Consider the following 246,343-nt stretch of genomic DNA (forward strand, 5'->3'; position numbering starts at 1 on the left):
TGACATTTTCCCCTTTCCTTTGAGCTGCAGCAGTTCCTGATGGCCTCAGCATCACCCTGTGCATGGCTCAGGGACTGCCTGCATGGGACAGCTGTTGAGAGAACCTTCCGGAGAAGTAGGGACCCGGAGCACACCGTCTACCTGCATCTGCTGCCTGTGGTACACTCTAGATCCAAGCTCTGCCAGAGAAACAGGAGCCAGACAGCTCACCCCCACTGTAGTGACCTCAGAAAGAGAACAGATCAAGAGGACCTTGCTAGAAAACAGTCCTTGAGAAAGAGTCAAGAGTGTCAAATCCTCATGAAGACACCAAAGGCTGTTGATGACCACTGGGCTGGAGGCGCAGGACACGATTGGTCAGCAAGGACTTGAGAAGGGTTAAAATGAAAAAGCTGTAAAAATCAAAGAGCAGAGAGGAAAGATTGCTAGGAGGTGTCCTTCTGGAAATATGAAGTTGCACCCAAATGAGGAAAGAATCATGGAAAGGTTTGGGTAGGAAGGGTCCTTAGGGATTGTCTAGTAAAGTAGGAAGATATAGGAAGTAGAAGATCTGGCAGATGAAACACAAAAGGCACAAGAAGCAGGCCAAAGAGTGGAAGAACTATTTGCAAATTATAAATTTGCTTCTGGATGCCCCACAGGCAGGAGTTCTGTCTGTTTGTCAGAGAACTGATGGGGTCCTTGGTCAGGGTCTGGAAGAAACTTTTAAAGAAGGCAAGGTCATAGCAGAAAGGGTAAATTAAGGCAGAGTCTCCCTCTGAGGGGTAGCACAGGATGGTCCCTGTGGTGGTAGAGGGTGCTGTGGAACATGCAGATGAAGGACTAGAGCAGGTGGCATTCAGTGAGAGTGCAAAAGAAACTCCAGATGAAGTAACCAAATTAATTTTAAACAATGGTACATAACCACTCACGTTGAATCTACTTGATTACACAAGGTCTGAAAGAGAAGAACCGGAACACCAGGTTTTCAGAAGGATTTCTCTCAGATTAGACATCAAAACCTTCACATTGGTAAGCCTGAAATCTGTACCAGCCAGGATTACAGAACATGTTTTAGCCATAAGATCAGTGAACACATTAATACATTTAATATATCACAGAAAAGTCAACATGGGTTTTATGAAGTTATATCTCAAAAAGCTCCTGGAGATGTTTAAAGGAGTCAGCAGGCCAGAAGATAGGGAAAATGTAGTTGATATTTTCTACATGGGTTTTTAGGAAAGAGATTTCAGCACAATCTCTTCTCAAATGCCTTTGGATAGCCATGCCACAACAGGAAAGGACCTGGCACAAACAAAACAGGCTGGGAGAGCTGGGGGTCTTCAGCCTGGAGAAGAGAAGGCTCCAGGGAGACCTTAGAGACCCTTCCAGTGCCTAAAGGGGCTCCAGGAGAGCTGGAGAGGGACTTTGGACAGGGGCCTGGAGTGACAGCACAAGGGGGAATGGCTTTAAGCTGAAGGAGGGTAGATTTAGACTGGATATCAGGAGGAAATTCTTCCCTGTGAGGGTGGGCAGGCCCTGGCACAGGTGCCCAGAGAAGCTGTGGCTGCCCCATCCCTGGGAGTGTCCAAGGCCAGGCTGGACAGGGCTTGGAGCAGTCTGGGCTGGTGGGAAGTGTCCCTGCCCATGGCAGGTGATGGAACAAGGTTGGTTTAAGGTCTCTTCCAACCCAACCCATCCTGTGACTCTGTGAGAGGTGGGAATAAAGCACTGCTTCTCTCAGCAGGGAGGAGCCATGCTGGGAGCTCCTCAGTGTGGGGGAACCCAGCCTGGTCCTGGAGGGAGGAATGCTGCACATGGGGACCTGGACACTCATTTCTGCCACGGGCACACTGTCTGCCCATGCCCAGCTCGATTTTGGTGACTCTCTGGAGGTAGCACAGAGCTCTGCAGTGCTCACAGTGACAGCTCATGGCTGCAAACCCCCTCTGTGTTTCCCTTTTGTCCAGTAGGCATTAGGGAGGTGGTGGGTTCAGCCACAGCTCAGGAATTATTTTCCTGTACTCCCATTAAGTGCAGTGCACTGCCACAGAATAGACAAACACAGCAACACACAGCTACATTCATCCCATCAGAGCCCCAAAACATTCAGCTAATTGGAAAAGGGAACATTTGTGTTCCCTCTGTAATAGAAATGAATAAATACAGTGTGACAGGCCAAGTGGCATCAGCACACAAACAGTGTTGCCAGTAGCTTGGAAAAACAAACATTCTGAGAACAACCATTTGTGCCTTCAATGCAAGATAAAACGTTGCTGTGAACACTCACACGAACTGTCTCCTCCAGCATTGTTTGGGGCTCATCAGCACAGTTCCAGTTCAGCAGATATGGCCTTGCAAATCCATGTTTGGTTTGGGATTTGGTGGCCTGTGGTAATCTGGCATATGTCACACTTTCTTCTCCAGCTTCATTTCTTAGCATTGCAATGGAAAGCAAATAATGGTAATTCTGTTTCCCCATGTAAATTGTTCATGCTGATTATAGGAATAAGCAAACAAAATGAATGGTAAAAACATGCAAATGCCTTCATTACAAACATTCAAGCTGCATCACACCGTGGGTTTGACAGTCCTGGGCCCTTCTACAAATGCGTGAGAGCAGCCTCAGGTTTGCTGATGGCTCTGCCCAGGACAGGGTTAGTTTGTGCAGCACCCAGGAGGAGCATGGCCAGGCCCCTGAGGTTGTTCCACAGCACCTCACAGCATTGCCAGGGGTGGGGGGAAAGGAGGCTCTTCTGGGGAGAGAGGTTGAGCAAACCTGGCCAAGGGAGGGGCTTGGTGCTGGTTGGGAGCCAGAGGCAGTGGCTGAGGTGTGGTGGCTGAGCCTGGGTCAGTTGGTGAGCATTTGGCATGGGAATCCCCCTCTCTTGTACACTTTTGTTATTAATATTGTAGCTGTTACATTTGTTTTCTTACCTCATTGCTGTTTCCAGTAAATTGTTCTTATCTCAGCCTGTGATCTTTACTGTTTGTGCCTCTCAATCCCAGATCCCACTGATCCCATGGCAGGGATTCCCTCACCTCCAATCCTAGAAGATGAACATTTCAAAGCAGAAAACTGTTTGCATTCCCATAGGACTTGGAACAGAGCTAGATTCACATTAGGTCTCCTTTATATGAACACCCCAAAATATGGGACATTCAGATATTGGAGTATTGTTCAGACTGAGATTTGCTCCAACACATAATCTTTCTTCTTTCTCTTCTCTCTCTTCTCTTTTCTTTTCTTGCCCATGCATGATGTGTTCCACTAAGATGGATTCTGAGCAAAGGCATGAAGTGTATTCCCAAACGTGCTTATTTTGCTTAGACTGAAAATAAATGCTCACTTCTATGTCCTGTTTTCTGCCTGGAAAATAAAAAGTATCCAGGACAGACACAATGCACTCTGCAAAGTTCAAATTTGTACCAGCCAGAACAAGCACAATAGTCATCACCTCCAGAAAAGCTTGTTAAAGGAGTCATTTCCCCCAAAGGACTTGTCAATCTGATTTCACAGACAAGGAAAGTAATTATTAGAATATTTATGTTCATTTTATTTTTCCACCACAGACTAATCCCCTGGAGTCACAATCATCCAAAACACATTGTGTGAGCTGGCAGCACTCCAAACCCCACTGACTCTCCTCCTGTAATTAGTACCTTTTACTTCATTGCATCCCCTCAGTCTTTGTACCTTGAGTCTGTGAGACCTCAGGTGCTCATTTTTAATGGGTACAGCGATGAAGAAAATATATTCCTGACATGAGTTATGAAGAAAGACATCAGGAACTTGTGGAAGTGCAAGCTCTGGATTTGCTGGTGGCTCGAGGAAGTGGAGTGGATCTACTCATTCTGTTTATTGCTCTGTATGAAATACAGCAGAACTTTATGTAGCAGCTTTATGCAGACAGTTTTCTGTAATAACCATTTATTACAGCCTGCCCTGTAAACAGCATGAACAGAAGAACTACAGCCTAAATATTTGGCCTGAAGCAAAACCCTGGGCTGTTACTGATGTGTGTTGTTGTCAGAATTACCTGTATATTGCATTATTAACAAGGGCTGTTAAGTGAAATGCTCTTGAGTCCATCTGATTCCAGCAAGAAAAAACATCCTTTAATTAAACAGAAGTCTCTCTGACTCAGGTTTGCCAGATGTGCAGTTCACAGAAAAGATTTCACTCTCCAAGTGATATTACACCTTGCTTGAGCTTGATGAGAATTGCTGGGCTTTGGCTACAGCCCTCCAACAGCTGTACTCCCAGACAGATGTGGGGAGGCACTGGCAGAAGATCTAACCTGCTTGTCAGGAGAAAACTCCACTTAGTCTCATGTTAGCAGCACTACAAACCAATCCCTGCTACCCCAAAAGTCAAATGGGAACGTGTTGATAGCAGAGCAATATGAAGAGCAGATCTGCAGGGGACACCTGAGGCATGAATAGAATATCAGAGCTTCAAAAGGCAAAAACTTGTCCATAGCCTCCAGGAGATTGTTCCTGAGTTCCAAGGAAAGCAGTGTCAAAGGCTCGCCTTCATCCACTGTGTTCTTCCTGCCTCAGGACACCCACAGGATCTCGGAGCTTCCAACCCAAACACTGGAAGGACAACAGCACATGGGAGACAAAAGAAGGAATAGAAATACATAATGTAAGGAACATAAAAGTAAGGAACAAGTACATAAAAAGCAAGCCAAGAAAATCAAATCTTAAAATGAAAACTGAGCTCATTCGCTGAGCTTTTTTCCCCACCAAGGCAGCCAGGCCACCCTGTTAAACCAGTTAGCCAGAAGGAATGACCAGTTCCTGCTGGGCATCTCTCAGGGCTCTGAAAGGGTTAAAAAATGATGCTGCTCTTGCCACTCAGCTGAGTGGTAACTGAGTATGTCCTAAAACCACCGTGCACTGGACACATGTCAGGCTATACCCAGTGAGAATGACAAACTTTCCATCTCAAAGCCATGTCCAGCTGAAGGAGCACGTCCCTCTTTCTTTCATTCTGCAGGCACATGAACAGCAAAGCTGAAGTTTTATGTGTTCAGATCCTGCATTCAGCAAAGGCAGTGGCACAATTCCCACCACAGCCACAGTTTCTTGTCACCAAATAATTGTTACCTATAGACTGAGCTATTACTGCCATGGAGGATGTGGAAACACTGTATGTGTTTGTGCTGGTTTAAAGGTAAACTGGCAGGAGAAACAAACCCGACACAAAAGAGATTCTAAGTCAGAGTTACAATTTAATAAAAATATTACAATAAATGCAATGACACAAAGAGAAATTGGGTTTAACCCACAAAACCCAGCAGTAGAACCCAGCCCCCTGGGGCACTAACACAGTGGGGTTTGGTGGCCCCTGTGCTGAGCCCCACGTGGTTCCCCCACGTCCAAAGGAAAAGGAGGTGAAAAACCTGTTGGTGCAGATGATGGCACAGTCTGGGCGAGAGTGGTGGCTCCTCCTGTCCAGGTTCTGCTCCTCCTCTGGATCCCATGAGTGGTCCCCAAAGTCCCCAAACCCCCAGATTCTCTCCCCTCAGGTGCAGGTGGAAGCCCCCAGTGCCTCCCCCAGGGCAGGGAGTTCCACACTGGGGGATCTGACTCTGGGATAAAGTCAGGGGGGATTTTGGAATCGTTGCTGGCCCATGAGCAGAGCTGAGCCCTCAGGTGGGTGTGGAGGTGCCAAGGACTCCCTGCAAGGGAGTTCTCCCAGCTCCTCTGCCAGGCTTCTTTCCCAGCCAGCTCCCAGCCTGAGGGGTCAGGTGTGCCCTGGGCAGCTGCTGCCAATGGGCCATTGGGAACAGTTCCTGGGCAATGGGACAGAGGGTTTAGAATGCACAGCTTTGGTCACACCCACACAGGGATAAACAGGTCCTGCCTGCTGAACTGGGACAGTGTTCAAACTTTTCTGCAAATTAATCTAGGTTAGCAGAGGTGAACCATAAATCATGATTCTCCTCAATCAGGAGTCTAGCAAGCAAAAATTATAAATAATCAAGCTTGATGGAATTCAAAATCCTGATCCCAAATAAGCAGAAAATGAGGATTCACATCCAAAATATACTGTCTCAAATTACCAAAGCCAGGATAGCAAAGTTTTGAGACTCCAAATCCCCTTTCTTATTTCTGCCTCTGTTTGCTCAGTTGCTTTTTGCTGTGGGTTGTGCTCTGCTGAAAGTCCCCCCCATGAGCCCTGCTCTGAGTAGGAGTTTGCTCCCTGTGGTGTCCCAGCAGAACAGCAGCAGCACCAGGACCACAATGAACGAGTACACGACCAACACAGCTGGAAGGAAAATTCTGCTCTAGGAAAAACCCCCATGTGTTCCTCAGCCAACAAAATAGGTGGTCTGTAGTGCTCCCATGTGTGAACTCCTCAGGTGCTTGGCCCTGAAGGTGGAAGGGAAAGAACTGCTGACTGGCACAGTACCTTCATCTTGGCCCGTGTTATGACCACAGGATGAGACCTCTGTATCCTAAACTAGCTTATCTTTAAAAGAACTGCATGAAACAGAACAAACATCATCTGAAAAGAATTGTGAGAAGTATTTGACTCATTGCTGCCATTGAAATTGGAAAGTTAAAGTTGAAAACACAATTTCCTATGAATCCAAAAATACTGGACCAGAATTCTAGACCCAATGGAGTTTAATGATGTCTCATTCTTTGAAATTAGCCTTCAAATTTAGGAAAAGGTGGTAATCTGCAGAGTAATGAAAGTATAACATAACCTAAAAAACCAGAAAGGTTTTGTCTTGTACCATGAGACAAAATATTCAGGGAAGGGAACACTTTGCCATGTGAGAAGGTCCACTGAGGGTTTCCAGAGCATCTCTCCTCCTTGTATTGAAAAAGAGATGGAAGAAACCATTACGCATTTATCCCTGGGACAAACTCTTCTTTCTTGTTGTCATTGCTTTACTTGAAAGATCTCTCTCCTCTGTAGGAAACTTTGAGAGGGGAACCTCAGCCACCTCTGTGCATTCAGCCCTCACCCACCGTGGTTTGGGCAGAGCTCTTACAACAGCCCTGGGCACACTGGACAGCACAGCACCCACAGACAGCTGAGAAAAATGGGGCCCTGACCAGTGCCAATCAGTCAGAGAGGTCTGCCTTTACAGCTGATCATACCTAAGGCAAGGCAGAGAAGGCACTGGTGGTATTCCCAAGAAAACACCAGGATATATCCATTTCCTTGCACTGCACATGTGTGTTCATCACCCACTGCAGCCACTTAAAGTCTGAGAGGATTCTACAAGTGATCACTGAGTGTAAAGAAACTCTGGCAATATTGATGTTTTATTGGCAGGTGGAGCAATGAAACCTCCAAGATGATGAGCCTTCAGCATCACCTGCAGGCACCTGAGCACTGTGTGAAGGGGAGATTGGCTCTGCAAACATAGAATCATAGAATCATAGAATTGATTGGGTTGGAAAAGACTTCCAAGATCATCAAGTCCAACCCTTGGTCCAACTCCAGTCTCATCTCCGGGCAGCCCATCTGGCCAAAACTTCCCTTCAGGGAGTTCTAGACAGTGCTGAGGTCTCTTCTCCCAGGCACTCAGCAATAAGACAAGGGGGCACAGGCTCCAGCTCTGCCAGGGGAAATTGAAGTTGGAGAGCAGAAAAAAATTTTTTGCAGAGAGAGTGCTCAGGCATTGGAATGGGCTGCCCAGAGAGGGGGTGGATTCCCCATCCCTGGAGGTTTTTCAACTGAGATTGGCTGTGGCACTGAGTGCCATGATCTGGTAAAGGGACTGGAGTTGGACCAAGGGTTGGACTTGATGATCTCGGAGGTCTTTTCCAACCCAATCCATTCTATGATTCTATGAAAAGCAAATTCCCTCTTACACTGTCACGATGTTCTGTGCAATGGTGTTCTATACCTGCAAGAAACAACAAACTAAGAGACTGTTTTATATTTTCATTTAAAACCAAGTAGAACATAAAATGAGGATTTCCCCCAGGAGAGCTCTCTGGGTTTTAACTAATCCACTACAATAAAAGAGAGGATAAAGTTCTGTGGGAGCCTTTTTTGTCTGGCAGAGTTTCTCCAGGGCTGGGAATGGCAGGATAACACACCTGGAAGATGCAAGGACAAAGCAGGATACTTAGAATAAATGTTCTTGCTGACAGGAGGGATGAGCACTGCAGGCCTTTGCACACACCAACACAGCTCCACAGCACTTGCTTGCTGTATTTACTTGAAAAATTGAAGGAAATGGAATTTAAAGAAGACTCCATACCCTATTGCCCTAGAGAATTCACTCAGGAGAGTATCCCTGATCCCTGTATTCCACAAGTATACAGGAAACATTCCCTGCCATATCTGGGAATTTTCCAGCAGTATTTGGGTACCATAAATGTAAGTTTCTCTGTTGACCATGGTCACCTCCAGCTCTCATGGTCATAAAATCTCCTCTAGATCTGGAATTTTAAAATCAAACTTTCACAGTGCTAATATTAATGAAGTAGGTAACACAGTGTGCCAGAAAGACGTGGGAACTCTGACTACACACTGAACCTTCTGCTTTCCATTCTTCATTTAAATCTGGGGAGGGGAACTTATTTTCTGGTAGGTTTGTTGCCCTGAGTTTGTGGGAAAGAGGCTCTCACCCATGGAGATGATAGGCAATAAAAGAATAAATCCCATGTGATAGCTGGTTTCTGGAGGTTGCCCTGCCTGGTGCTGGCAGTTGGCTCTGCAGGGATAAGCAAATACCCCTCACCAAGCAGCTGGAAGGTCAGGATTAGGTCTTCTGTCCAAATTGCTGCAGGAAAACCTTGCCAACTTTTTCACTCCCATTGAAAGCTTCAGATAAATCCTGCTGAGGTGACTCCCTGGACTGATCCTGCTCCTCCTGCAGTGTGTTACTTTGATTCTGAATTTTATAGATAGGTTTTAAGTGTTTTATCTATAGTTCTTTGTTTATATTACTATTTAAAAACAAGACAACTTTGCTTGCATGGTTGATAATGGTGTTTTCATCCTGCCATTTCAGTCACTTCAGTGACCCTCAGACACACAGTCTCCCATCCAAGATTTTTAAAACAAAGTGGCCTAAGATGTTGCTTTATTGTGCAGACATGTAGTATTACCATCAAAACCAGCCTACCCATAACAGCTCAAGTCCTGGGAGATCCAGCAAGAAGCACCACTTGTTGGACTCTGCTGTCCTTTCTGCTCCATCTGTGACCCCATCCTAGTGAAACCTGAGTGATGCTGAACAAATCCAAGCTTCAACATAAACTGCTGCAGATCCACTAACCCTTTGGACTTGCCAGGAACCTTGGGAGATCTGCAGCCTCCTGCTTCCTGATCAGCCCTGAGTTCAGACCACGTTCCTCAGCACATTACCTGGACAGGAGCTGAAGGTCTCCATGGCCAGTGATGTCTTTGGAGTGCTGTGGGCTTCTGTTCTGATTAATTATCATCTAAATGAAAATTCCTTTCCTTATTTCTGGTCCTTTTCTTTGGTTTATTTTCACTGTCTGTTATTCTTCTGCTGTGCGTCTCAGTGAAGAGCCTGGCTGTCCTTCACTTTTGCCAGAAGCTCAGTGACAGGTCCCCTCTAGGCAAGTCCAGCTCCCTTGGTTGCCTCTTCTGATTTCCTCCCCATCTTGTTGGTCCTCCAATGACCTTGCTCCAGTGAATCTCCCTTATACTACTTCATCCAGCCTGGGGGAAGTGCTACAGAAAACTAAAACCCCAAGTACATAGAGAAGCCAGAAAACATGAAACGAATCTAAACTTTAAACATCATGTACTACAGCTACTAAACCCAAGCATCACTTAACCAATGCATCCCACAGCCAGTGTTCTCAAGTGGTCCTTCTCCTTCCTGGTTGTTACACAGTCATGCACCACATCTCTCCCTAAAAATGCAGCCCTGTTTTAATTCTGCTGATGAATCTGTAAGCACACTGTGGAGGTGCTTATGTGGCCCAGCAGACCCCTGAGAAAACCACAGAAGACATTACTGATGAATGAGCAGGCAGTGACTGCCTCCCCAAGAGAGTGAGATCACAAGCACTGAGCTGCACTCAGCTACTTCCAGCTCTGTGGGATGAAAACACTAATGACAAAGCTCCATCCTGAATGTGTTATAAAGTTCTTAGTTACTTAAGACTCATCTCTATTCCCCTACTACCAGGGACAGTTATCAAGGAACTTATCCATCATTCCCAGGTCAGAAATCTCAACTGGTAGTAGATGAAGTTGCAGGTGGAGAGAAGTAGTAAATGAGAGTATTTTTCTGTTATCTTACAAAATCCTCAAAACAGGATCTGTCACCACTCCAGCAACTGATAGACCTGAATTACAGTGGATCCAATTATCAAAATTACATGCCACTTTTCTTTGGGAGCTCTGCACAGATAAAGGCAGATAAAGGCTTTCTTGAATACTGGGCCACATTATGAATAGAAATATAGTCTGTGGTTTTTAGTCTGACCATTTTAGTGGTGATAATTTTAGATATTAGCAACTCTATCAGAAAGGAACAAAACAGCTGAGAATGCCCTGGTCTCGCCAGTGCCCTCAGCTCAAGAGCAGAAGTGTTTGCTGACAGAGATTTGCTCTGCTCCCAGTTCTGCAAGCACCACATTTAGTGCAGTAATCACTCACCTCTTGCTTGCTGTGAAGTGGGAAGTGAAGTTTAGCATCATTCTCTTAACATTGCGCATGATGAAGGACCCCATTACCAACTGGCTGCAATAAAACACCACTGGCAGCAGGGTGAGGATGAGAATTGCAAACAACACAGGACATAAGGAGCAGGCTGAAGGGGCAAACTGCAGGGCAGAAGCAGGGCACGGGACTTGGCCTTGGGTTTGCCTTGGGAGAACTGTAGGAACCATCTCCTGAGGGAATTGGGAGCAGTTTGGTGACAGGCAAGCTCTGCAGAACCAAACTTGAGCTGCAGCTGCTCTGCACAGAGGGGCTGGGAGGGAGAGTGAAGCTTCACCCCCTTTTCACACACCAAGCAGCTCCTTCTCAGTGCTGTAGTTTGGCAGCACTGAGATCATCCTAAACAGCACTGTCATCATCTCCTGTGTCCACCCACTCTGTTCTCCTTAGGGACAGCTCTGGTTTCCTGCATCCCCCATACAGACCTGGAGCCCAGGGCACCCTCCCAGGGACCTCACACTGGGGACATTCAGGTGGCAGGTGCCCCTCTGGGTCCCCTCTGCCGATGGCACACAAGCTTCAAGGTCCTTGTGGTGGAGGCAGGAAACTGGGCACCTTCCCCTGCTTCCAGATGGTAAGAGCAGGAATTACAAAGTTCACTGTTCCATTAATAGATTGGATATTAGAGGAGTGCTCGGGTGAGGTTTATCTTATCTACTCTAATAGAGCACACAGCGTGTAATGCTCTCAGACCTGGGCACAGCCTGAACCAACAGGAGGGATAGGGCAAAACTGGAGCAAAGAGATCATTCAGCCTGCATACACCTCAAACTGAGTTTCATTTCTTTTAAAAATGAAAAATAAAGTATTCTTTTCTTTAAAAACTAAATATTATTTTCTTTTAAAAAGGATTGTTTTTTCCTTAAAAAAATTGTCTATATAGCATATTGTGTATGAATGTGCTGTAGTGATTTACATTTTTTACTTGCCTCAAACTCCTGGTTTTTATCTGGTGTAGCAGGAGACCCCTCTGCCTCAGGCAGAAGCCCCTCTCTAACCTGAAGCAGTGAGTTCCCCTCAGAGCATCACTTGGTAGAGTACAGATGAACCAGTTGCCCCTCAGGCATCCAGCCCTTAAATCAGTCATAGAATCATTAGGGTTGGAAAAGACCTCTGACATCACCAAGTCCAGCCATCAACCCAGCACCACCCTGGTCACCACTAAACCATGTCCTCGAGTGCCACAGCCACATGCTTTTTGGGCACTCCCAGGGATGGTGACTCCACCACTGCCCTGGGCAGCTGTGCCAGGGCTGGACAGCCCTTTCAGTGATGAAATTTTCACAATATCCAACCTAAAACTCCTCTGGCACAGCTTGAAGCTGTTTCCACTCGTCATGTCCCTGGTCTCTGGAGCAGAGCCTGACCCACTACCAGCTCCTCCCTCCTGTCAGGGAGTTGCAGAGAGCAAGAAGGTCCCCCCTGAGCCTCCTTTTCTCCAGGCTGAGTCCCCTCTGCTCCCTCATCTGCTCCTTCTGCTCCAAACCCTTCCCCAGCTCTGATCCCTTCTCTGCTCCAGCACCTCCAGGTGATGAGGGGTCCAAAACTGAGCCCAGGATTCGAGGTGTGACCTCAGCAGTACCAGTACAGGGGGACAGTCCCTGCCCTGGTTCTGCTGCCACAGCAGTGCTGGTACAAATGCCATGAAAATATCAGGGAAATGGGGAGAGACAAAGACTAATGTGGCTCCTCTTGTCCCCATTTGGCTTCTCATTTGCTGTCTGTGCAGAACACAAACCCTCCCAGGCACAGACACCTCACTCCCACTCGGTGTGTACCACAGCAGGACCCTCACTTGCCCACGGATGTTTCCCTGATATATTTGCATTACACAACATGTTCTCTTGGGATGCTTTCAACCCAGGGACTAATAAAAGAGCAAACCCACCTCCTAATGCATTTTAAACCCATTTTCAAGTTTACAAATGCCTCCTTGTGTTTGGAAAACATCAGGGAGCTCAGATAAGACACAGAACCTTTCAGGTTGCCTTCTCTCCCAACAGACAATTAGCATTGAACTTCCTTTCTTTCCTGGATGGCTGCTGGGCACGTGGCTGATTTATACCAGGCATTAGAGCACCCTGCTCAAGAATCTGATAATCTTTCAAAAGCACTTTAGTGCATCAGCTCTGTCTGGTGCTCTGTCTGTCAATATATAGACATTTTTATATAACTAATACATACACACACTATATATATATATATATATAGTATATATTTGATATAATAAGTATGCAGAAACACACTGAGCCCCCAGACACATAATGTGTGTGCATAAATATACATACATACATATACATATATGTATTTTTATATTTTTATATATAAAAATATAAATATAAATAAATATAAATATATATATACAAATATATATATGCGCTTTTTCCCAATAATACAATACTTTTGGCTCATGATGAAACAATAATTTCATTTCATGTGGGCAAGTGAGCAGGCAGTGAACAACATCAATAAAATGTATTCAGTATTTCCCTAAGGCAGAGATCTTTCAGGGCAGTGCTTGAGGTGCATCCAGTGGGTTCCACAGAAGGACTCAGGGGCTGGTATATGATCCAAATATTTGCTACAGGATGCAGTTCTAAGGTTCATGTTTGAAGGTCAGAAAGATTTGTTGATTATAGTTTTTTTTTTCCATTTTTAGGAAGTTTTTAGTTTCAAGCTGTTTGGGCTGTTGTTGTCAGTGTCACACCTGTCACAGTCTGACCCCGAGGCTCTCATAGCACAGATCTAATGATGGGCATAACAGCTCTGAACATGGGGCAGACAGTTCTGGGTTTAATCATTGCAAAGCTTTTCCTTCTCTAGTCAAGGGTGAGAATTTTGGCTTAGCCTTACAAATGCCTTATTCCTATTTAAGTATCTACCATTTATTACACAGGAGCTACATATGTAAACACCTTCACAAATCTGGGATTGAATATTTGAGCTTTGTTCCTCTCCATCTGTGGAATAAAGGTAACCATTACTTCTGGTTAATTTTTTATCAGCTTGATTTTTCTGGACAAGTAATCCTGCAGAGTTAATGCAGTACCTTGCTAGTTAAACTGAAACAAAACCAAAAGTTTATCCAAACACCCTTCTGGTCCGCTGCATCCACCCCCTTCAGGTTTAGCCTCTCTTGGACCCAATCTAACCCAGCCACCCCAGAAAGAGGATATTTCATGGAGGAATTTTCTTGGAATGTGCAGGGACACTGGGAAAACCAAGGTGGTCCCACTAAAGGAATGAAGTCAGCACTGGATCATCCAGGAGTTGCAGCACGCTGAATTCCCATGTGACCCCTCTCCTAGGGCAAGCCATGCTCCTGAATCCCAGTCCTGCTTTCAGGAGGATTAACATGGATTAAAAACTGGCAGAGTGACAGCTCTCAAAGGCAGCTCAACTGGGGGATCATGAGTGGCATGTCACTATTCCCAGTGCCTCCCTGCTGGGAAGGGCTCAGAACTATTTAACATTTTTAGCAAGGTCAGGGACTACACAATATTTGGCTTGTTGGTCTAAGGAGCTGCATCAGAGCAGTGCCCAGCAGAGCCCACAGGAGAGTGAGACAGAGCCTGACCATCGGTGAGGATGTGCATTTGCAGCCCCATGAGGAGGGAGTGCTTTCCTGAAGGAAATCAGCTAAGGGAAGCCTGGTACAAGCAGAGCTGATAATACTTCCTTCCAGCCTTACAAAGCTGCCAGGTCACAATTCCATGTTCCCTGGTTCCACACCAGGGACATTGTCATGGTGTTGGAGCCTGACAGTCTTAAGTTGTACACAAATGGTCACCCAGGTATAAAAGTTTTACTGCTAAAATAATCATCTCTTGCTCAGGATTTTATTTGGAATATCACTCCTGCCCTGACTGGGCTGGGGCCACACACCCCCACTGGGATATCTGCAGTGGTCCTGCAGCTCCCTGACAGGGATCATCTGCATCTTGCTAAACTTCACTATTCAGTGTTTACTTCCTCAGAGTCCAATTTCTCTGGGTGTGCTGGTTTAAAGGTAAACCAGCAGGAGAAATGAACCCAGCTCAGGAGAGATTATAGATCAGAATTACAATTTAATAACAAGATTACAATAAATGCAATGGCACAAAGAGAAATTTGGTTTAACCCACAAAGCCCAGCAGTAGAACCCAGCCCCCTGGGGCACTAACACAGTGGGGTTTGGTGGCCCCTGTGCTGAGCCCCACGTGGTTCCCCCACGTCCAAAGGAAAAGGAGGTGAAAAACCTGTTGGTGCAGATGATGGCACAGTCTGGTGGAGAGTGGTGGGCTCCTCCTGTCCAGGTTCTGCTCCTCCTCTGGATCCAACAAGTGGTCCCAGAGGTCTCCAAACCCCCAGATTCTCTCCCCTCAGGTGCAGGTGGGAGCCCCCAGTGCCTCCCCCAGAGCAGGGAGTTCCACACTGGGGGATCTGACTCTGGGATAAAGTCAGGGGGGATTTTGGAATCGTTGCTGGCCCATGAGCAGAGCTGAGCCCTCAGGTGGGTGTGGAGGTGCCAAGGACTCCCTGCAAGGGAGTTCTCCCAGCTCCTCTGCCAAGGCTTCTTTCCCAGGCAGCTCCCAGCCTGAGGGGTCAGGTGTGCCCTGGGCAGCTGCTGCCAATGGGCCATTGGGAACAGTTCCTGGGCAATGGGACAGAGGGTTTAGAATGCCCAGCTTTGGTCACACGCACACAGGGATAAACTGGTCCCAGCTTGCTGAACTGGGACACAGGTGAGGAGGTGCATTTGCAGGAGTCATGGAGTTGGCATTGCAGGGTCAGACCACTCAGTGGAAGACTCTGAACTCATAGGTAGGACATGGCATCCATCCTTCCACGCCTTCATCTCGGGGACCATGATGTCCCCCCATCAAAACCATGGTGTGGTTTGGGATGTGCTGCCTCTCTCAGCACACAGCCTGCCACAAGGGGTTTGGAGGTGCTCAGTAAGGAAGGAAGTCCTTTTTTTCTCTGGGCAATGTGAGTTTGTTTTAGCGAACAAGCCCAAGGGAGACCATATGATCAAAAAGGGGGAAAAATTCTCGGAATAACATAATTCATTGTTTCTGATGCTTCAGTGCAACTCTGGACTTAAACCTCTGTGACATTAATGGCCAGTAAGAACTCACCTCCTTATCTCTCTGTAAGTACGTGGGATTCATGGGGTTTAGGTTTTATTTCTAATTCTCTGCAGCTCTAAAATGGAAATTTTGTCACCTTTGTGCCAGAACTCACAGCAGACATTTGGTGGCCTGGTTTGTTCAAACAACAGGCTACTCCAGGCAGTGGTGGAGTCACCATCTTTAGGGGTTTACAGACATGTAGATGTGGCACTTGGGGACGTGGTTGGTGGTGGGCTTGGCAGTGGCAGGTTTACTGTTGGACTTCACAATCTTTTTCAATCTAATCAATTCTATGACTCTGTAATGTCAGGAGTTTGGGGATTTTTTTGAAAGTGGGTCAGTGTCCCAATGTTGGCTGGGACAGAGTCAATTTTTGTGGTAACTGGTGCAGCTCAATGTTTTAATATAAGCATAACATTTATAACACCATGATGTTTCAGTTGATGCTACATCATACCTACCCTAAGCCAAGGACTTTTTCATTTTCCATGCCCTGCCAGTGAGCTGGCAGACAGGAAACTGGGGCGGGGCATGGCCAGAACAGCTGCCCTGAACTGGCCAAAGGGATGTTCCATATCACGGAATGTTATATTCAGTGTGTGAAGTGAGGGGAAGAAGGAGGAAGGAAGGGACATTCAGAGGGATTTGACCCCCAAGCCACCATTACATCTGATGGAACCTGCTGTCCTGGGGGTGGCTGAGCACCTGCCTGTTAATGGGAATGAATTCCTTGTATTGCTTTGCTTACCTGCACAGCTTTTGCCTTCCCTGTAAGACTGCATTTCCCTCTGCCCCCAGTTGTCTCACCTTCACCCCTCTGTCTCACTGCCCTGTCCTGTTGGGGATGAGTGAGAGGCCAAATGGGGCTGAGTTGCCACCTGGGGTTACACCCCAACAGTCACCCAGAGGTGTTAAACCCCAGGGGAATAAACTGCCTCTCAGTGTTGTACAGCCTAATGTCAGCATCTCTCCCTTCTCCTGCTGTGCTGTGTCATCCCACAGGTGCAGAACCCACCATGAATTGCTGCCCCTGCTTTAGGCTTGAAGCCCCCAAAGCCTCCTTCTAGAAGCACTTCAGGAGGGGTTTGTGAGATTCCTCTCAACCCTCTCAGGTGGGGAGTTACAGAGCACTACCCCACAGTCTCTGCCTGCTCTCTCTAGTACAACCAGACCATATGGATGGGGCTTCCTCATCCAGCAAAAGTGGCAACCTGGACTTGATCATCAAAATTACTAACTCATCACCCATCTCAGACCTTCAGCAGTGAAGCAGATTTTGTAGTGGAGGGCACAATGAAAGCTGAGTTCTTTTTTGTGTAATTTTTCTTTCCTTGGCAGTGCAGCTGTGATCTGAAACATGAATGTGGCAGGAGGAGAAATTGCCCCCTCTTTCTCAGTGGGTCTGCTCCCCGTGTGGGAGCCCAGACTTCAGGCTTTAGCAGCTCAGATATGATTTATTGCATTTAATCCTAGTTCTTTCTCCTCAGCAGAGCCAGTGCTGCAGGAGGGGCTGTGGCAGAGCTCTGGGGATCTGATGCTCCCCACCTGTGCATGAGTAACCTGCTCTCTCTGTATTGATTTTTGTTTCAACACCACTGCAGAAGGAAGATCTTTCTCTGTCCTCTAATCAAGAAAACAGGAGTTCCTACCAACAGCATCTGCTACATTAATACATGCAAGAAAACTCAGTGTCATCTTTTCATACTATGTGTCAGTGCAGAAGACTGTGAAGGGATTACAGCAGGACAAATATGACAGGAATGATATTCCTGTGGTTTTCTTCACATAAACTCAATTTCTAGACTAGAGGCCTCTTACCAGTGACTTTTATTTCTATTTTTTATGACTTTTATAGCTGGCTCTAAGCAGACATCTACATTTAAAATCACAGGATTAAATCCATTCTTAGTTTTGGGGTAAACAAGAAGCAATGCATTCATATTTGAAATAATTATTGAATATTCAGAAACTTTTGGCAAACTGTTAGACAAGAGGTCTGGTTTCCCTCATCAGCATCACCACTGTTAATAATGCCTCTCTTTAAGCCACACTGCATTGTCAAGTACATCTCATGCCAGCATGAGTCAGGCTGAGAAGCACAGGCACTGCCCTTTTCATGAGGTTTTCCTGCATTGTTAGGTGAGTTTTTTGGGGGTAAGGATAGTTGGTATTTATTAGAAAAGTACTCCAAAGAAAGCAGAGAAGTTTCACTGGTTTTCACGGGACCAAGGCAGAGCATCATCTGACCTGATAGAGAAACCCCATTTGGTTTATCAATTACAAGCCAGAAGAAACACCTTTTTTGATGTGCAGATTTTTCACTTGTTCCAACTATTCAAAGTGGTTTGGAGGGGGAAGCGCTTGATTATGAGTTAACTTAGTTTTAGGTGAATTCTCTGGAAACAAATCATTCTGGTAACAGCACAAAGGCTTCAGGCAGGTCTAAGCAGGTCTTGCCCAGTTGGAGAGTTGACACGAATTTGGAGAGGGAGGTTAGAAGAAGCCAATGTGTCTCCCCATTTCCAGCCTGTTTGGTGACCTGTGACACCTCTTCTGATCTTTCCTTACTTTTCCTCCTTTTGCCTCTCTGTTTTTGGACATGGACCCTCTGGTTTGCCTCTGTCTCTAGGCCTCTGCCCTGATGTGCCCCAACAGCCTGGGACATTGGTGGGGGTCTTTTGGTGCTGTTGTGTATGAATTCAGTCTATCCCCAGGTCCATGCTGGGTCAATAAACAAGGGGGTGTGTAATTTCCTCCATTGCCTGGTGCTGACTGTCCTTTGAAGGTGGGTCAGAGCTTTGCTCTGTGCTTACAGAAAGAAGATGAGAATTGTCCACTTATTTCATTGAGGAACTGTGGAAATCACATCATTTCCCAATGAAAATATTCAAATTACAAACCCTACTTGCCAAAACCCTTCTATGGCTTCTTTTATTTTTCTTTTAATCTTATAATCATGGAATGGATGGGGTTGAAATGGACTTAAAGCTCATCTTGTTCCAACCCCCTGCCTTGGGCAGGGACACCTTCCACTATCCCAGGTTGCTCAGAGCCCCATCCAACCTGACCTGAGACACTTCCAGGGATGGGGTGAACACTTGCATGGATAATGAACCACTCCAGTCACTTGCTTCCAGGCAAACCCTATTTCTTATAAAGCTTTCTTGCTTTGCTTTGCTGTTCTAGCAACCAAATGCATCAAGAAATGCAGGTGGAGACCTGTATCTCATTTGCTGTGGCTTCCTTAATATAAATCCTTGGGGCAGGGGACCCTCATGACTTCCTTGTCTTTACATTGGAGACACGTGGATTGGATGGATGGAGCACTCACTGGACACAGAACTGGCTGGATGGGGCACACAGAGCTGTGGTCAAGGGCTCATGCACGAGGAGAGCAGTGATGAGTGGGGGTCCCTCAGGGGTCCGTGCTGGGGCTGACACTGTTCAGCATCTTTGCTGGTGATGTGGGTGGTGGGATCAAGGCACCCTCATTGAGCTGTGTGGTGCAGCCACACACTGGAGGGAAGGGCTGGATCCAAAGGGACACAGTTGAGAGCTGGGCCAATGCAAAGCTCCTGAAGTTCAGCAAAGTGCAGGGTCCTATCCCTGGGTCATGGTAACTCCAGACACAGCAACAGGCTGGGCAGAGACTGAGAGCAGCCCTGTGGAGAGACTTGGGAGTGAAGGGTGGTGAAAAACTCGCCATGAGCCAGCAGTGAGCACTCACAGCAGAGTCCTGGGCTGCATCCAAAGGAGCTTGGGCAGCAGGTCAAGGGAGGGGATTCTCCCCTCTGCTCTGCCCTCATGAGAACCCACCTGGAGTCCTGCATACAGTTCTGATGCCCCCAACATAAGAAAGACATGGAACTGTTGGAGCAAGTCCAGAGGAGGCCACGAAATTGAGAAGAGGACTGGAGCACCTCCACAACAAAGACAGGCTGGAGGGTCAGGACCTTTGTTCTATTCTCTTTCTGTATCTTCTATCATTTGGATGGAAGTGGAAACTCCCAAAGCTGAAGAAATAGAAGCCACTTGCAGTATTTTTCCTAAAAGTTAACAGTTTTAGACTTTCCTTTGTCCTAAAATGTGTTCTGAGCTCAGCTTGCTTCTGTGCAGAGGGATTAAGCATCCCGTTAGTCCTACTTATGCCTTCATAAACAGCCCCTTTCTAGCTCTGCATGGAGCTGAGTTTTATATGCTGGCTGTGATAAGATCAGATAAAAAAATATAGTGGTGGCAGCAGCAGTGAGTTTTAACCAGGGGACTGAATTTCAGTCAAGTGGGGATTAAAAATGCAACAGCCATAGCTGAGGTGTCTTGACATCAGCACATTTCAGCAAAGATGCCAAACCCAGGCAAGAAGCCAAGAACCCTCCCTGGGCATGAGGGACGTGGCCAGTGGAGCTGCACCAACAAACCATCTCCACTTTGCTGGCTGCAACCAAGAAGTGAAACACCTCAGGTCGTTGTGGCACCAGCCCAAGGCAGCAGCCCCACCTGCCTCACACCTGCTCTCAGCATGGCCTGGGCAGAATTAAACCCAGCTGTGGTGCCCTGAGCTCTCAGGCACTGCAGGATCCCAAAATACTGCCTTGTCTGGGACCTAATCTTCCAAATCTGTGAGAGCTTGCTCCATCCCTCCCATCAGCAGTTGGCTGAGGCTTTCCTTTGGCTCATCCTGAAGCTGCTGTCTCTCTCCAAGGTGCCCATCATCCCTTCTCTGCAATTAATTAAACTCAGGTCTGTAATTTTTTTCCTTTTTTTTTTTTTTTAAATTGAGAATCTTAGATTCAGGGTTCAAACACCCTCAGATTTGTTTCAGGAAGCTTTCATTAACAAATCAATCAGCTGTACTTATTCCCATTCCCACACAAATTTGTCTCAGTGCTTTTTTATTCATTTTCATATTCTGCTAAAATGTGGTGTTATACAAATAGAAATGAGATCTGGCAAAGGCAAACACACAGACAGTTTGCTGCTAAAGGCAGGGATAAAAAGCAGTGGCAGGGCAGTCAGATGGGGCCAGTCTCCAGTTCTTTACTTCATTCCTTGGATGTGGGAAGCTCATTGGCAGGGGCTAATTCTGCATGTGGTGATCAGGGTGAGGAGTAACACACAATTATGGCTCAGGGAGTCACAGCATTCCAGAAACAACCTGGATCCAGCTGCAATCTCTCTTCTCCACCCATGTTTGAGCCTTTGGTACTGCACAAGTGATACCTGAGCTCTCCATACCCTGCTGTGATCTTTGGAGTTTAGACAAGACCAGTGTCAGCACTGAGGCTGAAGGGAATCAAATCACTGAAGAGGTTTTATTCCAAATCAGTGTCTCCACTTCAAATGGCGAAGAAGGAAGGGGAAATTTTCAAGGCATAAGTTGTGTTTCTGATAAATGATGTGTGACCCTTTAGTACCTCTGGCCCCAAATTACTCCTGGGTATCTGTAATGTGTGCAGGGTCCATCAGGGCTTGGGTAGGGACAAACCTGCTGAGAAAGAGGAAAACAGTGAGATGGAAGGTCCTTAACTGCTGTGCCTGCTGGGGACCATCAGCACCAGGGAGTCTGGGCCAGGTCTTGGTTGAGGTAAATATGACTGATCCATTCAGCTGGATTATTTGCTACTCACCCTAATCTCTTATAGCATGTCTAGATTTCAGTGGACTTGCTTGATTTATTCATTGTCCAGCCTCTGGGTTGGCTGTGAGGGGGTACACAGGGTTCATCTGGTGGATTTTCAAAAAGAGAGTGAATCTGAGGGTTTAGGAGAACTAGTGCCACTATTTCAATGTTTTGTCTTGAGCAAGTGAGGGCTTTTCTAAGTCATAGAATCACAGAATTTTTGGGGGTTGAAGGGACTTTTTTTATGATCATCTCATTGCAATCCCATTCCATGGTCAGGGACACCTCCCACCAGCCCAGGCTGCTCCAAGCCCTGTCCAGCCTGGCCTTGGACACTTCCAGGGACGGGGCAGCCACAGCTTCTCTGGGCAACCTGTGCCGGGGCCTGCCCACCCTCACAGGGAAGAATTAATTTTTTTTCTTAAATCTGAGTCCTAAGAATTCCCACAAGGTGAACACAATCACCTGCATGTAAAACTGCTTCTAAAGGTGACATGAAGCAGAGGGAATGTGAATCCCAGATCTTTTTTCCTGTGCTCAAAGGATGCCTTGTCACTGACAGACACTCACAGCTGCTTCAGGGAGAAAGATGGCAAAGCTGTGGGGTTTTTGTTTGATGATGGAGCTGCTTAGAGAGATAAAACAAGGCAGAGCAGTGAAAATGAGGACTACCTCTTTATGGCCATGATAAACACCTTTGGAGCAAAGTCCTCACTGCGCTGGAGCACCCTGGGGCTGTGTTTGTGCCAGTCTCCCTTCTGCAACAGGGCTGTGGATATAAGGCTGGGGGTTTGGGAGGGGAGCACCTGTCTCCAGCTGTGGCCAAGAGCAGATGAGGAGGAACATCTGTGGCTTTGCACTGCACTGGTGTCACTGCCTGATGCTCAAAGATCTCCCTGGCTGGAGGTGGCACCTGGCCTTTAATAACCCCTTAGACAACTTTTGTCTCAAAACTTGGCTGCTGAGTTTGTTCACTGTATATTTTTATCTTTTTCCCTAATATCCACAGTATCTTGTGTCTAAGAATTCTGTAGCTAAACTTCACTTTGGTTAGAAAATATCTTCTTTTTGGTTTTTTTTTGAGGCTGTTGTGCTGGCACCTCCTTTGTCCAGCAGGGAAGCAGCACTGAACAGCCCCCTCATAACCTTCCTCAGGACCCTGAGGTTGTACAGAACTCCTCTGGATCTTCTCAGGTGTCTCTGCCTGTGGCTGAGGAGTCTGGACTGCTTCCTTGTCCCTTGGTGGGTAGCTCTGCTCACATTTGCTTTCCCTCCTCACAGCTCCTTTCTCTGACCATGCAGAGCATGAGGTGGTGGATCAAGGGCAGGGGCTGGGGCAGGGAATTTCTGTTTCCATATTTCTGTCCCAGACTGCTCATTCTGGGGCAAAGAATATTTGCATTTTCCCCTCTTCATCGTCTTGTGCCATTTTGACTGTCTGGAACAGCAGTGATGTGTCAGCACTTTGCTTGAGGGTGACATTTCCCTTGTTCAGTCCCTTAAACCAGCTGGGAGAAGAAATATTAACCACTACCAGTTCATGCTGCTTTGAGGTTGATGCTAAATGTGTATTTGCACATCCTTCAGGCACTGCCCTTTGCTAAATGAGCAAATTGACAGTGTTGCAGAGCATCTGTGCAATTATATTTGAATGCACCACTCAGAGACTGTGACAAATCCATTACATGAAGAGAAAAGGACAAAAGGTTAAAATAAAAATGGCTTAATAAAATGAATCATTGCAACAATCCATTTAAAACTGCACAGGGAAATGCAGAACTGTGAAAAGCACTGAGCATCCACTGTGGAAAAAAAAATCTTTGTTTGTTAGAATGGACAGTGGGCAGCATCTTGGCTGGTGGAAATAGATGGAATTAGGTTAAATTAGCTGAGGATCTGACCATATAGCTTTGTTTGATCTTTAAGCATGAGATCATTTCTGCTTCCTGCCAAGCCTGAAATAATCAGGGATTTACATCACAGCTTTTGCTGCCCCCAAATGCACAGGATAGTTGAGCAGTTGTTCAGTTTTGTGATAATTTCCCTCTTCCAGCAAAACTTACACGGCTTTATAATTTCAGAGTTATTTATTAAGCACACCCCCCCCTCCCCCCCCCCTCAAATATGAAACTCCTCCCACACTTCTGGCTCCAGGCAGGTCTGCATTCTGCTGGGAGGGGCTGGTATGAGAGTTGCTGGGACCTGTCCCTGGGAGTGGTTCAATCACAGACTGTTTTAGGTTGGAAGGGACTGTTAAAGGTGTGAGTCCAACCCCAACGTGCACAGCTTGAAGCAGTGGATTCTCCCCCCTTGTAAAAGCTCTGAGCTGCTCAGAGGATCCCCACCAGCTCCAGGGAAGGCACTCTCAGCTGTACTCATGCCATGGGCTGTGGCTCAGCATCCCCACCCCCCCCACTTGGCTCCAACATGAGGGTGGCCATGGACCAGCTTTGAGGGGGCTCCATGGCCTGTGGGTCACTGCTGAGATCTGCTTTTCATGGGTGAAGGAGAACAGGGGGTGGGATGCACTGTCTGAGCTCTTCTCCTCAGCCCCCAGGACCAGCTTGTAGTCTCAAGAAGGAAAAAAAACCCATCTGTATTGCCCAGTGCAGATACCAAGACTGAAGGTACTGAAGGCGCTGAAGAAAGATGTAGTTAAAAGACAAATGATGCTTTGCTTGCCAGGGCATTAGGGACCAGGAAAGGCTGGAGAGAGCTGCCCTGCTGTGTCCAGGTGTGAGTGGGAAACAGGCTACTCACAGCATGTGCAGCACAGGAAGGCGGCACAAGGTGTTGCCAAGAAGAGAAGTCTTTGAGTTCAAGTTGGCACCTGAGGCAGGAAAAGCCATCACTTCTCTTCAGTTAAGTTTGAGAACTCTCAGAATGAGAAACTGAGGCAGCTTCAGGATGAAATTCATCTGCTGTTGGAGGCCTTGAGAGTGAGCTTTGGGGACCAAACTGGGCTGAAGTCAAGCTGAGCTTAAAAAGACCCACAATATGCTTGTAGGGCTGAGAGAATGTTGTTGCATCAACAGCAAACCCAGCCTTGGTATCAAACTGCTCTTCATCTTCTCAGAGAGAGATGTAGTTTTAAACCGGGAATAATAATTGTAATGAAGATGTGCTTGTGGCCCTTGGGGTTCCCATCAGGAGGAGATGGGGGGTCCCTTCAGCTGTGTCTTACTCTCCAAACGGAGCAGAGAACAGGATGGATGTGGGGGTGCCCTGCTGGGCAGGAGGGGCTGTGTCCCCCTCCTATCCTCCTCCTCCTCCTCCTCCTCCCCCAGGGTCATGTGCAGACCAAGGCTCAGCAGGTTTCCATTGCTCTTGGCTTGCAAATTGCTCTGTAGTTAATTTTATTTTTTTTTTCCTGAGAGATCCATTTTGTCTCAAATTTGTGGCATGTTAGCACTTCTTCCCTGATTTCTGAAGTAAGCACCAGGCTTAGGGTAATAATGAATTCCTCTAAGTCTGTAATGGAGCTGTCACTCAGGAACAGCACACTAATGCTTTGCTCTGTTCCTCAGGGACTGCTTTCTGCTGCTGTTTTGAAGGGATAAAAGCAAATCCAATGTGCATCTCGTGCAAGTGTCTGAAGCAGTTGGTGGAATCACATGGGCTCAATCCTCTTCTGAGTTACGCAGATCCAAATCCCCAGGACTTGTTTGACCCAGGGGCTTGGCACATGTGCCAGCTGCACCACACAAACCCTACCTGAGCAGAGATGGAGCAGCTTCCACCATGTGGCTGGTGACTCCCTGAAATCAGAGTGATTTATTTGATGTTTATTGAGGGATAGGACAAGGGGGAATGGCTCTAAGCTGGGGGAGGGCAGTGTTAGTGTGGATATTGAGAAGGAATCCTTCCCTGTGAGGGTGGGCAGGCCCTGGCACAGGTGCCCAGAGAAGCTGTGGCTGCCCCATCCCTGGAAGTGTCCAAGGCCAGGCTGGACAGGGCTTGGAGCAACCTGGGATAGTGGGAGGTGTCCCTGCCCATGGCAGGGGGTGAAGCAACAGTCATTAAGGTCCCTTCCAACACAAACCAGTCTGTTATTTCATGAAGGTGCTCATGTGCCACCTTTGGCTCCCCCAAAACCTCCCCAAAACAGAATTAATTCTGTAAAAATACAGGATAAAAATAAAAATAAATCTGGTTTCTGTATTGCAACATTGGAACACAAATTTGGTTAAGAATTTCTAAGAAACCTGTGACAAATTTTCACCTGGAAGGGAAGCTTCAGCCAGACATTACAGCTGGGCAGTTTTAGGTAGATAAAACCAGAATCTAATGAGAGCACTGTCAGGGACAGCAGCCTTTGTCAGCAATGGCTCAGGTGGGAAAAGCCATGGCTGGGGTGGCTCTTCCAACTGAGATGCTCTGAAGCTTTTTCCAGAGGTATAAACAAGATATGGTGCCCCTCATAGTCTTTCACTGGCCCAGGCCAAGGGGGAGTTTAATGGGAGTGAAGTGGAAATGTCAGTATGTGGAGGGAATATTCCACTGCCATAAATACAGGGTTTTTTTTCTTTATGAACCATCTGTCAATTTATTATTTGTAGAAACTCAGTCTGGATACAAAAATTTAAGTATATTAGTCCAAGAGACCAGATAGATGATCTATTCTAAAAATACACAAATAATAGTGAAGAAATGACATTTCTTGTCAGTCAGTGTCAGAAAGGATTATGAAGTGATGGCCCCTGGCTCTTGAGATGACAAGGTGACAGCTTTCCTGCATATTACCATTACAAAAGCTCTGTGCACCTGAAGTTTTGTGGGACACTGAGGTGACTTGAGGTTTTGTGCATTTGCTTTAGAAATAAAGCTCTGCTTTCAAACATGTCTGTGTGAATGTGAAGAGCTGTGAAGTTATGGGGGAATATCCTCACCTTTCTGTTAGGGGTTCTTTGTGTCCTCATGCCTTATTCAAGGCAACACCAGAAATTATTTTCAGTTTTTGTGTCAAACATGTATGAAAACAGACATTAATGCTTTATAAAGTGATACCCAAACCCATTGTCCCAGCTCAGCAGGTGGGACCAGTTTATCCTTGTGTGGGTGTGACCAAAGCTACTAAACCCTCTGTCACATTGCCCAGGAACTGTTACCAATGGCCCATTGGCAGCAGCTGCCCAGGGCACACCTGACCCCTCAGGCTGGGAGCTGGCTGGGAAAGAAGCCTGGCAGAGGAGCTGGGAGAACTCCCTTGCAGGGAGTCCTTGGCACCTCCACACCCACCTGAGGGCTCAGCTCTGCTCATGGGCCAGCAACGATTCCAAAATCCCCCCTGACTTTATCCCAGAGTCAGATCCCCCAGTGTGGAACTCCCTGCCCTGGGGGAGTCACTGGGGGCTTCCACCTGCACCTGAGGGGAGAGAATCTGGGGGTTTGGAGACCTCTGGGACCACTTGTTGGATCCAGAGGAGGAGCAGAACCTGGACAGGAGGAGCCCACCACTCTCCACCAGACTGTGCCATCATCTGCACCAACAGGTTTTTCCCTTTCTTTTCCTTTGGACTCGGGGGAACCAAGTGGGGCTCAGAACAGGGGCCACCAAACCCCACTGTGTTTGTGCCCCAGGGGGCTGGGTTACACTGCTGGGTTTTGTGGGTTAAACCCAATTTCTCTTTGTGCCATTGCATTTATTGTAATCTTGTTATTAAATTGTAGCTCTGATTTATAATCTCTTGTGTGTTGGGTTCATTTCTCCGGACGGTTTCCCTTTAAACCAGCACAACTTGCAGTGGGGATGAGAGGGAAGGGGTGTCAGGGTGTCCCGTGGCAGGGCTGAGAGCTGGCACTGCAGAGGGAATATCTCTGCATTTTTGCTTCTGTATTTTGGCTTGAACTGGTGATAAACTCATCCCTGAGGGTGGTGTAAATCTGTGGGATGTGCAATGGTCAGCCCAGGACTCTTGTTTTAGGTGTGAAAGTGACTTGAAAGGCAGATTGTCCAAGAGCTCAGCTCCCACCTCAGACTGTAATTCGCACTCCTTGTGGGTTATTCAGGCACTACAGAATTTGCAGGATTATCTGGGCTGCTCCTTCTGCACCTGTGAATTTTCCAGAAGTGCAGGCAACCAGCTGAGCTTTACTCTGCTCTTCAGGCTCTGAAAGACTGCCTTGGAAAACATCCACAAGATTTTATTGCCTGCTTTTATTTTCCTCGGGGGGGGGGGAACCCACTAGAACATTTCAATGAGGAGAGTGAGGTGCTTTTTTATCTTTTTATAAGAAAAAAAATAAGAAAAAAAAAGTGTTCCAGGCTCACCTCATCAGAACTTTGGAAATTAAGAAGAGCAAGAGCTATCAGAAGTTTTCTGGATTTATTTAAACCACACTTCACTCCTCCACATGGCCCTGACCATAGGCTGGTAAATCCATTGACTGACAATATTGATCCATACAGTTAAACATCCACTTTGCTGGGCTGGGGAATTTGAAACATGCAACGAGAAAGGTCTGTTTGACAAGGGAAAAATAGGTCTGAAGAGAGGTCAATAGGAATTTTATCACTGGATTTTGAGGCAGCCAGGATATGGTTTCAAACTGTGAAATTACAAGTAAGGGAAATACCTCCATTTCCTGCATTTCTGCAAACAAAGCCATTAATTTAAGCAGAACCACCGGGCTCAAAATAACTGTTTCCTCCGCTAGTCTGGTCTGTTATCAGCAAGAGCAGCTTGCACGACTCCCGCGTTCTGCATTCACCAAAGTGGCATCGTATTGATGCACTTCTGAATAACAGGCAATTGGATCTATTAAAAATGCCATTAAACATCCCATTTGCAGCGCTCTCCAGAAGGACACAGACTGATTGTGCTTCAAGCAGCCTTTACAGATCCTGTGAGAACTCTACTGTGGCTGTGAACTAATCAAACAAACCAAAAAACCTGAGCACAAAGCAGGACTTGGACTGAGACACTGAAGTGCCAAATTCAAGGTCATGCAGCGCACAGGATTGGGCTGGTTTTGTGTAAATGCAAAACTGTTTCAGAACTGGTGAGGCTGAACCACTGTTCCTGAGAAGATGCTATTTATTTCTTCTAGTCCACCAAAAATAAATTAAACCTAAAGTGCATTCTAACTTTGTGTTTCATTAGGTACAGTGTTTACAGAAAGATCCTTTGAGTCCAAAACAAAGCTCCACACTTTTTAATTATCAACGTTTTCCTTTCACTGCCAGCTCCTTTTCCCGCTTTCTTTATCTTTTCCATTTATCTGCAGCTTGTGCAGAACTCAAAGTGCTAATGGTGGTAATTAAACCTGATTGTTGGCAGTTACTAGAAATTACCTTTTAGATTATTGGCAATTCCTGTACTGAGATATCATTATTGCTGAGCTCTGAGGCAGCAACATTCTGGTGCAAAAGAAGATGATACCAGCACCTGAAGCAACTTTATGGCTCATAAACAAGTAACAGGCTGGAAATCTTAACATTATTTCATGTTACTCACTTTTGGGATGATTCTCCTTTCCCTGGGGCAGGATGGTGAAGGTGAGCACTGGAACCATCACCCCATAAGCAACTGGTGAGCAGGGTGGGGGGCAGTGGGATAGGGTAGGAGTGGCAGCTTAGCATCCCCATCCGGCCTGATCTCTGTCAGCAGCACTCATGATATTTGCTTTTTATTTAGTTTTAATTTTTTCATTCGGTTAATTTCCATATCTATCCCATTTCAAAATTCATATATTTGGCAGCGGGGAAAAAAGAAAAAAATACTCCCCTACCAGGTGAGTAAGTGAGTATGAACAGTGCTGGGCAGTGTCACTGATGGGGCACAGGAGTTTGGAGGCAGACACAGAAGGAAGGTGCACACCCTCACCCAGGGCTGCTTCTTTTCTTTGCATCCACCATCCCTTCAGCCCCCACCAACCTTTAGTACCCAGCTGAACTGCAGCCAGTTATTTCAGCTTTCCTATGCACAAATGGCATGCCCAGGGAAGATTTTTATAGATGTCAGTGATAGAAATATAAAAATAAAAGAGGCTGAGCTTAAACAGCCTGTCCTGGTGGGATGGTTGTGATTAATACCCAAACAACATGCTGTTGGTTCTCGCTAGATTGAAGTGGGATAAATCCATAAATTTGAAAAAATAAATCCCCTGTCAAGACACAAATGCAAATACCCAGCAACTACTCATTTTCAAGCGTGACACTGCTGAATAATAAAGGACTTACAGGCACCCAGCAGAAATTTTTCAGAGTTATTGCAATTTTGTGAGTAAGTGCCACAGTGCTGAGATGAGGAATACCAGTTAGCACCAGTTAGAAGCTCCATGAGCACATCTTACATTTGGCCACAGGCATTCAAGTACACTGTTAAATCTTCCCTCAGCCAGGCACTGAGAGCAGCTCAGCCTTCCTGGGCCAGCTCATTAACCAGATCTCATTAATTTGCAAGCAATTGCTGCATGGGTGTAGACATGAAGGAGGTGGGAAGGGAAGCAGCATTGAATTTGAATCTCTGGAGACTTAGACCTCAGGAAGAAAGACTCATAGAATTATGGAAAGGTTTGAGTTGGGAGGGGCCTTAAAGATTACCCAGTGCCACCCCCTGCCATGGGCAGGGACACCTTCCATAGACCAGGCTGCTCCAAGCCCTGTACAATCTGGCCTTGGGCACTTCCAGGGATGGGGCCAGCAGATGAAGTCACTGCTATTGGCCATCACAGTGGAAGAAGGTTCCCATCTCCATAGGGTAGTAAGGAAAAAGCTCCAAAATAGAACCCCCAAACCAATCTGCCTTCATTTCAGCCACTGTCCACACAGAGCAGTGCTCAGGTGGATAAGGATGGGCACAGGTTTTATCTGAACTCGTAACAGTTCCCTGCTGGGAAGTAAAACTTAGAGACATTGCACTGTGATCCATGAAAGCTCAGCCGACTGTGGCCCATAAAATGCTAATATCCTGCAGAGCTCAGCCATACAAGCCTCTTTCCTACTTTGTGCTGCTGGGACAGGAGGACAAAACAGAAGACTCAGTGGCAGCATCAGGCATAAAGTAACCCAGGGTACAAGAGACAAAAGCTGCTTTTCCAGCAGGAAAAATTCCCATTTTCCAACACAGTTATGGACTTCCACGAGGCAGGGAGCAGCATCAGGTATTTGTTACCAGGATGTTAATTTGAGATCTCATTAGCAGCAACAGAGCATGTTTAATGAACAGGGACTTATTAAAGTATCTAATGAAAGACACTGAACCAGCACCACACAGAACTTCATCATTTGAACCAGCCTGAGTGGCAGCACCCAGTGGGAGAGACCTGTGAACACACACTTGGCAGCAGGAGATGGACATGTGCAACTCAGGGAGAGAGGAAAGGACAAGAGAGGAGATTTGAGGAGTAACCTGTTTGCAGTGATGGGAAAAAGAACTAAGTCAAAGCAGAGGGAAAATAAAAGCCATGGAAAGTGTGTGGCCCAAAGAGGATGAAGCATTCTTCTGTTTCTGTGCACTCCTGCTTACCCTGAAGATGTTTTTTGCATATTCTCCACTGTTCTATTGCTAGAACGCCATTTTCCTTCCCTGCTTGGCAGTGTAGCAAGAATGTGGCATGTTTTAAGACCCCTGTCATCATCTTTGTTTCCAGATTTGTCTCATCAGCAAATTTACATGTTTTATATTTGTTTAGCTTGCTGTGACTGGCTGATTGTTGAAAGAATGAAGCTTTGCCTAGGGTAGATCCCCAGTTTTACCAGCCCCTGCACAGAAACTCTTTCCCCTCTGAGAGGGCTCCAGCTCTTGGCTCAGCAAGGAGCCATGTCTCTCTTTTGTCTTGCTTTTATATTTAGAAAGGTTTTTGAAGGTCAGTGTGATGGATGCAGTTGACCCCCTTAACCAAACCAGCAATGGTTTGGTACAGGCTCTGAAGGAGGAAAAGGCCATGAACTCCTTCAGGAAACCCACAAAGGGGCAGAGTGACCCCATGGGCACCAATGGATGTGAGCCTGGAGAACGGATCATGCATTTAACACATCAACAGTGGGTAGTTTTATCAAGGAACAAAGACAGTTGTGGGTACAAGGAGGCTCATGCATCTCCTTCCCATCATCTGCAATTTTACCTCAAGCCACCCACTTTATCCCATAAACATCAGCCTGAGGGAGCCTTCCTTAAGCTCTCCCTGCCCAGGAGTTTGGCTGTGTGGTGGTGACCCCTAGAGCTGGGACACCTCTCTAGGTCTGAGGGTCCTAGAGAGCATCTCTGAGTTCAGAATGTCGCTTATCTGTAGATGTTTAATTTCATCTCCTTCTCTGCAGGTATGTTGAGGTGCAATCAGTGCACGGGATGAGCTGCTCCAAGGGGATTCAGGCCCACACAATGGAGGAAGCTGCTCTCCACTGCCTCACTTTGTGCAAGGACTGTGAGATGATTCCAGGTGTGCTCCCTTTTGCCATCCACTTCCCTTAAAGCTTTGCTTTTATGAACACAAGCAGTGTGGCAAGTCCCTTTCTACTGATGCACAGCAGCACATGTGGGCACAGCCCTGTGTCACACACCACTGACAAACTCAGGCAGACATGGCTGTAATGGCTGATTAAATCAATCTCATCTCCCCCTGTCACTGAACATGACTTCAAAGAGACCTTTTGCCACCCAGCCCCAAGAATTTGATGCTTCTTGGCACTGGTTAACAGAGGGACTTGGAGCTTGATTATCAAAAGGGAGTTCTTCACATGAACTGGTGAGCACGTGGTCCATACCCTCTCCTCTGGGCACCCAAGCTCTGGAAACAGGTCTAGCTCTGCCCAGGTGAACTGAACATGCACAAGACCAGGCATTATTTCTGCAATGGGTGTCTCTGGCACAGCCTAAGGAACAGGCTTCAGATTGTCTCTCATCTGTAATACCCAGTTTTACTACCACAACCAGTCTGTTACTGCTCCCTCTCCCCAGCTGTTGAACAACCACCCCTGAAGTCCTGCCTCTCTCCAGGAGTTGTACACACACTCCATGTATTTCCCTTTCACGTTGTTTCCAGTACAAAGGTCTTCCTACTTTAATTCTGGTGCTGAGTTACTTCCTTTCTCCATGATGTGGCTTCAACAGCATTTATTGTAATGAAAAAAAGACTTCTAAAAACCCAATGTACAACTTCACTTGTGAAAAAGTTAGGTGGACTGTCCATCCTTTGAACATGGCACAGAGTTCTTAAGACAAATTCCTATCCATGGCTGCCTGTGGAGACGTTCCAGTGCTTCCAGATTTGCCTGAAGCACCCGGACTGCTATAACTTAACACCACAGGCAAACTGGAAGTGTTGAAAAATTAAAACCTCCAGAGATGCCTTTACAGCTTCACTATAATCAGAGTCAATACTGGGCCTTTTATCAAAGCAGGAATGTGCTGCCCTACACGGAGAGTGAAATCAATAATGCATTCACAAGGCCAAGACATGGTGTTGAGTTATTCTCACCCAACTCAGAAGTCAGCTGTCACCAGTTTCACACCAAGCATTGCCATCTTCAGCTTGGAATCTGAAAGTATCTTCTTCAGCACTAGAAGTGGGACAACATTGCATTTTCCAGCTTAACCTCTTCTTGCAAGTTACAGACCACTATGGCACAAGACCTGGAGAGCAAAAGGCTAATTCTTATAACACAGGGTAAAAGTCCTGAGAGATTCTTGTCCATTCTGAGGCACTGGGATAACTGACTGCTCCTTCTCAGACTTAAAGACACTACCACAGACCAGATGTAACCTCTCTGAGCTGACTAAGGAACTAAGAAACTCCCATGTCTGCAGAGCATCTTCCTGAAACAGAGGGAAGTTACTCAACATTGGCAAGCATAACAGGTCCACATGACAAATTTGGGGACTTGGGCATTAGGGCTTTCTAACACAAAGCATGTCTAGACACAGGAGCAGAGAGTCTGTGTGAACTGCTGGGATTCCCATGTTTCCTTACCCAGCTGAACGTGACTCCCATTGATCAGTGCACACACTGCTCTGAAACCAGGCTCCTCCTAAGGTCATTTAAATGCATCAGTGAAGTCAACAGAAATTATTCCAGGTGAGGACTGGCTGTCTGAATTTAGAACCACTTTGGTAAGATCTGTCTCAGCAACATTCTTGCATGCTGTTGATGCTCAAATGCAGCAATTCTAAGGTGGCCAAGTTTGTTTTGCTGCAAATTGAGCAAACCATCCACAAAGCTAGTTACAGCTCCCCAAAACTCTGTTTCTGGGGCACCAAACAGAATTCTTTCTCAGTCTAATCTGTGAGCACAGACCACACAGCACCTGCAAGAACAGCCAGCTCTCTGCAAAGTCTGTCTTACCAAGATTTCCTTTCCTAGCAGCCTGTAATCCTGCAGTGAAAACCCTCACCCTGCCCCAACGGGCTGCAGAACAGAAACAGGGAAATGGTAGGTATGTAAAAAGGGAAGGTGCTTGGTTTTGGGACACACAGTCATTTGTCTAGAAGAGTTCCAGGGTGCTGGTGAAAGGCCAAGAGGGAAGTAACGTGGCTGTTGGAGAGGTTACACAACCAGCTTCCATCCACACTCTCAGCATGGCTGGGCCACAGCTGGTCCTGGGAAGCTCTGCCAAGATGACCAGCTGCTGCCCAGCCATGCTGGAAGAGACAAGAAACCCCCTAACCATTTGTAACCTCATCCCAAAGAACACAAAAAAAGTATTGCTGCCTTTCATCTGAAGGACAGGTAATATTCAACTCTTCAAGTCTTGGAGCTCACTTTGTGCATTGACAAATGTCTGTTAAACTGATGAGTTGATTCTCTTTCTGAGTAAGCAAATAAATGAATAAAGATACTTATTAATTTCAGAGTTTGATAACAATGCAATACAGTTCTTTCTTAGCTCACTTGGTTAAAATTTGGTTGTAATAATGCCAAGGTCATGGGTTCAATCTCCTATGTGGGCCATTGACTTAAGAGTTGGACTTGATGCTCTTTGTGGGTCCCTTCCAACTCAGAATAGTCTGTGATTACACTTTTAGCTGTATCATTTGATATAAATTCTTCTCAATTAACAGCCAAAATTCTGGATTCTTCTACACAAATCAGGAGATCTCCTCCTCCTTTTCTAAACTATTAAAAAAAAAATCCTGACATTTTCCTCACCCTTCTCTGAGCTACTCAATTACTAAAAATTGCTTACCATTTCTCTCTTTCACTGACCAACACCATGAGATTCTCAGTTAGAACTCTTCATTCAATGGGTCATCTAATAAAAAATTCCATTTCCATCAACAGAACATAAGACTGAGGCTGAGCACTACACCCTGACTGCCAGTAACCAACACTAGGGAAGGGCAGTGCCTGAGAGGAAACACTTCCTGCTGTTTGACACATGAATTTACCAGGATTCATGGAAGTCTGAGGTGGTTATTCCCTGTATTCCTAAAAGATGGGCTTCTATTTGTTTTGCAGACAGGGTTTAAGCTGCTGCTTTAAAGTATAAAAGCTGCTGATGATTCGAGGCTTAGTGATCTGGCAGATCTTCCCCAGGCAGGTTCCTTGAGGTGTCCCCTGAAAGTGCAAAGACACCCCAGGGACAAAACTGCTGCATGACAAGCCTGACACAAATGTCCCTGTGTGTCAACACTGCAGATACAGAACAGATATTTTCTGTCATTATTTTTAAAATATTTTTTAAGATTTGTGTTTTGACCTACTTGGTTATAAAAAAATAACAAAGTGGAGAAAAATTGGGGAAGTTTTTTTTCTTGGTTAATAAAAAGAGAAATTGGAAAATGGACTGAGAAGTGTCAGTTTTGTTTTGGTTTATCATCCTCCCTTCCCATTTCTCTGTTGGCAACAAAGAAAAAGAACCAAACAAGCAGAGTAACAAAGGAAGAACTTTAAAACAAAATAAACAAAACCCAACCAACCAAAACCCCCAAACAAACAAAGAAACAAACAAACCCCCACCTCCAAACAAGAAATGTTACTAAATGAGTATGTTTTCACAGCAAATACTCTACACAGTTATATTTTCAGAGAAGTTTGGGAGAAGAAATCACACACATTGAAAAGAATTCCTTTTCATGCTAAAAATGACTCTTCAAGAAACCTTTCCATGCTGACTGATGGGAGGGGCTGGGAAGGGAGCAGAGGGAAAATGCAAGATGCATGAAAATTTCCCAGAAGATAATCAAATACATAGATTCTAATTTTTTTATCATCATGGACTTCAGATCCCTGATTTATTACACCAATGTAAAAAATAAACCAAACCCCAAACAAGGACAAGCCCTTTTCTGTAGGGTGGGAAATACTCACTCATATGCAGATCACTAATTTTCAACAATCCTAACAAACTCTGCCTGAGTGGAGCAGCAATTCCTCTCTACCAATACCAGAAAATGCAGAATGCTGAAGAAGAAACAAAAGTTAAACCAAACCATTTAAAAATACAGTACTGTGACATATTTTATTTCATTTGGATTGATACTACATGCTTACTACCACTAGGAACAGACATGCCTTTTTTTTGTTGTTTGTTTTAGACTTTTTTTTATTATTGTAATTTTTAAACCTATATTAAATGTCGACCTAAACCTTGCTGTGCCTTGGAAATCTGGCTCAGGAGTTAACTGCAGGAATTTTTATTTAAATAGATAAGCATTTAGTTTGAAAATAAGACAAACACAGGTGAACAGGAAAATTAAATTACAAATTCAATTCATACAAATATCTCTTATGCTATGCACTAAATCCTGTTAATTAGCTGAGGTCTTTTAAAAATTCTTAAAATACTTATGAAACATTATTTACAAATTATATAAATAAAACCTAGGCCACTTAAATTAACCAATACAACAAAAAAGTCACCTTTTTGTACGGTGTGTACCAAAAACGTTGTTGTTTATTGATCATAACCCAGTTCGCAGTATAAAATGTTTGCTCACTTACATCAAAGTGGGTTCCAATAGAAGAAAGGAAGGTATTGGTTCCAAACGAAAACAATCAATATTATAAATGCTTAAAATCAATGAGGCTTCTGAATGTTCTGCTTGGCACCATTCGCAGTCATTTTTAGAAGTCCCTTCTACAGTGTCTGTCCTGTGAACAGGTCATATCAAAATAGCAGAGACATGGGTTTAGCAAAGGGAAAACACTCAGTACGTTGCTCACACTTCACAAAGATCTTTCACCAGGAGGGAGAGGCAGAGAATGGAATGTCAGTGGCCAGCACAAGCCTTTACAACATTTAACTTAAAAAGGCAGCATTTATAGAACTAATCACAGACTATACACATCCTGCACTCGACAGCAATAAAAAGGACTGGGAAATATACATTTAGGAAAACAAAAGACTGATGGTTTTCCATTACCCTTGTTAAAATTAATGCTTTGCTCCTTGTCTTTTGTTTTAAAACCAGCATCGACACCACCAACAGCTACAACTACTTTTTCCTTTAATATAATATATGGCAGGTAACTACTGTACGTGAAAAATGTACAATAAAGGGCAAGAAACCACCGAATTTCCTATGCAGACACATGAAAATATAAAGCCATACAGATTCCAAAGTGCCATGAATACCAAATTCAAGTGATCACTTATAGCATGTAGGAAAGAAACTAAAGGGAACTTGCTCTATGGGTTGCTGAGCCCTTCAGCTGCGTCCTCAGTGTCCCCTTTGGCAGCTTTGGTGAGGATTTCCATCCATTTCACCTGCAAATCCTCATCTTCTGCGCTGAAATAGAAAGTTTGGTGGGACTGGCAGAGCTTAAAAACGTGCTTCACTTCCAGCTTCTCACCAGCACCTGGCAAAGTGACTTCGTAGCCGGGCAGAGGGATGGCACGTGGGCTCCGTCCGTCCTGAGGGAGAGAGAAGGGATGTCAAAACTCGGGATTCAGCACTGTTTGGGAGGGGGGGAGCAGGGCACAGTGCATGGAGCACACACTGCAGGAAGCACGCATGGATGCAGTCCCAGGGACACGTGCATTGGGCTCCTCGTTCAGCACTGCAGCGTAGAAAGCAGGGACAGGGCAATATCGGCTGCTCAGCTTAAACCAACAGCAAGCAAGGACTTACTGGGGCTTTATTCTTCTTATTGCACACATTTCATTTTACAGGAACACACGCCTGTGTCTTTCACAAAGATTCCTTTGCATTAGCTACAGGCAATGGGATCCAGCTGACAACAGTTTGGTGTCGTCCCTTCTGAACTTCATGGGACGTTTTGGAGGATTGGTTAAAAGGAAACAAATAAGCAGAGCTGGACCCTGAGAGACAGCAGACAACCAACAGGGAAAAGACTTTGAAATACAGGAGAGTTTTGGATTTTAAGTCTAACAGTGAATCTTCACAGAAGGTCCTGGGTTATTTATGATGCCTTTCAGAATTGCCAAGGAAGTCAATACTCCGATTCTTGAGCATCCTTTAAAGGCCAGACTGACTCACAGATCTAAAAAGCAATACAGCTCTCCAACAGCCACATCTGGAGCATCAACCAACTCTTCACTCCTAAGCTCTTGGGAAGATATTTTAGCAAGGCAGGGTGTGCCATGGCCAAGCAACTCTCTTTGACTGCTCCTAGCAAAGTGTTTCCAAAAACACATCCCCAAACTGAAGTCTGAACCACACAGGCATCAAGCACTTGTAAAAAGCCATCACCTCCAGCAGCTTCTTCTACCAAAGCCAACAAACAACCCACAGAGAAGCAGCAGTCTTTCTTCTGTCAGCCCACACCAAATGCAGATCACTTGGTAAATCTGGAAGAGGACCACAGTGCTGAGAACAGTGGCCAAAAAATTCCCTACTTTTCTAACACCTTGACTAAAGTAATTCAAATTTCAAAACTGCTCACATCAATTCAAATACATACTAAAGGAGCAAGAAATACACAGCCAAAAACGTGCCTACACAGTTTATTAAAACAATACAGGCTTCTTGATTTATTTATCTACTACTTGTTACTGTCATGCAACAATGCCAGAGCCCAACTGTTTGAAGGCCAAGCACAGTTCAGTGAGATTCAAGGCAGCTTTAGGCCAAACACTAAAGAATCCAGTTCCCAATTTAAGTATTTGTCCCAAACGCAGCACAGTTTCTATACCCCAACACCACAACCACATCCCTATCAACAGGGAGGTCCTGCCCATGCAGAAGGAGAACTGGCATGTCAGAGCAGCTCCAGCCCTGCACAAACGGCACTGCTCAAGCAAGCAAACATGGCACTGATGAACACAAATGCACAAGAGCACATGCAAGCTCAACCATGCCTGTTTTGCTGGTCTTGGTTTGGAAAAACAGACATTCAGGCTTGTCACATGGAGCACCGGAGGCTGCCCACAATGAGGAATGATGCTGTTTGCAGCAGGGCACCATAGGAGCAAATTGATGTTGAGTTGTATGTGTTGCACCTACCCAACATGTGCAGGCACAGGCAAACTAAGCAGCCTGCCTTTGGTCTTGCATCCTCCCTTTTCTTAATATGCTGCCCTTGGCAATTTGTCTGTACCTGCCTGGTTCAAAAGGAAGGGATTTACATTATCTCTGAAGAGCTGCACTGCTGACAGGTAAAGGTGAAGCACTTGGCCTCGAGGCAAAGCCCACCCCCAGTCCAGACCTCACAGTGGCACCAGCAGCATCTCTGGATGTCACTCTGCCACTAAGCCCTTCCCTCCAACCTGAACCCAGCAAATCCAGGGGCTCTTCTGCACCCATGAGGAATTCCAGCCCTACACTGAGCATGGAAGCAGGATTTACAGCCTTACAAAGAGATAAAATTCATATTCCAGTTTTAAGAGCTTACCAGATTTTGCTGGTTAGACTGATTTGGGGTTTTATTCAAATATTTCTGTATGCAAAATAGCAGGGCTGCACAATACTGGTATTGCATCAAACCAAAATACCCAGTGCTGAGAAGGGCTTCACTCCAGGGCTGATTGAAATAATTTGCCTCAGATGGGGACTGATAGATAAAAATCTAGTGGGTATGTAATACTGTCCCCAATCACAAGTACTGTGCACTCATCCTGACCCCCTTCAGCATAACACAAATGCATTATTATCTAGGTCACCACAAGTATGACAGCCATGACAACACCCAGGGTTTGAGATTTGGGCATGGACAGATCTGTTCCACCACACAGGCAGTTCTACCTCAGGCACCTGCACAGACATCCCTCTTGCACTGCACAGCTCCTTGCACTGTAAAAACTCTCTGACACAACAGTGACCCACCAGTGGCACCACTGCCATTTCCCCCTCCTGCTTCTGAGTGGGCCTAGAAAATCCCTGGTTTTTCCACCCATTGCCCATGATCTAACCCCAATCTTGCACAGGTCATTGTGATGCAAAGCCCTGCAGGACCACAAAAAGGACGGGAGTTTTGTGCAGAGCCAGGTAAAGCTTCTCCTAAACAGGATCAACAGGCAAGACAAAAACATACTTCCCTAAAACCCTGAGGTGAACTTCAAACTCAGCTACTCCCTTATTTTCTAAAAGTAAATCACATTTACACAAGGAACAGAAGATTTTTCTTCTTTATAAACCAAAACTTTCTCTTGGATCAAAGATGATCCAAGATACATACATAAATATCCATACATACACTAGCTCTCATTATACTAATTGACCCTTGATATTTTTCCAAAATCTATTCCTTTTCTAGCTATGGATGCCTTCCCTCTGCACTCACCACTCAGCTAAGTTCATGCCAGAGCTGTGTAGGGAGCTGTGCATTTTACAAGGCCAACAGAGGCAGAAGCTCCAGGTGGAGCCCTTGGAAAGACAGACCAACTTCTGTAAACCCACTTCTCCTTACACTTGAAGTGGTCTGTGCTCACGAGCAAACTCTTCTAATTCCACTGAGATGAAGATGACAGACAGCTGCACAAATTCTGCCTCTGTCTGAGGACAGATCAAGTTGGTATGAGATCCCCAAACCTGAACAAGCTGGGAATTCATCCTCATGCACAAAGCCGTATGCAAGGCTGAAACTACGAGCACTCAGAGGATTAATTCATTCTCCTGGAACAAGGATCTAAAGCAAAAGAACAGTTTTCTTGCTATTTTAAAGTCTGTGAGTTGTGTTTCCAGCTGCACTAGCATCCTTTCTTTGGTCTGAGGGCTGGGGGTGCAGAGGAAGAAGCTGTCAGGGCTTTCACTGTGCCCAAAACTTCAGTTGCAGCTTGGTTTGCTCTTTCTTCCCAAGAGGCAGCTACTCTTTCTGTTCTTAACAATAATCCCCCAACTTTCCAACTCCTATGGTCATGCTTTACTCTGGATTTCAAGACCTTTAATACTATTGTTGGCAATATTATTGCCAAAAACGACCTCATTTAGGCACTGAAATGCTTCTTTGCAGGTCTAAAGAGGTCTGTGAGATCCACTGAGGTGGTTGTACAAAAAACAACTATTGCCTGGGAAAATAACATCCAAGCACAGGAGTGGTTCCCAACTGATTTCAGACACTCAGACACCAGTAACAAAGCTCTGGGAAGATCTTCCTCAGAAGTCTGGTGTATCTTGTGAGAATCAGAACTAACAAGAATGTTGGCTTAGTACCAAGGAACAGGATTTGCTGCCTAATTTTTTCCTGTAGTCAGATGCAAATAGAAGTATGCAAATGGGAATGGCAGGTCCTCGAAAAAGGGATTAATTTTTGTTGTTTATAGTCTCAGCCTGCAACTGGTGATCCCTGACAGGAATTCCTGGGTTTGGAACGTTACAATAGATCAACTTGTCCTGTTGCTTTCTTACCTCTTTACTGGGAGATTTATCTCACACCTGAAACAGCAGAGGACACCAACCACTAAATTTAACTGTCATAAACCCAACAATTCATGCCAAAGGCACCCTTTTCCCCTAAAAAATAAAATCTTACTAATAATATAAACAGAGGCTCAAGATCAAATTTGGCAGGACATGGAGAAGAAGCAGAGAAGCTCCTCCAGCTTCCAGCCCAGCTTTGCAGGACTGTCAGGTGGGGCTGCAGAACTGAGCACCACTCTGTGTGCACTGAATGCAGGTGATCCGCCTCCATGGGGGATTATTTGGGCTGTCCTGCAACAAGCAGTTGGGCAGTAGAAGAAATTCTAAATTTCTGGGTAAGAAGTGTTGCTTTTTCTCAGCTTCTCACTCCAGTCATCTCTTAAATGATGAACACTGCTCCTGGGTGGGAAGGCCAAAGAACTCAGACCTCTCTCCCTCCACTCTCGCTCTCCTGGTCCAACTGTGCTACAATCAGGCTTGGTTTGTGTGGATACAGGGCTGGCACCTGCCTTTGGCTGAGGCACAGCTTGCACATCAGCTGAAAAGTTGCACAGCAAAGCCATTTTGTCTGCTTGGCTTTTTAAAGTTTTATTCCTTTCCCCAGACCCTGACTGCAAAGAGATCCACAGACTGGGTTTGTTGCCTTGTTTAGTGCCTTGTGTGAGGCTGTTTGCTTTGTCCATGTGCAATTTCTAGTGTTGACTAGGAGAGAAGCCAGGCTGAAGCTTACCCAGTGTGGGGCTGGAATCACAGCTGAAGCCAAGGGGCTGTGTCTGAAGCTCCTAATTCAAGTTTTCAGCCCCTTTGAGTGCTGTGTTTAAACCATCACACACTGGTTTAAAGCCAGGGGAGTTCTTGCTGACAAGCAGTAAAATGAACACAGTTCTCAGGACAATGTGTAGTTCTTGTTGAACGCCAGCTACAGGGTGAGCTTTACTCTGAAAGGCTTTACAAAATTATGGGGAAAATTGAGTTCCAAGACTTCCTAGCCACAAACTGATGCTAATAAAAAGCAAACCTTCCTATCACTACAGCTCCAGCAGAGCAATGGCAGGCTGAGTTCAGACCCATTCCTTCTTCCACCCCAGCCAGGAGATAAACAAAGCTGTGTATAAATGTGTCAAATGCCAGATACAGAACTGGATATGGGAAATCTCATTTCAGCACTGTAACTCTTTATCTTCCATGCTAAGAAAGCATGACTGATATTTCTGGTTTGGATATTCTATCTTGGATATAGATGTTCCTATCACTTGACTTCCATCACAAACAAATGCCAATTAACTTCAACTGCACATTTAGAAACAAAAAATTCTTATCAATGTAATCATTCAAAGTACAGATACAATCCCATGATGCCATCTATGACAAGGAGCTTTTCTATTTTTCAGGATGAAGAACATCAACATTTTCACAAATTCCTCCATCCTTTCAACCCAGAACCAGGTTTAAAAAAAAACAGAAAGGCTTGAGGCAGCAATTGCAATATTCAGCCTCCTTCATATCTTTATACATTTAAGAAAGTGCTTTCCCTAACGACAGAATGATAAAACCTCAACTATACCTGTCTGAAGCCTCTAAAAAAGCCAAATTATAACCTAATTATCCCTTTTCCCCCCCTTTTTTTCCTTAAAAAACTGAAAAGTGATGAGCTTAAACATTTGCTCCCAACTGTATCAGCAGTAAGTACAGGTAACAAGGTAATCTGAAATCTCTGAGGCTTTGTGCTGTATACAGAACACTAAGTTCAGTTTTGTTGTTGAAACCAAGCCAAATCCTTTGACCCATTTCTCAGTTTGGCATATTTAAACTCACACTGTTTTTCCCTCTGTGTGTTAACCCTCAAAATGTCATCTTACCTGGCTGCTCCCTTGCAGATACAGGACAAGAGGTTCAGTCTTGGGGATGGTCACCCACATTTTGTACCAAGTCTTCCCTTTTTCAAGGAACTGGAGGTAGCTGCTGAAGAGGCTGTTTTCAGCTGCAAGGATGCTTTGCTTCTGGAGGAAAGAAAAAAAAAAAGGAGCTGTTTCCATTGCTGTTTAAGTGGGCAAAATACTTAAAATTGAGTATAAAACATTCAAGTTGTGCCAAGTCAAATAATACTGAAGGGCAAATGCTGGACAGCCCATAAGTGAATACAAATCATTATTATAAACCACCAAGAAATAGCACAAATCCATGAAACAGAGACAGAGGCTGAACCACCATCCTCAGCAGATATGAAGTTCAATTCCCCTTCCACTGAGTGAAATGAGAATGGTAATTAAGATGATGCAGCTCAATTCTTGCTTAGCAAAGTAGGCTGGGATATTATTTCAAATTAATGCAAACGGTGTGGGGCACAGATCCTCTTGTGCACGGATGCAGAGAGATGGGAGCCAAATCAGAGGGCAAAAAAAAGACTGGAAGAAATGGTTTTGTTGATAGAAAGCAAAGAAAAACAAAATTCCTGGTCACATTAGGGTTTGCACAGAAGTCTCCTGGAGACTTCTGACAGCTGCTAGGAACGTTTGCAAAGGGGCAGTCCCCTCAGCTGCTACTGAGCTTGTTAAAAAATTTCATGTAAATAGGAGGGAAAGAAAAAGCCTGACTCTGATCTTCCCTTTCTATACCAGCTTTCCTGCATTTTACCTGATCCTTTGAAGCTTTAACAATAAAACAGAAGCCTGAGCATAGGAGGGAAAACAACACTTTTCCCTGGGTTTTTACAGCTTTCTCCTCTAATCTGCTTTCTGAAGTAAAGGCACAGGTCACATTTCAGTGGTTTGCCTTTCAGCTTTGCAGATTAACTGTACTCTCTCTCCCCTGGGCAGGGGCAGGTTCTCACAAACAGCTCTGCTGAAACAGAGCTGAAGTTTGTCAGGAGGTACCAGAGAGTGTCTTGATGTCCACAGATGGCTCACCACCTGTGGGCACAGCTGCAGTGAGCATCACAGAACCACAGCATGGGTTGGGTTGGAAGGGACCACAAAGACCATCTCATTCCAATCCCCAGCCATCGGCAGGGACACCATATCTGAAGGGTTTGATGGGATCAAAAAGTTCTGGGTCCAAAATCTGCCCTGTGGCCTGCAGGCCTGGCAGCCCAGGGTAGGGCACTGTGCATCAAAGATATTGAGGTGCTGGAGCAGGTCCAGAGAAGAGCAACAAGGCTGGAGAAGGGACTGGAGCACAAGTGCTGTGGGGAGAGGCTGAGGGAGCTGAGGGTGTTTAGCCTGGAGAAGAGGAGGCTCAGAGGTGACCTCAGCACTGTCTAGAACTGCCTGAAGGGAAGTTCCGGCCAGGTGGGGGTTGGTCTCTTCTCCCAGGCACTCAGCAATAGGACAAGGGGGCACGGGCTCAAGCTCTGCCAGGGGAAATTGAAGTTGGAGAGCAGGAAAAAATTCTTTCCATAGAGAGTAATCAAGCATTGGAATGGGCTGCCCAGAGAAGGGGTGGATTCACCATCCCTGGAGATTTTTAAATGCAGATTGGCCGTGGCACTGAGTGCCATGATCTGGTAAAGGGACTGGAGTTGGACCAAGGGTTGGACTTGATGATCTCGGAGGGCTTTTCCAACCCAATTGATTCTATGCTTCTATGACCTGCAGCTTTACCCCACTCTGTTGCTGAGATCTTGGATGTGTTTGGGTACAGCTACAGAGCTCCTGAGCAGCAGAGTTCCCTCTGGGACACTGCTGGTTTACCAGGGTAGGGAGGTTTAGTAGCCTGGAACAAAATACAACATTTTACAGAACCACAGAATGTCTGGAGCTGGAATGGACCCACAAGGATCAAGTCTAACTCCTGGCACTGCACAGGACAGCCCGCCATGTGCCTGAGAGTTCTGCCCAAACCCTCCTGGAGCTCTGGCAGCCTTGGGGCTGTGCCCTCTGCTCTGGGGAGCCTGGTCAGTGTCCATCACCCTCTGGGGGAAGAACCTTTTCCAAACAGCCAGGCTAAACCTCCCCTATTAGAGGAAGATTACTACAGGAGCTCTGGGTTTACACAACCAGGTTTATGTTTCTTGCTCAGAGTCCATCTCTTCTCCACATAGGCTGGTTGACCAGCAGCATGACAAGGCTGGGAGGAAGCCCAGTGGCTCTGAGGGGTGGCTTCCAGAGGGATGCTTTTCCAGAGCAAATGTTTTTCAGCACAGGCTGTAACTGCTCCCCAGTTTTCCATGAGGTACTTGGAGCAGGATGGTCCAGGTAAGCCTATGGAGGGAGGGTCACTGGCAATGAAGTTCTAAGTGTATTAGTGGCTCCTTCAAGAACCTGATGTCCCTGTGAGTTCACTTCTAATTGAGATGAAGATCCTCTTTCACACATCCAGTGACTTCTGGCTGTGTTTCACAGGTGAAGTAAATAAATACCTTGTCTTCAAAGTGGCCCATGAAGAGTGTGACATGTAACGGTACCTGCAGCTCTGCCCATGGGCTAAAAAAAGCATTAGATAAAAGAAGGTTCTGTTTGCCAACATGTTGCCTGTTCTTGTACAAAGTAAGGGCAGGATGTGCTGCTCTCAGGGTGCAAAGCCTGGTGACACCTGTGGCAATGGTGAAGCAACTGTTCATACAGAAAAGCTTGTGAAAGTCACATTTTGAAGGAAAGAGCCAGCATTACAGCTGGTGAATTCTCATATTCTTCCAGAAGGATGCCATTCTTCTGCACAATCAACTAAGGTTTCAACAGGATGTTGACAGGATGTGAAATAAGGAGTGCAGAAGTACCTGCGACATGGAATTGAAAGTGAAAAAACAAACCTTATTTTGTGAATAGTTATTGCACACAGGTCAAGGTTGGAAAAGTACCATAATAAAAAGCAGCCAGGGGTTTTTCCCTCTTTTTTGTAACTTCAGAAGCTGGAGCTCAGCTGCCAAAGCTGTGTGCATCCCTGTGTGATCAGCAGCTACAAACAGCATCCAAGCTGCAGGCTCGTTCAACACCAGTTACAGGCCAAGAGAATTAAATATCGTGGTGGGGGAGAAATAATAACCAGTTCGATCAGTTTTCAATAAATAGACTAAAAAACAAGAGAGCCTCAGGAAGTTGCTAAGCCAAAGCCTGTACCTCTGCAGGCAGTCTTTTCTTCTGTTCTCCCCCTGCCTCCAGCCCAGGGCTGCAGGGGCTGACTGGCAGCTGCAGGAAGCACTCCTTGCACACCCTGTTGTGGCGGCTGTTGTCTGCCAGGGGCTTGAACTCCGAGCACTTGGCACAGATCACCTGCAGCAAAGAGATGGTGCCTTTTTAATCATGTTTAAAACACACCCCTTCAACAACCCAGCTGGCTTGCAGAATGGTTGATATTAAACTCCCAAGTGTAACATAAAGAGACCAATGTAACATTCACTTTATTTAACAGCATTAATAATTAACATTTCTGTGATCCCATGCCATGGATCAGTAGACCAAAATAAAGAAAACACATGCCTTTTGGGAAATGCTGTATGATTAACTTCATGAAAGTTTGTGGGTTTTTTTTCTTAGAATTCTTTATGAATCAAGAAGAGGTTAAGCAGACAAAGCAATCAGTGCTTTTTAATGATCTAGGAAGGAGTCAATCGGGGAGGTCAGCCTGGGAGAACTGATAACCCAGCAAGCACTGCCTATTTTAAGAACCAATATATGTCTAATCCATTGAAAACTGGAGCCTGGAAGCAGTGCTGGATCTGCAGCTCCAGAACCTGTTTTCATGCTAAAAACTTGTCTCCACCACACCCACTCCAGGGACAGAAATTGCTCCTAGGACAGCCCAACCATTCTGAATTTCTGTCCCATGATACACCACAAACCCTCAGGCACATGTGTACGTTCTTACTGCAGGACATTAACTACTATATGAAGAGAACTGCCTTAGCCAGGAAGCATTAGGTTATCCAAAGAAAAGCAAGGCAGCATTTTCAGCAACCTGACAGTCTTCTGATAGTCTTTCCTTGCAACAAATTAACTGCTTGAATTCCAATGCTATTAGCACACGACAGGGCACTGCACAACACACAACTGTTTAACAATAAAGTATTAATGATGTAATTCTTGTTATCTCTCTGTCCCTGGGGGTTTCCCATTATTTAATTTCTTTTCTAACACTGAGCTTTGCAATGGGACATTTTAAACCAGAATCCATAAATGTATTTCATTATTTAAGCAATTATTAATAAAAACAAACCCAGACATTTGAAAATTCAACTTCAGGGCAAAAATGTTTCCTCCACAGCAATTTTATTTCAATTGCTGAGACTGAGGTTTCTTTAAACATCCTAACAATACATTCAGGTCTCTATCCAGCTGAAATTTTATCTCCATTTCAAATGACTAATGTCATTTAAACAACATTACTCTATTAGGAACCTAAAGTGTGAAACTCAAAGCACAGATTGCAGGTTTCAAGTCATCCTGCAGAAATCCGTCTCATCTTGGCCATGGCTGTGATTTACACAACACAACTGAGAATTCAGCTGTCAGTAAAAGGCATTGGGGAAGGTGGCCAAGGGCCTTCAGTGATCTGGTGTTGCCTCTCTAGGATGGATTTTTTTTTTGAAGGAAACCACTTTTGCACAATCTTTCCTCAGGGAAAGAACAACCCATCCATCTTCAGTGTCCTGTGTTCAGCTGTTCATCCCAGAAGAGCCGCTGTGTGTGTGAGTGAGGCTGTCTGAAGGCCACCACTGCTTCTGCAAACAAAATACAGGGGACAACCCTCCACCCAGACACAGGCACATCGTGTTGCAGCCCCCGATTCAGGTGGGTCTGAATGACCACCTGACAAGTTTCGTTTTCACCTTAAAAGGACATGTTTCCAGCCTCAACCAATTGGAGTCAGACCACCGCACCTAGGGCGGGGTCACTTGAGGTCATATATTACCTGTGTTTTTGAATAAACTTGGGATTTGCTTGAACATCATATTGATGTGTGCAGTCTCACTAGGCCATGGTCGGCAACACATCCCCAGGGAAAGCACCACTTTGCTTTTTATTCACTAAGGATTTGCCTTTCAAGCAGCACAGACTGGGACTTTGCACCAGTTTAGCTCTTTTGCCTCCACAGTAAAGCAAGTGGGGAAACCTGCTCTGTCAATGCCTTGCCATGAACCAGAAGGTCTTTCAGTTCCTGCACTGACAAAATAAACCCTTGTTTTCAAAGGTCTCTGCAGCAGAGACTCAGCAGATACTTACGGCCCCACACTGCTTACAGTGGTGCCGCCTCTTGGTGATGGAGTTGAAGCTCTCATTGCAGCTCTTGCAGGCCTGTTTCTCCTTGTCTCGCTTGGATTTGGAAGATTTTCTGCAGGAATCACTCTGAAAGCAAAACCACAAGTACGGGATTCAAAATGAAAAGTTATTCACAGAGTTCTACTGACAAAGATCCTCTTTGGGAGTCACACCATTTCATGACAGAATTTGCATAATTCTGCTGCTTGTCTCAGCTGGCAGGTTGGTTCAGGGTTTCTGAGAGGGCATTACATGGGCTCAGCCCCTTCTGCCCCAGAGCGATCTCCTCTCCCTGTCTATGGCAAGGAGGAAGAGGAATAGCCAATGTGGGCATCTCAAGAAGAGCTTCCCTTCCAGCATTCACCATTTCCTTGGTTAAGGTACAGGTTGACTTTATGAGTGTGTTGTAAACTCCCTTGGTGGGGAGCAGATGTGAAGGTTTTGGGGAAAATGGCTTGAATGAAGTGGATGGTGTTGGCAGTGGATTTCGCACCACCCAGACTTCAGATGCTTAATTTAGGGATGTCCTTAGGCTGCCTCTCAGCCCACAGGGAAGCATAAAGCTCCTCATGGAGGCAGGGACAGGCACACCAGGACCTGCTATCAGCTGCTCCAGGCAGATGACAGCACTGTCTGCTGTCCAGGTGGCCAGGAGAGTTCAGTCTCTAACCCTGAGCACCCAAGCTGGTACCTAAAGTCACTCAGGATAATTACACCGAATTGGCATAATTTTCTGATAAAGAGCATTACCAAATCCAGCATAAACTGGATTTCCCATGCCTGGAGGTGTCCAAGGCCAGGCTGGATAGGGCTCTGAGCAACCTGGTCCAGTGGAAGGTGTCCCTGCTCATGGCAGGGGCTTGGAAGGAGATGGTATTTAGGTCCCTTCCAGCCCAAACCATTCCATGATGCTATGGTTACCATGTCAACATGCAGGTCACAAAAATACAGCTTCACATACAGCTTTAAGTAGACTCACTGTTTTGTTTTCCTTTTTAAAATAAATAAATACATTTATCCTCCCCAGCCAAGCTGGCTACTGCAAGGGAGCAGCAGCTCCCTGTGGGCAAGACTGGGCACCTCCAGCCAGGCAGCACCCACGTGGAGACCCAAAGGATGGGCTGCACCACATTCCTCTGGAACAGCTCTTTGTGACAGAGGTTTGATAACTCTCTTCATTTGTGCTTGCTTGACACAGTCATTTAACAACCTTCTGGGAGAAGAAACATTTCCTCTTCCATTCACCCCAAGGTCTCACCTCAGTCGTTATGACTAACCTACAAAAGTCACTAATAGAGATTTTCAGGCCAAGGCAAGAAAAAAATCTAAATTTTTAAGCTGACACCACTCTCCCCCATCTTTCAGCCTCCTCAAGTCTGCCCCTGCATTCCCTGCTTACAGAGGAAAGCACACTGTATTTCAGCACAGCCACTGGAACCACCCTGCCTTGTAATGCCATTACACAACAAAACCACGACTAATTACCTCTAATTGGATTGAAGCTTTTCATGTTTATTATCTTCTCTCTGGATGCAACAGCAGTGTTTCAAAGTTGTATACAAGCACATAGGATGTTTGGCAATCCAGTGAAGTAAAGCCACAGATTTGTTCATTCAGGAAAATCACTATAACCTCATAAACACTTATTAATTGCTCAGCAAAAGACAATGGCTGCAAATCCAAGTCCTCCCACACTTGGAATACAGAGCAGTATTTCACTTTTCTTGTAAAGAACCAGCTATAACCAGTAGGACACTGACTCACACCAAGGGAACAATGCCTGGGATGAGTCCTTAGCAAGTCCTTCCTTTCAGGCTCCATCGGACCCCTCTGAGGAAGGCAGGTAATTAGGGTGATTCCAAAAGATTTAACTGACCAGTACCAACGTCCAGAGCAACGTTTTTATTTGTATCACACATATTGGCCAAAGTCAGCCATTTCTCACTCTGATTTTGATGTTGATGCTATTTAGTGTTTTAGAAGCCTGATTATCCTTCCACTATGGAGGGAGGGATTGTCCTTAAGTTGTCAGATCAGAGCATTTCCTCACCAGTCAGCCTTATTTTTTCTTGCCTTAATAGTTCAAATTTGCATACAGCGTAACAAGACTTTTCATCCTTATATTAACCACAATTACACTGGTGGCAAGAGCATGAATGAGAACATGAATGGGAGAGTGGTGTCAGCTTAAAAATTCAGGTTGTTTTCTTTCCTTGGCTTGAAAAATCTCTATTAGTGACATATGTAGGTTAGTCATAAGGACTGAGGTGAGACCTTGGGGTGCAGGGCAGAGCCCCGTGAGCTCTGACCTGAAGACAATCATGGCAAATGCTAAGCAAAACCAGATTCTGCCTTCCAGTTCCTACCTACACATGCCTGCATAAGAAAAATGCTGGAGTTCCTCTACCATGAATTGAATGGGCTGCTTCAAGTGGAAATTGGTTAATTTGGCTTCTACTCCAGTAGGAATATCCCTCATCCCACACATGTATCCTCTATAACAGATAAGACTGGACTTGAATAGTTCCTCTAACAGATCTAATAGGGATGCCTCAGCGTGGAACAGTCTGGACAGTGTCCACCTCCAGAAATACATGACCATACATTTGACAAAGAACAAAAGCAGAAAATGTATTGTATTACATTGGGCAAGATTTGTTAGGATAATTCTGCAAGACCTCCTATTTTACACCACTATATTTCACTTGCACTGTAGCACACAACAAGCACTTACTTCTCCAACCCAGAAAGGCCCTGTATAAAGAGGTCTTTAAGAGTTTGATGAATGGCAGCAATATTTCATAATATTTCTTAACACTGTAAGAAATCTGAGAACACAAGAGTTTGAAACACTGCTATTGTAACTGTAAAAAAGATAATAAAATGAAAAGGTCTTTATGACATGGCAAACTCCAGTGAGCAAATACAGCAGAAAAACTTTTTCAATGATATGATATTTAAGTGCTGACACTGAGAAAGAATTAAAAAGCACTTTGCTTTCCATTTCTGTGAAAATGAGAAGATCTTGCTGCATGGGCAGTGCCCTCATCCCACCCAGTGATGGATGGCTCAGCTGGCCTGGTCACCCTGCACATCATCTGAACAGAGGTTTTTGTAGCAAACAAGGACATGCATCATAATTCAGACTGTTCATCATAGAGAAATTTAACAGGCACTTTGCAACTGTCCTTTATTACACAAGTGACTTTATCTACTGGTTGTTGAAAGGGATGCTACCACAGAGCTGTCCCAGCTTCGGCTCAAGTATCTTGATACTAACACATTTAAATAATTGCCATGTTTCTCATCTTTCACAGTGTAACCAGCTCTGCTTTGGGGCTGGTGAGTCTGACAGGAAAAAACACTCACATAAAATCTGTTCAGAGCCAGGATCTTTCAGACTAGGCTGTTTTGACCACTTTGCTTTTACTGTACAGCTGCATTTAACTCTCTAAATCTTGACAGCTTCCTCCAGCGTTATAATTTTGGTGGAAAAATAGTGTATACCCCAGCAATGGGTACAGCTCATGTGACTGCATGTGGCTGGCCTTCTCAGGAAAGCAGACACATCATCATCAGTGAACCACCAGAGCCCTCATTTGCTTCTGAAAAGGAGGGAATAATCATCAAAAAGCTGGCAGGAACAGCAAGAAAACCAGTGTGCTCAGGAGACTGCTGTGCCACTCTTTATTACTCACTATACAGTCACAGGATCAGACAGTCACAGAATGGTTTGGGTTGGAAGGGACCTTAAAGACCATCCCATTCCATCCCCTGCCATGGGCAGGGACACCTTCCACTATCCCAGGCTGCTCCGAGCCCTGTCCAACCTGGCCTTGGACACTGCCAGGGATGGTGCAGCCACAGCTTGTCTGGGCACCTGTGCCAGGTGTTTCATTCTGTCTGGGTCAGCAGGTAGAAATTCAGAAATTCAGTACATGCAACACAGACACAGCCTGATGAGACTCACATGGGCAGACACATGAGCAACCAAGGGGTTCCATTGCTTTCTTTCTCATTATGCTCTTACAGGTCTATTTTCCATTTATAGATTACATATTTAGAGCCACTCACAATGGAGTAGAACATCAGCAGGTGCTTCTGGAAAAATGCTGAATATAGGTGAGAAATTATTTGAAATTATACAGTAAATTTTGTACTCCATAACTTTTCAGGATGTTTCTCTACATGCCAACATCAAACATTATGAGGCTACATGTCAGCCAGTTTGCCACAGGCTCATGGTTTCCTCCTGCACAGGGAAGGGTGAGCATGATAGAATCATAGATTCAACTGGGTTGGAAGAGACCTTCAAGATATCAAGTCCAGCCCTTGACCCAACCCCACTGTGGTCACCAGATCATGGCACTGAGTGCCACATCTAGTCTCATCTTAAAAACCTCCAGGGATGGAGAATCCACCCCCTCTCTGGGCAGCCATTCCAATGCCTGATTACACTTTCTGTAAAGAAGTTCTTTCTAATATCCAACCTAAACCTCCCCTGGCAGAGTTTAAGCTGTGCCTTCTTGTTCTACTGCCTGAGAAAAGATCAACCCCTCCCTGCCTACAACCAGTACAGAGCAGGAAGGTAACACGGGCAAGGAGGTACCAGATGCTGCACGGGAGCAGATGACCCTTCCTGCAGCAGGGATTGATGCCTGGTTATGCACATGAACATTTCAGCAGGCTCCGGGAGGCACAGGGAGGAGCTCCCACTCTGTTGGCCACCACCACCACCCAGTGGTTTGCCTGGGAAGCTGCTGAGCACACCATGTGCTTGTGCTCTCACACCTTGTGCTTGGGCTCTCACACCTTGTGCTTGGGCTCTCACTGAGCTGCTGCCAAAGGGGTGTCAGCATTAAAAATCCATATTTTCTGAAGCTGCAACTAACATCTTTATTCATTGCTCACACTGATATTATATATTTGCAGCAGAATTAGAGCCCAGAATCAGTGCTACACATTTTGGGTATTTTTAGTTTTGTCTTTTTTTACCAGCTCCATTTTTATTTCTATCTGAGGAATTAAATTCTTCTTTAAATACCTGACTTATGGAAAATTATTTAATGTGTCAAGACATGCTACAGAAATAATTGATATAACTATTTATAATCAACTGAAAAGATACAATTTTTAAATTTAATTACAGATAAAATTTACATTTCCGCAAAAAATTAATTTTCAAAAAAACCTTATGACTAACAGGAATTTTTTTTGATACTTTAAAACAACTTTTTTATTACGTGGCTTGCTCACTACAGCATCTGTAACTCAAGCCACAGGGGCACTAATGACAAAACCCAAATCAATAAAATTACATAGGGAAAATAGTAAGTGTGAACAAAAAATAACCAGCAAGGAGCACACTGATCACAAGCACTCAATTGTAATAATCTGGCTTTTGTATAGGTCGAGTTGCTGGCTTTGCATTGACACTCCATGCTGTACCAGAAGGTTCCAAGCTTGGACAGAGGTCTGGAGGAGCTGCTGGCTCCTTTGTTATTAAAAAGGTCATGCTAATTAATACCTAACACCCTGCAGCCTCTGTCAGCAGATAAGGGGTTGGTTTGGTTTTGTTCTTGGTTCTTGTTGAGGCTTTTTCAGTAAACTCAGCTACCCCTGAGGCATTTCCTGAAATTCTTTTTTTCTAGAAAGGAGAGGTAAGAATGCTAAAAAATAGACCTTATTAAGGACTCAGACCTGGGGTTTGACTCAGCAGAAGTCACAGCCTCTGTACTGAGCAAAATGAAAAATATCTTTGAAAGTGTATTTTGCTTTTGTGGCAGCCAGTCACTCACAGGCCAGAGAGGTACCAAGGCATCCTCACCTCTTCCTCTCCACTGGCAGAAACAGGAGAAGCACACTAAGGAAGAACTGCTAACCAGGATTTGGTTCTGGAGATGAATCCTGAGTTACACAATGAACCAGACAGGTTTGCTGGTCTCATTTTGCCCTCCTCCCTCCAAGGATGCACTGTAGCTCCCTATCACTATTTAAACACACATACACAAAATCAAATAAAAGGACCAAAAAAACCACTTTAAAAAACCAACCAACAAAAACCTCAAATAAAAACTCCCCCAAACAACAACAAAACCCAAACAACAATAAAAACCAAAAAAAATCTCACCCCTAAAAAATTAAAACCTCTCAAAAGCCAGTGCCACCAATTGTAAGAACCAGCTTCTGAGCAGGACCCAAATTCTCTGATGCTGCAAAAGGGGAAGAGGCTGTGAAATTTCACCAAGAAGTTAAGGACAGCACAGCTGCAGTCACAGACAGCAGGATACAGCCCATAGATTGAAGTATGAATTGTTTTTTCCTGCTACAAAAGAAACATAATCCACTTTCCCAGCCCTGCTCTGCCTCAAGTATTAGCTTCAAATTACTCACCCCACCAAATGCACCACCACCATCTGTTCCTGGCATTGATTCCACCGAGCTGGTGCTGGCTATCTGAGGGAGACAGAATGACACAGAACAGTCTCAACATGGACATTCTTCCTAAAATACATTAAACATTGAAAAGAAAGCAAAACAAACAAATAAAAAAAAATTAAAAAAGAGGGAAAAAAAGTTTGCTTTCCACACCTGATCTGTTTGTTTGTGGATACGCTTTAATTCATAGAATCATATCACAGAAACACAGGATGGTTTGGGCTGGAAGGGACCTTAAAGCTCATGTTGTTCCAACCCCCTGCCACAGGCAGGGACACCTTCCACTAGGCTGGGTGCACATGTTGCAAATATGCTCAGCCACCCTCAGAGATGGGCTTGGCTCAGCCATGGATGACTTTACAGATGGCTCCAAACTGCCACCTGGCCTTTGAGTGCAGCCTGTGCCTGTCCCCACTGCTGCAGAAAGCCAATGCCAGTTTGAGGGACATCACCAGAGCCAAACCAGCAGGGGCTCTGAGCAGACACTGGACTCTGACAGGAACAAAACCTGCTCCATTCAAACACTGCTCTCTTAAGTAGTTCTTCATTGCAATACATTTCAGTCCTAAAGATGTACATGTATGGAATACACACAGATGTTTGTGTAGCTCTCTATTCATCTAGATTATTCATATAGAATTCACAGTTAATATATCTATATATATTCAGTACATATATATGTATGTATTCAATAGAAAGAGGGCAAACAACAAGCTTACTTACATTTAGTACCAAAATAAGAGGCTACATCCCAAAAGAAAGGAAAACCATCTCATCTGCCATTAATTTACAGGGAATCTGCCAGTTTACACGGGGTTCTCAAATTCTTAAGACTCTTCCTGACACTCCCATAGATCATTCTTCCTTTACCAGTCACACAACATCTCTTATTTCGAGGTTATCAGAACATTTTGGCACTGGCTTCATTCCATTTGAAAGCAAAAGTGTTTAACCTCTGTTGTTAGAAACAACCTGACCTGTACTGTGAGTGAGCAGCCAAACTGAAGAGCTATTCATTCTCATACCTCATTGTATCTATTTCTATCCTAATACAATAAATCGACTCTTTAGAACAAAGAAAGAGCAAATGCATCCCCTGGGGCCAGGGCTCTGCCAGGCCAGAGCACTTCCTCAGGGACTGAGGCTGCATCACTACTCAGCTCTAAGGTCTTCACATCACCTGCTCCTCAGTCCTGTGGACAGGGGGTTCTTCTCACTGGAATCCTAATCAACTTAGGAATTCACTCTGCCCAGTAAAAGGACATATGCTGCTGTGACAGGGGACTGGGGAAAGGGAAAACGTGGAGAGAAAATGGGATCTGAAGAAGAGATGGAAAAAAACCCTACCAAGTTTAGGGAAAAGAGGAAATTTCTCCAGTTGCCTGTTCAGATCTCCACGTCCATTTGATGTTTATTTGGAATAATGGCCTAAAAATCAAATAGCCCCTACTCCTACCTGGAAAATATTTCAAAAGGGCTTCTCCTCATTATGCTCCCATCACCACTCACAATGTGAAAGATCTGGCATGAACATAGTTACTGTGATGTTTGTCAGAACCACCCCCAAACTATGGGGAGGGACAGAAACTCCAAAGGGGAATAATGATGGTTCAGCACCTATAAATTATGGTTTAACAGAAGCATCCTCAGTCTCAAATCTTAGGGATGTCACCTCCCCAGAGCTCAGCTCTCTGCAGCACTTTGCCTTGCCAGTCTCCACTACTGCACCGACTGGGTCCTTCCCCACACCACGACGCTCTAACTCTTCTCAGATCGAGCAGTGGTGAAAGAGGTCCTTCTCCTTGTGAATACTTTTAGATGGCTTTAAAAATACCTTTCACATAGCTGGAAAAGCTGCAGGTGAAAACAGAGGAACTAAGACTTCTTTCAAAGCCTACCCTTCCCCTGCCTGAGACTGACTGGACACGACACTGAATATTCTCCTCCTGAGAGTTCACTAATTGCTGAAGGTCATTGCACAGGCATAATCTTAACAGTCAGGTCAAATTTCGGATCTCTGCACTTCCCAGACACCACAACTCTTCTGTAGGCAGATTTCAGGCTGAAATCAACCCATAATACTGGTATGAGCTTATGTAAGTCAGCAGAGAAACAGAAGCATGGTCAGAGTTGCACACAAAAGCATACACTGATCATGACCTGCAACACCCAAGCACTGAAACATAGTAAATGTATGGCCAAGGATGGGAGAAAAGCAATTTGACACTTCTTCTATGGGATTATTAGAACCAGAGGCCAATTTTTGGTAGCTCTTACAGATCCAGCCTGGGATCCATGAGTGCTTATCTATTTCTTGACTCATGAGAGCAAAAAAGGAAGATTATTGTTACTTTTTCCTCTGAAGTCGCTGCCCAGTATTCCACAGATGATGAGATGTGTGGTGGATGTTGCCTACCACAGTGTACCGCAGCTAAGAATGCTCTCAGTATCTGCCCAGTTCTCCTTACAGAAGTACCTTCAGCTCTCTTTAAAAGACAGCAATTTCTGCCACATTTAGCCATGACATCAGTCTTCAAAGCTGATTATGTAGAGCAGCTAATCTCCTAAAAATGCAGGTTAGCATTCTGGCATTAAGGAAATCACTGTGCAGACAGCACTAACATCACAGCCAGGGATGATCCAAACTCTTGCTCTGCTTGACTTCCATGAAGAGCAGAGGATACACATGCAGCTACACCATGAACGCAGAAGTAAAATCAAATGGAATTTACACAGCAAGATAATAATAATAATGAAGTTGAACAGGTGCTGTGCCTTAATTGCATAGAAAGAAGTGTGCTTATTAGTTTGTTTATTAGCAAAAGGTTTTTTTCCATCAGAGCATCCTGTCTGTGAAGGCAGCTGTGAGTTAACTGAACAAGACAGGCATGAATTCATTATCTTCTGGTTTTTTCTGAGTATTTTCAGTAGATCAGGATCAGTAAGTTGTGCCAGATTCTGAAAATGGCTCATTGCTGGCTGCTATCAGCCACAGGATTCTAGACTCTGTGGAGGTTTGGGAAGATCTCCACTGTCAGTCTGATAGTGCTGGGGTGAAAAGGCATATCCAGTATCTCTCCAGAGGCTCCTGGGAAATCAGTCAGATAAAAATCCAGATTATTGAGTCACTGAATCATTTCTGGGAAAGGAGAGAGGTCAAAAATGGTTAGGTACCAAAAGAGAAAAAAACAAACAAACAGATTAGAAGGGGTAGGGAAGGGCAAAGATAAAAAGCTGCCAAAGTTCAGTCTCTGCAGATGGACCTTCCCTTCCTGTCCTCCAAGATCTACTTTGTCTGAAACCACCAAGTCAGAGGCAGCACTGCATGAAATTCCTAATTACTTTGCTCTCCCAGGCCCTCTCCTTTTGAGCTTGTAGCAAATGCCTGTGGATAAGGTTATCACCATCATTTTCAAGTTGAATGGACAGATATTGTTACTGTCCTCATGTGAATACTTCCAAAATAAAATCCGTAGCAAACACAGCACAGAGTGACACATTACAGCTGCAGAGAAACAGAATAAACTTTCTAGACTATTTGGCATATTCAGTTGAAGAATATTTTGTCTGAAATATATTTATTATCTCTAAGACAGTATTTTAAGCTCCTTTGAAAATGAATCCATTTCCTTTCAAGTCTTTAAAACATTTTAAATAATAATAAAATAACAACAAAGAAATAATTCTAAAATGCATCTCTGAGGAGATGGGGAAAAGTAATGAACACAGTCTTGCAGGCACACAAACAACACTCCAGACAGCCAAGCACTAACCATGAGGAATGACACCTGCTCTGCCCAATGGGCCTCCAGTCCAGAGATCATGACTGGTGGGTCTCTGCAATGAACTGTCCTGTGTAATTTATTTCATACCTGCACAGCTGAGAAACTGTGGCTGAGATACATCTGAGAGCCAGAGAAAGGGAGCTGATTGCCCTGCAATGGCATATAAAAATCCAGAACAAGACTGCACTATTTTAAAGTTAGCTGTGTAGGGCTTAACTGTTGGTAAAACTGTTCTGGTAAAGGAGAATGAAGTGTTGGTACTTACTGAGGAATCAGGAAGATGCTCCTCCTCTTGTGAAAAAGAGCTATTGAAAGCTCTGAATGTCTCACTGTTCTGTTTGTGCTTTTCAATTGTGGCTTGAATGACCTGAGACAAAAATTCCAGGAAAGATAAGAAGCATCACAAAAAAAAAATTTCACAGGGTGATGGATAGAGTTATGGTTTGGTGAAAAACCCTTACACTGGCAGAAATGAAAGGGAAACGTAAAAACATTAAGTGATGGTGTTAACTCATTACTGTTTAAGTTAAAAACTACAACTGCCATCAGACAGTGACTCTACAAGTCAAACTGCAAGAATATGCAAGTTCTGATGGCTCAGTCTCCTCTCTCACGGGGTCCCTCTCTCCAGGAGCAGCTCCACCAAAGTGGCCCTCCTAGCTTTCCTTGCACAGCCACTTGCACTCAGAACCCCAGAAAGGTAATTTAAATGCTGCCTGCATGGTGACTGCCCCCCTTATCATCAGTATTTTGTACTAACCTGAATCCATTCCCGCTTCTCCTCTTCTGTCCTATTAAAACAAAAGGAGAGAAAACATCCTTATTCTACTTCAGATATTTTCAGTAAATTCAACTCACAGCTTCATGTTCATCAAGACTTCAGCTTTCCTATCCACTAGTTTGTAAATATTATTAAAAATCATTAACCATAATTACTATCAAATGCCAAAAATATTTGAATTATGGATACACTGGGACCTACAAGCACTACTCTAAACACCATAAGCATTCAATAAAGGCAATCAGCACAGCACTGCGACACACTGTGACTTAGGACCAGTATCTCTTGCATGCCTAAGTTACCCATCTCTGCTGCTCACCTTGTGGTTTAAAGCTCTGTCACACTAGCACAGCCTCCACATCACCAACTTCTCCACATATATCTACAAAACTCCAAAGACTAGACAAACACTATACCTGGCTTGGAGTTCCAGCGACCTCTTTTTTCCTGTTATGGAAAATGTATGAGCCACATTTTGCTTGGCAATTTCTTGGACCTGTAAAAAGAACAAGGAAGCTTTTTACTCATCCACCTTGTCTTTCCATCAGCTTTAATGACTTACAGTCAATTCTTTGAAATGCTTAGTCAAAAGGATCATTCTGAATATGGTATAGAGGTAGAAGAAGTAAGGGATTGTTTCCATAAGTACTTGTCTTGCTACAAAACTTGTGGATCTGGATCTACAGCAGCAGGGGGAGCAGGTGGCTCCTGTGTCAGCCAGGGAATGAGGGAAGGTTTTTAATCAAAGCAGGTATACAGTCACCATTATTCTACTCCCCTTTGAAAGATCACCTTATAATAATTCAAGAAATAAAACCAAAAAGAGATACAATCACAGAATCGTTGAGGTTGGAAAAGATCTTTAAGATCACCAAGTCCAACCATCAACTCAGCACCACCAAGATACTCACCATTAAACCAGTTCTGAAGTGCCACATCCACATGGTTTTTGGACACTTTCAGGGATGGTGACTCCACCACTGCCCCAGGCAGTCTGTGTCAGGGCTGAACAGCCCTTTCAGTGAAGAAATTTTCCCTAATATCCAACCTAAGCTTCCCCTCATGCAAGTTGAGGACATTTCCTCTCATCCTGGCACCTGGGAGCAGAGACCAACCCCCACCTGGCTTCACCCACCTTTCAAGGAGGTGTAGAGAGTGAGAAGGTCCCCCCTGAGCTCTTTTACTCCAGCCTGAATCCTTCCAGCTCCCTCACCAGACTTGTGCTCCAGACCCTTCCCCAATTCCATTGCCCTTTTCTGGACACACTCTGGCATCTCGTAGTGGAAAAGCTGCACTGATCCAAAGTGATCCAAAACTGGATTTTAGAATTTTCCTATATTTTTATATGCATGTAGTGTTATGTTTTTGGGTTCAGCAGGAATCTGGGTTATCAAGAGGAGAAACACTAAAACAGGGGAAAAGAAGAGATGCAAACCTGCAGTCCTGCAATGTCCATCTTCTCTCGGACACTGAACTTCTGGCCGATCAGCCTCAGTTTTGGCACACAGTACAGCACCATGCTGTTGAACTGCAACAAGGCAAGAGTTTAGCTTAGTTTAGCTGGACACAGCCTGCATTGGCAGAGTTTAGGCCTCTGGTTTGTATTTATTTTATTCTAAGATGCAGTTCTCAAGAAGAGGTTTGAGGTGAAAGCTGAGCTCAGGGGTCATTATTGAAAGAAGTGGGCAGAGAGGAACATGTCAGCCAGTCACCTGCCTCTCTGTCCCTCCCTCGGAATTTGACTGCCTTGAGAGCTCTTCTCTCAGTGCCAGCAAGACCTGGCCACCTCTGCAGCAACGAGGTATGGCTGGAAACTGCCTCCTGTGGCACTCCACAGAAACTCAGCTACGGGGAGGGAGAGAGGAAAGACCCCCTTGGACCTCACCAGGCATTGGCAAAGGCACAGCATGGAAGAAGGAAGGAAATCCTTGAGGAAAAAGCTTCAAGAGAACACTGCTGCTCCAAAGGAGTAGCTGGGCTCAGCTGGTGAATGCCTTGTGTATTTCAGCTTAGGAAGATGGGAATGTACCACACAATTACACAGAGTGGTCTGAGTTGGAAGGGACCTTAAAGCCCACGGCATTCCAACTCATGCCATGGGCAGGGACACCTCCCACCAGCCCAGGCTGCTCCAAGACCCACCCACCCCAAGCACAGCTCTGAGAATAAAAGGGCAACTCAATCACTCACCAGGAATAAATACCTATCCTGTGCTGTGCCATTCTTTGCTGAAAGTTTCTGAATGTGTCCTTCTTTAATGAGCTCATTGGCTGGGTTAACAATGTCCTCTTCACCCCCCAGGCGCTCATAGACTTCCAACAGCTTGTGCATCTTTTCCTGCAAGTGCAAAACCCCCAGCAATTTAAATTAAAAAAATTATTCCACTTGATCTGTTGCCCACTGTATCATTTCTGTGGCAAGTGTAAATAAGTTGGAAAGGAAATGGTCTTTAGTTTCTGCTGTAGCTTTGCATTTTCATGAACACCTGTTGCACACTCTTCAGTTCTCTTCCCCACCCAGGAGTCATACTCTGATTGTACCATTTTAATGACACTTTAAGATAAATCTATTTGACATTTTTAGACATTACTACTCAACAATAAATATGTATCACAGAATCCTAAAGGCTGGAATAGCTCTCTAAGATCATCAACTACAAACATTAACCCTTTGGAACCATTATCTTTGGAAGCAATGACATTGGGTCTGATAAAATCAATGGCCAAGCTGGAGACCAGTACATTACCAAGTAATTTCCAAGCTTTAATTTATCAACCCAGCTTCCACCCTAGGTCTCAGCCTAAGATTTCTGCCACAGTATGATCATTTCTCAGCTTCTGAGAAGTGTCACCTCTTGTGTTTGTTGCCAATACAACTGGAGGGAGGTCTCCATCAGGAAGCACAGTCCCATTCTGCAGCTCCAAGCCAAGTCTAAAACAGCTGTCTGGGGAATGCTGCAGCCCTACAGAGGCCTCCATGGCCAAAAGTACCTCTGAAACAGGCCAGGCCACAATGCTGAAAATACAGTTTTCAAGTCCTACAGACATACTTATATCTTGGTCAATTTTTTTTCTGAAGGAATTACTATTTCCTTTCCAGCAAAATAGTATTTCTACTTTATATTGTCATCCAGATAATAAAGTTCCTCTACACAGTATTCCAATGGGAAAGGTAACACATTCCCCCACTTTATTAAGCAGTACAGTAGATTTAAAAGGTCAAAATAAGAAAAGTGTGGAAATCTTGCTCCTGAATTAAAGCCTTTGGAAAGGTTTAGCTTTGAATCTCAAGCTGGACAGATGTGGTTCAAATGGCACTGTCAGCAAATGGTCAGGGAGTGAGGATCAAGATTGATGCAGTTACACCCAAATATGGGTCCAAATACATCTCTAAATCATACCTTTACCTACTCAGAGATTAAGCTGGAAATTCAGGTCTTTATACACTGTGCTTATCTCCATCTGACTCAAGAATTTTCACCACAAAGATGTATCACGCCAGTTCCTGTCCTAATCAATTCCTCTGACCAGTGATTAAAGAAATAAACAGCAAAAAACCCCACCAAAAAGGAAACACAAACTCAAACAACTAAGATAAACACTTTGCAAACAAAATCAAAGTGGGGCTGTGGAGTAAAAGCAAGTAAGCAAATCACCTAAGCATCAAAAAGCAGATTTTTTTCCATCAAATGGGAAGATGAACAAGATATTCTTCTAATTTACAAATAAACAAACAAACAAGCAAACAACCAACAGTGAACTTAACAAACTACTTTTTAAAGGGGAAAGTAGACCACTAAGAATAGTATAAACCTGAGGAACATCTGCACTTCTAGGAAAAGTCAGCTTTGGAAGCATGATTTATTTCTTCTACTACACCACAACAGGAGGAAACAGCCAAGACTTAGTTCAACCCTCCACTAACTTTTGGAGATTTTGCTACAGCACTCACTTTCCTTATCAAGAGACCAAGCCAGACTCAAATAGAAACAGATGGTTTCCTAACTGTGTTTTCAGACATACTGAAAATACACAGACATCAGCTGGTTATTTCCCCCAAGCAGCCACAGGAAATGTGTTCTCGTGGTGTTCCTGCTGGCTGGGGTTTGGGAAGTCAGGGTCTGACGGGGGGGACACAAACCCTGCACACACAGGTGGGCAGTGGGGATTAAGCTGGACACACAGCACTTCAGATCTATTAGACACAAAAGGGCCTGAGACACATGGGTGCACCAAAGGGATAACACCTGCAACCACAAAGTCCATTGACTTTAATGGGAAGGCACTGGCTCTTCCACATGGAAAACACATGCTAATGTTCAAAATCTCCATGGTCTGACTGCCCAGCTTTTCAAGTACAGCTTCCCAAAGCTACTGACACACACTAAAATGCACGCTCAGAGTGTTTAAGATGAACGAAAATAAAATCAAAGCAACCTTCATTCTGCCAAAAGGATTACAAAAACCAGTGTGAAACTTCTCAAGGATACCTTGTGAATGGACCTAACTGGAATCCTTTCAGTGCTTTTCCAGGAAAAGCAAATAATGAGTGTAGGTAGAGAAAAATGAAAGGTAAGCAGATTTATATGGACCTTGTGAGACTGAAAGCAGCTGAGAATAATCAAGGCCACAGCTGCTGGTGTCCAGTAAAGAAGAAATCACTCCTCAGGAGTTCTCAGCAGCTCCCCAGAAGTTTCTCATGAGAACTCCTCAGGTTTCCCACAGCACACCGGAGATGCTCCTGAAAACAGTCAGGATGAGTTCACCAAAACACTGAACTTGTGAGATATGGATTATAACCAATTGGAATTTGCAGTTCGATGGTGTGAGGTTCAATTTAGCCCACAGAACGTAGCCTTAACCCCACATAAACCATGTGCAGTGTGTAATAAATGGCATTCACTTGATCACACTGGTCTGTGTGTGATGTCCTTTTTCCTCCGCCTATTTATTATTTTCTTTAAATGAGTTTTATGAAGACCTCCTTTTTCAACTCACTGGATCCTCAAGAACAAGGAAAGCCAAATTTAAGCCCAACAACACACAGTAACTGCATTTCCAATGAAGGGATCCAATGGCTGTTTCAAGCCTGACTGACAGTATTTGAGCTTCCTCCCCAGTCTACTGTGCTATGTGTACTGCACTGTACAACAGGAGACTCTCAGTTCAGCCAAGTGCTGCAGTGAGCTCACAATTCCATCCTGGAATTGCTACTCACCATTTTCCGGATGGCTGCGTTGGAATGGTTGGCTGCTGTTGAGATCAGCTCCAGTGACTCTGCAAGAAAGGCAACAACAGTTATGCATTCTCCACATTATGTCTGTTAAGAGCACCCTGGGGTTTTTTTCACCTCCCTGACTATCAGTTTTTTCTTCAAAACTGCTGCTGCATAAGCACTTATAAACACAATCACTTCTGCACATTCAGCTGATCCATGTGCATTTAGTGTTTTATATTTCCTAAAAGTCTAGGTGAGCCAAAGTGCAGAGTGACAGAAAAACCCACCTTCTAGGGATCACCTACTGAAAGGGAAGTCTCACTGAAGTCTTCACAAGCATGTTTTTAAGACTGTTTTCCTAAAACAGGGCTTGCCTGCTTACAGCAACATGGACCCTGTTCTGGTTGAGAACAAAAATTCCTCAAAACCAAGAGAAGTCCATTTCCCATTTCTTCAACAGAGTCTAACAGGCTTTCTTGGCAAGAAATATACATTTAAATATAATACACATTTAAAACCATTCTTACTTTATTCCTCTGGCTATTGCAAGGATGTCCTTCTGTCTTTGTTCTTGGCCATACAACAGATTAAACAAAAATGCCAGATGTTATACCATGACAAACTTCAACATATTGTCACTGTCTATTTGCTCCTTTCATTCCAACACTTCTCTACTCCAAAAGCATCCCAACACTTCTATACTCCAAAAGCACTTGAAACCCCTTTGTTTGGCAAAAATTTGATTAATTCACATTTTCATCTCTCCCATAAGTCCTGGTTTTAAGTATCTGAACATGTGAAAAAAGAACTGCCTGAGATTTCATTGTGTTCATTAAACAGAGAGGAGTTTACATGTACTTTCAGCATCTTTCCTGTCTGGAGATTCTTCTGGAAGTTTCTTTAAATAGTCTTTCAGGAGGAGCTCATAACGAGGAATCCTTTGCACTGGTTCAAGCATGTGATGCTGTAAAGTCAGGTTTCCACACACCTCTTGCTTCTGTAAGAGAAAAAAACAAGCACAGGAGTGTTTGGTTTTGTTTCTGCCCTTGGTGTTAAACAGCAGTGAAAAATGACCACTCACATACAGTGAGAGGAGCACTCAGGAAATTCCCAAGCCATTATGGAATGACAGACTCATTAGGTTGGAAAAGACCACTGAGATGATCAAGTTCAAACAAAAACCTAACACTGCCAAGGCCACCATTAAACAAAGTCCTCAACTGCCATCCACAAGTCTTTTAAATCTCCCTGAGATGGTGACTCCATCACTGCCCTGGGCAGCTGTGCCAGGGGTGGACAGCCACTTCACTGAAGAAATTTTCCCAATATCCAATCTAAATGTCCCCTGGTACAATATCAGGCTGTTCCCTCTCCTCCTGTCCCTGTTCTCTGGAGCAGAGCCCGATCCCTCCCAGCTCCCCTCTCCTGGCAGGGATTGCAGAGCCAGAAGGTCCCCCCTGAGCCTCCTTTTCCCCAGGCTGAGACCCCCCAGCTCCCTCAGCTGCTCCTCAGACTGGTGCTTCAGACCCTTCTCTGGACATGCTCCAGCACCTCCAGCAGCTCATCTTGTGATGAGGGGCCCAAAACTAAGCCTAGGATTCCAGGTGTGATCTCAGCAGTGCCAGCACAGGGGGACAGTCCCTGCCCTGGTCCTGCTGCCACAGCAGTGCAGGAACAGGCCAGGTGCCACTGGCCTCCTGCCCACCAGGGCTCATGTTCAGTCACACCTGCACCCCCAGGGCCTTTTCCATGGGATGCTCTCCAGCCCCTCTGCCCCCAGCAGTGCTGCAGGACCCAGCCCTTGCCCCTGCTGAACCTCACACAGCTGGCCACTGATCCAGCCTCTGCAGAGCGTTCCTGCTCTCCAGTAGATATCAGAGCTGACAGGTTTCATGTGAATCCTGCCCTATGACTGGCATTTCCTGCAGGGGTGCAACCATCTTCTTTCAGATTTTGTGTTCCTTCGCAGGCTCAGAGGAGCTCCTGCCACCCACAGCCCTGTGCAGCACTGAGCTCCCCAAAATCAGAATGCCCCTGGGGATACACTGCTTGCTGGAGCTTACTGTAGGAACAGCAGACACACTGATCACACACCACCTCTGAAAGGAGCAGCTGCCTCAAATTCTACTTGTTTTTCACTTGACCAAGGAGTGTGGGGGGAGGGAATGATTACACTGAATATCAGTCCATAAGGCACCATGTGCTCTGTGTGCTGCAGTGTACCTGTTTTCATGGGATGCCTCTGAAGCAAAGAGATATTTCTATTTAAAAGAGAAGAGAGATGAGAATGTCAGTAAGAACTTCATTTAAAGCACACAGGAAGTGTCTGCTAGCGATGTAATCTGAGCCCACAGCAGCACGTTAACCACACACACACACACATGCTCTTCTCCACAGCATTACTTTTACATCAGCTCACTGACGTGGCCTGTTCTGGTGTCAACAGCCCCTGCACAACCACATTCATTGCAGTGTTCATTTCTCAGAGAACAGCCCCTGTTTCAAGTACTTGCAATTTCCTCATCAATATTCCAGCCCACACCACTCTGCTGACATGCTCCATTCTCACAGCGAAGCCTGGAGATAATGGGATGAATGTTTGAGAAAAAAATATTAGCTATCCTTCTAGAAACTCAAGAGTGTAAATTTACCTTCAAAAATATCTTGTCACAGTGTAGAAGGGCATCAGTATTTATTTCTGCTTAGGGAAACTGAAGTGAATTTATCACCTCTCAGAGTTGTTACAGCACCATGTTTTCCCAGAAAAAATAGCTGGGATGGGAAGAATCAGAGATTCCAGGGCACAGAACTCCATGCTATTAGCTCGTGGATTACATTCCCAAATCCACTTCCTATAACCTTCTCCATGGTCTTTTTATTTCTGCAATAGGATGAACCTTGACACAGGACAGCAACAGGGAAGCAAAGAAGTCACTGCAAGGCTCATATCAGTTGTATTGACATGCAAGTGCACCTTTGTGAAAATGCAGCAGTGACAAAATAAACTATTCCAAATAGGAAAAGTTTCATCCCATGCAATTTTAAAAGTTTACACCGTTTACTCTGGAATTACTAGGGGAAATGTAAATGTTTATTCTGTGTTTAATTCATCCACAATGCATAAATATATATAATATATATTAAAATAATATATACTTATTTATGCTGTATATATTTAAAAGTACTTATGTGATGGCATAAGGAGACAGCTGACAAACCAAAAGTCATAATAAAATTCACCAGCTACCAAGTTTTGGCCCCAGCAGGTAGATGTGAACTGACTAGAAAGTATGTTTATCTACAAGGTCAGTTAAAATAAACTTGGTAAGTCAGAGTCATCCACTTACTGCCCATTTGATTTTGTTTTCTGTTTTCCCTAGTTTAACATAATTAGTAACTGGGAATGCCTTCAGCTGTATATTATACATACACTACTGCATTAGCAGCTTAGGTGGACAGATTCCTGCAGGATCCCAACACCCTTCAACTGCTATGGGAAAGCTAAATGTGGCTTTGGACAGCCCAGAGTAGGTCAGATGAGCAGACTAAGCATTCTGGGGCAAATTTCTGCCTTCTGCAGCCTGTTCAGGGACAAGGCAGAGCTGCACCTCCTGCCTGCACTGCCAGAATATCTTCTGGTCTGGGACAGGCACAGACTGACCACTATCACACACCACTTGTGCTGGACAGGTGAATTCTATGCAGGGCAGCTGCCTGTGCTGCAAGGAAAGCAGTGCCAAGTGGATTTACCTGCAGAAAGCCATGCACATGGCTGGACACAGGTTGAGGACAGCAAAACACAGTGTACATCCCTCAGCGGGAGCAAGCAAAAAAAGGGTAAGGAAAGGCCATGTGGAACAGCAGCAAGGCAGGAGAGGACCTCCCCCAGTCCCTGCCTCTCCAAGCTTCGTCTGAGCCAGGGCTGCAGCCCTGACCCTCCACACAGGGCCTCTCATTTCCCAGCTTGCTGGGGGATTACTTGATTCCTGACAGCTGGCCCAGCCACAATCCTCCCTTTTAGGGCAGGCAGCTGCACTCCCTGCTCAGCTTAACCCACTCCTCGCCAGCCCTCCCCTTCCACAGGATGGGATCTGCTCCCCCAGGACGGGCACAGGGATGCTCATGAGCTGCTGGAGCCTCCTGCACCCCTTTGGCTGGCTCAGGGCCCGAGGGGGATGAGCAGTTTTACAGATACACAGCATAAGCAGAGCTCTTCTCTGATCTCCAGGCAGCTTTTTGTATAATTATGAGGAAACATAAAAATCCCTGTTAATCACCCCCCTGCAGGGCTGTGATCCCAAGAGCTGTGTGCCACTCTGGGAGCCTCAGGAAAACCAGACCAACAGCAGTGCTGTCAGTGACATGTCCAAACTAAACACACCCACCTCAGAATGCAAATGGATTTATTAAAAAAACAATGAAAACCAGTAATGAGGAATGCAAATCCAAAACAGTCAGAATTGCTGGGCCGGGGTGAAGTTTCATTCTGTGACTTCTGATAATCCTCTTCAATCATAGAAACATGGGGTAGTTTGGAATGGAAGGGACCTTAAAAACCATCCAGTTCAACCCCCTTCCACCAGCCCAGATTGTTCCAAACCCCATCCAGCCTTGCCTTGAACACTTCCAGGGATGGGGAATCCACAGCACCTCTAGGCAACCTGTGCCAGGGCCTCCCCACCCTCACAGGGAAGACTTTTTTCCCAATACCCACTTCAACCCTGCCCTCTGTTAGTTCAAAGCCATATAAAAAATAAAATAAAATAAAATAAAATAAAATAAAATAAAATAAAATAAAATCTCGAGTGGAGAAAATCTACCTATGTAAAAAATCTGTGTCACAGCAAAAGAGAAGAAAGGACTGCCCCTAAAATTGTGTATTGTTAGAATTAGTGTGGTATTGTCTTGTAGCTGAACATTATGTATCAAACACTGGGAAACAAATAAACTCCAGCCAGGACAGAGTTAATTTTTTCCAGTAGCTGGGAGGGGGCACTGCCAGGACTCAGAGGTTGTTTGATACTATTCCATACCATTCCATACCACCTTGTTATTGCCAGGGGTGGGGAAAAGGGATTCTCTCTCTGACTTCCAAGTACAAGGTTTCCTCCTGGAGACGGAATGGGTTCCACCCAGAGGGAGAGGTGTGGGTGGCTGTCACTGTTTTCTTATCTCATTGCTGTTTCCAGTAAATTGGTCTTATCTTAACAAATAATCTTTGCCTTTTGTACCTCCAATTTTCCTCTCCAATCCACTGCAGGGGGAGGGGGAAAGATCAGTTTTGGAGTCTTGGTGGGGGCACTAAACTGGGGAGCACCATTCCTAAAGCACAGCAGTCTCTGGGCACTGTTATGCCAATTAACTACATACCTGTATGTTCTGAACAACATCTTTGAAGGGAGAGGACCTCTGCATACATGTGTTCACTATGTCCATTGCCCTGTCAAAGTTCTTTACATACTCTCCATACATCTTCAGGAAAGGAGCAAGTTTCTGTAGGATATCTCCGAGCCGGGGGTTGACACTCCTGTGAGAAAGAGACAGGTAAGTACTGAAATCTCTGGAAATCAAGAGTATCCTCAGAGAGAAAATGCAGCTGTAAGACTTCCACAGCTGTTTCCCACATGTCTAAGCACTTACATACAGGTGCAATCAAGACATTCAGGCTAAGTTTAGTTTAAATTAATTTATACACTACCCTATATGAAACCTACAATATTAATCCTGATGTACAAGGGATGATATTTCTACCCTCCCTATCACTCTCTTAAGTGAAGAGCAGATTCAAACTGACTATGCATTGTTAAAGAAACATCTATATATCTCTTCTCTCCAGCGCAAAACCTTGTGGGAAACTTTTACTTTTTAAAAATAATCTTTTCCACCACAGCCAAACATCTGAAGAGGTTTTAATGAAAAGAGATGGTTCAGTTCAGCTGGGTAACCCCTGGGGGCACCCACATATTTGCCTGGAGACCTCTCAATCCTAGGCTGGAGCAGCAGTAGCCACTCATCTCACTCCTCCAAACTCATGGCCAGGCAGAAAGCCAGCCATTCTTGTCCCAGTCTGACCACACCAGACCCTCATTAGCCACTTAACAAGATTCTACTCCCTTCTGACCCCCAGACTCTCCAGCTCTCCTCTCCCTTACAGTGTAGAAGGGCATCAGTATTTATTTCTGCTTAGGGGAACTGAAGTGAATTTATCACCTCTCAGAGTTGTTACAGCACTGTGTTTTCCCAGAAAAATACAGCTGGGATGGGAAGAATCAGAGATTCCAGGGCACAGAACTCCATGCTATTAGCTCGTGGATTACATTCCCAAATCCACTTCCTACAACCTTCTCCATGGTCTTTTTATTTCTGCAATAGGATGAACCTTGACACAGGACAGTAACAGGGAAGCAGAGAAGTCACTGCAAGGCTCATATCAGTTGTATTGACATGCAAGTGCACCTTTGTGAAAATGCAGCAGTGACAAAATAAACTGTTCCAAAGAGGAGAAGTTTCATGCCATACAATTTTAAAAGTTTACAGAGTTTACTCGGGAATTCTAATGACTTTTCTAGGGGAAATGTAAATGTTTATTCTGTGTTTAATTCATCCAAAACACATAAATATATAAATATATATTAGGCACAATGGTGCCTTCTTCCTTCTGGCCACTGATGAACTGTGTGAAAACTGGACTGAGCCAAGAGAGATGCAAGCCCTGGTCTTGTCATGGTCCTGTAGAATACCTGGAAAGATCAGCACTACCTGTATCTGCCCCTGCAGGACACTGTGCAGCCAATGTGGCAAGTCAAATGACGTTTCCTAGACCTGACTTGTACTTCCATTTCATAGTATTGCAGTAATAGGAGAGTGGGAATGCAGTAAGGAAAACAGCTCTTGCAACACTTTGGACTGAAAAAATGCTCACAATGTATGTGGGAAATTAGGAGTGCTCAGATCTATTCCTGAAGTCAAAAACACCTGAGAGACTCCACACTAATGTATTAAGTAAATAATGTCTTAACTACTGCATTAAACAACTAAAAATTCAGAATTAGACTAGGCCTTATGGTTGCTATAGTTTCTTGAAAATGTATTTTTAGAGTAATTGCCATGCCAGTTACGCACCATTCTTGGGTAATTCTTGTTTTGAGCTCAGGGAGAAGAAATTGTCCATGGAAACAATAGATGGACGAAATATTTGAGAAGATGCCTGTTATCACTTCAGATGAAATACCTGCTTCAGACAACTTAGTGCAAAAAACCTGCAGAAGACAAGACAGTACCAACATTTATTTACGAAAACCAATTCCCAGACACGCTGACTTTGGACTGTAATGTTGCAAAACTGACTGCTTAGAACAGAGCTACAGATTTTGACTTCTGGTAGTCAGTCCTTGGGGTCTTCAGGAGGTTCACAAAACATAAAGCCAACAGTCCCTCAGAGTTAGATTTATCACTATGTGCCACAGGAAAAAATTAGGAAAACAGGAGTTGCAATTCAGAAAAGACTGAAATGACTGAGAAGATCCGACATCTCGTATTTGGGAGTGCAAACTGCAAAGAACATCCAGTCCCTGAAGAGCACTTACTGCTATTTACATGAAGCAAAATAAAGCATGTGATTGTTTTGTTTCTCAGCAGGAGAGTCTACACTATACTGAACAAAAGGGAAAGACACTCCGTAGATTTCTGTGGACTAGAAACAGTCCCTGCTCATCTGAAACACACACTCTAACTCTTCCATAGAGCTCCTGGAGTTAGAGGATGGAGGGCTCTCAAAGCTGCAGCTTCTAAAAGCATTTCTAGCCGGGTGACAATTTTCATTTTTCCTTTTTTAACCCCCTCCACTCCTTTTTAAAAAGCCCTTTGTTAGTGAAGTGTCTCATCTTCATTTTTTTTCATTCCTGCATATCCACCTTTTTTCCCCTTTGAGATAATTATAGAAATGCCCCAACTGTGAAGAGTCAACTCAATGTTTATGGGGAAGAAAGTTCAGACTCATCACACCAGTTTTACTTCCTCCCCATGTGCAAACATGATGGACAACAATTACAAAACACAGCACTAAAAAAACCAGCTCACTCTAAGCGTGGGGCTGACCCCTGCAGCCTGTAAGACTCCAACCTCTTGCACGCTGAAGAGCAATCACAGATTTCACCATCTCTCAGAGCCTTCAGTGTCCCCGTGATTTCCACCTGCCCAGGGAGGAACCAAATGCTGACAGTGTCACTGTGTTGTGCTGCTGCTTTTGGTTCCCCTTTTGGGTGTCCTCACCCTCTGGGTCCTGATCGGAGAACCCCCGTGCCCAGGCCCACCTTTGGCACTCATGGCACACAGTGATGCAGGAAGGATTTTTGATTTTTGATTTTCATCTTTTATAGATTTTAGGAACACCATAGCTGCAGCAAAGTAGATCTAGTGTGTTAATATTTCAAGCAGCTTGAGTTTAATGTCAGCAATAGGACAAAGGGGCACAATGGGCTCAAGCTCTGCCAGGGGAAATTGAAGTTGGAGAGCAGAAAAAAATTCTTTGCAGAGAGAGTGCTCAGGCATTGGAATGGGCTGCCCAGAGAGGGGGTGGATTCCCCATCCCTGGAGGTTTTTAAAGTGAGATTGGCCGTAGCACTGAGTGCCATGATCTGGTAAAGGGACTGGAGTTGGACCAAGGGTTGGACTTGATGATCTTGGAGGTCTTTTCCAAACCAATCCATTCTATGATTCTGTCATTACCCCTGTCCCAGAACAGTGAGCTCAAACTCCTTTGCTGTTTGGTCTTTTTTCCAAGGTAGAAGGTTGAAGAATATCAAAAGGAGACATAAACGTAGAGCAGAGTGACCCAGAAGTGAGAACACTGGAAGAACTCCAGGAGCCTGAGGAAGAGGAGGACTGAGGAAGAGGAGGTTTCACCGACCCCAGACTCAAATCCTGACAGGGTGGAACCGGGGTGGGATGGGGGCGGGAAAAGGGTTGAACTGGAGATGTGTAAAATAATGATTGAATGGATCATATTATAAAAGCCATGGAAATTAGAGCTTGTCAATGTATTCCTGGGTGAGCCTGGGTGCTCATTAAAGTCACTACCCTCTTATCTCCTACCAAAATTTGGCTTGGAGTCTTTTCTACAGACTTTTCAGGCATCACAGCCTGGCAAGCAAACTGCACCTCCCACCTGCATACAGCATTTCCAGACCACTGGGCTGCAGGCTGGGGGATGGACAGCAGACATCAGTGCTGCCTGTTGGAAAGAGAGTTGATTGAAAGTGGAATTACCTGGTCCAGGAGATGGAGCCTTTTCACATACGCCTCTTCCGTGTGGAGCAGCTCATTGGCGATGTTGAACAGCCTCTGGGGCTCTGTACACTGCAAAACAAGTTAGAAATGACACAATCCAGCTGCACCTACACCTCAGTTCCATCAACTGTGCTCTTTCCATTCTGTCAGTGGCCCAAAGCCCTGCCAGCAGAGGAGCCTGCAGTGAAGGGAAGGAGCTTAGTTCAGAATCTGCTCTGTGTCCCTCATCAAAGCATCACTTTGCTCCAGAGACATTCTTAAAGCTGTTTTCTGAAAGAGCAATTAGTAATGCAGTCAGTGGCTGGTCAGGACATCACTTAAGTTCATTATGGTTTTATAAAAAGAACCAGAAACATCCTCTAAACCTGGAAATAAGTCGAGCCTATTTGGAAAATAAGGCACTGGACTGTAAATCAAGTGCTCTTTTTGGACTCAGATCCTTTAACTGAAAAGAAAACTAGAAACCAGACTGTTTGGCCAGATTTCTCCCCTGGCCAGCACAGCATTACTCTTCATGGCATATTTCTAAGATTTTTGTGCAGCTTTAAACACAGGCCAATTCCCTGGAAAGAATTTTCAGCAATGTAACCCAAATCACTCAGTGAAGTCTTTCATTACGCTCATTTAAAAATATAAAATGAGAAAGGTCTACTTAAAAAACTCTAAATACAGTTATAAAGCACCAACTTCAGGCACAGTTGAGCCAAAAGCTACATAGACCCTTCCCCAAGTGCTTAAAAAATACTTGAATTTTTCGAATGCAGGGTTTAGCTGTCCAGCACTCTTTTTAAGGGTTTAAACACCATGCTAACATTTAACAGGTCCAGAAGGGAGGGAATATGAACATGGAAAAGGGACAGCAAGGGTGATCAAACGTAAAGAAACTGTACTGGGCTGGATCCAGGAAAAAAAAGCCAACTGTGATGAAGGTAAGAGTGTAAATGATTCACTGGGTGCAGTTAATCACTGTTTCCACAGGAGAACTAAAGAGCATCACATAAAATCACCGAGGTGCTGCTTCAGGAGCTGCTTCCTCAAGCAACACAACACTGCTGGGGGTCACCTTCATGCAGGTTCCCAAAAGGATCCGACAAACCCACGCAGGAAAAGTCCAGCTGAAGTCTATTAAACCCAGGGGGCTGTTCCCAGTTCAGGAGGCACCTGGGCCCCTCAGCAGCAGCAGTGCTGCACACCAAGTGCCTTCTCTGGTGCTGACTTTTGGGGCAGGGGATTCCGGACATACCTGTGGCACCATCACATTGTTAGAAAATGGGAAATAAACGCTCTCTTTCAGCTTCTTTAACTTCACCTTATTTTGTTTCCAAACAAAGTTGACAAGAAAAACATAAATACCCACCCCAAACACACATTTAGGCAAACTGCAGCACAACTGAAAGAGCTCAAAAGCTTTTCAAAGCAAGCCATGAACTCAATCAAACCAGACCCACAGTTATCCTACAAGGAATGAGGTATTGCTTGGCAGGAAGCACCCACAGCTCCATGATATAAGTATTATTTGAAGGAAAGTGAAAGCTTTTCTGTATTTGAAGCAGCATCAGCCTTCCTTTGAAGCAACTCCTCTCTTTCCAGGCACAACTCTGGAGATGGGGAACCATGCCATGACTGAAAGGGAAGTTTTGATTTGGACTCTGGTCTGCCCTGAGTACTGAAATATTTTAAGTTGACTCAAATACTCTTTTAAGCTCTTTTAACATCCTGCTCTATTTGTTCATGTGATATGTATTAATATTTAGGGGAAAATAAAAAAAAAATCACAGCATAATGAAGTGCTGAACTTGTTACAAGCAAATACATCTTATTACAGCTCACACTGAAGTGCTGGCCAGACAAACCCAGTAACTATGAGGATCTCCCACTGATAATGAATTTATCTGCCAGTTTTGCTGGGCACGGAGGAGCACCCAAATGAAAGGCACTGACATAACCAGGTGGCACACAAGCCACCAAGAGCATCCTTAGAGCTGTTTGAATTCAAAATTGGAAAAATGTTTATTTCCAACCAAGTAGGTTTGTACTCAGAAGTAAATCTTTACATCGCACAGGCGCTTTTCGACCTTCTGGCCTTCACCATCTGCAATTCAGTTTATATTTAAAAAAAAAACTTTCTGACATCTGCTTAAATACCAAACAAGGGCTGAAGAGACACTCAGCTTGAGCTCAGATTTACAGTGACTCTGTCTTCAGTGGCTATCTCTGCTAGAGGCAGATAGGCACATTTTTCAGGCTAATTTACAACATTATTTACCTTTCAATGGATGTAACATTTTAAATGAAACTGCAGATTAATTAAAGTGAGGCAGTCCCATTCTTCTAACCTCATTTTGTGCCATGGCAGGACAGCTTTAACAAAGCCTGAGCCATCATTCAGTTCAGTGAGAAGAAGATCTTTCCTGCTCCATGTTTCTCAAGGAAAAGCAAACCAAACTTGCAAACTCAGCCATGGAGTGTGTTGTGCTCTGCCTGCTCAGCACAGGCACAGGCAGGACCTGCTGCAGAGGCTGCATGGAACACACTGGTGCAGCAGTGACAGGGAGGATGGTTAAAGAGCAGACAGAGGTGTTGACTTCCTACCACAGGAAGCTGCTCCAGTGCTTGAAGCAGCACGATGCTCTTTCATTTCTTTGTGGAAGACTCAAAATCTCATTTCCAGCTGTAACTGTCCATTTTGCAGTAAAAGAGAACAGCAGACTGACAACAAACAGAACCAGCTTCTCATGAAGGTCAGATTTGCACCTCAACTACCCCAGTCACAGGCACAGATTGGCACACACTGGTCTGTGCTGTGCCGTGGCCATGAGAGCATTGCTGCTTCCTGTGAACACACTCACAAAACCAGCTGGGCACCCACGGGCATGACTGGGCCAAGGATCCACAGAGGGAAACACTGACCTGGCTATCATAAAAAGCAAACTGCAAAGGAAAATTTAAAGTAAATACAAAGCTTAACACGACAGAACTTGGGCAATACCCTGCAACAACCATTTTTCATGCAACTGGTGTGCTCAATGGTGTTCAATCAGCATCTCTTCCCCGAGGGGCTTTCAGCAAATCTTGCAAGAGAGCTGCTGGGATAGAGCTTAGGTTAAAATCATACATGGTTCTTTAGAACCCCACCAGTCAGCCCTACAAAGAACACAGAAAGTCCCAGAAAGATTATAGACCACTTCCTACTCAAAAATGCTCCAAACAATATGGGAAAGTTATCTTATGCTTGGTTGTCTTTGTTACACTGAGATCTCATTTTCCTTAAGATACTTAAAACAAAAGATGGTGATGATGATGATGACGATGATGATGATGATGAAGAAGACATATCTGAATTTTCTTATCCAGCATTATGACTAAAACATTGACCTACACACATTTTTTTCATAATATACATGGAGATAATCTCATCCAAAGGTCTGCCTTGCAGGACACTGCAGGCCAAATATTACAGCTCACACCAGACAGAGAAATCTGAAATAAAACTCCAGCCACGCACAGGCAGAGTGGAAGCTTGTGCCAGTGAATGCAGGAGGCCCATGTGGGACTCCATTGTTACTATTTACACAGCAGGAAGCAGGACAGATGGAGAAAGGCTTTTTTTGGTGATTATGAACAAGCACATGCTCTCAGTGAAAAATACCTCAGTGAAAAGCTATGAGGCACTGTTACCCCTCCCAGAAGATTCACTCAGTGCTCCCAGGCAGCCAGCAGAAGTCCTGGGTGTCAGACTTTGGAGCATGACAGCCTCTCAACCTCACTTTTATGTCACTTTTCTTTGTAATCATCAAGGTGAATATGCATCAGTTCCTGCAGCTCCTGACATTTTCGGAGACATCATCAAAACTAATAAGCTCCCCTTCTTCATTTTCATTTGGATAAAAAATAACTGGAAATCCCAGTAAGTCACTCCTGAGATTTTAAAACACATTCCAGTAATTTTGTGCTAATAGTGAGCCTGTTAGACTGCTGCAGACTCCCCAAGGAAGCCACATCACACTGCAGAGCTAATCCTAGACTAAATAAAACAATACCAGTCATGTACCAGGCAAGGTGGCCCACACAGCTGTGGGCTGTGTGAAAGCTCAGGTGGAGGGATATCTGAAGTAGAAATTTATGTTTATTCATGAGCTTCACTTACCCTGATATCCTATCCTAGGAGTTCCTGAGCCATCATTAAACCACTCTGCATCTCCACTTCTTAAGCATCCTCCTCCAGCTACAGCAACTTGTGTATCTAATGAGAGGGCTGGTTCCCTGCATGGTGCAGCAGCAAAGCCTGGGACCAGGGGCAGGAGGGGGCATCAGGAAAAAGATGCTGCTTCCCAACAGAAAGCCTTCTGAGGGAGCTGAGCTCTCCCCAAGACTCAAGCCAGCAGCTGCTGCTGGCTGAGCTCTCCTCTCTTCCTTCAAGCAGGGCAGGTACATTGTTTCCTGGAAAACTACCACTTTTGCCAAGGGTGATGTGAAACTCCAGGATAACCATGGCACAAGTCAACCTGGAATCACACTGGCTGTCTTTGCTGGGAGCTGTGGCCCCTCACCCCATCCCTGAGTCCACAGTGGCCCAAATCTGCAACAGAGTCAAAGAGGAGAGCAGGAAATGACCTTAAGTTGTGCCAGGGGAGGTTTAGATTGGATAGTAGAAAAAGTTTATTCACTGAAAGGGTGATCCAGGCATTGGAACAGGCTGCCCAGGGGAGTGGTGGAGTTGCCACACCTCTAAGTGTTCAAAAACCAAGTAGAAGTGGTGCTCAGGGACATGGTTTAGTGGTGGGCCTGGCAGTATTAGGGTACTGGTTGGACTAAGGGGTCTTGGAGGTCTCTCCCAGCCTTAATGATCCTGTGATTTTATAAGGACACTTTAAACAGGAATTGGCTTCACACTCTGCATCCCCAGAAGAGGGCACAGTCCTTGCACTGAAGGAGGCAGAGGCTCTCCCAGCCTTCCCCCTCCACGTGGCTGCAAAAACAAGGGCACTTGTGTAGCTTGGTCAGCCTCAAAACTGCCTTTTGGCAGAGGACACCAACCCCAAATGCTAGGGAGAACCTGCAGGGCAACACACACATGCACCTCAGGAAGAAGAGCAACACAAAAACAGTCTTCTCCAGAGATATCTCTCTCATAAACCCACCAGGCCTGCTCCAGGGAATTACAGACTCATAACTCTGTGTTTTATCAGCATTATTTCATACTATATGGACACAACCTAAGGAACAAGACTTAAAAACAGCCATCAAAGCTTTGGTGTCTTACAAGGCATTGGCACTTGTCAGCAGAGCAGTATTCAGCTTGGGGTTGCCACAGCTGGTTTGATACAGCATTCCAAACCATAAATTTAATTACCAGATTAAAGATTTTTTAATTTAATGCATTTTATTTTCCAGGAGTTTCACTGCGATGATTCTTATGGGTTCCTCCCAACTCAGGAACTGGCCTGTTGCAATTAATAACCAATCTTTTGAATAATATTTCATTGCCCACTTGCACATACATTATGAATATAAAATAACTGAAGTATGTCACAGTGTGTGTATGTATAAACACACCCTTGGCAAGCTCTGAGAGACAGAATTTCTTGCACACCCCATACCCACGTGCCACTTTCACTGCTCTTTTACAGGCACTGGCTGATCTGACCCAGAAACTACAGAATGTGTTCTAACAGCCACACTTCCCAAGGGACAAACTCTCAACAGACACAAATCATGGAATATATTTGGTGATTTCACAACCACCTGATGTGCACAAGCTGAGGTGTGGACAATGCACTCACCAGCTACAGTTCATTTGCTGCAGGTGCTCATCATATTCTTTAAAACACCAAAAATCCAACATATTAACTTTACTGCCATGGTGACTGAGGAGAAAAAAACCCCAAACCCAAAAACATCCAAACACAACCCAAAAATCTCAGCAAACAAAAAGTGGAACATTTTGCAGATATCTTGCAATATTCTGTTTTCTTTTTCTGGAAAAATCTAACCCATTGTATCTGCACTACTTCTAAAAATAACTGTCTTCATAAAAAGATAATCAAAGGAATCTGTCATTAATGTTATGCAGCTGCAGTAAACACACAACAGCTTGGACCACATTATTCTGGAATTAAAGAGAAACTCTTCTAGCTGCAGTTTCCTGAAGAGTAATTTGAGGTAACTACCATCAAAATCACTTATTTGCACTTGAGAAGTAATCACGCCAATAAAAGCACAGGTTTGTGTAAAAAGATATTATAAATTTTGTGTGAGATGAGCTTTCAATCATGCCTGTCCTACTCAGACAAAAGGTCCTGACCCTGCAAGATGGACGATCCAATCAGCCCTTCAAATATCACCAAACCCCACCGAAAACAACATGCCCCAACAAGCTGAACCTGGACAAACCCAGACAACAAACACAAGGTGTGAGTCTTGACCTACAAAAGTATTTAAATTTGAACAGCTTACCTCTGGCTGTGATGGATTCTCTTGCATGAAACCTTTTAAAGCAAGACTGGCAAACTTTCTAAAAGATACTATCTAGGTCAGGAACAAGCTGGGACCTGCATCAAGCAGGAAATAATACTGACAGTCACGATCCTTTGATGAAAACCAAGCAAACAAATAACCCAAACAATGTATGAAAGTGATGCAAAGGTTCTCTGGCCAGAGTCAGGAGCTGGTTTCAGAGCAGGTAACAGCAATGAATGAACTCCCTTACCTTGTTTACATCCAAATACTCTAACTTTGGCACTTCTGCTGTCTCTTGCTCCTCACTGCTTCCTTCATCAATGTCACTGTCCTCATCCTGTGTGGAGTCTCTCTTCTGCTCTGCAGAGGAGCCTTTGGTGCCCTTTTTGTTGGGTTCCATCTCCCCTGGGTTCCCAGCCATGCTGGGTTTCTTCTGCTCTGCCCCTTCCTCACTGGGGAACGTTTCCCCAGCCACGCTACAAGAAGGACTGTCAATGCCACTGTCTCTGTTGGGAATTTTACTGTTCCCATTCAGTTCTACAGTTGAGTCTTTACTGCCAAGCTCTCCAGAGGGCTCTTTGCTCACAGTCACAGCACTAGAGTCTTCATGGCTTTTGTTATCACCTATGCTTAGCTCTTTAATTTTCATGATGTCTGTGCTCGTTAGGTCCGTGCTGCGTGGTACGTCGGGCTCGGCCTCGTCGGGCTCAGCTCTGTCACTTGTGGAAGAGCCGCTGGAAGCCACGGTGTCACAGTCACACAAGGTCATCTGCTTGGGTGAGTCCAGGCCAGGTTCCATCTTAAGGGCTAAATTTAGCTGGTTTCTTTGAAGGATATGTACAGGTTGCCTGCAGGTGAAGAGAAAGCACCACAGTCATTCACATTAATGCTCAGAGGTTTGGCAAGTTCCCTGAAAGAGAGATTTGATTCAAGTTGTATTTCTTGCATCCCACCAACAAACCCAGGAGGCAAATGTGTGCACATGGCAATAATCACCATCATCCAACAACATCCAACAGAAACAGACCTCCCAGCCCTAAGTTCTACTGAAATGGCACCACCAGAATCCTGGGCCATTAGTGCTCTCCATGTCACCTTGAGGAATAGTTTGGTTTAAGGGTCTGGGGAGGGAGGAACCATCTTTTAAAAGAAGCACTTGGTTGTGGGCTCATTTGAACAGGAACTGTTATTTTTCAGTAGAACCAAGCCCTTGAGGCAAGGTATTTTATGCCAGAGAGGATGTACTGAAGCTTAAGAAGGCACGACTTTTTCTCTTCGAAAGACACCAGGTTCACCTAGGTGGTAACACAGCCCAAGGCACAGTGTGGTGCCTCTGTCCTCATCTCCCTCTTTGTGCAAAAGAAAAAAGAAAAATTACTTAGCTCCACCAGGCAGACTTGGCCTTCAGAGAAAGTTTTCATGCATTTGTAAACTGAGCTGGCTTTACAGCAAAATAGGTGTATTTTATCCAATTTAGTATCGTTCATATACAGTGTTTCAGAGGAAACATTGTTCTACACAATATTGTTTTGCAGTACAATGCAATTTAGCCCTCCCCTGCCTCCAAGAAGCAAGATCTGATGTTTATTGTAACTTAGAAAACTCAATTATTTTCTATTACAATAATCAAGTTCCTATGATGCAATTCCCACATCAAGTCAACTTACTGAAAGTAGACTCTGGGCTTTTCTCTGGTAGAACCTCGCCAAATTCAGCAGGTCTCAAGCTCCATAAGCACAACTGTATGTTACAAACTCAAACTCACTGAAATGCAGCTTTTATTAAAAAGATACTGAGTCTTCAGTGAAGTTCTGCATTTCCAGTAAAAAACATCCCAAGAGGACTTTCTATGTGATTATGACAGTTCTTGTTTTCCATGGTTATATTCTAAGTTGAAATGCAGAAAAGGGAGGTGAGAGCAGACCTTGCAAAGCCATATTTACCTTATGCTTTCAAATTTCTCAATGAGTGTGTTGACTCCTGCTGATATGGGTATTTCCTCCTCTTCAGGTGCTAAACTCCTTGACGACTTGGGATCAGCTGGCAAAGGCCGAGATGGTGCAGGAGGAATTCTTTCCTGCCCAGGTTTGAGATGGACAGGCTTAGGAGGTACTAATAAAGAGAAGGGAAAAAATAGGAGGGTAAAACTCCATCCTCTTCATCCTAAACTGGGAACAACACCCAGCCCGAGGGGTACGCATCCTTTCAGCATTCTTCATAAACTGAGGAATTGCTCACAGCAGAGCAAGGTGCTAAATAGATCTGCCAGGCTTCTCTTTGGTGCTCCTGCAGCTGGATCAGCCGTGCCAACAACCCCACTGCTCACTGAGCTGCTGCACTTCCTCGTTACCAAACAGGATGCACAGCTTACGTCTTGTGTTTGCAAGTTTGCTCACCACCTCCAGCACACCAACCAGCTCCCCTTCCCATGCTTCTCAAAACTCAGGCACTCTGTTGAATCTCTCATATTGTGAAAGAAAATGAGGGCTTGGGAGAAGACACAATCCAAACCAAGCCACCAAAACCTGGTCCCACCATGAACTTCGGTGCCTTGTGTTTGCCTGGTCAAACACACCACAGGCAGAAAGTAATGGCTTTTCTTCCTCTCGTTCTGCCTCCCCCCGCTCTTCTGTGGTGTACAGTCTTCACAAATTTCCTTCCTCTTCTGATTCTACATTGGGTTGCACATGACATAAATAAAACACACGTTGTAAGAACACACACGTTCTGCTTCAGGACTCACAAGGAGGCCAAGGTACAAAGCTTAACACAATATTTCAAAAAAATGGCATTAAAGTGTAATGTCATTTTAAAAAAATTATTCAGACCTTCCTTTGATTGCAGAGTAAATGGTTTATCATACACAAGCAACAGGTTCCCATGCTGTCATAGCTTCATACATGGAAAACAACTCCCATAGGCAGAGCTGATGCTGAAAGGCAGGAAAACTGAGTGTGGGATTGCTCCCAAAGCACCACTGTCTGGAGCAGCACTGCCAAGTGGCCCCTCCAGTCCAGACCATACAGAGCTGACATGTTAAATGAGGAAACTCCAATGATGTGTTTTATTAAGTAACATTTTTGAGAACAATTTCTTTCAAGCATTTCCAGCTTTGAAATCGTCCATGTGGCACATGTGATCAGCATTGTAATGGGGCTTGAGTCAGCAACTGCTCTGAGTGTAATTTAGGGTTACTTGCTTTAAGAGACTGAGGTATATGCACCCAAAAAGCCAATTCTCGTTGTTCCTGCCTTCCAGAAGGCTCTTCATCTGCTCTATGCTCCACAGCAGCCCAGATGTGTGCCCTGCTCCAGCGGATGGGGAGCTGCCATAGCAGTTCATAAAGAGTTGTCTGAGGTCAGTCATGAAGGACTGTTAAAGCATTTTGGACCTCTAACTACAGGTCAGATTTTATATTATTAAGTTTATTTCAGTAGGAAAGAAAAAAATCAAATCCAAGAAACTGAGCTCTAAGGGGACACTTCCTATAAAAGGAGTGTTTGTCCCAGTCTCTAAAAACATCTAAAATTCCTGTTTTAAAATAAAGGTGTTAGAGTCAACTTTTGAAAAGACCTCCACAAACCCTACAGAATAACAGGGAAGAGGAAATCTTCTTCCATATAAATGGGATAGTGGAGCTCTATGTTTTTGTTCCACAGGTTTTCATGTGGATACCATGTGACCAGTGAGTGTCTGGCCATGTTTCTCCCTGTAAAAACAAAAAAACAACCTGAAAACAAGTACCCAAGCTGCCAGCTGGCCCATGGAACCAGAACAGGCCAGCTCTGGGCTCCTTGCAGAAGGGACACAGGGCAGCAGGCAGACAGGTCAGAACCTACCCCAGGCAGGTTCTTCAGAGCTGGCCCTGGTCCACAACACCCAAAGGTGTTACATTCACATCAAAGCATTTACAATGAGTATCACTGCTGTCCAGGTACACATTTGATGTCTTAGTGGTTCCACCTGAGGCAACACACACTGCACTGGACCAAAAGCAAGCAGGAAAACACTTTTGTTAATTCTGAACTTTTACTTACTGAAGTAATGTTGAGAAATGGAGGCATCAGGATGGAGGCAAAGCCTCTGACCCTACCAAGGACTACATACCAAGCCAAATTTCAACCAATCCAGATGTGGTTCAAGACCAAGTGCACCTGGGGTGGGGCAATCCCAAATACAGACTGGGAGGAGAATAGGTGGAGACTGGCCCTGAGGAGAAGCACTGAGAGTGTTGGTTGTCAAGATGCTCACATGCCCTGGCCACATGTACTGGCACTCAGGAACCCTCTGTGTCCTGGGCTCATCCCACAGCGTGGGCAGTAGGTGAGGGGTGGGGAAATCTCCCTCTCTGCTCCATTCTGGATAGACCCCATCTGCAGTGCTGCCTCCAGCTCTGGGATCCTCAACACAAGAAAGGCATTAACCTGCTGCAATGAGTTCAGGGGAGGCCACGGAGATGCTCCGAGGGCTGGAGCCCCTCTGCTCTGGATCAGGCTGGGAGAGCTGGGGGGTTCACCTGGAAAAGAGAAGGCTCCACAGACCTGAGAGCCCCTTCCAGTGCCTAAAGGGACTCCAAGAGAGCTGGAGAAGGATCAAGGGAATGAATCGACAGGACAAGGAGAGAGGGAATGGCTTCCCACTGCCAGAGGGCAGGGTTAGATGGGATACTAGGAATTAACTCTTCCCTGTGAGGGTGGGGAGGCCCTGGCACAGGTTGGGCAGAAAAGCTGTGGATTCCCCATCCCTGGAAATGTTCAAGACCAGGCTGAACAATGCTTGGAGCAACCTGGTCTAGTGGAAGGTGTCCACAACAGGGGAATGAGATGAGCTCTAAAGTCTTTCCACCCAACCCATCCTGTGTTCTATGACTAATTAAAACTAGAAGTTTGCTACCTGAAGAGGTATCAGCATTAGAAAGCATTTTCAGGTGCTGCCTGCAGGCTGAAGCCACATGCTGGAATGGTATTTCCCATTCCTCCTTCTCCTGAACAGCAACCCAGCTCTCTGGAGGAGGCAGAACCCAAGACACAAAATCTTTGTTGCAGAAGGAACAAGTGAAATAATGAGAATCAGAAAAGTGAAAGGCAAGGTTAAATAAACGGGAGAAAGTAAAGCCCTGGGTCTGTAAACCAGCTGGGAATACGGGCCCTTTCCCCACTGCCAAATGAGCATCTCAGCCTTCACATCACTTCATCCCCCCCAGCCACATGTTCCTCTCTCACAGGTGCCTCCTCTGCACTACAGCAAACACTCATCCCACATTCCTTAGGGAATGGATGGAGGCATTCCCACCCACCAGCCCAGCCCTGGGGGCTGTCTGGGGTGCTGTTGTGACTGCTGGGAGAGCTGGGAGGAACTAATAAAGAAACAAATCAAGCAAGTTAAGGTCCTTGACAAAAAGAGATGTAAAAAAATACAGATGCTGAAGGAGATTATGAAGGGTCATCCCATGGGAAGTGAAGAATAAATGGCCCCAAAGCACAGCCTTGGGTGGAGGCAAAGCTGCTCCTGAAGCTTCAAGTAGTGATGCCAGGACACCCCACCCAACAAATCAACAAGAAACAGGCCTTAATGAGGCAGGCATGAGGCTCTAGGGAGAAAGCCCTGGGAAGAAAAGATCTTGCCTAAAAATACCTACAGGACACTGAAGAAATATTTATGTCTGCACCACACTGTCACAACTACTTTTTGTGGATATGGCCACCAAGAAGAAGTAAGGATGATATACCCTAAAAATGTCAGCTTCAAAGAAGTAATTTTAATACAAACATTTTTATTTTTATTTTGATGTTTTCATTTTCCTGGAGAGGAAGTATTGAAGTATTATATGTGAAGTATTCTATATGAAGTATTCTGCTTTTCTGTGTATAAAAGCCATACATTAAAAGAAGATCAATGACAAGGGAGAAAAGCCATTTCAAATTTATAAAGCCAATAAAAGTGAAGACAAAAAAAAATTGTACTACCTTCCCTTGCAAAGTATCCTATATATTGTTCTCTCCTGTCACACATAAGCTAATTGAAGATACTTTTTAAAAGCAGTTTTATTATAAAGAAGGAAGAGTGAAATAATAAAATCATTATTTAAAATTCAAGGCAAAGAAGTGTCTCTCAGGAGGATGACTGGCACATCCACAACCAAGACCTGTCACCTGGATTTGTGGCTTTGGCTAAGGTGGCTCAGCCTGATTTTTGAGTGTTGGTTGCTGCACAACAGTCTCATGGGAATTTTCACTGGGAATCCTTCCCTTGCTTTCACAGCAACATCAAGAAGCCCAACAAAATGAGTTCTGCCAAAAAAAGTAACAGCAAGAGTAACCACTCAAGAAAGCATTTTACCTTTGGGTGTTTATTTCACCTCTAACAATTTCCATCCTTTCCCATCCTTACTGGAGTGAGAGGGACAGTGGATACACTGACTTCTGTCCTGAGCTTGTGGCTATGATGGGAGAGCTTGGGGGTGTGTGAGCAGCAGCAAGAAGCAGCAGGACCTTCCTGGGGATGGAACTAAATCCTACTCATCTAGTTAGGTAAGTTTTAAGCATGAATTGAATCAAGCTAAGTAAGCTCCCTCCAACTTTTCTGAAATTCTCAAAAAACAGGTTACGTCCTCAGTGATTGGAAATCACTGCCAAGAGTACAACAGCAAAGTATCAAAACAGCTGAATTCATTCCAATTTTTATTGAATAGACAGGTCTGCTATCCCTTTTTATTGTCAGTGTTAACAACACTCATGGAACACCCACTAATTAAACCTGAACAACCAAGACCTCTGGGTGAAAACTTCATAAAGACCTTGTATGATGTTTCAAGCATGAACTGGTGTATTAATTTAACGCTTAAGCTCCACCTCCAGAAGCAGAAAATGCAATGCTTTCTCTGTTGGTGTTTAAGGTTGAATTGCTTTTGTATAGACATTTGAATGGGGAAAGGGTGGGGGTGCAGCAGCTCAGTGTGCACAGCACCAAAATATCATTTTTCTCACATGACAGTGACCATCCATCACATGGACACACACCTTTAAATTGTTTGGTTTATGAACTTGGTATCCCCTTGAGGCTTACCTTCCTTTGTTCAAACACCTCTCCAGATCCACGGCTTTTGCATCCCCAGTTCCCTTGAGACAAACACCCATCACAGACATAAGTGTAACCAATTCCACAGAGCAGGAAGTGGTGACAGCAGAGCACTTGGCCAAGTGACATTACAAAGAGACCCCATGTCATTTCCCCGATGGAGAAACATGGGAACCATTTACCCTCTTTCAAGAAATGTCCTGTAGTTTTGTTTGGGGCTTTTTTCAGAATCCTGGGGAGACCAGAAGAGCAGCTGGACACCAGCTGGGTCATGTTTTCCCTCCTGGCTCCTCTTCCAGCACACTTTGGGATTGCCACCTATTTGACTGTGAGCTGGCAGGGCTGTGGAACTGCCACAGCCCATGTGTGACTGGTTCAGCTTTAATTCTCATTTTTAAAATACATTTGTTCCATTTAGGCATTTCCTGTTGCCACACATAGTTCTTACAATAAATGGAAAACAGACCAGGTTTAAACAATAAGCTATTATTTCCTAAAATACTTTTTAAAAAAATCATTAAAAATGTAAATAATATTGCTAAATTCAACTTACACTTCCCAGCTGCATGAGGTGTAACAACAGTACAGGAAGTATAAAATGACAAGTTAAGTAATTGGTTATTGCTGAATTGATTTTTTCTTGAAGGCTTCTCTAAGTGGTTTATCCAACACTGGGAAAAATGAACATAATAAAACCCTACCAAGCTATACATTAGAACATAAAAATAACTATTTTGCTGTGACTCAAATTAGAACAATAATTTAAAAATACTGCACTTTCTGTGTGATAGGAGCTTGTACAGTTTTGAGAAGGACAAAGCCACTTGCCTTGGGGTTTCTGCAGAGGATGCATTTTGGCCAGGGGAGCTTTGGTTTTGGGCTTCCTTCCAGCCTGCTGGAGACATTGTGCCGAGTTGATGTGCTGCAGCTCCCCACATGCTTCCAGCACCGCCCCGGGATCAATGTGGCATTTGATGGGGAAAGGAGAACAAGGGCAACCTGAGGGAAGGGGAAAAAAAGTCAGTATTTATTGTGTCCTATTAGTCCTGAAGAAAATTTGTGCTACTTCCAGAAGTAAGTCACTCATCCCAGTTTTTGAGGATGGGGAGGGGAGGAAGAGAGGGGTGAGCCATTCACTCAGTTATTGTGTGTGGATCGGCTTCGCAAACAAAGATTTGGGAAGGGCTGCGAATGAAGATTTGGGCAGGGCTGTCCCCACGTGGGTGTGCCCTTCCAGCCTGCACAGTGGATTTTAGGTGAGGCTCAGCATGCACAGAACTGGCCCCACTGTTTCAGTCCTGAGGTTCATCTGCCACAGCCGAGTGAGCTTGGACAGTGACAGTGAAGTCCTCGGGACTAGAACCTACAGCACCCGGCATTTCCCAGGAGGTCTCCCATCCAAGTACTAATCCGGGGCTGACCCTGCTTAGCTTCCGAGATCTGACAGGATCGGATGGCAGGGAGGCATTTAACTGCCTCACTCAGTTATTAGAACCAATATATCCAGCCCTAATAACCCCATCAAACTGACTGAGTGGGAAACAGAAGGAATTTTAGTAAGCTTGTCTTTAATTAATGTTTTACTTCTTTACTGCAGACACTCAAAATAAAAGAGCAAATATAAAAGATAAAACCCACTTCAAAAGGATTTTCCCAAACAGAAATACAAGTGCTGCAGCACACAAAACTGTTCTACCTGGTCTGATAAACCCAAATTAGGGTGATTTAGAAATGTGTTCCCCATAGTGGGAATGGCACAAGTGCCATTCCTTCAGATTGAATCACTCAAGGTGCATTTTACCCCCATTTACTGCCCCTTCATACATCAAATATTAACATTCCTTCAAAAGGCTCTGGTTTAGACAATGCTGTTAAGATATGTACAGTGGGAACACCGAGAAACAAATGATTAATATGATTGTTTGTCTTTAATTTAACATTCTTGATTCACTTCTGTGGGGACCAGGGAAACAAATCCAGAGATCAGCTTTGATGTAGTAGACACTGCAGATTTTGATTTGGGTTTTTTGGACTTATAGCAAGGCTCCAGCTGCATGAAACCCTCCTGTCAGCTTTACTAGTGTGCCATGAGAAGGTTAAAAAAGAGTTTAAGAAGGGCTGTGGTTAAAAGTGCTGAATATGAGCCCATGAATCTGTTCATGCTTCCGGCAATACTGAGAGGCGGAAAACGTATCGAATTTCGAAATTTGAACGTGACTGCATTGAAAAAGGGCAAAGAAAACATGACAAACATTCTTTCCACATTTCTGTTTAAAGTGGGTTTAGCTGGATTTACCAGCATCTTGCTGGAGGAGTGTGAGGGGACCTGCATCATGTAGAAAGGATTCATCTGAAGGTGAAAAAACAGCCTTTGCCTTCCTGTGATGTCTTCAAGAACACGGTTTTAGCTTCAGAAAGGCAACCCACTCTTGGCCAGATTTCTATTAAGATCAAAAACCCGAAATGAAAAGCACCTCCATCCACATCGACTCGATTATCCTGGTTTTATAGTAATGGTATTAAATCAGGATGTGATCTTTTGAGTAAAGCCAATGGAATCTGAGCTGGGCTCAGGAAGATCAGCTGAGAGCTGCCCTCAAAATGCACAAACTTCCACACAGAGACTGAAAAAAAACATAAGGAATAAAATATTAAAGCCAATTTTGTTGTCAAAAATAGATTTGGATGGCACAAACCTATTTACTGATCTCTGCCACCCAAATATACAACCCCTGAATTCCCCATGTTCGGCTGCCAGTTGTGACTGTTGAAGCTTCATTAGCATTTCTACCACAAAAATCTGCTTTTCAGCAGATTTGAGACCAGTTATTAAAACATCCTTCCAGCTGAAAACAGGAAATTATAAGTATTATGTTCCATTCAAATAGAATTTCACTTATCAGGAAAATGCAGCGAAAGTGGAGTAGATTATTAGAGCAGATTAACAGATTATTGCAAACACATCATCACAGAGGGAGTTTCTGTAGATGCCTCAGCTCTGGGGGCTGAGAGCTTCCTGTGACAGCAGCAGTGCCACCACAGGCCAGTGTTTTAGGGGAAGGAGTAGGAATTCTTCCTTATTAACAGTCCCAGGTACCCTAAGCATCCACCATTCTTCTTCAACCACTGCCACAAAAAACGACTGTCCTGTTGGTAAAATCTTGTAAAGTTACAAGAGGAATTAAAATCCAATTCCTTTTTTTTTCCTGCTGAGATTGACTGTTGTGAAACCAGGTCTGACCCCCTTACTTTTTACTGAAAACAAGAGCTAGTGGTTACTCAACTTGCCTTCAGGTGTGTGGCACCATCACACACCTCTCACATCCAGCCTAAAAGCTGTTATGAGCTACTCAGAGTACAACAAAGTAGAGTGTTTGATTCTTATTTTATAAATTCACATACAAGTTTTCCTCTTCTACTGCATAATCCTGTCAAACAATCATGGCAGAAGATCCTCCACTGCTAATTACTCAACAAACACACCCATCTTGCCCCAAATTTGGCTCTGAATGCTCTAGGACTCGTGCTCAGAGGCATTTGCAGAGTAAATACTGCAAAAAAGAAGCCTTAAGCTACTTCCCATTGAACAAGAGCATCCAAGAGTAGGCTGGCAGTAAGCAGAAAAACCCCTGGTAAGTAACAGAAGAAGAACTTGGAAAGCCACAAGTGCCTCAAAAACTAAATGAAGTGCTGGCCCTAAATCAAGAAAAATATTCGGGGATGAAGCCAGAGAAGTGGCTTTCATTCTTTTTTTATTTAATTTAAGCCAACTGATTCTCCCTCTTCATCTCTGATATGGACCCTAAGGGCTGCTTTTTGCACACAAGTCAAAAATCCACTTTTCCTACATCTTTTTTCAAGTGCTATAAAATGATTTGTGAAAACAAGATTCACTGGATTATTTCCCATGGAATTTCCTGAAAGTAGCCCCACTATCTGCTGAGCATGCTCCAGGGTGCTTCTGGAAACGGGAAAAGAGAAGGACAACAGAAACAAGGTCCAGGTATAGCCCAGGTAACCACCCCCAAGGTGTCTGTGGTTCTGCCAGAAGCTTCCAGAAGTGAGGGCAGGTGATGGGTCCCCACTGCCTGCTCTCTTGCACCCACTAAACCTGCAGGACCCAACACAGAACTGCCTCCTCTTTGATCTCTGGTTGAATAGGGCAAATTCTTCCTAGAGGGGTGTCCTGCTTCTGGCCAGGACAGGGTTCATTATCTCAGTGGCCAGGAGGGGCATGGCCAGGACCCAGAGGTTATTCTAGATCACCTCAGGCCATATGCAGGGAGAAGGGGGAAGGGGTCCCTTCCAGTCCCTGAGATTGTTTTTGCTCAAGGACCTGGATGCACTTGGTAGGTAATGCAGAGGGACAGGGAAACACATCGTGTACCTCAGAGGGATCTGATTTTTGGGTGAGAACAGTCTGTAATGCCGAACTGTGTAATGGTTGCTGAATGACACTGCCATTGTGTGCCACAACTGCCACGGACAGTGAGGATGGAGCTCTGTCAGCTCCTGATGCAGCCTACAAGCTGCTGACAGCACACCAGCCCCTCCTGCCCCTGAAGACATCTAGGATGGGTAGAACCCATGGACTAAATGACTCAACAGGCAGCTTTGAGGGATGGCCATTGACTGTGGAAAGTATACCTGTCCTTCTGTATATGTATGTGAGTCATCAGAAGGTGTAGGATTTGGGCATGATGTAGATGGTACAGAGTAAGGGTGGATAATGTCCTGGTTCTGGCCAGGACAGGGTTAATGTTTGCAGTGACCAGGAGGGGCATGGCCAGGACCCTGAGGTTATTCTGTACTACTGGTCCCTCCCAGTGTGGGTGGAGTGGTGGGGGTCAGGGTTTGTCTCATTTCCATGTGCTGAGCACTCACATGTGAATCCTTCACCTTTCTTGTGCCCTCTGTTATGAATATTTTTGCTGTTACTGTTCCTTTCCTTATCTCATTGCTGTTTCCAGTAAATTATTCTTATCTTAACCCATGATCTTTACCTTTTTACCTCCAATTCTCCTCTCCAGCCCCCAGCTGGGGAAGGGGAGAGGGAGTGAGGGAGTTTGGAATGTTCTTCAGTGGGAACACTGAATTGGGGAATACCATTCCTAAACCACGACATCTGGATTAGCTGTAACTGCCATGGAAGTGCTTGGGAAGTGAACTGGCACGTGCAAATTGATGAAAAAATGGTCATTTGTATCCCAGTATTATAAAAGGCTACTTGTAATAACTTTTTCCAAGAGAGCCTGGCTGACACTGACTGCCCCTCAGTTCAGGAAAGAGATTGAGGGGCTGGAGCGGGGCCAGAGAAGAGCAATGAGGCTGGAGAAGGGACTGGAGCACAAGTGCTGTGGGGAGAGGCTGAGGGAGCTGGGGGTGTTCAGCCTGGAGAAGAGGAGGCTCAGAGGTGACCTCAGCACTGTCTGGAACTACCTGAAGGGAAGTTCTAGCCAGGTGGAGGTTGGTCTCTTCTCCCAGGCACTCAGCAATAGGACAAGGGGGCACGATGGGCTCAAGCTCTGCCAGGGGAAATTGAAGTTGGAGATCAGAAAAAAATTCTTTGCAGAGAGAGTGCTCAGGCATTGGAATGGGCTGCCCAGAGAGGGGGTGGATTCCCCATCCCTGGAGGTTTTTTCAACTGAGATTGGCCATGGCACTGAGTGCCATGATCTGGTAAAGGGACTGGAGTTGGACCAAGGGTTGGATTTGATGATCTCAGAGGTCTTTTCCAACCCAATCAATTCTATGATTCTGTGACTTCACATCTTACCCCTGGTTACCTGTGCCAGCTCAAGGCAGAGTGACACCTGTCTGGGTGCAGAGTGTGCCACTACAGGCACCACCCCAGAAACCTGAGCATGCACTTCCACACTCCTCAAATCCTGCAGGAAGACTCAGCTTTGCTCTGCACAGTCCTTGTGCGTCTCACCTTCATGTTGGTTTGTAATTCTACTCACAGGAATGATGCTCCTTACACTTCCTCTGTTCAAAACCAATCCAAGCAGAAAAGGACACAGATGATGCTTTCCAGAGCTAACTTTTTGCAATATATTAATAAAATCACATGTACTTAAGGCTCTTACTAAAGAAAAACTTCAACAAAAGTTCCAAAATGCCTCAGTCGATGTACAGTTAGTATTTTCACTAAAATAGAAAAATAATGTCATTCTTTCTGGCAGAATTACATCCACCAGGAATCTCATGGCACAGAGAACTTTCTCAAGTGTCTCCCCTTATTATCAGTAACTGTTTGCACCCAGAAGAAACCCTGTGTTTTTGAAAAATTTCTCTTAGAGGCTGTCACAACTTGAAGGCTATGATATAATTTTCTATAAGACTAAGATAGAATACAAAGATTTTGGGTGCTCCACTGAGTGAAGCAATAAAAAGACCAGTTGAACCCAAACAGCTAACCCAGTTCTCAGGCTTTCCTCCCACCACAAGAGCCAGTTTCAGATCTTGTACTTGGCACCCAGTCCCCACGTAGCTGTGTTCAAAACTAATTCCTGTTCAAAATCAAAAATATCTTGGAGGTCTGTGATAGCAGCAGGAACCTGAAATATCACGACAATCTCCTGCTTTGGCACATCCTGATCCAAAGGACTTCTCCTCCAGTCCAGTTTTAGAGGAAGAGATTGTGCAGCTTTCCACTGACATGAAGCAACCCCAGAGCTCCCTGGCTGATTCACACCTTGCCCTACACCAGACTGGCTCCCAACCCTCTCCCACTGCTCAGCAAGGAGCAAAGCCCTTCCCACCTTGCCACCAGGTACACTTTTCTTCCTCTCATGCTGCTTCATAACTCCAGAATTTCCCCCTCACCTCTTGTTCTTTTTGCCCCTGGCGCAGCAGAGCCCCTGCCAGGGGTGTAAGAGCTGCACACATTCCCTGCTATAAAAACTGGCACTGCCAATGGTCAGCTCACACTTTTCTGGCATTCCAAAACAGCAAATTCAGCAAAAAGAACGAGAGCAAAGTTATCACCACAAGCTTTCAGAAACAGACACAATCAAGCAAACATTATGTTCAGAAACAAGCAAGAATCTGGCACGGACTGCAATTCCCCCCCCCCCAAAAGAGAGGCTTTTCACTTACTTCTGCTCGAGCAGAGCCCCTACATTGTTTCTTACTCACTCAAGCTGTAAGACAACCTTAGAGAAGGGAGAGCAGCTCCTGCTGCAGCTCTCTTTTCACGGGTGAAATGCCATCTCACAGGAACTGACCTCCCCCAGCTCACTTCCGACCACCCCGCGGTTGGTGACTCAAACTCAAGGCACACGAACGTGGCAGCAGCTGCACTGAGCACGAGTCACAGCAGATTCTGCTGGGCTGCACTTGCAAACCATCCACAGGCAGCACAGAGGATGAGGATGGTTTAGAAGCCTGAGTCTTTCTGGAGTAGAAAAGAGGAAGCCAGATCATGGAATCTTGGATTCCCAGCATGGTTTGGATTGGAAAGGACCTTAAATATCATCTTGCTCCAACCGCCTGCCACAGGCAGGGACACCTCCCACCAGCCCAGGTGGCTCCAGGCCCTGTCCAACCTGGCCTTGGACACTCCCAGGGATGGGGCAGCCACAGCTGCTCTGCCCAACCTGTACCAGGGCCTGCCCACTCTCACAGGGAAGGATTCCTTCCCAATATCCAATCTACAGCTGCTCTCTTCTAGTTTGAAGCTATTCCCCATGTTCTATCACTACACACCCTTCTAAAAGGTCTCTTTCCAGCTCTCTTGCAGGCCTCCTTCACCTCTTTAAAGAGTATTTTTGCTTAGATAGTTTGATATTAATGTAAGAACAGTCAGTGACAGCAGTGACATGGAAACAAAAAACCCTCAATTCTCAGCACTGAAACTCTCAGACTGCTTCCCAACCCCTCTGGGAAATGAGGGGTCCCAGTGAGGGGCCACAAAAGGGACAATAAATGCAATCTGGCCAGCATGGGATGGAGCTGGTTAAGACTTCCATCACAAGTCTTGAAAACATTGAATCCTCCTCCTTCCCCTCACCTGCTCTCCCACCACCATCCAGCACAAGAAATGATGAAGGAAGAAGCCAAATGTGGAATTCTGAATGAATGCTGCATTTCAGGGCAGGCTCCATTCCCAGGAGCCACAGAGGGGCTGCTGCTTTGGGTTCTTATGGGAAAAACACAATGCTGGCAAACCATGACAGAGTGTTCAGTGCTGCCAGAATTTTGGTCTGTTCTGTTCATCTCACACCACCAAAGAAATACACACATAAAAAAGAGAGTTTTTCACAGAAAGAACCACACAGCTAAAAGTACCAAACTTGTGCACAGAAAGCACAAGAAGGACCAGTAGTTTCTCCAGATCTGTAATACCAGGATCTGGGACTTTGGGATTTGGTGTAGTTTTATCCTGTTCTGACTGATTTTAAATGCCTTAGGTGAGGATGCCCCCTTTAGCAGATATTTCTCTAACATCTCATGGGTCACTACAGAACATCATTGCCATAGTATCTTCCATAAACCTGCATCAAGAATTCCCACCATTATCCTTCTCAGAGTATCCTAAAGCACATTCCTGCAAATCAAAAATCCAAATCCAAGCTGTGCTCTACCAGCACTGGCACACACCTCACATCTCTCATCACCCGAATCACAACAGGCACATTCTGGAGGAAGGAGTTTTCAGCTCTGACTTCACTTCTTTTTGAATAGGATTTTACATTCCATCAGTAAAAAACTGCTTTACACACTCATTTCAGAGCAGTCTCTCCATGTGTCATTACAACCTTGTTTTTATTGCCCCATCCAGAACAGTTTCTAATCCAGGAACCTGTGCAATGCCACTCCAAGACTCCTCTGCCTCTGGGACATTCCACACTTGATCCCACAGCCACGGATTGCTCCACAACTGCTTTAAAGAAACCATTACAGAATTTTAATGACTTTGAATCTGATATACTTTCACTTAAAAAAATTACCTTTTCACCAGAGCTACATCAGCCCTTTCCTCACACACCAAAGCACGTTCCTTGTCCCACTCAGTGCTGCCCAGACAGGGGCAGGACAGTTCTCATTTTCTATCCTGTGTGTAAATTAAAACCCCTCCCACCCCAGACCCACATTTGTCCATCCAGAGGCATTGCTGGCACTGTGAGTTCCTCCCAAAGCAGGAATGCAGTGTCAGCACAGGCTCTCTGCCCTTCCCCTGGCACTGGGGCAGCTTGGCCACCAGGGCCTCTCCCTTTGACATGGGGTAGCTGGCAAGCTGCTACTTAAAACTGGCTATAAAAGTGACTGTCAAGTGTTTGCTCTACACTTATATGTATGTATATAAATAACATACATTTATATAATTATGACAGTCAGAAGAATTCTGAGCGATCAAAACGAGGAGCTCCAACACCTAATTCTGTATTGCAGCACCACTCAGCACAGGTGTGTAAACCAAATTCCTGCCAAGATCTTCACATTTACACCAGGACAAGGTAAAGAAAAGGTAAAAACACAAGAATGTCTCAGGAATCCTGCTGGTGGAGTCATTACCTCACACTGGGGGAAGGAAAAAAAAACAGACAAAGAAACAAGCAGGCTCTCAGTTCTAGTGTGTTCACCTGGTATTTTAGGCTTTTTAAGCTGCTGTGAAAACAACTGGCCACCACATCACCCACAAGGAACACAAAGCAAGGACCAGGCCACTCAGACATCCCACAGTCCCACCAAAGTGGCCATGGCAACATCTGCTGAGATGTGATACAGCATCAAACCAACTAGAACCCACAGAGGAAACTTAAATGTCCTTCCAGGACAAAAAAGCAAGATCTATCATGAAATTTTGGGCAAGAATTGGTAGGCAGCCTGCTACCAGATAACAATAAAGTAATAAACATCAGTTTTCTTTTTTACCAGGAAAAGATGACCCTCCATATAGCTGAGGCAAGGGGCAGAACACAGCAGCTGAACGGGAAGGACCAGCTCCCAGTCCTGGAGATTCCAAGGGGGCTGAAGCCTTGGAAGCAACGACCAGGGAAACCACACTGAGAACAGAATAAAAAGTCACTTAAAGGGAAAATGAGAGATAAACCAAAGTAAAGCACCACAGAATACATTCTGCCCCAGGACTAACAACAGGCACAATAAAGCCCTGAAACAAAAATATTTTCTTTTCCTGTACCAAACAGGATGTGGTAGTGCAGTCAGCAAGCACTTCCCTTTGGCTCTTAAGGTTATTGGTAACAGTTAAACAAAAACTTGTGGTTTTAAGCCAAACTGAGCCCTCTGTTGACATTCACATGGATGCTCAGGACACACAGCCCCAGCCTCCCTTTGGTCACAAGAGTCAGCCCCAAATGACAGGGTGGTACCAAAACCTCTCTGCAACCTGAACAACCCAGGATGGCACCAGCTCACCCAGCCTGGCACCAGCTCGCCCAGGATGGCACCCAGCTCGCCCAGACGGGCACTAGCTCACCCAGGATGGCAACAAGCTCGCCCAGTCTGGCACCAGCTCGCCCAGAATGGCAACCAGCTTGCCCAGGATGGCACCCAGCTCGTCCAGCCTGGCACCCAGATCACCCAGGCTGGCACCAGCTCACTCAGGCTGGCACCCAGCTCGCCCAGCCTGACACTAGCTCACCCAGGGTGGCACCAACTCGCCCAGCCTGCCACCCAGCTTACCCAGGATGGCACCCAGGGACATGTCCAGCCTCACTGTCTCCTGAAGAGCAGGAGGGGCCATGGGGACACCTCCTCACTGTACACCACTGTTATCCAAGCACTGGATGGATGCAAGTTCCAAGAGTGGAAAACTCAACATGCAACTTGGCTAATGAACATGCAACTTGGCTAATTTAAACTCTGCTGGAGCCCAGGTGAGCCCTGATGGATTTTTGGGGCTTGTGGGATTCTTTTAAGTAGTCATATGTGTCCTCTGACGTGGTTTAATGCAAATACCATAAATTCTAACTCTGTGTCTGCAGTGCTACTATGTGAGTGTGGCAACAAACTCCACAGTCAATAACCTGACCAACACCAACTGGGTGCTGTTCCAGGTTATCACAGAATCATAGAAAAGACCTCTACGATCACCAAGCTGAACTGTCAACTTCCCCACCATGTTCCCCACTAAACCATGTCTCAAAGTGTCACATCTATATTTTTTAACACTTGCAGGGATGGTGATTCCACCACCACCCTGGGCAGCTGTGCCAGGGCTTGATCCCCCTTTCAATGAAGAAATTCTCCCTAACATCCAACCTAAACCTGCCCTGGCACAAAGTGAGGCTATTTCCTCTCATCCTGCCACTTGCTACCTGGGAGAAGAGACAGACACCCACCCACATGGCAACTCTCAAGCTCTTTCATGCTGTTCTGTGACAAACTGATACCAAAGTTATTCTTTCTTATTTTGCTTATATTTGTGCCCCTCTGGAGAGTATCAGTCTGGCCTTAAGTTTCATCTCTCAGCTGACCTGGACACAGGTGCCCACCAGTCACCTTTGCAACAGCATTTCCATCAGACCCCAGAATTTGGACATAACTCACAGATCTGGTCCCAAACTGGCAATATGATTTCAAGCCTCGAGTGACATTCACGCAGGGCACACGGGAAATACATTTCCAAATTGAAAAAACATGTTTATTCTCTCAGTCTAGTGTTGTAGACTGTTGACTGGTATGGAAATTCCTGAATTTAGGTATAGTTTTCTCAGTAATTACACTCAGCTTGATCTTCATACAGGCACAGAGAGTTGGGGAACACTGAACATCAAATCCCCATAGCTGGAAGGCAGCCACAAACTTCTATGATTTAACAAAGACAGGCTTTGAAAAGCTCATTCTTCTGGAGGAAGCATTTAGATCACTTTCCCCCCTAAAATGGCATAATTTAATTACTCTAGGTTAAAATCCTCAGCACAGTAACTTTCTGTGACACCAAGATCAAGGGTAGAAGAGAAACCCCCCCGGGACTCTTCCAGCTCCTAAGGAAAGCAGGTTAAATGACATACAAAGATTGAGGAATAAAGAGTGACAAAGTAAAGGAGAAGGAGCCTGGGGTAGATGTCAGCCAGTGTGACAGTGCAGGTGACAAAAGCCCTGCCAGAATGCTGCTCACTGAGCACATCAGGAGCTTCAGTCCTCACGCGGGTCTGTCAGACACTGCTCCTCTGCAAGAGAAGGGGAGGCAGGAAGAGATGAGCAGCCAGACTCATCTCTTTAGTGCTTACAAGCCTTGTCCTACTTTTGTGCTCTGAAATGCGAAGCAACTTGTTCAACTTCAGCATCAGATTTCAAGACTTAATTTCTGAAGCAGCCAAGGTACAGATATCAGGGTCCAACGTATCAAAGTCCAGCTTAAGTTGTTGCAGGTGCCTAATCTGAACTGAATTTTCATTCATGTATTTCCTTACAATTAACACGAAACCCAGAATACATTAATTCCTAAGACCTTGTTTTATTCTTTTGCAAAAAAGTTTCATTGAAGATGGAAGACAATTGTCCTTCTCCTACATTTATTCCTGATTTCAGGATTGAGTGTTGGGCAGAAAACATGCCCAGACAAAAAATTGAGGTAAGCACATGACCCAGACTAGAACACTGTCTAGAGATCTTACTAATAGTCAAGTATTTCTCATCATAATTTTACCCTCATCCTTGTTCCAGCCAGGTGACCAGGAGCAGGGGCATTTCTCTGACTCACAGGCTGAGCCCCACACACCACCACTGTGGGTCCTTCAGCATTTCAACTTACCCTTCCCTCCTTCTGCCTCTTCCCCATCCAAACTGGCTTTTCAGCTCGTTTTTTCCTGGTTATTAACCCAGTTTAGCTCTGGTCTCCAGACAGCCTGGCTGCCTCCTGCATAACTTACCCAGGGACCATGCCTGGCCTCCCAGAAGGGAACACCCTGTACAAAACTGTCTGATTCCTGTACAGTGTCCCCAGAGATCAGCCAAGAGGCTGCTGAGCAGGAGGTGCAGTGTGCAGCTGCAACTATAATTCATTTTCACCATGGGTTTCCTGAGTTACAGCCATCACTTTGTCTGTGACAGTCTCAGAGCCTTCAGTGGTGCCAGATGTCTCCAACACAGCCTGTCCTCCAAGACCCCGATGCAGAATCGTTATTCAGCATTCCCGAGACTTCCCTCTGATGATGCACAGGCCTTGCTGTTTTCTTTCTCCCTTGACAAGTAACAGGTTTTCCACTATGATGAAAGAATCCTAATTTATAATTACACCAATTATGCAAATCAAAGAACATATTTCAAGCTAATAACACACCTGGGACTTCGTATCTGTACTGCTGTAACAGATACTGCAACACAGAGCAATCCATTACTGTAAAAACCTGGAAAGATTTATACCACAAACAAATAATCACAGCCAAAGCCATTTCAATTTGTTCCTCTCAGGTTACCTGCACTTGGGTGATTCACTATCACTGGGATTCTCTCCCAAGAACAAAGAGAAAGATGGCAGAGCTCCAATTCCCAGAATCCGGAATGGAGAGGGGTAAAAAAAAAAAAGAGGGAAAGGAATTAGTAAAAAATAAGAGAGGGAAAAGAATTACACTGCCCACCTTCCAGTGAATTAACAGACACAAAGGTGAGAACAGCCCATCTAGTACTAATAGCAAGATTCCAGCCTTTATTCAAAACCTTGTCATAAAAAATGCTTCATGTGCTTCGGTTCTCCTCTTACCAGAAGCTCATTACATTGTTTTTGCTAATGACAAAAGCAGCATGTGAGGATCTCTCACTGCTCAGTTGATGTGTTTGTGCATCTTCCTAATGACACACACTGCAATGTGTAAAATCTCATTTAACCAGCAAGGAGAGTAAAAATTACCCTCCACTTCAGATTTAATGGCAATATAATGCACCTCCAACAGTGTCCCAACCAACTGGCTTTCTCTTATAGTCTTGACTTGTTTTATTAGTTTTAGTAAGCCAATAATTAGCCCGTGCTCATTTAGAAGTCTATTTAGGTAATAATTCAAAGTAGGTAAACCTAGCTCCGATTCTTTGCTACAGAAAGGAGCTTTGCAGGGCAGGACCAGCTCTTCTGTGTGGCCACCATGTGCTGTCACTCCACTCTGTAGAAGTTAAAAAAAATTCAACTTGATCATTGAAAAGCACAGTGAGTATTTTACGCTATTTTGACAGCAGAGCTGCACAGTTCAAATCCAGAGCAATTTCACAACAATCACCAGAAGAAAACACATTTCAGCAATAAGTGTGGCTGGGTAACTCCCTACTTGAAGTTTAAGGCTTTTACAGAAAATGACCAAGCCAGAGAGTCTTTGAGGTTGGAAGAGGCTTGAGAAGATGCCCCAGTCCAAGCCCTCTGTTCAGTTCACGGCAGGGCTGCTCAGGACCTGGTTGGACTCGTTCCAAGCATGGACACACGTATTAGGAGGCGACATCTATGATTTTTTCCCCCCTATTTAACACAAATGTAACAAAAGGATAATGTAAACTCTCAATAAATAATGTTCTTAATATGTAACCCCTTTATTGAGCAAAGGATGCAGAAAACTCAGCTTATTTCTGACTAATGAGACTGGACAAGAAGAGCAACAGGGCTGGAGAAGGGACTGGAGCACAAGTGCTGTGGGGAGAGGCTGAGGGAGCTGGGGGTGTTTAGCCTGGAGAAGAGGAGGCTCAGAGGTGACCTCAGCACTGTCTAGAACTACCTGAAGGGAAGTTCTGGCCAGGTGGGGGTTGGTCTCTTCTCCCAGGCACTCAGCAATAGGACAAGGGGGCACGATGGGCTCAAGCTCTGCCAGGGGAAATTGAAGTTGGAGAGCAGAAACAAATTCTTTGCAGAGAGAGTGCTCAGGCATTGGAATGGGCTGCCCAGAGAGGGGGTGGATTCCCCATCCCTGGAGGTTTTGAAACTGAGCTTGGCCGTGGCACTGAGTGCCATGATCTGGTAAAGGGACTGGATTTGGACCAAGTGTTGGACTTGATGATCTCGGAGGTCTTTCCCAACCCAATCCATTCTGTGATTCTGTGACATGGGCAGGAACTGGAGAGCAGCAACCAGGCTGCTCCTCTGCTGCATCCCGGATGGTCAAGTGCCATGTGGGGCCACGGCAGCAATCACAGTTTGGAGAAGCCTCGAAGGGTCTGGGCAGCACTGACAGGCTAAAAGCAAAAGCATTTCTGGTCCTGTGCCACCTCCTGACGCCTTCCTCATGTTGGAAGTATCCAACCCAGCAATCCCACCCAGGGACTGCAAAGCCAGTGCAAGGGAAGCTTTGAGAGGTCCCGCCAGTGTGAGCTGCTGCTTTCTGGAGACTTGGAGCCACCTGTGATAACGACCAAGGGTCAACCCCACACTGCACTGGTTTCTTAGCTGACTAGAGAACACAATCTCGACCCCATCTCTGCAGCCCCAGGTTCTGCACCCGCTCCACCAGAGGCCACACACCCAGGTTATCCCACAGCTGCTCCTGAGGCCAAACTCTACGTCACTTCCAGCTCTGAGGGGACACACAAGTGTGTTCTGGGCTTTGCACAAGGAGGAGCTGAGAGCAAAGCATCATTCCCCATCTCCTTAGCCTGGATCAGTGCTCCCTCACTCCGGGATCCACAGTCTCCAAGGTGCAAAGTGAGAGCAAGAAAAAGGACCTGGAAAGGTTAAAGGTGTTCTCACAGATAAACAAAGTGGAAGACAGTGAAAAAGCACCAAACTGGCACCAGAATTTTGGATTCCAGGATAGCATAAAGCATCCTGTATATTTACTTCAGCCTGGCAAGCTCCAAAGAAAGTAACACCAGCTCAAAGGCCTGCAACAGAGTACACAGAAAAGCTGCAGTAAAAGGATCTAGTATGAGTTTTCCAACAAAATTTCATTTAGTTCATTGTTTCTGTAGCAGCCATTTCATAACTCCTGTTACCTATAATTGTACTTGCATCCAATCCATACTCGCCAGATGTGAAAACAAGGAAATTTTGCAAGCACTCAGGTGGGGACAACAGTTATAAATCACAATACAATCCTTGTGTCTGACTGCTAAATCCTCATTCTAAAGAAAAAGCACATCATACTTCATCTCAAAACTGTATTAGAATTCTGTCAGCAATGATTTTCCAGAAATTTTTAAGAAATTGGAAGCTCAAGCTGAACATAAACAGGTAACCATTTTTTGAATCAGACCATTAACTCAAAATATGCATTTAAATTAATATTGTGAAAATAATAAACATTTTCTCTGGCTTAGGTGATAACCTTCAATTCTGAAGTAAACTAAGAGTTTGGTCTATAATTACATGAAATGCAACTGGCAACCAGTGCTTTCAAATATAAATGTGTTGCTAACAGGAATAACTATAAACCATGTTATTTGCACAGGACATGTCTGAATATTTGTGTTTAAAATTATACTGCATAAAATACCATATGTATGACAGTCACTGTGTCAATAATTACTGATTTCCATTAAATTTCTGAATCATTAGTCCATATCATTCTTTTATTGATGGAGAAATTTCAATGCATAAAACATACGCCTGCTGGCATAGCTGCATTATTGAGAAAGGAGACTGGAGGGATTTAAAAGTAAAAGCCATTAGAGAAATTTAGAGGCTATTATGAAAAATGCTAAGATTTTTCACTGTAGAAGAAAAACAGTAAAAGAATTACAAGACTATTTCAGATAATAAATGACTTGTAATTCATTTAAAATTCTGAGCTTTTACAGTCACTGACAGTGAAACCATAATTTAGGTATATCATCACAATGCTATCAGCTCCTTAGAAGGGGTTATGGATAAATAATTTTTGTTTGGTTTGAGTTTTTTCAGATCTATTATGGCACATTGGCTTCAGTGAGCTTTAATGCTGCCAAGGTCAGGTCACAGGAAGATGAACAAGGCATCTTTCAGAGCAGAACCTTTACATGTAAAGTGAGGACCTGAGTCAGCAGCAATCAATAAAGAGCCAAATATTAACACCAGTACACCTTGAGTGTTGTGTTCAGTTCTGGGCCTCTCAGTTCAGGAAAGAGATTGAGGGGCTGGAGTGGGACCAGAGAAGAGCAACGAGGCTGGAGAAGGGACTGGAGCACAAGTGCTGTGGGGAGAGGCTGAGGGAGCTGGGGGTGTTTAGCCTGGAGAAGAGGAGGCTCAGAGGTGACCTCTGCACTGTCTAGAACTACCTGAAGGGAAGTTCTGGCCAGGTGCGGGTTGGTCTCTTCTCCCAGGCACTCAGCAATAGGACAAAGGGGCACGGGCTCAAGCTCTGCCAGGGGAAATTGAAGTTGGAAATCAGAAAAAACTTCTTTGCAGAGAGAGTGCTCAGGCATTGGAATGGGCTGCCCAGAGAGGGGGTGAATTTCCCATCCCCAGAGGTTTTTAAAGTGAGATTAGCCGTGGCACTGAGTGCCATGATCTGGTAAAGGGACTGGAGTTGGACCAAGGGTTGGACTTGATGATCTCGGAGGTCTTTTCCAACCCAATCGATTCTATGATTCTGTGATCTCCAAATTCCTGCTTCCATGGCAGGACACTGCTCAGTGCCAGCAAACAAGCTCAAGAATCCACGAGTTGCAGTAAGGACTGATGTGCCCTGATGTTTGCTCCAGCCCCCCCTGAGTGACCAATGGACACCATCCATGGTGACACCCAACGGTCCCCACCCATGTCACCTGTGCCACTGGGGCTCCTGCCTATGAGCAACCCACTCCAAACACAGGATGATGGGCATCACCCAAAGTTACTGCCTAAAAGGCACCTTAAGCCACGTCATCCTGCCCATAAACGAACAGAGGCCAATTAGGAGATGCTCAGAGCTGAGGCATCATCCCCCCATACCCAAACCTGGCATTCACAGATACATGCAAAGCCTTCATCAGCCCTGACTCCCTGTTGGTACAGAAAAATCAAAGGTGAGCAATTCAGATCCATATAGACCCTGTGAGACTGAAAGCAGCTGAGAATAATCAAGGCCACAGCTGCTGGTGTCTGGTAAAGGAGAACTTACTCCCCAGGAGTTCTCAGCACCTCCACTGAAGTTTCTCATGAGAACTCCTCAGGTTTCCCACACCACACCAGAGATGTTCCTGAAAACAGTCAGGATGAGTTCACCAAAACACTGGACTTGTGAGATATGGATTATAACCAATTGGAATTTGCAGTTAGATGGTGTGAGGTTCAATTTAGCCAACAGAACGTAGTCTTAACCCCTTATAAACCAAGTGCAGTGTGTAATAAATGGCATTGGCTTGATCACACTGGTCTGTGCATGGTGTCCTTATTCCTCTGTGTATTTATTGTTTAACAATAAGTTAAAGTAAGTTAAAGCTGCTCGGAGGGGCAGGTCCTCAGAAGAACCAAGCCGGGAGGCTGCACTGCTGGCAGTGCTGAGGTGAAGCCAAGCAGACAGCCCAGTACACACAGCTCAGTGTCCCTCCCACCACTTGCTCCAACGGGGCCACCCCAGCCCACCCCCTGGCCCTCCTGCACACCCCCCACAGGGACACACCCGAGGGACCAGCCCTGGTCTCCAGGTGCCCTTGGCTGGAGCTGTGCTGTCAGAACGGGAATGCTCCAGTCAGGTTTTAGGATGGATGGTGGCAGAGGAAAAACCACACCTGTCAAGCAAAGTAATTGTGTAGAGGTGGTTTTTAACTGAAAAGCTCATTTGAACGAATGGCCAGAAAGAATCCTGGGTTTTGTTCTCTGCAAGACGCATAAAGAATGATAGAATGGTTTGGACTGGAAGGGACCTTGAAGACCACCCAGTTCCACCCCCTGCCATGGACACGGGTCACCTTCCACCAGCACAGGTTGCTCCAAGCCCTGTCCAACTTGGCCTTGTGACAAAACAACCAGAATAAAACTAGAAACAAATGGAAAATTTTAGTTAATCTCTCTAATGTTTTGGTCAGAGCTTTGTCCCCCTGGTGCACCTTCTCTGCCTGCCCAGGTGTGTGAGTGCAACTCCCACAGCTCTCTTTTCCTTAAACAGGATCTACAAGAAACACTCCTTGACTGAGCAGATCCCTCCTCCTCCTCACAGAGCAGCCAGTTTGGGATTCTCAGATGCACAAAAAGGCACCGTGCCCTACAGCAGGTTTATATTGATAAAGGCACAGAGCACAGGATGCAAAGCTAAGGGCCACTGCATTCATCTTCCACTAGTCTTCCACAAGGAGTTGCACTGGATAACAAGAATGTGTGACTGGCTTTGTGTAACAAACGCTGTGTGTCAGTTTTCAGTTCTTTTTGTATTGACAAGCTGAATTCAGTGGTTAATTTCAGTAATCTTAGAATTGTGTACATGTAATTTAAAAACATTATGTAACATTTGAATGCCAGACTGCAGAGCATACACAAAGCACAGGCAGTGTTCAAAGTAAGTGGCCCAACCAGAGATATTCCCAAGTACTTCGGTCCACTGATCTCAGTTGATGATGGAATTACAACAGTTAGATTACCGATAAATCAAGTAATTCATTCCAGCCAGGAAAACTATACAAACCTTTTCACACAAAGTGAAATTCAATTTATCACATATTCTAAACTGTACTATGCACTGGGGTTGCTCATTCTTCTGTACAGTAGGATATTTTTTATTTCAATACATTTTCAGAATTAAAAATGTAAAAGCTATATAAAAGCCATAACAATACATTAGCTTCTTTGACCATAGAACTTAAACTGTAAATTCAACAACACAAAATTTCAATCCACTCAGTGATCTGTTGGAAATACAAATTATAATGTTAAATTAAATCGCTGGGGTTTGGCATTTGAAAGAAAAATTACATTTTTTTAAACAACAACAACAAAAAATCACCTGAAAGGCAGATTGCAGGTTCATAATGACTGTGTTTGAACTGGCAAGGGCTGCCAAATCAAGGAGCTTGGTGTTCAAAGAGGATGCAAACAGGTCTGTTGGGAGTCCCCACCATGTGGGATCAGGGAGCAGGATCAGCAGGGCAGGGGGTGCTGCCCCCCAGGGACAGGCACCACTGCCAGCCCAGCACTGCCATCATCACTTGGATCACACCATGGCATTTGACAGACACATAAACCACTGCAAAGCTCTGCCCTTTGGAATCACAGCCTGAGAGGGCAGAGCAAAGCTGCACCTGCAGAACTCACACCAGCCTTTTAGAGCAAATCTAAACAGATCCAAACACGCTGCACCCCATCCCCTGGGCAAAGGGGCTGCACCCAGCACAGAGCACACACTCAGGACACTTGTTCCTGCCTTGTGTCACTCCTTCTGCAGCACAAAGAGCTTGGGCTGTCCTGGGAGGGAAGCACAGACACACAAGGAAAGCTGCGTGGGCCACCCTGGGGTCTGGGTGTGGCAGGAACAGCTGGGACAGTTTGGAGTGGAGAAGTTCAGAAATTTATTCTAGCTTGAATTGAAGCTCATTTTTTTGTCCCTATGGCTAATTTTTCCTTGTTCAGTGAAGGAAGGAGTCCACTAAGTGAGGCACTCTCTAGGACAAGCAGATGATGCCTGGAAACAGGTATGATGTCAAACAATAACTGCAAGTTGTAACAGGATACCAAACTGAGGAGAGGGAAGGCCAACCTGTGACTGACACAGGGGCATAAGCAGGTAAGAAGCAACAACAACATGATATACTCTGCTCCCATTTAACCTTTTTTTGATGATCTTTATTTTTGCTTGCAAAATGGCTGCAGAAATCAGTACTTTACTTTACCAATGGGTGGCCCTTTGCACCTTTTGGAGCTGCAGCCACCCCAGAGTGACACCACCTGGTGAGCAGTAAAGGTAATCCTTTCACTAGGTACAAATCCATAATCCACCTGACACTGCACCCTCAGATGGGCATCAGCCACATGAGCTCCAGAAGTCACCAAGCAATGGGAAGAAACATCTGTGGACATTTAACACTGAGAAAAACACCAGTCTTGGTTCTCCCTCCAGGTCCAGCTGCGGGCAGGAGGGATGCAGCACCAGGAACTGTGATTAACTCTGCACCTCCAGTTTCTGCAGCTGAGCAAGTGACTGCCTGCTCAGAAGACCTGCCACCACTGCCTTTGTGATCAGAGACAAGAAGAAACCTCAAACTGACACATTCTGTCTCAAAACTGGGGCAGGCTGAGCGCTGGCATTTTAATGACTGAGGATCTGAGCTATGGTAACTTACTCTTCTGCCATATTTTGACTGCAAAGAGTTGCATTCTTGGATTCTTACTAGGTTAAAATTCTTACTTTGCTTTAGTGCATCCCTTAATTTAGGACAAAAGAAATAGAAAATAAAATTAACACTCCTGCCTCCCCAACTTCAACAGAAGCATATGAAAGGCCAGTATTGGTTCCTTCACTACTTCCAATTTAATTAACATTTTCAGGCTACCCGAGAACAGATCCAGGGTCCAACAGCACAAAAGGACTCTGTACCCTGCACTGCAGAAACTGCATTTAATTCTCTTTTCTCACTTGGTTCAGAAAATTGGGAGGGAGGGGTGGAAATCATTCTGAGAGAATTTTCAAATGTTCAGCTTTCCAATAAAAATGGGCATTTCTTTTAAAGAACTTCACAGAGGAAAGTCTCAGTAAGCAAATATAAAACTGCCACAAGCAGCACCCATCGACAATTAAAGGAGAATTAACACTTCATTATTCTTAAATCACGTTTGTTCTGCAGGTACCTGCGTAAGGGAGCAGATCAGATTAGGCAAGACAACAAAACAAACAGCTTGGCAGAAAGGTATTCATAAATAATTCAGGCCTTAATCTTCAGCTATTAAACCATAAAGGGTAATGGTAAAATTGGTTTAATGATCCTGCACATGTCACATAACCATTCACAGGCATTTCTTAGATGAATAAACTGCTGAAGTTGTTATTATATCAGAAAATACGTCACAGGAGAGAATATGTTCATTAGTTGTAAAAGCAGAACCCTATTTTATATGCACTTGCACCCCATTTCTCACCATCAGAACAAATCTGTGTGCTGGGTTCATTGTTGCTGTTATTGTGGCTTAAATACTGTGTGCACACACATATATACAATTATTCCATACACATCCCCCCAGTCTGACCTAAATCAACTTCCAGACTCATTCCAGAACAGTTTAACTTCAGCACAGTCTGATCACCGATTTCCCACCTTGCCAACACTCCCTGTACAGCACAAAATGATGAACACAGACACTGAGGACTGCAGGACTCGGGCTGAGTTTTAATTAGCTGGGGTTTGTTTGTTTATTTTTATAGAAAAACATAATGAATTTTTCTTTTGTCTTTTAATATCAAGGAAGAAACAGGCTAGTACTCGAATTCACTATGGGTAATTATCTCCAAAAGCTGAGCTCCTCTTCCTGCACAGTGTTTTCAAATGGAGACAGGCAAATTACAGCAGACAGGATCAGTACCATTCACAAGGCCATAGTTTGCATTTATTCTCTGCTTTGTCCTTAACAATGCTTTAAACCAATTGCTGATTTGCTTGGATAATTAACATCCAAAATGCAATTTTTCACAGCTCAGTTGGAGTGAGTTTGGGCCCCAGAGAATGCAGCTATTCATCTGCAGACACCCTCACTGGGTGGACAAGAGCTGAAATTTTCCTGCACACTGCAGAAGATAGAATTACCAGGCTTGGACAGGATGTAATGCACATCCCCAAAGAATGTACTAATAGTGGGATGATCACTGAAGGATAAACAAGACAGCAGTATTTTCTCATTGCATGAAAGGACAGTACTCATTTGCACGACGTAACTGCCTACATCACAGAATCACAGAATCGATTGGGCTGGAAAAGACCTCTGAGATCATCAAATCCAACCCTTGGTCCAACTCCAGTCCCTTTACCAGATCATGGCACTCAGTGCCACAGCCAAGCTCAGTTGAAAAACCTCTGGGGATGGGGAATCCACCCCCTCTCTGGGCAGCCCATTCCAATGCCTGAGCACTCTCTCTGCAAAGAAGTTTTTTCTGCTCTCCAACTTCAATTTCCCCTGGCAGAGCTTGAGCCCGTGCCCCCTTGTCCTATTGCTGAGTGCCTGAGAGAAGAGACCAACCCCCACCTGGCCAGAACTTCCCTTCAGGTAGTTCTAGACAGTGCTGAGGTCACCTCTGAGCCTCCTCTTCTCCAGGCTAAACACCCCCAGCTCCCTCAGCCTCTCCCCACAGCACTTGTGCTCCAGTCCCTTCTCCAGCCTCGTTGCTCTTCTCTGGTCCCGCTCCAGCCCCTCAATCTCCTTCCTGAACTGAGGGGCCCAGAACTGAACACAACACTCAAGGTGTGGCCTCACAAACACAGAGAACAGGGGAAAGGTCACTGCCCTGGGCCTGCTGGCCACGCTATTCTTGATACAGGAACCCTGGAGGAACTTCTTGCTAGCCCTGCTGGTGGAAAAACATTCCAGCTACTGCAGCTCCTGCTAAAGATACTCCTTTTGCTGAAGACAAACTTCCTTTACATTCAGGGGGATCAATGGTCACACCTGCTGCACTTCATATGTTGAATACACTTCCATTTTCCCCCCAATTATGATTTTCAGTGTTGTTGGCAGCTACTTTACATGCAGCAATAGATCTGTCCTACCAGTAGATGAGATGCAATGTCTTTTTGCCTCCCTCCCTCTGAAGCCATTGATACTATGTTGGTAAGTTCGTGACATCTTAAACTTGTGTTCTTTATCCTCACTTTCCATTTCTTTGCTGTCCTCAGATGACCTCCAAATACACCATAGCACAGATTCATGGAAATGTGGGTAGGAGGGCAGTTGTCATGGCTTTCAGCAGGACAGCTCTTAATAGACACAGCACAGCTGCCTTTTTTGTCTCCATTGAACTGTGATTTTTGATCCATAAACACGACACAAATTATGTAGGGATGGAAACATCACCCACTTTAAATGTAGGCTCTCACTCAGCTGTTCTGAAGAATTCCTTAAAACCATGAGCAACACCATGGACACAACAAACCACCGAATAGTTTGGGTTGGATGGGACCTTTAAACACCATCTAGTTCCGAGTCCCTGCCATGGGTAAGGACCCCTTTGATATCTTCTCCCACCTTCCTTTTTCCTCTGTTCAGTACCTGAATCAAAGGTAAAGGTAAACCAATGCTGGACGCCACTGTTTTATCCACAAAAATGTGTCTGTAGAAATTCCCAACATGCACAACTTCATTTTGTTAAATTATTTTCTTCTGACCTTTTCCACTACCTTTTTTCCTTTCAGGTAAAGACAAACCACTCAGCACACCACAAACTGCTGCCTGACCCACAGCAATCAGCCCTTCTCTCCTGCTTCAAAGTGGGGGCAAACAGTCTGAAAGACCTGAATGGCCCCCTAGGGTTAATTAAGTGGCTTAGAAATAAAACTCATTGCACATTAATTTAAGAATCAGATTCATAGACTATTTGAGAAAGCTCTTTGTTCAGTTTCCAAGCACATAAGGATGAAGGAAAAACACCCCAGGATTTGCTCTACTTTGAAATATTCTCTTAGCCTTCTCACTTCCCTTGTCCCCAGTGCCTCTCCAGCTCTCTTGGAGACTATTTAGGTACTGGAAGAGGCTCTCAGGTCTCCCTGGAGCCTTCTCTTCTCCAGGTGAACCCCCCCAGCTCTCCCAGCCTGATCCAGGGCAGAGGGATCCAGCCCTTGGAGCATCTCCTCTATTCCTCCTTTTTTAAAATAGTAATAGAAAAAAGTTAATGAAACGTGGCCTCAGAAAATCAGATATCCTGCTCAGAACACAGACAAGAGGCTGCTGCTCAGAAAATCCATCCAGTAAAATTACTTATTTTCATGGAAAAGACAGAACAATCTTTCAAATCAAGGTTACAGATATTCTCTCAAAGCTCTTTGCTTCAAGAGCCTCAAGCTGCATTTGAATTTTGAGAACAATTTGTCTCCCTCAAGTGCAAATATTCCACCATTTAGTCTACTCAGCAATTCCTCTTCCTTGATTGACCTATACTAAAACTCATTAAAAAAATTATTCTGAAAGCAGGAAGACGTGCAAGTTCTGTTGTACACAGCAAAGTATATGTTACCTATTTTACCTTAAATTTTAAAAAAGCATGTAATTCCACTTCTCTGGGAATGTAAGAAACCTGAAGGAACTACCGTATTAATGGAAATATTGTCATATTAATGGGAATTAATGGAATGACTTGTATTTCCTTGACATTTTAAGTTACCTTTCTAATCACCACTTATGGGGGTGTGGGAGCTACTCAGGTTTTACACCTGCACTAAAGTTGCTCTTCACTTCCTTTGAACATTGTGATGGTGATAGTACAGTTTGTGCAATTCTCAACACTGCCAAGGAAAAGACCCAATTCATTCCAAAACACAGATAATTCTCTCCTTGAGGCAGACAAGAAATTAAGCAGAAATGCCAAGTCCAGTGAGAAGGGGGAAAAAAAAGTGTATTATCGATAGTTACTTTCAGAGAATGACAACCTACAAATTCTAACACCAGGCCCAAAAACATGAAATAAACCTGTTTCCAAACGGAAATATTTCCCCTTTGGGCACATTTTTGCCACAGCAGTGTCTCAGTGTCCCTCAGTCTCTCCCACCCTTCCTTTTCCATGTAAACACAGACACTGACCCTGCAACAAAAGGAGTCCCACCGACACTGATGGAGCATTTTCAGTAAGCTTTGCTCAGTGGATTCTTCTCCAAACCACTGACGCCCTTCTCACAACACTGGTTACCATTCTGGGATAATTCTTTTCTTGCCACACACATTACCCGGACGCTGCTCGAGGAAAATCTCCCTGAGAAGAACCATTTCAGACAGGTCCAGCTGCAGCCAAGCACAGTCAGACTGAGCTTCTGGGGTGAGTCTGCCCCAGAGCAGAGAGAGGACACATCAGGCCAGACCTGAATCTTGCAGACCTTACCCAGGTCCCTTTTCCAAGCCTGACTGTGGACATGGCCAGAAGGATGAGTAATCCCAAGGATTTCAGGGGACTGCTCACAGCACTGCAGTTGCAACACATACCACACAAACACTGGCCCAGAGTTTTCAAACTGGGAGTACCCACGTGGCTAAGAAGTGGTTTCTGTGTCAGGGCCCTGCAGAAAGTCAGTCAGACATTGAATTTTGTAAGCATTGCCTTAGAAAAGACAACAAATCACCCGTATTTAATCTTCAAAATATCTGCTATTATTAGGAAGTCACCTCCAGCTAGTGCTGCAGGACATGATGAAAGACATGAGCAATAATTCTAGAAAGCACATTTAGAGACTCACTGTACACCTCACCTCTTGCAAAGCAACAGCAATGCAAGTATGAACACAAACCCAACAGAAAGTACAAAGTCAAAATCTGGTGTCACTACTAGATGGAAGATATTCTCCAGTCCATTACCAACATAAACCCCCTGGCAGTCAGTAATTCTCTCTCTTTCTCCAGTCTCAGTCCTCCATGACCTAAATATTCACTGATTAGTACTTCTGTGTGTTTAACTCTTTAAGGGCCCAGTCTTGAAGCCCTTCATATTTCTCCATCCTGGCTGCTCAGAGGGAACACAAGACCACTGGGCAGCTCCTTTGGAAGGGAAACTCAACACCTGGCAGGACCAGCAGGGGAGTTCCATCAGACTTCTCTGTGTGATATCTACTGCAACTCATTGTGGTATTCATGGTAGTACTTAAAAAAAGAATCATAGAATGGATTGGGTTGGAAAAGATCTCCAAGATCATCAAGTCCAACCCTTGGTCCAACTCCACTCCCTTTACCAGATCATGGCACTCAGTGCCACGGCCAATCTCAGTTGAAAAACCTCCAGGGATGGGGAATCCAGCTCAGTTTAAATTTTAACAAACCAGACCAAACAACCAACAGCAGAAAGAAATGGTAACACCTGTGGCAAAGGACAGCTGCAAGATACAGGTGGTGGGACTAAGGTAAAGTAAACAATAAATACACAGAGGAATAAGGACACCACACACAGACCAGTGTGATCAAGCCAATGCCATTTATTACACACTGCACATGGTTTATATGGGGTTAAGGCTACATTCTGTTGGTTAAATTGAACCTCACACCATCTAACTGCAAACTCTAATTGGTTACAATCCATATCTCACAAGTCCAGTGTTTTGGTGAACTCATCCTGACTGTTTTCAGGAACATCTCTGGTGTGGTGTGGGAAACCTGAGGAGTTCTCATGAGAAACTTCAGTGGAGTTGCTGAGAACTCCCAGGGAGTGATTTCGCCTTTACTGGACACCAGCAGCTCTGGCCTTGATTATTCTCAGCTGCTTTCAGTCTTACAGGGTCTACATAGATCTGAATTGCTCACCTTTCATTCTTCTGTACCAACACTAAGGGTGCTGTTTTATGCTACACTTAACACCCTCCCACTGAAAGACTCATCCTGCTCTGCTCCCTCAAACACACACTAAATTATTCTTGGTTAGAAGGTTTTTGCCAGGTCAATACATTGGCCCAACTCCCAGCTGACTCAGCTGATGCCACACACAAGGCAGTGGTGTGAGAGCTGCCCTCGGGGTGGGAGCCAGAGAGACCACAGGCAACAGAAGGTAGAACTGGACTCAGAGACACCTCCCGTGGTGGGTGAAGCACAGACAGAGCTGCTGTTCTGACAGGGAATAACATGATTTACTGCCACTCAACTGGCCAGTGAGCACAAACACTGCATCTCAACAATTACTGCCTCAAAGAATTGAAAAAAAATATCAAAACCTCTTGTTCTGCAACAAAATACTTTCACTGGGAATCAGCAGTATTGAAAGAAGCATCCAAAACCCAATAATGTTTGTTCCTCTTAAAAGCAAAGTCATCATTCCAAGGAAAATAATTCCTTTGATCTTCCCATCTTTTGAGACCATGGCATCCTCAACCCTTATTCACTAAACACAACCCAAGTTAAACCAGCTTGTCTTTGATAACCAAAGAGATGAACTTGAGCTTCTTCAGTGAAGGATTTTTTCAGATCTCTACCATTTTTGTGGCAAGGGCTTTTTATTGCCACATCAGCATTTATAGAGGAAATTAAACTTCAACTGATCCCATGCTTAAGTGAAAAAGCTCAGCTCTGGTTTCCTGCTGGAACCTGCAAATGCAGAAACTTGCAGCAGTAGCAGGGCAAAGAACGACAGCTCTCTAAAAACAGAATGCAATTTTAACACTGAATTGTGAATTTATCCACTGTGATGAAGTCTTCACTGCTTTGAAGAGATGGTCAGTGGGACCCTGTGAGGTGGAAAGAATTTTTTGGCCTTGGTTGCAGTTCTTCATGGCAGTCCATACCCCAGCACTCCCTCTGTACTGGGAAGGGCCAAGAGCAGGATTACACTGCCGGCTACTGCCAGAGTCTGACCCACAGCAAAACCAGACTGTTCCCAATAACACACTGCAAATTAATTCAGTTCTATTTTCTAGAACTGAAACTCACTTTCTTTTCTTTCTTCTTTCCTTTCTCCACTTAGAAATAGACAAAATTCATAGGGGAAAAAAAATACAAATGCCTTGATTTCCAGGCACTGTCACTGAGCTCTCAGAGCATCACTGCTGAGAGCAGGTGGAGTAAAAAGCCTCATTTCCACCACCAGGACCCTTAAGTACCAAGAATGCTGTAATGGCATCACCAGTGTCAATCTGCCCTATCCCCAATGGATTTTCATATATCAGAGGGACTTCTCTTGGTATGGATTTCCTTACAGCACCAAGCTCAACTCCACGCTTGGAAATAAGAGGGGGTTGTTTTGTTGTTTGTGGTTGGGGTTTTTGCAGGGGGAAGGGTGAGTTTAAGTTTGTTTTGTTTTTTAACTACTCCTAAATTCAGGACTTTCAAGTTTTTGCCTCGAGCATTATGATATGTTTCCTAACTCTGTAAGAATCTTGAAAGTAGAGTATGTAAACACAAAAATCTGGATAACTTAATTCCACCAGGCTCCTGCTCTTACTTGCTCTTCTCATCATGGATTTATCTCATTGTTTGAGCCTCTGGCTGAAATGAAATCTTTACTCAGACACTTGAGATGAATTTCCAAAGGACCAGATTTTCTGCACATTTGCTCTATTTGAAATGATAACATCAGGTAACACTAAGGAAAAGGGGAAATAGGCTGTGTCACGTAGGCATGTGGTTCCTCAAAGATAATTCATGTTAAACATTATTTGAAAACTTATCCCCAGCATTAGACAGAACTCAACATTTTTCCAAATTAAAAAAAATAATTACATTATTCACACAGCAGCAAACAAACACCAGGCTAATAGGTGTGAAGAAGCAAACGTGTCATTCTTCACGTTCTCCTGTCAGGATATGGGGTAATGGGACAAGGTCACTGTCACAGTGTATTTATTTTTCAATTCCCTCAATACCCAGACATACAGCTCTGTCACAAGAGCAAGTACTCCATACGTTCTCAGAAAATGTCACAGAAACTACACTTTCCCTCCAAGTTTACACAGGCACAAGTGACAACTGCAATGATTTACCCAAATTACAGTGGGGCTTTTTTCATTGAGAACTATGATGATAACGTAGAAGGATATAATTACCCTCCTCTGCTGACACTGAAACGTCACCTCCACAGAACACCTACTACTCCTCATTATTCCACTAATTCACTGTGGATCACACAGGCTGCTGTTACCAAGTATGGAACAAACACCTTCTCTCCAAGCCCAGAAACCCACAGATCACAGATCATTCTGAGTTGGAAAGCCCACAAGAACCATCAAGTCCAACTCTTAAGTCAATGGCCCACAGAGGGGATTGAACCCCTGACCTTGGCATTATTACAACCAAGTTGTAACCAAGTGAGCTGATCTCAGGGTACCAGGAGAAGGCAAAAAACAGCACTAAGAAAGAGATCTCCAGGTAAATGTCTACCCTCCCAAAGGAAATACTCCTCTAGAAGGTTCCCGTGCTGGATCCCCCCTGTGTAACTCCATCCTGTGCCTGCAGCTGTGGGAGTGCAGAGCACAAGGCAGATGCTGTCCCTCCACCACTCCCCAGCAAAGCCTCTTTCTTCCCCACTGTGCTGCAGCCACTGCCTTCCCTGCACACCCCCTCCAACCTTCAATCTTCACCTCTAATCTCCACTCAGTCCTGAAGAGTGGAAAACAATGGTCAGCAAAAGCCACACATCTTGCAAAACCCTCCTCCTCCCTGGGAGGGACCCTCAGCACCCTCAGACTCCCAGGCACTCAGCAATAGGAAAAGGGGGCACGGGCTCAAGCTCTGCCAGGGGAAATTGAAGTTGGAGATCAGAAAAAAATTCTTTGCAGAGAGAGTGCTCAGGCATTGGAATGGGCTGCCCAGAGAGGGGGTGGATTCCCCATCCCTGGAGGTTTTTAAAGTGAGATTGGCCATGGCACTGAGTGCCATGATCTGGTAAAGGGACTGGAGTTGGACCAAGGGTTGGACGTGATGGTCTCGGAGGTCTTTTCCAAATTAGCAAAGAAGGGTGGAAGAACAGCTTGTTTTTTGACCATATCAGGTATTTTTCTTGCTGTTCTCAAACTCGCCCCAAACTCCAGCCATACCTGAACAAAAATTCTCTTACACCTCAGCTTGGACATAACTTTCAGAAATCTCCAGGCTCCCTGTCCCACACGGGAATGCCAGAAGAACACTGGGAGCCCCAGGAGTATGGGAGAGCTCAGCAGAAATTCTCAGATTTGCAATGCCACAATTCCTGGAAAGGCAATAATAACCTCCATAACTTCTTCTGGAGGTGCTTATGTCCTTGCTTAGATCCCCCCTTGACTGTACAGCAAATTATATACATTGGATTGAGCTTAATCAAAGAAAATCCCGCAAACATCATTGACTTTAAGAGCTGGGTATCATTAAAAGTCCCACAGCAACAGGCAGTGTACGATACTCTCTCCAACACCGCAGAGAATGCCTAAATAACACATATTTTAAAAACAACAAAACAGAAAAGGCGTGAAGAGAAAGTCTGATCCAGGTCCCCATGTTGTCATGGTGACTTCTCAGTCATTATGTACTTCAGATACACTTAAAAAAGCGCTACATTTTCACCCGTCCCCAACAAAATAATGCACGAAAAGAAAAAAAAAATCCTGCCAGCTTATCCCACACCAATCAAACGACAACAGCAGCCTTTGATCAGGTAGCACCCCCAAAATATTGTAATCAATACTTTTCCTGCTCAGACAAGATGGAAACAGACACTGGCACAAAACACAAATTACTAATCCATACAATCCATTTATCACACAAGATGAAGATACTGTTTAAAATGTTTCCCACCAGGCTCAGACCAGACAGGTTTCTGCTTTCAGAATGTTTAAAAAATAATTACTTACAGCATCATTTCATTTCTTCCCATTTCATTTCTTCCCGTTTGCAGACACGGTTTCCAAGCCACTGGTTTTCCTTTACCAAGTCCCACCAGTCCCACATGCTGCTGTTACCACACACAGCAAACAGAATAAACCCCTCTCACCATCCACACGCAAATGCTGCATAAATACTGATTCCCAAAAGCATAAAATCAACACAGCTCGTTACAGAGCTGGACGGAAACACAGCAAAGCTTCACAACCACCGAACTGCTCCCAGCGAGCCAGCACTGCCCCAGCACCACTAAACCACCTCCACACCGGGAAAAGGCTCCTGCAGCAGGGAGGGAAGAGCAGGCTGCCAGCCAGGCACCATTTTCTGCAGGATACCTGGAAAAGCATCAAAGCCTCCATGAGCAGGCGGTGCTGGCACAGCCTGGCCAGCCCCATCTGCCCCTGCCTGCCCCGCACACAGAGCGTTCCGATCCCCCCCAACCTCCCCAGCAACCCAGGAATGAAGCAAGGCTGGTTTCTCCTTACTAAGCAACGCACACACTCTGGGTCACTCCAAGGTTGCCCGTTCTTTCCTCCTGCAGGGCCTCCCAAATAAAAACTGCCCAGCCAAATTCAGGCTTTTTGCTTTTTTTCTTTAGTATTTTATATTCATTCAGAGCTGCAGGAATACACTCAGCCCTTGACAATGCCAGCTTGCATGATGAAAGAGCAAAAGTAGTTTGGAGGCTGCAGAATGCCTTTCCCGGGTTACCATGGAAATAAATGTGAGAAGGGGAGGGGGCTTCTGTGATGGCAATTGCTGCTGTTGGATGGAGAGGCTGGAAAGCCAGGCTGCGTGGGACTCCTCTCCAGGAGAAGGAAATGTGTTTTACTATTACTACTATATAATTTTACCCGCACTTACTTTCATTTTCACCAAATTTCACACAGTTAGAATGCATGAAACTTCCCTGAGAAGCTGGAGGGATGGTCCTGAACCAAGCACGGTGTAAGACACCCCCAAAGAAGAGCTGAAGAAACTTTATTCCTATACTGGAATTTGCACAGATGGGAATTAATGCTCAATTGCAATTAAAACTTGGTTGACAAAGTTGCACCTGCTGCAAAGCTGAGGCTGTGGCAAGGGTGAGTAGTTTCAGTAAGGTTTGATAAGGAGCATCAACTGATCATTAAAACATAGGGCAGCATTTCTCTTAGGAACAATCCTCACACATGGTACGAGACAGATCACCTCAATGATCTTGTTGTTTGCAGAACTGAGAAAAGCCCATCCACAAAGCAAGGTGGACCCTGTGACACACAGTGCTGCTCCATCAGACCCTGACTCACACCACACCACGTTCCCCCTCCCTGGGTCTTGTCAGACTCCCCACTGAAACTCAACCACAATAATCCCTGGGATGCTGAAGCCTGGCACCAAAATTCCAGAGAAGACAACCAGTACAACTTCATCAAACTGATTATATTTGATACACATTTAATTAGTATTTTCAGGTTGGATATTAAGAAAAATTCCTTTGTTGAAACAGCATGATTAAGCATTGGAACAGGCTGCCCAGAGCAGCGCTGGAGTCACTGACCCTGGAAATGTTCAAAAAACCAGATGTGTCACTTGGTGATTTGGTTTAGTGGCCATGGTGGGATTTGGTCAAAGGTTGGACTTGATGATCTTGGAAGTCTTTTCCAGCCTTAATGATTGTCCAGTGCTCAGAGCTGCTCACCACAGTGACATTAACACAATGTTCCCACCAAAGTGCAACACTCACCATCCAGCACTTGCCACAAAGCAACAGCAACTCCCACAGGCATCAGCTTACCATTGACTATTACTAATGTATTTAAATTTTGCATGTGAGAAGAGTCTCCAAGGATGTCTCTGAACACACAGAAAAGCTTTTTAATAATGGTTAATTAACAGAGAGCTCCATCTAAGCACTAGCCAGACCTCTCTCCACAGAGAGCCTCTCTGTACAGGACACCAAGAACCCTGCACCAATAACAGACCATGTGGGGTTTGCCAGCACAGCAGCTAAAGGTGATCCACTCCAAAATCCACCACATATTTACTTATCATTTCCAGTGGACTTGTTTAGAAAGTTAAGCCAAAAAGAGAGGAGGGAAGCCAGTCATGGGCCAAACAAAGGGACAGATGCAGAGTAAAGCTGGGGGGAAGACACCATGAGAAGTTAGAAGCCACTTTGGGCACAAGGCTGGGAGAAACCATCAGGCTGTGAAGTTTCCCTGCAGAAAACCCCAGTGCTGGCAGGTTCTGCAGCTGCTGCAGCCAACCCCTGAGCAGCTGCCTTATTCCTGGAGCTCCCACACCTCAGGGAAAACCAGACATCACTGGGATCCCAGTGTCCTGGCACAAATGGCTGGTCTTTCCTACCCATATGGGCCCAGGGGAGAACTGGTGGGAGAAATATCCTAAGCCAGGTCCCTTCCTGACTTGTCTTTCACTGCAGCAATTTCTGCTCTAATCTGAGTTGACATTATGCAGCTTGTGCAAGAGCATCTTCTCTTTGAAAGAAAAAAAATTATGAAAACATGTTATTGCATCATCTCACAGCGGGAGGATGAAGTAATATTACATTTACACATCCTCAGAAGACACACTGCTGGCCCATGAGTGGAGAAACCACAGAGGGAAGGTCCATCTCCCTGCAAAGCAGAGAGCAAAGAGACTAACCCAGGTAACTTCTACCTGTTTTCCTCCCCAGCCAAACATGATTTCAACATTTCTTTACTAGGCTAGAAATCACCCCTAATACAAAAAAACACACAAATCTGATCTTGTGGTACCACAATAAATTTGGGTTTGCTGATCACACAGGGCCCAGATCACAGAGGGTGAGTTTTCCCAGGCTCCTACAGTGCCCTCACCACCACATCCCTATAATCACCAACAAAGTTTCACTCACAGCAAAACCTCAATTCCTACACAAAGTCAAGGAAGAGAAGTAAATCTGCCAATGCAAAGACAGCAAAGCCCCATAAAGCACCAACTAAAGAAAAGCAACAGGGGAAGGGCTGAAAGGGCTTCAAACCCCCAACAGCCAGAAAGCAGAGCAGCAAAATCCTGCTGCAGCCAAAAGCCCCAGACCAGCTCTGCAGGGCTGACCTGGCCTGCTCTCAGGTGTTCCTGCCCATATCTCCCCACACCATGCCAGATCCCCACTGTGCCCCCTCCCAGCCTCAGGAAGCACCAACCAGTGCAGGATGGGGCTGGAGCAACCCACGTGCCCACTGTCCATCCAGCTGGCAACTGCCACCCTGATGCTCCTGCCCACTTGTCTCCTTCTCTCCAGGGATCAGTCTATCTGATTAATGAATTTTGGAAAAACAGAAAGGAAAAAGAAAAAAATATTCTGGAGCTCTTTAGCCCTTTTATCAGCCTGCTCTGAAATGGGGCTGAGGAGTAAGAGGAGACAGAAAGCACAATGCACAAACCTCACTTCCTCAGGAAACCAGATTAAAAGCCACACCATCAACTACCAAGGAAGCTCAGCAAGACCAGGGGAACTCACATGGGAGCAGCTCAGATGGATTATTCTTTTCTTTAAAGGCAACTACCAGGGAGAGACAAAGGTAAACACTGAGGCAGAGCCAAAGGCCAAGAAATTGCAGGGAGAGCACATATTGATTACCAGAAGTCAAAGAATATAGTTATTTTTATATGTATACAAAAATCATACATATATAGGCATGTCAAAGCCTCTCTGAACAAACAAAAAACAAAACAAAAATCAGTTTTAGGCTTTCTAACAGCTAAATAGCAATAGACTGACCAGCTGCCATTCCTGTGATTGTGTGGCTAAAACCACTCCAGAGAGGATCATACACATCATACCTCGTCTCCTGGTAACAAGGGAAGGCATCACATGTGCAGAGCTGAGGGGGGAAAACAGACTTCAGCCTTTTAATGCAAAATAATAAATGGAACAACACTGACAAGTGACTGACTATTTATTACTGTGTGATCCTCCTGTAATCCTCGTGAAGCTTTTTATCAGAACTGTGCACATGCAAAGAAAGGAAGAGTTAATCTCGTGGTTGCTGGTAGCTTTTAGATGACTGATAACCTCCTATTGGAAGAACAGAGATACAGCTAAGGAAAAAAAGAGGCCATTGTTAAGGATAAACCAACACTTCAAATCATGTACCCAGCAAAACAGGGAACAGAGAGATGATACCTGTTAAGTTGTTTACCCTTTTAATGCTGTGATAACAACAGTAACCTGCCAGTGAAACAAAGGAAAAGAGTCAGCCTGTTCAACTGCATTGATACCTGATGCACACACTTGCATTGCTGTATATTCATACCATCAGTATCTGCATGCACCAGAAATCAGAAAAACCCCAGAAGATGCAACAAATCACTCAAGCCCTGGGGGAGCGAGCAAAAGGAGACTTGGTTTTTTTAATTAATAACTTATAAATAACCAACAAAAAAGGTAGAACTCCTAATCCGTGCACGAGCTGCACAAGCACACCACGTTACCTGGTTCCCAAATAACAGCACTAAAGGTGAAATGGTACCCCAGCCCATGAAAATGGAGCTTTGGAGAGGTACCTTCCACATCTGAGGACACTCTGGGGTTTGCAACATGAATTTTTAAATTTTTCTCTAGTGCAGAGCTGTGTGGGCAGACAGAAAACTCAGGGTGTTTTTGTGAGCCAAACTAATCCAAACCACCTGAAAGGAAACCAGAGTGTTTTTTTTTTAAAAGGTGACTTTTCACAACTCCACTTAAGTTTCCAGCATTTTAAACCCCATCTCTGCTGATGTCCAGCATTTCCTTCTCATACAGCAGCAGGAGAATTCCTCCTCTGTGCTAACCAGGCTTACAGAGCTACCCTACAGACTATGCCTGCTTTAGAAAGGCAGTTTAAAAAGCGATTTGAAACAGCGTTTATCAATTATTTCCCCCTGCACCTGCACTCACTGCAGGGGCATTGCCCCTGATCCTCCCAACCCACCTGGAGTTTCCTTGGTGGCATTAAGCCAGCAGAGATGTTTTATCACTGTTCAGTTGCAAGAGAAACCTATGAAAACCAAGCAACTTCTGAGAAAATGGAAGAAACTTTGCTGTCAGTCACCTCTGCTGCCAAAAATGCCTTCCTCTGAGAACTCAGCATCTTTGGCTTTTGAAGCTTAAACATGCTAAGCTGAAAAATTTACCCTGGTCATACAAATTTCTACATCTTATTTGAGAAACTCTCCCTTAAGATCGTGCAGTAAAACCACAGAAAGGTTTAAATCACTTGCATGGTGTCACCAGTGTCAAAAGAAGATTAAATGCTCAAATAACTTCATCTTCTTTAGTCAGGTAATTTTTCTACTAAAACAAAAAAAATATTCCTCAATAAAGCTGGATGGGTAGCTCTAGAGAGATCTTTGATCCAGCTGTTTCATACCACGTGTTCAGTAAGTGTACAGATTTCACTGTACCAATAACAGAGTGATATTAATAGGACCATCATCATCATCATCATCATCATCATCATCATCATCATCATCAGACAGGCAGAGCTGACCATTCCTTTCAGCACAAACACTCTGAGAGGCCTTCAGCCTCAGGGGGAGTGTCCCCAGAGCTCTCTGCTCTGGAACAACACCAGGAGACAGCCCAGAGCTGAGACTGCTGTGAGGAACAGAGGGGAGCACACCTGGCCCTGGAAGTTCAATCCAGTGAAATCTATCAGAAACAAATATGAAAGGTGTGAAGTGCCTTTTCCCACTCTCAGTTTATTTCCCCAGTCAGAAAATGGTTTGAAAGTAGAACTTATTTGTATGAGGTCACTGGTGGGAGCTTTCTCATTTCTTCCAAAACATTTAGAAAAGAGGAATAAAACTGCAAAGTTCAAACCATAAACTATGACATGCACATTTATTCACAGTTGACTTTGCAATTTCCAATTTGGTTTTTATCAGGGCAAAACCTCATGGTCTCATTTCCTCCAGTTTCCAGTGAACTTCATTATTAAAGCACAGAGTTTTAAATAGAGCATGACTTCACCCAAAAACAAAGATAGCCTTTGTGCAAGGGGACCCACAGTTGTGTGCTCTGAATGATGCATAACCCTGCACAGCCTTAGCAAGAGCGTGAGCCAGGCCAATGCTTTTTAAATTTTTATGTATAATTCTTAATTTTTCATGCATGTATACATGGATCCATACATTATACATATATATAAATACACATACACCGTGACAACTGTTCCCTTTAATAACTTCAGGCTTACAAAGAAGCAGTTTGTTGCTGTTACAAGAATTGTGCATGGTTCATTTTATGTTTCACCTCTTTAAGAGCAGTAGGAATAAAAATGTGTTCACAAATAACATATCCATGACCAATTTTCTGCCCCAAACTCAGTGCACAAGAGCAGCGCACCGTGCTCTGAAACCCTCAGTGAGGAGAGGGAATCTCTGCTATTAACTGGGCATGTGCCTGTTTGATGTTTGCATTTCTGTGGATTTCACAGGGTTTTTGGAAGCTCTGGGATGTGGAACATCAGCACTTGCTCTTGATGAGAGCACTTTGATAGCAGCTTGTTGGAGCGGTGTCGGTTTAATTTTATTATCCCTACAAAAGCACCCAAGAATCCCAAAGGAAAGCAGAGCCCTGAGAGACAGACACTGTACAAATACTTACAAAAAACAGGCTTTGTTCCCAGTTCAAACAGAGAATGCTTGAAAATGAAGAGAAAAAAAAGGCAAGTGTTGCCAAGGTTTCACAGCAGGAACAGAACTGTAGCAAGGACTCCTGGCCAGTGTCTGTCCTGCCTGGCTCCTGGGACAGGGCTATCCCCCCCCAGCACCACTCAGGGAGCTGGAGCATCCTTTCAGGCAAAAAGAAGTAAAATAGAAGCCCTTTGTTGCCCCACTCCACAAAATACATAACTGAAGTACATGTATTCCTGGTGCACACAACTCCTTGCTGGCAGGCAGGAGAGGCAGGGGAATTCTTGTGGGAATCCCCTGCTAAAGTACTGGCAGAACATCACTGGCACAAATCCGTGCATTAGTCACAGCCCAGTGCAAACACAATGTGCCATTCTGCAGGAAAACAGAAGGGAAGGAGCACCCAGAGACAGACACCATGCACAGGGGTTCGTACCACAACAGCAGATCACGCAAGAAGTGGTAAAAAGAACACAGTATTATTCCTTATCGATTCAGCTGCACTGAGCACTCAGTGTACTTGCAGAGAAACCAGATTTAAAGCAGTGCTCCCAAGCAAAACGTCAAGTCTTTCAGCAGGGCCATCCCACTGCTGCCACACAAGATTTAACAGCTGACAGGTCTTTCCTTCCACAAGTGAAAGAGCCTTAGATTGAGTTTCACTACTCCACCAAAAATTGCTTTTAAAGATATTCACTGGCACAGGGAAAGAGGCAGGGAGGGTCATACAGAGATTTATATCAAAGTAATATTATCCAGAACAGAAACCACGTTTTTCTAAGGATCTACATGTCAATATGGGATGCCCTAAACAAGGGCCCATTCCCATCCACATCCCATAATACAGCAGTCTGAGCCAAAAACATTGGAAAGTTTCATGGAATTAACACCTGTTTTTCATGACTAAAGGTGACAGATCCCTGCAACACCGTGTTCACCACTAAACCATGTCCTCGAGTGCCACATCAATATTTTTTAACACTTCCAGGGATGGTGATTCCACCACTGATCTCCCTGGGCAGCTGTGCCAGGGCCTGACCACCCTTCCAGTGAAGAAATTTTCCATGATATCCCATCTAAACCTTCCCTGGAGCAACTTGAGGCTGTTCCTCTGGTCCTGTCCCTGTCAAAACAGAGTCCAACCTCCACCAGCTGCCCTCTCCTGGCAGGCAGTTGTACAGAGAGAGAAGGTCCCCCCTGAGCCTCCTTTTCTCCAGGCTGAGCCCCCACAGCTCCCTCAGCTGCTCCTGCTGCTCCAGTCCCTTCCCAGCTCCGTTCCCCTCTTAGAGATGGTCCAGCCCCTCAAGGTGTTCCTTGTAAGGGTCCCAAACTGAGCCCAGGATTGGAGGTGCAGCCTCACCAGTGCCCAGCACAGGGATAGAACAGGGCACTTCTCCACGCTGGGTCTGCAGAACTCCACCCTGCTTCCTCCTGCTTAAACACCCCACTGGACCCAGAGGTCTTCTGCTTTCTCTTAGTCTGTGTTCAAATGAATTCAGAAACACCAAAAAGGGCGTAAAGAAAAAAAAATCACTCTTTGGAAATCTGCACAGTAACAAAAAGCCCGTGATTATATCAGCAATTTTCTTACCGATTATTGCTCTACTTCTGATTTATGAAAAAAGCTTTTCCATTCAAAGCTTTACTCCAAGGTTTTGCAATTAGCTGTACATATGTGTGCTTTCATGAAAAACAAAGCAGAAGTCTTTTCTTTTAATTTTCCCCTTCAATTTATCCTTTGCTGTAAAGAGAAAGGTTACAATTCACTCAATTGCTCATTTCTCTACCAGGCTTAAGCACTAAAAGTGCCCCAGTTTCCTTGCCAGGAACCAGCAGCAGCACAGAATGCCTGGAATGGCAAATCTCTGCATCTTGCTCCACACCAAGGCAAAAGTTAAAACTGTATAAATTTAAAAAAAAAAATCCTACTGATTGCTGTATTGCATCAATCAAAAATCAGTGCCTGTACGAAGATCTGCAAAATCAAAATCAAGTCAAGCCTGTAGTTTTTAAAGACTTAATCCTGGATTTTGCAAAGTGTTCAATCGTAATTAATTAGGCTTAATAATAATCTTATTATACAAAAGGTGTTTAAAAAAAAGCCCAAACAATCCCAAATCATTTTATGAAGTAACATTTCCATTGACATGAAATAATAACATCAATTACAGAAATTCAAACACCTTCCAGCTGAGATTTTCCAGGTTTTTGCTGAAGGAACACACACAAAGAAATACAAACCAAGAGAGTGAATTCTTTGACTTTTGCCAGCTGCTGTTCTGGGCACTGAGCACGACAATTTGGAGAGGGCTGCTCTGTGACCAGAGCCTGGCCTGAGCTGGACCTGCAGAAAAAGGATTTACTTTTGCTCTTCTGCTTTTTAAATAGCCATGAAAGTGCATTCTGGTTTGAGGAATGAGATTACAAGGCACTTGTCTTGCACTAATCTGCCTGTTTTGTGGCACCCAGGGCTTGTGTTGTGACTATTGCTCTTTTAAGCAGAGCCTCTCACAGGGTTTGAATGTTTGGCACAAGACAGTCCAAAGAGCCCTTTGTTGTAGCCTCCTGCCAAGAGGTTTGGATTTGAGCTGGTTGTCATTTGTCCTGTCCATACTAATGACATCCTTTAGACAAACATTTGGCAACACAGTCTTGGCTCTAAAAAAAAATGTTTTCTCGAGGAAATATCTTTCCATTTTGTTAAACGAGTATGAAAAAAAGAGGATGCCTGTATGGACAAGGTGGAAAGTTACAGTACTGGTTGCAAACAAAGCAAAAATTGGGCCTGTTGGACTACAGAGAAAAAAAGTAGGGCACAAGTGAAGCCAGAAAAGGCAGAACATCATTCTCAAGAAATCCTCAAGTTTCCCACAGTGAGCAAATGTGTGTGCTGTGGAGCCAAACCAACCACCCATGCCCTCAGGTTAATGCCAACAGCAGTAGAAGAGAACTCACTGAAGCACCTCGTGACTGTGTCCTGCCCCACTCCCCCTCAACCTGTAAAACACGATTTTCTGCACAAGTAATTCCAAGTTCATATTAAGGTAAGTACCTTCCTGTTCTTGGAACACTACAGCCTTCAGGAGCTGTTTGGATCCTCTTTAACCCAAAAGAAAATAATCAAGTTTTATGCATCTTTTGCCCCCTTCAGTAGTACAGCTTGAGAAGAGTCTGGATCTTCTTCTTTTTTTTTTTTTTTGGTAATGAAACAGGTTGATTTTAAGAAGAACGAGGGACTTTTTGGACTCTTGCAGCAAACCCTGCACAGCAAACAGAGCCCCAGGATTGCCAGGGCTGGTCCCACAAACACACCCCAAAGCAGCTCCCCCAGAGCCCCACAGACACCCAGGAACTGCCTCTGAGGCAGCAAGAACCTGCTGTCATTTATTAAGTTGAGCTTCAACAGATGTTGGAACAGGACTGAGGTTTATCATCAATAAATCTGTCATGCTCACTTAGCTTTGCTCTAATTAGGGATGCATAAACTCCCCTCGTTTAATTTCAAACCTCTTTTGAACACACAGTTTGAAAGCTCCATTTGTCTCAGAATTACTGCTTTATGTCTTCAGCCTAATTCCTTTATGGGGCTTTGAGATAAAACTGAAGAAAAGAGGAACAAAAGAGAACATTATAAGAAAGGGAAGGGAAGGGGAAAATAGAGGGAAAGTGAAAAATAAAGGATTTGAGGAACAGATGGAAAGGGAGGAGGGAGGGCAGCAAGGAACATAACAAATACATAACGTGGCCTGTAAACTATTTCATCCCAGCCTGGCTTTTGTGCCATCAGATGTGGAATTCCTCTGGTTTAATGTATCACCCAGGCATGAGAGGTGGGGTAAGGGAAAGGGAAAGAGAGGTGAGGATATGTTTTCAGTCTGCACATGAGATCAAAGACAAAGCAAAACTCGGATTTCAGCTCTAAAGGAACCAACTATGGATTTCAGTTTTGTCAACACTCCAAACAAAACCTTGAAAGTTCCCCAAGACATTTTACAGCTTTCCATGCTGTGTTCAGGACTATCCACCTCTCATCTGTCAGGGTACCTCCCTCTGGTCTGTCTTGGAGCACCTCACCCAGGCAGACCACACAGGTTTACAAGTGCCCCTTCTCTGTATTTCCAAATTCATCCCAGACTGACCCTTTGGCTCAGACAACATCTGAACATCTGCCAGGGCTAAAGACAACTTATGTCACCTGAAAAATGTGGAAGTGTAGACCAGCAAAAGGCATCAAAAGTAGGCTTAAATCCTGAAACCTCAGTAAGGTGCAGGTTTGTAGTGTTTGTTGGAAAGCTTAGGATGAACAGCAGTGAGAAACTGGTGCAGGTGCACAAAGTACTGCTGAGGGAGGCAGAACTGTGGAGGTCTGTGCCTGCATCATCTGAGCCCCATTTCTCTCATCAGCCACCTGGTGCTCACCCCAAGTTTGGTACCTGATGGTGTCACTCCAGGTTGATAAAAATATTACCCAGAATTCTCTACAACATACTATTTTTAAATATTGCTACAGCAAAAATTTCTGTCTCATTTGTCTTCCCTGTTTCCTGTATCCACCAAAGCACACCCAGGAGACACGTGCCAGTGCCTGATATTAACCCTCCACCCCATCCCACCATGGCTGTGCAGGGAGTTCAGCTCCACAGTGGGACAGAGCAGAGCCATCTTCATGTGGTTTTCCCTCATGGGCAGAGATGTGTGCAAGAACACTCTGCTTTGGCAAATCTGTGTCCAAACCATCTACAAATTTGTAATTGCTGTCAGTATTGTGGTAAAACCTGTGAAGGCACCAGATGAATGGATCCCAAAACCACTCCCCTTCTGATGAGTGCAACAGGGCAAGAACACACCTTTCTGAGGGTCTTGGCTCCCACCACTAACCTCTCATTCAATAAAAGTATAGAATCATGAAAGGGACCTCAAAGCTCATCTTGTTCCACCCCATCACAGGCAGGGACACCTTCCACTATCCCAGGTTGCTCCAAGCCCCGTCCAACCAGGCCTTGGACACTTCCAGGGACAGGGAGTATCATTTCTAATAACAATTCCTCAGAAGGTGAGGATGACTGTGATTGAATCCGTCGCACAGTTTTGTTAAAAGCCTTTAGAAAAAAAGTCTTCCCTCATTTATTTTTTCTTATGAGACATGCAAAAAGCCAAAATAGAGCATATAAACATTGCCCATACACAACCCTTATATTCCACAAGTACCAAATGAAACCAATTTGGAAACAAGGTGCTCTGAATTTTTTTCTAAGTCAGCACCAGAGTACAGATTTTTTTCATGCAGGACCACTCATCTTTTTATCCTTAAGCATCAAGTGTCATCTGGTGGATTGACACAGAACTGCACCAAAGATCCTCTCAGAGCAAATTTTACCAGGGAAGGAAAAACAACAAAACAAAGCAGAGAGAATATTTACCTATAAACTCAGAGATGCAAACAACAGAAGCACAAACCTCTGTCAGATATATAGATATATCTAGAAGAGGATCAGCCATAAGACTCTCATCTCATAACACATCAAGGGATTTGATGGAGTTACCTCACTGAAATTTGGGAAACACAAGTTTTTTATGACTTACTGTCCAAAAGCCACAAAAAAGCCACTAAAAAGTTCTGTGTCTCCAGCAACGACATCAAAACCCCTCCGTCATTTTTTTTTTAATCTAACCTGAGATCCATAAGTAACTACCTCAATCTGGAACTGAAGCTTCAAAGGAAAATAGTCATCTTAGGTGACATGTAAAGTTCTTTTCCCCCATGAAAAAACCAGAAAATAAATAAATAGAAAAATGAGATGCTTTAATCCAGGCCACTAAGAATTCTACAAAACTTTAAATAAAAAAGCAAATATCTAACTAGAAACCAAACTTATTGTTTCTTTCTGTGCCTTTGCAACACACACCCAGGTTTCTCTCTCCACCAACGTTAATCAGCTCTGACATCATTATTTTAAAAAACAGACATCTCCTTTCTTATCACTAAAGAGAAGTAAGAGATTGAGCCAAGAAGAAAAGCCACAGCTTTTCTGGGCCAGGGCCTCAACACCCTCACAGGCAAGAACTTCTTCCTAAAATCTAATCTAACCCTGCCCTCTTGGCAGTGGGAAGCCATTCGCCTTTGTCCTGTCACTCCAGGCCTTATCCAAAGTCTCTTTAGAACCACAGAATCATAGAATGGATTGGGTTGGAAAAGACCTCCGAGATCATCAAGTCCAACCCTTGGTCCAACTCCAGTCCCTTTATCAGATCATGGCACTCAGTGCCACGGCCAAGCTAAGTTTCAAAACCTCCAGGGATGGGGAATCCACCCCTTCTCTGGGCAGCCCATTCCAATGCTTGATTACTCTCTATGGAAAGAATTTTTTCCTGCTCTCCAACTTCAATTTCCCCTGGCAGAGCTTGAGCCCGTGCCCCCTTGTCCTATTGCTGAGTGCCTGGGAGAAGAGATCAACCCCCACCTGGCCAGAACTTCCCTTCAGGTAGTTCTAGACAGTGCTGAGGTCACCTCTGAGCCTCCTCTTCTCCAGACTAAACACCCCCAGCTCCCTCAGCCTCTCCCCACAGCACTTGTGCTCCAGTCCCTTCTCCGGCCTCATTGCTCTTCTCTGGCCCCGCTCCAGCCCCTCAATCTCTTTCCTGAACTGAGAGGCCCAGAACTGAACACAACACTCAAGGTGTGGCCTCCCCAAGGCAGAGTCCAGGGGAAGGGTCACTGCCCTGGGCGTATTGACCACGCTATTTTTGATCCAGGCCAGGATCCCACTGGCCTTCTTGGAAACCTGGGCACACTGTTAGCTCCTGTTGAGCTTCCTGTCAACTCAGTCCCCCCAGGTCCCTTTCTGCCTGGCTGCTCTCCAGCCACTCTGTGCCCAGCCTGGAGCGCTGCAGGGGGTTGGTGTGGCCAAAGGGCAGGACCCGGCACTCGGCCTTGTTGAACTTCATCCCATTGAATCAGTTCTTTTGGAGCCCCTTTAGACACTGGAAGGGGCTCTGAGGTCTCTCCAGAATCTTCTCTAGGAATAAATAACTCAGACTCTCTCAGCCTGTCTCCAGAGCAGAGGTGCTCCAGCGAGGAAGGTCCTCTGGCTGGAGTGGCTGCAGATCCTCCGTGCTGTCCTTCAGCTGCTCTCCTGCTGACCTGCCATCCCTCTCCAGGCTTTGGGCATCTCTTGCTGCCACTGGCATCAAACCAGAAGAAGTGGGATGGACTGAGGTTCCCCTGCTTTGGTTGAAAGCTCTCTCTCTTCAGCAGCTTGGCCATTCTATGACCAGAGATGCTCCTCCTGACAGCTGGACTCCATCTGCTCCCAACAGACCACATTTCCAAAGCAAGTCCCATGGTGGAAGCAGCTGAACCCCTGCCTGGAAGGAAACCAGTCCCATAACCACTTGTTGAACTGACACATTTGAAAGGTCTTTTCAAACCTCCTCCCTCTGATTGGCAGGAATATCAAAAAAGCTACCTGTGCTTCAGAGTCCCTTAGCACTGCTCCCAGGGCTCTGTAATCCTTCTCGCTGCTCCTCAGACTGCTCCTGGCTGTGCTACTGGTGCCCACGTGGAACACCAGCAGAGAACAACAGTCAGTGCATTGGGTGAGGCTTGGCTGTGTCTCAGTGACACACAAAATATGACCCCCAGCATGCAGCCCATCCCCCAGAGAGTGTGCCAGGTCAGCAAACAGGTGCTGCCTTACCTGTCTGAAGAGGCTCACCCTTCACTGTCACCCCTCACCTTCCTCAGCTGCCTGGTTGTGACATGGGGAGCAGACAGGGCACCCTCACTCAGCTCCAGTGTCTCTCCTGATGGGATGGGTCTTTCCTCTCCAGTCTGCAGAGAAGTGAAGTGGTTCTGCAAGGGCCCCTCAGGCTCCAGGGGAAGGCTTTTCCTCCTGCAGGTCCTTGCTGTTGCAAGCTGCCACCCTCCTGCATTACTGCCCCACTCTGTTCTGTGTGTGGGGCAGATGTTGGCTGTTGGCCTGTGAGCTCTGTGTCCATTGAAAACTGCACTTGAAACCAGCTGTCCAACTCCTCAGCCCCCCTGGTGTCACACTGCCTTCTCAGAGCCTCCTGCACCTCAGCCACCTCCTGCAGGTGGTTCTGCACCGGGACACACCAGGAGGAGGTCTAGGCACTGTCTGCAGCCTGAGGTCCACATCACACACAGACTATTCTGAGTTGGAAGGGACCCACAAGGATCATCAAGTCCAACCCTTAAGTCAATGGCCCTCACAGGAGATTGAACCCATGACCTTGGCATTATTACAACCAAGTTTTAACCAACTGAGCTAATCTCAGGGTCACATCATGTCCCTTTGGCAGCTCCCTGTGGGAGGAGGCTCAGCTACAGCTGGAGTGATGGTGCAGACCCCCCACCCAGCCAGAGCTGCAGCCTCTGCTCCCAGAGGAGTGCTCCCCATTCTGCCTGGAGGACCAAGCAGGGAGGTGCCCTCAGCCCTTGCAGCTGGTCACACACCTGGGCACAGTGGCTGCACTCTGTGTTGGTCAGACTGAGCTGTTCTGGGTTATGAGGTCAGACCCATCAACTCTGCCATTAACCCAGTCAGTCTGATGAGCAAAATACACCTTGCAGATACAGAATCAACCTGCTCTCTTTGCTGTGTGGGATCAAAGGTGTGGGCAGGAAGAGTGGCCCTACCAACTGGCCATCAAACCCCACCGAGCGGGTTTTCCAGGGGCTGACGATGGATGTGTCACTGTCCCCATTTCAGTGTCGACCAGAGAACTCTTTTGAAGCTGCGTTCCAACTCACCTCACACCACAGTGTTTTGGTTTGCAGCTCAGCAGTCTCAAAGCACATGACCTGTTCTCTCTTCAGAGGAGATGAAACGAGGGGAGGCATCCAGTGAGTGCATCCAGCACATAGCAGCAGCTGACAGCACATGCTCTGCAGGGCCTGCCCTGAGCTGACCCGATGGAAAAGCCCTTCAGAGACACAACCTGGTGGTCCTCAGCACCACCTCCTTCCATAGATCCACTTCTACACACTGGAGTTATTGCTGATGCAGACATAGCCAACAAAAGCTATTTTTCCTTTCTGCGCGATTTTTAACCTCAATGAGCAAAAATAAGCAATAAAAAATAAGTAAATAAGCAAAACGTACTGTTAAACAATAAAAACTAAGAATACATCCTAATCAGGGCAATTCCTACTAGAATTGCCTCCCACTCCTGAATCAGAAACAAAAAGACACCAAGAATTGTTTATACTCCTCCCCTACAAGCCAAATCCAGTCTCCCCTCAAACCTGACTCAAGAAAGAGGGCAACCACAAAGTCCAGGCTATCCAGGAGGAGGGAAGAGGAAACTTCTCAGCAGGGATTTCCAGCAGGCAGCACCCACTGCAGAAATGTTTGTAAGGGACTGCTCCCCTCTGCATCCCAACTAATAGATGCTGGTGTCACACATAGAGAGCAAACCCATCTGTCTGCAAGGGAGATCATCATGTGTTTGTGCACTCTGAATCAAACTGAAACCTGACAGGTTACCCAAAACACCACCAGTTCTTCATTCAAACAGCTGCCTTGCCACTAACACACCAGCCTAGACCCAGTTCAAGCTTTTGGGCAGCCTTAAACCTGAACCTCCCAAGGCCGGCAGGGTTTTTTGCCTGTTATATCACATAATCTAATCTTCTTTTTTTTACAGACTCGAAATAAAGTCCTCAACTGCCTCAGCTGAGGTATGGAAGAGACAAAAAGCTTCAGCAGATCAGAGGGAACAAAGCCAATTCTCTTCTCAACTTTCTCAACCGCTGTCAGAGGTCCAACTGAGCTGACAAAGACCAAAAAGCATTACCTCAAGGCTCAATTCAGAGGTAGCTGATTCACGGCCAGATTAAGTGCAAGCTCTGTATACCAACACGTAAAGCTTCAGTTGTTTCAATTATACAGTGTAAGTCGGTACTTGAAATGGGACAAGTTTCTGATTCTCCTAATTAAAAACTGTCAAGCAACCAAGTGCAAAATGTGGTCTGCTTAACTGCAGAGAAAGCCAGAACAACAGAGCAGCACCTTATGTGCCAGTAACCTCCTAGTTCCATGTCCTGTTGGTTTGGATGAAATCTAAACATTTTTAAGGTAACTAAAGAGGTTAAAACAGTTGCCAAAAATAAAAATCAGTATACTGCTGGGTATTCCATCAGTATACCACAGGAAAATACTTAGGTATTTACCCTGGAGCTCCAAGGTGAAGATATGGTCTTGCTATTAGTCCTAGGAGGATAAAAAGCTCCAAACTCTGCATATATGGAACAGGATCCCTCCTCCACAAGCTGCAGGGCAGCGACAGTGCCAGAATCAAGTTGTGTTACTGCTCAAAGCAAAAGAATGTCTTAGGGCAGCGCCAAGGAAAGCCACTTCAATGTGGTGTCCTCATCCCCCGCTAGGGATTGCAAACCCTGTGTTTAGGGGCATGGAAAGAAGCTGAGAGACTTACAAGAATTAGCAGGGCTATATCCAGAGTTTCCTACAACACCCACTTTTTCCAGTGAAGGAGACCTGTGGTCTTCTAAGGACTCAACCAAATGCCAGTTTATTCAGGACAAAAAGATGTGACTCCACCATGGCACCACCTTCCAGCTAAAGGAAACTTCTCCTGACATACATCTAACAGATTCCTTAAACAGACATCTTTCTGGTTGTGCCTTTAGTGCTGGTGCCAAGCCTGCTGGCTGCCAGCACAGTAGGAATTCAGGCTGGCAACGTGGGGAGGGGGCAGGGGAAGCATTCCTGACAATATTCACAATTAGGAGTTTCCTGCAACACCAGCAGAGCACTGGTGAACAGCTGCAGAAACTGCAGAGAATGCTTTTCTTCTCTCAGACTCCATCAGCCATTACAAGATGCCAAGACAATCTGTGTCACCACTGTGACCTCCTGCAGAACCCCCAGAATGGCTGCAGAATACACAGTTTAGACTATTCCACACTGAATAAAACCATTGCAAAGCTCATTTCTTTGCTAGAACCAGATTCCTCCACTTTTCAGCATCCAGTATCTCACTTTTCCCACTGCCCTCATAGAATAGATTCATAGAATGGATTGGTTTGGAAAAGACCTCCGAGATCATCAAGTCCAACACTTGGTCCAACTCCAGTCCCTTTATCAGATCATGGCACTCAGTGCCACGGCCAATCTCACTTTAAAAACCTCCAGGGATGGGGAATCCACCCCCTCTCTGGGCAGCCCATTCCAATGCCTGAGCACTCTCTCTGCAAAGAATTTGTTTCTAATCTCCAATTTCCCCTGGCAGAGCTTGAGCCCATCGTGCCCCCTTGTCCTATTGCTGAGTGCCTGGGAGAAGAGACCAACCCCCACCTGGCCAGAACTTCCCTTCAGGTAGTTCTAGACAGTGCTGAGGTCACCTCTGAGCCTCCTCTTCTCCAGGCCAAACACCCCCAGCTCCCTCAGCCTCTCCCCTCAGCACTTGTGCTCCAGTCCCTTCTCCAGCCTCGTTGCTCTTCTCTGGCCCCGCTTCAGATCTCAGCCCAGGTTACACAGCCAGCCCCAAAGAAGCAGGTGCTGACTCCTCCAAGCTGCCTTAGCAGAAAAGACCTTAAGTGCTCCTAATTTGGAAACCAGCAAAGGGAAGCTACTCAAATTTAAACACCAATATTTTTTTGTTTACATGGTCAGTATGACAGAAGTTGAGGGAAGGAAGTTTGCAGTAACTTTCTGGAATAATCAGTACACCGGGATTGGATTCGGAAGCAGGTCTGCCTGATGGAGAGTGGATTTTTGCACCAAATATTTAGAAGACAACTGTCAGCACTGAAAAACAGACTGGAAGGAAGGAAGTCATTCTCCTGATTTCCCTCAAAAAGTAATAAATTTTTTTAAAAAATCCAAACCTACAAGAAGACAAAACCCAAACCAAAAACCATATTAGATTTAATATCAGTAGTGAATAAAAACTGACAAGGCATTTAACTCAATTTTAGCCCTTGTATTTAGACTATAAAGAGAACAAATGTAATGGTTGGGCCGGAGGAAAGAGCAGCAACACTGGCCCCCTAGATCAGCTCCACATAAGAGGCCAGAAATGTCAATATCTTTACTGAATATGCTGCATATTTCAGCCAGGGAACAGCACCAAATGCTGTCATTATCTAACTTCTATAAACACTTCTAAGCTATCTGTAAACTGCTGCAGAAAACCACAGCTGAGCTATGCTACAAATCCCATATAAATCAGCCTTTATCATGACTGCCATTAAATAAACGTAAAAATAACAATGTAGCAAAAATGCAGACTTCCAGTTTTTGTGGGGCTTTTTGTTTAAACAAACCAGCTCAAATCCTGCAATTGTGAGATCCAGCACGGAGCTCTTAAAAATACATTTAATGCATTTCAGAAGGAGGAGGAGAAAAATCAGACACTACAGTTTAATCAATACCAGAAAGTCGAAATGAAGACTCCACACAGCATTTTGAACAGGGCCAGCGGGGTGCAGGCAGTGGGGACAAATTCAAAGTCAGCTGAAGATACAGCAACATATTTTCATCACTGAAAACCAAACCCACTACAAGTCACAGGCAAAACAAGTAAGTCTAACAATCTACATTTCAGCTTAGGGACATTCACAGAATCACAGATGGTTTGGGCTGGAAGGGACCCTCAGGACCACCATGGCATTCCAAGCCCCCTGCCATGGGCAGGGACACCTTCCACTGGACCCACTGGCATTAGGAGACATCCAAAAATCAATACCCAGGCAAAGTACTGCCCACTCTGTTCCTACAAGGCTTGACCTTGCTCCAACTTGTGTTAACCCAAGTGCAACCTCCCACTAATGGATCTGACAGCAGAAGAATCAGGGGGGAAACTGTGAAATTCCTTTGGGTCGTGTCTTGTAATACCCAAGTTGTTGAAAAACTGAAAACCAGAGCACTCTGAATATTCTGCTTCTAAGTGAAATAAATGACAGCCATCATCACTAGACCAGACTGCAAAGCAGGGATTTGGATTTGAAGGTCTGCCACATGCCTCTTCAGCAAGGGCACAGCACTGCAGTCACCAGCACCAACTTAAAAAAACCTGAAACCACCACTTGGTTTTCAAGTCTTAAAAAAATAAACAAAACCAAAATCACATTTGACCTGCTTCCCTTTTATAACTGTGCTCCCTTTGAAAACCCTAACTAGCATTTTAAAAAGGAGGAACAATTATATTCCACAAAAAAGTATTTAAAGGTCTTCAGTGCAAATGACGATTTTGCTGTATTTTTAGAAACTAAGGCACATGACATTTGTACTCCTTTAATGCATTTCAAAAGATAGATCAGCATTTGATTTATTCATCAAATGGATATTAGATGAAGGCTCATCTTTTTTTCCCCACTATGTGGTGAAATAAAAAAAATCAGCTTCTAGTGCCAAGCACTCAGTAGGTTCCTGTGGGACCACCCGTGGGATGCACAGTTCTAAGGGACAAGGATGATGGGTTTGTTATTTATCATATCATCACACCCAGGATTCTCAAAGCTACACAAGCTCAAAAGTCTGCTTTAATATAGAAGATCACTTCTTCCACTGCAAGATAAAGAAACATGAATTTCGTGGGGGTATTCAATTAAATTAAACAAAACATGAGGGAAACAGAATTATCTGAACTCCACACACACCATCTATCTAAACCTCAGGGGTTTGGATTTAAAACCTGAAGTTGTAGAGGGCTGAAAGCACAAATGCGCATTTTTGCAATCTGGTCCCCAGAAGGATGTGAAGATCAAGGGTAAGTTCAGCTGGAGCTGCAGCAACTCAGGGTTCATTAACTTTTATTACAGACTGTCAGCCAAGCAGATGTCACAGCAGAAACGTATCTTCGAAAGAGATCAGGAATACCCTGGAAGTTCCCCAGAACTGGAAGGTGTCAGCAGACAGCAGAGGCCAAAACCAGTGAGAAATGGAAAAAAAGTTAAGTGGAAGGTTGATGCTGAGCCCTAAAGTCAGTACACAAGGAGGGCAGTACTCAGTCACCCTGAAGCGGAACAAACAGCTGACCAGGACTCAACAGGAGTTTGATGTTCATCCAACAAAGCTGATGTATTTATATCAGGAAACAGGAGACAGGATAATGTAACATGTTTGGCAGATTTGGAATATGCTCTTAAGCAGCTGATATTGTGGCTGGGAGACCCAAACAATGTAGGTGCAAAAGCAGATGTAGAGGAAACCAAACAGCCAAGTTTAAAACCTGTGCTCTCTCAAGGTTTAAAACTTTTAAGAGCGTTTCACCAAATTACAGGCACCAGTTACTGCTCCTGGGTTTCTGACCCTCCATCAGAGAGAAGAAACCACCACCCTATGGAGGCTCTGCTGCCATCAAAAATCATCCAGCAAGATCCTGCTCAGTTCCCAACAGTGGTTCTGCTTGAAACCTGAGTCAGCAAGGACGGAGGAGAGAATAGGGAGCAGCAAAACAGCGCACAATGTGCTTGAGTCAGAAACAACTCACCTGCAGGTTCCTTAGAGCTCTGGGAGAGTCATCTTAAATGCAAAATACAACACTTTGCCTGTGCACAGTGGGGAGGAACATCCCCCCCAGCTGTATTGTCACAACACATTTTATCACTTCAAACACACAGGTAGAACAGCAGCAGCACCACTCTGTACATGTTTTCTGAACAACTAGAATTGTTCTTTTAATAATATGTACTAACAACCCTGAATCTGTTACCAGCCATAAGAAAAATTCTGTTTCCATGGAGATCATGAGTTCAGTGAGTTAATGAACCCTGCTGCTTGAAAACACAATCCAATATTTAAACAATTGGGTGCAGGGGGAAGAAAACAAGTAAGAAACCCACCCCTTGGTGCCAGCAATTCCATAACCATTTGCTGCAAGGTTTTCACTGTCTGTGGCCACAGCCCCAGACTAGATGGACGAGTAATACAACAGCTCCTCTATCCTCAAAATTCACTTTGGCAGTTTCTTTGTCCTAAGAAAAGGATTAGCAATTTTTAAAATAACTTTTGGGACTTGCATGGTCTGGGAAATACCAAAAAACCCCAGACCATCCTTTCAAGTGAATAAGAAAAGCATTTGTTCTGCATTCCAAGAAGCAACTTTTCTGACTGCATGACCATCAAACTCAAGCAGCCGTAACTCCCATCACAGATCCAATTCCAAAAACTCCAGACACTATGGATGAAACAGGACTTTTTCTTTTTTTTTTTAATTTTACTATTCTCAGGAAATCTTACTCTTCCCTAACTGTGAACACTTGCACTTCCATCAGTAAACTGAGAATGGCAAGGCAAGACATGCATTTGCTTAAGATGAAAAAAATTTTAAGAAATCACAGAATCATAGAATGGATTGGGTTGGAAAAGACCTCCAAGATCATCAAGTCCAACCCTTGGTCCAACTCCAGTCCCTTTACCAGATCATGGCACTCAGTGCCACGGCCAATCTCAGCTGAAAAACCTCCAGGGATGGGGAATCCACCCCCTCTCTGGGCAGCCCATTCCAATACCTGATTACTCTCTACGGAAAGAATTTTTTTCTGCTCTCCAACTTCAATTTCCCCTGGCAGAGCTTGAGCCCATTGTGCCCCCTTGTCCTATTGCTGAGTGCCTGGGAGAAGAGACCAACCCCCACCTAGCCAGAACTTCCCTTCAGTATTTCTCAACTGCACAATAATTAGGGGGAAACTGCTCCCCACAAGTCTGATATTTGGCTCTGCATTTTTGCAGCCAAGAAACAGGCTGTAAGAATTTCAATAGCAATTAGTAAAACAGATCTAGGAGAGTTCAGCAGGCAGCACTGTTTGTTCCTGCATGGGCAACTTCACTGAGTGACTCCTGCCACCGGTGGGGCTGATGCGCAGAGGTGGCACACCTGGCTCCAGCAGGAAATTGGAATGGCTGAGATTTTCCTCCAGGCAAAATTCATCCACCCCCTGACCAGGCCTTTACATATATTCAAGAGAGAATAAAATGGGGGGAAAAAAATTAAATAGAAAAACCATACACGCTGCCTCAATGCAAACCCTTAGGAGTTCCAACATGCAGCTGTACATTGGGGGCTGCACCTCAACCACTGCCTGTGCTCATGGCAGTACAACCATGTCAACCAACGTCACAATTTTACCTGGGGGGCACAATCCCCTCCTCCATCACGCTGAAGAGGGTTGGTCTCTTCTCCCAGGCACTCAGCAATAGGACAAGGGGGCACGATGGGCTCAAGCTCTGCCTGGGGAAATTGAAGTTGGAGAGCAGAAAAAAATTCTTTGCAGAGAGAGTGCTCAGGCATTGGAATGGGCTGCCCAGAGAGGGGGTGGATTCCCCATCCCTGGAGGTTTTTCAACTGAGATTGGCCGAGGCACTGAGTGCCATGATCTGGTAAAGGGACTGGAGTTGGACCAAGGGTTGGACTTGATGATCTCGGAGGTCTTTTCCAACCCAATCCATTCTATGATTCTATGAACCCATGGCAGAGGGGGGCTGGGAAGAGGAACCCCCATTAGAGTTCACAGCCTGTGCCAAGAGCTGCCAGGAAAAACCTGCCCATTGCTCCCCCAAGGGTGTGAGAACTGAGTTCACTGCTATGTCCTGTCCTTCCCAGAACAGTGCACCAGCACAGGGCACACTGCTGGATGGTACCAGCAAAATCTAAGGAAAAAAAACCCCAAACAAACCCACAGGAAGCTGAGACCTGGTGGTATTTTTGTCCACTGGTTTGCAGGGAGATCACTCCTCCTTTAGCTTATTTATTCAGCTCTCTGTTGCTCATTACCCTGGAGGACCTTTCCCTTGCTTTTGCTGTGCCCACAGGTTGATCTCCAAGAGTGTTTTGTACAAGTTTCCTCTTTTACAAATTCCAAATTTCTTATTAATTTTGACTTTAAAATCCTCTTTCTTCAAAATCTCTTCCTGTGCCCCGTCAGGTTTTTTGCATTTTCCTCACCACCTCTTCCTTCTTTTCTACCTCAGTCTTCCTTTCCACTACTTCATTCACTTCACTTTTTACACAAATGTTTTTATTCAGTGTTTTGAAGCCATGGGTGAAACTCAAATCACAAGCCAATGGCAGGAAACTCAGTGTCTCTGCAGTGACTGTGGGGTGACAACTCAATTACACTGAACAGGTAATTCCTACCCAACACGGCAAACCCATATTTGCAGGCTCCTTTCATCTCCCTTTCCCAGCTCCTTGCCCATCCCCAGTGTTTGGTACAGTAACTTTCACCCTGTTCCAACCTCAAGGTCCAAAATGATTGCTGAAGTAGCAAGAATCTCATGAATGTAAATATTTGCTCAGGGTTAAGTTACCAAGAGAGAATTTCTGCTCAGAGCCTGCAAGCTCAAAAAGAAAGAATAAAAAGGGGCCAAGAGTTTAAGAAAACTAGAGGCCAGTGTCAAATTCCTTCCTTATAGTCAGACACCTGCCTGCTTTTCAGAAGTCTAAAATTAACAGGAGAAACCTCTGACATTGCAAGTGATATTTAGACATCACCCTGCCTTCCAAAAGAATACTGGGATGCTGAGATGTTAGGACTTCTAGAAATTAGATTCCCTAATATGAAGGCTGGCATCCTCCAAAAATCTCTCTCCAGATTGCCACGGTGCCATGTCCAGATGTGTGTGCTCCGTCCCAAGGGTACAGGTTGGGCTCCCAGGGACAGGCTGACATCTCATCAGTGTCAGCTTTGGGCCCTGTGTCAGTGTTTCAGCCATTCACATTGATCAACCAGCTCAGTGCATAAATCCAGAGGACAGGCAGCTACGCTTAGAGCAGTTACTCTGTATACTGCAGCAAGAGATTATTCAACATGCTTGAAGAGAGAAAAAAGACAAATATAATGTATAATTGATTCATTTGATAGTCTGGCATAAGAGTGTTCGCCTTGAATATTCATTAAACAAAAGAATTTCTAAGAAGCAGCATCAAATCAGGCTCTGAAGAAATAAAGGACTAGAACTACCTTTCAAAAGGGGATGCTTCAGTATTTCAGTAATACAGTTACTCATGGCCATGCTGAAATGCATGAGGACCCACAGTGTTTCACAGCTCCTCCCCTCTCACAGCAAAGGCCAGTGGTCTGCTCTGTCCCTCTGTTAATACCTGGAAGACTCTGTCATCCCAAACGATGCCTTTTCCTATGACTGACAACAGATTTGAAGACCATGAATTGTACATGCCCAGTGACTGTTTCTGCCCCAACCTCAGGAGCACATTCCAAACTGCAATCAAACTTCCAACACATCTAAATACACCATGGAGGCCTGTGCAATTAAAAAACTTGGAAATGGTTAATCTTGATTTCAGTAACACCACACTCTCTTGAAAATCACCAGCATTTGAGACACAGAAGTTGGTAACACTTCATGTATTTCTTCACAACACAGAACCTACTTCTCCAGGCTGTTGGTGCCCAACAGAACACAGAGTGGGACCCAGTGATGGCTCTGACCCCTCCTGAGGATGCCATAAGACAGCAAACCCAGAATTCCTAGTCCCACCACCAACACACATTACCTCATTCAGGCAGCACCAAGTGCCTTAACACAGGAGAAAAATCCCACCTTAGCACTTCTGCAACTTCTTTATGCTGATGATTGACTGCCAAAGAGCCATGGCTTTTAGAGTTCATAACCACTACACTAATCATACTAAGGGAGAGAAGAATGACTGAGGGACAGAAGTATCCTGCCCATATCTGAAGGGTTACTCAAACAGCCTGGTTCCAAGGCAGAAATTTTGTCCCTCTGGTAATGAAGCAACTACAGGTGAGGGGTTGATAAAACCACTTTGCTGAGCCCTTCAAAGACCCTGCAGGGAGTCCTGCATGAGATGACTGAGGTTATACTGTCAACAACCTCCTCTCCCCAGCCTTCCACCTCAATTCTCCACTTAGCCCCTCCCACAGCAGTTAAATCTCTGCCTTTCTGTCCCACACAAGGGTCTTAACCCTGGGCAAATTACAAGAAAAGTGCAACTCAGAAAATAAGGAAGCAGGTAATACCAATAAACTCTGAAATTCCATTGCATTTCTCAGACAGACAAAACCAGCAATGAAAGTCAGTGACAACCAGAAGCAGAAGCTGGGAGGACAGCATTTGGAGAGGTGGTGGTCAGGGACCACAGAGGCAAAGCACTTTAAATAATACCACTTAAACTCAGCAGCTTAACCCTGAGGAGCCAGGCCAGGACTGCAGAGCTGGGCATTTCTCACAGGAGCACACGGTGATTATTGCCAGAAAAAGCAAGAGCTGGACCACCAGGGGAGTGCAGAGGAACATGAGGCTGTTGCTCCATTTATTGCCACGGGAGAGGACACACTGCACTGGGTGGGCTGGCACAGCACCCTCCTGGTACCCAACACCCAGCACCACAGCACCAGGCACTCCTAAAGACAGGGTGAACAGCCACAAACTGCGAAACAGAATTCAAAGACTCATAAAATGTTAAGACATTGCACGGTGTAAAATGCAAATCCAGTTACAGTAAACGCTGCCTTTAGGAGCTGGCTGGAAACAGGGGAGGGGAGAGTAGAGGGAGGGGCAGAAAGTTCCCCTGGAAGTACTTTCCAGGGTACCTCCACTATTGTTCACCAACAAAGGCTTCTCAAATTTCACCACTCATAACCTCCAACCCAGGCAGAGCTGCACGCTGTGACTGCCTGCCTCCAAATACCCCCGGGAATGCACCACTGAGCCGCACACATCCATTCCCAGTTTCACACGGATTTAAACACTGGAGGTTCGGGGTCCTGTGCTCAGGGGTGCCAGGCCCAGGGGGCAGTTCAGAGGGGTTGGCAGAGAAAATGAGAAACCTGAGAGGTGTTGGTGGGCATGCAGGAAGGCTCGAGGGCTGCCACGTCATGGAAAAGAGTCCAACAATACTCCCCCTCCTATTTTCCCCCTCTCTCACTCATGCCTTAGTCCACCTTAGCTCAGGCTATCTCAGATTCTCTTTCCATATCTGTAAAATATACAGTTATTTTTTTACTTAAAAAGAACTTTCAACTAGTTCACAGAATTAGGATCAAGGGACATATTTTCAAAACAGAATCAATATTCATTGTTATGTAAGAATTGCAAGTCACAGTAGGTCTCTCGAGTGAAACATTAAATTTCACATTAAAATTTGATAATGCTGACACAAAGAGATACCACAGTAATTATGACTGCTTTAAATCTGCCACTGTTCACTCCACTCAGACAAGTTATCATCTACATAATTAATAGCTCAAATCTCTAACACAGTATCTGTATCCTGGGAGAGAGAAGTATTTATTAATGAGTCTTTACCAGTCACCTCTTCTAGTTTCAAATTGAGCTTTCAGTTAATAAAAAAAAATAAATTTTAAAATACAAATTTAAATGTTTACAAAACATCTTGAAGAAGAAAATTAATCTCACTCAAAAGTATTTCATGAGTTAACAGCTTTGGTAGAAGCAGGTGTACACTCAGAGAGGAATCAAAGCATTAATCACATCATTCTGCATTTGCACCCCCTGCCCTTTCAATTCTCACACACCCCACTGGGTCACACCCACTGACCAAAGCAGGACCATTTGCACCAATATTACTGACCCCAGACAATCTTAGCAAGATCCCTAAAAAAAACCCCAAAAAGGTACACACAATTTGGAAAAAAACCCCCATATATTGAGCTGGGTCAGTAGGAACAGACAAGCTTCAGTCAGGAACATTAAGTGTTCTTTGAGCTTACAGACACAAGGGAAGAAAAAGCTGTTCCCAAAATCTCCTACAAAAATTAGCTGTTCATTTTTCATTGAAAACCAGTAGGAAATATGTGGACTTTAGGTAATATTTCAGTGGGCAGCAGTGCCCACAGCACCCCATCTTTACAGAGCTTGTTTGAGAACAAGGCCTTCCCCAAACCAAACACACTGAACCCGATCAGGGAGCTCAGAGTATAAAACCACTGGGATGCTTTGGAAGCCCAGCCACAACGCCTGTCTTGGAAACACTGCAGTGCAAATAATGCAGGAATGAAAAAGCATCACCTGGGATTCTGAACTCCCAAGTCTGTCCCTCCTGGTGTCCCAGGGCTCCAGCAACCCACTTCCACCACTGCTGACCTAATACAGCCTTCCTTGCTCTGGATCACGCTACATAACCTCATCCCACGCAAAAATCCATGAGGATTATCCCCACTGTCATTCCACCATTTTTACTGGTTTGAATGTAACATCCTCTCTTGATCTCTGAGACACTCCAAGACCAAACACACTTTGAAGTCCTGACCTCCTCACTCACTATCACCTCAGCCAATGTTTGGAGTTTGGGGTTCATCCACAAGGATTCTGTGGGTCAGTATTTCTGCAGCATTACACCACCATGCTGGATTTCCTTAAGGAATGCCCAACCTGGTATCAAGTCCCTGACTTCCCTCCCTGCCTCTGTGGAAGATACTTGACAGGCCTTACATCTGCACACTGGGAAAGGAGCAGTGCTCCTCTGGAAAGAGAAAAGTCCTGGCTTCACTTTCAGCAGAGTCTTAGACACACATTTAAATGCAAGAAGCTGCACCAAAGGGGACTGGACAACAGCAATTCCAGACCAGTTCAAGAATGATTTGAACCAGGACTATGAGAGCAGGGCACACCTGATCAAAGTCACAAGAGCAAGCAAGCTCTACGGATTTTCCTTAGAAAACCATGCTCTGAGTGTCCTGACCCTGAAAAGAGAAATGACACTCACTGAAGAGCATCAAACACAGTCAATGAAATCACAAATGCACACATACAGTCGGATATGTCTCAGAATCACAGAATCACAGACCATTCTGAGTTGGAAGGGACCCACAAGGATCGAGTCCAACTCTTAAGTCAGTGGCCCAATAGGGGATTGAACCCATGGCTTTGGCATTATTACAACCAAGTTTTAACCTCACATCAACCTCCAGGCAACTCACATGAGACCTTTGCCTCCTTCACTACCAGGGAAGGAGGGAAGCTCTAGCACAGGCATTCCATCTCCTGCAGGCTCCAATCTATGTGGGAGGACCAGCCTCCAAACTTCATGCACTGAAGATTGGTACCCAAGGAGTTCAGGAGGTGCCAGAAGTCAGGTTGTCTGAACACCCCTGGATCCAGGGCAGACAGGGAACCCTCAGCAGCTCCTGCAACTCTCCATCATCTTCCCTGGGCTGATCTAGACTTTAACTAAGCAAGAAGCAGGGCAGAGAATTTCCACTGTTTAGAAAGAAGAATTTGTATCTTCAAAAGAAGGAGTTCCTTCAAACTCAATCTCAGTGTTGTTGTTGTCATTTTTCTCTAACTTTATTAAGGTAAGGAGACATACAATATAAAGAACTGGGTCTCCAATGAGCTAAATCAGGAACGACCCAGCTTGCTTATTTCAGGGGATGATTTTATAAACACAGCTCTCTGGAATAAGAACTGTAACTAAACTAAACTAAACTGTAACTAAAACATCCTCCCAGCATTGTGAAAACTAGCTTTCTATGAAAAACAAATTTCTTAAAAGAATGCAAGAACACTTTCATCAATGTATTGGTTACCATGCCTAACCCAGTTCCATCCTGAACACTTCTCTGCTGGGACAACAAACTCAATTCTGGTCATTACAATTGCCAATAGTCCCTTCCGCTCCTTGGTGCTGCTGCGTATCAGGCACTGCAAGATTCTTTTTATATTGCAGAGCCATTTTCCTTTGTGTTAAAATCCCCTATAGCTTGCAAGGCAGCTAAGGTAGAGTATATCCCTTTAACATAGTTTAACCACTCTTAGCATTTGGAATGGAAAATGTGACTTAGGTACTGAGGTTTAAAAAACAGCCACGATGCAAGGGGCCAATTTTCTAAACATGAATCTGTGCAGGGCTTACAGAGACAGCCAGCTCTGGGATAACTAAAACCACATTTACACAGCTCAGCGATGCCTTGGCGGGGTCCAAGGGTGTGCGGGGCAGCTGGGGGGGCCGTACGGCCCCCCCAGCTGCCCCGCACACCCTTGGACCCCGCAAAATAAATGAAGAAAGGAAGGAAGAAAGTTGAGCGCAGCCCCCGCTCCGTGCGGGCGATTCGGCCCCGCCGGGCCCGCGGCTGCCCATGCGGGGCGACCCGACCCGACCCGACCGCGCCGGGGACAGCGGGGCGAGGGGACAGCGGGGCCGGAGCGGACAAGAGGGGACAGAGGGAGGTGCGGGGCTGGAGCGGGGCCGGCCTGCCCCCCGCACGGACCCCGCGGCTGCCCCAAGCCCAGCATAGCCCAGCATAGCCCAGCATAGCCCAGCACAGCCCAGCACAGGCCGGCCCAGCCCATCCCGCCCCGCGGGCTCGGCCCTCACCCTCCGGCTCCATCTGCTCCCGCTGCCGCCGCTCTCGGGCGCTGGCGCTGCCGCCGCCGCCGCCGCCGCCGCGCCGAGCTGGGCCGGGCGCGCACAAAGGCGGCCCCGCCGGCAGAGGGGGGTGGGTTTCCTCTCCCTCCCACTGCAGCTGCATCGCAACGGGAGGCGCCGCCAGCGGGACGGAACGGCAGCCCCCGCCCCGGCACGGCCTGGGGCACGGCGGGACCCGCCGGGGCTGCTCCTGGTCTGGGGCACAGCAGGACCCACCAGGGCACCGGGGCTGCTACTCCCGGCCCGGGATACGGCGGGATCCACCGAGACACGACACCGCTCCCGGCCCGGGGCACAGGGGGACCCACTGGGGCTTCTTCCGGCCCCGGGCACGGCGGGACCCACCGGGGCTTCTACTCCCGGCTCGGGGGGCAGGGAGACCCACCGGGACACCGGGGTTGCTACTCTCGGCCCGGCCCGTGGTACAGCGGGATTCACCGGGGCTGCTCCTGGTCAGGGACAGACCGGGACCCACCGGGGTATCGGGGCTGCTCTCGGCCTGGGGCACCGGGGCTGCTAATCCCGGCCCGGGACACAGCGGGACCCGCCGGGACTGCTACTCCCGGTCTGGGGCACTGGGACTGGTCCTGGCCTGGCCCGGGGCACCGCGGGACCCACCAGGGCACTGCAGCTATTCCCGGCCCGGAGGCACAGCGGCAATCCCTCGGGACACGGCACTGCTCCCGGCCCGGGGTCAGCGGGACCCGCCGGGACACGGCGCTGGAAGAGCTCCTTCCAAAGAGGGAAAACCCTGCCTCTTCAGGGCAAACACACCTTTAAAGTAGAGCTTTGGTGTCAGTGAAGATCTCCAGCTTCTAATCACAAGAAGTAATACTGAGAAAAAAACCCAAATGTATTAGGCTTAAAAGCGCCTATCGAGCAATCTATCTGTGAAAGCACAAAGCTGTGTCAAATGGTCTTCACAAAGGCATTTACCTCCAGGAAAAATGCAGAACAGTGAAATGAAAAGTTATCTGTGTTGGGCTTTAGTCTATTTTTTATTACCCAGTAGCTGGTCATTGCTCCTTATTTTCCCCCTGAAATACCCAACACTGATGTAGGCACCACTGTGGAAATACACATGAGAAAAACAGCTTTATAATCACATCCATATAATTAATTTCTTTGGACTAATTATTCCAGAATAAAAGAAGTAGCTGGTCTCCAGTAACTCTATGGATACTGTCTAGTTCAATGAGCTTAAAGCAGATTTGCCAGTAATTAACCAATCTGGATTTCTTGGCACTTTGGAAATCCTACTTGTTGACATGAAATTAATGATTTCAAACATTTATTGCTGTACAAAATGGTTATGGCTCCCTTGGATTAGTCTGTTCTGTAGGATGAGGCAGATCTCCATAGCACTCCCACTAGAGCAGGCTGGAGCTCACCAACCATTGCTGAAGGTTATCAGGAAAATACATCAACAGCAGAAACAAACTCACAGGTTGTTGAAAATTACCCAAGGTCTTGCTCTGATGATAGCAAGGTCCACACTATGAAGTGCAAGGATGACACAAACTTTAAGCATTTAAGTATGTTTAGTATATCACCAGAGCACCAAATAAACACTGTCCTTTAAAGTTACCGATTAATTTCCTGTCCAGTTCTTCCCCCACCCTGGCCAGCATTGAGGTTTGATTTGGGGTTTAGGTTGTTTTTTGTTTCTAGAGAATTAGAGCATTTTTCATTGTAGGTGCTCTCAACATCGACAGTCTGGGTATTTGGAGTACTCAGTTTGTGTCTCTGACCAGAAGCAGGTAAGTAATTCTGGAGAGAGTTTACAATTCAAGCAAGTTGCTGAAATGGCCGTTGCTTTTGACCAGCAAAATTGTAACAAGGGGCCAGTGGCAGTTTCTTAACATGTGAGAATAAGGCATGTCTTCAACCGAGGTAAGTCATGTGGAGTCAGAGAGCAGTGTCAGCAGACAACAAAGAAAAGCTTTGCAGCTCTGCTGGGGATTGGAAGGAATAAAAGCTGTGGAGAAGGTGGGCTGACACTCCCACCAAAACAGCTAACCGGACCAGATCTGGGGTTAGGAGAGCAAAGGATTTGCTGAGACACCTCCTTGGAATACTGGAACTTTTTTCCTGCCTGAATTGAGAAGCATCAAAGTCTTAAAAACCATGAGGAGCAAAATCTGGGATCATTTACGTCTTGGTTTGTGACTCGAGTAACAAGCATGGGATACCACCTTTGAGCTGCAGGTGGTGGATCCATATCCAGCTCTGTAAAGCTCTCCTCTTCTAAAGTGACTGTCTCAGGCACATGAGCTGTTTCCCTTCATGTCTCATGAAGGAAGTCATAACAGGAACAAGTCCACCTTGTCAACATTTCTGTCACTTCTGCCATTCTCAGGCTTAGTCTCAAAGTAGTTGAAGATTCTATTAAATAGAGTAGAAACTGGTTGGCAATCTTCTGCATTGAACTGGACCTGAAGGTCTTAGTTTATTAAATCTTTGCTGCGAATTCTACTTTGTGCCCAGTACAACAAACTTCTTTAAGCTTTGAAGCACTGGGCAATGCCCACTGAATGTGGCCTTTACTGTGGGATGTCTTTTTATTGTTTTTAAACCCTTAATATCTAATGCACATGAGTGCAAGGGAGAAAAGGGCCAATAAATGCAGTGTGAGCAGTTAGCAAAGTTCATACAAATACTCTTTCTCTCCTAAAAGAAAGAAGTTTCTTGTTATATTACATTAAAATTCTTTTACAATAGCTCTCTCAACACAAAGTAATTCCCCTTCATGGTAGGCTTTGCAGTTCAATAAGGATTACCATTGCATGTCCAGGAAAGATAAATCTGATGAGGGTAAAAATAACCTCTTCTAGACTTAATGAGACATTGGAGACCAAAAAGCCAAGGCTTTGCAAATTCATGGAGTCTGTCTGACTTGCCTTTCATGGAGGAGATGCATGTTGTGTTTCCTTCCGGATGATGTAATGCTCGGGGTGACCCCCATGTGCTTTTGCCATCATATGACACTGCACTCCAAACACAAAGTTCCTTTGTGCACAGAGTCCTTATTTATAACTCTTGGAATTTTGATCAGAGCTTTTTTCCTTCCTGAAGGGGCAACTTTTTCACATGAAGATGAAGACTTGAAGATTACTGTGACATGACTGTTGAGTATTTATGCAATATCATTCTCACGAATTTGAAACAGAGCCTTGGCACTTGCAGAGAAAGCAGCACTGCTTTATTTTTCATTTACAAAGAGATTAAACCACCAATTGCAATAAAAATTATAATTATGGCAGCACTGAAACTGACCCTGTTGTTTTCACTTTAAATTTGAAAAAAAAAAGAAAAAAAAAAGAAAAAATGACTGATCAAAGGTAGCTTTCAAGGGAAAATATGTTTAAGCCAAACCCCTACTGGAGGAGGGTTTGGAGGCTTTTTTAATGATACCTCATGCAGAAGCAAATTTATTGCATGTTCGCAAACAGCAGTTACCAGAGCAGCCAGGAATCCAGCAGGAAAGAAGCACAGAACAACCAACAGACAGAAGTGAAGAACTGCAGATAAGAATAAAGCAGTTCTTCATTTGGGACACAGATTCTGTGGCAGTTTTTATGCTCTGGCATGAGATTTTTGTAGCAGAGCAGCATAGTCTGTATTTTAGCCCCACTTCATAAAGGAGTTGAACTCAAATATTCGTCAGGGCTTGAATGTTAATTCTCCTTAACAATGAGGGATTTCCCATCCTGGACTTTGTAGTTTCACTGGTGTGCTTTATATACTGGCTTAACAGGTTTTGTTAAATTGATGCAGATCTTGCTAAGGCAATATACATGAGAATTGTTGTTGGGACTCTCTGAAAGCAGAATAAGAATCATACAACAGGTCATGAATGATCAGAGTGTGTCTCCTATTTCCAGAACCTGATCTTCACAGCTGAAAGTGTCCTCTGTGCTCAAGGGAGGCCCCAGGGTCATTCTTCATCTTTTAATGCTGGGCTGGGACAAACAGTTATCCTGTTGCCATCACTTGACAAACAACAAGATACCAGGGTGGTGGATCCGTTCACCCCCATCATTGGGGGACTCCTAATATGCCAACCAGAAAAGTTTCACTCACCAGAGAGGATGAGGATGATATTGAGGGGCTGGAGCAGGGCCAGAGAAGAGCAATGAGGCTGGAGAAGGGACTGGAGCACAAGTGCTGTGGGGAGAGGCTGAGGGAGCTGGGGGTGTTTAGCCTGGAGAAGAGGAGGCTCAGAGGTGACCTCAGCACTGTCTAGAACTACCTGAAGGGAAGTTCTGGCCAGGTGGGGGTTGGTCTCTTCTCCCAGGCACTCAGCAATAGGACAAGGGGGCACGATGGGCTCAAGCTCTGCCAGGGGAAATTGAAGTTGGAGAGCAGAAAAAAATTCTTTGCAGAGAGAGTGCTCAGGCATTGGAATGGGCTGCCCAGAGAGGGGGTGGATTCCCCATCCCTGGAGGTTTTTCAACTGAGATTGGCCGAGGCACTGAGTGCCATGATCTGGTAAAGGGACTGGAGTTGGACCAAGGGTTGGACTTGATGATCTTGGAGGTCTTTTCCAACCCAATCCATTCTATGATTCTATGAGGATGAGGAGGAGGAGGTGCTGCAGACCACTGGCTAAACAGCCAACATGTGGCAGCCAGCAGAGCCCTCACCTCTCAGTGAGTGTCTGTCTGTTTGCTGGCTGTGACCAGAATGCCAGCACTGAACTCATGACAGAGCCCAGCAGTGTTACAGAGACCTCTGTGCACAGATTGGGTTCTGTTTACTGTGGGTTTGCATTTTTATATTTTTAGGTTACTGCAAGCTGCAGGTTTGTCAGACGTGCACATTCATCTGCAGAACTGGGGCTGGACTCAGTGACCCAGAAGGTCCTCTCAGCTCCTGTGTTCATCATTTATTCTGTATCACATTTTACAGTAAATGAAAAGCTATAGTTTGTCACCACTCAATTAAACACTCCCAAACAACATTGACTTCCAGGCTACCCTGAAAAACAAGATGTGCTTTATGAATTGAATCACAGGATATGGCACAGATGCATCAAGGGTTCTGTGTTTCACAATCCGTGTCTTTCAGGAACATAAACCTTATTACTCAAAAGAAAAAGCACAGAGGTACCTGACTGCCCTTTTCATTGACCAGGATTAGAGGAAAGTCTTTTCACAAATTAAATATCCCAAAGGGCATTGAAGATTTTACCCAAGGTTTTCAGAGACCTGAAATCAGCCAAACTGAGATTCTGCCAGATTACTGCTTTGATTAGAGAGGCATTAAACACAAATCTCTGTCAAGCAGGAGAGGGAAATACTGTTTCTTTCTGGGCACCATTAGATTAGAAATACACTCCAGAAATGTTGACTTTTAAGACATGCCACAATGGTCTGGCAGACATAAGGTCTTTAAGTAGGAAGAAGGAATTACAGCACTTGATTTTGTCAGCCTAGTCACGATTAATCTGGTTTCAGAAACAAACAGTGACTCATTTTGAATTCTCATAAAGGAGTTCTCATCTCTTTTTTGGGTGTTAATTTTACTTTACATGCATTCCATCAGTTACGTTATTATTCCGTGACTTATGGGCGACCCTGCAAATCAGTTGCAACCAAAATATTTAGAACTGCTTTACTCTGAAAAACAAAACAAAACAAAATGGTTAGTACAATACTTTTGCAATCTATTACTAAATCATCCAGAATACAAACATATCCTTTAGAAACGGATTCTCTTTGACTCCTCATGAAACTCCTCAGAGGTTCTCATACAATGGTTCTCATACAATGATGTTCCCAAATGATTGGTAAAGGTTTCACTCCAGCCATCATCAATTGCTCTTCTGCCAGACCTTGTCCGTGTGTTTCAGGATGTTGGGGATTGCAGTAGGATCACAAACTGCCCACAACTCACTCCTGCAGCCCTTCCAGCCACAAGGATCATCCCAGTCCTGCCCATCCCAGCAGAGCCACAAAGCAGAGGGGCAGGGAAAGGTCCAAGTACAGCTCCTGCTCTGCAATGACCTGTTTTCTGTCACAAAGGAGATTTATATCCCATCTGTTCCCAGGAAAGCAGGTAAATAAACTTCATTTATTAAAGCACAGTCAATGTGCATCTCCTGCTTTGAAGGAGTCAGTGGCCAACCCTCCTACGGAATGTGTTGGCTGGGCTGGACCAGCACAAACACCTTACATGGCCTCTGCCAAAAGAAGTTTCAAAAATCTAATCTCATTTATATAATAGAACCATAGAATAGTTTGGGTTGGAAGAGACCTTAAAGGTCATCTAGTTCCAACCTCCACATAAATATTTGTGTACATATATATATATACACACACACACACACACATATATATGTATATACACACACACATACACACTTATATCTTCCTTGAAGTCAGAATCTGTGAGTGGCTTTTTAGCCAAAGCACTCCTTTTTCTAGATACATATCTACAAAATTTATATATAATAGATTTAATTTGTATCTTGTGCATATTTTCTTAGTTGTCATTGTAATGAGCAAAGTAGTGTGGTCTTAACAAGGAGTCCATTTGTGAGGCTTAAATGCAGCAACTGTTCCACCACATGACTCTTGAAGAAAAAAATACAACTTGAGATGAACTGCAGAGCCAAGAGTGGAGTTTCTGGTGGAGTTCCTTTAAATCTCTGAGAGAAATCAAGTCCTTCTTGGAGCACTATTAGCCTTTAATTGTTGATTAAATAATAGAATTATTTACTACTATTAATGTAGCAGTCCATCTCCTATTAAGAAATTACACCAATTTTACCAGGTATGCCACTGGAATTAATTACTGTAGTTTCTACATTAGAACTAGGCAGCAAAACTTCGTAAACTAATGAAACCTTTATTTTAGGATGTAGAATTTGGTCCACTCAATTTGTTCAGCTTTGTTTTTCTTCCTATTATTATTAAGTAACCTATCTCAGACTTTCTCCACCAATATCCAGAAAGGAATAAAACATGTTTGTGTGCAAGTCTCTTCTGCATAAGAGAGGAAGACTCCCCCTCTGTGAGGACTGAATCGTTGAAAAAGGAACAGGTGGCAGTGGTAGTTGAAGCCATTTTGGTCCTTTCTGTGTTTTTATCAAATTCTTTTAAAACATGGCCAATTTTTGCCTTCATCTCTATGCAGATCTACAGCTTACCAGGACTCACTAGCAAAGTTCCATCCACTTCTCTTCTTGCCTTCATAGCTGCATGCTCTCCACTGAAGTCTGTTTTCATCCAGTCCCATCAGAGTCAGGCTGATTGATTGGGGAATATTTTTCACCTGATGGTAAAAGCCTCTATGGCTTTACTTCTTTTTTGGAAGAGTAATAGTGACCACAAAGGTACCCCATGAGCTCAGTCCAGTGCAGCAGAGAACAACCAGCCAGTTCAGCACCTTTCAGACTTGGTTGATCATGTTGTGACCACAGACTGGGTTTTCCTGCAGTCATTGAAAACGGGGGAAAAATATTTGTAAGTAAGAAAATGGCCATGGAAGGCATAATGAGTAGGGGACACAACCAAAACCAAAGCAGCTAAGCACACAACATCCCTAAGCAAAGCCATACTATCTCCAGATGGTACTGTGCAGTGCTTTGAGCTGACAGGTGCACCTTTCCCGAAGTGTATGTTGAAGTGAGCCAGAACAGGAACAACAAGAAACAACCCAAAAGCAGAGCAGAGATGCAGGAATTCACCATTGCTTCTTAAGGGGAAGTAGCTCAGCCGTGTTCTTCTATCAGTTCTAAATCTTTCCCCATTCAGTTGCAAAGCAAGAGCAGATTCCCGATTCTCTGACTTGTAAATACAGCATGAGATCCCAAACAGTGATGGCAGACAGGGAAGAGCCAAAGCATGACAGCTTCTATAAAATTCTATGTTTAATTTTCTCCTATCTGCTATGCATATGTGGCCACATTATCTGTTAGATATTGAGATTTATGGGTGATTTCAGTAGTTTCAGCTTTGTTCCCCTCTGTGCAATATCTGCTGCAGGATCCCCGGCGATGCTTGCCTGGCCTCTTACCTGTCACAAAGCGCCTGTGTAAGCTGGCAGTGCCAGGGAGGGGGGAGCTGAGGATATGCAGGAATACTCCTGGCAGCCACCTCTGCCAGCCTGGCCCTGGATGGCTGAGCAGAGTGGAACCCTGGCCGTGCTGAGCTCTCAGGCTTGGTGTTGTGGGTAGGCAAAGGGGAAGGTGCAGGCTGAGCCCTCGCTGTTTGCCAACCCCTCTGGCATGCCTGTGACCAGCTGGAGATAGATCTGCTGCCCCAACCCATCCTGCTGGGCATTGAAATTGGCGGGCAGGGCAAGTTCTGGGCACGACAGTTCCAGTGCAAGCCCAGCATAGTTGGGTATGTGGCATACGGACAAACAGTGAACAGCTGGGAACCAAGCTGGGCTACCAGGGATGAAAAATGGAAAAATTTGGAGTTGTGGTTCCATTTATTGTCTGTCACGTGACTCAAGGTAATCACTTGCAGCACTGGCATCCTTTCATAAAACTTCATATTCACGAGATGCCAAGACACCAACTTGTTGGAAGAGCAAGGAATACATCCAAGGTGAGCTACGCAAAGCCACGGGGAACCGTGGCAAAGCTGAACGGAGGGAAAAAGGACAGAGTGGGAGGGAAGAATTCCTGAGACGAAAGTCAGATCTTTCAGCGTGGAAGAGCCGTGCCCGGCTTTGCTCTGCCCCCGCTCCCTTTCCCCGGAGCAGCCGCGGGTCCGAGCGCGGATGAGCCGCCCTGGATGGCGCTGCCACCTCGTGTCCCCTGCCAGAACTGCTCCCAGCCCTGCACCGACGCTGCTGCTCCTTCAGACAGGACGGTCCTACCCCTTTTCAGTTTCTTACCGTTCTTTACCTCCCACCGTGGTGTCTCCTCCCTTCCCGTAGACCGCAGTCATCCTTATTTCCCAGTGCTGGCTTCCAAAGGGAGCTGCTTCAGGCACTGATTAGCTGGGTAATTAAAGGGCACGAGGGATCTTAAGGTGGAAATTTGGTGCTTTCAGCACAAGTATTGTGGAAAAAAAAGTAGTTCTGACCTTCAGTGGTGGCCAGACTTGTAAAGAATACGATTTATAGGCACCTTTGTATCTTTGGCCAGATTCTCACTAACCTGATAGTACACATTTTAACTCATCTGTCCAAAATTCATGCCTTGACTTGCTGGGTACTAAGTATAAAAACCACAGCCAGTAATGTCAAACGTTCCTGTTGCATTTTCAATGGGCACTCCTGTCTCCTGCAGGTCCTGTGGACAAATTTCCCTCACAATCCTCCAGCCAGGCTTACACTGCCCAATATGAACAGCTCGGCAGGAGAGCATTTGTGTTTTGTGTCAGTAGCTGTAGGAGTCTGGAGCTACACAAAACCTGCAGCCTGTGTTTGTGAAGATCCCGCTGTCCCGACTCCGACAGCACCTGCCCTGCCCCATTGTAGCTGAGCACCCTCTGCAGGCTGGAGGGGCTGTGGGGAGTGGGCTGCAGAGGCCCTGAGAGAACACTGCACAGATGGGCACTGTGTGGGCATCCCTGTGCTCTTGGGCTGTTCCAAAACCCTCGGGGACCACATGCCACGTTACCCACCCCAACCCTGAGGCTCCCTCTCTGTGGACCTGTGGGCTTTCCTGCCCCTCTGGCTGGCTCAGTTCTGGGCCCCTCAGCTCAGGAAAGAGATTGAGGGGCTGGAGCGAGGCCAGAGAAGAGCAACGAGGCTGGAGAAGGGACTGGAGCACAAGTGCTGTGGGGAGAGGCTGAGGGAGCTGGGGGTGTTTAGCCTGGAGAAGAGGAGGCTCAGCAACAGGACAAGGGGGCACGATGGGCTCAAGCTCTGCCAGGGGAAATTGAAGTTGGAGATCAGAAAAAACTTCTTTGCAGAGAGAGTGCTCAGGCATTGGAATGGGCTGCCCAGAGAGGGGGTGGATTCCTCATCCCTGGAGGTTTTTCAACTGAGATTGGCCGTGGCACTGAGTGCCATGATCTGGTAAAGGGACTGGAGTTGGACCAAGGGTTGGACTTGATGATCTCGGAGGTCTTTTCCAAGCAAATCAATTCTATGTTTGCCTTTCTGTTTCCCTCTTCCATGACTTCCTGCACAATTCCCTGAGGGTGCTGAAGGTCACAGATCCCCCACTGGTCCCAGCAGTGTGTCCATGGTTAGTGTAAGATATCCCTGTGCCTGGGCTGTTTCAGCTGCAGAAGTTGGTGGTGACACAGACACAGACTTGGCTGGTACCATTCTGTAGGCACCAAACTTAGTTCTCTGGATGTAACAACACAGAAACTAATTTGGTTTAAGAAGTGTTTGAAAGCACCCTAACCTGAGGCCAGTCAGATGCATTTGTTTACACTTGATATGGATGTTCAGGTAAGTACAGCAGTGCTTAGATTGACTCAGATATTAATTAGAAGAAATATCACAGAATCGTTAAGAGTAGAAAATACTGCAGAGACCATCAAGTCCCACCATTCTCCAGCACTGACAAGCCAAACACTAACTCATGTCCTCAAGAGCCACATCTACACGTCTTTTAAATCCCTCCAGGGATGGTGATTCCACCTCTGCCCTGAGCAGCTGTGCCAACCCTTTTAGTGATGAAATTTTCTCTGATATCCAATCTAAACCTGCCCTGGTGCAACTTGAGGCTGTTTCCACTTTCCCTGTCACTTGTTACCTGGGCCCCACCTGGGCCCACCCTCCTGTCCCCTCTGAGTCTCCTCCAGGGTGAGCTCCCTCAGCTGCTCCTGCTGCTCGAGACCCTTCCCAGCTCTGTTCCCATCTCTGGACATGCTCCAGCCCCTCCAGGTCTTTCTTCTGACGAGGGGCCCAAAACTAAGCCTAGGATTCCAGGTGTGATCTCAGCAGTGCCAGCACAGGGGGACAGTCCCTGCCCTGGTCCTGCTGCCACAGCAGTGCTGGAACAGGCCAGGTGCCACTGGCCTCCTGCCCACCTGGGCACACCTGGGCTCACCTTCATACTTCCAACAGGAAATCATTCTGTGAACTGCAGATTAAAACAGAGGGTTACCGGAACCCAGGAGACTTGCATGAGACATTCTGAAACCACACACAAACACATTCAAATATGCCAGGGAACATATTTTTCTCTCACATGTTCTGATTTTCTCCTTCCTGCTCTTTCCTTCTGTGGTCTCGTGTTCTCTGTGCCTCTTCCCAGCCCCTGGCAGCCAACAAACGTGCTAGCTGATCCCTTCAAGATGGAGAAATGCACACTATGCAGTCTATACCACCAGACCACACTAAATTGCCAGCTGCTTGTTTGGAATTGAGTTTTTCCTAGGCTTTATGCCAAACAATTTGTGCCCGTGCAGGGTTCAGCTGCTTCAAGTTGCTCAGGGTCCAGCCTCATCCATTGCTGCCATTTTTTCCTTCCTGCCCCTTTCATACTCTTGCATACCTTCCTCTCTCTTTTTTTTTTTTATCTGCCTCATGCAGATCACATCCTTTCCCTCTACTTTCTTGCTTCCCTTTCTGCCCCTTCCCCTTTTCCTCACCCCACAGAAACACACCCATTTTTCTATGAATAGATACTTGGGATTGGATAGGGGCTTTTTTAGCTTTTCCCTTCTGCCTCCAGGAAAGCCAGCTTGGCTGAGCAGGGATCTTCTCTTGGAGACAGGGCAAAAAGGAAGGTGTGTGCCCAGTGGAAGCAAAATCAGGTGACATGGGAAGGATACAAAGATGCTGTTCATCACTGTAGGGAGAAAATTCGTGTAGCCAAAGCTCAACTGGAGTTGAAGCTGCTGGAAATGTGGGGGACAACAAAACCAGTTTGTTCCAATATGTTGATGGCTATGGGCAGTACAGAAATATCACTGGCCTGTTCCAGGAGGAGGGTGGTCACCTCCCAAACAGGGACAGAGACAAGGCAGAGGGGTTTAACCCTTTCTTTGCCTCTGCCTTTGCCATGGATGACAGACCAAGGGGGTCTCACTGCCCTGAGCTGCAGGACCAAGACTGTGAGAATGATCAACTCCCAGCTGACCCTGAACTTGGGTGGGATCTGCTGCTCCAGCTGGATCCCTGCAAACCTCTGGGGCCTGATGGGATTCATCCCAGAGTCCTCAAAGAGCTGCTGATGCCATTGTAAAACCTCTCGCAATGATTTTTGAGCAGTTTTGGGGATCTGGGGAGGTGCCAATTCACTGGAAGCTGGTGAATGTTGTCCTGATTTTCAAGGAGGGCAAGGAGGACCCTGGAAACCACAGGCCCATCAGTCTCACTTCAGTGTCTGGTAAAGTTATGGACAAGATTGGGACAGATTGAAGTTCCGCTCTTTTAATTTTTTTTTCTCTTACAATCTCTTTAAAACACTAAATCATCAGTTTGGAAGTTTTTCCTGCTTGCTAAGCCTGCTACAATAGTTTAGCCTAGGACAGTCACAACTCCAGTGTCCGCCTGCTGATATTTATTTCAAAAGCAATATCAGCGACACTTTAAATCTATAAAGTTGTTCAGATTCTTGCAACATAAAGAGAACCAGGCAGGTACATATCTGGCCCACACAGTGTCCTTCTAACCTGACACTTGAGTCAAAGTCACAGTATTTGGGGGTTCTACTCTGATAGTCATTTTCAGCTCAGCTAAACTCTAATTCTCTTGCAAGGTTTGGACATGCACTAACTCACTTCAGCCTGGCTTGAGCTCACCTCATCTACATGGAGCGAACTCAAGCTTTGCTCATGTGTGTTTAACCAGCAAGTAGCCCATTACAAACACTGTCCTAGTTAAACATTAGTGCAGACTGGGTTTTAAGTAAATTTCAAACTTTCTCTCAGCTTTTCTCCAGCATAATCACACAAATCAGCTTTCATTAGAGTGCTCCCCCTTGGTGCATGCTCTTTGCCTCAGAAATACTCTGAACACCCAGAACCAGATCCAGCTTGTTTATTGGCTTCTGTGTTTTTTGTTTGTTTGTTTGTTTGTTTTAACAGTTACAGAACCAAAGACATTTTACAATCCCTCACTTGGTAACTATCAAACCTGACAGTTTAGTTCAGGAGCACCATGTCCCAGAGTCCCAGGGCTGGGTAAGGTCAGGGGCAGAGCAGTCCCAGGTTACCCTGGAGATACCAGGCTGTGGAAATCTGCATTTGTACTTGGGAGCAGCATCTGCCCCTCCCTTTCCTGGGAAAGGACAGCAGTGCTGGTAGAAGGAAAGAAAGGACTAGGATGAAGTCATCTTTTGAGTGGTTTTCCCAGGAACCACTAATGAATGTTTGCTCGAAGCTTTTATAGATGAACACTCAAAATAACACTCAAAAATAATAATATGCTCAATAATATTAACTAGCTACTTTGCTTGGGGTTTGAGCTCACAGAGATGATTTTCACATTTTTTCATTTTCTTTTCAAAGTACTTGGATGGAAAAATAATTCTTTCTTGCTCCTGCAGGGCAATTTACTTCATCAGCTTTTAAAAATACAAAAATGTGAAAATATTTTTGAAACTGTAACTCCTGTAAGTATTTGTGTGGTTGAACTTTACCATCTTATCTAGTGGGATCTCCAAAAAGCACCTATGTCTTAATTTTCACTACCTTCATCCTGCAAACCAGGCACATGGGGACTCTTCCAGGTCTCCTTCAATCTCCAGGTGTCTCAGTCCACATGGAAATCCAGCCTGTTCCTCCTCTGGGAAGTGAAGCAGCTTGTTTTCAGGCCTTACTTGCAAGGAACAAAGGATCACTGCACAATTACTGACTCAGCTGCAAGCAGGAGTGTGACATTCACTGGCAGATTCCTTTCTTGGAGATGAACTCCAGCCACATCTGCAGCTGGAATGCAGCTGGTGACCCACCCTCCATCTCTGCACAGGCAACACTCCCCCCAGGCACAGGGAGGGGAATTTTCTACACAGAAAAGAGTCAAAGAAATGCATGTTTTAATTACTAGGCATTCACTAGATGAGCTTTTAATCTAAATATTCTCTTGTTTTCTCATTTTCTTCTTTACTGAGGCATCCTTGAATCACACTATTTAACCATTTCATGGGTCTGTTCTCATGTGCATGCAGATGGATTTACAGTGTTTCTTCCCCAGATCATCCTGCAGGTAAAGCTCCTGTTACACAAAATGCAGAGCTCTGGGAGCAGGGGGAGTGTCCCAGCACACACACTCTGCCAGTTCACTGCATGCCCCTGAGCAAGAGTTGTCAGTGTCCAAGGAAAACTGGCATCGTGCTCTCCAGGTATAAATTATGTTGAATCATAGAATGGATTGGGTTGGAAAAGACCTCTGAGATCATCAAGTCCAACCCTTGGTCCAACTCCAGTCCCTTTACCAGATCATGGCACTCAGTGCCACGGCCAAGCTCAGCTGAAAAACCTCCAGGGATGGGGAATCCACCCCCTCTCTGGGCAGCCCATTCCAATGCCTGAGCACTCTCTCTGCAAAGAAGTTTTTTCTGCTCTCCAACTTCAATTTCCCCTGGCAGAGCTTGAGCCCATCGTGCCCCCTTGTCCTATTGCTGAGTGCCTGGGAGAAGAGACCAACCCCCACCTGGCCAGAACTTCCCTTCAGGTAGTTCTAGACAGTGCTGAGGTCACCTCTGAGCCTCCTCTTCTCCAGGCTAAACACCCCCAGCTCCCTCAGCCTCTCCCCACAGCACTTGTGCTCCAGTCCCTTCTCCAGCCTCGTTGCTCTTCTCTGGCCCCGCTCCAACCCCTCAATCTCTTTTCTGAACTGAGGGGCCCAGAACTGAACAGAGTTGGTGTCATGCAGCTGACTGTCTCCAGGGAGAAAGAATCAGCAGAATGGTTCTGGGAATTGTACCTCGGGACAGAAGATACTGTTTTTAGGGGCCAGTATCAAATCCTCAATCCAGGAACATCCCTGTATGGATGGGGCAAACCTCAGCCTTGCCCTCAGTCTTTGGGCATTCTCCTTCAGGGGCTTTTGGTGAGTTTGTTTGTTAATTCTACTGGGCAAACTTCAACTTAATGCTTTTTCATAGAATCACTGACTGGAAGGGACTTTAAAGAGCACTCGTTCCACCCTCCTGCCATGGGCAGAGACAGCTTTCACGAGACCAGGGTGCTCAGGGCTCTGCCCAGCCTGGCCTGGGACAATTCCAGGGAAGAGGTCAAGACCAAGGTGGATGGGCCCTGAGAGTACATGAGTATTTTGGAGAGCATATGAGAAATAAAGATGTAATGTCAGGAGGATTTGTCACCACAACCACCAAAGCATTGTCCTGCCCCTCTATACCTGTACCAGGTTTGTCCAGCTATTCAGTGACACACATTAAACCAGCCTGACCCAGGACAAAACTAACCCAGGAAGACCCCACAGAACAACCGAGGATGGTTCTTCTCAAATATGAGCACAAAGAGTTAATTTTCTAGTTCTGCAGCAAACTTCACCTGAAGCATTTGGTTTCTCTCAGATAAAAATTAGTGTATATTTGGGCCCACACTGAAAATCACTTCAGCAGAGAACTTCAGGCACAAAACCAAGAGGCAGAACACACAATTCCTTTTCTCTTTTATTGCTCCTGCCAATGTGACCACCTTTACGCAGGCACGTTGCTTTCCTACATTAAACACTGGTTTATTAATCTGGAAGCAACGCTTTGCCCTCTACCCCTCCTAAGGTTATCCAATTAACACACAATTATCCTTTTAAGACGTTTCCATGTTTTCTCTTTAACTTTTTTTGTTTTATAGATCTGTGTAAAGGTTACTTGGCAAGATTACATGCATATGACGTTAAATGGAGACCAACCCACCACTAAAAGGTAATGCACATAGAACATAATACAGTACTTTGACATCATTTCAAATAAATACCCACATACAAATGTAGTAATTTTAAATGTAACAATATTTCTTATGAATCAATACTGTAACAGAAGATGGAAATACAAGTCCCCACATCTAGGAATAATAACTTTTTCCAGCAAACAGAAATCTTTTCCACGCTGTCAATGTGAGTTCAATTTGTCCTGTTTGAGGAGCAGGAGTTGGTCCCTCCCGCGGGTGCCAATCGAATCGTGCCCCGAGCCCCGACGAGCCCCAGCCAGGCCGGTCGAGGCTCTCCTGCATTTCTGTTTGCTGAAATCACCACTGGGTCCAACATGCAAGAGGAGATGTCCCTGTGCTGCGCTCACCTGCGCCATTCCCGGCCCATTCCCGCCCCAGCCCACGGCTGTGCTCACACACTGCTTGTCTGTCCCACACCAGCCCGTCTGGTTCCCAACCCGCAGTTGGGCTTTTTAGGTTTCTTGGTTTTGTGGTTGTTTCTTGTTTTTGTTTTTTCTCTCTATACCCCTGAATTTGCACGATGAAATATCATTGACTAACAGAATTTTTTACAAGTCCTTGAATATATAAGCTCTATAGTAAGACTACCATTAAAAATGTGCGAAAGGGGAGTTCACTTTGCACTTATTGCTCCACAGCTTTAACAAATTCCAAACAGCCATTTAGTTCCTCCTACGTGACAGGACTTGGCCTACACTACTCTAAGAGTCTCCCTTCAAATGATCAAAGGCACTACTGGCAATAATGAGTGACAGAAAGGCGCTGATAGATAACACCCTATCATTGACCACTTCAGAATTTTTCTTTCTAAATGTACCACAATTTGGCACAATAAAATGAAAAAGTAACAAAACAATTCCAATTTGGAATTTAACTGGTATAGTTGTATAAAATTCTGTTAATCAATAATACTTCAACTTCCTAAAACCCAGGAATTCTGGAATTTATAGGTAATACTACTTATTTAATATTTTTCAAGTGCCTATTACTGTTTTAACCAGAGCAAAGTCAAGTTTTCTTCTTGTTACATTGAACTATTCCTAAGAATAATAATACAATATGAAAAAAACCCCAGAATTTGAATACCCTGGATTTCTTAATGAACATGGCAGTTAAAAAAAAATCAGTAATTTAAACATATAAAGCTTAACATTTTATAATAATAAAAAAAGATGCTGAAGCACAGCACATAGTTTAGCAGAGCTCCTGCTTTTTGTTGAAACTCTTTTCTAATCACAATCTAGAGCCCCCCCCAAAATCTCTGCCACATGCTGATATATAATTCATAAATCACAAGTTCCAAATTGGAGAGAGACTATGAGCACAAACCACTGCATTTATATAAACTCTTCTACATAAGGAATTAAAGAAGCTAAAGAAAAATATCAAAAGTGCACAGGTTTAACAATCAGGTAAAAAATGAGCATCTGCAATGAAATAAATTCCCCCAACCAACATTTCTAGGAGAGCACACACTGACATGACCTGGTGAGCGTTACATTTGAAGTAGGTTTCTTCAGCACTTGTAAGGTTTCTTACTGCAGCAGCACTTATAAGTAAAGCTTGTTTGTTTTACAGCTTCAGGCAGAAAGGGAAGGTTTCAGGTAGTATTTAGGAAAAGGTGTTTTCAAAAGTTAGGATCAGGTCAGTGGTTTCCATTCTGTGTGCAATGGGCCACCACTTTGAACCAGAGTGAGGAAGGCTAAGAAATGCTGTTGCACTGTTGGAAAGGCCTTCTCCGGGGACTACTCTATAGCTGAAAAATGGAAAAATAAAATAGCATTAGAAAAAAAAAAGATAAAAAACCAGTGTTTATCTCTCAATTAAAGAGCTGAACGCTGAACCCCATGAGCTGCACAGGCAGGTTAGTTGCTGAGGGTTGTTAGCTGTGGGGAGACAGGCAGTGCAGCTCGCTGGGGGCACAAACCTCCACGGGCTCAGCCTGGAAGCAACAGCTTTGCAGAAAGAAGGATTCTTACAAGTACTGAATAAAGCTTTGCTGCTCAAGCATGAGTTAACAGCAGTGAGTGCACAGGAAACGCTTGCAGTGAAGCTTTAGGTCCTCCAGAAACATGCAGGTCAGTGTGTCATGCAGGCCAGTGCAGAGAACCATCCAGAAGAGCCTGCTCACAGAGGTAGGTGATGGCTTAAGGAATTTTCCATGCTTTATCCCAACCCATTAAGACTGATACGAAAGACTTACAGCAAATGAATGTCTCAAAAAACCTTAATTAAGAATTAAAAGAGTCAGTCTTAAATATTATCTAAAAATACAAACAGCTGGATCAAGTCACTTTACACCGTTCTTCAGTTCTTCTTCTGACAGGATAAACCACAACAGTGACAGACTCAAAGAGCAGTCAGGTTGGCTTTTGTGGTTATTAAAAGATGCACAGAAATGACTGAGCATGGAAATGACCACTAAGACTATTGGCCTAACAGCAAAATTTTGCATATTGGAACTGAAACAATGAGCCAAGCCTGATAGCAATAGTCACTGCCTGGTAACATTGAAATCCTTACAGAAAATTCCAGCTAATTTGAAAAAAAACCCTCTAACAATGCATTCAATTATGCAATCTAACAATGCATTCTCCAGTTTATCTTTTTGCCATTAGTATTTTGCAAAAATACTGACATGGAAGCAGTGAAAACTGTGTTAAAGCTCCCTACCATAGTGGAAGCAGAATTTTAACTGTCTGTTGAGCAGAGAAAGTTAGTGCTCAAACACCTGCTTTCACCAAGTATTTTTAAATTGTACTTAATGCAGGAATGAGAAGAATAAAGGCCTTTTGGAAGATTGTGCAGCAAAGAAGAGAAAAGCAGGATTGAAAATTGTAAAAGATGTCTCTTCTAAAATATCAAACCTGCTATTTAGCAATATTAAAGCTCAAATTCAGGAGAATTCAGTGTTTTCTAAAAAAAGTAGTAACAGACACACAGGGCCCAGTTTCTAAACCAGAACTGCAGATTGTTTAAACTTCCCAAGCAGTGCTGTTTGAGCAACATATTAGAGTTGAATCACTTGGGTTTTCTTCCTCCTCTCAGTACCAATAGATGCAGTTCTGGCCCTGGGCTGTGCTATTCCCATGGCTCCCAGCTCTGGAGCAAAGTTCCATTTGTTTAAAGTCTCACTGTATGAATTCAGAAAACTTCCCCCCCACCCCACACACCCCCTGAAGTATCTGGGAAGCCCAAATGCGCCGTGGTTCTCCCTCCCTGGGCAAAGCAGCCGTAGGGTTACTCCCTTCTGTTAGCACTGGGCTATCTCCTGACTACCAGGCGGGGGCTGGGGAGAGGAGCAGAACCACAGCAGGGGTTAGAATGGCTTTAGGACCGACTTAGCGAGCAGTCACCGGCGCAGCCTCGCCTTGCTTTTAGTAACACTACAGGCATACAAAAGTACTGGAAAGAGTACAAAATGAACAGGGCTGTACATTAAAATAAAGTCTGAGGCTAGGCACTTCGAAACTCTGGGTTAAACAAAGAACTGTGCCTTGCAGTGCTCCACAAATTTGCCACAAGTTTAGAAGCAATGTTTTCAATCTTTTTCTCTTATGTAGGCACCAATTATGAAGTACACTTTTACACTACCAAATTTACTGTAATTAAGTGGCTAAAAAGGCCCCTTAACAGTTCAAGAGCAGACAAAGGTTTACTTGTTTTTAAAGATTAATATGTATACTAAGCTACTTCATAAATCATCATTAGCAGGATGATCTGGTTCAATTTCCTGTGCCTCCAATGTAGAGCCCTGTGAAACACATGCTTGCACATGGAATGCAGTATCTTCTGTGTACTTAAAAAACAATCAGAGGTCTGAAATACTATCTATGTAGGTTAATACTGCAAGCTGAGAAAAACTCTTTGTGACCAACAATGCCAGACCATAGTCACACCAATTCTACACATACATGTTGCATGGCTACAGTGATACCTAAAACAGGTTCTTTCCAGAGTGTCATGCTTGCAAAGAGCACCATGAAACTACAAAGATCCTTTCAGGACATGATTTCTTCAACTGTCTACCAGGTAGACAGTCTACCAGGTGGATTTCTTCAACTGTCTACCAGGTGGAACTGTCTACCAGGTAGGATCCCAATTCTTAACATTTTAAGATTTATATCAGATGGGGTAACTATTGCATATTTTTAATATAAATGTGCAAGTTTCTTCTAGTTATCCCTCTGAAAAGAGGGAAACAGAGTGTAAATAATGTACCCTACCAAGTTTTTTTCTGGCTTTTTATAGCCTATAAAAGCTTTGGAACTTTGGTCAGTGGTGATACAACAGCAAGTTTTCAATCTCTGCCAGAACAGGCAAACTTTTTGATTCCAGTTTCCAAATACTCTGCATTTCCAAGACACACCTCTAATTTTAACCTTTGCTTTTCACCACTGTGTAAGCCACAATAACAAGGAAGGTTTTTCTGTTTGCTTCTGCCTGTGAAAGCATTTACTGAAGTATGCTGCAACCCTGGAGAAAGGATCACATTTGTGCTATACAAACTACAATTAGTAACACCAGATATACTCTATCAGGTGTACTCTTTAACACTTACCATAAACAGCAAACCCCAGACATGTTAATTGTGGAAAAAGCTAATTGCTTTCCACTATTAACTTGTTAATAGCATCCCCATACTTATGCATTAGTTACAGTTAAGAACACCATAATACAATCTGTATTACCTGGTTCAACAACATACTAGTACAAGTCAACTCACTGCGACATTAGATAGTGGGGATTTACGCTGACAGTTACAGCATAAAATAAGATGCAGAATATGATTTTCCTAGACACCTGTCCTAGTCACAATAGATTTTGTATTTCTCACTGCAGAACACCTGGTTGTTGAGGACAGATCCCTCAGGCCTGTCTGCGCAGGACCGATCGTGACTTACGCTGGGGGCACTGCCCTTGGCTTTGGAGGCAGACTTTGTGCGCACCCTCTTGGCCTGCTCGTGGTCCAGCTCCAGGTGCTCCAGGCGCTGGGTCAGGGCCAGTTTCTGCTGGATTGCCATCCGCAGCAGGGAATTCAGGGTCTTCTTCTCATCCTCGGCCGCTGCGAGCTGCCGCTGCATTTCATCCAGCTGTGTGACATACTCATCACATCTGCAAGGGAACACACCGAGCTTTAGCAATGCTGGCTCCATGAGTCCCTCCTGTCCAGCCTACACCAGCACTGAGAGCTCTGTAAGGGAACACACCGAGCTTTAGCAATGCTGGCTCCATGAGTCCCTCCTGTCCAGCCTACACCAGCACTGAGAGCTCTGTAAGGGAACACACCGAGCTTTAGCAATGCTGGCTCCATGAGTCCCTCCTGTCCAGCCTACACCAGCACTGAGCACTCTGTAAGGGAACACACCGAGCTTTAGCAATGCTGGCTCCATGAGTCCCTCCTGTCCAGCCTACACCAGCACTGAGCACTCTGTAAGGGAACACACCGAGCTTTAGCAATGCTGGCTCCATGAGTCCCTCCTGTCCAGCCTACACCAGCACTGAGCACTCTGTAAGGGAACACACCAAGCTTTAGCAATGCTGGCTCCGTGAGTCCCTCTGTCCGGCCCACTCCAGCACTGAGAGCTCTGTAAGGGAACACACCGAGCTTTAGCAATGCTGGCTCCATGAGTCCCTCCTGTCCAGCCCACTCCAGCACTGAGAGCTCTGTAAGGGAACACACCGAGCTTTAGCAATGCTGGCTCCATGAGTCCCTCCTGTCCAGCCCACACCAGCACTGAGCGCTCTGTAAGGGAACACACCGAGCTTTAGCAATGCTGGCTCCATGAGTCCCTGTCTGGCGCACACCAGCTCTGAGAGCTCTGTAAGGGAACACACTGAGCTTTAGCAGTGCTGGCTCCATGAGTCACTCCTGTCCAGCCTACACCAGCACTGAGAGCTCTGTAAGGGAACACACCGTCTTTAGCAATGCTGGCTCCATGAGTCCCTCCTGCCTGGCCCATGCCAGCACTGAGCACTCTGTAAGGGAACACACCGAGCATTAGCAATGCTGGCTCCGTGAGTCCCTCCTGTCCAGCCTACACCAGCACTGAGCACTCTGTAAGGGAACACACCGAGCTTTAGCAATGCTGGCTCCATGAGTCCCTCCTGTCCGGCCCACACCAGCACTGAGAGCTCTGCAGACACACCCAATCAAACCTGTAGGAAGCCACATTTTCACTAGGGTTATGTAGGGGTGACTGTAAGTGCATCCCTTAAGGAAAGCAGTTTAGAGTTCTCCCTTAAAAGAGAAGAGAGACACCTGGAGTGTGTGTGGGGTCCTGTGACCAATGAGATGCTTTGGTGAATGTGAGGTGACTGGGCTAGCCAATAATGTCATGACATGTTGGATGTGAGAGGATATAAAGGTGTGGATGTTACTGAGAATAGAACTACTATGAGCTATGAGGAAACTGTCTGTGAAACTCTCTCTTAGCTGAATCTCTCCTAGATGAAACTATCTTGAATAAACGCTCTTGGAAACTCTCTAAGTTGTAAGCCTTCTGATGCCTGCTGTGCCTGAGCTCTTCTGACTGTCATTCACGCTGCCCCCTTACTCAGGATAAGGGGACCCCAACAGGGTTATAAAACCCCACACTCAGCACTTAAGGTGCCTTTTGAGTGGAATGTAATGAACACCTCCCTGGAGGAAGGGGGTACAGAGCCTGATGTAACAGTACCCCTGTCCCAAGGGCAGTGAGATGTTCTCTCACAGCGAGTACAACCCACACAGTCACATTACTTTTGTCTTATACAGAGACCACAGTGGTTCTAAGCCTCAGGCTGTAAAGGGCAGGAGTGCTGTGACATGGCCAGTGCTAAAATGGCCTTTAGCACCAGCTGACAGCACCTGAACTTTGTCATTCCTTACACACCAACTCACAGTAACAAATCTCCAGTGGTGACTGAACAGCACTGTTAAAAACAAGCATCTTTCAGAATTCTTGTTTAACCCACTCTGATTCCTGATGTAAAAGTTCTATAAGTAGTGGATGTTTTCTCAATAACAAGTGGCCTTTATGTTATTGTTCTCACCATCAAAATCAATTCTAAAACAATTAAAGGAACCAAGAGTTTCTGGGAAGGTTGTGGGAAGCTGTATGAGTGCCTCAAGCTGTTCTATCCTCAGTCATTGTCACTGAGCCTGGAAGCTGCTTAACTTGCACCATGAACAACTTAAAAAATTAACATTGTTACATGTGGATGCATATTTATTGCACAGAGACAGTAATGCATATTGGTAGAGAAATAAATATTCATAAGTACCAGCTGGAATTTACAATGGCCCCATCTGTAAAATACCACTTCTTCATAAAGACAAAAATATCAGCAAAGTTCCTTTTAATATTGAAATGGAAAAGCCCCTGACTTTAAGGGATATTTATCATCATTAAGTAATATAATGCAGACTGGGAAAAAAAATCACCACAAAACAAAGCTGCATTGATATGCAGATTCATCAGCTGTGCTCATACTATCAAGCCTCAAATTCTGCTCTCCCTGACCTTAAATAGCAGGATTAGGCCTACATTCTTAATTATGTTTGCTTGGGAAGAGAAAAAAGAAAAAATCCAACATTTTATTTTTGAATGCATGTAAAGATTAAACTGTAGCCTAGAAATATTCATATAAAATACTCATATAAAACTGCATGAACTATAACTGCACTGGAACTTCAGAGACCAAGAGGTTTTGGTGAGTTTGGGTCCTCCGCATGAGTGGCAATCTGTGCTCTCACATCTCTGGGAATCCTGCTCTGGAGCTCCTCACAGCCTCTGGGTAGCCCAGGGGAAAACCAGCATGTGAGGGGTTTTCCTTCTAAGAAAACAAACCCGGGAACCCAAAACTGCTGGAAGCCCAGCACCTGCCCTTCTCATCCTAGCCAGAGGGATCTGACAGGGCACAGCCAATCCCTCCACCCCAGGGAGCAGAAAATTCAGGGCCAGATCTTGTCCTGTTTATCCATTTAAGTGCTGGAGTGGAACAGACTGAAATAGCCCTGGGAAGTCTGAAAAGACCAAAATAATCTGGAGGGCATAACAGTGCCCTGCTCCGAGGGAGGGTGGCACCAGCCCCAGGAGGAGGGCATGACCACAGAGCTGAGCAGCCCACAGCACCCCACTGACCCTTCCCTGCTGCTCCAGGGTATTACAGAGGGTTTCCTTCCCTTGGGGGTGGGAGTGAGGCACAGTCTGAAGGTTTCTGGGAGCCTTGAGGGATGTGACGTTTCCTTCCAGCTTTCCAACACACTCGTGACATTTGAGGTGAACAGCCAAGTCTGGTTATAAAGAGACCTTTTTCTGCCCACACCTCCAATCTGATTCCTTGCAAGCTCCACTGTTGCAAACGAGGGAAATGTCCAGACAGTGTTACCAATTCCTTGAGGAACAGAATGCGATTGCTTCAGGAAAAGGTGATGTGGTATTGGAGTGACCTGTCCCTGTTCCTCTTATTTCAAGCTCAGTATAACCCTCTCAAAAGATCTAGGCAAGGTGAAGTTATTGGGAGGTATTTCCTCCCCTTTTCCAGCTTCTTTGTTGCAAATCCAAATGTATCTGCTTTTTTTGTACACACCGGGAAGTCAATGTAGTTCCAAAAATTTCAGCTCAGTGAAGCAGCATCAAGATTGCTGCTGTCTATTGATTTGAAGTGCCAATCCAGGCTACCCACGGGGAAGGGGCGGATCTCTTCCCCTCAGCCCATTTAGAACAAAAAGAGATGATGAAACAAAGCCATGGCAGTAAAGCAGAGCAGCGACTTTCTCCATGGTCTTGCTCATGTTCTGATATCACTCCTGCCTCCTGGTCAAGCACAGCCAGTGGTGACAAAGCCAATGGCTGAGGGGTGACACAGACAGATGCCTGGCACAGTCTAGAAGGCAGTAAAGCCTTTCCCATGTAAGCCAAGCTATAATTAAAGCCAGGATTTTGACTCCAAAAGATGATTGTAGCAAATTATTATCTCATCAAGCTTCCTATTAGCACAAAGACTTACAACATCAAATGACTGTCCCTAGAAATGATAAGGTATTCACTATTTCAAATACCTAAATTAGCTTTCTTTTTTTCCCCTGTGTTTTCCATAAAATTCTATTCAGGGAGTTTTTCCTTCCTTTCCAAGACAAGGGAAGTGTTACCAGTCTGAGAGCAACTCTTCTCACCTGTATAGGAGGGAACTGGGGAGAGGCAGGGATGTGTTAACTATTCTGCCTACACACTGTCCTGTATCCTGAACCTGGTTTCCTGATCTTTAAACCTTGTTCTGGTGCGAGCATGGCTGTGCAGGGTCAGGGAACACCACAGTGCAAGGCACAGCAACCAATCACGGGAACAAAGGGGTGAGAAGTTTCCTACGAGTGGCTGTAGAAGGACTGGAATCTGCCCCACTTCCTTCCTGCTGCTGCTACTGACTCCCAGTTTAATCTTCTCACACTGCCCCCCACCCTCAAAACCCAACAAGTGCCTCCCTGAGCATCTCAGACGGCACAGCCCCTGGCACTGCTTTAGCTGGCAGCAGTAGCTGTGGCAGCACATCTTTGTGCTCTCTCTATGTGTATTTTCACTGCTTTGCAGATAGAACAATAAAAGCTCCTTCCCTTTTACAATTTCATTTGCCATGTGCTAAACTACTTCCCAGCTGTATATCTGAGAAGGTCAGAATAGAAGATGTCTTTGTTTTAAAAGCACCTTTGAAAGAAAATAATTAAGCCTGCATGCTTTTAGGAAGAATATGAAATTAGCATAAGCCTGCTGTATTTTCACACATTCACAGCTTCAAGTGAGTAGTGAATATAAGGCTTTGATGTTGCCCATTTTCTTACTACTGGCAATTAACAACAACAAATCAAAGAGGCTTAAGGAAATTCTTAAAAACACCACCAGCTGAAACAAGTATCTACACAGGGGAAATATGCACCCTAAGTGTTAAATATGATGAGAAATAAAAACTAAATACTCTGAAATGCTCTCTGAAGCCAAATTATTGAAAAACCTAACAATGGCTTGTGGCATTTTCCACAGATGCATCCCACTTGCCTCCCACAAACACCAGTTTGTGCCTCAGTTCTACAGACCAGTATATGTAACCTTCAGCATGCACTAGTTTTAATACCATTTATAGCTAAATTCGCCAGTGAATCAAGCTCTGTTCCAGAAAAAAGTGATGTAATCAAATGCACCTGGGCATAATTATACTTTCCCCTCTTCTCTGCAATCAATGAGAACCACGTGACAACTTCCAAGGAAGCAAGACAGATGTGACTGAAGGAGGCATTAGAGAGAAGCATCAACTACTTCCACCCACATAAGAAATCCAAATATGGAGGATTAAAATCACAATTCCTCAGCTTTATTAAAAACTGGGATATGTATTAGCAGAGACACAGCAAAAACGAGATGTAAATGGGCACTGACTGCGCTTGGCTGTAGGAAATCAGACACCTGCTGTTTCTCTTGATATTAGAAATTAATATTAAAGACTGATTTTTAACACCTTCCCCTTACCCCAACCCCTGGTGAAAACCAGCTCATGTGCAGGGAAAGCGATGGTTTGTGTTACCAGAGGAACACAAGGAAGAAGGTTATGGCAGCAATTTTGCTACACTTCTGTATCACAGAATCACAGACTATTCTGAGTTGGAAGGGACCCACAAGGATCATGGAGTCCAACTCTTAAGTCAATGGCCCACACAGGGGATTGAACCCATGACCTTGGCATTATTACAACCAAGTTTTAACCAAGTGAGCGATCCAAGCTCCCATCACAAGGTCTCTTCTGCTCTGCCTTGTGTGGCACGTGTGGTGTACAGAGATGGGCTCCTCAGCACCCAGGGGAGACCTGGAGTCAGCCTGCACACCAGCTGGATATTTAGGTGGAAGAACAGAAGGTTGGTACTTGGTCTGACAGCAGAAGACAGGCACGTCTTCAGAAACCAGCTAATTTCTGTGATCTCACACAATCTACCTGAGCTGGTCTCCTCTGGAGGAACTCAAACTGGACAGAGCTTTGCACAGCCATAAAACCAGATTTGGGTTTTAAAAAGCTGTGAAGCAGAAGTATTAAAAAGCTTAACCCCCTATGAGCGTGTTCCTGGCAGGTGAGTTTGCCATGTGCACAACTCCAGGTGCAGCTGCTCCTGAACTCACAGACCCAAGGGCAGAAGGGTCAGGATCTTTGACACATCCTTAGAAGTGCACTGAGCCCATCTCTGGCCTGGGTTTGCAGATCCAAATTTCAGTACTGTACTCTTCAAGAAATCCTGAACAACAAAACAGAGCACAGTTCCTAAAGGAGGCAGAAGAAAGAACCCCAGGACAACCACAAAACCATGGCTGAAAGGCAAAGAGTAAATGTATCCAATTCCCTCACTTACCAGAGGATCCCAAAGCAACACCTGAGCACAGAAACCCCAGTGGGAACGTGGCACTATCAGGCTCAGCCCATCCCAGGGGTGCCAGGGCTGCTCTTTGCATCCCTCTATCAAGGGCCTTGTTTACCACCATTTGTGATCTCCAAGCTTTGATCTCTCTCTCAAAAGAGAGCTCAAACATGTCTGTGAGAGCACCTCCAAGTCTCTGCAAACACCTATGTTACCTCTACACAGAAATTCTACTTCTCAAAACAGAGAATAAACAGCAGTAGGCACAATATATGGTTTCCCACAGTAATATTCTCCAGGTCCAGGTATTCCCAGGTGCAAAGTCACCTGAGCAAATCTATCCTCAGTCTTCAGTTTTAAACCTTTTCCTTTCAACATCCCAGATTTAGGCAGTTTACAATTACAGATAAGCAAGTTCAATCCAGGGACTATGTATGGAAACTTTAGTCAATTGCTAATTCGTAATTAATTCCTCAATACCTTGCACCAAAAACTCACCTGAGTTATATTATTTGAAAGAAATAAAACCTGTGGCTTTTATTTGCACAATTTACTGTGATTTTCACTATGAATTGTTTATATCCAGCTACAGTTTTCTAGAATCTTCATAATCAGCCATGTGTAATCAATGTCTGTTAATAAAAGCTAATAAAGAAAGTAATCAGATCACGAATCTCTCCTGTAGTTTGAATCATGTGGAAAAAATTTTCTGCACTGAGAGGAGCAACCAGACCCTCAGTGCCAGGCATGACAGCTCTTCTCAATTTCCACCAAAAAAACCTCTCAAGGAGAGATTAATAAACTTCTGTGGCAAATGCCCTTCCCCTAGAATTCAAAAGAAAACACCTTTATTTTTTATATTTAAAGGTTAAAAATAATAGTCCTATGCCACTAGATTAGAAGTGTAAAGCTGTCACACAGGCAGAACATTTTTCCCAGTTCTTCACTGAAGGAGTGGCCCAGGGGATGGAAGATCTAATCCCAAACTCTTCAGCTATCTCCACCCCACCCCTCCCCACCCAAGCTGTGCATGTGCTTTGCTTTTTACAGCCTACAAGCACTGACACTTCCTAGGAATTGCCAAACAAACCCAGGGCTTGCCAATCTAAAATACCAGGGAGAGATGTAATTGCTGCTGCAGTGATCTCCCCTATTTTAAGGTAACTCCCTTTCCACTTTGGTTAAAACCAAAAGGCAGACAGGCTGCCCAAGAAGAGCTGCCACAGCCTTTACTCGGAGGAGTTCTCTGCACCAGTTATTTCACAGGAATGCATCCCATGGCTCACTCTCCTGCACAGCAGAGTTTGAGCAGAGCACCAGGCACAGGGAATGTGGTGTGGACACAGCTGCTCCCACAGATCCCTGGGAAAGGAGTGCTGCAACCCAAGCCCAGGGGCTGTCTACAGGGAGCACCTCCACCAAAACTGTCTTAAACATATCCAGCATTACTTGTAGCAGACACTTTAACTGCCAGACACAGTCTAGAGCAGGCACATCAGAGCTATAAACAGGACTGTGTGCACGACATCACTTGTGGGGTTTGCAGCACGCCTACAGGACAGTGAATGCCTCTGTCCTGCCTGGATGTCTCCTTGCTTCCACGTGGGTGCTGGCAGCCCAGGCCTTCTCTGTCTCCAGACATCATTCATCACTTCTAGACCTAGCAGCAGGAATAGGAGGCAAATGCTCTTACCCCTGTCTGGGAATCCCATTCTGGAAATTTTCAAAGTCACATTTTCTGTGTCTGGCTCCTCTGACCATTTATCCTACAGGATATTTTTAGAAAGTTGAATACTTTACCATGTGGAGTCCAGTGCAGAGACCCTTTAGCTGAAACTCTCAGTCCTGGGAGGATTGCACTGTTCTCCACATGGATTTAAACTCCTCTATATTCTGCAGGCATTTGATGTCCACCAACACAAGAATATTTTCCCAAATGCTTTGAATCCTTGGAAAACTGGCAAGAGTGTGACTCCAAGCCGCTGTTTGTATTCATTTGAAGCACCTTTTCTCCATTAGAGAATGACAGCTAGCTGCTGGTTTCTTATGTGGAATCCTGATTTTGTTCCTCTATCAAAAGCATTATCTTGTCATTTTCATCTCTTGTTACATGCCCACAGTTTCCCCAGTATGTTCTAACAGTTGCCACTTGTCCCCTTGCTGACTTGTTGCAGTTTGTCTCTCCCTTTATTTACTGTTTATGGAACACAGGAACATGGGGATGGCCACTAATTACATCTGGGCACACTTTTTTCCTGCTTTCCAAAGCCTTCTGCTCTGCTAGAAGTTAGAAGGCTTTTATGTTATTTTAGAATAAAATAAAATTCTTTATTTCTTTATTTTAGAAGAATGAGAAATGTCTGTTTTCTTACTTCCATTGCTTCTTCTCAGGCTCTGGAAAAGAACCAGAGACTACATGAAGAGCAAAGTTGAGAAGCCTGTACCTTTCACCAGAGGAGTGAAGTTGTATCCTAAGTCACTTCTCAGAGCCACTGTAAATCTGTCAGGGTTTATTAGGACAAATGCAACTTCATATGAACATAATAGTTTGGTTTGGTTGCCTGACTCTCAACAAACATGCCAGCAAGAGTCAGCTGGACTGTTTGTAGCCTCCTTTGCTTCACCCTGTACTGGCTGTCACACAGAAGGTCCTTCTGGAGAAGTGATTTTTGTATCCTCCATGAGGGCATGTAGGACTGAACATGCAAGGTAAAGAGAGAAGAAACTTGCAGCCTATATCAAAAGACAAAAAACCAGCAAGAGAATAAAAGGAAAGAGGAAGGTCAAAACCCATGTTGTATTTGTACTGTGTATGTTTTCTGCCATTTTCTATATTTAGTAGGATTTTGGAAGGATGCTTACTCAAATTCTAGCAAATTAAACTCAAGGAAAACACTAGTTTAACAAAATAAAATAACCTTTGCTTTTTAAAATGCAAATTTGAGTTTAAACTGCCTCCTTGCTTAATCCGTGACAAGTTTTCCCGGTGCACTCTTTCCTTGGCTGGGAAGGGATGGCCATGGTGGCCTCCTGCCCTGGATCTAATGATCCTCCAAGGACCTGAACCTGAACTGCTGGTGGATGACTCTGTGGAGTATACTCAGGAAACTGCAGCTTCAGAGGTGTTCTCCAAACAACCAGCAGAAACCTACAGTTTTCTTCCTCTCCCCTTCCTCACTGAAAAGTTATCTGAAAAAACCCTCAAGCTGAAATTCCAAGTCATCTTTTTCTCATCTGTTTTGACTCAGTATTTTTCCCCCTGTAATCAGTTTTAAGAAACCTGAGCTCTGATTTGCTTGCAAGGTTGAATAACAAATTGCTTTCAGGCAATCCAGACACACATCTTAAGCCACAAGACAAGGAAATCATGCTTCACTCCTACCTTAAATCATTAGAAAACTGGATGTATTCACTTCAAGTTCCCCCAAAGCACTTGGGAGCAGCTCTTTGTCTACCAAAGAAACAGTCTTTCTTCTGACATATTTCAGAGGAGGATGAATTAATTTATGTAAAATCTGCCATTAACCCTCCTGCTCACACTTAAGTAGGGATTTATATCTTCTGTGTTAAAAAAAATCTTCCAGTTTTCTTTGTCTACTAAATGGCAGTTTAAAAAAAAATAATGCAAAGCCTACCATCAAATATGTTTTGGAAGTCAAATATTTTTGCCAGAAAACACAATCACCAGCTGCTGGATCTCTGCTCCCTACATCACTCTGAAGTGTCCTGAATACCATCAAGCCCTGGGATCCCCTGTTCCCACTCACTGCTTTGTGCCTGCTTGGTGCTGGTGGTCACATTAAACACTGCAGGGCACTGGTGACAGAAAACTCAATACTCAACACCTTGAACTTGGTTCACATACACTTGAACAAAAACCCAAGTGAAGTGAGTTAACTGCAAATATGTGCTCTTTGTACATTACTCACATCTTGACTTATTCCTTTGTACAACAACTTCATTTTAGGTTGTCTGGAGTGCTGCAGCAGTCCCTCAGTGCTGGGAGCTGTTAATCTCTGTTGTGCAAGCCTTCCCTTGTCTCCAGCTGAGGTCTTATTGTATTTTCATTACTTATTAAAAATAGCTGGTAGTATTGTCAAATTAGTGGGATCAACCTACTTTAAAAAGGAAATTAGGTCAGTTACTATATTCATGCCCAGCCTCCAACTCTCATGTATTGTTACAGCTCTCTTGCATCCTCCAAGATGGGAGTTTTCCTGTGGAAAACACATATCTGTGTGCAGCAGTTTGCTTCATCCCACACTTGAACACAACACTGAAGCAAACATGGAGAGGTAAAGGCTTCATGACTCGTTACCAACCTCTGCTGGTACAAAGCTCTTGGCTGCTAAAAGAGCTGCTCCATTAGGAGGCTGTTCGTGACAGGGAAGGCAATTCAGGCTGTTACTTTCTTCTGGTATTTGAAACACGCCTAAAAATCAAGACTCCAAACAGTTTTTGAGCTTATCTCTACCAAAGCACTTAGGAACATTCCTTCTAAACCTTCCTTAACCAGAAGGGAGAGTTGGGTGAAACAGCCCATGAGAGGAATGCACTTGGCCAACCACCAAGCTACAAACACTCCCCAACCAGGGATCAGGAGGGGAAGGGCTGACAACACCTGAGCTGCAGTACTGGGTCCTGATAACCACTGTGGCATCTGCAACACTGGGCGTGCTGGGAGAAAGAAGCAATTCTTCATACTCTCCAACTGTTCACCACCTCAGGCTGGATGCTCAGCCAAGGCCCATCTGCTCATCTGCCATGCAAGGCTCAGGAATGCTCACAAGACAAAAGGCTCGGCAGGACACATCTCCACTCACTCATCCTCAGTGTTTTGAGTCCTCCTTTGCTCCTGGCTCATTTTTTTCAGTATGGTTACCAAGCATATAATAAATTCAAAAATTACAGTTATCCATTTAGGCAGGACAGTCTGTTGTGCATCCCCAAATAGAGCTCACTTCTCCATCCACCAATGACACCCTGTGAGAGCATCAGGACACAGCTCCTGAGTCTGTCGCTTTCAAAAAAACTTTCATTATACTTCCTCATTACTGTCTTCCCAGTAAAAGGATAAGACTGACTTCTAGGACAATACACCAAGAGAAAGGCAGAGAGAGAATTACCCCTCTGGCACTTCTCTGACAATTCCTCCTCTCCAAACCAGTTCACAATCACTCTCACACAGAGGCAGGGGTAGTGAAAACACAGCACACTTAGGGGGAAGTTAGCCAGCTGGCTGCCTGCAACTAGGAAAAATAACTGGGTGCTTTTGCTCTTTCCTTCCAGCTTCAAGCTGACCTACAACTAACAGATTGCAATTTCTGCATATTAATTACACTCCAGAAAAGGAGAGAGAGAGAGGAAGAAAGTAGGACAAATGCAGACTGTACAGGCCATTCCATTCCCTGGCAAAAGGAGCTGCTACAGCTCAACCTTTAGCATTCCTTGGTACCCATTTCACTTTCCATGCTTACTCCATGCACAGATACTGCTGAGAGAGGCAGAATCACCAGGAAGCCAAAGATTACTCAAGGAACATGAGAGCTCCTGTAGAAGCACCCCCAAAAATGACTGTACAGAGACGTCTCAGGAATCCTCATCTGCATCCTCATTATTCCTTACCATGGTGCTCCTTAGCAGCTGACAGAGAAAACCTTTTCTGGCTTTTTGTTTTGTTTAGTTTTTTCAAAGCGTCCGGAGAGGGCAGAGAAGGAAGTGGCACAGAGCACATACAGACTCTCCCATCCCTCTGGGTTAGCTTAAAAACAGGTGTCTGGGCTACATTAAACAGCACCCTAAAGCAATGCCTAGAATGCCCTCAGGGATGCATGGCAGATCAACACTGCCAGGGGTGTCCCCATGAATTCCACTGAGCTGAGACTGATCATTTGCAGATAAAGGTCTTCCTTTTCCTGCTTCCCAGGACAATCTCTGCACAGGAGCAAACTGAGTGCTCCTGAGGTGTGAAGCAGACCCAGAATGTGGGACAAGGTATTGCCTTAACACTCCCCCAAAGAACTGTGTATGCTAGAAAAATGTATGCTAGCAGCAGCACCATGCATAGCAAACCAGCACTGATCACTGCTACAGCACATGACCTGTGCTGTGCATGTGCTGTGACATGTTATGTGCTGTGACATGTGCCATCACATGGCACAGTGACCAACCTGATCTTCTGCCATGACAAAGTGACCCACTTAGCAGGTGAGGGAAAGGCTGTGGATGTGTCTCTCTAGACATCAGCAAAGCATTTTGTAACATCTCCCATTGCATTCTACCAGAAAAACTGGCTGCTCATGGCTTGGATGGGGGGCCTGTTCAATGGATAAAAAATGGCTGATGGACAGGCCCAGACAGCTGTGGTGAGTGGAACCAGATCCAGCTGGGGTTGGTAGTGTTGCCCAAGACTCACCATTGGGGCCAGTCCGCTTTAACATCTTTACTGATGATCTGGACATGGGAATTGAGTGCACCCCTGGTAAATCTGCAGATGGCACTAAACTGGGTGGCAGTGTTGATCTGGTGAAGGGCAGGAAGGCTCTGCAGAGGGATCTGGACAGGCCGGATCAACGGGCTGAGGACAACTGCATGAGGGTCAACAAGGCCAAGTGCCAGGTCCTGCACTGGGGTCACAACAACCCCCTGCAGTGCTCCAGGCTGGGGGCAGAATGGCTGGAGAGCTGTTTGGTAGGAAGCAGCTTGGGGGTGCTGGTTGGCAGAGGCTGAGTATGAGCCAGCAGTGTGCCCAGGTGGCCAAAAGGGCCAATGGCATTTTGGCCCTGTGTGAAGAACAGCCTGGCCAGCAGGACCAGGGGAGGGACGGTCCCCCTGTGCTTGGCTCTGGTGAGGCTGCACCTCAAGTACTGTGTCTAGTTCTGTGCCCCTCAATTTAAAAAGGACATTGAGGGGTGGCAGCATGTCTGGAGTAGGACGACAAGACTCTTGAAGGGTCTGTAAAGCACATCTTATGAGGAGCAGCTGAAGGAAATGGGTTTGTTTAGTCTTGAGAAGAAGAGGCTCAGGGGAACCCCATCACTCTCTACAACTCTCTGACAGGTGGATGTAGTGAGGTGGGACTGGTCTCTTCTACCGTGCCTGCAGTGAGAGGACAAGAGGAAATGGCCTTAAGCTGAGGCAGGAGAGATTCAGATTAGACATTAGAAAAAAAAATCACTGCTAGCATGGTCAGGCATTGGAATAGGTTGCCGAGGGAGGTGGTGAAGTTGTGTTCAAGAGGCATCTGGATCTGACAGCAGGTGGTGTGCTTTGGTAGTTACAAGGGTAGTGCTGGGTGGAGGGTTGGACTTTGTGATCTTAAAGGTTTCTTCTAGTCTTGATGACTCTGTGTGTCAGCAGGGTTTTATGTCTGTTAACACCACAAAGCTCAACTAAGAAGCAGAAGCTAGTTCCAAAGACATAAGCAACCAAATGAAACCAATGAAATGACAGATGCCAACTGCAGGATGGACAACCTAAGAATCACAGACATTTGCAACATCTTTACTTCTTCTAGATCATTAAGGTCAAGCAGAGTCACATCTTCAGTGAGTAATATCTGCTTATTTTGCATTGTTAAATGTCACTCCTTCTCAGAGCTAATGGCTGCAAGAACCAGTGATCATCTCCCACCCAACTGGAATAAGCATCACCACAACACCTTGATGTTTTGTAGCAGCACACCATATCCTGCCTGTTCCTCGGCTGCAGGAGCACACACAGACACAGACTGTGAGCAACAACCTCGGGAAGAGGCACCCACCCCTTTACTCTCTGCACGGGTGGGTGCAGAGGATGTTCACCTCTTCCCCACATGAGCAAGGAATGACATTTTGCTGTTTGTATGTTCTTTACCTTGTAGCAAACATCGCCCTCAGGGAAGAGAAGGTGGCAGCATCTTCTTTCAAAGCCTTCAGCTCGTTTCGCAGCTTCATCATGGTCTCTGTAACCATCGCTTTCTCATTCTCATACTTGCTTTTTAAGTTGGCAAGGGCTACCTCTGCAGTCTGTTAGTTACCAGGAAGAATGGAAATGTAACATTTAATGAAACTCTTCACCAAATGGCTGGCTAAGAGACTTCTAATCATTATTCACATAATGAAACATTTACTTTGTACTGGAATGTTAAACTTGTGGTCGACTTTTCTCACACAGATAAAATAAGATTTCATTTCTGAACACTGGGAAGAGACATAGGAGTCTCCTACTCCCATTAGCCATGCAGCAGCATCGAGGAAGTTACAGAATATGCATGTAGTGACATATATCTCCAGCTACTGAAAGAAGTTAAACTTTATATACTTCAACACAAAGAAATGAAACAGCCTATTTAGTATCTTGACATTTAAATGCATTTGTCAATCAATTCCACAGTTCTCTAACCCTTATAGCACTGTGCCTATGATAGGCTAATTTTAATATCTTACATTATTAAAATGTGCAAAAGAAAACTTAATGTATGTATTTCATTCTTAAACAACACGACACCTCTTTTTTTTAAGACAACTTCTGTTAGCATTACTTTAACTGTACAGGAGATGACAAGGCATGTCACACAGTGTTTAATGGCAGTTATTTTCATCTACTACACTGATAATGTGTGTTGAATGCCACAAACCAATCCCTAAAGACTACTTTTATCTTTCACCCATTATCTGGACCATGTCCTTATATTGCATCCTCATCTTGGAAGGCTCTCTTTTACTTTGCAGTTCTAGAGAGAAGAGCAGTTAAGTTTCAGAACTCTTTCAAGGGTAACTACTAGAATTCTTTCACATAAAACATAAGACTTCCCTCTTCATTGTCGATGTCTTACATTAAATATAAGCTGATCTAATTCAGACAGACAACAGATTGAAGCTACCTTAGCCTTAATAAAGTCTCATGAGTATGTGACAAGCTGAGGTCAGTTCTAGCTCTCAGCTTTAGAGAGCTGGGCACTTCTACCAGAACAGCCACTTCAGCCTCGGACTAGACAAACATCAGCTCCCAAAGCCCCATGGAGATGAGGGGATGGCAGCATGACCTCCAAGACAATTCTCTTGTGTTTCTGACCTAACTCCCTGACACTGTAATCTTCACACCTGTAACACCTGGTTACCTGTTTGTTGGCCTTCAGCACAGTTCTCAGAGTTGCTATCTGTTCCCTCTTGGTGCTCAGCAGGGACTTCAGCTTCAGGATTTCTTCCATAAGGGCTTCCTTGTCTTTGTCCACCACAGGCCCAAGTTCTTGAGTGGCAACACGTTGCCTGGACAGCTCAGTTGTTCTGTCCACAGCAGCCTGCAGGTGTTTGATCTGATCCCGAATTATAGCGATCAGGTTGTAAATGTTCATTGGTTCCTTCCGAGGATCTGACACAGGGGATGGCAGAGATGACACCGGGGATGGGCTGCTGTCACCACTCCCGTTCTCTGCCTTTCCCAGCTCAATAGTTAACAGCCCTTTGGAGAGAAGAATGGGAGACCTTCTTCCCTTGGCCTCTGGACTAGTGCGTCCCCCTTTGCCTTCCTTGTAGTAGTCCAGCATCACTCTGTTGGGTGTTTCATTGTTGCACATGCAGACATGGTGGTATAAATTGGCCAACTCCTCACTGAAGGTGACCAGTTCATCCTGGGCCACGCTGAGGCTGCCTTGTGTTTCTCCAGCAACATCACTGACCTTCTTCAGCTCCTTCTCCAGCCTGGCCACCTGTTCTCTATCGTGCCTACTGGACTTTTCCAGTAAGGTGATCTTTTCAGTGAGAGCTTGGCTCTCGGTCTCGTATCTACTCTTCTCTTCCTCATATTTAGACTCACATTCTTCGTATTTGGCCTTCAAATTTTTGAGTTCTTCTTTTAGGTCAGTAGTTTCTGCCACAGCCACTTTGTACTTGCATTCAAGGATCTCTGGCCCATTGATGTCAACTTCATAATAGTCTCCATCTTCATGGCTGTCTCGGTCCTTCTCGTTGTCCAGGGCAGACTGACGCTCCTTGCTGGCCTGGAGCTTCTTCATGGCATTCAGGTTTTCAGTGAGCCTGCCAACTTTCTCATGTTGCTCTGAGAGGGCCCCTCGTGTGTTTTCCAGCTGCTTCTGAGATTCCTGTAGCGTTGTTAACAAGTTCACCTTTTCTCTTTCCATCTGAAATGCAGGAACACAGACATTTACGTACAGGGAACTGTATCACTTAAATAGTTTTATTCCAAGAGACAGCAACTTAGCCAAGGGTCCATATGGTTACAAAAATCCAATCACTCACACACGATGGAAAAGGCTATATAATGTATTCTAAAATTATCTCAAGTACAGTGTGCATTGGCAATTCTTTCTCATTTCCTGTTCAAAATGCATATTTTAACACATTTATTCCCTAGCTGATGGTCTCATTGTAAAGACATCCTTTCAGCTAAAGACAAGTTAAAAATCATTATTATAAAATAAATATTACAAAACATGCAGCCAGTCTATGGTAAAAGCTTGGAACTTGGTGAAAGACTCAGAGATACCAAAACAACAAACATGTGACAAACATTTCACATCCTCAAATTCTAAATCAATCAAATTCAATATGAACTGTATGGTGGCCATGTGAGAGATTGAAAAGGCCAAAAATTACACTCCAAACACACTCTAGGAGCTACTTGGAAACACATAGCTCTTTAGAAAGCCCATTTACCTGCACAAGCTGCTGTTTGAGCTTCTGGATTTCAGAAATATTCAATTCACTTAGAAGATCTGAAACCAGACTTGGGGCTGGAGGGAAGCTTTCGTTTTTCTTGGGTGTTGAAGTGCTGTTCTTGCCGTTGCTGAGCTTGCTGAGGCAGTTCTGCTCAAACCCGTTCATGATCTCATCATTGTTGGGCTCTGTAGCCTCATCGCTGAACTTGAGCCCATCCAGAGAGATGTTCAGGTGGCTGTTGTACATGGAGTCGTTGATGTTCATGTAGTGGGACAGCTCCTTGCGGAGGTTGTTCTTCTGCTCCCGCTCCGTCTTCAGCGTCTCCAGGGCCTCCTCCAGCTGCCGCTCGGAGATCTCCTTCAGGCGGATGGCATCCTCCAGCTGGCTGTTGAGAAACTCAGTTTCCTCTTCAAGCCTTTTGATTTCATGTTTCAGGCCTTCAAACTCCACCTGGAGATACACAAACGGAGGGGGAAAACCTCTATGAAAATGTCTGCCCACAAAGCATTTTGCTTTTGAATGTTTGATTTCACTTAAATATGGTAGAAATAGAATATTTTTTTCATTTCTGGAGTCTAATTCTGGCACTGTGACTGTAAACATGGCTTATGTAATTTACCCTCACAGAGACCATGGACCGAAATTACTAAGCAAACTGTCAAATGAGCTGATCTATTCCAGCTTAATTAGAACAGGTGGGAGATACAGTGTGTGATACAGAGGCATCCCAAAACAGGCTTTCCTAGCACAGCATGCAAACATTTTCTCTGTTCAACTAACAAATTCCCTGGCTGACTTTCCACAAAGTCAAGCTCTACATTTCCAAAAACCAGCATGGCAAAGCTGTTGCACTGCCATTAGAACACACCACTGGGTTAAAACTGCAATTGAGCTCTGCTTTTATGCCTTCAAAATAAAACGTGTCATCACTGCTCTCATCATCATTTCAGCACATCTTGAAAGGGCTACACTTCAGACTCAACACTTCAGATTCACATTTGATGAGTTTGATGGCATCCATGATGATTTTACCAGTAAAACTGCACTTTTTAAAATCCTCTCTTGCACTGAAATTATGAACATCTATGATTATTGTAAAATTATGAATCACTTGGGGGAAGTAGGGAGGAAGCGGGCTTAAAGAATATTTTTTCTTACCCTGAAAGAAAGCACATCATACCACATGATGACATTTTATTGATTTATTTTTGCCAGTGGCTAAGTGAATTTTAGATGCCCACACAGAGCAATCTGGGAGTGCTGTACCACACCCAACTTACAAACCAGGAATCAAGCACATTATGTTAATTCAGTGATGCAAGTTAAGCCTGGGAAAACTTGATGTCTGTTTCTAGTTATGTCAGTAGGATAATTAAAAGTTAATCAAATAAAGTTCTTCAAGGTAGAAAATTATATAACCCACTACCATGAAAAGAGCTCTTGATTCTGTATGCAGCCACTGAGATAAAATATTTCAGACTGCAGTCTATTTTCAAAGTTTCCAGAATAAAAACACAGCAGTCAATAACTACCAGCAACTATCAAGACAGCATCTGAGTTTAAGTTTGGCTCAGCCAAGAATGGCAGCACACCTGAATATGAATATGTTATTTTAGAATGTGAACATGGAGCTGGGAACTTTCACTTGCTGTTCTGAATATGGTGAATGAGACAAAGAAGGTAAAAATTCCAAGTAACTAACTCCATGGGCTCAATTTTACCAGCTGTCTCTCTCTTCCAGCCTGCACCTAGAGCACAACAGCCCCTTTTACCTCTACTGTGAGGTGTCAGGGCCCCCCAAACTGCAGAATTACACCAAATATATGCAGATGAGGACAGGTCCACCCTGGAACCCCATTTTGGGCAGTAAGGCCCAAAATAATAAACACTGACGGAGTTTCACCTGGAGGTAAATAAAATGCTTTCAGTATCCCAAATATCTGGCTCAGCAGGGCAGTTTTCATTGAGAACATGGAAGGAATTCAGCAGCAAATCCTAAAGAGCTTTTACTATGTGCTGACTGTAACAGATGGTACTAACACTGCTGTTTCACAACAGCTTTTATTTTGGGAATATTATCATGGAACTGTAGAATCCCAGAAGGGGTTGGGTTGAGAGGGACTTTAAAAACCATCCAGTTCCACCCCCTGCCCTGGGCAGGGACACCTTCCACCAGACCAGGCTGCTCCAAGCCCTGTCCAACCTGGCCTTGGACACTCCCAGGGCTGGGGCAGCCACAGCTTCTCTGGGCACCTGTGCCAGGGCCTGCCCACCCTCAAAGGGAAGAATTGACTCCCAATATCCCATCTAACCCTGCCCTCTGGCAGTGGGAAGCCATTCCCCTTGTCTTGTCCCTCCAGACCCTTGTTCAAAGTCCCTCTCCAGCTCTCCTGGAACCCCTTTAGGCACTGGAAGGGGCTTCTCAGGTCTCCCTTGAGCCTTCCCCTCTCCAGGCTGATCAGTCCAGCTCTCTTATCCTGTCTCCAGAGCAGAGGGGATCCAGCCCTTGGAACATCTCTGTGTTCTACACCAAAGACCACATAAAATCTAATTACCTGCACAAATAATAAATCAGGGAAATTCTTAAGTTCCATGAAGGCAGGTTTCTAAAATTCTGAAAAGAGCTGGAACGGTGCAATTAAAGTGACTTTTCAGATAAGCAGTCACACAGGTGTGACAGTGTGGAGCAACTACAACAGTGGTCCAAGTTTAGTGAAAGTGGCTAGAAGAGAGGAGGAGCACAGAACTGGAGAGATAATGTAGGCATTAAGTAAAACACATGTCCAGAAACAACCCCATTTCCAGATACTCTGGAACAGGGAGGATGGATGGATGGATGGAGAGGATGGATGGATGGAGAGGATGGATGGATGGAGAGGATGGATGGATGGAGAGGATGGATGGATGGATGGATGGATGGATGGAGAGGATGGATGGAGAGGATTGTAAAGAGACACTGAAAAACTGGTGTAGCAAAAGGACCAAACTAAGTAAGAAAACAGAGTGGTAGAGACTTTGCTTTCATTAGAAAGAGAGAAGGGAATGGAAGGACCTGGACATCAAGGCAGAAGCAATAAAGCATTGTGGCTGTTATAAACAGAGTCAGAAAGGACAAACATTTTGGGACAACCCTTTTCCTAAAATGCAGAGCTTATTGTCTCAAAAGTAGTACAAACAAAATAAGTGGTTGGATGTTCAAACGAGACAGAACCATAGTGTGACACAGGAATGAACTGGTGCTACCAAAGAAAACCTCACTGGTCAAAAAACTTGCCTGATTTTGCTTCAGGACAGACACTTGCTTCTGGAGACAGATATTTTCCTCTTCTAGCTCAGTGTAGTCTTGCAGTAACCGTGCTTCTCGGAATTTATATTCTTTAATATCATCTCGCAGACGGGCCCTTTGGATCTCCACGTTCTGGTTGACCTGGAAAAACAAACCAACCCCCAAATGATGGTGATTTGGTCAGCTACAATTAAATTCCAAAATTTTATCTTTCCTTATGTGCACAAGTCAATTACATTCTATTGAAACAGGAACTCTTCCCCACACCCGCTGAAATTATAGAAAACCAAGTTATTTACGCATTTACACATAATTAGATTTTGTTTTCTTGCTTCTTTTACAAATTCTCACCACTGACTCAGAAAAAAGTCAAGAAACAAGCAGGGAAAGCAGCATTTCACACCTGTGTTGTCTCACTGGCTGTAAGAGACAGGCAGAAGTTTTCCAGACCAGAAGTCAGTGCCCAAATCTGTTCCCAGTCTAACAAGAACAGCCTTTTCACAAGACAAAGACAGATTTACGTGACTCCAGATGTTCTTATTTGGACATGTATTTGCTGCCGCTTTTCAACAGGTATTTTCTTTATGCTCAGAGCAATAATTTGAAAATACGTTCTAACAAATTCTTTTGGAGAGAGACATGGAGTTAAAAATCAAATGAAATCCAAGATCTCAGGTAGAAAAAAACAGAAACTGTGGTTGAGATAAAATGTGTTGAGATAAAATGTTCTGTCACCTCAGCCCCAAGACTTATGCAAGACCTTAAAGAAGACTTAAAAGAAAAAAACCCACCATTGTTTCAAAATAGATAAGAAGAAAAAACAATAGATTGATCTGGTATGATCTTTGGATCTTTCACAAATATACACAGACATTTGAATAAATTGAGCTGGCACATATCCAGCTATAGGAATGGCTCACTGTACTTAGCTTTTATTTTTTCCAGTATTATTTTCCTTCAAGCCACATCTTCAAACAATTAAAACAAAGTGAAAAATACGTTCTACAACATGAGCAGAATTAGTTTCAGATGTAGGCAAACAGGCAATACAGTTGCCTAAAAAAATAGCACCCAGATTATCTTCCCAGCAATGCCCATGATGCAAGGGGATGGTTTTCCAAGCAGTTCTAAAGCAAAAGCACAGTGAGCTGCTGACAGGCAGCCTGGCGCTCCAGCCGGGGCATGTCCCTGCTCTCACCTGCCCAGCAGCACGGCCAAGCAGACTGCAGCCTCTGGCATGCAAACTCAGAGTGCCTCAGAGCTCTCCACTCCTGGCCAGACACAAGCACGAGTCAGTGATGACTAAACCTGGCCTTGGTTCCCATGAGGACACAGGAGGGATCCACAGGAGTGACCCCACAAGTACCAACAGGCACCTCCAGCACACGGAGATAAGGGAATGTTTGCAGTCTGAGCGCGTGCCAGGACTTGAACCTGGCACGTTCTCCACACAGACACAGAACCACCTGCAGCTGTTAAGATCAATAAATTTAAATTACAGCTCCCTCACGTGTCAGGGAAAGATTAGACTATATAAACTTGTCTGTTTACTTTTAGCAACAAAGAGCAGAGCAATACTCCCCAGCAGGCTGAGAAGCCAACCAGACACCACAGTACACCAATGCAAACGATGAGTTGCTATATCCCATATTCCAACCCTGAATAAGTGTTGGCTCTATCTTTGCACCAACCCAGGGCTGCAGGGAAAGCTGAAGGCTACAGGCTGACATGAATTCACATCTTTACATCTCCTTAACAACTGCAATGGAGACCTCTTGCCTTTGCCAAAAGAGCCTCCAGCCAGATTATCCAAACTTTAACAGGATTGCAAAAGTATTGATCAAGCAAATCATTATACTATTTTCCCCATTCCCAAGTAAGTGAAATGCAATGGAAGACCTCCCACATAGCTACTGGCGAGCTTCTCTCCCCACCATTCAGGCTGCTTTGCTCCTCTTCCTCCCTGGATGATCTAATCTTTGCAGAGGTCAATGCCTGAAGAAATCTTTGGAAACTGTCTGGTGTAAAGAAAGAATGGTTTCTGTCCAACACTGCACGTTTCATTCAAAGCAACAGCAAAAGCTCATTATTTAATGGGAAAGTATTGTCGTGCTTGTCTAGCACAAGAAAAATCATTCTATTTCCATGTGTGCAGGAAGGCCAGGTTTAAAAATAGCTCCCTTGTTTCCTGACTGGGGAAGGGAGATCTAACCCAGATTTATTGGCTGTTTAGCAAGCTGTGCATTCAATTTGCTCATAGCATTTTGTTGTCAAATAAATGTGCACAACTGCAAGCTGCAAGGATCAATTGGATGCCTTGTGATCTGCTACAACTGACCAAATGGTGGGATTTTTCTGCAGGAAAGAGAAGCTAAGCATCCTTCCTTGATCACATTTTTCTCTCACCCATACAGAAAGTTGTATTTATGTGTTTTAAGAGACACACAGACACTGCACATGTTCTCACAGATGGTGTTTCACAGTTCCTCTCGTCTCTAGAAAGGTGAGCTGACCTGCAGAGGAGCTGGAACCTGCCTTTGACTCTTGTTGCTTCAGTGGCTCAAGGGCATCTTCCTTCCTCCTCTGCCCTGAGGGAAGAAGAGGGGCTGGAACACAGGCGAATGTCTAGCCAGGCACTTGGCTGTATCAGGTCACACCTCCACCCAAATCAAATCATATAGTGGCAACGATATATTTAAGCGCTCTATGGAGAACTCATAGCCATAAAATCCCACTGAATGTTACTCTACCTGACAAACCCTTCCACTTCTCAACCCAGAGAACATTCCCGCTATGCAGAACCATCCCATCCATCCTGCCTAAGAAAGGACTATGATCTAGAAGAGATTTTTGCCTGATTTAAAGGCCACAGACTGCTGTGTTCCTGCTGCTAGAGAGATCATCTTCAGCATTTTCACCCTTTCGGCTCTGCCTCAGAAGAGTTTTGCAAGAGGCCCCTTTGAGTAGCACTGGCACTAACAAGAGCAGGGCTTCCTTCAGGACCAGTCTGAATCCTCCCTTGCCTGAATGTCAAAAACACACCTACTGTCCTGCAACTCTGCCAGAACACTGCTTTTTCCAGTACACCCCAGCACATAAAAGTTATATGCAATTTGACTGTGAGAATTAAAATAATTGAGAGAAAAAACTCAGGTAGCTGATGCCTTCCTTTGTCCTGGGCACTGCATAGTAACCTCCAGGTCACCAGCCAGAGGGTGATCTTGCAAGCCAAGCTGAGTCACTGGCAAGGGTTCTGCTGCCCTGAACTCCACCAGCTCATGAGGTCACAGGTCAGTCTGAGTTCCCTGCTGCAGTAAACATGCTCATACCTAATTTTACAAGTCTATCATCATCAAAGCCAAAGCTTAGTTTGCTGAAATTTATTAATAATCCTAGGATTAGATTTCATTCTTTGCACACTAAGTATTTCTAGGCTTGATCATTCCCTCTTGTGTTACTCATGGGAAGGAGTCACAAAAAGGATGCAGACACAGTGGAAGAAACACAGTGCAGTCAGACAGGACAACAACTCCTAGGTACTCACTCTGTGTTTTGGGGGGTGGGGGTGGGTTTTAACCTGCTCTTTCACTGTTCAAACATCTACTCCATGACAAAGTATCTTGCTATGGATACATGTGTCTCAGGATCCTCTTTAGCCGTGATTGATGCTGGGGTGCCCCTGTACTAACGCTCTCAGCTCAGGATTTAATGATTTTTTTTTCTTTGCAAATCTTTAAATAAAAAGCTTTGTGAAGCTGTGATGTTATGGGTGAGTTTACCAGAACACTGAAGAACAAAGAAATGCACTGTCATGGAGCTTTTTCTGCACAGTGTTTAGCAAGATCAGAGCTGTCAGTCAAGACACTACAGCATATCCTGAAGCCAGTTAAACCTTAGAACTACTTAATCAGTATTAAGCCTTGATACAATACATATGTCCTCTTCCTTAACTCATAGCTTGCTTGCTATCTGTTCAAACATTTTATCCAAACCCAACCCACACCCTCATAACCATTCCTTTGGGCACATGTGGCAATATCTACTTTTGTTTAAGCTCCCTGCGTAAGGATCCAGCCCCACTCCAGTGATGCTCTCCAACTATACAAGCTACACCCCAGCAGGGAATAAACACACCTGTCCCTGAGCCACAGGCAGTGGCTGCTCAACCTGCTGGGCACTACCCTCGAGGGATCTGGCACTGGTGCAGCCCACACAGGCAGCAGTGCTGTGGTATCTTTACAGAAACAAACAGGCCCACAGTGTAGAAGCAGCTGGGAGGGCTGGAATGAGCCTTATGATCAGAAGCTGGGGGGCACTGGTAGGTCTCTGAGATAGAAGGATGTCTATTTAAATCCATCTGAAATAATCTATTTCAAAACTGGAATAAGTCAGTTATTGTTAATGGTCTTGTTTCCAAACGGTGATCTCATCACCTATAAAACAGCCATTTTTGAGCTCAGGAGCATGAGAGGGGAGCCCATTCCCTCTGTGCATTTCCAGCCATACTTCTTTGTCAGAGACCCAGGTCTGTCCTCCTGGGGTGTTGGGCAGCAGGGAGGTCTGGGCTCTCGCTGCACCTCAGCTTCAGCTGATCCTGGGTGTCCGGGTGGAACATGCTGACCCACACCAACAGTGTTATGAATGGCACTGTGTAACTGTTCCTCAGTCTTCTCTTCCTGCCCAGAACTGCTTGCTTAGAGCAGTTGAACTCCAGCTGCTTTTCAAATCTCAAATCTAAAGGCTTGGCAGCTTTCCATGTCCTTCCCTGCCACAAGGAAAACATTTAACCCTTCCAAGGCCTGCCATTAAGCTTTCACGTAGCTGTCACCTTTCACCTCCAGAAGGGCTGGTGGTACCAAGCCCAGGTCTAAGAAGGGTCACTGCCACCCAGGGTGTCCCCAGGCAGCCACCCACGGGGACAAGCAATGCCAGGAGCAGTTTGCTCACCCTGCAGCCAGCCAGAGCTGCCTGCCTGGGAAGGGCTCTGTGTGCTGCATTTGTATTTTCAGGTTCCAAATAAACATGATTGAGGTTGTTTCACCAAAACTACCACAAGCTGAAAGAAAGCAGTTCAGAACTGAGACATCTGCTCTCTGCATTCAATGGCATGTCATTCCCCCAGGTTTGGGAGGACATGGGGATGTTGTTCCCTAGGGTATATCTCGAGAACTTCTGAACTCAAGCTCTGACTGCAGTAATTCTCCCTATGGATGCAAATGAGCAAGGGACTGGAAAGATGAAACATGCTTCCAGGAAACAAAATGAACAAACCGGCTATACTGACACACAGAGCTGTCACTGTCTCCTCTGTGGGCTTGTCTACAGCCTACACACACAGGAGTAAAGTTGGACCAAAGGGGTATTTCCATTAGTAGCTCTAAGTCCCATTTAATTAAAAAAAAGCATATCATGACATAAACCAGATATTTTTATATTTCAGATTGACACTGCTTATTAGAAGTTAATACCCAAAGACAGTCACCCCTGTATCTGCACTTCCTACAGCAAACAGCAATGAAACCCACCAGTGAGAGGGTGAGGCTCTGCCCAGGGGAGCCGTGGTGACTCATGGGAGTTACAGAATGAGAAATCACAAAGCTAACTTTGAACCAGTAATGTGCTGAAATTGATTTCAGACCCTTGAAAGCTCTCAGGGTTTCAGTTCCTGAACCAAAATCAGATTTGGATGCACCAGGTGCCTTAGGAGAGCCCAACACATGCAATCCACTGCAACACTCTGGTAGCAAACTCAGAACTGACCCATTTCCCTCCCTGGAAAATGGCATCCAGCTCTGGTGTCTGGAAGACATTCCTCCCCTCAGGAGCTGCTGGAATACAGCTCACAATACATCCTCAACAGCTCTCTTCAGAACAGGGGCTTTTGTCAGGGAGGTGCCAATTCACCACCTGCTGCAACTATGTGGTTGTCCCAGTGAGCTGCCCCAGCTCTGGCCCTGGGCGTGTGCCAGAGGCACTGCTGGGGAGCAGGTGTGTCCCATGGCCAACCCTGCAAGGCACGAACAGCTGGCACAGCAGCTGCTGCCAATGCTCCCAGGTACAGCACAGCCCTGGGACAGGGGCTGAGATAAGCCGCGTGAAGGGCAGGGAACCAAACTCCAAAGGACCTGTCCCAGTCACCATGGCAGTCCATGTCCTCAACAGTCCCACTTTTTCCTGATCAAGCTGGACTAATATTTTAGTGTTTCCATAAACCACTTTTCTAACACACTGATAACTTCTCAAGGCTTTTCTCCCCAGTCAAGGTCTCTCTGTTGCCAGTTTTGGTTTTCAATTTTAACTTCCTTCTGTTAATCTCTGATAATTACCATTGAAAAAACTCCCACTGCAGTGATTCTGGAGAGCAACTGTTCCACACTGTGCTCCATGACTCCTGCCTGCAGTCCAAAACTGTTGAAGCAGTCAAGTCTGTCCCATCCCCTGTCAAATCTCTGCTAAGCCTGCCTCATCAGAAATGTCCACAAACCACCTATTTTCAATAATCGTAAGTTTGTCTTGAAAATTAAAGCCTGCTATTACAAGGTCTGTTGGAGGACCCTTTATTTTATTACTCCAATATTAAAGACCTACTTTAAAGTTTCCATTAAGTGTTTCCAGTGGTGACAGCTTTTCTTGGACAGATTTAACATTAGTTGAGGCAGCAGCCCAGGAACAAGTTCAGGGCACTTCAGCACTAGATACCACAAAGCTGTCAGGCTTAAAAGAATTTACAATTCAAATAATATTGACAAAAAGCTGAAGTTAGCACAGCTATCAAAGATTAGAAGTCTTCCACTGACTTAATTTGGCCACAAGTAATTTACATATAAAGCATGAGATGAAAGCTTTGGCTGCACTTATCCTCCCAGCATTAGTGTCCTATTTTCACAAGGTGCCACACCTCCAGGATGTGGAATGTGCTTAGCTTACACTTCCCAATCCCACTGAGATACAATCATCTCAAAGCCACTGCCTTACAGTTCCATCACTACTTCAAACAATTTTTATGAACTGAATCCCAAAGGAGTTCTCTACCTAAATTAGTGATACCTGTGATAACACTTGATATGGAATAGAGGTGTATGAAAGATTTTGCTTACATTTTGACTATGGAAGGGATAGTTCTTTCTCCAAAATTTCATGCAATAGAGGAAAATACACTCATGCTATTATACTGAACAGTATGATATGGAAGCTGGTTTAAAAAAAAAAAGAAAAAAAAAAAAGAAGAGATTTTCCCTGTACAAGTGGAGCACAGCAGAGGTGAAGAAGATGCCTGGCAGCTCGAAAGCATGAGAGGTGCTTAGTACAAATCATGAAGTGAAGCTCATCCCCAGTACAACTCACAGGAACAGCCACTTCCTCTGCCTTTGCCTGGGGCAGTCAGAACACTGAGCACTCATCAGCTAAGAGAAGCCACACAGCTGATGGACAAGCTCTATCCTGTCATTCTGGATGAAAACCATCACCTTAACTCTTCTTTCTCAGCAGGATCTGCTAATGGCACAGTTCTATCAGTCTGCTCACTCCAGCTGCTGTCACATGGTTCATGCTGTCCAGCTGGGATCACTCAGCATTCCTAATGCAAAGTTGTTTTTTTCTGATCTCGCAGCAATGTTTTCTACTAACACTTCACACACAACACCCCAACTTGCACACTGTTGGACTGTGCAAATTGCAATGCCTCTAGTGCAAGTTATTTTAATGTAGCTGCTGTGTATAACTTACATTAAGCTAGAAGCAGAACCCTTGGTGAGAGAAAAAGTGAAAAGGGACAGAGAGCGTGGCCAGAGCAGAGGGAGATCAGTGTGGGTGTAACCTCAGCACTGCAGTTCTGCTCTCCAACAGACAGACTGTGACTTACAACAGCACCAGGACCCATGTTGCTCAGACTTGCTTTCAGCAGCCTTGTTTACCACTCAGCATGACAGACTGTAATAACTTCCTGATGACTTCATGCAATTACTTCACACACACACCATGACTAAATGCTGCAAGCTCCTTCCCTTTTGCAGCTGTACTTCAGACAGGGTGTTACATCCAGCTTGTATTCTACAGAAACAAAAAGATGTGGGGACACAGCAACTGGATCTTCATCAAATAATGACCAAATGCTGTTTCCAGAGATTTCTTTGCCTCTTGACTGTTATCTTATTGCTACAAGAGGTTTGGAAAAGCCCAAAGCACTACAGGATCAGTTGTTCTGAATATGTTTAAGCCACAGCACTCCCCTCCTTGCAGGACACACTGTGGAGGAGCAGCCAAGCTCAGCATGCAGAATACAGCACATCAAAGCTGTGTACCAGGAATTAGCAGTTTGTCCACTCACAAAATGCACAGTCTGTGCCTGTTATACAGCCACTGACCTGTATTTCCAAAAAACAAGAAAAAAAATAAATCCCGGACCACACAAGAATAACACACTGCCTTCTTTCTTATAGAAAGGATTATTTTCCTAAGGACTGCTTTGATTAATCACATTAAAATTACACTGTATAAAAATCTACATGTAGGCAAAACTGTTGGCAGCAGCAGCAATGAAGAGTCCCTTTGCCATGAGAAAGGCCATGTTCATCGACCCCGTGCTAGCTCTTCCTGTCACCAGAGGTTTTGCTACTCTGAACTCAAATGCCTGAGACACTGTGAATATCAAACAGCTCTGCTAGAATAACCACAAGAACATCATTAAGCAACAGAAAGGGCAAATTCTAGATTTCACATTTTAAAGCAAACTATCACAACAGCAGAAGTGGTGGCACTCTGTGGTTGGAAGCAGCTGCCAGTGCCTGTGCTGACACAGCCATCCATACTGTAGTCAGCCATAAGCTGTGCCTACAAACACAGCTCCTGGAGCTGCTCACTGTTTTCACAATGGCCACACAACCATAACATCATGAAACTCCTTAAGCATTCTTAAAATCCAGATCCAAACTAGTTATTTACGAGGTTGAAATCAGTTATCTTTCCAATTTCCACAGCAATGTAGGGTCAGGATAACACAGATAGGAAAAGTCAAGGAGACCTGTCTGGCTCCCTGAGCTAAGTTACCCCATGCAGGAGCAGTTTGGATTTCACTAAATGCAATAGCTCAGCATCTGGTTGTTTGGTATAGGATTTCTCTTCAGTCCTGACTGTATTAGGAACAGCTCAGAGCAGTGTCAGTCTCACACACAGGTAGCTCTAGTCCAGGAAAATGCCAATTACTCTGGGCTGCTCCCATCTGCCCAAATATTGAGCAGCAGACACCTCCCTCTGAGCAATTGAATGCCAACAAGTAGCAGGAGTTAATGAGTAGCTTCACTCACTAATGAAATAAAGGCAGATCACTCTAAGCAGTGTCAATTTAAAAATCTGGACCCCCTCCATCTGCAGATGATCCAGAGGACATTTATGGGGAGCTATGGAGCGAGACTCGATACATTACCACCCCAAATGTATTTCATCTAAGAAACTAAAAAACGCTAAAGAGGAATATCAGTAAAGTCAATCAAAACCAAACCCTAAGGTTAAAAAAACTGGATTTTGATACAGTCACCAGGGCAACAACAGCAGAGCACTGCTATTTGGGACACTACAGGCACTTCCCTGGGCTGGCTCTTTGTGCTTCTGCCCAAGAGGTGTTTTGTCACCAACCATGTTCTTAAAACCTTCTGAATGTTACCCGAAAATAAATCTCAGGGGCAGCTCTGAACTAGTCCATCTGCACGACACTACAAGGTGAAGCAAAGGATGGATTTTGCCAAGCACATCCCAGCATGGCTTTGAGACACACTGTGGTACACACCCTTTCCTGTTTTCAAAAAATGCCAATCTGACCCAAACAAATCCTTCTGGGATGGATTGCCAAGGGTCATCTGCTTGAATGGCAGCAGTGCCAGGGACAGGAGAAACAAATCAATCTCCTGCTTCTGCATCCTAAAATCCCACTGCCAGCAGAGCAGTTTTCTGTGGGGGGAGAACCACATATACAAGCATGACACAAACCTCTTTAATTAACACTTTGCACAGTGACTTTAAGCCGTTTTTTTACTGATTAGTGTGTCTCCAGCTCCCCTCAACTACACAGATTGATTTTACATCTGTTCAAAGGCTTTCTCCCTCCACTGCTCACACTCTGAGACACCCTGGGCAGACCAAAGGTCACCAGGAGCTGTGACTGAAGGGACAGACTACTCCAGCCTCATCCTGCCATCACTGTGACATCCACAGATGCCCAAGCACTTAATTATAACAGAGTTATGAAAAGCAACCCCAGCAAGTGTGCTGCTGGGTCAATTCCCAGACAATGGAGAATGGGAATCTTAACAGCTAATTGAAACTTCCAGGGTCATATTTAGAGTGTTATAATGTCAGAAGAACAAGAGTTTATTTTAATATTTCTTTAAACTCTGAAAATACATTCAAATGGTGACTTTCAATGCCCTCGTTTTCAGCATTAGTTCATTTTGGACATTGAGTTTCCAGGCAGCAGCCATCACATCAAGGGAAATACACACTGCTGTTAAGGTCTTTCCTTGGAATATATCACTGCACAACAACAATAGAGAAATCACGAACAGATGCCTCCTTGAGTACGTGCAAAGCACATCAGCTCGGTTTCTGCTACAATTTGTCTTCTTCAGAATGGATTTTTATTACGCCTCAAATGGCTACAGATGACAGAGCACTGCCTTTTCACAGAAATACCAGCCTCTCGCTAAAGAAAAGAAACCAAAACAAACCACTACCAAAAAGGAAGCTGTCGGTAGAAAAACTAACTTCACTATCAATCAAAAGGAAGGAAGAGAGCAGCAGCTGCCACCCACAGCCATGGTCAATGTGCTGAGCCAGCACCAGCAGCAGCCCCTGCTATCACACCATGAGCTTCAACTTCTGCCACTGCACAGAGGGCAGTTTGTTAAACGCAAACCAAACCCACTCCACCTATCCACGCTGTGACCCTCCTAACTCCTTCAACACATCAAAGGACAAGAAATCCAGCCCTGCACACCGACTGTGATGGGCTCAGCACCTTCAAGAACCAGTCTCACTGCTGTCCAGCTTCTAGAAACAGAGCTCTGTCAACCCACAGAAGGCCACTTTCACATCTGGAGCACGTCCAGCAGCTGACTTCCAGCCATGCTGCTCAGTTCAGATATAACCTCCAGTGTATTTTATCATCATTATTTTTATTACACTCTTTTATACCCACAGTTCTAAAAAACAGCAATGAAGCAAGAAATAGCTTCCACACTGCTGTGCATTACACCTGGGCCCAGAAGGCAACAAAAACCCCACAGGTAATCAGTTCTGCAAGTCTTTGTGCTCAGAAGCTTTTCCATTAGAAGATAAGGGCTGCTGTGGAATCCTTGAACAAGGAGAAATGGAGGAGAACCATCTTCATCCTCAGTGTTACACTGAAAGTTGTGTCACATTGCTGCTTTACTCTCAGATTCAGGGCTGGTAAACACATTGATTTCTATGACATTTCAGGGAGAAAAAGACAATGTGTAAGTGCACCTGCCCCATGCAGCCTGTCCCCTACAGCTGCTGGCACTGGCAGTGGTGCCAGCCCCAAAGCCTGACCCACAGACAGTCCCAACAGACCCAGCAGAGCCCCTTGGGACACATGTTGCACCCACGGCTTTTTGCTGTTCTTCCTTTTAAACAAAATGCCCTTTTCTCCATGTCTCACCAGCCCACAATCTGGTTTTATAAAAGTTTATTTAAAGCACGGAGCTCTCTTACAACTTCAGCTTGCTTGTGTTTTTTGATCCACCCTCCTCCACTTCCATCTCTGCCCCTCTGCTGCCTCCAGCCTGCACAGCTCCATGTGGCACACAAGGCTGAAGGACAAAGCCACCCACAAAGCCCTGATACAGACGCCTCCTAGCAAAGCTGACCACGTTCTGCAACAGAGATTGCTCCTTCAAGAGGAGTGAGCTCCTTGCTCTTCACCAACATCCCACCCCAAACCCTCCGTTTTCTTCTTGCCTCTTTCTCTGGGTCAACAACCCTGGTCCTGCTTGTTTGGTGACCATGAGGAGTTTCTCTCACAACTCATTCCTTCTCCATGGGGTCTCTGTACCTCCAAAGACAAGGTTTCTAGAAAAGCCTTTATTTACACCTCCCTTCAGGGCAATCAAAACTCTCACACTGCCACAACCCCAAGCTCATTTGCTCCACAGCAGCCAATTCTACCATCAACTCACAGACCTTTCAGCCTCCTTCACTAATAATTCAAATATTACCACTAAAGTAATCTTCCTTTCCCTCACTCCAAGTCATGTTCTCCATAAAAAAATGTGTCTTTTCCTCGCTTTATGCATCTGACAACATTTTAATGCCATTCACACCTCTGACCTCTTTTTCCAGTCTTCCCACTTCTGCTTCCAAAAGCTGCAAATCCTTTTCTGCCACTCTCTTTTTTGCTTGGAAGGAAAGTCTCTAGAGATCAAGTAATTCTTTCGTCCTTTCTTCTGCAAGATTCTTATGAAAGACAATAAATCTTTCAACATTTTCCCTTCTCAAAGCTACTCACCTTTATATGCAGCAGTGGACAGTGTTCAGAATGGAGGCAGGGGTTTACTCTACGGCATGTGAATATGTATAGAAGCACATTTTTGCTACATGACTAACATTACCTCAAGTTTCTTTGACCTTTGCAATATATCCAGAAATATTATAGCAATAACATTGAGAATTTATCATGGTTTTTATTGCATCAAAAATGTATTTCCCATTCCTCTATTTATTTAAAAAGGGAAGAAAGAGTCCTCCTGATTTGATATAGAACTACAGACTTCATGAACCAGAGGGCTTCAAATCTAGAATACATTGTAATAAACTATTGGCCACTTACCAGTGTGCAATTTAGGGCAGAACAAAGTGTTGTCACAGGTAACTGCATGGTGTTAGTTATCTTTCAGGTCTAGACATTCTTGATAAAGCCTGTTAGATGTTAGTGAAGAACAAGAAAAGTTTCTTTGGAAGAAACCACAGAAAAACAGCTCCCATCTTATAACCTTGGAGGGAGAAAATTGCTCATATGTGGCTGATAACTTGAGGGGCTTTAAAACATGCTGTTCAGTATTATATTGCACCATGTCATGTCAGCTATTTCTTGTAGCTTTTACAAAAGCACACATATTAGAATGTATTTTCTTCTTTAGTTTACATAATCAGAACAATTTTTCCTTTCCTGGTAAAGAATCTCTCCTTTATTTTTCAGCTTCTCTGCTTTGGCCACAGCTGCCTCATAACTTCACAGCCAAACCAACAATATCTGTTTTGGTGCCACTAAAATGCAGCAGAGACAAAAACAGACTAAAAAGGAGCAGCAATTAACAATTACTCCTTCCAGTGACTCTTCCAAGACTCAGGAGCTGCTGAGCTGGTGAATAACAGCACTGAAACTCATCCTGGGTAACCACCTCGTGGGCCTGTCTCGACAGGCCACAGTTAGATACTTAAACAGAAGGCATCAAACCCACTTGTGTCTGCTACAGCAACTCCAGGTGTACCAAATATCACTCTTCCACTTCAAGAAACAACACCCTCCTTTCTGTGCAAGTCTCCTGAGAAGTCACAAAAGGAATGATGGCACCTTGAATGCAGTTCCAGCTGATGTAGAGCAACACCTTGTTTGAACCCACCACCACCTCTGCTGCCAGGGGCATCTCAAAGGGATCTACCCCTGATGAACCCAACCATCCTCCCTGTGCCACTACTAAGGACTGAACAGATTCTTTCAAAGAAGTCCCAGCAACAGTGAAGTTATCCTATCACACAGCTACAAAACAGCAGATTAAATGTTTGCAGCCAGTCCTGACAAGTAAATCTTCCTTGAAAATAAAGCAGAGTTCAGCCTCTGTTGATTTCCTGTGGGGTATTTCCTGTGGGTTTTTGTTTTGTTTTCTTCTGAACTTCCTCAAAGTTTTGACAGGAGGAGCTCTCTGCCTGGCCAGAGGACGCACAATCAGCACTTTCCACATCCTCCCTTTCACCTGGATCAAATCCAGAACAGTTGCAATGGAAGTGAAGTTTCCTGTTCCCCCAGACATCCTGCAAGTCAGGGCTCTTGACAGGCCGTAACACAAGACTTCCAAAACACACCCAATAAAGAATAGGGCTGCCTACAAACATTCTCTACAAGAAGATGGAGAAGAGCCACGGCAGTTTTTCTTTCACCAGCAGTCAGAAAAAAATGAAGGAAGGAATTTCCACTGTGCCTCTGCAGTATAAAACAGAAGATCATACTCCACTTTCATCCCAAACATTTTCAGACTAGAGCAGCCTTTTCCCCAGCACAGTGCCTCCCTTGGCTAATAGCAACAGAAAACTTTCACCAGGGGACAGGTTGAAGCTCAGCATGGCACCAGGGACTGAGGAAAACCACACTGCTCTTCTTGCTCACCAGCTTGCTACAGCCACAACATGTTCTCCTTGATTTCTCTCACACAAAGCTTTCCAATTAAATGTGCATTTTGACCTATAAATCATCACAAGTGGCCTGTGCATATCCTCAGTTCAGGACAGATATTGAGGGGCTGGAGCGGGGCCAGAGAAGAGCAACAAGGCTGGAGAAGGGACTGGAGCACAAGTGCTGTGGGGAGAGGCTGAGGGAGCTGGGGGTGTTTAGCCTGGAGAAGAGGAGGCTCAGAAGTGACCTCAGCACTGTCTGGAACTGCCTGAAGGGAAGTTCTGGCCAGGTGGGGGTTGGTCTGTTCTCCCAGGCACTCAGCAATAGGACAAGGGGGCACAATGGGCTCAAGCTCTGCCAGGGGAAATTGAAGCTGGAGATCAAAAAAAAATTCTTTGCAGAGAGAGTGCTCAGGCATTGGAATGGGCTGCCCAGAGAGGGGGTGGATTCCCCATCCCTGGAGGTTTTTCAACTGAGATTGACCGTGACACTGAGTGCCGTGATCTGGTAAAGGGACTGGAGTTGGACCGAGGGTTGGACTTGATGATCTCGGAGGTCTTTTCCAACCCAATCCATTCTATGATTCTGTGATCCTCCGGCTTCCACTTACTGGGCAGCAGTGGTGAAACAGTGACTCTTTGAACCTCTGCCACTTTCTGATGCACCATATGAGAGAAAAGCCAAGCCCCCCAAGGTGCTCACATTGGCTCTGCTGCTCTGTGGGCCATGAGAAGGCCAACACAGGCTCTGTTCACACACTCTGCCTTACTGTTCCCTGCCATAATTATAAGGCAATTCAAACCAGAATGCAATACACAAATGGGCATCTTCAGAGGAAAAGAATCCCAAACCACACATGGTCAATTGGCCCAGATGTTTTCATTTTAAAAGCTTTCATGCCATTTCTTTTTTCCCTTCTCACCCCTTTGCCCCACCACAGTTTACCACCAGGAGCAGAAACAGCTAAGCTAAAAAGAAGCATGAATGCATGCAGCACAAAGATAGGCAGAGCAACTCCTAACTGCATGGTTATAGTTGTTCATCACATTGTATTTTGATTTTTATTTTTCTTTAACTGAGCTCAGTTCCCATTCAAAGCTTGGAATCAGTCACAGCCAGTTATATTATCATCAGCCTTTATTTCTAGTCAAGTGGCTAAATGCATCTTCCCTCCTTCAACAGAGGAGAGCTTAAAAAACTAAAATCTTCAGAAGAAATCTGCCAGCACCCACTTCTCCTCTTCCTGAACTCTTCCATCCTCACTGGGGTCCATCTCACCCAAATGTGTCTGTGCAAAAGGCTGCATGGGGGAGGTGGAAGGACAAAGCACCAGACAAGACCTGCTGTGAAACCTTGCAAACAGCTTATGTGAGGGCTGCATAAAGACAAATGCAGCTCAAAGCAAAGGTGACTGGAATGTGGCAGAATCTGGAAGGGAAAAGCTGCAGTGACACCGGGAGCAGACTGGGACTCTGCTGCTCAGCACACTTTGAGGGGGTCTGGAATCCCTCAGAGACACCAAGCTGCCTCTGGAGTGGGCAGCTTTTATCTTAGGCTGGTCTTAAAGGTTAGGAAATACAGACAAGAGTTGTGTTTGCAGGCACTGGTTCTCTGTCTAAGGACAAGGCCTGATTCCAGCTCTGTTCCCCCACAGACAGGATCCATGAGGTTAAGGAAGTTGACTGGCCTGTTTGCTCACTGTGACAGTTTGCACCACAGATCTTCTCTGTCAAACCCCAACAAGGGGCACTACTGAACCCAAACATCTCCACAGAAGTAACACACATTTCTCATTTATTTTATCACCATCATTACCCACATATTTGTGACTACATAAAAAAAGAAATCACATGAGACACTTCCAGCTGTGGTCACGTGGAGTGAGCTGAGATTCAAACACAGACTCTTGGATAACCTCCCCTCAGGGCAGGGGAGGCCACTTGATTAGCTCAGGACTAGACCAGACTAGTCCCCAGTGCTTCAAAGGAAAGCTCCCGAGTAATAATTGCTGACTGTTTAATCCATCCATCTGTGGTTTACAGTCTCTCTTACCACTCTGAATTTAAACAATGATTGAGCTCTCAAAACAATCTTTTCTGCACCAGTGCCACAGAGACTTGTGCTGATTTTGCAAGTAATTAAAGTTTCTAAGTCAGTTTCTTAGCCATTACTTACCCTTAAAAATATGCAGTCTCAATAGGAAAACAAAAAAAAGTCACAGCTACCTTGAGGTAGTAAGTTAAGCAACCTATGGGAAAGTAAAAGCCATCACTTCATGAGAGAAAACACAAGACTATAAACTTTATCATTAGTCTCTCTGTGCAATTCAGTGTTTTGCTACGATCCCACACGCTCAGAAGTTAAGGTGGAAAATGTGATAAAAAGGGAAATTATACCACAAATATTTTGCAGCAAGAAAATCTGCATTGGGAGTGAGGCAGAAAAAGTACATCCAAGGATCTCTGTGCTTGGCCTAAACAGGTTCCTCTGCTTTTTAAAGCAGCAGTTCTGGGATTGAGGGAACTGACGTGCAGCACCCACAGCACCAGCATTGCTGAACACACAGCCACGTGTCTGTAAATCACCTTTCAGCTCAAGAATCTTCCTTTGTGTTTGTTACACAATACAAGCTGTGATGCACCCTGCACACCTTCACTCACCTCCTTCAGCTCCTGGGCAACAGAATTAAGGCGCTCATTTTCAGACTGTGTGTTGGCAAGGACGTTTCTGATCTGCTTCAGTTCTGTCTGCAACTCCATAACCTTCTTCATGTAGTATTCTTCTTTGGTAGCTGATTCTTGAATCAAGGTCTCCTCTCTGCTCTCTCCATCTGCTGCTACCTTCTTGTGGTTGGTATGGGCCTGTCCAAAAGCCTAGGACAGTCAGAGAACACAGCTTTCATTAGGAAACCTAGAAGTTTGCATAAGTAACTTCAGTTTTAAAAAGCTGTAAATATTTAGCCTCATATATTTCTTTGATGCAAAGGAATGTAACCTTTTCCTGCACTGTCCTCCTCTGGGATCAGACCTCCAAATGCTATTACAGTGGCCAACACCAGGCTCTTGAAAATAAACCGCAGCACCTGAACAGGTGATTTGTGATGCACAGAATGCTTGCATAGAACCTCACACAAACCCTTGAGGGAGGGAGCAACAATAATGCCCTGACTTGTGTATGCATGGCCAGACTTCGCAAATAAAGATTTAGGCAGGGCTCTCCCCACGTGCCCTTCCAGCCTGCGCAGGGGATTGTTCAGGTGAGGCTAAGCCTGCACAGAACTGGCCCCACCGTTTCAGTCCTGAGGTCCATCTGCCATGGCCGAGCCAGCTTGGACAGTGACAGGGAAGTCCTCGGGACTGTCACAGCCCCCGGTACTGACCAGGCTGACCCTGCTGAGCATCCGAGATCTGACAGGATGGGATGGCAGGGAGGGACTGAACTGCCAGGCGACGGTCCCCACTGAGACCTGAACTCAGGACCTTGGGATTCAGAGTCCAGAGTGCTCTCCATTACACCACAGGACCGCCCCTGCCCTGACTTGAGTGTGCTGTTAAAACATGACCAGTTTCAACCAGATGACTGAGAGATGACCAGACACGGTCAGACATGCATGTTGTCTCTCTGGGGTCAGACTCCGTTCTGCAAAGGCAGGATGCCCAGCCTGTGGCTCTCCCTGGGCTGGCAGCACATTACCCGCCCTGGCACAGCTCCCTGCAGCTGCCCAGGGATTACCCTCTCCCGCCGGCGGTGCCGGGTCAGCGTCGCAGCCAGGCTGAGCCACGGGGTCACGCTGGCTGAAGTAGGTCAGTGGACGCTGCCCCAGCCTGCTCCGAGATGCCATCCCTGCAGCCTGCCAGCAAAGGCACTCAGAGGCAGCTCACAGCACAGCCTGGCTCTGTCCAGACCTGACATTTGGGATTTTTGCCGCCTCCTGCTTCTTTTCTGGGGTTTTTGTTTTGCTTGAAACACGTCCAGGTGATGGTCCCCACTGCAGTGCTGGCCCCACAGAGACCCCCGGGGCTGGAAAGGAGCCTTGGCAGGTGCTGTAGAGCAGAGCTGACCACTGTCAGCAGTTGTGTTTGTAACACACTGCCTGGCAGATGGGCCAAAGTCAATGAGATTAAAAATGCTGTCTTTGAAGTGCTGCACATGTATGTGCCACAATCCAAGCCAAGGTGTATCTGGAGCTTTCAGATGCCACAGAATTTTTGGGGATGTCCATGTGGCAGGTTTCCATAGCCAACATTAGTATGAGGCCAGGTCAAGGGCAGAGCTGCACCTCAGAGTCCTTGCCTAGTCATGCATTTTCAATTGATCATCTTTTGCCAGCTCTTCAGAAATAGATACTGTCAGTGCAGAAAAAAATCTGCTTGGAAGAGAAATAGATTTCAGTGTTTTATTAGTATATTAGAGCAGGCACATTAATAGCACAGAAACCACTGACTATGCTAGGGCTGAAAGAGCTGATCAAATATGATCTGCCTATGATTAAAGACACCCAGACATTGCTTCTATCAGACCAAAGTCCTATCAGACTCAATTTTATTTTGGATAAGCAAATATCCATTGAAGAAATTCTAGCCAGATTCACCAAGATGACCCAAGGGAAATAAAAAGCAACATATTTCAGACAGAAAGTAAAGCACCATCTGTGCAAGTCCTTGTCAAATGAGTTTCAACAAAGCAGCTTAAAAGCCTAATACCCAGGATCTCCATAAATGTTAAAGGGATAACAAAAATCATGCCAGCTTCTCAAATACACTTATCTTTTTTTCCGTAACAAATTAAGATCCACCCTTTGCAGACCACCCAGTCTCTGGCACAGAGGAAGGGGCTCTGGGCATCTCTTTGTCCAGTGAAGTGGCACCATTTGCTTGGCTGCAGGATGCCAACAAACACATAGAAGCTCAGCACACTCAGAGCTACAGTTGATCAGCCAGACCACAGAGCTCAGGCATGATTCCATCGAGGAGCTCAGTAATGCCACTAAGGGGAGGATTCTTGACAATAATTACTAATTTGCTCTTAAAACTTCTGATGCAGAGGATAGGCCTCAGGTGTATTTAACAACTGAAAAGAGAATGTCATAATTTTGCCCAAGTCACAACTGGCAGGGAGTATTTAAACATAGAAATTGCCATAGTGAATGAGACTTGGTGCTTTTTTTAATCCAATATCTTGTCTTCTACAGAGGCTAATGCCAGATGCTCCAGAGAAAGGTGCAAGAAACCACTTAATCTCCCAGAGCTGGAGATGGCCTTAAGCCTTGATGCAGAATGCATAATGTAAATTTGGAAGAGCTATTAACATTGAGCTACCCATGTAAAATATACCTTTATTTTTCATAGGTTTAGGCATTTTTGGCTTCAATAAATCCTACAACAATAAATTCTCTATTTAAAATTCTATTAATACACGATAGGTTTTCGTCAGTTTACAAGTTTCCCATAAAAGAGAACAGAAAGGCTTGAAAGTATGCTGTTAATTCCATGGTCAATCATTTACAGTTTTTCAGCCTTCCATCACAACCCTCTACACCCTGGAGACAGCAAAGTGAATCACAGAATTGACTGGGTTGGAAAAGACCTCTGAGATCATCAAGTCCAACCCTTGGTCCAACTCCAGTCCCTTTACCAGATCATGGCACTCAGTGCCACGGCCAAGCTCAGGTGAAAAACCTCCAGGGATGGTTAATCCACCCCCTCTCTGGGCAGCCCATTCCAATGCCTGAGCACTCTCTCTGCAAAGAATTTTTTTCTGATCTCCAACTTCAATTTCCCCTGGCAGAGCTTGAGCCCGTGCCCCCTTGTCCTATTGCTGAGTGCTTCGGAGCTCATTAAGTTATCACCACTTTTATGCATGAGAAGTTTTTCCATTCCCTAAGACAGTGAGACTCCCTTTTCAGAAACAGCCTTTTATTATGGCTTTTCCCAGCTAGCCCAGCCAAGGGAACTGCAGATTCAGCTCACACACACCAACTGTGGAAACCAGCCCATGGTCATCCCCACCAAAGGATGCTGCTGTTCTCTCTGAGCTCCAGTTATTTCTGCACAGCAAGGCTGTTATTTGCTCTCAGCCAGCAGGCTTGGGAAGAGGCAGCAGAGACCCTGCCATTAACTGGATGGTATTGCTGTCTGGAGGATGGAAACTGTGAGTGAATGGGCTCTGACACACACAGAACACAAGGAACACCCTTATGAGCCACAGCCATCAGGACAGGCAGCCTGGAACAATTCCATCTGTGTGCATTTATAAGGGAACACTTAAACAGCACCTCCATTCTAGCCAAGCTTTGTTATCTCTCATGTATTACCTAGAAATGAACTGCTACATCACTGATACAAAGCCGTTTTCATAATTGCAACAGACTCTGTCAAACAGGAAACCAACCTTTTAACAAAATTGTGCAAAACTACAGGGCAATGCAACTACCTGCCATGGCTACAGCCCAGACCTGTTTTGAATAAAGCTATTGAAAGGAAAACTGACTTTTTACTGCTATGCATGAAACCGCTAAGCCTTCGCACATCCCTGAGCTCAGCATCTACCCCTCCACTTTTGCTTTAAAATTATCTAAAACACAGAAATGGAAGTCAAAGTTACTCTGCTCTCCCTTCTCTTCCAAAACCTCTATTTCCATCTACCAGGGAAGCAAACTGCTCACAGTGATATTGGAATGATATGCTTTAGAATCATAGAATCAATTGGGTTGGAAAAGACCTCTGAGATCATCAAGTCCAACCCTTGGTCTAACTCCAGTCCCTTTACCAGATCATGGCACTCAGTGCCACGGCCAAGCTCAGTTGAAAAAACCTCCAGGGATGGGGAATCCACCCCCTCTCTGGGCAGCCCATTCCAATGCCTGAGCACTCTCTCTACAAAGAATTTTTTTCTGATCTCCAACTTCAATTTCCCCTGGCAGAGCTTGAGCCCGTGCCCCCTTGTCCTATTGCTGGGTGCCTGGGAGAAGAGACCAACCCTCACCTTTAGAGTATCTTCACAAAATAAACATTTCTGACATGAGGGCTGCAAAGCACCACCTTCTGCTGAACAGCTGCCCCAAGGAAATTACAAGACACTATTATTAAGGGACTATCAAAGTTCTTATCTTCCAGTTTTCCCAAGGTCAAGGCAAAAGCATTTATGAAACAAAATGCTGCCCAGGTATCTGCTCAGGTATGTCTGTAGGTACACTAGAAAGCATTTTGGTGGGCAAAGGTACAACTGGCTCTCATCTGTCTCTTCAGAAAGCTGCATGGGAGACACACTGAAAGCCCTCTTGCTCATAACCTGCTGCCAAAGCTGCAGATCAACTGAAACCCTGACAGGTTCCCCCTTGTCAAGCTGCCACCTCGTACCAGTTACACAGTCCATGTGGTCCTTCTCCTCTCCTCCCCCAAATACACTAAGGAATGCTGCCCAAGAGCTAATTAAAACATCCACGGGTAATTTATCACAATGAGATGATAAAGGTTCACCAAAATTAGTACCATTAACCAAAACACTATTTAAATCAACTCTTGTCTTTGCACCATTACTTATATCAGCAGACTCACAGCACGTAGAAAACACTGTGCTATCACAGCCCAGAAAACCTCACTGCTAAAAATCAAAGTGATTTTTACAAATATAATCTTCAGCCAATGAAGTCTTAAAATAAATCTCAAGACTTCAAAACTCAAAATTACGAATGGAAAAATCTGGACAGCAAATGGATGAGTCAGACTCATGCAAAACCTGCAATGTTATATAAAATAAGAAGCCCAGTTCACTTCAAATGAAACCCTGGATCAAACTGCATTTAAACTGGATTTAAAGTACTGATTTCCAAAGGACAGATAATAAAAGATGAAGCTTCCTATAGGTTGGATGATTACACAGATTCATCTGAAATTATCTCAGTCATCTTACAGATGCATAGATAGTTTTTTGCATGAAACCCAGCACACTGAAGGAGGCTTCCATATAAAGTTCCAGACTTGGAGAAGAAAGTTTTCCCAATTCTGTGAAGTTTAGCAAACTTTCTAAGGTATTAGGTTCTTCTTAATAAGATAGTTAAGATTTTAAACCTAACCTTTTGAAAGAAGTTGTTCAGCTGTTCACTGATCACATGAAATGTGAGGAATCTTTGGAACACGCTTCTTGGAGAGCTCCAAATGCTTCTTTCAGAACAGCCACTGACACAGAGGATGCAAAGATTGATCTCAGCCCTGCTCAAAAGCCAGACTAGGCCTTGGGGTAGTTCAGAACAGCACGGACTGATTTGACTCCAAAGCAGGTCCCAAAAATCATGAAATTCACTCAACATATGATGGTTATGCTTCTGTATTTACTGGGACTTCCTGAACTAGACTGCTAAAAACAAGAACACCACAAAGTACTGGGATGCTATCAAAAAACAAGAAAAAAGCAATGCTGGGAACAGCTTTTTCTGGGCCAACCCTGTAGGATCTCAAACCCTCTGCAAGATCTGGTGTTCCTAAAGGCCTGCTGAGAGCTGGCACGAGTCCAGGTGCTGCACAGGGATGATTAGAGGCTCTGGAACCTGCCTGGCACTGCCTCCTGGGCACTGCCTTCAGTCTGTACCTGTCTCCTTACACACACTGAACCACAGCAAGGGTGGAAGGGCAAAAAAAGGAGCCTCAGAGCTACTTAAAGCAGATGAAGAAACAAGGAAAGTCACAACCCCCCTGCCTGAGATGGTACAGAGGAACAAATAGCAGAAATAAGATCTCCGTCAGTCAAAATGACAGAGAGGTTCTTGTGCCATGGAGGAACACATTCAAGAAAACAGAAAACAATACCAATATTTCACTGAAGCAGTTTTACATGTTGCTTACAAATTGATTTGCACGTCAGTCTGTGGCAGTGCCCATCCAGAGCTACAGCTGCCTGGCCCAAGGGGTTCACTAACACTGACTGCAGTAGGGGACGTGTGGGTGGTGTCACTGCCTGCAGCTCCTTAGGGACCCACAGACGTGGAGGAAAGAGTACATTCAGACTCTGCCCATAACGCTGGGAGAGGAGGACAGACATCTGCTCTACAGCAGCAATGCTCCAAGCTGGGCAGAAACAACACAGAAGCAGCCAACAGGAATACGAGACTGTGCCAAGACTCCAGCACTGTTCCCAAGTTATCTTGGATAGGAAAATCCTGAAAGCATCAAACCCAAAGCCTTCACATGCTGATTGAGATCAGGGACCCAGAAGGAGTCACACAAACAAAATCACCAGAACTGCTGGTGACATAACAAACACCAGCCTCTTAGGATTCATTACCATTATTCAAAGTGCTGGATAATTGGATGTCTTTGTTTCTAGTACAAGTTCATGTTAAGGACAGCTCCCTGTCCAACCATTCAGATGCCGGGGGGTCCCACTCATACGCCCCAGACTGTCACTGTTGTGACAGAAGCCCCTTCGCAGTGGCAGCTTCAGTGACATGACAGGGACCACACCTGACTCTCTGCTGTGACAAACAGTTTCTCAGCAAAGTCCTTAAATGAACGCACTAGGCTTGGACAGGAAGTCTAAAGCTGCAGTGAGACACAAGTATTTTCATGTGCTCCCCTAAACATCCTAATCCTTTGAGCGTGACCTAATCCTTCTCTCCCACTGACTCAGCCCTGCTTGGCTCCCAGTCCCTCCAGCTGGGGGACCAGGATTGCTGACACCATCGGCGTGGTGGGGCATGGAGGGGCACAAACCAGGGCCAGCAGATGTTCATCCCTCCTCTCCTGACAGCTCAGCCGCCCCACTGAGACTGAAGTCCTGGACACCAGCAAGGCCACTGAGCTCAGTCACCCTGCTCCTAAATCACCCCCTCAACTTCCTTTGGAGCATTGCTTCATCTCTCAGACCTCACTGCTGCCAGACAGCAGCACCAGGAAAGCTGCAGCCCAAACACAATGGGCATTTTGTGCCATTATATTGCTAGGACAAAGTGCTGATGCATTAAGAGACTGAAATTTGAGAGGAAAAAGAAAATAAAACCTCTCAAAATCAAACTAGAGTTTTTGATACCACAAGACAAGGTTCAGATGACTTCAGAGTCTTGTGTTGCTTGAGTTAATACCATGCAGGCTCCTACATGTTCTCAGAGATCTGAGGTCAGCATGGCAGAGGAGAAACTGGCTGCAGAGTTCCCTTGCTCCAAGACACCAGCAGGGATGCTCTGGCAATGCCAGGAGGGACAGGATGGCAGCAGTGTGGTCTAGCCCTGATGTTCCCTGATGCTAAGCCAGACACAAGATTTAACAAGCCTTCAGGTTCAGCAGACAGAAATGCAAATGCCTTGTAAGATCACAATATACTGCTCACAAAGACATTCCACTGATGGGATTTTTTTAAAATGGTAAAAACACACTGGAGGCAATATTTAGAATATATTGCTTCAGTATCCTGGTGCTTGGATGAAAAGATCTGATGATAAAAGTATAATTTAGCTTGTCAGCTTTAGTTAGCCAGACACTTAAACTGCATTAACTTGCACTGGAGGGCTAAATGCACTTGTGCCTTAATCAATAGCTAAGCAACAACTCCATATACTGTTACAAGAGCCAGTAGCCAGATGTTGGCCATACTGGACACCGCTGGGAAGTGGCTGTAGCCTCCTTTCCTCAGTCAATACTCCTTCAATATGAGCCATCAGAAAAAAAAAAGCTGAGGGATAAAACACAGTCTGAATCAACCCAGTGGAAATGGCTCAGAGCAACGCACAGGCACTTTAAAATCACCAGCACCTGACTTCTTTGTTGCAAGGCATGAGTGCTCCATTTCCATTGCTTTTGTGATGTGGTAAGTAGGATCCTCTCCCAGGTGTGACCCAAGGGATTACCGAAGCTGAGAGCTTGGCTTCAGGTGTGGAAATTGCTGAAGCAGCTAAGAAGCAGTTTGTTTCCAGAGGGACTTTATGAGAAAAGGTGTTAACCTGACAGCTCCTGAGTCTGAGGCACACACAAGACCCAGCATGAGGAGCAGCCACAGCATTAGTTTCTCTCTATTCCCTCTCCACACCCTCCTGTACCTGCCCTTGCAGGTCCTGGCTCGGGTGTGACAGAGCTACTCCTCTGCCCACTCCCTCCTCGGCAAGGCCAGCAGCTCAGAGCTCTGCTTCTCTGGCACTCCCCCACCAGTCTCTGCCATTCAGACTGCTTTCTTCATCTCAAAGTTGTCATACATGGACACCTGCCCATGGCAACACCATCCCTTTGTTTCATAAAGGCCATGCACCAAACATGAAGTAGCAATTATTTCTGGATGCTCTTGACCGATGCTGAAATTTCTTAGGCTGCCCCAGCCCATCACCCCATTGTGGAGTTAAAATTTGAGGTAGCTCCTTAGTATACAGAAAAAACATGATAAGGAAGTGAAAAGGTTGATCTCTCTCATTTAAAGTATCTGACATGTCCTCCCACAAAATGACCCCACAGGCGTCACAAAAAGCAACACTTTTGCTCATGCAGAAAGAGAAACATAAGTATCAGCTATTTTAAACTACCCCTTGATTCCCCACATCCTGCTTAACTGCACTTTCACACCAGTAGGGATGAGAGAACCGGGGAATATGTTAAAGCCTGTCCCCTGCCCCACCATTCCCTTGAGGGGGACACAAGGGCAGGCTGGCAAGGGAACCATGTCCAAGTACCCCTGGGAGCAGCCACCCATTCCTTTGCCCCGGTGGCAAGGGCAGTCCTGCAGACTGCCCGTGGCCTGCCCTGCTCTGCAGACAGACTGAGCTGCAGGTGGGTCTGGCCATCCTGCACCATCATCTGTCACAATGAGGTCACACACTGCCAGCCAGGAGCTCTGTGCTGTCATGGAGAGTGAGATCAAAAAATTGGTCACTGATTTGTCACATGGTACTGATCCACATGTGACACACGCTGGGTGTTGTGCTATATGAAACAGAGCCGTGAGTAATAACACACACTTCAAGATACAGTGTTTGGATTCCATGCAAGGAGCATTAAGCACAGGGAATTAAAAATTGACAGCTCAAATGAAGAAATTGATGTTGCAGACTTTAGTGCCTCGGGTCTGCTTTCTGAGTAAGGATCTGCATGATGGGCTCTTGCACCAAACTGCAGAAGGGTCCCACTCACCGTAATCCACATACAAAACACCAGCTAAGAATTTACTTGTACCCCTTGGAATGGGCTGCTCTCAGGAGATGCTGGACCGAGGGAAGTCACAAGCAACTTGCTGAGGCTTTATAAGTTACCTGTAACTGTTTATGCTCTTTCCAATCCTGGAAATTCACCTCTCACAGAAAGGAGTTGCAGCCCATTTTTTACGAAGGAAACTGAGGCAGAAAGAGGTTTAAGGCCTTACCTCAATCAACATGAGAGAAGGAATAAACAAAAAGCCTGCAGAATTTCCTGACCAGGCAACCTTCAGCTTTGTTAGTCTGCCTCTTCACAAGCAAATCCCTCCATCAGGAACTGATTCCTGCTTGCACACTGTGCTGCACTGCAGTGTCTCACCATCCTGCCTGTGCCAGGGCACCACAGTGCTGAACAGAGTGATGTGCAAGCAGGTGAGGAGAAAAGGCTGGTCAACAATGTGACAACACCAGCTTGCATAAAACCAGATCACCAATTCATATCTTACCCCAAATTAGCACAGGTATGAAGAGCTACATTAGAAAGGGAGAGTGGGACAAAAGGAATAGAGAAAAAAAATCATCCTACACTGGTCATGCAGTCTTTTCTTAGCTGGGTCTGGTGCAGATACAGCTTCATCAATCCTACATAAAAAGAGCAGAATTTTCCTGTCCTCATCCCAAATTCTTCTCTCCCAAAGATTAAAGTTAATATGACAGGGGAACAAACAACAAACTAAACCATCCTTACTCACAAACTGCTTCCTAATATTAAATGCAGAATATAATTTTTTGCAATTGCTTCCCTTCAGACAGTCTCTACTAAGTAAGAAAGTTAAGTATTAACAGCTATAAATCTCCAGAGACTGTTTTTATTCCCAGCTCTTCAGTAAATTTCCTGTATGACTCTTTGGACAGCCATTCCATTGCTTTTGGCTTCAGCTTCCTGACCCACAGTAGGGAAACGAGAGTCCCAACCCCTGTAGAGTACAGAATAGTAGTAAATCCACAAAAAAAAAATAAAAAAGGTCAGCAACACAATAACAAGTTTTGCTTTTATACTTCATCTTTTTTTCTCTCCCATTGTGTGAAGAAGCAGGTGAAATCAACCTAAGCACTAGTCTAAAAATGTACTTCTCTAGAGAAGAGATTTATCCAGCCGATACAGAAGGAAGGACAAACCTCACTGTGGTAACACTGCAGCACTTTTATGCTCTGCAGCAGTTTTCAAAGGAAATCCCTGCATTGGTATTTCTTCATCAAACTTTGTCATAAGCTCAATTTGCCAGGAAGGACACTTACTTTTGGACCCCATAATGAATGTGAGAAGGTTTTGCACACTCTTGACCTGCACCCTGAGCCATGACTAGCAGTTCCCATCACACAGCTGGCAAGGGCCACCTCTTCAGCAGTGTAATCCACAGAAGGAGCACATTTACATCATTATATCCAGAGTCAGATGACTGAACAAAAAGCAATTATACAAGAGAGCATTTTTTTCATTTCAATTGGATCTTCTGCCCTGCAAAGCAGCACCACAATGCTCACGAGAACCAACCCATATTCACCAGCAGTAATTCCTCAGGCAATTACCTCAATAACCAATTTTCTGAGATTAAAAGGTAATCTTCAAAAGTATATGAGGGGTTTGAAAAACAATGAAAACAGGATCAATCCAACACCATAAAGTATGCTGGCAGCAAACTCTGCAAGTCCTGCCCAACCACAAATGCCCCAGAGTCAGAACGGCTCATCCCAGCAGGCCCTAATTAAGCACTGTCACTTGGAAGTGAGAGGCAGGCCATCACTGGAGGATTGCCTACAGCCTACACACCCAAGTGGGCATGTTTTTCTTTTTTAACTTTTCCATAAAGGAATTATGAGTGAAAATAGGACATCATTGTCCCTTGTGCTCATTTCTTCTCAAGTGAAGCCTCCCTTGCCTGTGCATGTCCTCCAGCAGCGTTAACCCAGCCAGGAAGTGCATTTCTCCCCATTTTCCAGGCTGTGCATCCAGCCACACGTGATGCTGAAATGTCAAGCAGAGAGGGGCAGTCTTTAATAAATGCCACACTGCCCTTTTCTCTACAGTGAAACACTGCTATATGATGCTAATTGTGCTCAACAGATGAAGCAGCATGAGGCATTAACCCTTGCCTTCACTCACCCAGTGATGTGTAAGGGCTGCTTCAGCCCTTGTTATCACAGTCACATGAATGTGGCTACTGCACCACCACAAGCAGAGAGGAATGTGCATATGTTCCTTCAAGAGGCACCTCAGGAAGAAGAGGAATTAGTTTCAAACTTACTGACTGGAAAAGCTGGCATAAATACGGGAGAAAGGCAATATAGAAGAGCCTGTCAGAAAAGAAGCCCTTGCCTTTTTCTATCAAGTCTGAAAAGAAGTGATGTCCATGTGCATGTGTGGACCAGGAGGGCAGCACCACGCACATACCATCACCAGAGGAAACACACACAGCGGTGCCTGCTCATGGTTCAGGAGCACTCTATTAGATCCGTTTCTCCTTCTTCTCTCCTGAAAATCAAGAAAGATTTGCAGGAACTTCCCCCTTTAGAAGGTTATCATTAGCTACTCCTGCAGTAAAAAAGTGGTTTATCCATCAAAAATTAAACAGAACCCAACCACCCAAATAAGAAAATGTGCCATTAATCAGGATGTCCTTTTTTTTCCTAAGTAAGGATGAAACTCATGAGATCAAACACCAAACAAGGCATTTTATTTTCAGTAGTTCTTTACAAAAACTCAAGAGAGAGAGGTTCAAGCCTTCCTTCCCTTCACAAGGCTCTGCACTGATTGGCAGAGATCAGCACACATCCTACACTCCTTCAGCTGCAGGCACTGAACTGTGATCAGGGTGCACCCGCTCCCTTTGGTGTCAGTGAGCAAAGCCAGCCCTGTCAGGACTCATTACTGTCCCCTCTGACTTCCAAGGGCAGGTCCTGGAGAGCTTGAAGTGAAAAGCCAAAGGACACTGGTCACAAGGTATTTCATTCATGGCTGCTCCCTCCTGCCCTGAGGGACAGTGGGCACCGCCTGCCCCTGAAGGTGTGAATGCCAGTTTTGTGTAACAGCTCAAGCTACAAATCAGCGAATACACATGAATCCTCCGCAAATGTGGCCTCTGGCACTCACCAGCACATGTGACTACTGATGTGAAAAATACATTGGGTTGGAAAAGACCTCCGAGATCATCAAGTCCAACCCTTGGTCCAACTCCAGTCCCTTTTCCAGATCATGGCACTCAGTGCCACGGCCAATCTCACTTTAAAAACCTCCAGGGATGGTGAATCCACCCCCTCTCTGGGCAGCCCATTCCAATGCCTGAGCACTCTCTCTGCAAAGAATTGTTTTCTGATATCCAACATTTGTGACAGTGTGGGGCATTCCCTCACCCCCAGTGTCCTGTGCTGGACACAGTGGGCAGGATGGTGCCCCATGGCCACCTCAGAGCCTGCTGCTGCCTTCACCATCAGCCACCTTCCTGGGAAAGACACATGGCCACCAGTCACCCTCACAGCCTGCCTTGGAGTAAGTGCTGAGCACCAGCTACTCCAGCTATTCTCAGCGACTGCAATGGGCACTCAGCCAAGGCTCAGGGGGTCTTTTTTTCTTTTTTTTCTAAGAAAAATGACTGTAACTGTAGCAGGGAAGGAAAATGAAAAGGCTCCAAGTTCATTCTACTGAGCTTAAATTAGAGAGGAATGGGGGTTTTGGTGAGCATCCATTTGTGCTTTCTTATAAATAAAGAGAAGGAGCATGTGGGGGCAGGAAGGTGAGAGGGAGCAACACAGAAGTCAACAGAAAAATGTACTCCTTTCAGGATGATTTCCAGTCTGATGGGTTAAGGAAAAACATAAACCAGGCTATCCCGAGGCATCTTCCCCTCCTGTGCACCATAACAGAACAATGAACTAATGGTCCTTTCTGCTGCCAGCAGACACTCCAGGCCCCGAAAGGCAAATGGAATCTGTGGGTGAAGGACTTAATGCTGCTGAACACCATCACTGTTTAGGAGCCTGACAGCAAAGGAGACAAGACACTACTTACTTAGAACTGCAAAGAGTGTCCTTACCTGCCCACTGCATAGCTCAAACTCACTCTTTCTAGAAAACACACTACAGAAATTTTGATCATTAATTGCTGATTTTTAAACCCTTCTGCTAAATTTGATGGAATGATTTATTTGTACAGGCCTGTTCACAACGTCAGTCTGATCCTGTCAGGCAGGTCACTGTGTCTTCATTTTCCTCTGCATATTAATCCAGAAGTGGCTGCAAGTGGATTCTGAACAGTGGTGTCCTGTTAGACTGTCACTCCTCTGCAGGCACTTGAGCTGAGCAACTGTCAGGACAAGTATTACAAATGACAGTGCAGAAATTCAATGTGGGCATTACCTACAATGAAATAATTTTAGAAACTGAAAACCAGGAGCAGTGACCTGTAAACATTACACCAGATCTCTGGCAGCTGACCTCAAAGAGTAACTCGTTAAAGTCCATTAATAGTCCTGAGAAGGTATGTGGCGAACCTTCAAAGGGTGCAATGGATACCAAAACATTAAAAGCAGCCTGTTCCTTCTTTAAATGTAAGCTCTTTACTTAAAACTCAGTAAGATCATACTGAAATTGCACACTCCATAAAGGACAGTGCAGAGTTATTTTAAGTACTTGCCTCACGAAGCCTTTGTTATAATAATTTATAGAACTAAAAACATTTATCTAGTGCAGTTAATCACAGACACCCATTGCTGTCCAGCAAGTGCATGACAAATATATCACTGGAAACTGAGCAAATGCATCATGGAGGTGCCTCTGCTGATATCATTGCCTCCCTTATCTTCACCTTCAACCTATGGACATAACTTGACAGTGAGGTAATTACTAACTAATATTCAACAACACCAGCATTGCCCCTTCTATGTGTGTGCTAATTTGTTCTTTTACCCTGAGCCTTGTGTAGGCTCCACGATGCTTCTCCAGAGTCAGCTGAGCTTTTGTTACCATTAAAGCTTCTGCAAGAGGATGAAAGAAAAATCAAACGAGGTCTTGATCCTCTAAACATGTGTGGTGATGGTATTTAAAGTTAGAAGGAGTTTTATTTAAGGATGATAACTTACAAACTTACAGAAAACAACGCATAAACTTATAAAAACCAATTTATACTTAAAAAAGCTGGTAGATGCATTATGTCATTCACATCAGATGAAAATGGAAATAGTTTAATTAGCCCCCCAACCCCTAAGAAAAATCTTTTTTGTTTCTATTTGAACATCTGCAGTTTTTCTGCAGTCTGAGGCACATCCAGTGGGAATGTGTGTGGCCTCTTGAGTCACAGGTGTGGCCAAGCTCCCCTTGGCAGGCCCTGATCTCCAGCCCAGCACCACCACTGCTTCATGCAGAGCCTCAGCCCCCCACCTGGCTGCCAGTACAGCCCTCAGCTCCTCATTTGTTCCTCACCATCACAAAAGCTCTCACAGTTCCACAAGTTTGGGACCAGGCTCTTTCTCCCACATTCAAACACCCCCAAGGGGCCAAATGCAAACCTGAGCTAAGCAGCAGTAGATTCACAAACACCACAGCTCACAGAAGATCCAGCACTTTCAGGGAAATTGTGAGGCTTTTCAAAACATTACATCACTTCCTACCATGTCAGCCCACTCCACACGGTCACCAAACCTCCTCCGAGAGGTGATGCAACAGCGAAGATCTGTGCACACTCCAGGGAAGAGTCCAGCCCTTGATCTGGCTTTGATTCTGTTAAAAATAATGGTTTACACTTTCTTTGGTGAAAGCCCAATTAACACACAAAGTAATTCTATAAAATGTTGAGGTTTGAGGTGGAGATGGATTAGTCCTTCCACAGCAGCACAACCCTGCAGCAGAGCTTGCTTATCCTCAGGTGCCTGTAGGTAATAGACTGTAAGGAAACAAAGTGACACTGCAGAAATCTGGGGTATCAGGCAGAATGTACTGCTGTAAGAGCCTGCTGAACGTCCTTCCACGTGTGGCTTAACTACAGAGTTGAGAGAAGTTGCTCCAACATTTATGAACTACTTTTCTATACCATTAGCATAAAAATAAAACTCAAGATATAACATCCTTGTTCCCACACAAGAAAGATTACTTATTAAATATGAACACAATCCACTTATGCAACCAATGTTTAATTGCAGGCTTCTAGGAGGTCGAGCAAGAGTTTAAGCCGGCGCCAAGGGAACTGCTCCCTGGCTCAGCAGCCAGGCTCAAGAAATTAGTTTTAACCTCTCCCTCACCTCCTCTGCCCCAACCCAGCATTTGCAATTAGAGAACTGAGATGATTGTTTTAACTGGGAGCAAGTTTGAGCATATAGGGATGAGAACACACAGCTTCCACTCACCCTTTAATTATTGGTAACTAAAGGACCACACACAGAGCAGTGAGGGAAGGCTTCTTCCATTCTCTTCCTGCAAGGGTTTGCTTCCCAGCCCAAGGCCTTTTATCTGTATGGCTAACAGTGAGCATTGAATCCTCCAGTGATATTTAAGTACACGTTTTCCTTCTTTTTGAATACAATAGCTAATAGCATTAGCACCTCTTTGCATGAGGAATCCTCCTGACTGAGAACACTTGCCTGCTGTGTGGACACACCCACTCCGGAAATAACGTGAGGAAGTCACATCCTGCAAAACATATTTAATGTAAAACTCATTACCCTGCTTGTCGACCAGCACAGTGGCTTCCTCTGGTGTGGCAATAACAGCTTTCATCAGCAAACCCAGCTCCGCAAGGAGCCAGATATACGGCTGAGTAAACACAGCCCAGTATGTGTAAATACCTGTAGGTTGTTGGTACCAGAATGAGCCAAGACATGAGTCACTTTGGGGGAAAAGAAAACAAATTTTTAAAATCTCAGATTAATTATTTTTAATACGTAAGCAGGGTTTTAATCACCAAAGGAGACTGAATGGTAAGTAAGGAATCACTTCTTGCACATGTCAGTTACCTGGGATCTTGGCTGCTCATGTACCTTGTACACAAAGAAATTTGAAAAACCAAACTGATTAGTCAGGCTTTCTGTTCTAAGTGGTCTTCAGTCATTCTGACACACACACACACAACTGCACAAGGCATATCATCAAATGTACCATCATACCTATTTCTGCACTGCTAAAGCAGAATTTTTCTTGTTATCTAATTGCCCTTTCATTATGAGCTCCATACACCTGAGTAGCACATTTATTTTCCCCTTAGAACCTAAGCAAAGGTCCAGAGAATTTAATCCAGCTACCACTGCATAACCTTTCTTTTGTGTCCAGCTAATACAGTATTTACAACAAAATCCAGAGAAGTCTCTCAGTTCCATTTCAATGTTCTGATTGCGGCCTACAATCCAGGCCTTACACCGAGCTACAGCACCGCCCCCGACAACCCATCACGGTTGTGCATTGCTTAAAAAAATGAGCATTAGATATTTCTGGGCCTCTGTTTTAAGGTTTGAGTTAAAAAGCAAGAAGCAAGAGGGACAAAACACAGCTTTCTCCTTGTAATCCCATTTTTACAGACTGCAGAGAGCAACTGCAGAGCTGCAGCAGCCACAAGGCCAAGTCACTGGTGTGCACCAGTTAATCTGGAGCACAGGGCTCAGCCGATGCTTGAGGTGGTTCCCAGGGTGCTGCCCACCACCCTCAGCTGCCAGAGGGGTGAGTGTGGGTAATGATTCCAGGGCAGGGCTTTACCATCTTTGCCAAGGCTGGTGAAGGGACTGGGGCACAAGTGCTGTGGGGAGAGGCTGAGGGAGCTGGGGGTGTTCAGCCTGGAAAAGAGGAGGCTCAGAGGTGACCTCAGCACTGTCTAGAACTACCTGAAGGGAAGTTCTGGCCAGGTGGGGGTTGGTCTCTTCTCCCAGGCACTCAGCAATAGGACAAGGGGGCACAATGGGCTCAAGCTCTGCCAGGGGAAATTGGAGTTGGAGAGCAGAAAAAAATTCTTTGCAGAGAGAGTGCTCAGGCATTGGAATGGGCTGCCCAGAGAGGGGGTGGATTCCCCATCCCTGGAGGTTTTGAAACTGAGCTTGGCCGTGGCACTGAGTGCCATGATCTGGTAAAGGGACTGGAGTTGGACCAAGGGTTGGACTTGATGATCTCGGAGGTCTTTTCCAACCCAATTGATTCTATGATTCCATGATCTCTTAAAAAGGGGAGGACAAATGCATTTCCATCTGCTCAACTCTATGAGACACTTTCTGGAGGAAAGGGGAGGATTAGGGAAGAGAGAAGTACAAAACACAGGAGGAAATGAAGCTCTGGTGCATGACTTGAGCACTGGCAAACAGGAAGGAGGGGCCCCAAGGGGCCCCACTGGTGCTGTGGGTCCCCCCAGGGCGCTGTGCAGGCGGGGGAGGGAGCTCCAGCACACGACAGCACAAGCACACGGGCAGCTATTTTTACACAGCCCTGTCAGGGTTAGAGCAGCCACTGCTTATTTTGGAGCAGAATGCTTGTCAAAATAGAGAAATAACAGGCATTGTCCTGGCTGGCAAGAGGTTTTGCTAAATTGGGCAGCACAACAGACAGCCCTGCACACCATCACACACATGCTGAAGGTCCTGCCCCTCTGCCCAACCCACCCTGGCAGGATGCACTGGCCCGAAAACACTGCACCCAGGTTCTCCTGGGATGGGTCACTGCTCTGTGGCATCTGAGGGGTCATTATCAGCAGCAAAGCAAGCGCCTCCTCTGTTCAAACATTCAAATACTTCTCATACTTCCCATGATTTAAGTTCAGTTTTGTTTTCCACCTATGAGCAAACCCACAGTCTCCAAAGCCCAGACCTGATGGTATCATGGATTTCTTCATCACCTCTTACATACATTGCTTTAATAGTTATAGAATGTTAGCAATTGCCATCATCAGAAAGATTCCTGGTTGCTTTTTATGCTCTTGGGCCTTTTCTTTAAATAGATAGAAAGTAAATTCTCATTCTGTACTATAAATAAAAAAAAACCAACCTTGTAACAGTTTCACATGCATTTACCTCCACTTTGTAGACACATGATCAGTGTATTTCCAGCTACCTGAGGATTAACAATAAGGTACCACCCACCTTGTTATCCAGACCTCAGACTTTATCACAGTCTCCACTCAAATCATAGATATGTCCACATTTGCCATCAGGTAACAAGAAGGGGATTATCTGTCATTATCACTCAGACAACCACAATCAATCCAACCCTCCAGCACTGGGCTTTGCTTATTAATATTGAGTAAACATGCAATTATGACAAACAACTGCAATTCGGTAGAACTTTAAAGAATTGTTTAGGACCACAAGACACATCAACACACTGATGAAATCAAGACTAACACACGCCCCTTCTTTTATTTCCTTGACAGAGGCTTCAGTGCCTTGACAAGTAATGGCATCAGAAGGAGCCACAGAATTCCACATGCAGCCAGGATAAAAGGCACATCTAACATTAACCACCCTGACATTCCCAAACAGGGCTTGAGGTCTGTCTTCAAAGCATGGCCAAGCTTCCTTCCTGCTTTGTGCATTCCTCGTGGCTGTCACAGCCACACATTAGCCAGCTGTGACAAGGTGAGAGGGAAAACCCTCCTTCCCAGTCTGCTCAGGAACTCCACAGGAGCAAAAAGCAGAGCCTTGGAGTTAACGACTCACAAATACCATTTTTGCCACTTCCAGCTGTATTTGCTGGCTCAAAAATGCAACTTTAGAGCAAAGTCTTTCCCGTTCCCACTACCTGTCCTGAATTTTACACCAAGGGATTAAGTTCTTCTTTCATTTACAGGAATGTAAGTGGAAGATAGTAAAGATTTTGACTGATAGACACAAGTATAGAAAATGGACCATATAGGAAGATATTCCTGAGCTATCACACATGCTGCAGTTAGATCTTGATTGTATCTCAGAAAAACCCCAAGCATTTGGTAGATTTGAAATCTTTCCCAGATGTGCAAGGATGCCATTCTGATGGGGATTTCTCTACACCTTTTTGTACCATTGCTGGTTTTAGTAAAACAGCTTAAACACAACAAAAAACCCTCACTCAATACAGATACTATTTTTTCCCCATGGTCAGTGCTAAAGAAAAAAATTTCAAAACAAACTCTCCATTCTTCAGCTCTTAATGATTTTAATAAGCATCATGTGTTGTTCAGAATTCCAAAAGATTACAAATTCCAGGCAGTGACTGCAGAGGTCCTGCTGTTATGAATTACAGATCCCCATTAAGAGCACAGGCCCTTTAGTGCTTGCCCATCTTGCACTGCACCAAGGCCCTTGTGTTTAAACCTTAAGCATGCCCTAAATTAGAACTCTCCAAACAATGAAATTATGTCACTTTACAGAATCTTGCAGCCCCTTTGGCCAATTCATGTTTCTTCAAGCAGATCTATATTTAACCCAGCGCCTTCTGAATTTCCTGTTTATCTGTCACCCCTAAGTGCAGAGCTCTCCTCACAAGGCTTCAGCCTGACTCACACACAGAAATTGCCATTGTTAACAGCAGAGAACCTTCTCCAGCAGAGCTGCTGCAAAGCTGGAGAGATGGGAGTCACCAGCTGCAGGCTGGCCCAGCACCCTGTCCAGCCAGAGTCAAAGTGTTTAGCCTTGGGGGATCCATCACTTCCCTGGGGAGATTATTACAATGGCTGATTGTTCTTATTGTGAACAATTCGCCCCTTGTGTCCAATCCCAGATGTGCAGTCAGGTTCAAGCAAATTGTGGAAGAACAGGATAAGGACTGAATGCTAAACTGCCTTTGTAACAAGTGAGGCTTGATCGAAGCTTCCACCTGAGAGCAACCACAGCACTCAGAAAACTGAACTCCTGGTATGTACTTCAAGAAGGACTGTGTAAAGCACAGACTTTTTCTCATACAGAGGCTTCTCAGATTTAAGCTTTGCCCAGGGAAAGAAGTGGATGAGTCTCATCACTTGGAAGACAGAGCTGCTCAGTGCAGTGGGAGACCTTTCCTCAGCAAGGCCCAGTGTGTAGAACCAGGATAAGGTCAGGAATTCTCAAAACTGGATGCAACCTGAGAAACCCAAAGATGGCTTATGAACATGGTCTGCTCCTGACTTCTGAAAGCTTTCACAGGAACCATCATTAAAAGTAAAAAAGGAAGAAATCCACACCAAAAACCAAAATGGGTCTCCAGAAGGCACACAGACAAACCCCTCAGTGTTCAGCAGTCCATCCTTGGCAGCACTGCAGCAGCAGGAAAGCAACAGGAAGCTGCCTTCAGAGTGCATTAGTCATACACAATCACTGGCTACTGAAAAGAGAGTAGAATTAGTTAAAATAAATGACTGATAGAACAAGAGTCTGATTATTTTTGGAAATGGCAAAGGGCAGGGTTTTTTTGTTAATTAAAAGACTAAGAGGAGAAGTCATACAGATTTTTAAATTAATGGCTGAACTGTAAAGCACCTCATCAGAGAGGGAAACAATAAAACAAAAACCTTGAAAGTTAAAAGATACATCAAAACTTGCAGGATTCAATACAGAAAAAAAGGAATTACCAAATTCTTCAGAGAATTGCTCAGCAGATATTTAATACATGCAAAGAGCTGTTAACTACGGTTACAAATTAACAAAAATACAGATCATTACAACAAGTTCCAGAAGAGTGTCTTGAAAAACCCCTGTCTTGGGAGCCCAAGGCCAAGGTCTGACACCTGCAATGCCAACAGTGCTTTGGGGGATCCACTGAAGAGCAAACATGCATCAAAACTTGCAGGATTCAACACAGAAAAATAGGAATTACCAAATTCCTCAGAGAATTGCTCAGCAGATATTTAATACACACAAAGAGCTGTTAACTACAGTTAGAAATTAACAAAAATACAGATCATTACAACAAGTTCCAGAAGAGTGTCTTGAAAAACCCGTGTCCTGGGAGCCCAAGGCCAAGGTCTGACACCTGCAATGCCAACAGTGCTTTGGGGGATCCCTGAAGAGCAAGGAGGATGTTCAAAGAGCATGATGGATTCACACCCAGTGACAAACTGCCAAAAACATTACAAAGGAAAGGCCTGGCTCAAGCTTTAGCAATCTGTTCAAGATTGTCAAGGACAGGAAACCTGAATAATTTACATTGTTATTTTATTCCAAAGCCCCCAGACATTCAGAATTAAAAGGCAGCAAATCAAGTCCATGACTTTTGGAGACTCTGGAAATAGATCACAGTTAGAGCTCCTAAAATAGCTGGTGGAATACACCTTTCCAAAGCTAAGTGAAAACATAAATCTTGCATTTCATTACAGAATTAATTTCCAAGTAATATGATTGACACTTTGTACGCACATCTACTGAAGTTATTTCCCAGCCCCTCCAGACAAATTTAAAAATAATTACATATTTTTCATGATCTCAGGAGATAGGAATCTCTGTTTTGCTGCCTTGCTCCACGGGTAATTGCTTCCAACTGCAGACTCGGGTTTGAAGTGCTCCTGATGCAGGTCCAGCAGGACTGCACGCCCAGGGTGCAAAGGTGTGCAGAACTCTGAGGTTTGGGTGGTGCCACCAGGGGAAACAAAATCCTGACCACAGATAGCAGAGCCCAAATTGCTTGTTCAACACCATAAGACAGAACCCAGCACAAAGACATAAGGGCTAGGTTCAGACTCTCTTTTTTTTAAGCATGAAGCGACAATCAAGTATTGCTCAAACATAAAAAGGAAGTCTTTTTCTTAACTCTGAATGGATCTAATTCTATTTTCTTGTGCTCACAAGTTCATCATAGCCCTGATTCAGCAGGACAGGAGACTGCAGCAAAGCAGAGCTGAGCAGCAGGAGCAGGAGGAATGTTTACATTCCTTGGCAGTGCTCTCAGTGACTTCTAGACCCAGTGAAAAGAAACAAATGTCATTATCGTCTTGAAAAAAAAATTATACAGAAACCTTCATTTGGGATTTTGGCCATGTGAGGGAACATCACTTTTAAACTGCTGCAAGGATAAATTCAAAGGCCGCTTGCCAGCAGCACAGCTGTTGAGACAGTTGTTCTGGTTTGCCTGTGTTTTTGTTTTCCACACAGGGAATGTTTGTGACAGATTTGTACCATCCTCCAGCCAGGCCCTTCACATCGGTGCCAAGTGAAAACCTGTCTTTAAACAACTCAGCACATCTTGACTCAAGTTTTGACCTCACATTTACTAGGAACAAATGCAGGTTTCATTGCCTCTAATAATAATCCAAATATCTCAGTGAAGACTCAGCTGCCCACAGTCAGCTGTACCTGTGAACCCCTCTGCCAGTAGCCAGCCAGGACCACCACTCTTACATAGTAATAGGAGATTTTATAAAATAGTTTATTTCAGATCCTGCTGCTGGAATTATCCCACCAAAATTCCACAAATTATTCACCCACTTCCCTCTCCAAGGAACTTGTGCTAAAACATGGAATCAAAGCAAGCTTCTGGGTGTGCTCCACTGATGAGCTGGGCACAAATTAGTGTCCCCATTCCCACTCCCTCCCTCTATACCACTCAACTGCATTTTCTTATTTAAGAACCTTTTTTAAAAAAAATCCACACATTTATAAGCAAATAAACTTTCTGACTGCATCTTTCTCTACAGACACAGTAATTCCACTAAGGAGAGATCTAAAAGCCCGGTGTTAAGAAGGGCTCAAAAGACAGCCCTGCCCTGTGCCCAAGGGGGAAATTTGTTCCATATCACCTGTATTAATCCAGATCAGCAATTCCAAGAGAGGTGAAAAGTCAAACCCCTCCTCTCTGATTTACGTTGTGACAGTAGCCTTATGTCAAACAACAATAATTTAACCACAGTTTTACGCACAGTCACCTTGATTAACACAAACCAATCCCTACTGCCAGGACTGATGGCTTCAACACAACACCTGCACAGCCCAGGGCTGGTGAGCTGATCCAGCAAAGGATTCCAGCAAGGAAAAACCTGCTCCCAAGTTTCACACCGAAGGCAATACAAGGAAGGGGTAAATAACTGCTTCTCCTTATGTCCCGTAGGGGACTTTGGAGTTGGATCTACACAGACAGACCAATGAAAAAGTGCGAGTCCTCTCCACAGGCAAACCATCCAGACCATTGTTGTTGGTTGGACAGTGGCCCAAACAATAAGCTGTTTTTAGAAAACCAGGGATTCATCCTCTTATGTGTCATGAGGGAGGGATTTAGCCTTAATTTAGCACCATTTAGAAAAGATTACCCTTTAATTGCAATAGGAGTTGGCAGACACTGGCAGCAATGAAAAGCCTTTATCCTGCAAAGCTTCCAGGCGGTCAGTGACAGCTCCCAGGCCAGCAGCAGAGCCGGCCCACGCTGTTCCAGCCCACGCCATTCCAGCCCACACTGCTTCCCAGCCCATGCCATTCCCCAGCCCACGCCACTCCAGCCCATGCCGTCCCCCAGCCCACGCCGTCCCCCAGCCCACGCCGTGCCCCCAGCCCACGCCGTGCCCCCAGCCCACGCCGTGCCCCCAGCCCACACTCCAGGCCAGAGGAATGCAGAGGCCACCCGGCTGTGTCACAACTGCAGAGACAAACCCCTCATTCATGGGCATGCAGAGCAGGAGGGGCATGTGGGGCTGTCGAAGGGCACGAGACAGAGAAGGCGCAGCCTCCGCGAGGGCTCAGCTGTCAGTGCCTTCCAGGGCCCTGCCCGGGCTGGGCTCTGGCTCCAGCTCGCTTGGGCAGAGATGTGGTGTTGGGGACATGCCCACTGCCTCCCTTCTGGTCCCAGTCTCTGCTAACCTCAGCTCTGCCATTCTCTGGTGGAAGGCAAGAGAGGAGTCATGCTATACTTTCAGCTCTGCCGAAGAAGCAGCACGACAGGGTGTAGGGTTGCCAGATCCCTGCCAAGACCCAGGAGATCATCTCACCACCCAGTCTCAAAGCCACTCAGGAGCCTGTTAAAAATGTCATCTAATTTGGAGCAAAGCTAAATGCTCTTCCAGACTGGGGTCCAGGAAAGTGTCACTCTTGTTCAACAGATTTTGCGGCAGCAGTAACATCTGTCTTACATCTGTGCTGGAATAATCCCAGTTTAGGCTGGCATAGGACATTCCAGATCCTACTGCTCTTTAACTCAACATAGCTTTATTTCTAAAAGTTCAATGAAAAGCAGTAATTTCTATGCACAGACAAAGCCTTAAGCCAAGGTTTAACACTCTTCCCCTCCATATCTTACCCATGGCTGGCAGTGTGTGGCATTTCTGACAGCCCTATCCCTGAAAGACGAAGCCACTGTTCAGCTGCTGAGCCACCTGAACTCACTGGGAACCAGGAAGGGGAGAAAGAGCTCCCAGCAGGGAGGCTGGTGAAGACAATTGTCAGAAAAGGACTGATTAGATGAGAAGCCATGAGAAGGAACAGTGCCAAGGGAGAAAGCAAATCTTGTTAGGAGGCAAAGAGTATGTGTCCAAGGGAGAAGGTAAGACAGTCAAGACAGTGGCGCAGGATAACAGTGGAAACAGGTAGATCAGAGACTGAAAAGGAGTTCAGTAGGAAACCAAGGAAGAAGAACAAAACCAGGAGGACATAGGAGTAGCTGCTTGACCATTTCAGATACGAAGGGGCAGCCAGTCACCCTCATTCATCCCCTTTCTGCCCTAACAGCTTCCAGCCTCTTGGCCTAAGGCTGAAGTTTGCCCCCATGAAAAAGATCACAAAGCATGGCCTCCAATAGAGCTCAAAATTAATGACATATTAACCAAACCCAGCTAACCAGCAACTATCAGAGACACAAGTCTATTCAAGACATTATTTCAGTCTAAGACCTTACAGGACAGAGAAATCCTTCTGGCAGCGACAAGGAAAGGTGCTGGTTTAAGCTTAACAGCCCATGAGAACCACCCTCCATGTGCAGTTGTCACAACATGCAACCAGAAGGTCCTGACCTTCTTTCAGCTGCAGCAAAAGCTACAGAGGAGAAAGTGGAAGGCCAGACTTGAGGCTCAGCAAGGAAGCACATATTAGTTTGAAATACTGTGAGTTCCTGGAGAACAAAACCTGACTGGTAATTGTGTCATTTGCTCAGGGTATTCTTTCCTAAACATTTAAGTTCTGTTAAACACCAAGCAGCCTGGCATTGCACTAAAAATGCCTTGGAAGACCCTTTAGAGGACAGTATTAGATATCCTTGGACACTTACACTTCTTTGCATTCACTGCCACTGCTACCCTTGCTGCTCACACTCAAACAAAACATCTTTACAGGACTAATGTCTAAAGCATGATTATTTTAAAATCAAATTACGATCCCAGCACAGAACTGAGAGTCCAAGCTTGCACTCAATGACAGACTGAAGCAGACAAGTTTTCATTTTAAGACTACAAGGGAGAGTTCTCTATCTTTTCAGGAGCCCATTGCACATTTAGAGCTGGAATTTGAGCAAGCTGGTCTGTTGCACTACAAGTAGATGTTTTTTTAGGCACATGAAGGCCACAAAGTTAAAGAAGAATGAAAGAAATTAAGAGGAACTCCAGCCATTCCCACAGATTATTATTCAAATTCCCCAAATGTAACTTTTCTATTATTATAGTAGTTTTCTGCACTCCAAGAAGAAAAAGAAAGAGAAATATATGGTCCTGAAATTTCAAGACACTAGATCAGTAATCCAACAGCAAAATACTGTAACTACACTCTGCTGCAACACCAGATCCAAAGGCAGCTATAAGACAGATCTTAAAACAAAAGAAAAAGAAGAGTTAAACAATCCAAGAGTTAAACAATCTAAGTCTGAGCACTGGAAAGCATTCATGCACACATCAACATCAAGTACCGGGCTGTTCTTGGTAGCTCTGGAATCTCTTAGAGGTAAAACCTCATCGTGGAGCCTCATTGAGCCAAGAAGCAATGGAAAAAATATCAGACCTTCATGAACTCCACACCTTGTGGAGGTTCCGTGGCCTTGCACAGCAGAGCCCACTGAGGATTAAGGCCACATTCTTCACACAAAGCCAAATGTTCTGTGCAGTAAGACAGAGCTGACACATGACTGGCACAGCATGGCACTGGGCAGCAAGTGCAGCCAAGGGCAAGAAAATTAATTAATCACTTTCTATGGAGATGACCTTGCCACAGAAAACAGTGATAGTAAGGCAGGAAAATACATTCCTTGTTAAGCACACACAGAAATACAGCGTTAACCTTAATGCTATTTCAGGCCTATTGTGAGCAAGCACAGGACAGGCCTGTTGTGGAAAAATGGACATACACAGCCACACTGATGGTGGCAGACCACGAAGATGATAAATACTCTTTCAGCCCAGTTCTCAAAATTCCCAGAGCCAAGAACCTTAAAAGTGAGCAGATGCCTCACAGGGGCTTTGCCAGCCCCCAAAGCCCCCCTGGATGAGCCAGCCCAGAGACATTCCCCAGCTGCAGCCCCTCATGCTGAGGAGCACAGAGGAATGAATGCCTTACTATGCTCCACACAAACTGTAACAATGGGGAGGTCAAAGGGAACATCACACCAGTCTTAATGTTAACAGGCTTTGTGTCACATTAAAAGGGTCCATTTGCTTCAGTCCCAATAACTCATTTATATTTTAGGGCACTTGGCCACACAGGCTAGATCAGAACAACCAGCTACAAATCAGTGGAGCAGCTTTTTTTAATAATATATATGTATATATGTATCCCCACACATATATATGGGATGTATATCTGTATATTCATACAGCTTTCACTCCCTGCAGATACTGGGAGCTCTCTCCCACCACATTCCTTATTGTACTCCTATTGTTTGGTTTCTACATGGTTCCCAGGTGAAATGAGTAGGCATTTCTCTTCCTTGTCTGTGGACAAGATCAAGCTGATTTATTAGCAGGTGGTCAGGTGGGAGACATGTCTCAAACACAAAACTGCTCAGAAAGCTGTGCCCTCCCTACCCCAGCATCCACGGGGACCTGGAACACAGAACATTTCCATGAGAAAGCTTTCCTCCAAACATCCAGGGCATGCAATGTTCAAGTCCACTATCCCAGCAGCCTCAACACAAAGCCTCCAACCCAGCCCTCAGAGACCCTCTGACCTTCCTAAAACCCACTCAAAATTCAGAAAGGAGTCACAAGCTAAGATACATCCTTGAAGTCTCATTCTACTGACCAGGAACAGTTCCAGCTACAGTTTCCCTCCAACTCACTGCTGTGCTCACCTCCACTGTGAACCCAGGACAGGAAGGCATAAAGGTTCACTTGAGTGAGAGTTAATTCTGGAATACAGGATTTTTCCCATCCCAGAAGCCCACAGAAGGTAAAGGTAATCAGAATTCATTCACACCATTCTAGGAATCAAATTAGCAGTTCACAAGGATAGAGGGTTGGTAGAATGATGCAGAAGACACACAGGGGTGAGAGGAGGGCTGCAAAACTCCTGAACATGACAGTGATTAGGAGGATCACTGGAAATGCCTACATGTAGGCATAAAACTGTAAAGGCTGAGAAATGTCTGTCACTGACAGAAGACAACTCTCCTCTGCATTCCTTTCCTAACATGCAATGCTGCAAGTGTCACAGTAGCCAACAATCATCCAGCCCTCCTGAAATCCAGACAAACAACTAACATATTTCACGTGCTACACTGGCTAAAATCTCGATTCAGCTCCTCAGTCCTTCAGTGAGTATTCACTGACTATACATAGCTGAGGGGGTAAACCACAAGAACCAGTTCCAAGTTTAGAGCTGCATCCTAAACTACAGAGCATATTAGGAAGCAGAGTATGCAAAAAGCACACATATCTAAGCAGCAAGATAATAACAGAATCATAGAGTTGTTCAGCTGGTCACTGGGAGGGAGCTCTGGAGGTCACACAGTCCAACCTGTCACCACCAGCAATCTGCTTAGGACACTGCCCAGTTGGGATTGGAATGTCTCCAAAAATGAGACCCCATAACCTACAGGCAGAAAATAGAAAATTATAAAGTAAGTCCAACATGGCACATTGTGTTGGTGATTATTTCTGCATGTGCTATGGCTCAGTGTCTACTTTTTATGGCCTGTTCTGTAGCAACACAAATAACACATGAGGCTGGAGCTCAACAACTCCACAGCTGGATTTGTTCCAAGTGACTCAAATGTGCTCTTAAAATATTTCTACAATTACTGAATGATCTTAGAACAAGACTTCATTGTAACCAGTGGGGGTGGGGGGAAGTGTTTTAAAACAACCCTATTCCCCAAACACTGCTCTAATTTAGCCAGTTAAGTGAAAGGGGTCTCATTTCCCAGGGATGAGTTGGGATATTGTGGCTTCAGCCCACCTTTAAATTGGACTCAATTAGTGGAGAACACAGGCTGCGGTCATAAAAAAAAAGAAATATTAATTACCCCTAAAAGGAGAAACTTGCAAAAATAGTTGCCTTATATTTTGCATTTTGTGTCTGACTCAAAGGTGGCTGAACTGCAGCCCCTGGCAGAGCTGCAGGTGGAAGCCAGCAGGTGTTGTACTCAACCCCTCAAACTGCACCCAAGGGCCAGAAGCACCCAGTGCACACACACACCCCTTCCTGATGCTCCTCATCAGCATGTTCTGAACCCTTCCCATCCTCCCCAGGCTGAAAGCACTGCAAGGCAAACCTCACTTACTCTCACACAAGAAGCAGAGTCTCTCATCAGTTTGTAAGAATTTTGTGATTAGCATTTAGAGACAGTACTCAGATCATTTAGTCACAAGAGCAGAAAACAGCTCCAAAGCCTGGACATCCCTTGTGCTGAGGCAGAACAACATTCTTTTCTGCTAACTATGCTTTAGACAAAGTACCCTGGGCCAAAGCTTATAATTTACTTTTAAAGCCAATTGCATATATCCTTGTACACCTGGCATTGCTATAATGTTACTACAGGTAATACAGAAATCACCATGTAATGTTTATTATATAAATAAACCCCAAATCTGGCATACATGCACAACTGAAAGCAAGTTACACACGGTAGCTGCTAACATTTTAAGAATGACAGGTTGGTAACAGGTCAGTAATGTTAAATTTCAAATAAAACTTCTAAGTTTGGGGTTTTTTTGTTTTTTGGGGGTTTTTTTGGTTGGTTGGTTGGTTTGATTTGGGGGTTTTTGTTTTTGGTTGGTTGGTTTGTTTTTTTTTACAGAAGCCTTCACTTCTGAAAACCTTTTGGTAAAACCTCTTGTGTGAACAGAAAAATGAGAAACTTTATAAAGGTTCTGTCAAGTCTTCTGCCCTCCAACTGCAGCAATTTCCCAACCAGCAGCAGTACCAAAACAACCCCAAAGCCCCAGGGGTTTGCAGAGCACACAACTGGAGGCAGGAAGGAGGCTGGAGTTGGCTGATGGCTGAGGAATTGAGCAACTCTCCAGTTTCACCTTCCCCTGGGGAGTGGGGAGCTCAGACACACCTGCCTGACACACTCCCAGTTCTCCATCCTGTCTGGCTTAGGTTGTCCCCAACTCAGAGATTCCCCTTCTAACCCATGAAGACTGTGGCTCTTGAGTGCACAACACATGGAGGTTACAGACAGAGGAGGGTGAGAGAAAACAGTACCCTAAGTACAGTACTACACATCCTAAGTGAATGACCAGAAGCGTCTTTCAAAATGCATTTTTAAAAAAAGCAGCAGATTGAAGATATTTTCTTCTTGTGTTTATCTGTCATATGCAAAAAAGAGACTTGAGCTTTTTCAGTCTTCTCATGATGCAAGAGTTCACCAGACATGCATGTAATTACACAAGAGGAATAAAAGTGCAAGTAGCTGCCTCCTGTGAAAGATATTCCACATATGTTCATGCTTTATTAACTTCCAGTGCAATACAGAATTCTGCATTGTGTTCACTGTGTGCCATGGGGAAATCTGTGTTTACAACCAGGTCTGATGTGCTCAAAGAGATTTCTCAATGCAGTTCACCAAGGTCATGTTAAACCAGGCAAGTCCATCCATTCAAGGTTTAATTGCCTGTACAGCTGCACAAATGTGAGAGACAGCCCTGACTCATGGACTGGATTTAAGGAAGTTTCATCAGAATTGCTTAAGTGCATTAAACTTTACATGAAAATAGGTTTTTGGAATTCCAGGATGTATTTCCTTTCTCCATAAGAGTAACAAGAATTAGAAATTCAAACCTGAAACAGGATTGAGGAAGGAATGCATGTTAACTTGAGATTAAACTGCAGTAGTAAAGCATAAAAGCTAAAATCCCTTTCCTTCAACTTAATTTCTCACAAATTTAACCAGGGAAACATCCTTAACAGCCTCACTGACACAGCACAGGAATTTGTGATGGTGTAAACTAAGGACACAAGACAGCAGTTTTAAAAGTTTGCTGTTTCAAAAATCAAATGAGCCACTCCAGTTCCATGAGAGTTTTGGCCATTTCCAAAAGGAGAGAGTTCAACATACCTCCACTAGCTTAGGTTTATTTAAAACAGCTGTGCTCACAAAACAGACCTTCCCATTTCCTGCTCATAAAACATTCTGAACCCAGTTAAAATCAAGGAGACAGAAAAACAAGACAAAAATCTGGTACTGCTACTGCAGAACAAAATCTGCGTATTAATGAGGGTGTCTCGCTGAACTTGCAGTCTGCAGGGCCTGCTCTCCTGGCAAACACAGGGCACAGCTCCAGGGAAATGCTGGACAGAATTTTCCTACTGATGGGGAAGAAAGTCATTGCAGTTCTGGTCATTGTTTTTCAGGTCCATCTGCATTCCCATAACATCTCCCGGTGTGTAAGCAGTTAAAGAACAACACAGACTGCTCAGAGTTGCACCAAAGGCTCTACAAACACAAGAACCTTAACTCAAATAAACCTCAAAGCAGCTGCAGGATTATGGGCTTGGTGTGAGGGTGCATTTGTTTATACCAGGGGCTTAGGAGCACAAACAGCTGCACAAGGTGAGATGCTCAGGAACACCTCAGATGTCCAAATACAAAACTGTCTCATGAGTATCAGAGGTCTTAAATTATTCAGCATTCAAAATGCAACTACCTGAGTCACAGAATTGCTCCTTTACAGGATAGAAAAAACAGAAAATTCAGGGGCAGTTCAGGTACTTTTTTTCAGCCTCTCTGGGCACGCATAAGAAACAAATCACCCTAACTACTTTCAATTCCTCCTTCCTCTATCCTCACTTCAAAATAAGACTCCAGGGGTAATTTTTTTTAAGGCACAACCCCTGGTATTTTGGCATTAAGACTGGCAACACTGTCAAGCAGTGCACAAAGACAAGACTTAGTCTATGGTAACCTGTGTTTGAGGCTGCAGGGGAAGATGCCTCACGTTTGTCTGCTCTGAACAGATTTGCTGCACAAACAAGGGCACAGATCTCACCACATCCCATGCAAGCCCAGCACGAGGCAGAAGATTATTTCTGAAGTCCCTCTCACTTCAAATAGTTTCTCTGGCAAGATTTTCAGAGCTCACCTATGAAACAAAGATATACTGAACTGGTCTCTGTTCCCACCAGATTCCCAGAGGATCTTGTCACAAATGAATAATCAGATGTTAGAGGGATCTTATTAATTAGGGAAAGTACCTGACAGTTCTGCCCTTGTGGGCTCTATGTAACCTTTGCAGCTGCCATGAGGGGCCAGTCAAGTGCCTTCCTGCTCATCTGAAATGTTGTGATCACAGAAAGCAAGAGGAAAAGACAGTTATATCCTAATAGATATAATAATTCAGACTGAATAATTCAGAGAGGTTTGCCAAATCCAATCACAAAAATCAGTGAAGTTTGTATTTAAGTAGAATTCTTAATAAAGCTACACAATGAAAGAAATATATCCAGTATCATAACTGAACTTGCAGTCTACTGTACTGCACTCCTCCTTCCCATCAGGAAAGGAACACCTCCCCAAACACAAAAGTAATGTCTAGTAAACCTGCCACAGTAACAGAACTTCTCAACAAAATGTTCTGGTTCTCATGCACTTGAAGTTAACTCCTTTCCACTGTTTAAATGCAGATTTCCTGTAGCTACAGTTTGCTACAGAGCCCACTGCCACAGCAGCCTGACTTGTTATGGACACATAGGCCACATTTTCATATGACAATATCTCATTCATCTCCAAAACCAACCAGCCATTCAAATTTAAAAACCACCATCCATATTGTCATGGAAGACCATAAAGCTGGCCAACAAAAGCTACAGCAGTTGGATTGATTTAAGATCACAAAGCTTATCATTCCACTATAACAGAGAGAAAAAAATCAGCATATTTTTCTAGAGGACAAGGACAGCACAAAGACTTCTTAAGAGAAGTCAGAGTGCACAAAGGTTTGCATTTTCTTACTATTCTCCTTTAAAATCCTCTGCCTACCACCACTGCTGCAAGAGGTGGGAGAATATCCCAGCACTGCTGAGTGACAGAGTGAAAACCTTTATCCAGTGTGTAAACTGGACTTTTGGAATGAGAAATGTTAGAGATGGAAGACACAAAAGCTTGAAGAAAAAAAGAACCACCTGAAAGAATAGATATTTACTGAAAGGAAAATAACACTCTTGGTATAGGTCAAGACCTGCCATTAGTGACATTACAGCTATTAAATTATGTACATTTATACCAAATCCAACAGGGATAGAAAAAAATTTGAGCTGGAGATACACAGATCAATCCCTGTTCTTCACTTCAAGAGAAAACATTTATGTGAGAAATGATAATTTATGTGAATCTCAGTTACAACAGCCGAGAATATTGGATTTTAACCACTTCTTGGTTAAAATGAAACACTTTTTGAAAGCATCAGCAAAAGGGAGCTGAGTGGAATTGCTCTGCACAGCTCTTGAACAGAGTGAACCAAGATACAAGCAGACAGGACACACATGGATACAAGTCTCAAAAAGCTACTGGATTAAACTGTGCCAAAGAAATACTTCAACCAGCACCACTGTTGGACGATTTCTGCTAAACCAGAGACCACAATTTATTTATGGAACTATGTTTTGCCAAAAATAACCTTTCTTCTTCCCAGGCACTCAGCAATAGGACAAGGGGGCACGGGTTCAAGCTCTGCCAGGGGAAATTTAAGTTCAGATCAGAAAAAAATTCTTTGCAGAGAGAGTGCTCAGGCATTGGAATGGGCTGCCCAGAGAGGGGGTGGATTCCCCATCCCTGGAGGTTTTTCAACTGAGATTGGCTGTGGCACTGAGTGCCATGATCTGGTAAAGGGACTAGAGTTGGACCAAGGGTTGGACTTGATGATCTCGGAGGTCTTTTCCAACCCAATCCATTCTACGATTCTTTTGATGGTATGCACCAAAGCTGAGGGCAGGTCCTGCCTGACACTGCTTTTTCTATTCATTGCCTCTTGAGGACAGTCACACTCATCTAAAAGTAGCCAATTTCTACTTCAAAGGCCAAATGCCCCCGCCAAATGACAACGGAGAAAACCACTAAAAAATGACATACTGCCTGAAAATGCATTCTTTCCCTTTCCTTCCTAACATCACACTGTCAAGAAGTTTCATGCACAGCTTCTGGCAGGGCACTACTGCCCAGCATGAGCTAAAGGGCTGGGTGCCCTACAGGCATCTCAGGCTACTCAGCCACACTGGGCATCACAACCAAGTTTATCCCTCAAAACAAACACAGCCTTATAAGCAGGATGTGAGAAAATCCCTTCTGGTTTAGCGTTCCCCACTCATACAAAAGAACAATCTCCAAACAAACATCATCCTTGATCATCAGAATACACAAAGGATTCTGACCTTGCTACAAAACTAAAATTGGTTGTAACAAACCCTTTGTGCACAGGAAGCAATGAAACTTGTTTGGTTTGGGCAGGTTAGATGCCAGTTATGGAACCTGGTCAATACACTTCTCTGAGCCAGACTAAAGGAAACAATAAATAACATGGAGGAATAAGGACACCACTCACAGACCATTGTGATCAAGACAATGCCATTTTTTACACACTTCACATGGTTTATATGGGGTTAAGGCTACATTCTATTGGCTAAATTGAACCTCACACCATCTAACTGCATGTCCCAATTGGTTATAATCCATATCTCACAAGTCCAGTGTTTTGGTGAACTCATCCTGACTGTTTTCAGGAACATCTTCGGTGTCCTGTGGGAAACCTGAGGAGTTCTCATGAGAAACTTCTGGGGAGGTGCTGAGAACTCCCAGGGAGTCATTTCTCCATTACCAGACACCAGCAGCTGTGGCCTTGATTATACTCAGATGCTTTCAGTCTCACAGGGTCTATATAGATCTGAATTGCTCACCTTTGATTTTTCTGTCCTACACCAAACTACAGGCCTGGTCCTGTCCAGGACTCACTGACTGACACGCAGAGTGACTTTCTAAAGAACTTACCCAATACTGTCTCACTGCCCACAGCACAGCACTCCACACCACACAGGGAGCTTGCCAAGGTCCACACTGCACACTGGCAGCAATTGAGGGGTGAAAAGACTAAAAGACACCAAGAACCACAGCATCAGGCAGAGTCCAGGCCTTCCAGCACAACTCAGCACCCCACCAGACATGCCACTCCACTTCAGAGAGAACTGTACAGATCCTGTACGCCAGAGCTGCTTCCCAAACATGGCCACAGCGCTGCAGACAATCCACATCCATCCCCACACTGAGCTTCAGCCACGTGGGGGCCAAACATTCCAAGTTAGACCCGTGTCCAGAGCCAAGCAGTGTTTTGTGTTAAGGACTCTCTACACACCAGGTGGGCTCCTGCTTGCTCAGAGTTCCAGTGGCAAATCCATCTACTTATGGGCAAGATGGACCACAGCTTTTGGCAGAGTCTTCAGGCAAGTCCCATCTACCCACTCCAAAGCAGGGGGAGCCTGACACACACTGGGGTGTGAAAGCAGAATCCACCACCTCGTATAAATTTCAGTCAGAGTAGAGAAAACAGCTAAGAGAGGAGGAGGTGGGAAGAAGGAAAAGAGCTGGAAAGAGGGGAAACTACAAAATAAAAAAAAACAAACCAGAGGTTGCAGTGCTTGAAAACCTGTATGTGCAGCTATAATACTTAACAATTCAGCACTTCTCTGAAATGGAGGCTCCTCCATTCCTTTGGATGGCAAAGTTGATTTATGTCACTTCCCTCTGCTAAGGTTTTGCAGATCATATTTCAAACCCACGTTACATGCCTCCGTTGCTGGGTTACCAGATCTGAACAAACAATTCTCTACAGTCTGCCAAAAGCAGAGAAAGCAAGCAAACGAATGCCTGGAGGATGCATCACCTTCTGGAAATCATCTTACGGCCCCATGCTGCTACAGATCAGTCACAAGCTTACACAGCACAGACCAACAGAGGAAATGGTGAATCTCTAAACTTTGAGGGCAGCACACAGACCTGAGAACTGCTATTCCCACCTGCCTGCCCCCTCATAAGGAAATCAGGCAATCTTCCAAATCATCAGAATTTTCTTGCAGATTTGAAGAAATATGGTCCTAAATTCAGCAGGTAAATTGGGTATTAACAACTCTGAAACTAGCAAGTGTGTTCCCAGAGATGCTGGAACAACCACCAACAATCAGAATTTGTAATGAGTAAACCCCACGACAGCCCATGTGACAAAACACCAGTGACTGCAGGTTTGAGACTTTCAGTTTCCAGTTAGGGTGCCTGTCACATCAGGGGCTGCACAAACCTGAAGGGAAGTTCTGGCCAGGTGGGGGTTGGTCTCTTCTCCCAGGCACTCAGCAACAGGACAAGGGGGCACGGGCTCAAGCTCTGCCAGGGGAAATTGAAGTTGGAGAGCAGAAAAAAATTTCTTACAGAGAGAGCAATGAGGCATTAGAATGGGCTGCCCAGAGAGGGGGTGGATTCCCCATCCCTGGAGGTTTTTAAACTGGGATTATGGCACTGAGTGCCATGATCTGGTAAAGGGACTGGAGTTGGACCAAGGGTTGGACTTGATCTCGGAGGTCTTTTTCAACCCAATTGATTCTATGATTCTATGATACAAGGGCTGTATTTTAAAAGGCTGCATGAAGAAGCAAGAGATGGAAAGCACTCCTGTTCTAGGTTAACATGTCACCATCAATGCCCAAGAACAACGTCAGGTAATCCAAGGTGGGGTCCCTTTAGGTTGGGGCTGGCCATGTGGTAACTATTCTGTGCTCCTCTGGCTGTGCCTGGGAAAACAAGAGTTTGCATAAGCAGCAAAGATGAGAAACTCCTCCTCCAAGAGCATGCTTCATGCATCTGCTAAAGGTTTACAAACCTAATGCAGACCAGATTCCCCCACAGCATCCCAAGAAAGCTAGAGGAGCAGTGCTCTTTCCCTGTGTAGGCTAACCAGCAGAGTCCTAGAGCTGTTCCCAGAATGGTTTGCCTCCCAGGTTTTGACTTAATTACAATGGGATGTGCACACACAAAGCAAATCCTTCGGCATGTTGAAAGCAAAAAGGAGTGAATCATTGCTGATCCTGCCTTTTTCTTTTTTTTTTTAAATCCCTTTTACAACCTTCTCAAGTGTTGCAGCCCTAAAAGAATGACAAGACGTTATAATCAGGCCTTTTCCCACCTGAAAGCCAAAACACACAGAGCACAGCCCAGTGCCTAAAGCACTATCTGTGATTGAGGCAACCTGGCGGGTCAGGCACTGCCTTGCTCAGTGAGGCTGGGTCAGTTCCTTCACCTCTCCACGCCACGATTCCCATCCCATCCACCCAAGTGGTTTACTGACTTTTCCTTCCCTTGAGCTCAACTCTACAGCTCTCATCTTCTTTTCAAGACTGCCTCTGCCCTTGACTCCCACACCTCTGCTCCACTGTGCTGCTCTAACTGTGCTGGTCTCCAGTGGCTTCAGGAACAGCAGCACAATCAGCTCAGTTTGCATATTTAGCTAACAAGTTTAGAGCCATGTGATTCAAAGTTTATTAAACTCTTTTCTTATGCTTGTTTAACATAATACAAGCAAAATAAACCTTTATTTACAAGACCAAAAGACACACAGGAGGCAGGAAGGGAGGGCACTCATCGATTCAACTGAATTTGTACCAGTTCATTCCAAGTATTTACTTTCTCTCTCAAAGAGTGTATTTTGATTTTATTTAAAATCCATCTCCAACTGAACGAGCTAAAGCAAAGCCCCATTGGATACAGCTTGCATGGGCCAAATAAATTCATGTATGTTCACCCTCCAGGCTGTATCAGATCTTTTGCAATCAAGGCAAGGCCTAAATCAGTTGAAAAGCAGCACAGGGTTTGCCTACACAGCAAATACTGCAGCAACCAAGGCTATAGGCAGACAGACAACTTCCCACGGGACATGCTATGAGTGGGGTGGCAGGGGATCAGCTCAGAAGGAGCTGAAACCACCGGTCTGCAGACTGTGCCTCTTCCCTGGGAAGTGCTTTTCCCGTGTTCTACATGAGAAAAATAATGTGCCAATTGACCATTGCAGCGTTTCTCCTGACAAACCTTACTCCACTGTACAGATTAGATCTGGAGTTTCTTTGAAAAATACACTAATAATAAAAAAACATGCCGACAACACGGAACTGCACCAAAACAAAGCTATGTGAACTGAAGCATGCTGTATCATTTTCCTGGTGGTCCCTGTTGAGGAAGTGATTAACGCCAACGCAAGATTTCTCCCTGCACACAAAAGCAGGGATATGACTGACAGCATCACCACCTCACCCTGGTCCCGGCCCTCGCCACCCGATGCCCGTTCGGTCCCTGCTGGGAGTGCCGTGGAGGCACCACCAGCCCCGGGGAGGGCAGGGCAGGGCAGGGGGGGCAGCTCCGGGGTGGGAAAGGGCAGGTGGGCACACATGGGGAGAGGAAGGACGGGGGGCACACACGGGGAGGGGAAGGGCAGGGGGGCAGCCTTGGGGTGAAAAAGGACAGGGGGGTAACCCCAGGATGGAAAAGGGCAGGGGGGCGGCCCCGGCGTGGGGAAAGAAGGGCAGGGGGGCGGCCCCGGCGTGGGGAAAGAAGGGCAGGGGGGCGGCCCCGGCGTGGGGAAGGGCAGGGTAAGGGGGCAGCCCCGGGGTGGGGAAGGGTAGGGCAAGGGGGCAGCCCCGGGGTGGGGAAGGGTAGGGCAAGGGGGCAGCCCCGGGGTTGGGCAGGGGGGCAGCCCCGGCCCGGCTTCCCGGCCTGCCGCAGCCCTGGGGCGGCACAGCCACGGAGCCCGAGGCCGGACGCGCAGAGAAGAAAAGCGCTCCCCCGCCTCCCTCGCACATCCACCGGCTCAGCAGCGGCGGCCGAGGCTGAAAGGCCTTTCATTTCCCCCTCATCTTCCCTTCTCCCGCCCGGCCCACGCCCGGCGCTCCGAGCTGTTACCCCGGGGTCCCGCTCAAGCGCCGTGCCGACAGCAGGGCCCGGGCCCCTCCGGCCCCTCCTGCGGCCGCCTCACCTCCTTTAGCTGCTCCATCTCGGTGCGGATGGTCTCATACTCCAGCTCCAGCTCCTCGTACTGCTGCTTCAGCTGCTGCTTCTCCTCCAGCACGGCCAGCCCGTACTCCGCCGCCTGGATCTTCTCCCGGGTGGTCTCGCCCAGCTCCTGGAAGAGACGCTTGATCTCGCTCCGCAGCCACTCGGGCTCCGACTCCATCACCAGCCGCGAGTACTCCTCCTCCTCCATGGCCAGCGACATGTCGGCGGGGGGGCCGCCGGCTCCCGGGGGGCGAAGGGGCGAACGCGGAGCCCGTGAGCCGCTCCTAGCAGCGGCGCGGCCCGCGGGCGGCCAGGGCAGGGCCCGCCGGGTCCGCCATCAGGGGCCGAACGCGCCGCGGACCCTCCCTGGATCCCTCTGGATCCCTCCCTATCCCGCCCGGCCCCACCCGCCGCCAGCGCCGAGCGCACGGAGAGCATTCAAAAGGCACGGCCGCGCCGGCGCCGCGCGGCACCCTGGGAGCTGTAGTCCTCGCCAGCCGCCGCAACACGCGCAGCGCCGCCCGCAGGACTACAGCCCCCGGCATGCACCGCGAGGGGCGGTGGCGGGGCCGACAGCGCCCTCTGCCGGGAGAAGCGGGGAGCGCAGCGGCGGGAGCGGAGAATGGACGTAACGGGGCACAGCGGGAACCCCCTGGGACACACCGGGACACACACCGGGGATGCCGTGGGACATACACCGGGACACACCGGGGATGCCCTGGGACATACACCGGGACACAGAGGGGATCCCCTGGGACATACACCGGGACATAGAGGGG

General features: G+C 45.1%; 2 protein-coding genes across 8 annotated transcripts; both read right to left on the reverse strand.

Annotated features, from left to right (window-relative positions):
- Positions 1–35,210: 35,210 nt before the first annotated feature.
- FGD3 (FYVE, RhoGEF and PH domain containing 3) lies at positions 35,211–148,672 on the reverse strand. Of its 6 annotated transcripts, none has more exons than XM_071550932.1 (20): positions 148,576–148,672; positions 88,164–88,334; positions 82,202–82,370; positions 80,509–81,106; positions 73,779–73,868; positions 71,634–71,770; positions 69,882–70,038; positions 65,370–65,508; positions 64,512–64,570; positions 61,485–61,631; positions 60,730–60,822; positions 59,711–59,790; positions 59,274–59,304; positions 58,779–58,880; positions 54,684–54,746; positions 48,255–48,377; positions 46,152–46,304; positions 42,957–43,097; positions 36,968–37,193; positions 35,211–36,430 (listed from the first exon to the last, which is right to left on the reverse strand). In XM_071550932.1, exons 1-19 carry the CDS (start codon positions 148,586–148,588, stop codon positions 36,969–36,971), a joined length of 2,691 nt encoding a protein of 896 aa, XP_071407033.1. In that variant the 5' UTR covers positions 148,589–148,672; the 3' UTR covers positions 35,211–36,430; position 36,968. The 6 variants fall into 6 exon arrangements, 5 of the variants coding, with proteins under 5 accessions (XP_071407033.1, XP_071407032.1, XP_071407036.1 ...); XR_011697357.1 differs by lacking the exon at positions 35,211–36,430 and adding an exon at positions 38,746–38,843 and having other exon boundaries at positions 37,109–37,193; XM_071550931.1 differs by having other exon boundaries at positions 35,211–37,193.
- A 15,439-nt stretch (positions 148,673–164,111) lies between these two features.
- On the reverse strand, positions 164,112–245,994 carry BICD2 (BICD cargo adaptor 2). 2 transcript variants are annotated; one of them, XM_071550937.1, is made up of 8 exons: positions 245,545–245,994; positions 206,791–207,003; positions 189,721–189,873; positions 186,444–186,896; positions 184,889–185,908; positions 183,643–183,794; positions 169,316–169,526; positions 164,912–166,167 (listed from the first exon to the last, which is right to left on the reverse strand). In XM_071550937.1, the coding sequence occupies exons 1-8, from the start codon at positions 245,782–245,784 to the stop codon at positions 166,162–166,164; spliced, it is 2,448 nt and encodes an 815-aa protein (XP_071407038.1). In that variant the 5' UTR covers positions 245,785–245,994; the 3' UTR covers positions 164,912–166,161. The 2 variants fall into 2 exon arrangements, with proteins under 2 accessions (XP_071407037.1, XP_071407038.1); XM_071550936.1 differs by having other exon boundaries at positions 164,112–169,526.
- Positions 245,995–246,343: the final 349 nt, after the last annotated feature.

Source organism: Pithys albifrons, chromosome 3 (genome assembly GCF_047495875.1).
Source record: "Pithys albifrons albifrons isolate INPA30051 chromosome 3, PitAlb_v1, whole genome shotgun sequence".
Taxonomy (NCBI): domain Eukaryota; kingdom Metazoa; phylum Chordata; class Aves; order Passeriformes; family Thamnophilidae; genus Pithys; species Pithys albifrons.

Coding starts and splice junctions, on each gene's coding strand:
- FGD3 (XM_071550932.1), bottom strand. Junction 82,371..88,163: donor TCCTCTGCAGAAACCCCAAG/GCAAGTGGCTTT, acceptor TCTCTTTATTAG/TACCTCCTAAGCCTGTCCAT. Junction 59,305..59,710: donor TCGCTGGAACTCCAAGCCAG/GTATAGTGTTTG, acceptor TTGTTTTAATAG/GACAGAAGAGGAGAAGCGGG.
- BICD2 (XM_071550936.1), bottom strand. CDS start 245,784: ATGTCGCTGGCCATGGAGGAGGAGGAGTACTCGCGGCTGGTGATGGAG. Junction 189,874..206,790: donor TTGCCCAGGAGCTGAAGGAG/GTGAGTGAAGGT, acceptor TTGTTTTTCCAG/GTCAACCAGAACGTGGAGAT. Junction 183,795..184,888: donor TGCTGAAGGCCAACAAACAG/GTAACCAGGTGT, acceptor GGTAACTAACAG/ACTGCAGAGGTAGCCCTTGC.